This window comes from Muntiacus reevesi, chromosome X (assembly GCF_963930625.1).
Source record: "Muntiacus reevesi chromosome X, mMunRee1.1, whole genome shotgun sequence".
NCBI lineage: Eukaryota > Metazoa > Chordata > Mammalia > Artiodactyla > Cervidae > Muntiacus > Muntiacus reevesi.
Window position 1 is genome coordinate 16,551,294 of NC_089271.1, and position 220,567 is coordinate 16,771,860.

Sequence of the window (220,567 nt, forward strand, 5' to 3'; positions counted from 1 at the left end):
GATTATAAAGAAAAAGGTCTTAGTTTCTTTGAAGCTTAAACTGTGTGCATATTGCATTTTTATATAACTACTATAATGATGTGTATTGATTATATATAGAGGTCATTTTAAGGTGCTTTTAATTTAATTTTAATAAGTGTAATAGGCACTAAAATGAAACTCAACTGGGTACTATCATTGAAACAATTTGATTCTAACCAATAGTTTGCATGCTCTTCGATTCTTTTTATATCTGACTGCTTTCACCAGTTCAGTGCTGTCTGAGTAGCTCTGAATTCTGGCTTTTTCCAGGCAGCTGCTCAGTTATATAGTGACGTGGACCCTTAGCAGTTTTTGCCTGGAAACTAATGACTCTAAAAGGGTGTGTAACTCTTCTTTTTTAAACTCGATCTGTACCTTGTATCCCCCTTGCAAACCAGAAACTCCATTTTTTCCTCTGGAAAGACTTCTCACTGTGCTGTGCGCTTAGAAACTGCGCAGTCACATTGCCATGCTGTGGCATTTGAGGCTCGTTGTCACCTAGGGGCTGGTTTCCCATGTTTTCATCCTTGCTAACACTGGGATCTCAGATGTTTGCAGAACATTTATATTCTGATGGTTCTTCAAAGAAGGGCTAGAATAATTGCCTTCTACCTAGAGCAAAGTAAACCTAACTGATGAAGAGTCAATACATACTTTTCGTACATTCCCAGATTTGAGCCAGAAAATATCTACAATGTTTTCAACTAGTGTTTTTGAGGTAGCTCTTTTATCCTCTTCTCAGCTTTTGTCCATTCTGACTTTCATTAACCTCAGTAAGCTGTAAGTGAACTCCAGTCCACATTTCTAGCATGCATGATTCTCTTCCTGCTTGCAGAGGGGAATTATAAAGTTTTCTCTCAAATCTAATGGGCCCTCTCTTAGCTTTTAACTAATTTTCCTCCGGTTGATGAATTGTTGGCCTCACAAAGATTGCCATCTGTGATGAGATTAAGGACTTACAAGTCTCAAAAGTCTGCATTTTCTTTAGGAAGGGAAGTTTATGGCATCCATGTTCTATTATCTGCCCTAACTTCCTAAAAGATTAAAAGGTCAAATGAAGGCTTACGAATTGCTTTATTTTATGAAAGTGTCACTGATCTTTTGCAAAGAAACTGCTTCGCTGTTTTTCTACCTTTGCTTTACTGCCATCCTTGTTATTCTTCTCAGAAGTTCTGAATGAACTTTTACTGAACCTTGTTTGGTCTCAGTCAGAGGTTTAGCCTCTCCAGAGCCCAAGACAAGTGCTCCATGCTGAGGGGCTCAAGTGAGTTATCTCTACAGCAGCGATTCTCAACCAGGGCCAGTTTTGCCTCCTGGGGACATTTGGCAACGGCCAGAGACATATTTGATTGTCACAACTGGGGGTGGTGGTGTGCTACTGGGATCCAGTAGGTAGAAGCCAGGGATGCTGTAAACATCTTGTGTGCACAGGACCCCCCCACCGACACACACAGACAGAGAATGATTCAACCCCAAATGTCAGTAGCAGTTAGGTTGAGAAACCCTGCTCTCCTGAATTCCAAGCCCACCCACCCACAGAACTTGGCTCAGCCCTGGTTCTCTGCAGGCTACAAGACTACAGGTATGAATTCTTTGGCGTTGCATTCTCTTAAAGAGTCCTCTACCACCATTCTCGAATCCCTGGAATCCTATTGTTCGTTTCCATTATCTTGGGCCTGCTAAAAGGTGCATCTTTTGGGAAGAGACCAGAGTCACTTCATAGGTGTTTGAGAACTTAAATTCTAGGTCAGCATCCTTAGAAAATCTTTCACAGAGCCATGAAGCTTATAGTTAAAGAAGCAAGCAGCAGCCTGGCAGATTGGCATGATTTTTACCAACTGCTCAAAGGCATACGTGGCTTTAGCTGTGTCTCCCACAAGAAAATGTCTTTGTTTTCTATTCAAGTCATCTAATAACTCTTTACAAAGATTGGCATATGACAGACCAATTAGAAACAAAAAACTCTTAGTTGGTGATCATGATGTGGCTGTTATAAGAGTATTTGTGCCGTATGCTTTGGTTAAATCTGTTTTAAAACATACTTTTTAAGATTCACCATATGCAGTTGTACTTTAATTCTAAGCTCAGATTTATGCTGGTTAGTTTCTAGTCACGTCATGTATTATAAAGTACCTTGTGGTGTAGAGTTAGCCAGTTTAGCATGTTCCTAACCTGAAAATTAGTGGGCTTTGCTACGAAATGCTATCCCATTTTCCCTTCCCTGCACCTCTTAGTTAACGTCATAGTACCCTCACTTCTTAAACTAGTTTTTAGAGTAAATAAGGAAAAAAGCCATTTATTTTCTTGTAGCTATGTATGAGAATGACTCATAAGTATGCAACTTTTTTTCAAGGCCAGAAGATTACTTTTCAAGTATGTAGAAGGCTCTGTCCATTTCTGTTCACCTAGGTCCTGGTGGTGATTCAACTTTTAGCAAGGGCAATGGCTCATTGCAACTTATTCCTAGAGCTCAGCTGGGACTCAGAAACCTGCATATTCTCTCCCGGTCAGAACATTTTTTCTGGAGAGCACTGCTTTTATATCTAGAAGTTTGTTACCTCCTGCATTATAGTAGGACATTGAGCTCCATGTGAGCACTAAGATCCACAGACTCGTACTTTTGTGAACTGGGAATGTGGTATGATACACTGAACCAAGTCAGAAAATAATGAAATATTTCCTTGCCTCCTTCAGTTCATCACTAATAAAGTGTGTAGGCAGAGAAAACTAATTTGCAGTTTAAAAAAATGGTTTCTTTTAAAGGGGCTGCAGAAACGACAGTACAAATGTTGTTAAATGTCCTGTCGCTAATCCCCAGGGTCAGAATCTCACAAGAATGTTCTCTTAGAGACTTAAAGGGCCAACTTACAAAATAAAAACTTGTAAGTGGTTCTGATTTCTTCCTTTTGCATCTTGACCAGCTGAGATGCAGAATATCTTGAGGTCTGATTCAGCTGGGTGAAAAATACTGTCTTAGAAACCACGAGTAAATGCAAGAAAGTGAATCCATGACAGGATGAGTCTGACGTCTTTCTGTGTACACACAATGTGATAGTAGTAAAGTGGCTAGAAAACTGTGGGCCTGCTGCCCTATTCTATTCTATTTCTTCTTTTTTAACTGAATGTACTATAAACAGTCATAGAATTTTGTGCCAAGTCAGTTACTACATGAATATTCATTTCCCATAGTGCTTTGTTAATACATCAGCATTTGGCCTGGTCCTGACTCTACCTTTCTCCACTCCAGGCACTGACCCACCTTTCTATGTATTTCCTATAGGCTATTAAATATAATCACGACCTGCCTTGTGCTTTCATTCACTAACTGTTTACTCCCAAGTTTGAGGGAGGTTTGTCTTTTATTTTGCCAGAAAAAATTTGTAATAGTCTACACGTTGGATTTCTAGGGCCAGAGAACTACAGCAGTAAAACTGGTATCTCTTCTAAGGCCCTTCATTACCCACAAGGTTAAGCTCTCTGAACCCCATTTGATCCTTGGGTTGTATTTTGATCTTCCTTTGGAATCTTAAAAATCGGTCTCCATGTTGTATGCAGATTAGAAGTTGCCTTGTTCGCTACTCTTCCAGCGCAGAGTATCAGGGAGAAAGAGGCCTTATCTGTTCCTCCATCCCCTCCATTTTGACAGACTGCTAAGAATTCCTCAGGACTTCCTTTGGTTTGGGATTTTACATTCCCAAAAGCCTGATGTGATTCATTTCAGGCATAGACAAGTTTGTCCCAGTGCTCTGCTTCAGGGCTAATCAGACAAAACCCAGGAATAGAAAAGGTAGATGCCTTGACTTTTGTCCCCATTGGGGGATTAAAGTATTTATTGCCAGAGTTGTCAAAAGCTCCAGTTATAACACATTCAGTTTCAAGGGGAAAAAAAATGATGCTTTTCCTTCTGGAGAACTTAAGTTCTCCACAGCTTAGATTTTCCAAAATGGAAAGTAAAGCTTGTATAAAATCTGTTTTCACTAGAAGTATTAATATATAATTGATTATAGTCAACTCGGTCCATTTCCCTCTCCTTGTTTCCTCCTTGGTCACTGATTGAGTCAGGCTGGAGGGGTAATGCTGTGATTGTAAGAAGTAAATTCTCATGTAAATGTGGATTGATCAACAGAAACAAACCAAACAAAATAGTTGCCCCTAATTCCTATCTCCAAGAATTGCTTTGTGCCATTTTGAATTCAGGTAGTTATTCTGTATATATTTAGAAGACTATTCTGAGCTTCTTCGATCTCTAGGAAGTTTGAAGGGGGTATCTGGGAAGACACAGGGCAGGGAGACTTTAAAAACCCTGCTTGTGCCTGAAAACAAAAATAAGGATAAGCCAGAGTGATGTAACATCTAAATTTGTGGTAGATGATGAATCAGTTGAAATTCTTAATTGCACAGACTTTATAATCCATAATAAAAAGTGTAATTCCATACTTTGTACTGTGGCAAGGGTGTGATGTGGTGTTAACCTTTTTAATTTTTGAATCCAAGCTGAATTTAAAGTATTGAATATTTAAATTCCTCACAAGCTAATTATGAACCATTTGTAAAGTGTTTATATAACTCTTTGTATCATGTGTTGGTACATCTTATCAAGTTTTTTCTGGCATGTATTCCATTCTAAACTTCTGTAAAATTTCTATTGTTGCTGTAAATATTATACAAATATCTATTCCGTGGTAACCTTAATTATCAGCATGAAATGGTTAATTTTTACTGAGCACAATGTATTTTTGAATGGACCTTCCCAAATGTCTTTAATAAAATGCAGATTTTGCACTGACTGATGTGATTGCCAGGCCATCCCCATCTTGAGCACTGTGGTCCCTCTTGTTTGAACAGCAAGCAGCTCCGTGGTCATTCCTTCTTTGTAAAGAACTCGTTTGAATTAAAATGAAGGATAATGGGTCTTTGAAGTTGGAATCAGTTTAAGGGACAGAAATTATTGTAAAGCAGGGCAAATCCTGTTATTTACCGATGTTGATAATTTTTTTTTTTTTTTGTATTTATAAAGCTTTCCCCCCCTTCTGTCATTTGAAAACTGGTTTATTTTACACTTGAGTGTTGCCTCCTTTTTATGTTGCTATACACGCACTTGGTGGTTTAGGGAAGATGGGAAGATGTCAGCTTCCTGCATAGTGCCATGGAGGAAGCAAAGGTAGACAACTTAATAAGGATTTCTTCATGTTTTGGGACAGGGGGTTGGCAAACTTTTTCTGTAAAGGGCCAGATAGTAAATATTTGAGGCTCTCTTGAGTCATTGGATTTCTGACTAGTCAACCCTACTCACCGTGCAACTCTGCCATTGTAGTGCAAAAGCAGTATAGATGATATGTAAATGAATGGGTGTGACTGTGTTCCAGGAAAACTTTATTACAAAAACTGGCAGGGGACCAGATTTGTCAACCGGTTTCAGGCCCTCGCTTTGTCTTTAAGGATAAGAAGACTAAGTAAATGGGGTGAGGGGGAGAGCTTAAATTTTGTGATAACATGTGTAAATATTCTCCAGTTTTCTTTATCTTTCTAAACAAAGGATGGAGCTTAAACACTTTCTTACAGTACTGTGTCACCAAATTCTTCACTCCAAGTTTCTCCAGTGTCATACAGACTTGTGGCCTATGATTTCAACTATACTGTTTATCTAGATTGACTCAAAGTAACTGAGGCTTTTCACTTTTTTATGTTCATAGCACTTACTATGGCTGGGCAAATTGCCAAATATTTTACTTATATTAATACATTTATTTTTCGGAAGGCACCAAAGTGGATAGTATCCCCATTTATAGATGAGGAAACTGAGGTTTATGGCATTTACGTTAACCTATGCAAGGTTACCCTGCTAGGATTTGAAACCAAGTACTTTCACTGTTAAGACTATACTCTTTAACACTACTATACTATGCGATCACTATGTTTCCACGTATAGAAACTGACATGGGTTTGTGCCATGGGGCAGTTCATGTACCACCCTTCCTTCTATCTCCCATCAGGTGGTAATTGATCTGATTTGAGAGTAGAACATTTCATTGAAACAAGTCACTGTGTGTTGTGTGTTTGTATGCGTGCATGCTAAGTTGCTTCAGTCATGTCTAACACTTTGTGACCCTATGGGCTGTAACCCACTAGGCTTCTCTGTCCTGGGATTTCCCAGGTGAGAATGCTGGAGTGGGTTGCCATGCCCTCCTCCAGGGAATCTTCCCGACCCAAGGATTGAACCCGCGTCTTGTATGGCTCCTGCATTTGTAGGCAGGTTCCTTACCACTGAGCCAGGGGAAGCCCATGTACTTTAACTGGAAGTTTCCCCCACAAAAGAAATAGTACCACAAACATAGTTCATGTTTTTAATAGCAAGATTCTGTTGGGCTTCAGATGTCCCTCAATAAAAGTTTTATTTTTTATACATTCTGTCATTAAGTAAATGAAGTAAGAAATTCAGATGCTGTTCTAAACAAATCACAGATAAATGTTTTACAAATCTCATTGTTTATTAAAACTCTGAAGTATTGAGCAGTTTCAAATAAGAAATTTCAGCTGACTTCTTTGCAGAAATTGACAAGTTGATCCTCACAATATTATGGAAATTCAAGGGACTCAGAGTAGCCAAAATGATCTTAAAAAAAGGAGAACAAAGTTGGAAGACTCATGTGTTACAATTTGAAAACTTACTACAAAGCTACCGTAATCAAAACAATGTGGTACTAAAATAACAATAGACATATAGACCAATGGAATAGAACTGAGTGTCCAGGAAATTCCCTGGTGGTCCAGTGTTTAGGACTCTGCTCTTTCATTGCTGTGGGTGCAATGAAACTAAGATCCTACAAGTGACGTGGCAAAAAAGAAACAACATATATATATGTTATATATATTGAGTGTCCAGAAATATAAACCCTCACCCTCTGGTCAGTTGATTCTTGGTAAAGGTTCAAAATCATTCAATAGGGGAAGAATAGTTTTTTAACAAGTGTGCTGGGACGTTTGGATATTCACATGCAAAGAATGAAACCCCTGCCTCACACCATATACAAAAATTAACTCAAAATTGATCAAAGATCTAAATTTAAAAGGTAGAACTATAAACTTCTTGGGGGAAAAAGCAAAATAAATCTTCATGATCTGGATTTGGCAATGGTTTCTCAGATATGACACCTATAGCACAAATAACAAAAGAGAAAAAATAAGTTGGACTTCATCAAAATTTTAAAATATGTGTTTCAAAGGACTCCTTCAAGAGAGTGAAAAGACAACTTATGAAATAGAAGAAAATATTTGCAAATCATTTATCTGGTGAGGTATCTAGAATATATAAGGAACTCTTATAACTCAGTATTTTAAAAAACAACCTAATTTCAAAAATGGACAGAGTCTGAATAGACATTTCTTCAAAGAAGGTGTACAAACACAATAAACACATGAAAAGATATTTAACATCATTAGTCATTAGAGAAATGCAAATCAAAACCACAATGAAAGATACTACTTCATACAAACCAGGATGGCCTCAATCAAAAAGACAGATAATAACAAGTGTGGAGAAATTGGAACCCTCATACATTGCTGGTGGGGGTGTAAAATGGTATAGCCACCTTGAAAAACAGTCTGACAGTTCCTCAAAAGGTTAAATCAAGTTACCATATGACCCAGCAATTCCACTCCTAGGTATATACCCAGGATAAATGAAAACATGTCCACACAAAAATTTGTACACAGTTGTTCATAGCAGCACTATTCATAATAGCCAAGAAATGGAAACAATCCAAATGTCCATCAACAGATGAATGGATAAATACCATGCGGTGTATCCATACATTGGAATGATATTCAGCCATGACAAGGAATGAAGTACTGATACATGCTACAACATGCATGAACCTTGGAAACACTATACTAAGTAAAAGAAGCCAGACAGGAAAAACCACATATCATATGATTTCATTTATATAAAATGTCCAGAATAGGTAAATCTACAGAGACAGGAGATTAATGGTTGCCCAGGACTGGGGTGGGCACGTGGGTTGGAGGGGTGATGGCTAGTGGGTACAGGGCTCCTTTTGGAGGTGATAAAAATTTTCTAAAATTTATTGTAATAATGATAGTTCAACTCTGAATATACTAAAAGGCATTGAATTATACACTGTAAATGGGTGGAATGTGTATGGTATGTGAATTTTATCTCAATAAAGCTATTCCAAAACAGAAGTTTCCAATATAAACAGTTATTTGGAGAATTTTCATCCCTGCCTCACCCTGTTTACTTCTTTTCTTTTTTTCCTCTTAACTGTACTCCCCATCCTGGTTCTGGTGTGCCAGTTGTAGTCCTGAACTCGGATACCACCATTTTCTCTGACAGTCCATATCACAATAAGAGTTCATCCATCTTTCCCAGTAAGGATCTCTGTAGGCATTCTGTTCAAAGTGGATTTGTCTGTGTGTCCTAAGGCCAGAGAAGCATTTTTTCCCCCCTACCCTGAATTGATAAGCTCTATATTTGAGAGAAGATTGAGCAGGGAAAGGTGTTTTTCCAGGTTTAAGTATACAGCATGGGTATTAGAAAGATGCTAGGTTAAATAAGCTGATCTAAGACCCACAACACCAGAGAAGAGATTAAGGGATTTTGGGAGGCTGGCGTTCACAAAGAAGGTGAATATGATGTCCAGGATCGTGTTAGTGTCCATTCACTAGGCTTGTCGTTTGAAAACAAAGTAACTCAGAGAAATGAATTTCTGCTAGCAGAGGCTGCACTGCGTCAAGAGCCAGAACAGTCTTGGATTCCCTAGTCTTGCTGGGGTCCCTCATCTTCAGATTCCACCCCCTCCTGGCTTCTACTTTCAAATCCTCTCCTGCCCACACGCCCTGACTCTTCTGGGGAAGGGCCTGAAAACAGGCAAAGCTGTAAATGACAGAAGAGGCAGACTGTCCTTCCCCCAGCTGCCTGCTTACAGAGCTCCTCTGGGAGGGGACAGCCAGACCAGCCCATACTTTACAAGGCAAGGGGGCTGAGGTTGGAAGGCTGGGCTCAGCAGCGGACTGGCTACATCACGCTTCTCAGATTGTAGGTCTTGATCACTTCCCGCAGTGTCCTTGGCTGATGGGCCTCTGTGTATCCAGTGACAGCTCCTGGCCAACTGTTTGTCCAGTGTTAAGTTTGTTGAAGAATGGTAGCCCTAGATAAAAGGACGTTCTGGTGTGTTCTGATCATTTGGGTTTCCTAAATACAGGGAAATTTTGTTCCTTACATATGTAGCCTGTCCCGTGTTATTCACTTAAATACTGACCACAGACTGGGATCGTGTATCTGAGGGCATGCAGAGTGGAGCTGTCTGTAATGAAAGCTCTGAACCTCCCCCGCCACTGTGTGCAGGGTTGGGCATAGGAGGTGAAATCTCAGAGCAGGGGAGACCTTCCTATCTCTGGGGTGTTCGGTCATGCATGGCTCTCAAGACTGGGACACTGGCTCCCATCTACCAGGCTCATCTGCACCACCCAGTCATCCCCAAACTCCATACCCAATGCTCTAAAGTCCTAAAAGACCATAATTTAATGAAAACTTAGCTAGGAGAAACCACAAGCTTGCTCCCCCTTTGTGTTCAAAGAGAGGTTTTATAAAACAGTATGTTCCTGTTTTGAGCGTGGTAAAGAAAAAGAATTTTCAAATTATCAGGGCTGCTTTGCATTCCCCTGCAACCACCTTTCACTATATCACTGAGAGTAAAAACAAAAACAAACAAAAACAACGCCCCCAGAGCAGCAAATTACTCCTGCTACTTAGGCTTTCTGCATGAAAATTGTTTTTAGAGACATTTTCTTTGTTCTTATTTTCTTTGACCCTGAATGGGGAATAAGTTCATTTTCATTTTCTCTCACTGAAATTGGAACCTATGCAAAAAAGATAGTATACTCTTCCCAGCCCTGCATTGAAAAGAGCCTGTAAAATCCAGCCCTGTTGGTCACAGTGATAAGTCAGCGTTCCCCCACAGGCCACTCTGCGCCCTTCACCCACTGCAGGTATAAGCCGAGGCAGCATCAGGTACACTTGCTGACACACTCCAGCAGCTCCATCCGGATGGCAATGCGGACATGCCAGCCTAGCGGGATGAGCCGGATGAAGCGGGAGATGATGGGGGGCCGCAGCAGGTTCTGGACTGTGGAGGTTCGGTCCGAATTTCCATAGAAAACCTAAAGAGGAAGGAAATCCTATCACCATCACAACAGAGAAGAGAAAAGGAAGATGTTTCCTGTCTGGATTTGGCTCCAACTTTTAACTATGGAAAATCTCAGTGCTTAAAAGGTAGAGAATTTGCTGATATCCTCCAAACTCTGACCTTGAATGTTTGTCAGCACCTACATGCTCCAGGCATCAACAGAAATGAATTAATATTAGGTAACAACACATCCTCAGTCACACTAGCTGCTATTTAAGTGCTCAGTACTGTATGTCATCAGTGGCTGCCATACTGGTTACTGCAGATAACATTTCCTTCATTGCAGAAAGTTCTATTGGATGGTGCTGATAGAAAATGCCTCTTGATTCATATCACCAATTTTGTGATTTAATCCTTTGCATTTTGACAAGAATTTTGAAAAGGACCACATTGTGCTTAAAAGAGGAATGTTCCCATGTTCCAAAGGTATCTACAGTGGGGCTCAAGTGAAAACTTGTGAACTGGCTCTGAGGTTGTGAGCCAAAGCTTAACTGTTTGTGTCTGCATCAATACAAATGGCAAGTACTTTTTAGACTTGGGGAAAAAAAGTTTTTAAAACAGAAAAAGACATAAAAACTAGAGAGAAGATTCTCAAAGTGGGAGAGCAGTGCCCAAAATAGAAAAAGGGGTTGCTTCCTGTTTTGGGGAATATAACATAGCATGATGCAGTAGCTATAACATAGGACACAGTGGCTATTTGCCTATATTTTCAAAGAAACTTCTTTGCACTCTTTCCAGAGTCGTAGTGCTCTGCCCCATGACACTAGAACATTTCATTTCCTTCTGGGATTATCTCCTGAAAAAAATTTGGCTGCCACATTGACCTCATCCATACACAAATCAAGAAGGACTTCAGCTGCCATGATCTTGATTTTATTTCTTCCCAATAGCAACACCCCACACCCTCTTCTCTAAGTTGTTTGCCCCTGAACCTATTTAAGTCAGGTGAAGCCCGGTGAAGAGGGAGGATGGAACAGGCCCACTCTACACAGCTGCTGGAGTGGAGCACTTCTTTGCAAAGAACCAACAAGGCCTTCAGAAGCGCAGAGCTTGAAAAAGAATTTGCATATCTTTTTGAAAAGCCAACTAATAAGAACAAAAGTGAATTACAGTGTCCAAGTATCAAGATGGTTTTTCCTATTGTGTTCAAACTCCTTGAAATCTCAACCCATGAATGTTTTGCTGCACAAATTGTCATCAGAGTACAGAGCCTTCTGATGTTCAGCTACACATGTCTGCTTAACCTGATGAAATGTCTGAATTAGCTGGGGGAAGTCCTCACTCTCAGGCAAAAGGGCAATTAACTTTTCCAAACAGCTGGTGAGTTTTTATTTCATTGCAGATAGCATTATATATATGTATATATATATTTAATATATATAGTATATATTATATATACATATATATTACAAATATACATATATTTACATATATATGTAAAATATTGATTATATATATGTGTGTGTGCATATATATATAATATATAAACTCAAGAGCCTACTGTATTCAGTCTGTGTTGAACAAGACTTTGGTCTCAGCCCTCAGAGATTAGTAGGGTATAAAGTTGCTCAAAGGTTTAAGTGATTCTATTTCTTCTCAGCTAGAGTCCTTTTAACCATTTATATGGTTTAGTGGCTAACTTGTTGAGATTGTCTCAGTCAACAGTTAGGAGAGGCCATATCCATTGATACATAAAGGGACGAGGACCTAGCCACATCTACAGTAGATGAAGGAAACCCATGCAGCAAATTGTTCAAGGTCCAATGAGTTTGGAAGCATCCAAATGGCCAGTCTTGATTATTTAAGCATCTCTGTGCTAATGCGAGAATTCAGACAAAGATTTCTTTTGCACATATGATGGCACTCATTGACAGACAAACTTTGCTAGGCATGAGGGGTACAAGAAAAGACACCTGCGTTGATATCGCCATCAGAGAGCAGATTGTGTGGTGGGGAGGAAGCATGGATGACTCACCATGCTGTGGGGGCAGTTCTGACAGAGGGTGATGACAGGAACACAGGGATGGATGGGAGGGAAGTCCCAGAGGGGCTGTGTGGAAGGCGGTTTGGGGTAAGCCCGACATACCCGGTTGTTTCCAGTCTGGTCTTTATAGTAAATCCAGTTCAGGCTCTCATCAGTCCTGTACTGCACACTGTACTTGGTCATCCATTCATCGATGTCACAGCGCCCCTGGGTGAGGATCCCTGAAATCACCTTGACCTCCTTCAGATCTATCTGTAACCACTGGCTGCTGTCCTGGAACTTGGAGAGCCAGGCGCACCTGCGTGGACACAGCAAGTCACCAGGAGCCTTACCCCGTGAGCCCCTCCGAAGAGCTGGGAGGTGCTGTCTTTTGAGGGGACACCAGCACCTGCAGAGCCCCCACAAAGGTCAGGCAGCCTGGGCTGCAATCTGTTAAGCAACCAGAGGCTTGTCCTCAAGAAATATCTGGCCTCTGATCCTTCTGTAGTTTCCCTCTTCCTGCACCTCCACCGTCCAAGGAAGAATTGCCAGATTCAAATAATTTGTCAAAGAAATGCCTTCAAGTGTAGCTAAAATCATCTTTGGGGTGTGGTTGAGCATGTTTTCCTTCAAAACATGCAACTACGTGGTCATTTCACCTGCTAGCCCCCTTCCTTTTTCATTAGTCTCTGCTGATGTTCTTTCTCCATAAGTTTTCTTTTTTTCTCTTTAATTTCATCTCTTCATACCTTATCTGTGTCTCCTTCAAATGCTGTCACCCACACCATGGTAGGCACTGTGTACAGAACATGAAACCAAGTGGCTCTGGAAGGCCTTCTCACAATTGTAAAGCAAACCAACCAATGAAGGAACTGATTTATTTTTTAGTTATATCCCTCATAATTTGTGGAAACCTATAGTTTCCCTTTGTGGTATGTGTGTGCGTGTATGCACACATTGATTTAGCTTCTCAGGACTCTCAGCCCTTGGCTTCCTTCTCTTCTAATTCTGGACTTGCTCCTTGGGTGGCTCCTGACTTTTTAGGTCCATCCCATACCTTTTCTAAATTCCAAATCCCAAGAATCAATTGCCAGCTATTCAACTTCTTCTGGATGCTATAAAGCATCTCAAAACATGTTTTAAAAGAGCTCTTAATTATCCTTACCCCAGCCTCTCCTTCCAGTGTTCATCTCTCTGAATGCTTCCCCTTCCTCTCTGTCACCTCAACCATCTAATGCATCTCTTGGCTCCATCTCCAAATGTTCCTCAAAGTCATTTCACTGCCACCACGCTAGCCCATGTCACCTTCAGTTCTTGCCTGGACAGCTGGCATAGCTTACTTAACTAGTCTCTCTGGATTCCTTTCCCCACCTCACCCCCAACCCATACTGCACATTAAACCGTTCTTCCCGTAAGAGCCAGACATTTTTACTTAAAACATAAATCCGATTGTAATACTCCCCAACTTTAAATCTTTCTCTGGTAGAGTCTGCCAGTTGTCTCCCCATATCCTTTACCCATCTTCCTTTAGTAATGGAACCCCTGAGTTTTCTGCAAACGAGTGGCCACTCAGCTAAGATCACATTTCCCAGTCTCCTTTGCAGCTGGATGGGACAATCTGAACAAATTCTGATCAATGAGATGTGGGCGGCAGTGGCCAGTAGGATTGTGTATATATCCTTAGAGGAAAAGTGTCTGCACTGTGCTCTTCTTCTTTCCCTACTGACTAGACTGTGGATATAGCAGTGGAAGCTAAAGCAGCCATCTTGGGCCCCAAGATGGAAATTTCATATTAAGGAGGAGAGAACAAGGTAGAAAGAGTTTGGGTCCCTGATACCATCCAGCTGTCATAACAATTCTAGACTGCCTAATCACCTTCATGTTGATTAAGTCTCTGTATTTGGGGGCTGTTTGTTACAGCAGCACAAATCTGTATTCTAACTCATGCACATTCAGGGTTCTCCCAATATCCCTAAAATAAAGACCACGATCCTTAACATGACTTATAAGGCCCATACCATCTGACTTCTGCCTACCTCTCTGGGCTTATCTCACCATCCAAGCACGTGAGGGATCTTCCCAAGTCAGGGCCTTTGCACCTGCTGTGCCCTGTGCCTCCCTCCCACCTTGCCCCCAGCTGGCCAACTGCAATTCTCAGGGCAAAGATTTTTTCCTTAGAAAACCTTTCCTGATGTTTCAAATCAAATAGGTCTTTCTTCATCTCCTCCACAGTGTTCCTCACACTTAGCCAATGGCCAGTTGTGTGACAGTGTGCTTAGAGTCCCCCCTCTAAACTGAGTACTTCTCAAAGGCCAGGAGCTCATCCGCCTTGTTCACTGCTATATCCATGGTCCTTGGCACATGAAAGGCACTCAGTCAATATTTGTTAAATGAATAAATGCATTCTATGTCTTCCATTTGTCACAGAGACATACTTTTTCAAATTACATGGAAAAAATAATCACCCAAGTTGCATGCCCTGCTTACCCAAAGCCTTGACTGTTGAGCCGGGCCTTGTTGGCAGTCCAGGAAGAATACCAGCCCACATACTGCTCCACGTTGGAGCAGGTGATCTGGTCTGGTGTAACCTCTCCTGACTCGAAACCCAGGGGCTTATGGTATGGGCATTCTGGGAAAGGAGAAAACAAGGCACATTGAAACATTTGGATCGCATGGCAAGACTCAACAAACATGACATGATTGAAATGACAAATCAGACCCTCTCGTGAGGTGGAAGATGTTTTCCTTTGTCAGCACCGTTCTCAATGGGTAGGGCTGGGTCTTCATTCTCTTCACTGCTCTTGTGAGAAGAGAGTGAAGATGAAGTAAAAGGATTGCCATAGAGACTCACAACATTCATAAAAGCAGAGGGAAGTAGCTCTATGGCAACCTCTTGGGTAAGGGGGAATTTTGAGAAATACTTCACCTCCTCCACAAACTCAGAGACCTAAAACTAAGAGATTTGTAGCAAAATATCATACTTAAATGCCACACTCTCTATTTTCCTTATTAACACTGGTTAGCCGTCCCACATGATGACATCAGAGTCCCTAATTGTCCTCAGGCAGCATATGATGCCAATTATAGGAACAAAACAATGGTGAGAGGCAAGAAGGGCAATTATATATTAAGACTGACTTCCTACTTGTAAATTGCAGTTTTCTTACTAGTCTAATGAAATTCTAATGAAAAAAGGAGGGAGGGATGAAATGCGCCTAAGTGACTGTTGAATAGGAACGTTTGAAAGGAACTGCTTTTTCCAAATAAGACTAGACGAAGTTGGTGCTTCTATATTAATTTTCTGCTGCTTCTCATGTATTTCCTCTTATATTTAGCATTGAGTTACCTGGTCAGAGACTGCCAATTGCCAACCCAGCATCTATTCTCGCTTTCTTTTTGACTAAAAAATCCTAATTTTGTTGGGTGCAGTAATGTAGCCAACTCTGTGTGTGTGTGTGTGTGTGTGTGTGTGTGTGTGTGTGTGTGTGTGTGTGTGGGGGGAGGTATCTGTTAGTGATTTCTAATCAAATTTTGCTTGCCCCCTCTTTCTTCCTTGCCTAAAAGAAAGATCTGATGGCTGGTACAACAGTACCATCTTGCACCATGATGGTAAGGCCAAGAGAACTAAAGAGACCTCAGTCCTGATATCCTTAAGCTATTCCTTACCCCTAGTTTTTTACCATGTGAGTCAAAGCAAAACTATTTCAAAAATAAGCCACTATTTAGGGGGTCTTTTATTTATAACCAAACCCAGATTCTAGCTGAATTTCTTTAGAAAACAAGTGATAAATTTAGGCAGTTTTCCAGTTGTGAATGATAAACTTCAAGTAAGGCAGATCAAATTACTTTCTCACCATGTGTAAATGTGAGTTCAGATTAAAAAACTGAGTGTATTTACTAAGGCATTGTCACCTTCAAGAGTAAAATGAGTGCTTATGTCTTTGTAGCAGATAATTTTCAAACATCAGTAAAATTGAATGAGGCATATAAAAGCTTGAATGACATCCTGAGGCTCTGGAATGCCTATGGGGATAGTCCTGCCCTGTCCCCAGATGCTGAAGACAAAAGGACAGCTTCAGGCCTCTGGCCAGGGTGGCTTAACTGCCTTGCTACCCAGTGTACCAAAGAAATAGGGCCAACTCCCACCAGCAAATGCAGCTTAGTGGAGCTGAGGGTCGGAGGACAGCATTTGTAGTTTATCAAGTACTCGAAGCTTTGGTGGGCCTATTAATGTCAAGAGAGAGAGAATAGGAGTGCTTTCTGGGCCACTCTATCATGCCTTGTGTGGACAGATCATCAGAGGGGCTTGTTAAGAATGCCGCTTCCAGGATTCCACCCCCAGAGCCGCCACATTTTTAATGAACACACTTTCAAAGCACACTTTGAAAACCTTGGTCTGCCAGGAAGGTGTTTTGTTGGCTGGAGGATTCAGGGGGCCGCTCTCTGTGGCCTTGGGGGTTCATCCACCTCCTCACCTCCCCCTCTGACCTGGAAGACGAGTCCAGCCACCAGAAGGAGGGACAAGGCTCCAGCATCAGAAAGCTGGGTTTCAGTTGGAAACCACTTAAATTCTAACCATGGATGTCCCTAGGGCCCCTCCATCATGAATTTCCCTTTTCTTACTCCGGGGCCACCAGCTCAGAGGGAAGAGGCAGAGGGAAAAGAAAAGCCATGGCCACCTCTCCCAATTGCTTTATTTTTGCCATTTGGCTCTTTCTCTATTTTCCCCCTCACATCTCTTTCGCCATCTCTTCCCAATTAGCCCATCTAACAGTTAGTTACACTGCAGCGACCTGGCCAATGGCAATGTCCTTGGAGGCCTATAAGGGCTTGTCCCGACATGGATCCTGCCCATACTCTCCACGGTAGATGATGAACTCACCATCCCCATGGCTTCAGCTGGTGTCTGAAAGCCAAAGAGTGACTCCCAGTCCCCAAGCTCCATCCCACTGCCCCCTGGATATTTCCCAGGTGAACAGTTCCATCTGGGTGACCTAAAGATGCTTCACACTCATATATCCAAAATGAAGTCCTTCAGCATCCAAGCCCCAAGCCTGCCCTTGTCCAGTGCTCCATGACTCTGGCATTGGCACCTCCAGCCACCAATCTGCTAACCCAGAAACCCCAGTGTTTGGGCCCAAGGTACCAAGTAGAGACTGTGATGGGTCTCAGCCAGATTATCACCTGGAAAGTTAAGAAGTGCTGGTGTTCAGGTCATACCACCAGCAAATCTGATATCCTTGCTCTAGGGCAGGACCTGGGCATGGGGTAAAGCTGCAGGTGATTTTAACGGGCAGCCAAGCTCAAGAATGCCACTTAGAGCCAGTTTGACCTAGGATGGGATCCCACTCTCCCTTCAGTGAGCTTAGACAAGCTACTCAACCTCTCTGGGTCTGTTTCCTCATCTGTGAAATGGGTACAACAGTAGTCCCTGCCTCCATAAAGTTGATTTGGGATTGTTTAAAACAGTGTAGAGTGTAGAACCTCTATTGCCTGGCTAAAAATAATCAGCTAGTGCTGGTGTAAATAGTGTGAATTTGTGAGAGTATATTAATGTCTTGAGTTGTGTATGCTTGTTTTTATGGTGAAAACTCACCAGGGGAAAAAATCTAGCACCTCTCTACCCCCATCATCCTCCCTATATCCGTTTAAGAAGGTCAGCTTCCTATTTCTAAAGGTTTAGACTCTCCTTGCCTCACAAAGGAGTAAGCACCTTACAAGTGCACGCATGTGATTTGAGACAGGAGAAACCTGTTGACAGCCTAGCATCCCTCAGGCTCATGGATTTGGAAGGTCCAGGCCTCAACAGGAATGAGGTGACTCTCCCAGATGAGGTGGCTGGAGGCTTTGGGCTTTGAGCTTTGCTGGGGCCTGGGGGGACTCGTGATAGGGGCCTGAGCACCTCTGAGGGAGTCTTGGGGAAATCCCCAGGATTAAGCTTGGTTCAGAATGAGAAGGGCCACCAACAAGGCTTCTGCCCTCCTGTGAGGGCCAGGCAGGCAGAGAGCTGCCCCCAGTCAGTCCTGGCAGGCCCCCAGGGGGCAGGGGAATGTAGTCCAAGGGGGAGGGACAGGACCTTCAACAATCTTGTCTTTAGACTCCTCACAGCCCATGATAACAGGGGACTCAAACCAGAGTTATCTAAAAGTTGAAAAAATAGAAAATGTAGCATTTCTCCTGCTCTTTGTGCCCTGGAGTGAAGGGCAGTCCACTCACATTCTTACTATTTTCCCTGGCTCCTCCTTTCCCCTTCACCTGGCCACCTCTCCTCATCCTTTGGCTCTCTTCCCACTTCCCCTGCCCACCCTGAGTTGGGAGGGACTCCAGATGCTGCTTCCAGCTCCCCCGGTCTGTCTAGCTCACCATACTATCCTGAGCCGAGCAGAATACCTGTTTGTGTTAGGCACTCAGTAGATATTGATTGGATGGATGAATGGAGGGATAAACAAACTTCATCATCTCATCTTGGGTGCCACTTGGGATAAGCAGAGATAATGGCAGGAATAGGAAGCAGGGAGCTCAGGGAAGCAGTGGGAGTTGACTGGCCCAGAGAATTCCCCATTGGTCTCATCAAAAACTGTCAATTGAGTCTAAACTAGTATTAAGCAACATAAACAGTGCTGCTAGAGGAATTAAAGTGATCCACTTCACACACACAGAATATGTCCGTCCCAAGTTTTCTGCTCAGTGGAGGTTACTATAAGCTATTAAGCCTGTTTGTGCACTCATTTTACTCTTAAGGAAAAACCTGCATCTTCTGTGGCACAAATGTCTCTTGTGATCATTAGATGGGTAAAGCCATCATCATATGTACTGCTAATTCAGGTTATGCACGCTTAACATACTAGCCTTTCTTATTCAGTGGATAATTTCTCCATGTGTAGACATATGAAGGGCAGACATGAAGAATATTAACAATAAAGGAACACAAAGAGAGTTCAGGGCCATTCTCGACAAAAGACATGTGACTATTATCATGCACATGTGTTAGACCTGAATCTGTATGATGATGTAGTGGAATAGAGAATAATATTTATAAAAGAATAAACTTGAATATTATATGGAAATATAAAATCTAGGATATAAGTAAAGCATTGAGTCATTGGATGTCTTATACTTTGATACCTTCCCTACCTTATTCCCCCTTCTCAGAGTGATGAGGTAATCTTGGCTCAACATTGAAAAAGACAGACCTTTTACTATAAGAGCGTTAAGCTGAAGATTACTAGGCCATAATGCACCCAGCTGGTCACCTTCTGCTCTGTGGGTAGGGCTCCCTGGCAGTAACAGCCAGTGTGCACCTGCCAGCACCTCCCGGCAGCTCTGAATGACCCTCCTGTCCTGTGCTTTCTAGGCACTCCTTCCGTCGTAAGGCGGACTCTGGTGGAAGCACTCAATCTCAGGATCCAAAAAGACCAGGCCACGTTCTTGACGTTCCAATGAGGATCTGAGGCACTGACGGGCAAGTGAATTCTGGAAGGTTGTGGCCAGTCCTGCTGCTCCGAATCATCTCTCTTGTGGAAAAGCCAATTTACATAAATGAATCAACCATGTAACACTAAGATTGCATTTTTTTCTTTCCAGGGAATATCTGTATTGCTACAATAAAAACAAAAACCCCAATGGGGCGAGGAAAACACTTAAGCTAAAAGAATTTCTGATTTCAGAACTTCAAGTTCATGGCAGCTGTGTAGGGGAGAGAGCCTGAACCACCCAGGTCATCTTCATGTTCCTCAGACACACAGCCCTCCTCAGCTGCACAGCTGATGGGGTCAATGAAACTGTACAAATAATCTCTTTTCAATTTCTTCTTAGAAAGAGCTTCCTTGGACTGGAATTCCAGGAGAACTCCGGTCTCTAGTGAAGAGAACATTTGTTTCCACTAAAGGGTAAACTCCTTCAGGGTAGAGACAGCGGTTCATTTTTGTCTTCCCATCAGCACATAATAGGCACATGATAACAGAGGGTGGAATTGAATTCTAAACGGATTTATTAAGGAGGTTGCCTCAGTCTTGACTGGGCAGATCATCCCAGCACAGAAGGGCTGCAGGAGCTCAGTGGGATGTCCTTCCCAAGGGAGAAGCCCCTGAACTCATCAGCACTTACTGCTTTCCTTTCTACCACTACCGGGCCCCCACTGTTCCCTTCCAGGAGACTTCCTTCAGAAACCAATTCCTACCCCTTTAGTAAATAGGAAAGCAGGCAGTAAAAGCCTTTGTAGACCCCTTTTCCCCACAACTTGCTATTTTAATGCAAATTTAATGGAATAATGCAGAGAAGCTTGCGTACTGCACACTAAACCTCTCTCCTGGAGCTATTATTAGACGATTATGTAAAGTGAATGACACGGCAGGGCTCCAGCATAACCCTGGAAGGGGGTGGCAAGGACAGTTTCAGCAAAAGAGGCTCTGAGCTGTGGTAAATATCGAGCCTGGCAAACGTTTGCTAGGCCACTTGAAAGTCGAAATGTGAGCTCTTAGGAGGCAGGAAGAAAAGGAACTACAGTTTGCCAGGTCCAGGACAAGACACTTTAATGCCTCATCCATTTTATTCCTCAGAAATACTCCTTACAGCAGGTTCCACACACTGTGGCCCTTGGGCCAAATGTGGCTCTCTGCCTGTTTTTATAAATAAAGTTTTATTGGAGCACAGCCATGCTCACATATTTACATACTGTCTATGACTGCTTTCTATTTGAGGTGTCGAGGCCCTGCAGTGCTCAGAACCACAAATAATTACCGCCGGGTCCTTTACAGACCAAGTTTTCTGGCCCCTGCCTTAGAGGAAGGCATTCATATTAGTCAGCAGAGGCTGCAGAAAAAGTTGTCACAGAAATTTCAGAGGCTTAACACAGCAAACAGTGATTTTTCACTCAGGTGAGGTCAGCAGGAGCTTCTGCTACATTTAACCTCCCTGGCTCCCAGATGAAAGGAGAAACCACTTTCTCCAGCAGGAAAATGGACCCCATTTCAGAAGAGAAACGTCTCCCTTCAGCTGGAACTGCTCCTGTGAGGCCACCTGACTGTGAAGGGGCTGAGAATGTGAGGCACGTGGTTGTTTGGTGAGTAGTAAGTGTCTGGGCATAGTAGCATTACCTTCATTTGACAGAGAAAGGCTAGAGTGGAAGTCCCAGAGTTAAACAGTGATGCAGCCAAGATTCCAACCCTGGTATTTCTGGCTCAGAAGCCTATGCTCTTCTCAAAATTGCTGCCTATCATTAGTTTATGTGAGATAAATTCTGTTAATCCCTTTCGGTGAAATTTAAGTCCCATCTTACCATCTCACAGAGGTCAAGTAGAGATCCAGCAAACTGTTCTGAACAATGATAGCAGTGCCATTTGTTGAGGCAGTGGCCATTGAAATTTGAAGTTTAAAGGCCAACTGGTGAAAACCCAACTGTGGCATTCAGGGGATTTAATTCATCAAAGTTGAAAGAAAGAAGAGAAACAGGGTGTTCCCAAGGACACCCCAAGGATCTGGTGCCCCAAAGAGAGGGGACACTCACCCGGTATGCAGTCCAAGGGGGTGGAACCTGCAGACCACAGGGCATTGGCACCTCCTTGGCAATCGCACTTGCATGCTTTGTGGTACCAGGGATCCTCACCCTCATCCTGCGGGAAGTCAGGGGGCAGGAACTTCAGAAAAGTCATAGTCAAAGGCAGCTGTGGTCAGCACTACTGGAAAAGCTTGCATTCACAAACCTCACTCATTCAGTTCCTATTGTCTAGGGCAGCTTTCACTCTATAGCAGTGCAACTGACTTTTGAACCCAGTTTAACATACACAGTCGCCACTCATCTTTGAGTCTAAACAGACAAATGTTTGTCACTGTGGATGACCAGCTAAAAACTTCACAGACACACCTATGTAGAGAGCCATGTCCACCCCATTGTAGTGATCAGGCACCTCACATCTCCTGGAGGTCCCTTCTGGGGATCCAGTTTTAAAAGGGACTGAATTCAAGATTTCCACCATCTGACTTAAGACCTGGTTCACTTGCATTCTCTCATTTATCTGAATCAGTCTTGGACTTTGTCCAGATAAAACATGCTATTGCCACCACCAGAAAAAAGATATATTTAAAAATACATTTTTTAAAAAGTGGTAATCCTATACATTATTTTTGGCTAGGAAAATCTTTAAAAACAGTATCCGTATGAATTCCAGCCTTCTTACTATAACATACCTCAGTAGATGATAATCCTAGTGTGGCTGAGCAAAAGGAAAATAGAGGGAAAATCAAGTTAAAACAAGAAAGAAAAATTCAACAAATGATTCATTACATGGAAAAGCAAAGTGATAATAGTCACATAAAAAGTTAACAAGGCCCCTTCTGGAAGAAGTCAAAGTGAGTAAATATGTGCCTGGAAAAACATCCATGGAGGCTTAGAAACTAGAGACAGTAAAACAGAAAGACAAGGATGATGGTAATTATCTTGTTCATTATAGAATTTTGGAAAAATACATTAATGTTGCAAAGAGAAAAAAAGGCACCTATACACACACATACACACACACACACACACATATATATACGAGCAAAGGTAACACTATTAACATTTTACTGTAAATTTCTTCTCTTTTCTTTCATATTTTAAGAACATATTTGAGAACCTATCTAAACAATGTTTTAAGTTTATGACATTCTTATTCCATTTAACATTGTCAGTGAGAGTTTTTCCCTTGTTAACTCCTTATCATTCATCATCATGGTTCCCAGTGTCTGCCCAATATGCTATTAAAGAGTTGATTCCTAGTCCTGCCTTGAGACATAGTCAGGTGATTTAGAATTAGGACATCATTTTTTTTTAAAGTTTTTTTGGGTTTGTTATCTACAGGAAATATCAAACCATAGTCAAAGTATAAATATCATATAAATGATGTGGGAAAATTGAAAATCTGCAAAATTTAACATAATACTAACATTTAACCTATCTCTATAGAAGTATGAATAAATAGAGTGAATGCACAATTTAATAGGAAAAGAGTTTGTCTCTGTTAGCATAAGCTGATTGCTTAAAGCCGCACTGTCCATTGCAGTAGTCATTATTCGCATGTGGCTATTTGAATTTAAATTCATTAAATTAATAAAATTAAAATTTCAATTTCTCAGTCATACCAGCCAAATTTCAAGTGTTTGCTGGCCACATGTGACTTAGTAGCTCCTGTACTGGGCAGTACAGATATATAACATTTCCATCATCACCCAAGGTTCCATTAGACAGTGCTAGTTTACTGCACCAAAGCTCCATTTTCCTATTTCAACAAAACAAATTCCTTTATTTCTTTTCTGATTATAAAAGCAACACATACCTATTATAAAAATCTCAAACAAAACCCAAGTATATGTAGTAGATATAAAAGTCCCTCCTTAACCACTTTCCCGTCTAAAAATTGAATCTGATGCCCACCAAAAACTTTCAGATTGTGAGAGTAAAGGAGTGGTCTCGTCGTTTTCATTAGAATTATAAAGCTAGTTTTTTCAAATTGTGCCTTTCTTTAAATAATATGTATCCTTCCACATATCACTTTTTCGTGTCCACTGTGAACCTGGCTCTGCTCCAGGGCCTGTGCTGTCTGAAATGGAAGCCTTGCTCTCTGCCCACAAGGGGCCTGAGGACCCAGGAGAAGACAGATCACTGGACTACACACACGGTGAGTCCCCTGCTGGGTTATGCATAGGCCATAAGGGGAGTCGAGGGGGCATAACTTTTATCCTGAGCAAATTCAGCACTACCTCTCAGCTATGGTCAACAAACTGCTGTCTCTCCTGGGCCTTATCCATTGATGATTCATTCCTAGAGACTCCTTGGTCCACCTGCTATGGGCAGAATTGACCCTCTCAGGTAGCAGTGTAACTAGGAAGTATCATCTTGGTAGGAGGGCAAGCCTGAGCTGGCAAAGGAAGTTACCAAGGGCTTCTTTTTTAATTTTTTTAATTTTTATTGTGGCATAGTTGAGTTACAGTGTCATCTTAGTTTCTGCTGTACAGATCAGTGAATCAGTTATACATATACATCTATCTCCTCTTTTTTAAGATTCTTTTTCCATATAGACCATTGCAGAGTATTGAGTAGAGTTCCCTGTGCTATATAATATATGTTTTTGTTTGTCAGAGAACATATGTATGCATTTCTAGTGGGTAAATACTTGACTGGAATTCCTGGGCCATAGGGCACATATATGTCCAGGCTTTGTACAAATTACTAAAGATTTTTTCAAAGAAGTTAGACCAACTTATACCCCACCAGCTTTATGACCTAGCCAGCACTTGGTTGGGTCCAGTTTTAGGTAGCAAGAGATAGCGACGGGAAGATATCCAATAAGCCAAACAAAACCATGTATTAATACTAGATTATTTGTACCAGCAGTATTTGTAAAACCCCAAACTGGAAACACTCATATATCCATCAAGAGTAGAATGGATACACGTGGTAGATTCATACAGTGGAACACTACTGCAATGAAAATGGATGACCTACAACTCCATGCCACAATATGACCACTGCTCACAAACAATGCTGAGTGGAAAGGCAGATGAAGTGGACATACTATATGAATACATTTAAAATGTACAAAAGTCATCTATGCCACTAGACATTAAGGTCCTGGTTATACTTGGGGTAGGGAGTGGCAAGGAGGAAGCCCAGGGAGGGTGTGTGGGAGGCTGGTCAAGTTCTGTTACTTGATCGGAGTGCTGGCTACTTAGGTGTGTTTAGTGGTAAAAATTCATTGAGCTATACACTTACTTATACTCTTCTGTATGTATATTATACTTTAGGAAAAAAATTTTTTAAACACTGAACTCATTACATCCTTCCTCAGATTGTTCTGCTTTCTCTATTTCTTATCCTACAGCATGGCTCCACTGTTCACCTACCACCCCATCCAGAAATCTGGGACTCCTCCTAGTCACCTCTTTTTCCTAACTCCCCACATCAAGTGTCTATTATGGGCCATCTTTCCTCTCCACCCCCACTGCCACTTCCTGTTTTAGGCCCCCACCCTCTCTCCCCCGGATACTCTCCTTCCTAAAGAGAGACCTTGCCTCATCCATCCTCTATGCTGTCAATGGGATAGAAGGTAAACCTGATTGTGTCACCTGCTCCAAATCCTTTGATGGGTTCCCATTATCATGGCCCCAGTTTCACATCTGACATTAGTTGTAAGACTGCATCCCTCCACTTTTCATCTCTAAAATGGGTATAATAATGTGTCCTTTAAGTTGCCATGATCTATCTCCTGCCTATCTCTGCAGATTTATTTTTTGCACTCTCTAATATTTGTAGTTCATCAAATGTGCCAGGCTGTTTCATGCCTGTATGCCTTTGTACATGATTTCTTGGCCTCAAATGCCTTCCCCTCCCAACTTTTCTGCCTGCTTATCCCCTTCCCTATGAAGAGGACTTTTTCAATCCCTCACGTAGAACTCACCACTTACTCTGGCCTTTGTGTCCTAGGTCTTTCTTGTCCACAGGTTTATTTAAGCACCGGTACAATTATTGAAATTGATAGAAAAGATAGCTCATAATGACTGATCCCAAAGCATTCATTCATTAATTTTCATTAAGCATCTACTATATTCCAGGCCCAGATTTAGGCACTGGGGATATAGCAGTAATCAAAGCAGAAAAAAAAACACCTGCCCTTTTAGAACTTAGAAGTCTAATGTGAGTGGGGGGAAGGTTAGGGCATAGTGAATTAATGAATAAAATATATAGTACATAAAAGAATGGTGACTGTTGTAGAGAAAAATAACGTACAGAGATGTGGGCGGTTGGGGGGAGGGACTGGGAGTGGTACTTTGGGGCTTAGGGAAGGTTTCACTGAGAAGGTGATGTTGGAGCAAAGACCTGAGGGAGGTGAGATACCTGTGGACAGCCAATAGCATGTAAAAACCTCGGGTGGGTGGGTGCTTGGCGTGTTGTCTAGGGGAGAGATGATGGTGCCTTGGCCACAGGGTGGTAGCAGTGGAAGTGATGAGAAGTGGCTGGATTCTGACTCTTTGGAAGGTAGTGCCCACAGGATTTGCTGACAAATGAAGTGAGTGTGAAATAAAGAGAGGAGAGGTTCAAGGCCTGAGTGCCTGGGAGGATAAAGCCACCATTTACTAGGGGAAGAGAAGGCTCTAGGGGGACAGGGATTTGGGCAGATGGGATAGAGATGTTCTGAGAGGCATATGGGACTGTTAACGCAGAAGGCACTCAGCTCCACCCCATCCTCAAGACCTGCTGGGTTAGCAGAATAGGCCCTGGGAGACCAAAGGTGAGGTGAGTTGGTCACTAACTGGCCCTAATAAACAGGTCAGATTGGCCTGGAAGCCGTGTCCTGTCACGGGAAGAGGGTCTACGCGGCTGCAACTGAGCAAACCCAGATTTCAGATGAAGCCCGTAATGGTCATGGAGTTCAGGGCCTTTGCACTAGCCGGGTCCTCAGATGCTCCCCCAGAGGGCTCTGAATTGCATTGCGCAGCAACAGAGCAGAAGGCAAAAAGGAAGGGGCAGGGTGAGGAGGGGCTAAGGCAAAAAGGAAGGGGCAGGGCGAGGGGGGCTCTACCTGTGGAGAGGAAGAGACCCAAGAGGGAGGCCTGGTTGCAGAGCCATCTGTGCTCAGTCAGATTGATGCCTTTGTGTCCCTGCCTGGGCTCCTCTCCCCAGAACGTGTTTGTCTGCAGTCAGCCTTGGGTCCTGAGGCACCAGATCTTATGGAAATGAGCAGAGAGAGAAGGAACAACAAGCCTTTTACAGGAAAAGCTGTCACCAAGGGAGCAGCAACGTGGCTGCTGTCATCCCTGAAATGATTTAATCACTCCAAGCTGGCGAACAAAGGCAAAAAGTGTGTTTGGTGACAACTTATAACACCAGAAAATAACACTGCTGGGATTAGCAAAACAGGTCAGCCTTTAAAGGAAGAAGGACAAGATTTTGATTACGTGGTTGCCTATTTTTCTCCCCACTCAGATCATCTTTGGGGTTCCTCCAGGTTACAGGTTTCCACCGGAGGGTCTGCCACTCACCAGCCTTAGATTTTGGCAATATGAGAGCATTCTGCCCTTTTGCTCAAAGGCCCACTCTGTAGAGAAACACTTGTTACCACAGCCAGAAAATTCAAGCATGCCTATTTCTCAAAATGCAAAGTGTGCATTAGACACACTTAAGAAAGACTATTTCAGTTTGTTTGATTGGCTCTTACTAAATATGGAGTTTTCCTTCCCATGGAAACAGGTGAAGCTGAAGAGAAAGGCATAAAATTATGAATGATAGAAGCTGTCTTTAACTAGCTTCCAATCTACTTGAGAAACAAGAAAAAGATGTAGCAGGCTGCAGTAATGTCCCTCTGGTGAAGAAGAAAGAAGAAAATTGCTTCTGGTATGAAAGTGTTACTATTTTAAGCGACAGACATATTCATGGGTAAATCTGTTATCTGTACATGCTTCAACACAGATGAATCTCAAAAACATATGCTAAGTGAAAGACAAGAGACCATATGTTGCATGATTCCATTTAAATGAAATGTACAGAAAAGGCAAATCTATAAGGAGAAAGTAAATCAGTGGTTGCCAGTGACTTGGGGGAGGGGGGAATGGGGAGTGAGCACTTAATGTCTACTTGGTTTCTTTGGGGGATGATGAAAATGTTCTAAAGTTAGATTGCGTGCTCCGCAAATCTGTAAATACACTAAAAACCATTGAATTGCACACTTTAAATGGGTGAATTTAATGGTATGTAAATTACATCTCAATAAAGCTGCTTTGAAAAAAAAAATGCTATCCCTGATGCTAACACACCAGCAAGGAAGGTGTGAGATGAGGCTTATCTCACCTGTGAGATGAGGCTTAGTGATTTTTTTTTGACTTGTTTTTATATAATAGCCACAACCAAACAGTGGAACAGTATACTTTAGTAAGATGGATGTTTTAAAAATCATCCTCAGCATTGAATCCAAAATGTATAATGGAAGATAGATAGAAGCCTGAGTTGATGGGTCCTTAAAGAGATACAGGTAGTGCCTTTACTATGATGATATGTGTATCCCTAAATGACCCTTCATCCAACGCATAAGTGGAATCAATCCATTTACCTTATTTCACCATAATAAGGAGCCACTGCAGTCGTGGAACAGAAACAGCAGCGTAAATTAGACAAAGATCCTTTCTCTTCAGGCTCCCAGTCCTGTAGGATATAACTTTCCCCTGTGTAGCAGCCTTATTTCTCTCTGGAACTGTACGCTGATTAACTGCAACAGTTGTGTCCTGCTTTTTTTCTCCTGGCATACCCCTGTAGCTCAGGGTAGAGCACACCTAGGTTGCCAAGCCGAGTGTTGGGGTGGCTGCTTTCCTTTGATGCCTTGTGAGTGTGGAGGGCCCAGGTTATGTGTTAGGTGGATAAGAGATTTAAGTGTCTCAAGCCTACATGCTGGACCACATTCTGTTCCACTGGGACAGATGCGATTCTCTGTTCTTTGTGGAAATTTTTGGAGCTCCCCAGCCAGGCACAAACACTGATAAGCTATAGAACAGGAGAGAGTGCCCTCCTCTGTGCCTCCTGACAGTGTCTTTTATTACAGTTATCCCCTGACTGTGTGGATGTAATTGAAAAATGATAGTCTTTTCTAGGGCTTATTCCCATTCAGGGGTCACAGAACAAAGTTTTTAGAGTGGGCACAGTGAAAATAAGGATCTGCCCGGTGTGTCAAGTTCTTTCACAATGTTTGGCCTACCATAGCAGAAACTCAGAAATGGATTCTTGAAATGACATCAATGGATTCTTGAATGAATCAATGGATGAATGAATCTCAATGCCAATCACAAGTAAGAGGAATCTGAGGGTGAGCCCTGTGGGTGTCTGAGAACCAAGGGTATTGGGAGCTAAGTCTTGAAAGGTTCTGTTTAGATTTTCTTGCTAAAAAAAGAGCAAGGAGTAAAAGGATAACAACAAACCCCTCATGCTAAGTTGCTCCAGTTGTGTACAACTCTTATGCAACCCTATGGATTGTAGCCACCTGGGAAGCCCTGATCCATAGGGCTTTGCAATCGCTATGCATATAAGTGAGAAGGAAGGACTCTCATTGCGGCTATTTCCATTTGCTCAAGTGCCAAGCTCATCAGAGTTCAATTATAAGATAGTCATGTTGCTAGAATTGCTCTTCCTCCTGGATGTAGAAAAAGCAAGAGAATTCCAGAAAAATATCTACTTCTGCTTCATTGATTATGCTATGGCCTTTGACTGTGTGGATCACAACAAACTGTGGAAAATTCGTAAAGAGATGGGAATACCAGACCACCTTACCTGCCTCCTGAGAAATCTGTATGCAGGTCAAGAAGCAACAGTTAGAAATGGACATGGAACAATGGACTGGTTCCAAATTGGGAAAGGAGTACATCAAGGTTGTATATTGTCACCTTGCTTATTTAACTAATGTGTAGAGTACATCATGCGAAATGCCAGGCTTGATGAAGTACAAGCTGAAATCAAGATTGCCAGGAGAAATGTCAATAACCTCAGATAGGCAGATGACACCACCCTTATGGCAGAAATAGAAGAGGAATTAAAAGCCTCTTAAAGAAGGTGAAAAAGGAGAGTGAAAAAGCTGGCTTAAAACTCAACATTCAAAAAACTAAGTTCATGGCATTGAGTCCCATCACTTCATGGCAAATATGGGGAGACAATGGAAACAGTGACAGACTTTATTTTCTTGGGCTCCAAAATCACTGCGGATGGTGACTTGCAGCTATGAAATTAAAAGACGCTTGCTCCTTGGAAGAAAAGCAACAACAAACCTAGACAGTGTATTAAAAAGCAGAGACATTACCTTGCCGACAAAGGTTCATCTAGTCAAATCTATGGTTTTTCCAGTAGTCATGTATGGATATGAGAGTTGGACCATGAAGAAGGCTGAGTGCTGAAGAATTGATACTTTTGAATTGTGGTGCTGGAGAAGACTCTTGAGAGTCCCTTGGACTGTAAGGAAATCAAACCAGTCAATTCTAAAGGAAATCAGTCCTGAATATTCATTGGAAGGACTGATGCTGAAGCTGAAGCTCCAATACTTTGGCCACTTGATGGGAAGAAACAACAGATTGGAAAAGACCCTGATACTGGGAAAGACTGAAGGCAAGAGGAGAAGGGGACAACAGAGGACGAGATGGTTGGATGGCATCACTGACTCAAAGGACTTGAGTTTGAGCAAACTCAGGAGATAGTGAAGCCTGGTGTGCTGCAGTCCATGGGGGTGGGGGGCAAAGACTCCGACACAACTGAGCAACAAGTGGATATAGATGCCTCCGCTTGGATGTAGGCTAAAATACTTGCTCTGTGAGAGACCTCAGATTGCAAGATTCCTAGAAATTGCTCCTTGTGTGTAGGCTAAAACATTCACTCTGCCAGAACCCGGGACTATTCAGATCTTCAGTTTAATGCTCTCCCAACTGAGCTATTCCCTCTCAATGTAGCTTAGGAAAGAGTTTCTTGGAGAACAATTCCAATCCCTGGTGACTCAATGCGGGAGATCTGGGTTTGACCCCCGGGTCAGGAAGATCCTTAGGAGAGAAGGGAACGGCAACCCACTCAGGTATTCTTGCCTGGAGAATACCATGGACAGAGGGAGCCTGTGGAGTCACAGAGTCAGACAAAACTGAGCGACTAACAGTTTCTTTCATTGGAAGTAGGACTTCTCCTGGATGTGAGCTAAAACATCTGCTCTTTGAGAGAGCTCAGATTGCGAGGTTGCAAGAATTGCACCTTTCCTTGGAGGTAGATGAAAACAATGGCTCTGCCGGAACCCGGGATCGAACCAGGGACCTTTAGATCTTCAGTCTAACGCTCTCCCAACTGAGCTATTCCGGCCCCCTAGCAAGCTCCGCCCTCAATGTATCTTAAAGAGGCGTCCCTGCTTCTTCATTGTTAACTGAACAATTGCAATGCCTGGTGGCTCAGATAGTAAAGAATATGCCCGCAATGTGGGAGACATGGGTTCGATCCCCAGGTCCGGAAGATCCTCAGGAGAGAGGGAAATGGCAACCCACTCCAGTATTCTTGCCTGGAGAATTCCATGGATAGACCGAGCCTGGTGGACTGTGGTCCATTGGGTCACAGAGTCGGACACGTCTGTGAGATTAACATTTTCCTTCACTGGATATAGGACTCCTCCTGGATGTAAGCTAAAACACTTGCTCTTTAGGAGAGCTCAGATCTCAAGGTTGCAAGAAGTGTGCCTTTCCTTGGGATGTAGAGGAAAACAGTGGCTTCGCCGGAACCTGGGGTCGAACTAGAGACCTTTAAGATTTCCAGTCTAACACTCTTCTAACTGAATTATTCTGGCTCCTGGCGAGTCCCCCCCCCCCCCCCCCCAACGTATCTTAAAGAGTTTCTCAGAGGCGTCCTTGCTTCTTCATTGTAAGGGAACAATTGCGATGCCTGGTGGCTCAGATAGTAAAAAATATGCTCGCAATGCGGGAGACCATGGGTTCGATTCCTGGATCGGGAAAATCCTCAGGAGATAGGGAAATGGTAACCCACTCCAGTATTCTTGCCTGGAGAAATCCAGGGACAGCTAAAACACCTACTCTTTGGGAGAGCTCAGTTCGCGAGGTTGCAAGAATTGCACCTTTTCTTGGATGTAGATGAAAACAATGGCTCTGCCGGAACCCGGGATCGAACCAGGGACCTTTAGATCTTCAGTCTAACGCTCTCCCAACTGAGCTATTCCGGCCCCCTAGCAAGCTCCGCCCTCAATGTATCTTAAAGAGGCGTCCCTGCTTCTTCATTGTTAACTGAACAATTGCAATGCCTGGTGGCTCAGATAGTAAAGAATATGCTCGCAATGTGGGAGACATGGGTTCAATCCCCAGGTCCAGAAGATCCTCAGGAGAGAGGGAAATGGCAACCCACTCCAGTATTCTTGCCTGGAGAATTCCATGGATAGACCGAGCCTGGTGGACTGTGGTCCATTGGGTCACAGAGTCGGACACGTCTGTGAGACTAACATTTTCCTTCACTGGATATAGGACTCCTCCTGGATGTAAGCTAAAACACTTGCTCTTTAGGAGAGCTCAGATAGCAGGTTGCAAGGTGTGCCTTTCTTGGGATGTAGAGGAACACAGTAGCTTCGCTGGAACCCAGGGTCGAACCAGGGACCTTTAGATTTTCAGTCTAATGCTCTCCTAACTGAACTGTTCCAGCTAGCTGATGAACCCCCCCCCCAAAACGTATCTTAAACAGTTTCTCAGAGGAGTCGCCGGTTTTTAATTGTAAGGGAACAAGTGCAATGCCTGGTGGTTGGAATAGTAAAGAATATGCCCGCAATGTGGGAGACCTGGGTTCGATCCCCAGGTCCGGAAGATACTCAGGAGAGCGGGAAATGGCAACACACTCTAGTATTCTTGCCTGGAGAATTCCATGGGCAGAGGGATCCTGGTGAACTATGGTCCATGGAGTCACAAAGTTGGACACGACTGTGTGACTAACTTTTTCTTTCACTGGAATTAGGATTCCGCCTGGATGTAAGCTAAAACAGGTCTTTGAGAGAGTTCATACTGCAAGGTTGCAAGAAGTGTGCCTTTCCTTGAGATGGAGACAAAAACACCTGCTTTGCCAGAAACCGGAATCGAACAGGGGACCTTTAAGATTTCCAGTCTAACACTCTTCTAACTGAATTATTCTGGCTCCTGGCGAGCTCTCCCCCCGGAGCTCTCCCCCCGCCACAACGTATCTTAAAAGAGTTTCTCAGAGCAGTCGCTGCTTCTTCATTGTAAGGGAACAATTGCTATGCCTGGTGGCTCAGGTAGTACAGAATATGCCCGCAATGCGGGAGACATGGGTTTGATTCCTGAGTCGGGAAGATACCCTGGCGAAGGGAATGGCAACTCATTCCAGTATTCTTGCCTGGAGAATTCCACGGACAGTCCGAGCCTGGTGACTGTGGTCCATGGAGTGACAGAGTCAGATAGACAGAGTCAGACTGTGCAACTAACTTTTTCTTTCACTGGTTGTGGGACTCCTCCTGGTTGTAAGTAAGCTAAAACACTTGCTCTTTGAGAGAGCTCAGATCGCGAGGTTGCAAGAACTGCGCCTTTCCTTGGGATGTAGATGAAAACAACAGTTTCGCCAGAACCCGGGACCTTTAGATTTTCAGTGTAAGGCTCTCCTAACTGAGCTACTCTGGCTCCTTGCTGAAACTACCCCCCTCAACGTATCTTAAAGTTTCCCACAGAGGAGTCGCTGGTTCTTAATCATAAGGGAATAATTGGAATGCCTAGTGACACAGATAGTAAAGAGTATGCACGCAATTCGGGAGACCGGAGTTCAATCCCTGGCTTGGGAAGATCTTCAGGAGAGAAGGGAATGGCAACCCACTCCAGTGTTCTTGCCTATCTGTAAGCTAAATCACCTTGCTCTTTCAGAGAGCTCAGATAGCGAGGTTGCAAGAATTGCGCCTTTCCTTGTATGTAGATGAAATCACTGACCCTGCTAGAACCCGGGATCAAGCCAAGGAGCATTTAGATCTTCAGTCTAACATTCTCCTAACTGAGCTGTTCCGGCTACCTAGGTAACCCTCTCTTCAATGTATCTTCGAGTTTCTCAAAGGCGTGTCTACTTCTTAATTGTAAGGGAACAGTTGCAATACCTGGTGGCTCAGATAGTAAAGAATATGCCCTCAACACAGGAGACTTGGGTTCAACTCCTGGGTCGGAAGATCCCCTGGAGAAGGAACATGGCAACCCACTCCAGTATTCTTGCCTGGAGAATCCCATGGACGGAGCAGCCTGGTGGGCTACAGTCCACGGGGTCGCAAAGAGTCGGACACGACTGAGCAACTTCACTTAGTACATCCAAGTGAATGAAAACACTGATTCTATCAGAACCCGGGATCAAACCAGCGACCTTTAGGTTTTCAGGCTAACGCTCTCCCAACTGAACTATTCCAGCTCCTTATGATGCCTATCTCAAGGCATCTTTAAGTGGTCCTTGGGGGAGTTGCTGATTCTTAATTACAAGGGAACAATTGCAATTGTTTATTTGCAACCAGACAATTGATCTAAATGATCCCTACTTAGAAATTTATCTTAGGTGTTTGCAAAATAGCCTTGGAGTTATATTTTTATAGGTCTTCCCAAATATTGAGAAATGTGACTAAATAACAAAAGTTGTAAGATTGGGGAATCATGAAAGTGAGTATTCTACCAATAAAATAATGAGAGAGTAGAGAAGAAAATGATTTAAATCAGGAATTCTGACTCCGTGTGAGTATTGTCATATCTGTCTACCAGGTCATTGGCAGAGTGAAGTCTCCTTCTTCCTGCCCTCCTTATTTGTTTCTTGTAACACACATAAATATACAGTGACCACAAAGAATCAATTTCTAATGTATGGAAAAACCAAAAAGGAATTCTGAGTTGATGGGTTCTTGAAAGTTGAGAGAGCCATGAAAGAGCATGATTTGAAAGATTGACATTGAATTTAAAAGTTGAATTGGATGACATTTTAGAGATTTGCCTTTAATTTCTCCTTAATTAAGCATTTCACTCTGCCAGGGCTATATTTAGAAATTTTTAAATGATTGAGTGTATTGAGCCTTTGGGGATTCCTGACTCTCAGTTGGATTATGCTTTCTATTAGTGTCCATTGGTATTCGGCATGTTATGTTAATCCATATTTAAACTAGGGTGACCTCACATCCCGATTTGCCTGGGACAGTGCTGGTTTACACCTGTTGTCCCAGTAGAATTATTAATAGCATCCTCTGCCACTCTCAGTAGTGTCCTGGTTTGGAAGATTAAATTCTATCATCACCCAAATTTGGCTCCTAAAAACTTTCAAGAATATACCTGACTTCCTTAATTGTTGCAATTTATAGTTATTTAACACAATTTTGAGACCCTTTCTTCTTTCTGTCCCATTTTTAGCATCCTTTGAACTTTAGAAGGCTCCTCACAGAACCTGAAAGCCAATGGTGAGACAAAGAGGACCGCATCACACAAAGAAAACTATTGTTCACTAATAATATATATTAAGTAATTAGCATCCTTTGCTAATTAGTAATATTTTAATTATTCTGGTTGCATTTCTATTAATCAGCTATATTATTAATTCAATTGCATTATTAAGTATTTAATGAGTGCTAATGGTTTGATAGCACATACCTTCATAGCCAAAGAGAAGTAAAAACAAGAAGCCTTCTATCTTGCGTGGCATTCTCCCCTTGTCCTTGGCTGCTGCTCTTCCTTGTCAAAGTGGAGAGCTCTCCTAGGAACAGAAGCTTAACTTGAGCACTGGCCTCATTAAGCATCTTATTCCAATTAGTTCTTAGGGCTTTGGCTGAGCCCCGCTAAATTAACCCACATAGTTACCTGCCTCAACAAGAAGTCTCAGAGAGGAAGCTAATGTCAACTGAGGTCGGTTTAGCAAAGGAAGATACTGGCTTTATCCTATGTTTAAATGTAAGCGAAGCAGAGGAGGAAAATAGAAACTAACATCAGAAGACCCAGGTCTTAATCCTTTCTCTGCCATCATCTTCTAGGGGATGACCTTGAGCAATTTCCTGCCAAGTAAGCACTAACTTCTTGAATTCTATGAAAATGACATAGATTCCCCTCTCAGAAAGCAAGTTGGCATCATGTTTATGCATATTTACTCTGGAAAACAGTAAATTGGGAGGGGGGTCAGTTACAGACAAAGATTTACATTGCTGTGTTGTTATAATAAGACAAAATTGGAAACAAACTACGTGGTCATCAAGGTGGGGATTCAGAACACCAAGCAGGGTTAACAGCACAGATTCCCAAGACAGACTGGACTGGATGCAAATCCCAGCTCAACCAGTGGTAATGTGGCCTTGAGAAAGATAGGTAAGGTCTCTGTGCCTTGGTTTTCTCCTCTGGAAGATGGTGAAAATAATGCCTACTTCATAGAGTTATAGGATTAGGCTACCCCACTCCAGAAGAGATAGGCTACCCCCACTCCAGTATTCTTGGGTTTCCCTTGTGACTCAGCTGGTAAAGAATCTACTTGCAATGTGGGAACCTGGGTTCGATCCCTTGATTGGGAAAATCCCCTGGAGAAGGGAACGGCTACCACTCCAGTATTCTGGCCTGGTCGCAGAGTCGGACAAGACTGAGCGACTTTCACTTCACTTCATAGAGTTAGTCTGAGGCTTACATGGGATTTTATATATATATATATAATGTTTAACATTACTAGTTATTATTATTGTACAGTCATTAAGAATAAAGTTGATGGGGGTAAGGGGAGTTGCTTAATAGATCAGCGTTTCATAAAAAAGTTGTGGAGATCTTTTTCACAACAATGTGATTATATTTAGCATTTCTGAATTATACACTTAAAAACAGTTAAGATGGTTTTTTAAAAAAGTTAATGAAGTGACTGTTAACAACAGGGACAATCGTGTTACACTCCTGAGTTAGAAATGGACACAAATTTACCCACTGTATGAACAAAAACAATGTGGAAAAATGCAGAGAAAAATACTGAGTTTCCCCTTCCCTTTTTAGTTCTTGGCCACCATTATCCCACCTCAATGCCCCAGGGTCCCAGAGACCTTTACTTCACTCCTCTTGTCGAAGATGAAAAAGGTCAATATCAAAAAGATAACAATAAACCTTTCCACCCCCTCAAAAGCAATGAATTAATACAGAGGAACAAAAAGGAACTAGAGTAATGTTTAATCATTCAGTTAGCATTTTGGGGGTGTCCACAAGCCTGACGCTTACTCTATACTATGCATGGGTTCTTCATACTTATTTATTTTATTCTTCATTAAACAGACGACGGTCTGTTTAAAGTCTATTCAATAAACCCTCCTGCAGTACTACAAAGAAAAGGACTACTTTTTCCCTCTGCTCTGTATTTTAGAGTTTAATGAAAAAAAATTTAGTAATAGAAATAATAATAATAAACCTTAATAATAGAACTGTAGTCAAAGCACTTCTGTACTATATTTTAGTTGGAGACTCTGGGGGGCCGGGCTGCCCTGGTTTGTAGGGGAAGGGCGGCGCCGGGTGATGTTGGTTCCCACGAGCGCTGGATTTCCGTAGGTTGCTCCAGAGTGTACCGAAGGAGACGTGGGGGTAGGACCCGGTCGGAGCAGGGGGCCCTCGGGACTACAATACGGCCAGACCCCAACTTTTGCAGTTTCCTAGGTCGGGCGAGGGCGGTGGGAATAGAAGGAGAGGGTATCTGTTACTACGCTTCTGCGATAAAAGCATGCCAAAAAGTAGAGAAAAATGAAAAAAAAAAAAATTAACGGAGAATGATAGGTACCTCGTATTTTCTTCATTAAGAAATCAAAAAACAGCCTTCCCGGCTTGGTTCCACTGGGGCTCGAACCCAGGACCTTCTGCGTGTAAAGCAGACGTGATAACCACTACACTACGGAACCTTCACACAGAATAGTCGCGTCGTTACTTTATTCATAGTGTCATAAGAGAACCAGCGCCTCTGCTGAAGCCCCGCCCCTACGCCGTAACCCCGCCCCCACCGTGGCCCCGCGCCGCCTGCGGGATTTGGTGTTCGCGGCCGGGCTCGGGGCTCCCAGCTCCGTGCTCCGGCTCCGGCTCCGACGTCTGGAGCGCTCGCCCTCCGAGTCCTCTAGGCTTTTCGCCCTTGAGACCCGGGGAGGCCGAGGCGAGAGGTTACCCTCCTGGCGAGAGCGCCGCGCCACTAGTCAACCGTCCCTAAACTTCCCCGCAGCCGGGGCGTTCGCGAGATCAGCCCGGCGGGCGGAAGCGGACAGTGCCCGCGGTGCGGCCCCTTCTAGTAGATTCCCTCAGCCTGTGAGGGACTCGCACTTCCCCACTTTCCTCCCGGGCACACTGAGCCGCTTCCGGCAGTACTGGAAGCCTTGAGTCCGGAGCAGGGGGCACAGGAGCACCACGCGGAGACAAAGATTCAGGCAGCGCGGCGCTGGGGGGTGGGGTGACCCGGGGCGGGGGCTCATTTTTATATTCATCTTTCTTTTGCCAGCTGTGGAAAAGGCAGCTGGTCAGTCGGCCTCTTGCCCTAGGATACAGGCTCCTAATGCTTCCCAGACCTTTTCCACAACATCCTTCCCCTCCTGAAGCCCCAGGGGCTTTTGTTTGAGCTTATTTGTCTGGGGTGGAGGAGGGGAGGGGGCAATACAGACCCTGGGGGGCTGGGGGGAGGCGGGGGTGAGGCAGGACTGGCCACAAGATTTGAGGGGACCAATGCAAAAGGAAAATATCAGGTTCCTTGATCTTAAGTTACTAAGAATTCCAAAATTATGACAGGAGAGCATTAAACCCAGCGCGGCCCGAGGGAGTGCAGCGCATGAGCCTTCTGCTGTGCCTCCAGGACTGTGGTCCCCAAGAAGTGCTGGGATCATCCATTATGAAGGGCGTGTGTGCGCTCTGTTTTCCTGGTTTTCATTGTCGGTGCCGTTTGTCTTCCCCAGTGCTTCTGGATGGATCTTCCTTATCATCCTAGGATTGCTCGCCATCCTCAAGCTTGTAAACCCACTTAAAAGCCATTTGAGGGGCCTCTTTAAGTGGTGAGTTGGACATGGCTGAAGGTGCCCTCTTCCCAGGCGTCTTCCTCTGAGGCTGGCAGAATAATGGAGAAATGATACTGACTGTATGAAAGCATCCCCTTCGGCCAACTCCTGTCTTCCTGGGAAGGCCCCCTGGAAGAAACAGGTGGGTGGAAGGTGCACAAATCTGAGGGTGGTTATCTGGATTCTAGTGCTGCCTTGGCTACTCACTGTCTAGTCTTGAATGTCAGTTCACCTCCCAAGCCTCTGTATCCGCCTTTCTGAAATGTGTGGGTTGAACTAGACACCCTTGCTTTTCCCTCTAGGTCTAAATGTTATCTCTACTTTCCAGGCTGGGAAAATGTAGACACTTATCTGTGTCCTGTTAAGTTTTTCCACGGGAGTAGTTAGGGGCGGGGTTAGGTTCTCTAGTACCAGGTTTCCTGTATCCTAATTAGCTTCCTGTAACGTTTACATGGGCCCCTTCCAGAATGCCTTTTTGTTGATACATTTCCAGAGGCCTCTTGAGCACTTGACACTGAGAGTGTGAGCCATGGGATGACTATGAGTGGACAGCCACTAGCCAGAGGATGAATTCATGAAAAGTCTGTGTTTCTTGCCAGTGAGCCATAATGACTCCCACGATGCCTAGTAATCAATATATTTCACCCGTTTCCAAACCCTTGTCAATTGAAAACAAGGCTGCCAAGAATTAGGCCTAAATTGCACGTGCCAGTTGTGTTTTGGTTTATCTCTACAGAATGCTTTGCCCTTTCTTGAGCTTTCTGTCTGCCTTTGCTATAAGGGTTGATTTGCCACGTGCAGGCTTTGGCCAGGTTTCCACACATAGAAAAGAGGCTGGTGCACCTCTGATGCACGTGACACAGGATTCTGCCTTAAGTGAAAAGGAGGGAGACTTCTGTTACACTCCCCAGCTGCCTTCAAGGTGTATTCACAGTGCTCTATGGTTTACAAAGCATTTTCACATCCATTCCTATGAGGTAGCCATGGTAACTACTACTGTCTCCATTTTTCAGCTGAAGAAGTTGAAGCTGAAGAGTTCCAATGCCTTGCCACGACCATTCTGTTGGTGAGTGGCAGGGCGGGGCTCATACTCAGTTTTCTGATAGCCATGTGATTTGGGGAGGCCCTTATTCCTAAAGGCTACATGTTGTTCGTATTAAGAGTGCCATTGATCTCTTATGATATCTTGTCTTTTATAATTTAATTGGAAGATAATTGCTTTACAATGTTGTGTTGGTTTCTGCTATACAACAGTGTGAATCAGCTATAAGTTTATATATGTTCTGTTCCTTCTGTGCTTTCCTGCCACCCTCTTTTGTAATTTTTTAAAAATTACAAATCCTCAAAAATCTCAAAAGCTGGAAATCAATAGCCTGTAGCCAATCACTCTTGATGACTTTCACCTTGACACTACTAGTGTCATGGGTAGTGCCACAGCTGGCCACAATTTCACCTTGCACTTCAGTCTATTCAGTTAGATTTGTGAGGCCTGTCACCCCCAGGCCTGCCCATAATCACTGAACAACTACCAGAGAAATAGATATACTAGCAAATAAAGACTAGAAGTCTCTTTAAACTTTCCGAGTCCTCTGATTTCTCAGAAATTTGGTGTGGTTTCCCCAGCATTAGGCCTCACTGATGGAGGGTGACTCAACCAAGGAAACCACGGCCCCAAACATTGAGCTGACTCAGGAAGCTCCTTTGACCTGATTTCATTTAAAGGTGATTGTACTCTTTCAGTGTTTTTTCAAGTATTCACTAAGGAAAGGGAGTGGTTACCTTAGTATGGCGGAGTTCACCTTATTTTTCCCTTTTTACAGCTCATCAAGACATTTGAAACTAGTCTGTTGGAATGGGTGTTTGTTTTTAAACGATTTCATTTATTTTGTTTTTGGCAGTGCTGGGTCTTTGTTGCTGCGCGGGCTTTTCTCTAGTTGCGGAGAGCGGGGGCTACTCTTGGATGCCGTGCAAGGGCTTCTCATTGCGGTGGCTTCTCTTGTTGCGGAGTGTGGGCTCTAGGGCACGTGGGCTCAGTAGTTGTGCATGGGCTTAGTTGTTCTCCAGCATGTGGGATCCTCCCAGTGTAGGGATCAAACCTATGTCTCCTGTATTGGCAGGTGGATTCTTTACCACTGAGCCACCAAGGAAGCCCTGGAATGGGTATTTGTTACTTTTTGTCAACCTACCTTTTCACAGTCGCTTACATCCCTCTGTCTTCTTACCCAGTTCAAGTTCTGTGGTCATTCTTATCACTCCTTTGCCTCTTGGTTGCTTGTGCTTGTTGGCAAAACCAGTTTGTTAAATCCAACTCTTTCCCAACTCCACCTCTGAATATGGCCCCAGAAGGAACACACCTTCAGGCCTACTGATTTCATATTTAATTCTTGACAAAGTACCTCAGTATGTTCTTAATGCAGCCCAGAATTATGTCTGCTTTTCCTGTTCATTCATTTTCCACCTCACCTAGAGGACAGGTTCTTGTCTTTTCTCCCTAAACTTCCTGTACCTCCTACCCCAACCTCACTTACAACTGATGACCTTGCTTCCTTATTTCCATGAAAAAAAACTGGAAGCAACCTAAAGAGGGGTAGTACCCCTCACATCTGCTCACTTGCCTGCATTTGTGTCCTTTTAGCTCTAGACCTAGCCCTGCCTCTAGATTAGGGTTTTCTGACCCCGGCCCCGTTGACATTTGGAACTGGGGGACTCTGTTGTGGGGGAGCTGTGCTGTGTAATGTGGGACGTTTCACAGCATCCCTGTCCTCTACTCACTAGATGCCGGTAGCACCATTCCCCAAGTTGTTACAACCCAGAATGTTTCCTGGGGGCTGTTGGGCAATGTCTGGAGATGCTCTGGGCTATCATGACTGGGGTGGTGGAGCTGGTGTGCTGCTTGCATCCAGCGCATAGAGAGGAGAGATGCAGTGAAATGTTCTACAGTGCCCAGGACAGCTCCCACAAGAAATATCTGTGCCCCAAAAGTCACTAGTGCCCTGGTTGAGAACTCCTGCCCCAGATGACTTGTCTGCATTCCTGTCGACACCCAGCCACCTGCTGTTGCCTATTCAAGGAAAGTACCCTAATAACTCCCTTCTTTCTCCTTCATTATTTACTTTATTGGATCATTCCTGTCAGCATACATGCTGTCATTTTTCTCATTCTTAAAAAATCATCTCTTAATCTCATTTCCACCTCAGCTACTCCCATTTCTCTGCTCTCTTTTATAAAAAAAAGAAAAACTCTTAGAAAATATGTCCCTAGGTATTCTCTCCAGTACCTCGTCTCCTTTTGGAAGCGCTTACCCATCCCAGCTGTTTTTGTTATTTTTTGTCCTCCCAGCTTTTAGGATGCCTCTCTCCTGATTTTGTTTCTTACCTCACTGGTCACCCCTTCTCAGTCACCTTTGCTGGATCTCATCTCTTAGACTTCTAAACATGGGTGTTCCACAGGCCTCAGTTTGTGGATGTTTCTATTCATTATCACCACTCTGGTAATCTCATTTAATCAAATGACTTTAAATATGGTTGATAACCTAGAGGACTTTCAAATTTATATCTCTAGTCCAGACTTTTCTTTCAAACTCCCAGTCTTTCTGCACAACATGTCTATTTAGATGTCTAATAGGAATCTCAGTCCTGTTCTGCCTGTGTCCTCTCCTTTCTAGTCTTATCTTCCTTGTTTCAGATAAGGGCAACCCCATCTTTCTACATTTTCCTTTCTACATTTAGGCCTAAAATGTACATTTTACATTTTTCTACAAAATTGTACATCTTTCTACGTTTAGGCCTAAAATGTAGAGAAAAATAGAACAAATCATACTTGATTCTTTTTCCCCTCTCACACTTCAAATTTACTCTCACTTGCAAATCCTTTTGTCTATACCATCAAGATCTATCTAGAATCTAATCACTTTCTACCATCTACCCTGCTACCATACAAATCAAAGTCACCATCATTTTTGTCTGGATCATTGCCAAGAACCTCATATTCTGGCCTTCCAGCTTCTGCCCTTTTCTCCCTACAGACTATTCTTCACACAGTAACCAGAGTGATCTTTTTTATTTTTATTTTTTTAAAGTCCTACTTGTTGGGCATCTTCTCTCAGGCCTTGTCACCTAGGGATTTTTTTAAAAACTTTATTTTTAGCTGTGCTGGGTCTTCATTGCTGCATGGACTTTTCTCTAGTTTCAGCAAGTGGGATCTACTCTCTGGTTCTTGGGCTTTTCTTTGTGGTAGCTTGTTGCAGAGCATGGGCTCTAGGGCACTCAGGCTTCAGTAGTTGTGGTTTTCAGCTTTAGAGCACGGGCTTAGTAGTTGTGGTACAAGGGCTTAGTTGTTCCTTGACATGTGGGATCTTCCCAGACCAGGGATCGAACCCATGTCTCCTGCATTGGCAGGTAGATTTCTTCATCACTGAGCCACCAGAGTGATCCTTTCAAGACCTAAGTTAGATCATGTCACTTTTCTGTTCAAAATCCTTCAATAGCTCCCCACCTTAACTCGAATGGAAGCCAGAGACTTACACTGGCTTGCAAGGTGCTACATGATCTGATCTTCCATTTATTACCCCTCTGGTCATATACCCTGTTACATTGCCTTACAGGACCACACTTGGCTGCTTTGTTGTTTTTCAGTCACTTAGTCATATCCAAATCTTTTCAACCCCATGGACTGCAGCATGCCAGGCTCCTCTGTCCTCCACTATCTCCTGGAGTTTGCTCAAATTCATGTCCATTGAGTCGGTGATGCTGTCTAACCATCTCACTTACCTTCAATCTTTCCCAGCTTCAAGGTCTTTTCCAGTAAGTCAACTCTTCGCTTCAGGTGGCCAAAATATTGGAACTTAGGCATCAGTCCTTCTAATGAATATTCAGGGTTGATTTCCTTTAGGATTGACTGGTTTGGTCTCCTTGCTGTCCAAGGGACTCTCAAGAGTCTTCTCCAGTAGCACAGTTCGAAAGCATCAGTTCTTCATCCCTCAGCCTTCTTTATGGTCTAAATCTCACATCTGTACGTGACTACAGGAAAAACCATAGCTTTGACTATATACACCTTTGTTGGAAAGTGATGTCTGCTTTTTAATATGCTGTTTAGGTTTGTCATAGCTTTCCTTCCAAGGAGCAAGTGTCTTTTTTTTTTTAATTTGTTTTTAATTGGAGGATAATTGTTTTACAATGTTGTGGTGTTTCTGCCATACATCAGCATGAATCAGTCACAGGTATACGTATGTCTCCTCCCTCTTAAACCTCCCTCCCCATCCCACCCTTCTAGGTTGTCACAGAGCACTGGCTTTAGGTTCCTGCATCATACAGCAAATTCCCATTGGCTGGCTGTTTGACATATGGTATTGTATATGTTTCAATGCTGTTCTATCCCTCTCCTTCCCCTGCTGTGTCCAAAAATCTGTCCTTTATGTCTGCGTCTCCTTTGCTCCCCTGTGAATAGGATCATCAGTATCATCTTTCTAGATTCTATATATATATGTTTTTTAAATTACGTTATTTTAATTGGAGAATAATTTCTTTACTGTGATGGTTTCTGCCATACATCAACATGAATCATCCATAGGCAGGCATGTATCCCCTCCCTCCTGAATACCCGTCTCACCTCCTTCCCCACCCCATCGTTCCAGGTTGTCACAGAGTACTGGCTTTGACTTTCCTGCATCATACATCAAGCTCCCACTGGCTATCTATTTTACATATAACAGTGTATATGTTTCAATGTTATTCTCTCAAATCATCCCACCCTCTCCTCCCACTGAGTCCAAAAGTCTGTTCTTTCTGTTTGTGTCTCCTTTGCTGCCCTACATGTAGGATCATCAGTACCATCTTTTAGATTCCATATATATGCATTAATATACAATATTTGTCTTTCTCTTTCTAACTTACTTCACTATGTATAATAGGCTTTAGATTCATCCACCTCATTAGAACTTACTCAAATGCATTCCTTTTTGTAACTGAGTAATATTCCATTGTATATATGTACCAAAACTTCCTTATGCATTCATCTGCTGATGGACATCTAGGTTGCTTCCATGTCTTAGCTATTATAAATAGTACTGCAGTGAACATTAGGGTACTTGTGTCTTTTTCAGTTCTGATTTCTTCAAGCTATATGCTCAATAGTGGGATTGCTGGGTTATATTGTAGTTTTATTCCTAGCTTTTAAAGGAATCTCCATACATAGTGACTGTATCAGTTTGCATTCCCACCAACAAGAGGGTCCACTTTTTCCATATCCTCTCCAGTGTGTATTGTCTGTGGACTTTTTGATGATAGCCATTCCAAAAAGTGTGAGATGATACCTCATTGTAGCTTTCATTTGCATTTCTTTAGTAATGAGTGATGATGAGCATCTTTTCATGCATTTGTTAGCCATCTGTATGTTTTCTTTGAAGAAATATCTGTTTAGGTCTTCTGCCCACTTTTTGATTGGGTCGTTTGTTTTTTTGGTATTGAGCTGCATGAACTTGTATCTTTTGGAGATTAATCCTTTGTCATTTGTTTCATTTGTAATTATTTTCTCCCATTCTGAGGGTTGTCTTTTCACCTTGCTTATAGTTTCCTTCATTGTGCAAAAATTTTTAAGTTTAATTAGGTCCCATTTGTTTATTTTTATTTTTATTTCCATTACTCTAGGAGGTGGGTCATAGAGGATCTTGTGATTTATGTCAAAGAGTGTTCTGCCTATGTTTTCCTCTAAGAATTTTATAGTTTCTGGTCTTACATTTAGGTTTTAAATCCATTTTGAGTTTATTTTTGTGTATTGTGCTAGGAAGTATTCTAATTTCATTCTTTTACACATAGCTGACCAGTTTTCCCAGCACCACTTATTGAACAGATTATCTTTTCTCCATTGTATATTTTTGCCTCCTTTGTCAGAGATAAGGTGCCCATAGGTGTGTGGATTTATCTCCAGGCTTTCAATCTTGTTCCATTGGTATATATTTCTGTGTCAGTACCATACTGTCTTAATGATTGTAGCTTTGTAGTATAGTCTGAAGTCAGGAAGCTTGATTCCTCCATCTCCAATTTTTTTTTTTCCTTCAAGATTGCTTTGGCTATTCAGTGTCTTTTGTGTTTCCATACAAATTGTGAAATTATTTTTTCTGGTTTCTGTGAAAAATACCATTGGTAGTTTGATAGAGATTGCATTGACTCTGTAGATTGTTTTGGGTAGTATAGTCATTTTCACAATATTGACTCTTCCAATCCAAACATGGTATGTCTCTCCATCTGTTTGTGTTGTCTTTGATTTCTTTCATCAGTGTCTTATAAATTTCTGCATACAGGTCTTTTGTCTTTCTAGGTAAATTTATTCCTAATCATTTTATTCTTTTGTTTGCAATGGTGAATGAGATTGTCTCCTTAATTTCTCTTTCTGATTTCTCATTGTTAGTGTATAGGAATGCTAGGGATTTCTGTGTATTAATTTTTTATCCTGCAATTTTACTATATTCATTGATTAGCTCTAACAATTTTCTGTTGGCATCTTTAGGGTTTTCTATGTAGAGAATCATGTCATCTGCATGACGTGTTTTACTCCTTTTCCAACCTGGATTCCTTTTATTTCTTTTTCTTCTCTGATTGCTGTGGCTAGGACTTCCAAAACTGTGTTGAATAATAGTGGTGAGAGTGGGCTTCCTTGTCTTGTTCCTGATCTTAGAGGAAGTGCTTTCAGTTTTTCACCATTGAGAATAATGTTTGCTGTGGGTTCATTGTATGTGGCCTTTAGTATGTTGAGGTATGTTCCTTCTGTGCCTACTTTCTGGAGAGTTTTGTATCATAAATGGCTGTTGAATTTTGTCAGAAGCTTTCTCTGCATCTATTGAGATGATCATATGGTTTTTATCTTTTTGTTTGTTAGTATGGTGTATCAAATTGATTGATAGAAGCATCTTTTAATTTCATGGCTGCAATCCCCATCTGCAGAGATTTTGGAGACCAAGAAAATAAAATCTGTCACTGCTTCCACTTTTTCTCCTTCTATTTGCCATGAGGTGATGGGACCAGATGCCATGATCTTAGTTTTTTGAATGTTTAGTTTCAAGCCAGCTTTCTCGCTCTCCTTTTTGACCCTCCTCAAGAGGTTCTTTTGTTCCTCTTCACTTTGTGGCATTAGAGTGGTATCATCTGCATATCTAAAGTTGTTGATATTTCTCCCAGCAGTCTTGATTCCAGCTTGTGAATCATCCAGCCTGGCGTTTCGCATGGTGTACTCTGCATATAAGTTAAATAAGCAAGGCAGCAGTATCCAGCCTTGTACTTCTTTCTCAGTTTTGAACCAGTCCTTTGTTCCATGTCCTGTTCTGACTATCGCTTCTTGACCTGCATACAGGTTTTTTAGGAGATGAGTAAGGTGGTAGGTTATTCCCATCTCTTTAAGAATTTTCCATAGTTTGTTGTGATCCACACAGTCACAAGCTTTAGTGTAGTCAATTAAGCAGAAGCAGATGTTTTTCTGGAATTCCCTTGCTTTCTCCATGACCCATTGAAGGTTGGCAGTTTGGTGTCTGATACCTTTGCCTTTTCTAAATCCAGTTTGAACATCTGGAAGTTCTCAGTTCACATGTTGCTGAAACCTAGCTTAAAAGATTTCGAGTATAACCTTGCTAGCATGTGAAGTGAGCGCAGTTGTATGGTACTTTTAACATTCTTTGGCATTTCCCTTCTTAGGGATTGGAATGAACACTGACCTTTTTCCAGTCCTGTGGCCACTGTTGTTTTCCAAATTTGCTGGCATATTGAGTCCAGCACTTTCACAGCCTCATCTTTTAGGATTTTAAATAGCTCAGTTGGAATTATGTCACCTCCTCTAGCTTTGTTCTTAGTAATGCTTCCTAAGGCCCACTTGACTTCACACTCTGGAATGTTTGGCTCTAGGTGAGTGAATGCACCAGACCGCACTTATCTTTTGAGTCAATAAGACCTTTTTTGTGTAGTTCTTCTGTGTATTCTTGCCACCTCCTCTTTTTTTTTTTAAAGAAAAAATTTATTTGACTGCTCTAGGTCTTTAGTTGTGGCATGAAAACTCTTAGTTGTGGCACGTGGGATCTAGTTTCCTGACCAGAGATTGAACCGAGGCCCCCTGCATTGGGAGTTCAAAGTCATAGCTACTGGACCACCAGGGAGGTCACTTGCCACCTCTTCTTAAATCTCTTCTGCTTCTGTTAGGTCCTTACTGTTGTCTCTGCTTTATTGTGCCCATCCTTACAAGAAATGTTCCCTTGATATCCCCAATTTTCTTGAAGACATCTTTGTCTTTCTCATACTATTATTTTCCTCTGTTTCTTTGCATTTTTCATTTAAGAAGGCCTTCTTATCTCTCCTTGCTATGCTGTGGAACTCTGCATACAGTTGGGTATGTCTTTCCCTTTCTCCCTTGCTTTTTGCTTATTTCCTCAGCTATTTGCAAAGCCTCCTCAGACAACCACTTTGCCTTCTTGCAGTTTCTATTTCTTTGGAGTGGTTTTGGTCATTGCCTCCTCTGTCCATAGTTCTTCAGGCACTCTGTCTACTAGATCTAATCTCTTGGATCTGTTTGTCACTTCCACTGTATGATCATAAGGGATTTGACTTAGGTCATACCTGAATGGCCTAGTGGTTTTCACAACTTTCTTCGATTTAAGCCTGAATTTTGCAATAAGGAGTTCATGATCTGAGCCACTGTCAGCTCCAGGTCTTGATTTTACTGTGTGTATAGAGCTTCTCTATCTTCAACTGCAAAGAATATGATCAATCTGATTTTAGTATTGATCATCTGGTGGTGTCCATGTGTAGAGTCGTCTCGTGTTGTTGGAAAAGGGTGTTTGCTATAACCAGTGTGTTCTTTTGGCAAAACTCTGTTAGCCTTTGCCCTGCTTCATTTTGTACTCCAAGGCCAAACTTGCCTGTTACTCCATATATCTGTTAACTTCCTACTTTTGCATTCCAGTCCCTGTGATGAAAAGGACATCTTTTTTGGTGTTAGTTCTAGGAGGTGTTGTACGTCTTCATAGAACCAGTCAACTTCAGCTTCTGTGGCATCAGTGGTTGGGGCATAGACTTGGATTACTGTGATATTGAATGGTTTGCCTTGAAAACAAACTGAGATTATTCTGTCGTTTTTGAAATTGCACCCAAGTACTGCATTTAGGACTCTTGTTGACTATGAGGCCTACTCCGTTTCTTCTAAGGGATTCTAGCCCAGTAGTAGATTTAATGGTCATCTGAATTACATTCTCTCATTCCCATCCATCTGAGTTCACTGATTCCTAAGATATATTAATTCTTGCCATCTCCTGCTTGACCACGCCCTATGTACCTTGATTCATGGACCTAACATTCCAGGTTCCTATGCAGTATTGTTCTTTACAGCATCGAACTTTACTTTCACCACCAAACACATCCACAAATGAACATCATTTCTACTTTCGCCCAGCTGTTTGATTCTTGCCGGATCTATTAGTAATTGCTTGCCGGTCTTCCCCAGTAGCATATTGGACACTTTACAACCTGGAGGGCGTGCATCTTGTGGTGTCTTATTCTGCTTTTTCATACTGTCCTTGGGCTTCTCCAGGCAAGAATACTGGAGTGGTTTGCCATTTCCTCTTCCTCTGGACCACATTTTGCGAGAACTCTTCACTATGACCCTTCCTTCTTGGGTGGCCCTGCATGGCATAGCTCATAGCTTCACTGAGCTATAGAAGCTCCTTTGCCATGACAAGGCTGTGATCCATGAAGGGGTCTTGCCTGCTTACTGTTCCTCAAATACAGTAGGCCTTTTCTACCTCAGGGCCTTTGCACATGCTATTCTCGCAGCCTTTACTGCTCTTTCTCTGTGTCATTACATTGCTCTCTCACCTTCCTCAGGTATTTGCCCAAACATTTTCTCAGCAATCCTCCCCTGACTACCCTGTTTAAAATTGCTATTTTCCTTTCCCCTTCACCCTGGAAACTCAATATCCCCCTTTTCTGCTTTATTTTTCTCTACACTGCACTGCCATATAATCTTCTAGATATTTATTTCTAAATATTTTTTGCCCCTTATCATTCTCAACCAGAAAGTTCTGTGAGGGCTTGGATTTGATTTTGTTCACTGTTATATTTTGTGGAACCTAAATAAGACCTGTTACATAGTAACCATTCCATAAAAATACCTTGAGTGGAGCTGTTCAGGATTGGAGATGACTCATGCTAGGTCAGTCAGTCCCAGTCAGAGCTTATTGTGGACCTTTTGTGTGAATTCCTGAGAGGAGACATTTCCTTGTTCGCCCTGGACTCAGTGTCAGATAATCCAGAGGCTGGGGATTCTGTTGCCATCTCACTATTGCATGGTATCACGCGGGCTCTGAGTTGCCTACAGCAGACACTTCTTGCCCCAGATATTTACTGCTCTTCCCCAGCTGGGATTTTTACACCCTTACCCCATGGATAGGCTTGACCACGTGACTTATTTTTAGCAATTGGACGTGGGCACAAGTGATGTGCCTCACTTCCCAGCAGAGATGTGAAGGGCCAGCTTGTGGGGTGCTGCTTTGATACTTCCCCTTTGTTAGGAGTATAGCAATGCCCCAGAGAGAGGTTGGCCCAAGTCTTAGAGGAAAGATCACATGTTACTGAACTGCAGCCAGCCTGCGCAAAACAGGAGTGAAAAATAAACCTTGAGAAGTGTAAACTACTGAGATTTAGGGTATAACATCATCTAAGCTGATTCAACACTTCTCCTAGTTTAAGAACAAAATGTTTATTAAAGGATATTTGGTGGCCTGGAGGCTCTCCAAGAAGGCTGGCTTTGGAGACTCTAAAGCCAGGAATAATGTCTGAATATCATTGCAGGGCTATACCAGCAGAGAGATCTGCCCACGGCTGCCCCTTTTGAATACAGACTTAGCAACTCAAGCCAGTGATGGGGCCCAGAGTCTCTGGTATTGCTGTCTCTGCAAACCGGACCCTTCTGCCACTAACTTTGGCGGATGATGGCTTTCATAACCCCTTGACTCCTTCTGTTGTTTTCTTCTAAACTGAGGTCTCTGGCAGAGCCTAGGTTACACACCTGTGTTCCTGCTATGAAAGAGGCTGGGAGAGCAAATTTCTTGTTTCTCCTCAAGAAGTCAAATGTGGAGAATTACTGAAACATAGGGAGGATGTTGAGAAGTTAATGTGGGTGATCACGAGGTCTGAGAGACACCAGTTTGAAGCCTGAGAATAGAGCCAACAGTGAGGAATTGGAGGTGAGAAACAGAGTGACAGGTACTGTCATTTAAGGCCTTGACCAAGTCAGGCTTTAGGTCTCCTGTGGACTCGTCAGCTGTCAGAAGGGTGCATTTCCAGTTTTGCTGAGGCCAGCAGGAGTTGGCCTTACTGACTCTTGCAACAAAAGGAGTCCTGATGATTCATGTCTAGAATGGATGGGCATCACCACAGTGGGCTGGCAGTGCCTTCTTGGCTCAGACACTGGGAAGTTTTGTTGCCCTTGGATATGAGGAAATGAGGACAGAGGCTGATGGTCATGGGAATGGCTGCTCTGACTAGGTTTTGGTTTTCTGGCCTGGAGAGCCGTCAGTTCTCAGATACAGCAGGCAACTTGTTCCCACTTATTACAGTAACCAGGATGGGTGAGATTACAGAGTGGCCACCACATCTACAGCAGATACTGCTAGGTGCTTGTTCAATATTCATTCTTCTTTTTGTAAGTAATAAGAATAAACATTTGTAGATTGTTTGCTATGTATTAGAGACTATTCAGACTCTTTACCCATATGAACTCATTTAATCCTCCCAAGAAACCTGTGAGAAAGGTACTGTTACTATGCTTAGTTTACAGATGAGAAAACTGAGTCACAGAATAATTACCTAACTAAGTCACAAAGCTAAGTAAATAAAGGAGTAGGGTTTTACACCCAGGCCATCTGGCTCCACAGTCTGTATTTAACCTCTACACCACACTTGCTGATTTTGTTTGACTCAGGAATGTGTCCAAGTAGGACTGCTTTCCTGGGTTCCCTTACAGTTAGAAGAGACTATGTGACGTAATTCTGGCCAATGACTTGTATAGAAGTAGGTGGGCTTCCAAAACCATTTCTTTAAAAGGAGGTTGACTCAGTCGGTATGCCCCATTTTGCCCTTAGTTTCACTTTCTCCTCAGAATGTACATGCAATGCTGGAGGGAGAGCAGCCATTTTGTGATCATGAGTTGACAATTGTGAAGAAGAAAGCTACATTGCTCAGCAGAAAGAAGGAAGATACCTGGGTTCCAGCCCCAAATTTACTACTTCCAGACTCCCAGTTACATTTGAAAAGTAAAATCACTAATTTTTAATGCTGCTATTTAGTGAGAGTTTCAGTTATATGAGGGAGAATACAATCCCCACTGATTCAGTATTTCCACAATTTCTCTCCTATACCATTTTGACAGTGTCTTTAATCTGCCCACCAGTTACTGAGGGACTGCTCCTCAGTGTCCCAGTTCCTTTGTTTATTGTCACATACCTGCAATATGTCTACGAGTTCAGTGTTGGGTAGTGTGGAGTTTTTTGTTTTTGTTTTTTTTAATTGTATGACATGGCCCCATCTCAAGGAGTTTAGAGAACATTAATTAACCCAAAGGAATAATTTGTTTCAAGATGTTAATGGATGATAATGGCTTGATATGTTTTTCCTAACTTTGGATGTTACTGAATTTTTTTATGTTATTGACTTTTAATTAGACTCTGTCTCTTCTCTCTTAAAGAGAAGACAGGAGCGGGGGCAGGGTGATATGCAAAAGCCTATCTATTAGGAAAGATGGCTTTGTATGGTATTCCTCTCAACACCAGCTATATGTCATCTACAAAATCACCTGCAGTCACATTCAGTGAGCTTAGACTTGATAGATAGCCACTCAAGAGAAAAACAGATCAACTGAAAATACTTTGTCTCCCCTTCCCTTATTTATAGGATTCAAGACGCCTCCAGTTTCTAAAGTCACTCCCCTGGGACTGTGTAACTGAGCACAGAGCAGTTTGGCTACTCCCCAAATTGGCTACTCCTACAGAACCCTGCTTAAAAGGAAGTGACTGATAGTGGCATCCAGCCAATGCTAATTGGTGACAGAAATGACATTTCCCTCTGATTCCCTCAAACTTACTGTCTTTAGATTTCTAAGTGGATTCAACTGTGCACACAATGGGACTTGCCTATAAGCTTTCTTTCTAGTTTGATGGGAAGATTTCAAGAGTGGTGGAGGTGTTAAATTAAGATCATCTTACTGTTTTTTTTTAGTGATTTTAAGTGTTTGTGACTTTCTGGGATACAATTAGGGTATAGTCTGAAAGCTGTATATAATGATAAAACCAAAACCAATTAGTAGGTTGTTTAACGCAGTTAGAGGCTGTCTGCAGGCTAGCAGCTTTCCTTTGCTAAATCCTGTTAAGATGCAGTGGGTTCTATTTTGTGCAGAATGAGCAGGCTGCCATGACAACTGTCTGTGAATATTATTTCAATATTAGTCATAGGTTTCCAGTGTTTGCCTCCGGGTCCAACGTTCATTCTAAAACCCAGATGCACATCTATTCTTAAAGGAGTTCTCCTGGACGTGTTTACAAAAAACAAAAACAAAACAGTTTCAGCCGGCTGTTAATTTTTTTTTCTCTTTTTGAAGAGAAATTTGAATGAATTCACACAATTGCATATTGTAGATTTTATTGCTGTTCTTTTCTTTGGAAAAGGTGAGTTGGGTATGAATTTTTATTGTGCTTGACTGTAGATTTGATTAAGTAGATTAAATAGGAGCCTGGAGATTACTCATATTGCCTTTAGTTACATGCCCACCTGAACTCTCCCTGTTGCTGGGAGAAGAGGATGTGTGAGCTGCCTAGGCCTGTGTTGTGTGCCTAGCCCTGGGCAGTCACTGTTGCTTGGCAAGTGGGCTCATGCTGATTGAATTAAGCCAGTTCAATCTCACACTTAGAGTGGAGGGTGGTGTCAATCCCATGCAAACACAGGGCTTAGTATAGGGACAGAGTTGAGCTCAGAAAGGAAAATTGGGGTACTATTGTAAGGGATCAAGGGGCAATACTTGTCGGTCACCTGGTTAGGCAACAGAATGTTGGGCAAATAATATTTATTGAATACTAACTATAAGCCAGGCACTACTCAAAACTGCTTCACAAGTGTATTGGTTAGAGAGTGTGTTTGGCTGCATGTGATGAGGTAAGTGAAATAACAGGGACTTAATGCAGAGGGGTTGGCTTTTACCTCAGGTGACATTAAGTCAGGAAAGAAGCCACTTCACATCATTTGTGTCCCAGGCTCTCCTTCAGTCTTTCTGCATTATCATTCTCAGCAATAGCCTCTTGTCCTAATGCACTCAAAAGGGCTGCTTCTCCTCTAGGCATTATGTCATAGTTCCAGACACAATGGAGGAAGGGTAAAAGCAAAGGGCTCCTGACAGCTAAGTCTTATCCCTTTTTTTTAAATCAGAAAAATGGCTTTTCTGGGAGCCTCAGGTTTCTCCTTACATCTCATTGGCCAGAACAGAGCACATGACCACTCCTAACCGCTGGGGATCCTAGAAAATGAAGTTTTGGTGGCTGGGCCCATTGCCATCGAAAGCAAAATTAGGGCTTTATTGATATGGAAGAAAAGGAGGATAGATACTGGCTAGGCAACTATCCGTGGCTGCCATAATGTATATGAACCCATGTATTCCTTATATCAACTCAGTGTGAGCAGTGCTATTACTATCTCAGTTTATAAGAAGCAGACATAGAGGCTATGTAATTTTCCCAAGCTCACAACTGTTAAGTGGTGGCTGTAGAAAATGACCCCAAGCAATCTGACTGTGAAATTGAAGTCTCTGATGCTCCTAAGCACATCTTCACCCACAGACCAGGCCACATTTCCTCTCCAGGATGTGTATCCACTCAGGAAATGTAGGCCTCTCCTAGAAATGGTAGCTAATATCTGTTTAGCACTTTATAGTTTATGAAGGATTTTTCACTTAGATTTTTCCATTTAAATACTATCCCCATTTTTAAAATGAGAAGGCACTCAGAGAAGTAATAAATATTTCCTAAGGTACCCGGCTTGTATTAGTAAGTGACAGAGCTGATATTTCCTTGAAATTGCGAGAATTTACTCCTGGTCCCCTTTCCTAACCCTCCTATTCTTCCATGCACAGAGACTTTTTTAATTTTTAAAATTGACAGTACTTTTCTCCAGACCCTATATTAACTTTACAGCCTTCTTCGGAAAAATAGTGAGGAGAAATCTTGAATCTGTCACCAGCTAGTTTACCTAGTATCCATTTCACATAACCACACCAGCAGAAGCATGGCACATGAGGCAGACATATCAATTTAGTGGTGAGAAACAGAAGCCTAAGTGGGGAGGTTATTTTTATCTCATGTAATATAAAATCCAGAGCTTCATTCGAAATGTATGTTCATTACAAATAGCTCTTATCTCCCTGTTAAAGTAAGAGAATCATTAAACATGTAGAATTTTCCTGTTCTTAGTTACATCAGGTTAATTTGAATACATATCCTTAAAACTGTTTTGTAAATCAGACTTATGAAGTAAGAATAACAATCCACCTCACTAAGGCAAATTAGTGAGGTTTTAGTACATTACTGATACATCAGTTTGCTTATGATTGTTATTTCTTTCATTCTTTCCAAATATTTGAAATCTTTGGTTTATGGCATTGTTTCATTTATACATCACAACATTCTCATGTTCTGCTGATACTGAGTTGACCGTGAAAATCACAAAAGCATTGTAGAATATATTTGACTTTAAAAGCTGTGGAAGAGTGGGTTGAAAAAGAAATAGAGATTAAAAAAAACATACTGTGTTACAGAGTAGTGCCTCTCAAAGTATTCTTTACTGTCCCTTGGGAATTCATTAGAACTCCAGATTCATGAGCCAACTCCAGACCTGCTGAATCAGAACTTCTAGGGGCTGGGCCCAGGCATCTGTGTTTTAACAGGGTCCCCAGGTTGTCTATAAGCACATCAGAGTTTGAGAAACACTATTTTAGAGAGTTTTATGTAAATGAATAACTTTTGCCCTTTTGGGGATATTAGTGAAAGTACTAACTTCAGCTTTAGTAAACTAAGACTTATTGTGTGTGAGTCGCTCAGTCGTGTCTGACTCTTTGCAACCCCCATGGACTGCAGCCCACCAGGCTCCTCTGTCCATGAGATTTTCCAGGCAAGGATACTGGAGTGGGTTGCCATTTCCTTCTCCAGGGGATCTTCCCAACCCAGGGATCGAACCCAGTTCTCCTGCACTGCAGGCAGATCCTTTACTGACTGAGCTACTTAGGGGTTTCAAGGGAAACCCCTAAGACTTATTAAACCCTAGTTTTTCCTTTGAAAGTCCCTAAATCATAGAGTCCACTTATGTACTCCAGGGTCTAGAACAGTGCCTGGCATACAGTAGGTGCTCAACAAATATTTGTTGGATGAATATATGAATTAAACCAAGACAAGAGTAAGTATTCGTAAACAAAATTCTCTAAAAACCTTTCCAAAGCCTTCACCATAAACTTGTGGTCATCTGAGGCGATACTAACAAATGTTTTGAAAAGAAAGCCATGGGTATTTCCTAGGCCTTGCTTTAGCTAATAGTTTCACCATTCCTCCAATAAGCCAACTGTTCTTTGTTCTCTGTGTTCATGAAAACAAACATGGTTGACAGGAGGTAATGGTTGGCACAAAGTAAGCTTGGAGAATGTGGAAGCCACCTTCCCAGTAAGCAGGAAGTGGTTCTCTCATCCAGGTTGTGTTGGTCACATTCCATTGGCAGGTACAGTCATACCTGCATTCATCATTATGGAGTTGCCAAGGCAACCTATTAAAGAGTCATTCTAGAATCTCCATCTGGAAAATTCCAGATGAGGCTGAGGGCTCCTCTTCAAGTAAGATCTGTAAGCGTGATGATGGATTGTGTCCTGAGTCTGCAGGTCTGGCTAAAAGATTCAGCAACCAACAACGTGAAAATCTAGGAGTTTTACTTTCCTTCAACCTGTGTGGAACTGGTAAAACTTAGAGGGAAGGATAAGAACTCTTAAAGGAGCAGATAAATTGAATGAAATCTGGGTAGACATGGAACCATATGTTTTTCCTCTGTTTAGTTGTTTGGCCAACTCTAGTAGAATTAATGTTTTATGTATTGAGTTTGTCATACTTTAGTGTATGTTGTATTGACGCTGTCTTTATTAGGGTAAAATTGGATCACTTTGATGTAATGGGACGAGTACTGGACACCAAGTCATAAGACGATGATATTGGGAGGCTACTTAACGTCTCTGGGCCTGACTTCCTCTCTCAGAAAATGAAGGGCCTTTCTGAACAAGTCCAGAGGACCAGAGTATCTTACCACGTCACAGCCTGGTGCAGGGCTCTGGGACGTGACCCTTGTGATGATCTTGCAAGGAGACTCCGCTGTCTGGCCTAGATCAGTTTTGCCCAATTCCCAGTGCTTTGACATGAGAGGGGATTGTGTAAATGTATATTCTTTGTTTCACTTTTGTCTTTAAATGATGGATTATAGCTCCTGCCAAAGGGAAAAAAAAAGTAAGGAATTACCATTGCTCTGCCATTGACTCATGCTAGATGTCAAACAAACACAATAACAAGCTAAAAGAGCAGCTTGTGGCAATATTTAAAAATACCCACAACTCTCTAAATAAGAAGCAGTTCTGATAAGACTATTTGGAATTCATGCAAAACACCAAACACCCATAATTCTGAAAATCTGAATTGTACGTGTTTGCCAAGGTTATTTACTTCTGTGCATTAATTATAGATAAAGGTATATTAGATTCAATGATAATATGTATATCCCTTGGTTTATAGATACTCCTCTCTCCTGAGCCTCTTCCTTTCCAGATTGTTCCTTTTTTAATCTCCTTTGTTTTCTCCCTCCTCCTCATTCCCTTTAAATGTCTCTGTTTCTAGGCATCTGATTTTGCCCCTGTTGCCTCTAACATTACAAGTGCTCCCTATTTTATCTTCTCTGATTACTTTAACTATTATCAATAACCTGATAACCTCTTTAATCAGAATCTGCAGACCTGATTTATTTTCTGGGCTTTAAAAAGAGCCTCTACTGAGGGTGTGGAGAAAAGGGAACCCTCTTACACTGTTGGTGGGAATGCAAACTAGTACAGCCACTATGGAAAACAGTGTGGAGATTTCTTAAAAAACTGGAAATAGAACTGCCATATGACCAGCAATACCACTTCTGGGCATACACACTGAGGAATTCAGATCTGCCTATACATTTTAACTTGTTAGGGTGTCACTCACTAGACTGTAAATTACTAGAGGGCAGGCACCATGTGTGTTTTGTCCGCCCTTGTACCCTCAGGGCGCAGTGCAGCGCCCAGCACCTGGTAGATACCCAGTGAGCCTTGTTGAAGATGTGATGGAGTCATCTAGTATTCCAAACTAGAGACTTTGGAATCCTTATCAATGCATCTATCCCCCTTGCTCCCTATACCCAGTCTGGGACCAGTGGGTTTATTTCCTAAAAGGCTTTCACATTTGGCCTCTCCTCTCCATTTGGAGAAGGAAATGGCAACCCACTTCAGTATTCTTGCCTGGAGAACCCCAGGGATGGGGGAGCCTGGTGGGCTGCCGTCTATGGGGTCACACAGAGTCGGACACGACTGAAGCAACTTAGCAGCAGCAGCTCCATTTGCACTGCTACTGCTTTAATTCAGCCCTTGTCATTGATCTCCTGGATCATTGGAGGCGCTTCCTCATTGGTCTTCCTCTGGCTGGCATTTCACTAGGTCATTGCCATGTGACCCGCAGAGTCACCTTCCTGAGGTGTGAATCTAATGAGATTACTCTCAGGCTCCTCTTCACTTAATCAGAGTTTGCAATCTGGCAGCCTCACACTGGAGTCTATACAGTGTTCTGAGAAAGTGAGAATTAGTGCTGCATTTCATTGATTTTGAGAGACACATTTTTTCACATTTTAGCACCTCTGAAGTTGGAATGTGCCTTAAAATCATTGGTGTGTCACAGTTTGATGAGTTGCTTTTTTGTTTCTTATTGGTACATAAAATAATGATACACCTTGTAATCTAAGGCATCTTAAGTTTGTAGAGGTATACTCATACTGGCATTTAAAAATACAGAGATTTTACATAAAAGTATGTTCAGCTTCTCTTGAAAAATTACAGTGGGTAGTGTTGGATTGGGATTTCTGGACAACTGCTGCCTCATTTAGATAGAAACTCTCTACAATGTCCCATCATCTCCACCCAGGCCGCTTTACTCATTTCTGTTATGTACTCCAGCCCATGTCAGCATTTGAAATTGCAGTCTCTGACTGACAGATAGAAGTATGAATTCTTTGCTGTGATTTATGAGAACAGTCACAGTTGGCAACAGTCTACCTCCTCAGGTTCACATCCCCATCTTCTGCTGTATATATTCTACCCACCCCAGTCTCAGGAAACATAACTCAAATGTACCATGCTCCCAATTTCCCTGGAGTGCCGTTCTCTACCTTGTATGCTCTAGGAAATGTCTCCTGACTTGTCCTGGCAGGACTCGTATCCTTCTGGGCTCCGGTAGTACATGGCATATCTTTGTATGCGATCTTGGGTGGCCTCAGCCTGTAGTGGCTTGAAGCAGGATTTTGGTTCCCAGCCAGAGACTGAGGCTGGTTATAGACAGTGAAGACACCGAATCCCAGCCACTAGACCAGTGGTCAGTGACAAGGCCCTGGCTCTTTGGCTCTGCAGAAAAGAATTCACACGAAAATGGAAAGTAGTGAAACAAGTCAAGTGTTTATTAGGTAAAAGGGTATGGTACATGTGGATAGACACATGAGCAGGCTCAGAGAGAGTTGTGCCCTCCTGGTGGTTTGAATCACTTAAAAAAAATTATTTATTTTCCTTTTGGCTGCACTCGGTCTTTGTTGCTACTCGCAGGGTTTGTCCAGTTGTGGCAAGTGGTGGCTCCTGTGTAGTTCTAGTGCACAGGCTTCTCGCTGTGGTGGCTTCTCTTGTTGCAGAGCACGGGCTCTAGACATGCAGGTTTAGTAGTTGTGGTGCAAGGGCTCAGTTGCCGCGAAATATGTGGGATCTTCCCAGACCAGGGATTGAACTGGTGTCCCTTGCATTGCAAGGCAGGTTCTTAACCACTGGATCACCAGGGACGCCCCTTGAATCACTTTTGTGGGGCATTCCTTTCAGGTTTCCTTTGGCCAATCATTTTGATTTGTCTGGTTCTGAGTCTGTATTTGGCATATCTCACAATCCTCTCATGTGTGCATGCTCATCTCTTAGCCAAGATGGACTCTGGTGAAGAGGCTTATGGGAAGTTGACATCACTTACTGTGAGGTGATGTCCCCTCCCTTTTCTTCGACCTCCAAGGAGCCTTTCTGCCCATGTGTAGTCAGGGAGGTCTCCTTGACTTTGAGGATTAGGAATATGTGATCTTTTATCACTTATCTGGGTAGGGCCCAACCTCCTCCTCCATCCCGCTTTTACGTAGTTTCTGTCCATTGCAGAGAAACTATTCAGCCTGGGGCATGTCTGTCTCCTGCCTCATACCTACACCTCCTGTCTTAAAATTATTTGTGGATGGCCCGTGTCCCTCATTACACTATGAACCTGGTAGGGTTCATAAATGTATTCATTTTTGTATCTGCCTCATAGCTGAAACTTGCTCAGTAAGTGTCTGTTAGGTAAAGGATGGATGGGTTGCGTTTTCTCACTGGGGTCTCTGTTTTTTGAGTTTTGCCCATGGACAGCTAAAAGTGAAGTCCAATGCTTCTGGCGTTGCTTTAGGAAGACCCTTGGCAGTCATAGTCAGCCCATGGGGACTTTAATGTCTGCAGACCCAAAGGCACTACAAGGGCAGCTCTGAAGTTTTTTAAAAAATTTATTTTTAAATTAGTGTACAGTAAAACCGACTTGTACAGTTCTGTGAATTTTAACACTTGGGTAGGTTAGTGTCACCTCCACCATAATTAGGATACAGAACATCGCCTCCAAAACTCCTTGCTCTTCCTTTGTAGTCACATTCTCCCTCACCCCATAAACCTTGGCAGCCATTAATCAGCTCTCCATTACTACAGTTTTGTCCTTTTGAGAATGTCATATAAGTGTACTCAACGTTTTAAGCCTGACTTCTTTCAGCATAATGCCTTTGCGATTCATCCAGGTTGTCTTTATCAGTAGTTTGTTCCTTTTTATTGGTAAGTAATATTCCATTGCATTGCTGTCCTGCAGTTTGTATATCTGTTCACCCACTGAAGGACATTCGGGCTGTTTTAAGTATTTGACCATATGAACCTGAGTACAGATTTCTGTATGAATATAAGCTTTCATTCCTTTAGAGTAAATATCCAGGGGGTTGCTATGTCATATGGCAAGTACATGTTCAACTGTATGAAAGACTATCAAACTAGTTTTCATAGTGGCTGCACTATTTTGTATTCCCACCAGCAAAGTATAAGAGTTCTAGTTGCTCCATATTCTAGCCAGTACTAGGTATTATTAGAGTTTTAAAAAAATCTAATAGGTGTGCAGTGTTAGCTCACTGTGCTTTTGATATGAATTTATGCTTCCTTGAATCCAGGCTGAGGAAATTGTAGGGAAAAAAATGGTTAACTCACCATCAGTGTGGCAGTACTTCAAACTCTTATCTTCTCAGTATGCCTTCTGCTGTTTACTTTCCAGAGTCTTTGTGGTACATATTTATTGCTGTATAAAAAATAACAAAAACCTAGAGGCTTAAAATGCACAGTTATGATCTCACAGCTTTTGTGGGTCATGAATCCAGGTGCAGTTTACGTGGGCCCTCTATTTCAGGGTCTCTCACAAGCTGCTGCAGTCAGGGTGTCAGTTGAGCTGCAGTCATCTTAAGGCTTTACTGGGGGAGGATCTGCTTCCAAGCTCACATGGTTGTTGGCAAGATTCAGTTTCTTGAGGTCTGTTTGACTGAGGGCCTCAGTTCCATGCTGGCTTTTGGCCCATGACTTCCCTCAGTCCTGTGCCATGGGGGCCTCTCCAGTATAGCAGATTATTTCATCTAAAACACATGAGTTGTGAAGGCAATAGAGAGAGTCTGCTTACAGGACAGAAAGTCACAATCTTTCATAACTTAGTCACAGAAGTAACAGCCCAACATATTTGCCATATTCTGTTGAGTAGAAGTCAGTCACTAGATCAGGCCTTACACTGAAAGGGGGAGGAGATTACACAAAATCATGAACACCAGGAGGCAGGGATCATTGGGGGCCATCTTGAAATTTACCAGTCTTCAAATAGCTGGTCCACGGATTCTGTCCAGGTTTTATAGCTTAATTCTATGGGAGAGATAGGGTAGAGTGTCCTTACTCTGTCTTACTCTTTCATTTGATTTATGAACATGCAAGGTTAATTTAAGGAGTTTTGTTTCTTGAGTCAAGCCATCTCGGACAAAGCTAGGGTTCGATTGTTGTTGTTCAGTCACCCAGTCATGTCTGACTCTTTGTGACCCTGTGGACTGCAGCACGCCAGGCCTCCCTGCCGGGGTCCAGCCTCGGCAGGATCCAGGGGGTACCCTCAGGATGAACGGCGTCGGCGAGAGAGAGAGAGAGACGTGAGACTAGCCTTGATGGGGCCAAGTCCGTGTTTTATTTTTTGACAACTCGTTTTATACCCTTTTACAGAACGTTTTCAAGGTACAAGATGCTTACTGATGATTACACAGGATTAGCATTACATCATTTTGTTTTTTAGGAAAAGCAGGATTTTTTTGCTTTCTAAATTCTATAGCAATTGTTAGCATATTATCTTTGAGGCTCTTAACATTCTATGCAGATCAGGTGATTGTAAACCTATTTTCCGTTTTTATGGTGACCTTAACTGAAAGGTAACAGGGTCATAGAGAAGTAATACAGAGTAGAATTATATTCTTGTTAATACAAAAATTAATCTTTCTGCAAAAGTTGTCAGTTGCGTTTATCTAAGAAGTTTACCCCATACAGACTCTGCGGCTTCAGTGAGGCAGTTTCTACCTAGTACTCCTGGCTGACAATTAACAACCATCTCAATGTTACTACACTAGGGCTAAGTTTTTATTTCCCTAGATCTTCAACTATATTAACAATGGTTTTTTTTTTTTTCTTTTTTTTTTTTTTTAACAATGGTTTTTATAACACAACCTTAGCACATCAAAGGCAAAAGTACAGCAAGCAAAACACAGCAAGTAAAACATAGCAAGCAAATCACAACCCAATAACCACCTATAGAATAATTTTCTTATGTTTTCCAATAGGACTCCTTTACCCCTTAAAAGGGCTCTATATCTATTAGGGCTTTTATATAATCAGGTTCTTTATGTTATTTTATGATTAGGATATTATAAGCAATCATGTATATTAGTACCAAGCGCATAAATGCATTTGGCTAACAAAACTACCAGCAAAGGAGTTTGAATTAAAACACTCCTTTCACCCTAAATAATTTCATAAAATACCACCACCTGGGAAACTTATTGATTAAAATTCTAAATTGATTCTTATTTGGGAAGAGATCGGGGAAGGCCTTCCTGCCTGTGTCAGAGAAATTAGGGAGTAGTCCATTGAGGCAGGCATCAGAAAGACAGATATCATCTTTAAGGTGAGAGCCGGGGGCAGCTTTCCGAAATCCCTGAAAACCTGATCTGCCTTGCCTATCAGGCTTTCTCCTCATGACCTTGTCATGGGTGGGATCTCGTGAGCTGGCCTTTTCAAAAAACCCCTGATAACCTGATTCGCCCTTGTTAGGGGCAGGGTCTCGTGAGCTGACCTTTTCGAAATCCCTGATAACCTGATTCGCCCTTGTTCGGAAGGTTTTTCTCCCCTATGGCCTTTCCAAGGGTGGGGTCCCGTGTGTTGGCTCCCGGCACCTCCCTGTCCCTCATGATCTCCCGAAGTTTGCCCAAGTTCATGTCCATTGCATTGGTGATGCCATCCAGCCATCTTATCCTGGTGGCTCAGGGTTAGATTACCAGTGGTTAAATTCTAATATCTACTAATATGCTGTTTATTAAGTGACAACCATGGAAAGCTCAATTTTTGTACCCAAGATGGAGCCTTTTCAATGATGAATTTATAAACTTATACACATGACAGCTATTTCAGCCTGTCATTGTGGCTGCTGACCAGGTGACCCCAGTAGACAGATGTGGCCGGCACTGGCCTTTATGAATTTATTTCACCTGATAGTGACTTATAACCCATCTTTGATTTATTTTAATAACTTTCTAATGACTTGGCAAATCTGGCCTCTCTTTTCTCCTACTTAATGTGGCTTTTCAATACCCAGAAATCATCCCTGGAAATAGGCTTGATCCTTTCTCTTTATTAAAATGTAAAACTACTTAGTATTCCTTCCCTCTCTTCAAAAGAAGCAGGCTCTTTAAATCAAGTTTCTTCAAATGTTTTTGATTATGAACTTCTCTCAGTGAAAGCTTTCTGAGAATGGACTTCTGATAATTATATTTATTTATATACAACTAATACTATTGAACTCATATTTTGTGTATATTACCAAAAATGTACATTATGAAAATAGAAAATTCAAAAAGAATTAGGAAATATGAGTTCTGTTACTTTGCTTTCTATTGTGCAACAGACCTTCTGGTTTTTGCTGTGGGGCAGGTACCTCAGTTTGGAGACTATTAGGTGCTAGGAAATCCCATGGACAGACTAAACAACAACAAGAGGTGCTCGGAAGTTGGGATTGGATGTGATTGCTTATCACTGGCCCTGAAATGGAGCAGGATCCTGTGGGGCTCTCTGGGGTATAAATCCTTTCTGCGTCCCCTGTTTCTTGTTTGTAGGAAACAGGCTTCATTCAGCCTCCTTGCTCTTCCCTGAGTTCCAAAGGCGAGGAGCTTCAAACAGTTGCTAATCAAGTGAGGGAATGCAGAAACTGGGGAGGAGCAGTCAAGAAACAATAATGCAGAGGGTCCTGGTTCCTCCTCAGGGGGTATACAGTATACAGATATCTCTGAGCTCTTCTGCAGGAACTTAGGCCCCACCCAGGTAGAAGATGGTAACTTCAGGCTGAGCACAAGCATCCTGGAACACCTCCCTGTTACTTCACCTCCAGCCAATCAGAAGAAAGTCTGAACATAGTGGAAGATAAGGAAGACTCTGACCCCTTCCCCAAATGATTCTCCCTTTAAACACTTTCATGGTTGAGCAGAGTCTTCAGAGTTGGTTTTTGGACACTAGTCCACCTTCTCCCCAGGTTGTTGGCCTCCTGAATAAAACAGCCTTTTTCGTGCTCGCTTCGGCAGCACATATACTAAAATTGGAACGATACAGAGAAGATTAGCATGGCCCCTGCGCAAGGATGACACGCAAATTCGTGAAGCATTCCATATTTTTAATCCTTGGATTCTTTTTCTAGGGATGTAATACGTACAAATAAAATGCCTTAGAGGAAAAAAAAAAAAACAGCCTTTTTCTTCCAACCACCACTCATCTCTTGAGCATTGGCTTTCGTGTGAGCTGCTGAGCCTTAGTTGGGACCAGCCCCAGCACTAGAGGGCTAGCTGAGAGTCGCCAGAGCTGGGAGGTCAGCCCAATCTGAGCTCCCCACCTTGGTGCTATCAGGTATTAAGGTATCAGGCGCCATGAGCGGGCAGACACTTAAGTTTAGTTGAAGTACTACTCACTCAGCACCAAGCAGAACTGCACACATCGTTTCTTCTCAATCTGTTCCCAAGTCCAGTTGTTTTGCCTGGATTCTAGCATATTTTCCTTGGCTGTGTCATGACCAATAATAGGAACTACTCATTAGAATGAGTTTTCCTTTATAGAAGTTGGCACTGTGGCCAGCTCCAGGAAGCTTGTGAAATAGTAGAGGTTTACCTGCAATGCCCAATTTCTCCCTTGTGAGAAAACCAGCCTTCTCTGTTCCTCTATGTCTTGCTATAGCTTGCTACTACCATAGACTAACCGAGTGTCCTGATTTGGGTTCCCTCAGAAGCTGACCCCAAGACAAGTGTTTGAGACCAGGTTTATTTGAAAGGTGAAGGGAAACTCAGTAGGGGAGTGGGGAAGTGAGAAAGAGAGACCACCAAGACAGCCAAGAAAGAGTCAGTGAATCCAGGCTCTAGAGGTAGTGCAGCCACCATTTTTCAGTCATAGCAGATGGACAGTTCTATCTGCTTATAAGTCTAATTGCAGCATTATAATTAGGAGCTCAGTTCTGATTTTTGTTTCACTGCTGCCATTGCACATCCTTGTTAGGTACATATCTACAGGAGTCATGTTTTTCTCCTTCACTCTTTTCTTCTGGTTAACTCCTAACTTCTGGCTGTGTAATCCTCCGGTCTTAGGGTATCACTTCTTCTAGAAAGCCTTGCTTCACCCTCCTCTCAGGAGTAGGGCTGTTTCTCTGTGCCCCCTGCCTGTCCTATTAGAGGTTTTGTCATACTGTATTGCTTTCATTTATTCATGTAATAAATATCTGTTATGTGCCTGATGTGTTTTAGGTTCCTGGTGCTTATATTCCAATAGCGGAGGTACTTTTATTTGTAGTTTTATTTTGATTTCTTATTTACCTGTGTGTTTGCCTCACCTAATCATATCCATTTTGTTCACCATTTATGTCCTTGTCCTTTCAACACAGTGCTGTCAAATAGAGGGAGAGCAATAAAAATGTGTTGAATTGCCTAGAAAAGCACAGTGCATCTTAGTTCAGAATGATTTGACATTTCTATGGCCTTTTCCAAGGAGGAAACTGAGCTCTCACCTTTCCATTGGCTATTTTCATATGACGCTGTGCCCATTGAGAGATAAATTGACCCACCTTGCCTGTTGGGGGTAGAAGTCTGTTATTGGGTGAGTTAACATTATTTTGCCCATTATATTTTCTTTTTTCAGGCTGGGAGAACACATCCCTGCCTAGCTGGAGGAAAGTAGGAGAGCATCTGTAGAGGCTGGCAGCTTCATTTTGCAAACACACAGGTGCTGATTGAAGCAGTATAGTGTAATTGATCTCGGATGGCCTTGGCCTGCCATGACTTGGAGTGGGGCTTGGGTTCCCAGCCAGAGATTGAGGCCAAGTAGCGGCACTGAGAGCACCAAATCCTAGCCAGTAGACCAGTGGTCAGTGACAAGGGCTTGGCCCTTCAGCTTTGGAGAAAAGAATTCCTACAAAGAAAGTAGTGAAACAAGTAAAGTATTTATTAACAGGAAAAAGAGTACAGTATGTGTGGATAAATACACGAGCGGACTCAGAGTCACTGAGTCGCACCCTCATGACAGTTTGAATTATTTTTATGGGACATTTCTTCCAGATTTCCTTTGGCCAGTCATTTTGATTTGCTTGGTTCACAGTCCATATTTGGTAAATCTCAGGATCCTCCCATGTGTGTGCAGGCATCTTTTAGATGGCAAGATGGATTCTACTGAAAAGGCGTCTGGGTAGAGCATTCCTTGGCATCACTCCTCTTTTGACTTTCCAAAAGCCTTTCTGCACATGTGTGGTCGGGGAGGTCTCCTCACTTTGAGAATGAGAAATATGTGGTCTGGGCAGGGCCCAGTCTTCTCCCTTAATTGTCCTGCTGTTCTTCTTATCTTGGAGTTTTAGTCCACAGGGAATGATTCTCAAATCATTTTACCCTGGGGCGGGAGGCCCATCTACCTCCTGCCACATAATGATTAAAAGTAGAGGTTCTAGAGTCAAAGTGCCTGAGTTCAAATCCCAGCTCTGCCACTCATTTGCTGTTGGACTTTGGGCTCCAGTTTCTAATGCATAAGTAAGAATAATAATAGTATATATCTCATAGAATAGTGTGTAGATTAAATAAAATTAACACCTTTAAAATCAACAAGTGCAAAAAACAAACAAACAAAAGAAAATCAACAAGTGCCTAAACATGGTAAGTGATCAATAAATGTTATTATCATCATTGTGATTTGTTCCCATACGTCAGTGCTGGTTCATTTAACAATTTGAGGCTGGCTACAGGACTCTGTGGTGCTCAAAGTAGCATTTCAGTGTTCTTCATACAGTGGAAAAATATGGTAAAGGTCTTCATTGTAAACAAACTCTAAATTTGAGACAAATCATGTAAAGTTCACAGCCAGTCCAATTTATGGTCCAGAGACTGGCTATTAAAACAAATCATATTAAAACACCTAAATCGTAAGTTCTTTCCTTCCTTTTTTTCTATGATTAAATATTCAGTGAGTACTCTAGGGGCAGAAAAATTTTCTCTTGCCCTTCTAGGTTCTTTGGCTAGTATAATAATTATATTAATATAAGACAGGTTCATAGGAGAAAAACAAATTTAATTCTGTATATACAGAAACCCTATAAACATATGAAGACTCAAAAGATAGGGAAGATCCCCTGGAGGAGGAAATAGCAACCCACTCCACTATTCTTGCTTGGGAAATCCCATGGACAGAGGAGCTGGCGGGCTACAGTGTAGGGGGTCACAAAGAGAACACGGCTGAGCGACTTAGCACAGGTGGACATACTCAGTTGGAGCTTCTATAACGTCCTGAGCTAAGGAAAGGGGTGGGAGTCTGGGAATACAGAGAAAAGGAAGGACATTTGCAGGAAGGCAGAGGAGAGATTTGGAAAACAAAGATTGCCCTGTTATGCAAATAAGTTTCTTAGGTAAAAAGGTATCTCTGGTAATAGTTCTCTTCCTGGTAGATGGCCCCTTTCCAGTGTAAATTTAGGCAGTTGAGGGGGAGGTAGAGAGCTTTTCCTGAATCTGCTGGATTTTTGATTGCCTTTAGCTCAAAATTATTCCTATGCCAAAATGGCATATTTTGGGTGGCAAAACCTGCTCCCCGTTCAAATGCTCTTATGCATTTGGAGGCAGAGATGCCAAGAGGAATGAAATGGATCCTTCTCCTTCAGGATTTCACATGTAAAAGGACAAATTACAGCACACTTTGGGAAGTTCTATAATTGGACACACACATGGCTTGGAGAGCCAGAAGACAGAATGACTAACTCCGCTTTGGTGATTTAGGAAAGGCTTCACACAGAGGAGGTGACATTTGAACAACTGTATCTAGACATAGGCATCATTTAATCACATGGCTTGAATAGGCATTTGGCTGGAAACCCAGCCGTATAGTGACATTGTCCATTATTTTGGGGGAGCCTGGGTAATTGTATTATCGTTTACAGTGCTTATGGCAGCCTTATCAGTTTCTAGTCTTGGAGCCTCTGCCATGGATACCTATATGGTTGGATTGCCTCATAATGAGACCTTCTGGTAATATTTAATAAGCTAACAGGAGTCCTGAAGCCCAGAACTGCCTTTTCAGTTATTTTTTAAAGTGACTCTATTAGATTAAATAGTAAGCTAGGTAACCACTTTACTGGATCTCCAGCGGCTCTCAATTGCAGAAAGGAATTGGCTAAAGAGCAACTTGGGTGGGGTTATGAAATACTTATGGCTGGAGACCTTTAAATCCTAGCTCAGGATGCTTAAGGCCAGTAAGCTCAAAAACGCATATGGTGTGTAACCAGCTGGGAAGAGTTTGGGAGGAATATTGCTGTTGGTGCAGCAGCAGGCAGCTTGAGTGAGACTTTAGGAGCAAGATCACTCACCCCTGAATTGCCTCCAAAGACAGCAGAACTGGGGCTGGTGGCATATAGTACTGACACTGGCACTTTAGTTTTTCAGTCATGTCTCCCTCCTCTTCCTTCTCAAACTCAGCAGAACCGCAGGTCAGCTTTCCACTTCCATTTTGGTGATGATGGGAGGTGAATCTCCCTCTCACAGATACATTTTTTTCCTTTTTTTTGACGGAGCAATGGGCTCATGTGACCACTGTGCAGAAAGCCAAACTCTGACAGCGGGTGTTTGTAACAAAATAAAGGTTTGTTGCAGGGCCAGGCAAGGAGAACGGGCAGTTCATGCTTCCAAAGACCCGAACTCCTTGATGACATTCAGGCAGGGGTTTTAAAGACTGTTGGGGCGAGGGTCACAGCATGCGTGATCTGCTTGTAGATCTTTCTTTGACTGGTTGCTGGTGAGGTGGCCGTGGGGTGTTTCAGGGATCTCCACCTTCTGATTCCAACCAGTGTGGGGTCTACATGCTTGTGGTCAGCATGGAGCCACCATCCTCCACTGGGTAAGGGATCTTAGTTCTGCAGAACAACTCTGAGATATGCGTCAGATTATCTGTATCCCTTTGGGAGGAACTAGGAGTCCTGTGACTCTGTTGTTCACATCATTAACTGCTTGCATCTGCTCTTTGAACTCAAGGAGGCTAGGAGACCAGGACCTTTTTCTACAAACAAGAAACAGGACATGGAGGGGCTTTTGTGCCTGGGAGGGCCCTGCACGGTCCTGCTCAGTTTCAGTTCTACCTTTTCTATGATACTCCTCAACTTCAGGGAAACAGATGCAGATTAAGAAAGGGAATAAAGTTTTGGATAGAGCGGTTAATCATAAACTCCACAGAGGAGCTTGGTTTTAGGAGGAGTCAGTTTCACGTTCTCCAACAAGCAGAGGAATAAAAATACGATAGACGTGAATTTGTAGTGCGGCACCCAAAGGCTACTCCCTTAAACCCGCGGATTTTCAAGTCCTAAGGAGGAATGTTTAGTGTTCCCACTTCCTTCTCTTAATTGTGCCCAGCTTACTATAATGTTTCCTGAAAATTATCCTCAGTTGACTTACAAGTCAGTTACTAAGTGCTTTTCTGCCCTTACTTACCAAAATTCATTCTGTATTTTGTACTGACCAGATTATTTATGCAAACAGTGGCTCGGTCTTGCCTATACGAAGCCTGGTCCCCTTGGAAGCAGTCATGTGACCAGAGCCCATTACTTGAGTGCTTCCCTTTATCTCTTTGCTGGGAACAGGGCAGGGTTGGGGCAGACAGCTGCAGCTTACAGGCCAGCGCAGCCTCTCCCAGATCTGCAGCTCTGGGCTCGTCTTCCAGGCTGAAGGGCAAAGCCTGTTTGAGTTATTTCTTTGTGTGTATGTGTATGGATTTGTTTTTTGATTAATCAAGAGCTCTCCCTGCACAGAGCTGTAGAGACTGAGATGTATGGGGAGTGTGTGTAGGGGGATGCTCCAGAGAGAACTGAAATTGTACCTCTTTTCTTTCAGATCACTACATCCCTCAGAGAAGTTTTTTCCTGATTTTGTTTCTCTTGAAGTGCCTGGGGTGAGGATAAACCTCTACATTGGCCAAGCAGAAGAAACAGGTAATATATTTGTTTGTTCTTAGGTATTTTGGGCAAGCAGAAGCCTACATTATAAACATACGTTGTATAGCAATGGAATGGGAACTGTGCACTCCTTGACGTTTATTTTATTGCTTTGCATTTTCTCAGAATGATTTTTCTCGAAGATGGTGATTGCAAATCAGTTGTCATTGTCTTAAAAAGATGTATAGGTGACTTTGCATTCTGAAGCAGTGTAGCCTATTTCAAATGAACTCAATATTTGGGAAAACTCTGTGGTCACTTGGGTGAGAGCTGAAAAATGAGGGAAGGGATACTTTGAGAAACTCTTCCAGACCCTTCATAGGCACTGCCCCCTGCACAACTGAAGATTCAGAAATTTTCCTTGCCCTCTTGTTGTTGCACAGGACCACAGGATTTGCATCTGTCTGTAAAAAAGGGACACGGAATCCCTTGCAATGTTCAAGATTTCTTTTTGGTGATTTCATGCTTCTGTAGATCAAATTGGATCCTGAAACCAAAGCACAGCTAACTTTTTGGTGGACAGACATTTTTTTTTTAAGCATTAAATAGAATGGGTCTTCAGTCCTGCACTGCTCAGCTGTGCCATGGAGTCTCATATTTAATTTCTCAGTCTCAGTTTTTTCATCTTTAATACAGAGTGATGATACTCCTTGAAAGTTGCTGTGACGATTAACTGGAATAATAGAAATATAAAGTATCCACTGTGCTGGGTAAATAGTCCCTTAATAAATAGTAGTGATTTTAACTGTTATTGTTACTGGTAAAGCATTTTTTCTTTACCAGTAATAATAAAAAAGCTCTCTTGGGGGAAAAGAGTCGATTTCTTTGTGAGTCTACAGTTATCCCAGAACCAGTAGACACCCACAGGATTTAGTCTCTGGGAGGTCCCTGGACAGTGCATTCTGAAGAAAGAGAGAAGAGCAAACAGGTTTTGTTTCAACACTTTGACCACAATGGGTGCCACTCATGCATGGCTCTTCTTAACCCCTCAGCTAAGAAGAATTGCTCTGTTCCAGTTGTGTTTGTCCATCATCGATCTTCTCATTAGTCTTTAGTACAAGTCTGTAAGGTAAGTGTTTTTATCCCTATTTTCTTATGAGAAAACTGAGGTGCAGAGGAATTACTGACTAGCTGAGAAGAATTTAAACTCTGGTTTGTCTGACTTCTAAACCCCAGTCTCCATTGGGCCAGCATTAGCAGTTATGAATGATAGGTGTTCTTGAAATACTCTACCTCAAGAGGGTCCCCTGCTTGGCTGTTTGGGAAAGAGTGAACACTAGCTTTTTCTTAGAGATTCATGTTAGAGATACACATTGATATTCAGAAGGTTCTTGGAAGTCCTGCAGTGAAGAAACCTGTTGAATGCTGCTTCTCCTGAACTTATTTGATAGTGGGGCTTTTTTTTTTTTTGGTCTAATTTCGAGAATCATAAACCACACAGGATTCTCCCACAAATGTTCTTTGGAAAACCTGGCACTTGGCCTAGCTGCCTTCTAATTACAGTCCTGTGTGGGAGAACAGCGCACACCCTCGGGTAGCTTCTGGTGGTCAGTATGGTTTCCTCGTTTTTCTTCCCCTTTCACGGACCCAGGCATAATCATCAGCTCAGTCTTACAGATTTCCCCTTATTCATTGAAGACCCCAGACAGGAGCACATGCTTACAGGGTTATACTGGAAGGGTGGTGGTGGAAGAGGCCCTTCTAGAGCAGTCTGCCAGGGACTTCTCTACCCCCTCTACGCCCCTTCGTCATCTTTAGTCCACAGACCTCAGGCTGTAGAACCTGTGTTTCAGCGGATGCCAAAAAGCATGCTGCAGCAGAGTGAGCCTCAAGAGGTGTCTGTGCTCTGTGCTCCTGCCTCATGCTCTGAGAGGGGAGAATTAAACAATTAGACATACTTACCTCCCACACTGGGGACTGGAGTTTGTTGCCAGTTGATGACTGTGGGTTCTGAATTTGGGGTTCTTGGGGCCAGAGCTAGAGTACAGATTTCTCACAGAAGTCAGCATCTCTAGGAAAAGCTGAGTTTCTTGCATGGGAAGCCATGCAGTTCACATCTAGATTGTCAGAGGTGGAGCAGAATCAAGGTCATGGTGGCTGAGGAAGGTGTGGGCATTCAGTAGAGATACACTTAGAAAGAAAATCAAGAATAAGTAAGAACAACTCAGGGAGGCTGGGCTAGTACTTGAAGGGTGCTTGGAGGCCAAGGTTGGATTGGCTCCAAGGGCCATCTTTTGTTCTTTCCTTGTATTTTTACATTGGGAAATGAATAGTGATTAAGATGAAAGGATCTGAACAATGTCAAACAGTCTCCACCCTCCAGTTCTCCCCGCTCCCTCTACTCCTCCCCCACCCCCCACAGTAGAAACCTTTTAGCAGAAACCTAGGAAGACTTTTCCTTTGGCAGATTATGAGTGAATGCCAATGATGAGTCACTTTTATGTTTATGCTTTAGAATCATCCTTGGTGTGTACTGGAAGGGGCAGCAGCACTGAGCAAGTTTCAAGCTGTTTTTTGCCAAGATCCACCTTTTTGGTGGTTTCTTATCACCGACCGTGGCATCCTCAGGTCTTGGTGAAGGCTGCAGAGACCCCCAGCCTCTTGAGCCAGAGAACCCCTTTCAGGCCCTAGGGCATCATTTCTTCAGACTCCTTTAGCACACTAAGTACTTATCTCATGCTGACAGAGGGCAGGGAATGGAAGGAGCTTAGATTGTCCCACATAATGGAAAATTCCCAGATCATTTTTATCAGCTTTATACCACCCAGGGTTGTCTTCAAAGGCACTTACACTGCTTTCAAACATGTATGATTGCAGTCTAGGTCGGGTAGTGTGTGGGAGTAGTGAGTGGCACCTGGCCATAACCAGCTCTTGTTTTGGTGAGAAATAAAATGGGATGACTCTTTTTTGTTTTGTTTTACCTGTTATCTGAGGAAATTAAATTATTACCAATTAATAATATAAAAATTCTAATAGCAAATTATTTTTTCTAAATAACCCCAAATTCTCAAACAATTATCATTTGCTTCTGTCATGATTTAAAATTTTTCTTTAAAAATGAATATATAAGTACTACCCATTTTCTGGTTTAATAAAAGACTTTTGTGTAATTAAATAGCATGTATTTGTGCATGAAATGATGGACTAATAATTACTTTCAGCATTCATTTTTTAAAGGGGCCTGGATTACAAATATTTATTCCCTTATTCATTCATTCATTCACTTGGCATTTTTCAAACACCTGCTATGTGAAAGGCACTGTGTAGGTGCCAGAGATTTCAAGGAGTATTTAAAAAGAAAGGTATCCATGGAGCTTACAGTCTAGCAGAAATATACTCAAGTTTGATGCTTTTTAGTTCTTAGTGAATCTTTTATATGAACTTTTGTTTGTTGTGTAATGAGTTGACTGAGGAGTGGCTGAGAACCAAATACCTTTAGAGAGAGAAATTTTTTTCCTGGGGAAAAAATTGAGTTTGAAGTATATCACTTCCTGTCATTGCATCAGTGTTGCCTACTCAGTGTCTAACTCTGTGTATTCATAAAACGGGGTAGAAAAAAGTAGTATAAAAATGGAAGCAGAGCCCAAGGGAGATATGCAGAGCAGTGTTTCTCAGACTGAGATATGGGGAGTGCTTGTGTCAAAGTCCCATGAAGGGTACATTTTTAATTGCAAATTCCTAGGCCCCCTTGGACTGCTTGAATCCAAGTATTGGCAGTAAAGCCTGGGAGTGTGCCTTTTAAAATAATCTCCCCTGGTAAGTTTTGCAGTACTCATGTAGGAGAGCATGGATCTAGGCACATAGAGAAACTCACTAGGACCAAATGTCCTACTTCAAAGGTTGAGGGAAAACCCAGCAGACATGCTCTCATAGGCACTGCAGATAACCTTTGAGAAATGTCTGAGGATGGAGAGAACAGAGGCAATGGATAAATAGTGCTTCAGTTTCAAAAACAAGAGAAGAGTAGATCCCAGAAGCCACTGCCTTATAAGCCTGACATGACCTCTGGAAAAATTCTGTTCCAAACAGATGGAGTCAGAGCATTTAGAGGAAAATATAATCACTAGGCATCATTGTGGGTTTGCTGGAACATTGTTTCCAGTAGAGAACAAGCTCTGCTGCACATTAGAATTACCTGGGGAGCTTTTAATACTCTTGATGCCCAAACTGCACTCAATACCAGTGAGATCAGAATCTCTGGGGATGGGGCCCAGGCATCACTATTCTTCAAATCCCCAGAGACTCTTAATTTGGTGAGGTGGCCTCTGAGCATTGAGAGTTTTAAAAGTTTCCCAGGTAATGCTAATATGCAACAGAGTTTGACAACCAGTTTGTCTATGTAATGTTAGGTAAGTATCTTGGTTTTCTTGCACTGTGTGTAAATTCTGGGTAATTTTAAAAGTCTCTGCGACCTTTAAAGCGGCTGCCCAGGTGGTGCTAGTGGTAAAGAACTCGTCTGCCAATGCTGAAGACATAGGAGATGCAGGTTCAATCCCTGGGTGGGGAAGATGCCCTGGAGGGTAGCATGGTTACCCGCTCCAGTGTTCTTGCCTGGAGAATCCCATGGACAAAGGGCCTGGAGGACTACAGTCCATGGTGTTGCAAAGAGTCAGACATGACTGAAGTGACTTAGTATGCACACATGCACCACTTTTAAATGTCTATGATTCTGTTACTAAATAAAAATAATGGCAAAGTGTTTTCCTTTCTTTCTTCCTCCCTCCCTCCTTTCTTCTTCCTTCCTCTCCTCCTCTTCTTTATCTTCTGCTGTTGCTGGCTAGCCTGGAATATGTGTGTGTATTTGTGTTTGTGTGTGTTGCTCAGTTATGTCTGACTCTTGCGACCCCATGGACTGTAACCCGCCAGGCTTCACTGTCCATGTATTTCCCAGGCAAGAATACTGGAGTGGGTTGCCATTCCCTTCTCCGGAGGGTCTTCCCGATCCAGGTCAAAGCCAGGTCTGCACTGCAGGCAGATAAGTTCTTTACCATCTGAACCATGAGGGAAACCCAGCCTGGAATGTAAGGTGTCAAATTATATATCTTAATTTCATTAAATTATTTAGCGAGATTTCCCAGTACATCTTATAGATAAATAAGTGGATACTTAGGATGGGTAAATTTGCCACCTAACTAAATGAATATGCTGGGAGAGTGTGACTGTAATGGGTCTTTACTAACCCTGGAGATTGGTCTGGAGTGGAATGCCACAAGGGTTTTCTGCCCTTGAAGCTGACCCTATTAACATTTTTTATTCATGATGTAGATAAGAGAGATGTAAGAAATGCCTATCGAATTTGAAAATAACCCAAAGTTTAAGAGAGTTAATTAATTCCATAACCCATAGTTTAGGAGGGTTAATTAATTCCATAATAGAATCAAGCCTAGCTCTGATCAGAATATCTGTTTATTAAGGTTATAGTTGTTTTAAAAATATTTCCATAATTCAGATATTTTGCTCATTTCTTTCTGCCCCTTTCTTTCATTGATTCACATTTTGAAGCTTTTAGTGTAGTACTAAAAGAAAAATAGGCAGGCTTGGCAGAGTCCCAAGTCAGTTGTTCTCTTTGTTACTATCAAGAAATGCAAATAGATTAGCTCAGCTGGTTTGGAGCATCATGAAATAAAGGAAGCATCATCCCACAAGTCATGAGGTGGGGTTACTACAGAAAGGAATTTAGTTGAAAACTCCCATGGGGTGATTGTGAAAGATCCAATATAGCAGTCTCAGCTAACCCATCAAAAGGCCTGGTGAGTATGAGGGCAGACTTTGGAGGGGTCTCAGAAATGCCTGGAGAGCTTGTTTGAAAAGGGCATTTTTCTAGGGAGGCCTTCAGCCTCTGTTTTTTTTAAGCAAGTATGCCAACTGATTCTGAGAAACAGTGTCAGAGAACTCATTCTCGACTAAAAAAGATGCATGGCATGAGAGTTGTGAGCTAAGTTTTATTTGGGGCAAAATGAGGACTGCAGCCCAGGAGACAGCACCTCAGATAGCTCTGAGAGACTGCTCCGAAGCAGTGGGGCAAGGTCTATATATAAGATTTTGGTGAATGGGGGGTTTAATGCAATCCAACACTTATTTTACAAAAGGTTTTCTGCTAGTCATGAGCTGATGTCATCATAAGGGGATTTAGTGCTTTTCTGGGCTTTTCTAGATATGAAGAGATGCAAGGATTGGGATCCTGAAATCAGTTCCTGAAAATATCTGACTACCTAGAGGCCTGTTCCACTAGTTTCCCTGGAGCACAGAGTGCCTCACTCTCCACCCTGAACTCCCTTCAGGGTGTGTTGAAGGTCTACAGCCGCAGCAGCACAGGATTCAGTCCCCACAGAAGTGGACTGCAAATGCCCTTGACAAGTGCCAATTTGTAGTTGACATCATTTTGATTTGAATTTTGGCATAATTGTATAAATAGGTTGTCTCATAGTCATTTTCCAATTTGTGTATTTAAAAGCCTAGATAGATATATTAATAACTATTTTGAGCTTAAAACCAAAGCTATTAATTTGTGTCAGATCCTTCATATTGCATTACCTATATTTCAACTATAAAATTGTTTGCTCTTAAATTTCCATTTTTCTTTCCATTTTAATGCTTTACTTTATAGAGTATTGATCTGACCTAGACATGGGCAAGATATAATTTATGTGTTGCAGAAAAGCAGCCTATATCTGCTGTGTTGCTGCTGCTGTGTTTTGGAAAATAAATCAGGATTAGATTATGTCTGATCACTTTCCACATCACATGATGAACAGCAGTTGAGGAGAAGCATAAAATGAATCCTGCTGAGTAGCCCTTAGATACCTTGTTGTTAACGGGTGCTTTCCTCCCTCCTTTGTGTGTCCTCATCAGGATCTGTGACCCAGGTGAATCAGTCAGGAGGGGCTCTTCACAGCGCAAAGGGAAGCACTTTTCACACTGTTTTAGAATGAGAAGTTGAATTCATGAACATACAAGATTTAGAAGACATGGGCTGTGGTACTTCATCTGCAACAAAAGACAAGAAATCTGGGAAAGGTGAGTGCCAGGAGTGTGCCTGTCTTCCTGAATGAAAAGGGAAGGGCGAGCTGGGTTCACCCTCTGCCCCTTTCTCAATTACTCACATGGTTCTCAAGCTGCCCAGAGAGATTTTGCACCAGACATTGTCACTTGAACTGAAGGTTAAATATTGGTATAATGTTGGAAACTACCTTTAGGAAGATGTAACTCTGAATTTATAATGTGTCATAAAGTATTATCTGAGAGATATTTTATGTTTGATTGATTTCAGTTGAAAATGTACCAATATAAAATCTCAATTTAAAACTCAGTGGCAGGGAGCAAGAAAGCCTCTCTGTAAATTTGTATCTGTTTATTCAGTACACTTATAAATAGCTCTGTCCATACCTACGTGACATTTGGTAGCATCATAGAATTTTTATTAGATTTTATAACTCAATGATCAGATTATTATTTATAGCTGTTCAGTACAGAATTTCATGGGAAAAAAAAAGAACTTCATGAGATTTGCTTCATGTTTTTAGAATGTTCTAGGTAGAATTTGAGAAATGCTAGATCATCTGCTTCCCAATAAGTGTGTTGTTTCTAAATAGATGATGTGCCCCCCCCCACTACCCCCCATGTAATTAGAGGCTTCTGTATTTCCTTTGTTTACTTTGTACTGAGGTTCTTTCTCATAGATACTAGAGTCTAGTTGAGACTCACTTGAATGTTTCTTTAATAGACATAGTCTCCACATGCAAATTAAACGCAAAACAAACAGGCTAGGATGATTGTGTGAATAACTTGCTCTTAAACTCCTTTCCTGTGTTATGTTGGTTATATTAATAGATAATTTTCCCAGTTTCTATTCCACATCTTTGTTTTAGCAGTTCACTCAGGCTTAACATGCAGAGTTTAGGATACAGAGTATTCTATCCTAATTAGTGTGGGATGTTTTCCTTTGGAAATCAAATGCTGGTCTCCCTCCCAGCTGACTTAACGCCAGTGAGTTAGCAAATTAATCCTTGACAGCAGAGCAACAGAGATGCACTTAAGTCTTTGAAATCTGTAAGCATGTCATGAAATAAATTTTTCAAGAGCTCCAACTGAACTAATTCCATGGTAGTAATTTATTATGAGAGTAGAGATTACCCAGAATTTTAAAAATGTAGCCAGATTTCTTAGGTTAAAAAAAAAAAACCAAGCCCAACATGTAAATGTAGATTCTTTTTCTGAAATGCATTTCAACTTTTAAAATGTTGCATGTAGATGAAAAAGTTAATTTTGAATTTTCGATGACTGTTTCTTGTAAATAATTTATTTAGATGAAATTCATGTAAGACAAAATTAACCATCTGAGCAATTCAGTGGCATGTACACAAAGTTGTGTAACCACCACTTTCATCTAGTTCTCAAACTTTTCCATCACTGCAAAGTAAAATCTCTTATTTATTAATCAGTTTCTCCATATTTTCCTCTTCTTCCAGACCTTGGCAATTGCCAGTCTGTATTCTTTTTCTATGAATTTACCTGTTCTGGACATGTCATGTAAATAGAATCATGGATGATATGACCTTTTTCTCTGGCTTCCTTTACTTGGCATAATGTTTTTGAGGTTCATCCATGTTGTAGCATTCATCAATATTTCATTCCTTTTTTTTTTCATTCCTTTTTAAGGCTGGATAATATTTAATCATGTTGTATGTATTACATTTTTTTTTGTATCACATTTTTTAGTCCATTCATTTGAGGGACATTGGGTTTTTTCCACCTTTTTAGCTATTGTGAATAGTGCTACTATGCACATGAGTGTATGTATACTTATTTGAGTCTGTGTTTTCAGTTCTTTTGGCTATATACCTAGTAGTGAAGTTTCAGGGTCATTTGGCAATTTTGTGGTTAACTTTTTGAGGAAATGACAAACTGTTTTCCTGGATCACTTTTTAATAATAGCAGCTTTATTGGGATATAATTCACATACTACACAATTCAGCAGTTTAAAGTGTAAAATTCAGTGACTTTTTTGGTATATTGATAGAACTGTACAAACCATCACCGCAATCAATTTTGGAACATTTTCATCCCCCTGCTCCCCAAACCAGTAGCAGTTACTCTCCTACGTTATACCTCCCTAGCCCTAGGCAGTCACAAATCTACTTCTGTCTATAGATTTGGGCTGTTCTGGACATTTCATATAAATGTAATCAGACAATATGGGGTCTTTCATGTCTGACTTCTTTTATTCAGCATAGTGTTTCAAAGTTTATCCATGTCATGTCATGAATCAGAACTTCATTCCTTTGTATTGCTGAATAATATTCCATTGTATGAATATGTAACCTTGTATTCATCCATTCATCAATTAATGGGTATTTGGATTGTTTCTACTTTTTTACTATAGTGAGCAATGCTACTATGAACATTCATTACAAGTTATTACGTAAATACATGTTTTCAGTTCTCTTGGTTATAGACCTTTGAGTAGAATTGGTGGGTCATATGGTAGCTCAATGTTTAACATTCTGAGAAACTTCTAAACTTGTTTTCCCAAGTGGCTACACCATTTTGTATCCCCATCAGTAATGTATGAGTGTTCTTATTTCTCTATATCCTCAGCCACACTTGTTATTGTCTTTCCTTTTGATTATAACCATCCTAGTGGGTATGGAGTGGTATCTCATTAGGGTTTTTATTTGCACACCCCTAATGACTAAAGATGCTGAGCATCTTTTCATGTGTTTATTAGCCATTTTATAGATCTTCTTTGGAGAAATGTCCAGATCATTTGCTGATTTTTAAATTATTTTTTGTAAGACTTTAAAAATATATTCTAGCTACAAGTTCCTTATCAAATGTGTGATTTGCAAATATTTTTACCCATTCAGTGGGTTGTCTTCTCATTTTCTTGATAATGTTCTTTGAAGCACAAAAGTTTTAATTTTGATGAAGTCCAGTTTATTTTTTCTTTGGTTACTTGTGCTTTTGAGTCAAATCCAAGATTATTTGTACTTTTGTTTTCATCTAAAAATTTAAAAAAATTATTTATTTATTGGCTCTACTGGGTCTTCTTTACTGTGTGCTGGCTTTCTCTAGTTGCATTGAGCAGGGGCTACTCTCTAGTTGTGGTTTGTGGGCTTCTCGTTGCAGTGACTTCTCTTGTTGCAGAGCACAGGCTCTGCGTGCATGGGCTTCAGTAATTGTGGCTCCAGGGTTCTAGAGCCCAGGCTTGGTAGTTGTGGTGCACGGGTTGAGTTGCCTTGTGGTGCACGGGATCCTCCTGGACCAGGGATCGAACCTATGTCCCCTGCGTTGGCAGGTGGATTCTTAACTATTGGATTGCCAAGGATGCCCAAGAATTTTGTATTTTTAGCTCTTCCATTTAGTTATTGATCAATTTTCATATATGGTATGAGTTAGGGATACAAATTTATCCTTTGGACGTGAAGAGTTGTCCCAACACCATTTGTTGAAAAGACTCTTCTTTCACCATTGAATGATCTTGGCACTCTTGCCAAAAGTCAGTTGACCATAAATGTCAGGGTTTTATTTCTGGACTCTCAATTCTATTCCATTGATTTATATGTCCAATCTTATGTCCTGGCTGGACCATCCAATATGTCCAGCCAATACCACACCATCTTGATTACTGTAGAGTTTGTAGAAAGTTTTGAAATTGGAGGTGTGAATCCTTCAACTTTGTTTCTCTTTTTCAAGATTGTTTTGGTTTTCTGGGCCCCTTGCATTTCCATTTGAATTTTAGAATCAGTTTCTTGAAAGAAACCAGCTGGAATGTTGGTGTGGATTATGTTGAATCTGTAGATCAATTTGGGAAGTATTCTTAAACAGTTAAATCATCTGATTCATGAACACGGAGTATCTTTCCACTTATTTAGGTCTTTAACTTCTTTCAACGATGTTTTGTAGTATTCAGAGTTTAAGTTTCACTTAACCCAGGTATTTATTCTGTTTGATGCCATTGTAAATGAAATTACTTTCTTAATTTCATTTTTGGGTTGTTCATTGCAAGTGTATGGTCTTTGAATGTTGATTGATCTTATATCCTGAGACTTTGCCAAGCTCATTTATTAGCTCTAGTAGATTTTTACTGGATTTCTTAGGATTTTCTATTTATAAATCATGTCATCTGCAAATAAAGGTAGTTTTGCTTCTTCCTTTCTATTCTTTGCCTTTGATTTCACTTTCTTGCTTGACTGTCCTGGGTACAATCTCTGTTACTGTTAAATAGAAATGTAAGAATAGGGTTCCTTGTCTTGTTCTCGATCTTAGGGGGAAAGCATTCAGTCTTTCACCTTTAAGTGTGATATTAGCTGTGACCTTTCTTTTTTTATGGATGCTCTTTATCAGGTTGAGGAAGTTCATTCCTAATCCTAGTTTATTGATTTTTTTAAATTAAAAAATGGCATTTAATTTTGTCTAATGCCTTATCTGCATGTATTGAGATGATCATGTTTTGTTTTTTATTCTGTGTTATTGAGTACATTAATTGAATTTCAGATATTGAACTAACTTTGTATTCCTGACATAAATCCCACTTGATCATGGTATATAATCTTTTTTATATGTTACTGGATTCAGTTTGCTAGTATTTTGTTTAGGATATCTGCTTTTATATTCAAAAGATATATTGGTTTCTATTTTCCTTTTTCTTTGATGTCTTTGTCTGAATTTGATATCAGAGTAGTACTAGTCTTATAGAATAAGTTGGAAAGTATTCCATCTCTTCTATAGTTTAAAAGAGTTTATGAAGAATTAAAATTAATTCTTAAAATGTTTGGTAGAATTTGTCAGTGAAGCCATCTGGTCATGGGCCTTTCTTTGTGGGTAGTTTTTTGATTACTTTTTCTACTCTTTACTTGTTATAGTAAAGTATATTGTCATATTTTCTATTTCTTCTTGAGTCATTTTCAGTAGTTTGTGTCCTTTGAAGAACTGGTTCATTTCATCTGAATGATTTCTTAGCACATACTTGTTCAGAGTATTCCCTTATTCTTTGTAGTCTTCCATTATCTTTTGTTGAATATATCAATCAATGTTTATTATAAATTCCATAGTAATCTGTGGAAACTGATAGTGTGTTTATTTATATTTATCATAAAAAGTTTTTCTCATTCAAAAATATTATAAGATCGAGAAAGCAACTGAAAATAATAATCATTCATCATTCTGCCACCCAGTTTTTTTTTATATAGGGTATATTTTTTATCATCCTAAATATTAATTTTTTTACAGCCTCGCTTTTGGCACTGAGACATTATTTTGTAAACATTTCCCAAATTGTTATGCTTTGTAAACATCATTTTAGCCATTGCTAAATGTTTCATTAGTGAATAGGTAATAATATAATTAATTATTCCTCAATATTTGACATTTAGGATTGAAGAATTTACATTGAAGAATTTCTTTATGTGAATATTTTTCCTTATTTTGTTTTATTTCCATATCTAGGTGATTTGACATGAAATTTCTGTGTCAAGGGATATGAATGTTTTGAAAGGTTTCTTGATAGAAAAGTTGTTTTTCCTTATTACTAACTGTATTACAAAGAGTATTGACAATATTCTACATATATTTTATTTAGTCCTTGCAATAAACCTGAGTAAACTGTTATCATTACTTTTTGCACTGAGGAAGAATCTTGTGCTCAGTGATTAGGTAAATACTTGTCAACGTTATCCCTGAGCTGGGATTTGAACCCAAGGAGTTCTGAATACAGTGTTTTTTGCCATTAAGCATTACACCCTTTCGTGATGCCTTCCAAAATTGCTATTCTTGGAAACTAGCTAAATGTATGCATGTAAAGTACCTTTTATTTACATAGTGCTTTTATAGTTGGACAACATCTTTCACATATATTTGATCTTTACAAGCTGTGAAGGATTGTTCTCAATTTGCCGAAAAGGAAACAGGCTTTGAGAGGCAAAGTGATTTGCTTAAGAAGACATAACTAGCAAGTGGCAGAGCCAGCCTGGAGCTTGCTTCTGACTAGTGTGAAGGATTTTTTCCCACCTTGGTTATTGAGCCCCACCACAGCATTCTGCCTCCAGAGTGTCATGGCGTTTTTGAGAAACAATAGCCTACATATAAAATTGAAGCTATCCCTTTCTTGTGGGCTATCTGCCTTCCATGTAGAGAAGTAGCATTGTTGTTGTGTTGTTGTTGTTGTTAGTTTGATTCTTTTGTGATATGCAGTATGGGAGAGAATAGTTGTTGCCAAAACTCTTGGAGGAAGCTTTGATTAATTTCTTTTTCTTCATGAGGAAATGGAGACTTAGATTAAAGAGCTGCCCAAAGTCATGTACTAGTTGATGTCTGAGTCTGAATTGGAACCAGCTCTGACAGATACCAAAGTTCATGCTCCTTTTGATATGCTGCCCTGACAGGTAAAACTAGAATTTATCCAAAAAACCAGAAATTAAACATTGCAGTTTCCTTCTCTTGAACTTCACTTTACACTTAAAATTTTATATTGATGGGTTTTGAAAGAATAATCTATTACCTTTTATTTTTTCCTGTAGAGCACTTTGAAAACACTTTATTTTCTTTTATTTCTTCCCTTGAGATCACTTAGAAATGCATTTACTCATTTATTTTAAGTGCTAGGGTTCCTACAAAGGCTATCTAGTGTTTTTGGCTTTGAAGTTTGATGCTTTTAGCTATGACAAATGGAAATTTTCTCTAATGGATATTGTTCTTTTAAAAAATATTTGTCCTCTATTTTTGCCTAAAAATGTAAAAATACTAAATAGCAATCTGTTAGAAAAATAAAATTCAACATAGCAAATTTGAAGATCTAATTGGTTTTATTGAATGATTCATGAATCAGGCAGCATTCCATCTAGAAAACAGAAAAGAACTTCAAAAGGCTGCAGAAAAGGAGAGGTTTTTAAAGACAGAAAGGGAGTGGGACAAGGAAATCATAAATGAAAAGAATTATTTCAGGCAAGGTCAACTTCCTTTGGGGAAAAACAGGGGTCTATCAGGTTGATTACCTCACTAGTGCTGGCCAGGAAATTCTAGACAGGTTAAGATTACATTCCTAGGAGAGGCTGAAAATACAATTAGGCTAGGTTCTAAGTTTCTGTTTGCTGACATGGAACTTGGCACAAGTGACTCTTTGGGGCCTGTTGCCTCTTTTTTTTTTTTTTTTTTTTTTTTTACCAATTCCCCTGTTTTCATCAGACTCTCAGCCTGAGAGATATGAAACAAAACAAAACATTAGCACCACTCCCAGCTAATCTCTGAGTTCTTACAATTTTTGTTGATCTTTTGTGTGCTATTCACAGGTCAATGTTATTTGCTTAATCTCTGTGATATACACAGGCCATGACTTCACAGTTTTTAAGTCTGTCATTTTCTTTGTTCCTTTTCTGATGTTCCAGTGTTAGAGAGCTCATTTGCTTAGTAATGAGTGGCTGCAGTCATTCTTTTAAAGCTTTTGAGAGGATATAATGTTCCAGGGAGACTACCGTGATTATGATAAACAGGATAATTCCCAGTGTTTGCGGTGTACTTCAAAACCATGGCGCCCAAGACTCAAACCAATCAAAATCAAATAAGTCAAGGAAAGACCCTACTGAAGGATTTACCTTTTTAAGTGACTTGTTCCGTGATCTTATGTAGCTGAGTTTCAACTTCGCCAGAAATGTTAGTCTATGTGCAACAGGTAGTGTTGGCCACAGCAGACACTTCCCTTACGAAGCTGAAAGGTAATCAAGGACTAGCCACCAAGGGGAATTTGCCATATGAGTCAGGGAACTCAAACCGGGCCTCTGTAACAACCTAGAGGGGTGGGATGGGGAGGAATGTGGGAGGGAGGTTCAAGAGGGAGGGGACATATGTATACCTATGGCTGATTCATATTGATGTTTGGCAGAAACCAACACAATTCTGTAAAGCAATTATCCTTCAATTAAAAAAATAAAATTTTAAATTAAAAAAAATAAGGGCTATCCAATTATCAAGAATAACTTTGGCCATAGAGTCTCAGGATTTTCACTGGGCAGCTTTTGCTTTAGCAATGAATTCTGCAGTAGGATAAAGAGTTAAGGAGAGACTCCTGATCATAGCCTATTTACATTTATTTCTGAACAGGGAAGTAGGGACCAGCCAAAGAAAGCAAATCCTGAATCATGAAAGCCTTCTGGTAGGTTCTTTATAACTTGACAATGCAAATTCAGGGGAGTTGACCAATGAGGTGTCTCTGTAGACAGGGGATCAGTTAGGTCACCTAAGAGACATTGCTGAGTTATGCACCAGTCATCTAGGTGTTCATAGACCCAAGGAGAATGTTAATCACCACGGACAAAGATAAATCCTGTCAGGGCACAAACTACTTCCAATAAGGTAGTACTGTAAAGAGACAGCTCAGGCTTTTTTGATGATGACAGATTTAGCAGTGAAAGGTTACCCCTCCCTTTGGCAATGGGCTGGGAGATAGTGGGGATGGTGTTACCTTTCCAGGCCAATACCAGAGTGAAGGAAAGAAAGAGAAGAAAGGATTTCATGTTTAAAGTATGAAGTCTGCTTTTTAAAAACTCTTTTGGCTGCCCTTTGAGAAATGTGGGATCTTAGTTTCCCTGACCAGGGATTGAACCTGTGCCCCTTGCAGTGGAAGCACAGAGTCTTAACCCCTGGATCACCAGGGAAGTCCCAAAGTATGAAGTCATGATCCAACATCTTGGGAGGAAGCAGTCCATATTAATATTAGCTATTTGTCTTTTTGTCAGTCTGATTTGGAGGTCTCTAGCATTTGCGTAGGACAGATACCAGGTGGAGCCTTCTTGGGCTGTGAAATGTGTTCAAGTTCCTAATGTTTGACTGTCATCTGGGTAGTGAAGCATATCTGATATAGTCCCTTCCAAGGAGATTCAAGGGCAGTCTTTGTTCTTAGTGATTCCAAGTCAAAAGGGTAAGAGAAAATTGGAAACATTAGTTTGGTGAGTTATAGCCAGATAATTGAGGAAACTATAAGAATATAGGATCCTGTCTAATACATAGGTATTTAAACCTTAAAGACAGTGAACTGGATTAGAATCTAATATCTACAAAGGTGCAAACATCTTTCTTTCTAGAATTACCTCCATTTTTAAAAATCAAAGATAATGACAATAAAACTGATTTATTTGCATTATACTTGGCCTGATTATTTAGATAGGCGCAGCAAGAATAGTAATTGACCATATGGGTTCTTTTTAAGACTGCTTTGCTGGAACCTTGTAAGTAAGGTACCAGGTCAACTTTTCTAAGGGACTTTATTGGCTCCATAAAGTCAACCTTAGTTCTTTAAAGCTGTCTGCTCCTATCTTAGTCTATGTACATCTCTCTCAAATATAGCATTCCAGTTAAAGCTTTTGTAACCAGTGTTTCTGATTGTGTCCTATTACAAGGATAACAGATTCTCATTTAGCTTATATAAATAACTATTTTGCCATAAAAAGAATGCTCAGGAGTCTCCAAAATTTGGAGGAATCAGGTAGGGAGAAAAAGTTAATGTTTGATATTTGTTTACAAAAGTGTATTTTACCAAATTGTTTTAAGTCATAGATAGCTTAAGAGAAAAAGTTTCCTCAAATCTGGAAAAGCAAAACATTAAAGAACCAGCAGTGCTTCAAGCAAGAAGGAATAAAAATTATAATCACTCTTTTCAGTTCATTCATTTCTATGTTATTAATTCTTGTTCTGCTTTAATCCATTTCCCCCCATTAGTTCTAGAAATTCTTACCTAATTCAGTATTTTTTAAAATTTTATCTATTTATTTTAAATTTATTTTAGTTGGAAGATAATTACAATATTGTGATGGTTTCTGCCATACATCAACATGAATCAGCCATAGGTATACATGTGTCCCCCCTGTCCTGGACCCCCCTCCCACTTCCCTCCTCACTCTATCCCTCTAGGTTGTCCCAGAGCACTGACTTTGGGTGCCCTGCTTCATACATCGAACTGACACTGGTTGTCTGTTTTACATGTGGTAATGTGTATGTTTCAGTGCTGTTCTCTCAAATCATCCCACCCTCTCCTTCCATGAAGTCCAAAAGTTTGTTCTTTACATCTGTGTCTCCTTTGCTGCCTTGCATGTAGGATCATCAGTACCATCTTTCTACATTTCATATGTATGCATTAATATACAGTATTTGTCTTTTTCTGACTTCACTCTGTATAACAGGCTCTAGGTTCATCCACCTCATTAGAACTGACTCAAATGCTCCTTTTGATAGCTGAGTAGTACTCCATTGTGTATATGTACCACAACTTCCTTATCCATTCATCTGCCAATGGATATCTAGTTTGCTTTCATGTCCTAGCTATTGTAAATAGTGCTGCAGTTAACAGTGAGGTACATGTGTCTCTTTCAGTTCTGGTTTTCTTGGGATATATGCCCAGCAGTGGGATTGCTGGATCCTATGGCAGATTTATACCAAGTTTTTTAAGGAATCTGCCCGCTGTTCTTCATAGTGGCTGTACCAGTTTGCATTCCCACCAACAGTGTAAGAGTTTCCTTTTCTCCACACCCTCTCTAGCATTTATTGTTTGTAGACATTTTGATGATGGCCATTCTGACCAGTGTGAGATGACCGACTCAATATTATGATCTTAAAGTTATCAGAAACTTGTGTTTGCCAAATCCTTTCCATGAATCTCCTTGAAGATGGGTCACTTCTGCAGCAACAATTTTGCAGAAGCATCTGAGTAAAATAATAACTGTAAATGACAGAAGACTTTAAAAAATGCCCGTTGTTAGAGATCTAATGAGAATTTATTATAATGGAATTGACAAGGAAATGTGGTTATTTCTGTGACACTCAACATTGTAAAATGATAACTGGAATTATGATAAAACTATTCCTGGACATTTCATTCAGACTTTAGGAATTGCATATGGTTTCTGGACCATTTATAACTTATACAACATAAAGGCTTAGTATTACTTCTTATTTGATGATTCTTGCTATGTCACTTAACATATCAAACAAGTCTGATTAGTTTAGCATCTTCATTTTTTTGAGGAGAGGAAACAAATCTCTTGAGATATTCTAGAGGCCCTCTGGAAAATACCAAAGCTAGTTCGAGGTTAAAAAAATTTCATTCAGAATTTTATTTTGGGGAGGCTTGTCAGAATTTAAACAGTTTTAAAACACTTGTAAAATAGGATCATAGGTCACTGAGAAATGATACTTAGTTATCCATTTAATCATAGTGACAAAGACTTTGCAGGAAAGCACAGTTATTTTTTAAACACCTTCACTTCAGTTCAGTTCAGTTGCTCAATCGTGTCCGACTCTTTGCGACCCCATGAATCGCAGCACCCCAGGCCTCCCTGTCCATCACCAGCTCCTGGAGTTTACTCAAACTCATGCCCATCGAGTCGGCGATGCCATACAGCCATCTCATTCTCTGTTGTCCCCTTCTCCTCCTGCCCTCAATCTTTCCCAGCATCAGGGTCTTTTCCAATGAGTCAATTCTTCTCATGAGGTGGCCAAAGTACTGGAGTTTCAGCTTCAGCATCAGTCCTTCCAGTGAACACCCAGGACTGATCTCCTTTAGGATGGACTGGTTGGATCTCCTTGCAGTCCAAGGGACTCTCAAGAGTCTTCTCCAACACCACAGTTCAAAAGCATCAATTTTTCGGCACTCAGCTATCTTCACAGTCCAACTCTCACATCCATACATGACCACTGGAAAAAACCATAGCCTTGACCAGATGTGGACCTTTGTTGGCAAAGTAATGTCTCTGCTTTTTAATATGCTATCTAGGTTGGTCATAACTTTCCTTCCAAGGAGTAAGAGTCTTTTAATTTCATGGCTGTAGTGACCATCTGCAATGATTTTGGAGCCCCAAAAAATAAAGTCTGACACTGTTTCCACTGTCTCCCCATCTGTTTCCCATGAGGTGATGGAACCAGATGCCATGATCTTAGTTTTCTGAATGTTAAGCTTTAAGCCAACTTTTTCACTCTCCTCTTTCACTTTCATCAAGAGGCTTTTTAGTTCCTCTTCACTCTCTGCCATAAGGGTGGTGTCATCTGCATATCTGAGGTTATTGATATTTCTCCCGGCAATCTTGATTCCACCTTGTGCTTCTTCCAGCCCAGCATTTCTCATGATGTACTCTGCATATAAGTTAAATAAGCAGGGTGACAATATACAGCCTTGATGTACCCCTTTTCCTATTTGGAACCAGTCTGTTGGTCCATGTCCAGTTCTAACTGTTGCTTCCTGGCCTGCATACAGGTTTCTCAAGAGGCAAGTCAGGTGGTCTGGTATTCCCATCTCTTTAAACACCTTAGATCTTTAAAAAAATTTTTTTATTTTGTATGGGGATATAGCCAATTAACAATGTTGTGATATATTCAGGTGAACAGCAAAGGGACTCAACCACACATATACATGTATCCATTCTCCCCCAAACTTTCCTCCCATCCAGGCTGCCACATAACACTGAGCAGAGTTCCATGTGTTATACAGTAGGCCCTTGTTGGGTAACCATTTTAAATACAGCAGTAAACACCTTAGATCTTTTAATAGAGAAGATTCAGCTTTCTTTAGTAATCAAAGACCTAATAAAGACAACATGGCAAATTATTTTGACAAAACACAGAATTTTTGTTTTCTAGGCAGATTACTTTAAAAGGTAAAAGAAAAGCTTTTTTCAATGTCTTACTAAGAGAAGACAGGGATTCCCTGGTGACTCAGAGGGTAAAGAGTCTGCCTGCAATGTGGGAGACCTGAGTTCGATCCCTGGGTCAGGCAGATCCCCTGGAAAAGAAAATGGCAACCCACTCTAGTATTCTTGCCTGGAAAATGCCATGGACGGAGGAGAAGCCTGGCGGGCTACAGTCCATAGGGTCATAAAGAGTCAGACACGACTGAGCAGCTTCCCTTTCAAGAGAAGACAAAGAATCCAATAAAACCTGTGCTTTTAACAAAGAGAAAAACAAATTAAAAACTCATCTTTTTTTTTTAAATTAAATAAATTGATTTTAATCTTAGTCATCTTGACCACACATAAAATTGTTTTGTGAGATTTGGGGGCACAAGTTTTTACAAAAACTTTCTTTTTTATCATTCAAATCTTGTCCTATTTTTTTTTCCTCTTTCTCCTGAAATAACCTCACTTTAGGATAAAATTGCTTTTCTTTCCCTCAACAACATGCGTTTCCTTTCCTAATACCTTCTTTTGCTAAAAGCATACATCTTACTTTCTTTGTATACAGAGATAATTTACCTGATTTTTAGTAGCTTTCATTACGTATATTAGAATTCTTAATCCTTCAAAACCCTAATTTTATTGAAAATAAAGAAGTAACCAATTATGAACTCTCTTTTAGCATTCTATGGTTTGGTAAATTTCTAAATACTTTTTATAATTTTTTATACTTTTTATATTTAAATTTTCACTCAGTATTTTTCAGTGTGGCAGAAGGTATGTTTACTAGGAGACCTAAATATCTTTAGTTTCCCTGTAAAAGGAAGCCAAAAGCAGTAAACCTATGTTCAGTAATCAATATTTCATTATTTTACCTTACTTGGAAATGATCTGGATATTCAGTGACTATGTATCATTTAGGCTTCCCTGGTGGCTCAGATGGTAAAGCATTTGCCTGCAATTCGGGAGACCTGGGTTTGATCCCTGGGTTGGGAAGATCCCCTGGAGAAGGAAATGGCAACCCAATCCAGTACTCTTGCCTGGAAAATCCCATGGACAGAGGAGCCTGGTAGGCTACACTCCATGGGGTCGCAAAGAGTTGGACACGACTGAGTCACTTCACTTCACTTCATCCATCATTTAATTTAATTTAGCTTGGCAAAACTTTAAGGTTTCAAGTTACCAAAAGATTTGGAGAAACCATTAAGGAAAGTTCACCCAAAAACTTTTATCCTATTTGCATCCATTCAATTTACTTATTTCACTTAATTTGTATAAGTGCTTCATTTCTTTGAGCCAGTTAAATAGAGCTCTCTTACATATTAATTTTGGCAGTACCCTCTGAAGGTAGAAAATACTGTACATCTATAATACACACATAGACACACATAAATAGACAGTTGCTAGAAGGGACCTTATAGCTTCTGTTTTAAAATTACTGCCATGAATTGGGTACAGTAATGCACTAGTTGTAAAATAAATTGAATCTAAATTGTTTTTCTGGTAGGTAGAGCAAGCTAAGGTTATCTGCTCAGGTGAGTAAAGCATTTTTACTAATATTTTTGGGGGAAGACACTTAGAAGATTTTTTATTTGCCTATTTTTTATTTGACTGTTTTCCCTTTCCTTTACCGTAAGGAAACGGTCACATGAAAAAGTTCATAGAACATTTATATCTCAAAGGTACAGAAAAAGAATGCAAGTTCCGCTAAGGGGTACTTTGGTTTCCTAAGGCCAGATTTTTTTTTTTTTTTTTTTTTTACAAAACTTACAAGCTTTTTGAGATAAATAGGGGAGGTTTAGTCAGTTCAGTTGTTCAGTCGTGTCCGACTCTTTGCGATCCCATGAACTGCAGCACGCCAGGCCTCCCTGTCCATCACCAACCCCCGGAGTTCATCCAAACCCATGTCCATTGAGTCGGTGATGCCATCCAACCATCTCATCCTCTGTCGTTCCCTTCTCCTCCTGCCCCCAATCTTTCCCACCATCAGGGTCTTTTCCAGTGAGTCAGCTCTTCGCCTCAGGTGGCCAAAGTATTGGAGTTTCAGCTTCAGCATCAGTCTTTCCAATGAACACCCAGGACTGATCTCCTTTAGGATGGACTTGTTGGATCTCCTTGCAGTCCAGGGGACTCTCAAGAGTCTTCTCCATGGAGAAGGAAATGGCAACCCACTCCAGTATTCTTGCCTGGAAAAGTTCATGGACAGAGGAGTCTGGCAGGCTGAAGTCCATGGGATTATATGACTGAGCATGTGTGCACGAGGGTGGAGGGAAATGGGTTGGTAGCAATAAAGTGGTAGAACAAAAAAAAAAAAGAGTCTTCTCCAACACCACAGTTCAAAAGCATCGTTCTTCGGTGCTCAGCTTTCTTTATGGGGACTGGTAAAAGGAATAGGTAGACTGTGAACTACCTCTGGGGTTGTATTCCCAGTTTTACAAAGGTTTGTAAATAAGGATAGTTGCTTTCACTTCCTCAGGGAATTGGGTTGCAACTTAAAATGACATCATAGGCTGATCCTCTCATCAGCTACATTGTTCTTAATTTGTTTTCTTCTGTGTGTGTACACACACACACACCCCACACACCCCTCTATATATCAGGGACAAGATTTCTAACCTAGATGGAAATTAAAAGATTTCTGTGTTCTGGACTTAGAGCTGTTTGCCTTTGAAAGGTTTTGGTAAATCCTTTCACAAAGGCTTTAGAAGGTTTTTCTTTCTCTCTGGGTACATAGTTTCATTTTGGTTTAGTGGAGGAGACCTAAAAAAATATTCCTATCAGGCTCTGAATATCAGCTTTCACTTTCGGACCAACTTCTGACCATAGAGCTACTTTATTTTTTTTTTCCATTTATTTTTATTCATAGAGCTACTTTAAAAGAAATCCTTTAAAATATCTTGTCAGTTTTCACTTGGGACAAACAGTAAGCATTTACCAATTTTCAGTTGGGATAGGCAGTAAATGTTGACAACCCCTTGGACTTAAGAGGCATCCCCATAGAAGGTACAAAAATTTTTTAAAAATTTTTTCTCTTTTTAGGTACTATAAGCAGTGATGTGGGAGAGCTGATTCTGGGAAGAATTCTCACCCTTAGCTGGCTTCTGCCAGTTTTCCCAGGATCCCATCTGCAGACTCCGAAGGGGATTTAAAGTAGAGGGTATAGCTCCAATATCTACCAGATGCCAAGATTTTTCACTAATTTAATTTTAGTTTCCCTTGGCTGTTTAAGGGAATAACATAGCAGTTTCCCCATAAAGTCCCTTAGAGTCTCATCAAGTCTGGGAGGGATCCACATGAGGGCACTCCTTCAAGGGTAGTTATGGGGGTGTAAGTCCAGTAACTTGGCCGACTTTCAAGGTCTTGTAGTCTCTTTAGAGTGGGAAGATGGTTTAGACTGAGGATTACTAGAAGGAGTACTCAACTAGAGGAGGAAAGGTGGGGGGTAGTATGAGTTGAATCTGTCTTGCAGTCTTTTGTTTTAGGTATCTCTTGTGTCTAATTTTTTGTTGGCCTTTTTCGGTGAATTTTTCAATGAAGCTATTCTGGAGTTATGAAGCTTTTTGGAATTCTACATACCAATTAAAATAGATGTCCCATTTTTTTTGTTTAGGAACCCTGCTTTCAAGTGCACTTCTTAAATGATCTTATCTAATTGGGATGTTCCTCTTAATGGCCCTTGTAATTTCCCTGAGGGCTGGTAGCAGTTTAGTAGGATCTTCAGCTGCAAATGAAGTTCAACCCACATTGCTGTCCAGTCATATCTCGCTGCACATGGGGTACAACCCACATTTCTTTCAGCCATATTTTGGGGCCCCTAACCTGATGGCTCTCAAACTAAGTTCCCAGGATCCAAAACAACAATCTTGTCTAATTCCAGGTTGTTTTTGATAAGATTTTGTCATTTTTTGTAGATATTTAAAACTTCGCGAACCAGTTTTTAGACATAAAATAAACATATGTGTCAGAAAGTGGCACACTCAACTCCTTGAATTTAAGGACCCTAGTTGTTGTTGTTGTTTATTTATTTTTAGTTAAACCTTTGGATCTCTCAGAGCTAAGAAAGACGAACATGCTGCTGTATTGAAGATTGCACGATGTTTTACAGTGTAACTCATTACACAAATTTTCTTGAGGTTGGCAGGCAACCTAATGTCGATCTAACCCATTCAGTGACCACCTTGTCCTAACATGAGGGTATTTTAGAGTTAGGTGGCAAGTACTTTGATATTTTTCAAAGTACTCGACTTATGCCCACCAATTTTCATAGCTTTTTTCTTCTTTTTTTTTTTTTGGCTTCCAAGATTTCTATTAGCAGTAGCCTTTATCCATACAAAATAAGACAAACAGTCGTGTGCACTTCATCACAACAGCCATAACCGAGATATTAACAGTGAACTGACCAAGAGAAGGCACTGTGTGCACCGCCAGCAATTCCCAAATTGGCAACTGGGAACTGGGGAAAAGTCACAGCCAGCAGACCCCCAATATGAGGACTGTGGATTGGCCTGGGTTTCCAAAAAGGGGTAGTATATACTGGAAAACCAGTTAGATCAGGAACTTCATGCAACGAGAACAGAACTCAGAACAGAGAGGAAATTACCCACAGCCCTCAGAAGTGGTGAGAAAGACAGAACTCAGAAGTGTTTGTGAGTACGACGCCTTTGTTTCTCATAGTCTCTAAAGTCGTGGAAAGTCTCCTTCAGTCCTGCTGGTGCCACCACCAAATCTGTTAAAAAAAAAAATTCAACTGAGTAAATTTGAAGATCTAATTGACTTTTTTCAGTGATTCATGAATGGGGCAGCATCCTATCTAGAAAATAAAAAACTTCAAAAAGCTGTAGAAGAGCAGAGGTTTTTAAAGGCAGAAAGGGGTAAGATAAAGAAGTCATAAGCAAAAAGAAAGGAATATTTCAGACAAGGTGACCTTCCTTTGGGAGAAGATAGGCATCTGTCAGATTGATTACCTTACTAGTGCTGGCCAGGAAATTCTAGGCTGGTTAAGATTACATTCCCTGGAGAGGCTGAAAATACAATTAGGTTAGGTATTATGTCTTGGTTTATTGACATGGATCTTAGCACAGATCTCTCCATTTTGGGCCTGTTGTTTCTTTTTTAACAGAAGCAAATATTTCTTTAATTCTTGTAATAACATCTAGTTAACTTAGCTGTTTTAAAAAATCTAACAAATCAAACTATTCATAGCTTCATGAGGCATCCCTTCCCTTTATCCCTGGCCCTGTATCCCCCCAACTCCACTATTTCCTAGTGTTAACTTCTTTCTAATGCTATATATTTGAATATGGGACTTTCATGGAAAAACAATGAAAACCACTGTTTCCTTTATCTTTGTTGTTCTTTAGAGAATTTTCTGAAAGAAAATTTAGAGGCGTCCTTGTCATCCTTCTTCTTACTATTACTGGAAGATGCTTGGTTATAATTGCCATCAAGCATTCTTTACTGGCACTGTGTAGTCTAGCAAAAATCCCTGTGAGCTGGGACCTCTTTCATTTTCCTCTTTAGTGAAATGGGACATTGGATAAGAAATTCTTTAAAGTTCTTTCCACTCAAAGGACAGTCACTGTACTCTATAGCTACAGGTGACATGTAGACATAAGAGACGTTGATTTTCCCCTTTGGCCTCGCTTGCTCATTCCCTTTAGCTTGTTAATCCGTTAACATTTTCACAGGTTCTAGTGCCTTTCCTTTTTTTTTTTTGAAGAGGGACTTTGACCATTCTGCTTTGTTTTTCTGCCACCATCTTATTTTTAAAAATTGCAAACCTTCAGAGAAGATGAAAGAATAATACAGTGGATATCCATATACTTTACGTAGATTCACAAGTTGTTAATTTACCATTCTCTCTCTCCCTCTTTTTTTTCTCTCTCTCCCTCCTTTCTCTCTGGCTCCATTGCCCTCTCTATTTGAAAGTAAGTTGTAGACATCATGGTATTAACCTCTGTATACTTTACCATTAATGTCCTAAATGGACAGGAGTGATGCTGAAGCAGAAACTCTAATACTTTGGCCACCTGATGCGAAGAGCTGGCTCATTTGAAAAGACCCTGATGCTGGGAAAGATTGAGGGCAGGAAGAGAAGGGGATGGCAGAGGATGAGATGGTTGGATGGCATCACTGACTCAATGGACATGGGTTTGGGTACACTCCAGCAGTTGATGATGAACAGGGAGGCCTGGCATGCTGCAGTCCATGGGGTCGCAAAGAGTCAGACACGACTGAGCAACTGAACTGAGTGTCCTAAAAGAGGCATATTCTCTTACATAACTATAATACTATATTACACTGAAAAAATTAATAGAGTAATATTTTCTGGCATATAATTCATATTCAGAATTTCCCAGTTGTGCAGAAGTGCCCTTTGTAGCTGTGTTTTCTTTCCCTTTGGAAGAAGAGCCTTGCCTAGCCTTCTTGTTCCCTCCGTCCACTCTGCTTTCTCTCCTTTTCCATGCTTGCCCCTGAAGGGTGCATTCACACCGCTGTGGAATATTTATCCCACCCTGTGGAATATGATTTAGACAAGTTCTTGAATGACCTCGAAATCCCATGGAGCATTTTCAGTACTTATTTTGCTTGACTTCCTGGCAATACCTGGCCCTCCTGTATACTCCCATCTTAAAATACTGGCCCTTAGCTTCAGTGACAGCCTCTTCTCCTGGTTTTCCTATTATGTCTCTGTTTGAACTGTTTATGAGAGCTCCATTTTCTCCCAACTTTTAAATATTGGGGCTCCTCTGGGTTTATCTCGGCTCTTTTACTTGGTCACTCTAATGCTCTTCTTGGGTGACTTTACTCCTGTGGCTTTAATTATCATCAGTATGTCAAAGCTGCTGTATCTTTATTTTCAGCTCATATCACATACTATAAACTCTGGTTTGTTGGCCTCAATTGGGAATCATTTTAGACAACTACATTTCTTTGTAAAAGGAGACTACTGTCTCCATCTGACATTACAATTCTCTCAATAACAATTTTTAGTTACTCACTTTTTAATATGATAACATGTTGGCCTTATTGTTTATGTAGGATTGACACTACAAACAGTTATTGCTTACATGAAACAGGCAAATAAAAAGCCAATCAACTTTTTTATTCTTTATACCACTTAAATTCATCTTCATCTTTTCCTTTTTTACTGTGTGATTAATCCATCTTTGCTTTAGAGATGTCAAGTATGATGAGACTCTGACATTGACTCTTTAGATAGCCACTCTAGTACTTTAGAAGGTAGAAGGTAGTGCTGAAAGGATATGAAGTCCCACTTCTTTACTTTTTTGGGCCAAATTTCAGCCTTGACTAAATTCACCAAGAAGCCAGCCTTATAATTGGATCCTGTTAATTACTGGAAAATCCTGTTACAGATACGTATCAATTCAATATAAGAAAGGGCAGTACCTCAGCCTTATTGCCAATTTTAGGAATACCTTGTTTTATCGCACTTTGCTTTATCGTGCTTTGCAGATATTGTATTTTTTACAAATTGAGGTTTGTAGCAATCCTATTGGCACCATTTCTCCAGCAGCATTTGTTCACTTCATGTCTCTCTGTGTCACATTTTGATAATTCTGACAGTATTTTCAACCTTTCCGTTTTCTTATGGTTGTTAACAGTGATCTGTGATCAGTGATCCTTGATGTTACTATTGTAATTGTTTTGACATTTTTTATCAATAAAGTATTTTTTAAATTAAGGTATGTACATTTTTAAAGACTTACTGCTATTGTACGCTTAGTAGGATACAATATAGTATAAACATAACTTTTATATGTACTGGGGAAAAATTTATGTGACTATCTTTATTGCATTATTTATTGTATTGTGGTTGTCTGGAACCTAAATCTCTCCAAGGTATGCCTGTGTTTCCTATAATCAGAACACTTTTCTATATGATTATGGCTTTATACTGCATTATCTTTCTAGCAGCTGCAAGATTTGAAGATTTAATGCTAATTATATTTGATCTTGGGTGAATGAATGTGGCAGTATAACTCCAATTAGTAATTAATAACAAAGAAGACGTAAAATGAAATTGTAGTTAAGGTATTTAATTTTTTTTCTTGAGTGAGGATTAAAGGTCGTTATTGAATTGTTGAGTACAGCATACTTCTTACAAGAAAGTATTTTAGTGATTTAAAATAATAGTAAATCTTTTACATAGCTAAATTTAGTATACAATAATTATTTTACAAATTTGTATTTTTATGATAATGATTGTTTTAGAACAATCATTCTGCTGCTCCTTTTCAGCTGCTCCCTCCCATTTCCTGGCTACCATGGCCATCTGGAACATCTCGACCTCTCTGGGATCTTTATGATCAAATGATCATTATCCTGTTCTCATAATCTCTCAATTTTCATTGAATCTTCTGGACTTCCCATTGTCTCTGTATCTCCACCCCTTCTTATCTTCACTTTTATCCCTATCCATTTCTCCCCATCTTCTGTTGGCTATTCCTTGAACCAGTTAACAAATGTACACAGTAATCATGTTTTAGGTCGTTTAAAGGAAGAGTAATAGGTGAATTGCTTGTTCCTTGATCAGTTGCTAGCAAACTTTGGCTATATTTTCTTTTTTTAATTATTAAATTTATTAATTTATTTTAAAATGAAACAAAGATGAATATTTTTAATGGTAAAAGGTAAAACTCACAAAGAAAATAGACATCTATTTCTTTTGATTTTTGCTTTTGTCTAATGGTTTATGATGGCTATAGTTTCTTGATGGGAAAGCCAAGGATTTTAGTAATTGACTTGGATTTTTCTACAAGGATAATTCAGATTTTTTTTTTGAGTAGCCTTTAGAATTTGTCTTTTGTGCCCAGAAGGTTCTGATTTGAGTGTTCACAATTTCACATCCTATTTTATCCTTTAATGGTTATTTTCAGCTTTGCTATAGGCTTGGTAGGCTGCAGCTGGGGCATTACAAAAAAAAAAAAAATACAAGGAATGAATTAGAGTATTTTATAATTGGAAAGAATCTTAGAGATTATATAATTCCAAATTCTCATTGTTCATATGAGAAATTGAGGACCAGAGAGGTTAAGTGATTTGCCTGAGGTTACACAGTTGGCACCTGGTTGAGTTAGGACCTAAATGGAAATCTCCAGATCACAAATTCAGAACTTATTTTTATTATCCCATATGAATGGGTTGGTGGTTGGACAAGCGTGTGAGTAATTAAAAAGTCAGATAAATGACTTCTGTTTCTTACCCTTCTCTGACTGGAAGGCCAGATGTTTCCAAGAATAATAAAACTATGATCTCTTTTGTCATTTGGAAAAGTGATAGTTTTGTTTAAAGTATCTGTCATTGTTTAAAGACTGGACCTCAGGTTTTCCTCTTCTTTCTTTCTTTTTTTTTTTATTTATTTTTTAAAAATTTCTTTCTTGTTTAAGAAAAATGCTTTCCAGGGACAAGGATGCAGTATTGGGCGCTTGCTGGCAGGGATGCAAGGGTTTGTGGAGGAGCGAGCCTCGCAGGGTCCCTGCCTTGCTTGCTGCTCAGGAAGCAGGCTTTGTGACCATCTCCTGTCTGCTGGGCGTGTATGTGCTTTGACCTGTTTTTCTGATGAAGTTGGAAGTCTCACTGGGACAGCCATACACTCTAGCAGATGGCAGATACCTGTAAACAAAAGTGAGAGTGAAAACTGTGGTCCCAGAATTGAGCCATACCCGAGTCTCTCTGTGCTTTGAACAGCTGAGGCAAGAGACACTTTCCCTCCTTGTTTAAAGTCTTTTGCTTCTAGATGGTTCATTCTTTTTCCAGTTCATTTGAATTCATTTTAATCAGCTGTATCACACTCGTGTCTCTCTCCTGACTTAAAGTTACATTAAATATTCACTCATCCTGTTGCCTCCTCAGGAGGCCTCTGCCAGCAGAATTTCAAAAGCAGAGTCTTTAAATGCCTTATCATTCTGAATATAAAACTTCTTATTTAAAGGACTGTCGAATAAACTCCTATTTAAAAAATCAAACGAAGCATAAGATTCACCAATTAGCATGAAGAGAAACACAAGACAGTAAGTTTTAACTGAACAGTAATTTAATTCATTCATTCAATCATTTAATAAATATTTATTGCACATTTACTATGTTCTAGGGATGGTTCCAGACCCAGGGGACATAGCAGCTAACTCTGTGGACCAAAATCCCCGCTTTATTGGAGATTACATTCTAGTGAAAGGAGACAGTAACAAATGGGTGAAACATATGCTCTATCAGATGGTGACACGTGCTGTGGAGAGAAAATAAAGGAGATAGGCAGTGGGGGGTTGGGTGCCATTTTACAAGGGGTAGTCAGGAAAGGCCTCACTGAGAAGGTGATGTTTGAGCCAAGACTTTGAGGGAGTCTTGTGCATCCTGGTTTGCACGATTGTTTTGGCTCTTGGTTTTTGAGATGGTAACCTGTTTGTTCACAGTAGTTTGTGAATTTGTAAATGAAATACTATGTATAATTAGAAAGTCTTTGAGGGTACTAGAAGTTGCTAGCCTCTCTGAAGCTGAAGTTTCCTTATGTGTAACATGGAGATGATAATACCTGTGGGACTAAATGTCTTATAGTAGACTATTGGACTTATGGTGCTACTTTGCTCTACTGTTAGTTATAGAAATAACAATAAATTTGATTTTTGTTTTGTTAATACTAAATAGAAGAGACTTTAGTGGTCATTTATTCTACTACATCACTATGCAGATGAAAAGGCACTGAAAAGATCAATGGCTCTATGGAAGTTAAGATCTTGGGCTATGGGGTCATTGAGACCTGGGTTCAATTCATTGCTGTCCATTTCCACTTACTGCTTACTGGCTATGTGCCCTTAAGTAAGTCTCCCCTAGCTTCACAGAGTGGCAAGGACTGACTACAGAGATGAGTTCCTTGCCTGGCCCTCAGTACGTGCCCAGTAAATAGCCCTGGAAGAGTTCTGTTATGCTTGGTGAACAGAGAGCCCCTGAGATGGGAGTTGGTTGATCATGATGATGACTGCCCCACAGAAGAGACCTTGCGTGTGTGCCTGGGCTGCACATAATGATATGGTGAGAACACTTGAGTTTTCCGACATTGTACTGCCAATTACTTGCTTTGTGATATTGAACATCACTTGATTTCTTCTCCCTGTGGTTTTCCCCTGTAAAGGTAATGATACTTGACCTTATGCCTATTTCCTGGGGTTTTCTGGAAGCTGAATAATGAAATGACAGTCTCTGGAACCTGACAGCCTTGGAGAAGTTCATAAACAGACACCCTCAGATGACTAGTGTATACTCGTTGTACCACAGCAGTACTAAACTGAGAGGCTGGATCACTGCTTTCCGAACTCAAATTGTTCTTGTTAGAGTCAACTCTTAATTCTTATGTGCTAACTGGGAAAAATTATAGTCTGAATAAAAGGAGCCAGCTGGTGTTGATTACTCGTCACTCTAAAAGTTGAGCAAGACATAAGAGACTATAGTTTAAATCTCATTATCTCTCACCTGATTTCTTTCTTCAAAGCTGTGGAGCTGCAGGATGGTTCAGAGGCTCCCAGCCCCAGAAGAGAGCCAGTGTGCCTGAATAATCTACAAGCAAGACAATACTTGTCACTATAGTTGCCATTTATCTATCAAGTGTTTTACACTGGGTATTGGACTAAACTGTTCACCTATGGTATCTCATTTCATCCTCATAGTAACTCTGTGAAGGAAGAGGGGGGAGTGTTCTTTTATCGGTTGAATCACAGGTGAAGAAGGTGGAGTGAATCATACTTTTCAGTATGTTGTACATTGTCATACTGGTCTGCACAAGACTGTTTCTTAGGGTAGTTCACTAGCTTATTCCCCTTTAACCGTGTACTCTTATGCTCATTCATTTACCCACCCCTCACAAATAACCGATCTCTTTATTTTTCATATCTTTTCCTTTCTTATGAAACATATCTTGTGGTTTCATGTGTGTTTAAAATTTATATAAAATGGTATGTTATATTTCATTCTGTCTCTAATTTTCTAATAACTGTTCTGACCGAAGTACTATATTTTTAAGACCCATCCACATTGTAATATATTGCTTCCAGTTGTGGCATAATACTCCATGGTGTGCATCCACCACAATCACATCTTCTCTTTCCTAGCAGTGGACAGCCAGGCTGCATTGGTGTCAAACTCCCTATTGCCACCAACAAAGAATTACTGTATCCCTATATGTCTCCTTTATGACCTGTGTGAGAATTGCTTTGGGGTATATAGTGAAGGATGGAATTGCTACTTCAAAGGGCATGCATAGACTTCATATGCCTAAGTAGTGCCGGAGAAGGAAACTAAAGCCGTGAAAGCTCTAATAACTTTCCCGAAATCGCATAGACAGTAATCAGCAGAGATAGGATTAAAAAATTCTACTCTAATGACTGTGTCATCATTAGTCCTATTTGAGACTTGAGGACATCGTGCAAAAGCATAAAGTTACATCTCATTGTCTGTAGTTTTTATGTTCTTAAAACCTAGGAATCCAGGTGGACTGATTTTTTTTCTGAAGCACCTATCGGTGCCCCCATAGCTCCATAGTAACTGTTTTTCTTTGTCTTTCATATCCTGTGGGTCTGCAGCACTAAAAGCCGCATTGGTCATACAGAACTGGTACCGAACTTACAGAGACCGATTGAAGACCAGACAACGCTATGCCCTCACCATCTTCCAGTCCATCGAATACGCTGATGAGCAAGGCCAGTTACAGGTCTGTTTTGCAAGCTTGTCTCTTCTTTTGATAAAATGCTTCTCTTTACTCCTATTGTTGAAAGCATGAAAGGTTGAGTCCATTTTAATAGCGGAGGAACCTTGGTGAAAGACTTTTATAGAGGATATAGTGACATTGTTTTGAAACTAGCTATTGAGAGAATATGATTTGGGAACAGGATGGTGTTTTTCAGTTCTGAAGTTCATATTTTTAAGACAACTGCTAGATGTCCAGCTTACTAATAAATGGTCGTCGTCTTTTTTTCAATATGTGCCCTATTAGTAAAGTTGCTACTTCATGAAGTAAAAAATACTTTAAGGAGTTAAATAAATGAAAGAATTTCCTGGGGTCAAACATAGGAAATTTCTAGAAGAAAATATAGATAGGTGGGGAAAGACTTTTTCAAGCTTTCAAAAGCAATATATAAATCCAACTTTAACAATAAAAAGATCTCAGAAAGATCTACAATATGTTTGTTAATGAAAAATCAACTTGTGGAACAACATGAAGAATTTTATCCCATATATGTGAAAGAAAATGCAACATACAGTAAAAGTTTGGAAAATGATATACAGTAAATATTTACTGTGTCTATTTCTGGGAAGAAGTGTGGTATTGGTAGGTGGGAGGGGACTTCTCATTTTTATTCTGTATCATTTGTATTTTTCAACAATCATATATTTATAAATGTATCACACAATATAATTTAAGTAAAATGTTATATGAAAATGATAAATATAATTAAAAGTAATTAAAATTTCAAAAAGAATTAAAGAAATTTCTGAATTTATTCTTGGTAGCTATAAAAATTATATACTATGATTTAGTCAGATATTCCCTTAACAGTTTACAGCGCTGACTGTCCTTTTAAGCACTGTAGAATATAGTGACAGAGATTAAGGGAGAGTGAGCTCTTAAATTGATATGCTTTATACACAAATGTTCCAGTATTAGTACATTCTTTAAATATTGAGTCTTTTTTAATAACAAATTTATCGGGGTATAATTCACCCATTTAAAGTAGACAATTCAGTGGCCTTTAGTTTATTCACAAAGTTGTGTAATCATCACCACAATATAGTTTAGAACACTTTCATCACTACCCACTTCAACAACAACAAAAAAAACCTCTACACTCATTAGCACTCACTCCCCATTCCTGCCCTCTGCCTTCCCTGACAACTGCTAATCCGTTTTTTGCCTTTCTAGATTTGCCTTTTGTGGCCATTTCAAATAAATAGAGTACACAGTATGCGATCTTTCGTGACTGGCTTCTTTCACTGAGCATAATGCCTTCAAGGTTCATCCATGTTATAGCATGTGTCAGTACTTCATTCCTCTTTATTGCTGAACGTTATTCTGTTGTATAGATCTAGGACATTTTGTTTATCCTTTCCTCAGTGGATACATCATTTGGGTTGCTTCAACTTTTTTTGTCTATTATGAATAATGCTGCTATGAATATTTGTGTGCAAGTTTTTTTGTAAACATATTTTTTTCAGTTCTCTTAGATGTATACCTAGGGGTGGAATTTCTGGGTCATTGAGTGAGTCTGTGTTTAACTTTTTGAGTAATTACTAAACTGTTTTCCAAAGCAGCTGCACCATTTTACATTCCCACCAGCAGTGTATGAGGGCTTTAATTTTGCCACATCTGTGTCAACATTTATTATTATTTATGTTTTTGATGATAGTCATCCTAGTATATGTGAAGTGGTATCTCATATGTGATTTCTATTGACTCTTAATTGACAAATCCATCAACAGCTTTAAAATCATACATTTTGGTATTTGTATGGAAGGTTTTCCTTCCCAGATCTACTCCCAGATTGATAAGGTTCCTTAGTGTTCACTCTTCATAGGAGATGAGGCTTAGAAGTTACTTGTGCTGTATACACGCAGGTCTTTGCAGATAATTTGTAGTCACAGAGGCAGTATCTTGGTGATGGTTGGAATGCTGGTAGATTTCCGTCTTTCCTTCCTCCCTCCTTCCCTTCCTTCCTTTCCCAAATATGTTTGACATTTAAGAACATCTCTTAAAAAAAATATCTCTTACTCTCACCATCAAAAGAAGAACATAATGAAAAAAAATCTAGTAGCTATCTTAGATTGGTTTCTTAGCATCAGAGTCTGAGATAGGGCTTCTTGTACAAGTGACTTCCTGAGAGGGCATTCACAGGAAAAACCTGTAAGGGAGAGTGAAAAGCAAGACAGGATGGAGGGAAAAGCTAGGCAAAAATATGGTTTCTGGAAAAGTCTGACCTCAGCCTGATCCTGTTGGGAGATCTGAAGTGTGAAATGTGTCAGATTGTCCCACCAATGGCAACGGAGGCGGTGGTCTGGGCTGTGATACCCTTGCTTCAGTTAGTCATTTCCTATGGGCAGTCCCCCAGGAGGGGGATATCTGATATCCTAAGCAACTCTGCAGGGGTAGTACTGCCCATTGGCTGAGGAAAGTCCTGGGGAGGAGGAGGGCCAGCAAAGACGGGACCCAGTAGCATCTATGGCAGCTTGGAGATGAGAACCTTAGAGAAGTAAAGGGGACTCACATGGAACACCACCAACGTTTGCCACAGTACCTGTTTGGGGTTCATTAATTGATTGGTGTATTTTTATTTCGTACAGCTCTCCAACTTCTTCTCCTTCATGTTGGAAAACTATACACGTGTGCAGGAGAAAGAGCCAGGTAAGTAGAAACTCTAGTCTTTTGAAAAGCAGTCATTAAATATTGAATTGTCTCATCAAGGAATGTGAACTCTGAAAATGGGAGAACACTAAGAAATTAAAAAGATATTGTCTATGTGACACCAAACAACTGGTGAAATCAGTTCAACTGGCTTTTTCCATCCGATTGGTGTCAACTAAATGACCATTTAGTTTTTTTATTAAAAAAAAAGATTTCATTCTACTTTAGTGTGTTGAGTATCTTCTCTGAACTACAACCTACTGATGTACAGTAGTAACTTAGTAAAGAAGATCTTATTTCTTATCCACAGAACTTTTGTGCTGAGAGATCAAAATATCTTGACTATTTCATGAAACAGATCTGAGGGGGTATGGAAGATTAAACATAGTGGGCACCATCATGTTTCTGTTTTCTCCATAGCTAGCTAGCTGTCAGTCTGTCTATTTGTCTGTCATTTATTTAGTCATTCTGGAATGATAACTAAATAAATCATTTCAGATATAGACAATATAAGTATGATTCAAAATGATTTTAAAACTATAGTTATTTGCAAGCCATGTATTCCTCTTGCAAATTAATCTGCCTGTTGTTATTGTCAAGGTAGACACTTAACTTAGAAACTTATTCTTCTTTAATTTGGACCAACTGTTTTTTGCTCTAGTTAAAAATGTGTATGACATCTAAGAGCATCTTTTAATCTATTGGGCGCCTTTCAAAGTGGCAAAAGAAAGGTGTTTTAATGGTATGCTCTGAGCTAAGTACATATGTGTGAAACTAATTGAAGCATTTAATGATCTGTAAAAGGTTTCTGAATGGTAGAATAGCCAAACTGGAGGAGTGGGGAGTGGGTGGAAGTGGGCATTTTGCCATTTTTTTTCTTTTAGATAATTACAATTTGAAGACAGTTTTTTGTGCTTTGTGTTCTTTGGCAAAAACATTTCTGAGAGGAAATATAATAATGATGGAATGAAATAGCCCTCTTTCTGCTAATGACCTAATATTTTAATCTGGACTATGCATCAGAATCACTGAACGGAGATTCGTAACTACAGATGGCTGGGTTCCAGCCCAAAGATATTTACTCAGGCTCTGTGTTTTTAAAAATCTGCTTTTAAAAAAATTCTGTAAGTGATTTAAAAGTATTTTTAAAATTTTATCAGAGAAGGGGACAGTGGTTTATAATCTTATGTAAACTTCTGTGGAAGAAAAGTATACACATTACAGAAAAGTACACAAATGATAAATATATAGCTTAATCAATTTTCTCCCAGTAAACTCAGCCTTGTAACATGCTCCCAGAACAAGAAGCAGAGCATCATCGAAACCATGGAAACCCCCTCCCGTCTTCCATGGTTTCGATGATGCTCTGCTTCATCTCTGCCACACAGTCCCTGCACCCCGCCACTACTTTTCTGCCTCCTAGGTTAGATTTGCTTGTTTTTGAACTTCTCTGTATAAATGAAAGCATATCGTCTGCTTCTTTTACTTGACTTCATGTTTGTGAGAGTCATCCATCTGGTCATTCTTATTGCTGAATAATAATTAGTTTTATGAATATACCAAAATTTATCCATTCTACTGTTTATAGACATTTGAGTTGTTTTCAGTTTTGATAATTTAAATGGTGCTACTATGCACATTCTTGTACCTGTCCTTTTTAGTGAACACATGTATTATTTTCTTTTGCTGTATATTCATTTTCAGTTATCTATTGCTGTTAACAACCGCCCCCCCCCCCCAATTTAGTGCTTAAAAATAACAGCCATTTTTTTTGGCTTGTGATTCTGTGGGTTAGGCATTTGAACAAGGCTCAGTGGGGATGGCTTGTGTGTTGTCTGTGATCAGTTGGGCTCACTCAACATGGCTGGGTTGGGGAAGGAGGTCCAAATGGTTTTATTCACATGTGTAGGAGTTTGATGTTAGCTATGAACTTGGTTATCTCACTTTTCCTCATGCGGCCTCTGTCCAACAGTATTTCCTGGACTTATTTACATGGCCTCTGGATCCCAGGAGGGCAAAGGGAGAAGCAGCAAGGCCTCTTTGGTCCTCTGCTCAGCAACTCACACAAAATCAGTTCTGCCATATCTTCTTAGTTAAAACAAGCCACAGGACTAGGTGCAGATTCAAAGGGGTTAGGAAAGATCCATCTCTTGAAGGAGCAGTAGCAGCAGCGTTCTATTGTGAAGGGATATGAATATAAGGAGGAATGATTTGTTGGGGACTCTTATTTATAAAAATGTACCACAACCCAGGAAAGGAGATTTGCAGTTACAGGGCATACATACATATGTTCAGCCTTATTCGGTACTGATAAACAGTTTTACAAAATAGTTGTTACAAGTTATACTGCCAACAGTGTATGAGAGTTCTAGTTGTTCAGTGTCTTCATCAACACTTGAAGTTATCAGTCCTTTTCATGTTAGCCATTCTGGTGGGTATGTAGTGATACCACATTTCTGCTTTAATTGGCATTTCCCTGGTAAGCAGAGAAGTTGCTCACCTGTTTGAATGTTTAGCAGTCATGTGGACATCTGGTTTGTCAAAATGCCTGTTCAGGTCTTTTACCCATTTTTCTTTTGGATTAGATAATCCTTTTTCTTACCAATTTGTAGGAGTTCGGTAAGTATTCTGAATATGAGACTGTGAATCTTTGTTAGATAAATTTATTGCAAATATTGATCCTCATCTTTGGCTTTTATCCATCCCCTTAGTCTTTAATCTTTAAGTGGTGTCTTCTGATGAGTAGACATTCTTGATTTTAATGTAGAACAGTTTTTTTCTTTTATGGTTAATGCTTTCTGTATCCTGCTTAAGAAACCTTTGCCTGATATGAGTGTGTGTGTATATGCTCATTTGTGCAAAAATACAGAAGAAACCTACAGGATAAATCAGAAATGAAAGGCAATATTTACCTACAGGGAATGAGGGAATGGAGGGGTGAGTGGGAGCAGGGCAGAAAGAATAGGTAGAATAGGGATTAGGTAGGAGGGATGAGCAGAGAAGGCAATGGCAACCCACTCCAGTACTCTTGCCTGGAAAATCCCATGGGCAGAGGAGCCTGGTGGGCTGCAGTCCATGGGGTCGCGAAGAGTTGGACACGACTGAGCAACTTCACTTTCACTTTTCACTTTCATGCATTGGAGAAGGAAATGGCAACCCATGCCAGTGTTCTTGCCTGGAGAATCCCAGGGACGGTGGAGCCTGGTGGGCTGCCATCTAAGGGGTTACACAGAGTTGGACACAACTGAAGCGACTTAGCAGCAGCAGCAGCAGCAGGAGGGATGAGAGAAGAGTGACACTTCTCTGAGAATACCTTTTTTGTAGTTCTTATTCTTAGAACCATAGTAATATTTCACATCCCTAAAAAAATAATTAAAAATAGGAAGAAAGAGAGAATGTGATTCCCAAATAGAATACACACTGTGACAAGTGAACTTAGTTGTATTACAAATAAATAATCTCACCTGAAGGAGTTGGGGAAGAAACAAAATAACCAAAGTGATATCATTGAAAAATAGTTTTAACCATAAAATGCCTTGATGAGGTTTCATTTTTATTTATCCTGAGTGGGATTTATTGAGCTTCTGTTATATCGAGGTTGATATTTTTGTTAGGTTTAGGAAATTTTCATCCATTAATTATTTAAAATATCTTTCTTTTCAAGTCTGAGTATCTTTCTTTGTGACTCCTGGTTTTAACTTAGAAGGCCCTAAAATATTTAAAATGTGAATGACTATGCCTTTTTTCCTAGTTTTTTATGATTTGAATTTTAAAATGTTAACATTTAAAAAAATAAATAAAATAAAATGTTAACATTTCATAAATTTTGAATTTTTGGCAATTAAACTAAAAAGGAAATTTTGATGCCTAGTAGTTGAGAATAATTAAAAAACACAACTGCAAAGAAAATGTCCAAGTAGTTTGCCTAATTTTTCCCACATTTATTTCATAATGTATCTTTTCATTGTGATTTGAAGTGCCTCTTTTATTTTTTATTTATTTATTTATTTTTTTGAAGTGCCTCTTTTATAATGTTCAATATATTCATTTAAAAATGTGTAATAGGATATATTTCTGGATTGTCTGTTATCTTATACATCTCTCTGTTATATAGTCCTAGAATTATACTGATTTAGTTATTATATGTATCAGAAAAGGAAATTTACAGGTTATTGCTACATATTAATTTCACTTAAAATTTGTTTCCAGCTTTATTAAAATATAATTAGCACATAATCTTACATACGTTTAAGGTGTAAAGTATGGTGATTTAATATATGCATATATTGCAAAATGATTACCACAGTGTTAGTTATTTAATGATACATGCATCAAAGACAGTTACAATTTTGTGTGTGTGTGGTGAGAACTTTTAAAATACACTCTCTTAGCACTTTTTAATATGCAGTAGAATATTGCTGACTAGAGTCACCATACCGTACATTGCTATAGGTTGCTTTCTTTTGGCCCTTTTTTGTGGGACTGTCCCTAAACGTACCTAGGCCTGTTTGGCGGAAGTGCTGCAACCCCTAAGCAGGATATATTTAGGGACCACAAGGTCACTTTGACATTTCCAGATACGAGGGCAAGATTAATGGCCAGATTTAACTTTGAGCCACCGAGTACCCTGAGATATTCTAAGTGTTCCAGAGGTGAGAGGTGATCTGCATGTCCTACTGCTTGCTCAAAACTAATCCATAGGACTTGATGGGGAGACTCTACACATCCATTCCCCAGGCTGCTTTTTCACATCAGTCTCCTCCCACAGGCAGAAAGCCTATACATGTTAATAGCAGCGGTTTAAACGGAGGCTGGTGGAAGTGGGGAGTGGGATGGAGTGAGTGGAAGTGTTATTTTGACTTCTCTCTCTGCTTCCCAGATCAATCAAAATGTCCTATCAAGCCAGGTATTTTATATTTTTTGTTGCTGTCATGAATAAGATATTTTCCCCACTATCTCACCCTAATGATTATCAGTAGTATTTAATAAAGATTTTGGTTTCTGTTTATTTTGTTCTGTTACTATTTACAGTAACATTCAATAATTTTTATTATTACTGATATTTAATAAATATCATGTGCCATGTCTTCAAGTGCTTCAGATATATAATTTCATTTAATTTTCATGACAAACCAGTGGAATTAATATTATTATCATCTGTCTTTATAATACTAAGTCTTAGAAAGGTAGTCTCACAAAGTTACTCATCTTATAAGTAGTGGAGCTGTGGTTCAAACCAGTGAGATTAACCTCTGTATTATTTTAATTCTCCTATCAATTCTGGAAGTTTTTCAGTTGATTTCTTTGAGTTTAGATGTTTAGATATTGAATCACACGGTCACAAGTAGCTTTATTTTTGTATCTTGCTTTCCAATAGTCACTGCTCTTATTTTTGCTTCATGGTTTATTGTATTTGCTGGAGATAGCAGAACAGTGTTAAAATGAAACAGTGAAAGTAGGCATTTAAAATATATTAAGGAGGTAGCCTTTCATTCCTAGTTGTCTGAGTTTTTTAAAAAATCAAGAACAGGTATTGAATTTTTAAAAATGTCATTTTAACATCTATTTAACTTATTGTATGGACACTCAAGGTTTTAATCCAGATTCATAATTCAGAAATGAAGTAACTATAAACATGGTTCAGTTGGTGATTTTCTTTTTCCAGCAATGTCTGGAGCTTGTTTTCAAAGTGACATGTGGGTGGTAGAGGCAGAAATTGTGTGGGTTTTTTTTTTTTTTTTTTTTAAATTATGGGCTTTAGATTTTTTTCCTGTCCAGATTTTGAGTCTGTACTGGGTAAAAGAAAAGATTGTGTGTAGGGGGTATTTGTGAGGTATTTTCTTTAGAACAACTTATAAAGGCATCATTCTGTTGTAATTCAGGATTTTATTGTATTTAATTACTGTAGATTCACATTGATAGAATTGTAAACAAAATAGGTAAGGATTAATTCTAATTATATGTTTCACAAGTATTCTTATGCTGCTAGCATTCATTAGATTATTATTACTGGTTACAATAGTTATAGCCCAGAAGGATAGTACTTAAATTAGAAATGTTAAAGCTTTTGATTGTTTTCATGTATTGACCCACATTAGCTACCCATATTGGGAAGAGAATCTATGTTATTCTTTTTTATGTGGATAAAAAACAGCAGAAGGATTATGACTTGATGTTTACTGATATTTTAATTTGAGCAGTTAGGATTAAGAATTGGTTTAGGGAAATGGTGCTTTTTCATATATTTATCACCGAACTTAAAAGAAATGAGGATCATCAGATGCATGAAAGGAAGGGCCAAATTGAATTTCTTTTAAAGAAGAAAAACAATATTTTTATTATGGCCTTAAATAATATGTCTGAGTTTTAATAACCAGAACTGATGGCATTGACATGATGTGTCACTTAGCTGATTTATATGTTTATATGAGAAAGGGAAATTTGACAGAACACTGGTGAAGGCAGTGATTGGGAAAAGAAAGTCACTTCTTGTTTATACCTCACCAGTTGGGATTACTCAGCTAGTTAGTTTTAAAATGATAGATATAGTGAAACTATGGGGTTGTTTTTGGTTTTGTTTGTTTATTGTGTTTTCCCAAGAAGAGCTTAGTTTTTCAGTATGTAGAATTAAGAAGAGGAAAGGGTTTATTTTTTTGTTTTTTGAGTAAAATGCAATTCTAAGAAAGACTACCAAGTAGAAATGATCATTAAGATAGCTAGAATATTTTGACTTTTCTGCTTACAAAATGAACCTGAGATAAAATTTATGAAGATGCTCTGCATTTCTAGTTTTCAAACATAAAATGAAACCATTTAATTTTTTCAAATTTTTTCAAATTTAAAACTGTGTCCAAATGAGAAAAATAGCCTCTGCTGTATCTCACTGAAGATAGATATTGTTACTCCTAAATTTAATTTCTTATAAAGCATCATTAACTGCCACCAAAAAATATTGGGGTACACAATAATTTAGAAAGCATTTTAAAATTACCAAATATAATGACCGTAGAAGGAAATTTCATTTAGTTTTTTATTGCAATCTCTCATTCTAACTGAATCACGAAAAGTGGTGTTTTCTATCTATATCTGCTGATATCATACCTTCCAAGCCTATAGAGAGCTTCTGATTAATTAGCTTAGTAGAAATTCATTGTTAATGAATTGAAGAGTATTGTTATCATCTTCTGTGTCACTTATCTGTTACTTCAATAATACTCTGTATTAAACAACCACGATAACTCAGTAGCCTGTAATAAACATTTCTTTTTGCTCACAAGTCTACAGATTAGTTGAGCACTTCTACAGATCTTGGCAGACTTGATTTGAGAGTTTTTCAGGTCTTGACTGGAGTTCACTCATGTGTTTACAGGTCTGCTGGCTGGTGACTGATCTAGGTGTTCTTGGCTAGGATGATTCAACTCTGTGCTGCATGATCTTGGAGCGTTCAGTAGACTAGCCTGGATGTATGGGAGTGGCATGCTTTCATGGAAGCACACTAGACGCCCTGAGACTTTGGCTTAGACCTGATACATAACATTTCCACCACATTCTTAAGTGCAGCTCAAGTCCCAAGCCCGACCCAGCTTCAAGGGCTGGAGAAAGAGGCTCTGAGTGCGGGTGGCTGTGGAGTTATATTAAAAAGAGCATGACTAGAGGTTGGGGTGGAGAATGGGGGATACTTTTGCAATCAGTCTACCGTATCCCTTTTCATCTTTCTCCAACTGAATTGGCCAGATTTCTCTTCTTGTTTCATAGGCAGTCTAGCAAGAAAGAGATCCTGGGTTTCAGCACCTACTGAAATGAGAAGTGCAGGTAATCTGTTACACAGAAATTTCTCTGCCAGAGAGAGGCCCTTTGGGAATTTCTGCCTGTGGTTGGTCATCTAACCTTATCTCCTTTGTTACCAAGAAGAAAGAAAAATCATGTCAGAAAATTGGTTTTTATGTGATGAGAGAAACATATCGGTTACAGCTAAGTAAAATTTGAAGCATTCAACAGGAAAACGTTGAATGTTAACATTTAATTTTCTGTGGATCTGTTATAGCCACACTTTCTGGGAAACAAACTCACTCAGAAGGACAATGCAGATAGTGGAGTGCAGTTTATTACACCGGCAGGCCCAAGGCAGAGTCTCCTCTTAGCCAAGGACCCCAACCAGTATTTGTGAAAATCTTTTATACCCCATGTGTATGATGTGTATGTGTCCAAACCCACTACCCCAATTCCCTTGAGACTTACATAAACAAAGGAAGGGTAAATACAACTACAATAACCCCATCATTCACGTGTTATGTGTTCAAGCAGTCAATAATCAATAAGCCCACAGTTACATTCCAAATAGTTAATAACCGATAAGCCTGTGCTTACATTCTGATAGATAGTGTCCAGAGGCAGGGGTGATTAGTGTCTGTTTTCTCTTAGGTGATGAGTAACCTGGATATGATCTTCAAGGTTCCCCTGTCTGGAGGGGTTCTTATCCTTCCATTGTCGTTCCCACAGGCACTAAGCAGAGAGTTCAGAGTCCACTGGAGAGGTGGCCGAGCACGATCAGCACAGACAGGCCTGAGATGGAGTCCAGGCCCTATGGATTCCTTCTTCAGATCCTGAAGAGTTACAAATGTTTGAATAAAATACAGTGCGTCTTCAGCCTTATTTGTAAAACTCTAAGATATTAGCATGCACATGCACACAAAAAAGGTAGAACTAGAGCTGTGCTGTGCTCACTCACTCACTCGTGTCCAACTCTTTGCGATCCATTGTCTTCAGCCCGGCAGACTCCTCTGTCCATGAGATTTCGTAGGCAGGAATACTGGAGTGGGTTTCTTGCCATTTCCTTCTCCAGGGGATGTACCTGAGTCTTCTGCATTGGAAGACAGATTCTTTACCACTGAGCCACTTGGAAAGCCCTTCAGAGCATCAAAATACCTTGATTGATCAGTTTTCTCTGTGTGCCACCCTCTCCTCCCCACTAATGAACTCACTGCTTTGGTAAAATGTCCACCCAGGAAGGAATAATGATGATTCATGTGAATATACCTACCGATCTCAGAACAAGTCATTCCTCATGGTTATATGTGGGATATCTTGGTATTTGTAACATTTAACACAGTGCTTTACATGGGCTAGATATTCAAGAAGGTATCAATCGTATTTTAAGTATGGGAATGTTGATTTTTTTCCCCCCTTTCCTGTCTTTCCATTTCCAGGATTAGTAACTCGCCTTTTTGGTAGCAGCATCCAGGACAAGGATAGACAAGACTATTTGGGGTTGATAGAAGTCCCAGACTCCTACTGTGGTCCTCGGCTGCAATTTCCTCTCACTTTTACTGACATTGATTTACTTATTGAGGGCTTCAAGCAACAACAGGCAAGTGGAAGCACACATACTGTCCTGATTCTTGTACATAACATGTGTTCAATAGCTATCTTTTTTAATGGATGAAAACACTACAGCAGAAATGCATTCCCTTGGGGAAAAAACTTCACATTAAGTGAGCACTACCCTCTGCTTTGTTTAACCCATTAAATAGAAGTTTCTTAAGGTGCACCAAAACCTCCTTTCTGGCTATAGGCTCTCAGTGTTTCCTTGTTCTTTTTCTGAGTTGTAATTCACATCCTATAAAATTCACCATTTTAAAGTGTAGGATTCAATGCTTTTTAGTACACTGACAAGATTGTGCAACAATCACTAATATCCAATTCCAGAATGTTTTCTTCGCCTCCCAAAGAAGTGCCATACCCATTACCATTCCCTCCTCCTCTACTCCAGGCAATCATTGTTCTACTTTCTGTCTCTATGGGTTTTTCTATTCTGAATGTTTCGTACAGATGTAATTATATATTGTTTCCTTTTGTATGTGGCTGCTTTCCCTTAGCATAATGTTTTTAAGGTTCATTCATGGCATGGTATGTTTCAGTACTCCTTTATTTTAATGGCTGGCTAATATTCTGTATGTTTGTTTGTTTGTTTGTTTTAATAAATGCTGCTTATCAAGTTGAGGAAGTTTCCTTCTATTCCTAGTCTTCTGAGTGGCTTTATCATGAAAAGGTGTTGGAATTTGTCAAATGCTTTTTCTGCATCAGTGGAAATGATTGTGTGTTTTCCCCCCCTTCATTCTAGTAATGCTGTGTATTACAGTGTGTATTACACTGATTAGTTTTCTTATGTTGAACCACCCTTATATTCCTGGAATAAACCCCACTTGGCCATCGTATGTAATTCTTTAGAAATTCTGTTGGTTTTCGTTTGCTAGTGTTTTGTTGAGGATTTTTACATTTTATTCGTAAGGGATATTAGTTTGTATTTTCTTTTCCTGTGATGTCTTTATCTGGCTTTGATATCAAGATAATACCTCATGGAGTGAGTCAGGAATTGCTTCCTACTCTTCTGTATTTTAGAAGAGTTGGAGAAGGATTGGTGTTACTTCTTTAAATGTTTTGTAGAGTTGACCAGTGAAGCTCTTGGGTCTTGCACTTTGTGATTACTTATTCAATCTCTGCTTGTTCTAGATGTATTCAGGTGTTATATTTCTTCTTGAGTAAGTCTTGATAATTTGTGTGTTTCCAGGAATTTGTCCCTTTCATCTTTTTAAGTTATCTAATTTGTTAGTATGCAATTATTCATAATATTCTCTTCTAATTCTTTTTATTTCTTTTAGGTCAGTGGTAACGTCCCCATTTTCATTTCTGATTATAGTTATTTGCTTTTTCTCTGTTTTTTCTTGGCCAGTCTAGGTAAAATTTTCTCAACTTTGTAGCTCTTTTCAAAGAACCAACTTTTGATTTTGTTGATTGTCTCTTTTATTTTTTGGTTCTCTATTTAATTATCTGCACTCTAATTCTTCTTCTGCTGGCTTTCAGTTTAATTTGCTCTTCTTTTTCTAGCTCCTTAAGCATTAAGTTAGGCTTTCATTTGAGATTTTTCTTTGTTTTTGTAGGCATTTACAGCCATACATTTCTTTCTAAGCATTGTTTCCACTGTATCCCATAAGTTTTGGTATGTTATGTTTTCATTTTTGTTGATCTCAAAGTATTTTCTCATTTCCCTTGTGATTTCTTCTTTGACCCATCAGTTGTTTAAAAGTACGTTGTTTAATTTCCACATATTTGTGAATGTTCCAGTTTTCCTTCTGTAACTGATTTCTAGTTTCATTCCATTGTGATCAGAGAAGATACTTTGTGTGATTTCAGTTTTTTAGAATGTATTGAGGCTTATTTTGTGGCCTAACATCTGGTCTTTCCTGGAGAATGTTCCATGTGCCCTTGTAAAGATGTGTAGTCTGCTGTTGTTAGGTGGAGTATTCTGTAGATGTCTCTTAGGTATAGTTGTGTGAGAGGTATCTGAAGTTTCTTTTCTTTTTTAGTTTTATTTATTATTACTTTTATTAAAATTTTTATTTTTTTGGCCATACTATGCAGCATTGTAGGATCTTAGTTCCCTGTCCAGTGATTGAACCTGTGCCCCTGAAGTGGAAGTGTGTAGTCTTAACCACTGGACCACCAGGGAAATCCCCTGAAATTTCTTTTCTTTTAGCCTGTGTTCACTTAGTGTTTTGATAAGGATTTCCTTGAACACCAAGAGCCATTAAGAAAGAAAGAAAGAGATAAAGGCCAGAGGAAGGAAGGAAGGAGGAAAGGGGAAAAGAAAGAAGGGAAAGAAGAAAAATCTAATCTCTGCAGACTGGCTCTGTGTTGGTACACTCCTTTACCACTTAGCCTGACTGTTTACAAATCTATCAAAGCCTTTACTTTCTGCTTAGTGTGTTAGTTTCTCAGTTGTGTCTCTTTGCAACCCGATGGACTGTACCTCTGTCCATGGAATTCTCCAGGCGAGAATACTGGAGTGGGTAGGCAGCCATTCTCTTCTTCAGAGAATCTTCCTGACCCAGAAGTTGAACCTGGGACTCCTGCATTGCAGGCAGATTGTTTACCGTCTGAGCCACCAGGAGATCCACTGAGCCATATTTAAGTTGCCTCTTTCTTGACTCAGCATTTCCTTGGTTGCTGTGAGCTTTGACTATTTTCCAGAGCTCTGATGAAGTTGGATCTGACTGGTTTGTTTGTTCGATCTATTTTTTCGGCTTGATTTTTCAGTGTTTCTGCAGGGGGATGGGATCTTGGAACTACCTGCTCCATTATTTTCTGACATCACCCCGAAACCGTCACTTTGACCTTAAGGGCATACCCTAGGAGTAAGAGTGAGTAAAAGTACTGGCTCTGTAGGATCCGAAGCAAAATTTTCAGTCACCTAATTCCTAAAATTGAGATCATCCTGGACAGCTAATGCTCCTAGCCACCTGCCAAAAGAAAATATAAATCCTCTCTGTAAGAAAATAGGCTTCAAGTTATTTCTTCAAGTTTTCATATACAATATCCAGAACTTAATACAAGTGTTAACCAGTCATAGGAAGATGCAAGATTCACAAAAGAAAACTTCGGCAAACCACAAACAGTGCAAAACAAACCTATAGAGTTTTTAGATAATGGCATTATCAGATCAGACTTTAAGTGTGCTTAATATGCTCAAGGATATAAAAGATAAGACAAAAATCCAAGGAGCTCTGAAAAGATAGACAGTTTTCATTTTATAAAAATGAAAGGATTGTGTTGTTAAGGGAAGATGAAAAGATTCAACATAGTGTACAGTGTGTTCCCATTTGTTAAACAAAATTAATAAGCATTATATATATATATAATCTTAATTTTTAAAATTAAGATAAAAGTCACATAACATAAAATCGATTTTTTAAACCAATTTAAATGAAGTGTATGATTTATTGGTTTTTAGTATATTCCCAGTGTTGTACAACAATCACCATTGTCTAATTCCAGAACATTTTTATCATCCTCAAAACAAAGCCTAGTACCCATTAAGCAGTCACTTCCCATTCTCCCTTCTCCCTAGCCCCTGTCAACTACCAGTTTACTTTCTGTCTTTACAGATTTTCCCAATCTGGACATTTATATAAAAGGAATCATATTATATGTAGCCTTTTGTGCCTGGTGGCTTCTTGGCATAATGTTTTCAAGGTTCATTCATACTGTAGCGTGTATCAGTACCTCATTCCTATTTTTGGTTGAATAGTAATCCTTTGTGTGAATATACCACATGTTATTTAAAGAATTATGTACTTATACATATGTTTGCATATTCATATGTAGTTATATTGATTTTTATAGGCTTGCAAGTACATAGAATATTTTTTGGAAAGATACTCAAAACAGTGGCTGTTTCTTGGGATAGGGAAAGGGGACTGATGTCTGGCAAAGGAGGAGAATTACTTTCCATTGTTATGCTTCTTTTTGCTGTTTAAATTTGTATTTCAACTTTACAAAGAATTTTTCTTTTTCTGTTTAAAAACTAGTTGTTTTTTTTTTGGCCATGCTGCACAGCTTGTGAGATCTTAGTTCCCTAACGAGAGCTTGAACCCACACCCTCAGCAGTGAAAGCATGGAGTCCTAAGCACTGGGCAACCAGGGAATTCCCTAGTTACTTTTTAAAAAAGAAAATTCTTCAAAAGTACTATTTTCCTCTCTCAATGCCTTTAAAAGAATGTGAATATTTTATTTGAGTCGTCATTTAATCTGAATATAAGCATATAAACCAACATGAGTTAACTCTTTTGAGTAGTATTTAATATTGCAATTGTAAACACAATTATAATGCTATTGGAAGAGAAGTACACTGGCTCTGTGGGGACTAACATAACCAATGTGATTTTAGACAATTGAAAAGGATCCAGAAAAACTATTTTCATAATAGGAATTTTCTGTTGTTGCAATATATCCTCAATGAATATTTGTTAATTTAACTTAAAAACAACTGCCTTTTCAGGCAGCACTTACTCTGATTAATGCTACAAATGGTCCAAAAAGTCTACAGTGGCAAGCTAAGGTAACACTGAAGCCAGTTTTGGGAATCAGTAAATTAAATAAATGCCAATTCATATATTAATAAACCATTTTATCAAAGTGTTTTGCCTGTTTCTTTAAAATGTGGCTAATGAAAAGGTTACATTCAAGATTTGACTCACCCTGTCAAGTTGAATAGATTTAAAATGCATTGAATAGGTTTAAAATGATTTTGTGGGGGAAATCCTTATCAATCCATTAGGTTTGGGGAGACAGGAAATAGGGCTTACTCCCTACTAATCAACATTCAGGGGCCCTTTTCTTTCTTTCTAATTCTCACGTTGCTTCAAATCCTGCGTCCTGTTGTTGTTGTTGTTGTTTTAAATTATTTAATCATGAAAATTCTCCAAACTTAATATTTTTTATTAGAAAATAATTTCATTATTTTAATTGGAAATGGAAACTTCAGGACACCATGAGATAGGATTGTTCCAAAGGGTTCTATCTGCCCTAAATCCAATACCGAAAGCATTGTTGTTGTTATTTAGTCCCTAAGTTGTGTCCAGCTCTTTGTGACCCTGTAGACTGTAGCCTGCCAGACTCCTCTGTCCATGGGATTCTCCAGGCAAGAATACTGGAGTGGGTTGCCATGCCCTCCTCCAGGGGATCTTTCCAACCCAGGAATCACACCCCGCATCTCCTGCTTAGCAGGCGGATTCTTTACCACTGAGCCATCTAGGAAGCTCACCTAAAGCATCACCTGAACAGTATGTAGATAACAACCTCTCTTAGCCTCCAGTAATCTAAACCAGTCAGTGCTGTCCAATAGAAATATAATGTGATCCACATACATATTTAAAATCTTCCAGTAGTCAGTATTAGGCTTCCCTCATAGCTCAGTAGGTAAAGAATCTGACTGCAATGCAGGAGACCCATGTTCGATTCCTGAGTCGGGAAGATCCCCTGGAGAAGGAAATGGCAACCCACTCCAGTATTCTTGCCTGGAGAATCCCATGAACAGAGGAGCCTGGCAGGCTACAGTCCATGGGGTTGCAAGTCAGACACAACTTAGCAACTAAACCACCAGTAGTCAATATTATAAAAGCGAAAAGAAAAAAGTGAAATTCATTTTAATAATGTGTTTTATTTATTCAAACATGTAAAATTATCATTTTAATATGTAATCATATTAAAAGTTTTTAATGAGACATTTTACTTTTTTTTCATACTAAATCTTTAAAATCCAGTGTGTATTTTGTGCTTATATTATGTCTCAGTTTTGACTAGCCCCATTTCAAGTGGTCAGTAGCCCCATGTGACCAGTTTCTACTGCATTGGACAATACAGGTATAAACATTTCTGACTGTAAAGTGGTGTTAGCATCTGTTAAGTTTGTACCAGTTACATCATATTTTGGATTATGTATTTGGAATATTTTATAATTAAAAAAGAGAGGGATAAAAAACCAAAAAGCCTGGTGGAGAAAACCCAGTAAATCTGTCTAAAACAATGCTGTCATCAACACTGTAACTGGAGGAGACCAAGGAATGAATAGCCGTTACAGGAGATAATTGGAATTGTTTACTTGACGTTGCAGTATGTTTTATACTCAGACTTGCATATAAATGTGCTTGCTGGCCTGTACCCTCACATCTGTGTACCAAATACTTGAGTCACAGCAGGGACACCTGGCTCAGGAGTCCCTTGAGGCTTGTCTGGTTGCCTTGTGAGATCTCCTAACGCAGCACCCCCACCTAGCTCCCAGCCCTGGGGCAGGAGGTCGCACAGAAATGCAAAGAAGCTCCTCTAGAACAATCTTTCTCTCCCTCTCTTTCTTTCTCCTTCTCTCTTTTCCCTCCTTTTCTTTTCTTTTCTATTTATGTTTTTGCCTGCACATTTCTTAGGCCAGGGGAGTCTCCTTTTTTCCCTGTTACTTCTCTTGGGTTCTAAGGACCAAGATTCATCAGAAATGTTTTGTGAATGGGTGATGTCTGTTAAGAACATGAGACTATAGACATGCTAGGAACCATTTGTTCATTCAACTTACAAATCTCTAGTGAGGACTTATTATGTGCCAGATACTGTGCCAGGATAATACATTGCTCTCTATGCACTCATGCCTTTCTTCCTAGTTCATTATAGCTATTTTCTCTTCACCCTCACAGATACTTCATGCTTATTATGTCTTAGAGGTGCTGTTTGAAACCAAGAAAGTCCTGCAGCAAATGCCGAATTTCACTCATACAAGCACATCTCCATCCAAAGAGATAACAATCTGTGGTAAGTTTCAGAGCCGAGTTGCCAAATTAATATTTAGGAGCCTCTTGGTTCTACATCATTGGCCTAACTTGAAAACTGTGTAAATTGGACTGTATTAAGGGAAAAGTGTTAATATAGAGTTATCTATCATGATAATACTGTTCCCCATCTTGTCTTTGTTTTGCATACCAGCTGGCAGGAATTAATTATGTGAGAAATTAAAGAACTCTTAGCTTTTTATAAAGGCAGGTAGCGTTTTAATACAGAAAACTACCCATGGGTGGAATAAGCATTCTTTGCTCTCTATCTAGCTCTTATTATCTTTGTTCCATGTTGCTTTTTCTAGATGGGCCTCTGCATGCCACTTCTGCTGGGAAGGGAAAAGCCCATGGCAGGGTGGAGTTTAACCTCTTCTCTTCCCTCGGCTGCTGTTTGAGATTTTTCAGCTGGTCTCTGCAGCTTTTAGAAGAGTGGGAATGTCCCAGAAATCTGTTCCTTGTTCTTCTAAATAACAAGAGCTGAGATTTTGTTATCATATAGGCCAGCCTGGCAGGATATTGCTTCAGGAAGCAGTACACATTGAAATTCAACACAGTTGGTGCTCAGCATGCTTGCAACTGCCTGAGAATGGAGTGTGTGGAAGGAACAGCAATTCTCTTAACTTCTAATTAAGCCTTTAGGTTACAACACAGTGATTGTTATTTTCCAAATCAATTTTTAGCCCATGTTTCTTTTACTCTGGCAGGTAGAATGGATTTGACAATCTAATTAAACCATTTCCATTTCTAGCATCTGATAGTGGTGACAGAGACTTGATGTAGCAGTATACGCTCCATGTCATGCCCGGACTCAGGCTCTTGAAGAGTCCTTAATGGTTCAGTTTCAACCTAATCATCTTTGCCTACCAGATGATGGATCTCAGCAGTGGGGACCTTTTATTCAAGACCTCATTGGCTCTTACTTTCCATGGAGATAAAGAATTTGGAGTTATGAGGCTCAGGAAGCCAGGCCAACCAATGAAGCCTGTGGAGCCAGGGCAAGATTTGCTCTCAGAGTATAATATAATAAGCCAAACAGAGACTGTGATCTGCTCCTGTATGTTTCTAGTACACCTCCAGTTGCCATTAGAGACTTGTCTTTGCATGAAAGGATTTGGAAGAAGATATAAATTAATTAGAGGGCATGTAAGTTCTGGAATCACACAGTGTATGGACTGAATCGTTCTTACAGAGATCAGCTGGTCTATCCCTTGTTCTTATGGATAAAATTGAGGCCCAGAAATGGTATTTTCTTCCATGCATGTCTATGTAATAACTTGTCCCCTTCTCTCTACCCTAGCTCACTCAGCTGGTTAGTGGCAAAGTCAGAATTAAAAATCAGATCTTTTGCATCCCAGGTTAGAGGCAGTCCCACATCTGCTATCCCAGTTCCATTATGCACCGCTCTGACTGGTGTTTCATTTTCCATCACAAGACAGAGATTAGGGAATGGATTGATGTGACAGTTTCATTTTTTAAAAGATACATCTTGGGCATTTATTAATATTTCCAGATTTTTTCCACATAGCACCATTGGTAGAAGGAAAAGCCAGGCCCATACATTCCCATAGCATAGGAATTTTCATTAAACTCTCTATAATAGCCCCATTGAACCTAGAAAAATTTGGCCATCATTTAAAATTGGGGCCATATTTTCAAAACCATCCTCTGTTTAAGACAGTATTAGGAAAGGGCGAGAAATTATGATGAACCTTTACCATTATTTTAATTTCCAGATGCAGTTTTTTATATGCACATCTAAGCATGTTGCATGATTCTTAATGTGCATGAAATATAGGTGTTTTAGTCTACATTTATATTATAAAAGTTAACCATGTATGTACTTATATTTTATATGCAGTAAAAATATCTTTTTGTGGCTTTTCATGATACATTGAGTGTTATCTTTTGCTGTCCAACTAGAAGTTGGTTATATCTTTATAACCTCAACTCTTAATATGCTGAAACCAATTCATTTATTAGCTTGCTAGCTACAACACTCTGACTACCCAAATCTTTGAAAGACAAGTCATCCTGAAGAGAATTAGGAAAACAAAATAATTTAAAAAATATATATTTAACTAATAAGTAAAGTCCTTCCATTTTTATTTCCTTAGATTTGGAGTGAGATTTAAGTATGCAGTAGTATTAATATGCTCTTAATATTCTTGTTGTTGTTCAGTCGCTAAGTCGTGTCCGACCCTTTGTGACCTCATGGACTGCAGCACGTCAGGCTTCCCTGTCCCTCACTATCTCCCAGAGTCCTGGGATACTGGGGATCCTTGGGATCTGCCTTGAACTAAGAACCACTCATCTCTGCAATCCCATTTTAAGACTGCTCTTCTATTCGAAGCTCCTAATATGAAATTGGAAACAATTTAAAAGTCACATTTTTTCAAAACTACATTTTTCTATTTGACACAATTTTGAAAGATCTTAAAGTTACAATGAAGCCAGTGAATCTCTTGATTTCCATATTGCTGAAAGTTCCAGAAATGGCTTTTGCTGACTGGTAAATCTCCCAGTGACCAGTGCTGTCCTTGCCCTGCTGACCATGGAAAAGTTCCAGGGTCTCTGTAGGATCCAGTGGCAAGAGCACATAGTACTGAACATTAAGAACAGCAGCAGCAACCCCTCTGGACGTTCCTGTAGCTCTTCATGGTCTGTGGAGCACCTTAGTATCCATCATCTCCCCATGTCCCCCTGAGGTGGGTGGAGAAGTTTGCATTACCCTCACTTTGCTGATGAGAAGACTGAAGCTCAAAGTGGTGGGTCCTTTTCTAGGTTACCCAGAAAGAAACAGTATCAAGGTGTGAAAATCAGCTCTCCAGAACTTTCTTCTACAGTAGCCCATATGAAGTGCTTACTTTTGGCCATATGAGTACGTTTTAGCCAAGATCTTTAACGCGGGTGACTTTAACCATGAGGGGTGTTCTAGATGAGGGCTTGACAAGCTTTTCTTTAAGGAACAGGATGATAAACATTCTGGCTTTATAAACCATATGGTCTCTGTGCCCAACTACTTGGCTCTGCCCTAGTAGCTCAAAAGCAGCCCTGGACAATATGTAAATGAGTTCAGTTCAGTTGCTCAGTCATGTCCAGCTCTGCGACCCCATGGACTGCAGCACGCCAGGCCTCCCTGTCCATCACCAACTCCTGGAGGTTACTCAAACTCATGTCCATTAAGTCAGTGATGCCATCCAACATCTCACCCTCTGTTGTCCCCTACTCCTCCCACTCTCAACCTTTCCCAGCATCAGAGTTTTTTCCAGTGAGTCAGCTCTTTGCATCAGGTGGCCAAAGTATTGGAGCTTCAGCTTTAGTATCAGTCCTTCCAATGAATATTCAGGATTGATTTCCTTTAAGATTGACTGATTTGATCTCCTTACTTAGTATTAATATTGTAGTCATTTTATAAATAAATGCTGGTGATGTTGTATTTTAATTTTGTTACTCCCATAATAATTGGACTCATCTCTTGTATATGTTTGGTTAATTTTGTTTGTAGCATTTTAAAACAAACTGGGGCAAAGTATTCCTAAGTTAAATTACATTTGGTAATAAAGTTGGATATAAGGAATAAACATTTATGACAGAGCTTATGAAAGACAAATATTTACCTAGAAATAGTTATCCAAATAGGGCTTTTGAATATTCACATATTTGCTCTTGTTTTTGAATTAATGGCTTCACATATTTACATGATTTCTTGAGTTTTATAAAGCAATGCTTTCATTTTTATTTTTGCTAATAGTCTCATTAAGAGAATGTCAAATATCTACTCACAATTTTTAAGTTTCAGATTCTACTGCATGTTCTTGAAAACATGGCTTTAAAAAACTGTGCATTTCCCAATTGAACTTAATTATTGAATGCCTACTATGCAGCAGGTACTATAGGAGGCATTTAGGGGTTTAATGATAAATAAGTAATATTGCTGTTCTCTTAGAGATTCTCCTAGTGTAGGCAGTAGAGTACAGTATAGTTTTGAAGTGAGATAAAGTTGAGTTTGAATTCCAGCTCTGCTACTTGGTAGTTTGTCAGCTTTGTAAGTTGCTTAACTACTCTGAACCTCATATGTGAAATGAATATGGTGAAAACAATACCCATCTCATAGAGTGGTGTTCAGTTCAGTCGCTCAGTCGTGTCCGACTCTTTACCACCTTATGGACTGCAGCACGCCAGGCTTTCCTGTCCTTCACCATCTCCCAGAACTTACTCAAACTCATGTCCATCAAGTCGGTGATGCCATCCAACCATCTCATCCTCTGTCATTCCCTTCTCCTCCCGCTTTCAATCTTTTCCAGCATCAGGGTCTTTTCCAATGAGTTGGTTCTTCGCATCAGGTGGCCAAAGTATTGGAGTTTCAGCTTCAGCATCAGTCCTTCCAATGAATATTCAGGGCTGATTTCTTTTAGGATTGACTGGTTGGATCTCCACTGGTTGGATCTCCTTGCAGTTCACGGGACTCTCAAGAGTCTTTTCCAACACCACAGTTCAAAAGCATCAATTTTTTGGCACTCAGCTTTCTTTGTAGTCCAGTTCTCACATCCATACTTGGCTAGTGGTTTTAGGATTGAGCAAGATAGTTCATGTAAACCCTTAGTCTGGCACTTGGCATAGAGTGAGCTAAGTGAAGTGAAGTTGCTCAGTCATGTTCGACTCTTTGTGACCCTATGGAGTGTAGCCTATCAGGCTCCTCCATCCATGGGATTTTCCAGGCAAGAGTACTGGAGTGGGTTGCCATTTCCTTCTCCAGAGGATCTTCCTGACCCAGGGATTGAACCTAGGTCTCCCACATTGCAGGCAGACGCTTTACTGTCTGAGCCACCAGGGAAGTCCTGAAAGCACAGCATAAATGGCAGGAATGAATAGGAAATTGCGACATTGGATGCTGCCCCTTATAAGAAAAGGGATGAAGTTTCCAAATGGTGCTATGGAAACAAACCGTCTGTTGAATTAATATCATCATAGGGTAAGAACCCAATGTCCTAATGCTTGGCATGTATCAGCATTATTTCAGGTTTTAAATTCTTTAGTACAAAGGGCATTTTCTTGTTTCCTCCTGAATACTGAATTTTTCATTTCATTTCCAGGTGATTTGCATGGGAAGCTAGATGACCTTTTTTTGATCTTCTATAAGGTAAATTATTGTTTTGCTAAATATTTATTTACATTTTTGTTGGGTGAAGGCAGGACTACAGCAGATAACAGTATTAGTTTTATTAGGCATATGTACAAATACAGATGTAATAGGACAGTTTTTATTCAAGAAGTTGAAAGTTTTGTTGTTTTCTTCCTCACAAAAAGAATTAAAGATTTGAGTCTCTGTTTAATATTATTATTATCTGTAGATCCCTTAGGATTTGGGCCTGATGGTATTTATGTTCTTTATTACTTTGTAAATGTGTAGACGACACAGGATGGAGAGGGGAGCAGTTTTTTATTTTATTGTTACTTTGTTCAGAAGTGAGCAGGCCACAGCAGTCTTCTGCTCCAGTGCGCGCTAATTGTGCCTGAAAGGGGTCCCCCATAGAAAGTTCCAGACTGCTCTCTTCTCCACCCTGATTCACCATTGCTGGGCTCAGCTGCTCCTGCAGTGCTGCAACTCCTTTCCGTTTGAGTGATTGAGGAAGCCTGCACAGAGGGCGCAAAGCAGCTTGGCTGGCGTGGAGTTTCTGCGCGTCTCTGACCAGATTTGTTTCTCTCTCTGAGCCAGCGGTTGCAACCTAAATATTTGCTTATGGGATGATTAGATACAGAAAATTGATCCTGAGGTAACGTCTACCTTTAGAGTGGTATCCCCTTCGTCTTTCTTTTTGGTCAGAATGTCTTCCCCACAAGATAGCATGTCGAATAATTGGCCACAGCATAGGTATTTCAGATGGCCTGAAAGAAAATATATTCTGATTATTATGATGGGGAATCAGTTTTCCTCTTTGGGGACTGTGAGAGCTTGAATAAAGCCACATAACCTCCATGACCCTTAATTCCTTTTTTGGCTGCAATATTCTTTTTTTGTTTTTTAGTATTATTGAAATACAGTTGGTTTACAATATTGTTTTCATTTCAGGTATACAGGAAAGTGACTCATATATATGTGTTTACGTATATACATGTGTGTGTATATGTGTGTGTGTGTTCAGTCGCTCAGTCGTGTCTGACTCTTTGCGACCCCATGAACTGTAGCTAGCCAGGCTCCTCTGTCCAAGGAATTTTCCAGGCAAGAATACTGGAGTGGGTTGCCATTTCCTACTCCAGGGGATCTTCCTGACCCAGGGATTGAACCTGAGTCTCTTGCTTCTCCTGCATTGGCAAGCAGATTCTTTGCCACTGTGCCACCTGGGAAGCCCATGTGTATGTGTATATATTTGTCAGGGAGCAGGCTTACTGGGGTGAAGACCCAGGAAGTAGGATGGTTGAGAAGTTGCAAGGGATGTAGTCCTAGGAGATAAGTGGGTCCAAGGTGGAATCCAGAATGTTAGTGGTTGAAGTGAATGAAAGAGAATATTAGAGATGAGGAGATCAAGCACGTGAAGAGCAGATGTGGTGAGTGAGTTGGCCACAGGCCTGAGAGATAAAGATCAGGGGAGGAAGTTTAGTCAGAGCTCATGGGCCTAGAAGGACTAGAGGCTTTTATCCAAGGCTGGCAAAGTGTTGGTCTGTTGGTGGCCCTATGGAGCATGTGAACCCTCTCCAACTCCTGACCCCGAGGTCTCCATCCTGGAGAGGAATGGTTCCTTTCCTTCCAGAGGCCTGTAGGAGTCAGGAGTCCAGCACCATTCCTAAGGGAGGCCCAGATTTCCAGAGGGATGTCTTGCTGAATGAGTTGAAGGCAGAAGGGAGTTCATTTACACAGTTTGAGGAATGGGATTTGTTTAAATCTGTGCATAGCACCATATAAATGTCAGAAGTGCAGTCTTGTTATTTTTGACAATTACAATCTGAGGACGGAGGAGGGCTGGAGGCATGTGGGTAATAACCACAGCATAAAATCTGATAATTATATTTCCCTGGAGGTTTGGGGAAATACAGAAAAGGGAAAACAGTTGAGTAAATTAAATGGGAAAAGTGACTTCCTAGGCAATTAGAAAAGAAAATTTCTCAAGAGTTAGTTGAAGATACTAAGGTGTGATCAGGGAAGGGACTCTGGAGTAGACAGACACGAGAAGAGAATGTTTCTTTAATTCCATTGGCAAAACTAAATGGAATATATAAAACTGGAAAGTGCTAATGTAAAGACTGAACAGGAGGAGGTGGGTGGTAAAAAGTACTATAAAAAGGACTTAAGGTGAAATTATAGCATTCACATGAAAACAAGAAATATTTTGAGAGTTTACCAATGATGGTGTTCAGGAAGTAGAGATTGAGAGCCCAGTGATGAAAGAGTAAAGCTCTGTTATTTGGGATAGATTTGAGTAGGGGGAGGTGAGAGGGATGTTTGGAAAGAAGATATTTGGAAAGTAGAACCATGAGTTAGAATTTTAACAGATTTGAATGAGGAGCAGATGAAATGTATCTTGGACATGGAATAAACTGCATGCACCAGAAGCTTGAAATTGCCTGGTTTAAAAAAGACAACTAAGGGAAGAGCCATTGATGACAGCAGGCTTCCATCTTAAGAAACTGAAAAGATGATGCAATTAATGGTGTCTGAGAAGGGAGAGTGACCTGGTGGCCTTGCAAAGATGGTGAGACACTTAGCTTGTGGGTAAGGAGTGTGCTAAGTTAGAGGCCAAGGAAGGAATGGACAGGACACAGACACATCTCAGGAAACTATGCTGTATGATGATCTGTAACTTGTGACAGTCAGCAATTTGCCTTTTCTGTCTTACTTTTTATCCAAAGTTTAAATGAGGAATGGTGGTAGATCACACAAGTAGAGTGGGGCCTAAAACCATGAACAGAAACTGTTCTGGGTACGACATTTCTACCTAAATATAAAGGACAGTGATATTCACCCATCCAAAGAACAAACTCCCGTCTTATTATCACTCCTACGGTCCCAAGTCCAGAATTAAGTAAAAAGGGTCTCTGAACTCTTGAAATCACTGTCAGAAATCCAATGAACTTTATTCACAGGATGAGCCCTAGGCCCTTACTCAATGCCCAATGACCATATATCTGTAAAACCTTATCTGACACATTATTCCTGTAAGTTTGCTGTCTGGTTACCTATGCTGCCACAGATTAGGGAGTGAGAGGGGGAAGAAAAAGTGAGATAGAACGATGAAAAGTAAAATTCTTCCTGACAGTACAAAGAGATCTAAAACTATCAAAATGAGGTAGAAATGAAGCAGTAACATTAAGTGTTATGGGGCTGTGTGTGTTGGGGAGAGCTCCATCCTGAACTCTCCTGAGGGGATGTGCCTGAGGGGATGCTTAGATTGATGAACCTGCATGGTCAAGAAAGTTTGAATTTCTATGGTGTACACTCTGTTAAGAAGTAAAGAGACCAAATGGCCCATTTCCAGAACTCTTAGCCAGAATGGTTAAGTAATTTAAAAATGTATTTTAGCTTTTAAAGGAATAAACTTCATTGATCTGGAAAATTCGTTTCAGCAGTGCTGCAGTATGAGGAGTGTTGTTGGCTCTTAGGTACAAGAAGATGAGAGAGCATGAAAAAAAGAAAGATTAGGTGAGGGAAGAGTAATGGGCCAGGAAAGCAGATGAGGAGGAAAGGAAGAACACCTTAAAATTGAGGAGAGAGGTGGAGAGTGATGGGTTTCTCTCGTGGCATCAGATACAGAGCTTGCCTGCACGGGGGTTACAGCAAGCAGTCACTTGATTGCTTCAGGAAAAGGTAGAGTTTCTGTGATGGTGACTGGTTCTTGTTACTCAGTGCATCAGCAATGTGTTAAATCCCAGTGATAGGTAATGCCTGCATGTGATACTCTCCTCTGGTTCATTCATGGGAGCACACAGGATTAAGCCACCTCAGTGTAAGCCATGGGCTCACTCTCTTCTTTCTAGAAGCAGCTAGTGACCAGGCTTTAACTCATCCTTATTTAACTTATTATTTAATTTATTAAAAGTACTTTATTATTATTAATTAAAATTGGTTTATTTTATTCAAGTTCTGGTTGAACTTGAATTTTAGGGAATAGCAAACTACATCCCGTGGGAGATTTTTTAAGCTGTAAGTGGCCAAAGCTTATACTGTGCTCTAACTTTTTCCTTTCCATCAACCTAAAAGAGAAACCAGGAAAAACTCAGGCTTTGAATTAAGGCATAATTGTAATTCATCTTTCAGTTGATGTTTTGCTAGACAGTTTCTCCCTCATCATTTCTTTTTTGTAGTATGGAGTGAGGAGGCTGCAGGGCTGGGGCTGGCCCACGGCCAACCCAGGGCAAAGCCTGAGAGGGAGAGTTACAATGTAGGGTCCCTAAGATGCCTTGCCATATTACTCTTTTCATCCAAATTACTGGTTCAGTTTAAGACTTCTATTTGTTACAACTGATCATATGCAGAAGTGCATCTGTCCACTCATTTATTCATTCAATAAACTTTTATCTAGTCCCTGCAGTGTTCAAAGCCCTGTGTAAAAACTGTGGGGAGATACAAAGATGAGTATAAATGTCATTCATTTCACATATATTTATTAGATACCTATGTAGGTCAACCAATAAAAAGACAAGATAGTTCAGGGTAGGACATGTTATAAATGGGGTATGCGAGATTCCAAGGGAGCACATTGGAGGGGCACCTAAGTCTTGGGAGACTTCCTGGATGAGGTGACATTAAGACAATCCCTTCAAAGAGTTTTAGTAATTTAGTAATTTTGCCTAATCATGAATGAAAGTTTTGAAGAATCAGAAAAGATTAGTTCCACACTCTTTTTGTGGTGTGCTCCAATAAATGATGGAATTTGTACAAGTGATCATTTTTGTTGTTTTGACATTTTTAGTTTCTTTAGTATTTAATTATCCTTACAAATTGTGTCATTTAGCACCTTAAGACTAAGCTAGACAGTTTCAGCTCACAATCCCATCTAGGTTTGTAAGGAATTCCTCTGAGTGCCATATGATTAACCATGACACACCTTTACTTAAAAGAGCATCTCAACTTTATATGGCTTTGGATATCATCAAGCGAACAGATTTACATGGCATTAGTTGTTGTTCAGTCGCTAAGTCGTGTCTGACTCTTTGCAACCCCGTGGACTGCAGCACACCAGGCTTCCTTGTCCTTCACTAACTCCCGGAGTTTGCTCCAAGTCATCTCTATCGAGTCAGTGATGCCATCCAACCATCTCATCCTCTGTCACCCCCTTCTCCTCCTGCCCTCAGTCTTTGCTAGCTTCAGGGTCTTTAGCAGTGAGTCAGCTCTTCCCATCAGGTGGCCATAGTATTGGAGCTTTAGTATATATCCTTCTAATGAATATTCAGGGTTGATTTCCTTTAGGATTGACTGGTTTGATCTTCTTGGAGTTCAAGGAACTCTCAAGAGTCTTCTCCAGCAACACAATTCGAAAGCATTAATTCTTTGGCATTCAGCCTTCTTTATGGTCCAGCTCTCACATCTGTACATGACTACTGGAAAAATCATAGCTTTGACTATACCAACCTTTGTCAGCAAAGTGATGTCTCTGCTTTTTAATATGCTGTCTAGATTTGTCATAGCTTTTCTTCCAAGGGGTAAGTGTCTTTTAATTTCATGGCTACAGTCACCATCCATAGTGATTTTGGAGCCCAAGAAAATAAAATCTGTCAGTTTCCACTGGCATTAGTTAGGTCCTATTTTTAGACTTTATTTCCTGAAAAGGTTAATTTTAATCAGCCACTCTTGCTTAATTGAAGTCACCAATTTGGAATTCTTCATTCAGAACTGTAGCCTTGGTAAAATTACAAGACATTTTTCCTCATTGAATAGAAAGCTGGAAATTTTAGACTAAGTATTGGCAAGTTAGTTTGTTAAATTGATGCTGTAGGTGGAGACCTCCTGCAGTTGAAAGAGAGGTGCACATGGACAGAGAGAAGCTAATTACTTCTCAACCCTGTTGGTGTCATACTGATGCTGTCCGTGGGAGCCACACAGCCTTGTTTTCCTTTTCTTTCTCTCTTCCCCACCATCCTCTATCCCACCCCTTATGACCCAAATTTGCCAACTGTGAAGGTCATTAAATATTTTCTTTTTTCTCTGTTGCTGATATTCTTCCTACTGCCACAGCAGTCAATTCTTTTCCCTTTAAAATTAAGGCAGTATGTTACAATCGGAACAGACCTCTAAATAGAGTTTGCAAACAAAATAAAAATTAAAATAATGTGGAGTTGAGGTCCAGAGATTATTTGATGTGCTTTGGGAAAATGTTCAAAAAAATTGCAGTTACTTCTAGATGTCTTATGTAAAATGTATCAGTGGGAAATAGGACTTTTTATCTCTACTCAAGTTAGTTAATTGTGGTCTGCTACTTTTCCCCCTGAAGGTCATCTGATGCTGTGTGCAGAGTTGTAGTTTACCCTGGGTTTTCTATATTTGTCAACTATATCACCATAACATAGATGGTTTGCTGTGTATCAGCTGTGGAATAAGCCAGAGAGTTTGGTTTACTGGAACTGAGTGAAGGATGGGTTCACTCAGCAGCAGTGAGTCATTTTTTGAAAGAAATCCAGAGAAACCTCAGTAACCAGAAGTCTAAATATCCTAGAGACCCATGTCCCAGAAGACTTAGGTCATCTTTTTATCTATTTTCCAATTCTCTTATTATTCTAAGACTAAAATGTATTTGAACTCAGACTATGTAAAGTAATACAACTAGTCCTGGACCAACAGTGCAGATCTTATACACCCAAATAAGTCTTGCCTTTGCCTTCAGAGGCTCAACACTTACAGAAGTTGAGTATATATTTAGGACTCCTTTTAGAATCACTTTCAGAGACAGTGACATTTTCTACTGAATGAGCTTCATTATCACAAATCTTATTCTTTTGAAGACATGTGATTTTTTTGAAAAGGTTAAAGCTTATTGGGTGTCAAGTGTGCTATGTAAGGTGTATGGCTTAGCTGATCATTACTATTTGGGGCTTAAAATTAGGTTTGACTAAAGAAATTCACTATTCATGGTTCATAGAAGAGGTGAAATACCTATAATAAACAAAGTTGATTTAACGAGATGAATTCTACTACCAGAAAATTGGTCATCCCAGTGAAAAATAGTTTATATCTTTGTTCAAATTTTGGCTGCTGTTTTTCTCAATTTTTGATACTAAGGTTATACTGATCTTATGAGATAAATTGGAGAGATTTACATCTTTTTCTATGGTTTAGAACTTAAATCCCTTGTGCTCAAACTTGGCTATACATTGTAATCACCCAAGGAAATAGAAAACAAAAACAAAAACAAAAACAAACTACTGAGTTCCACTTCCAGAGCTTCTGATGGACACCTAGGAATCATCATGTGATTCTATTATGCAGCCAAGGATGGGAATCATTGGTTGAAGGAACTTCAAAACTATTTGCTTAAAAAAAAACACAACTATTTGCTTTTGAAAATGGAAAGAGAGCTCTACTATAAAGCCACATGCAAGTCTGTTTTCTATGGCTGCATCTTCATTGCTCTCCTGCAAGTAGGTTCATCAGTAGCATCTTTCTAGATACCATATATATGCGTTAATATACGATATTTGTTTTTCTCTTTCTGACTTACTTCATTCTGTATAATAGACTCTAGGTTCATCCACCTCATTAGAACTGACTCAGATGTGTTTCTTTTTACAGCTGGAGAAGGAAAGGATGGGACAAATTGAGAGAGTAGCATGGAAACATATACATTGCCATATGTAAAATAGATAGCCAGTGGGAATTTGCTGTATGACACAGGAAGCTGAAAGGTGGTGCTCTGTGACCACTTGAAAGGGTGGGATGGGGTGGGAGGTAGAGGGAGGTTCAAGAAGGAGGGGACATAATATACCTATGGCTGATTCATGTTGATGTATGGCAGAAGCCAACACAATATTGTAAAGCAATTATCTTCTAGTAAAAAAAAAAATAAATGAAAAAGTAGACCAAAAAATTCTTTTAAAAATGAAAAAAAAAAGCTGTATGCAGACAATGCACTTTTTTAGTGTTCTACTTCTTTTGAATCAGTTTTCGGTCAGTTCAGTTCAGTTGCTCAGTCGCATCCAACTCCTTGTGACCCCGTGGACTGCAGGACGCCAGGCTTCCCTGTCCATCACCAATTCACGGAGCCTACTCAAACTCATGTCCATTGCGTCGGTGATGCCATCCAACCATCTCATCCTCTGTCGTCCCCTTCTCCTCCTGCCCTCAATCTTTCCCAGAATCAGGGTCTTTTCCAATGAGCTGGTTCATCGCATCAGGTGGCCAAAGTATTGGAGTTTCAGCTTCAGCATCAGTCCTTCCGATGAATATTCAGGACTGATTTCCTTTAGGATGGACTGGTTGGATCTCCTTGTAGTCCAGTGGACTCTCAAGAGTCTTCTCCAACACCACAGTTCAAAAGCATCAGTTCTTCGTACTCAGCCTTCTTTATAGTCCAACTCTCACATCCATACATGACTACTGGAAAAACCATAGCTTTGACTAGACTGATCTTTGTTGGCAATGTAATGTCTCTGCTTTTTAATATGCTGTCTAGGTTGATCATAGCTTTTCTTCCAAGTAGCAAGTGTCTTTTAATTTCATGGCTGCAGTCACCATCTGCAGTGATTTTTGGAACCCCCCCAAAATAAAGTCTCTCACTGTTTCCATTGTTTCCCCATTTATTTGCCATGAAGTGATGGGACTGGATACCATGATCTTAGTTTTCTGAATGTTGAGTTTTAAGCCAACTTTTTCCACTCTCCTCTTTCATGTTCATCAAGAGGCTCTGTAGTTCTTCCTCGCTTTCTGCCATAAGGATCGCGTCATCTGCGTATCTGAGGTTATCGATATTTCTCCTGTCAATCTTGATTCCAGCTTGTGCTTCATCCAGTCCGGCATTTTGCATGATGTACTCTGCATATAAGTTAAATAAGCAGGGTGACAATATACAGCCTTGACGTACTCCTTTCCCGATTTGGAACTAGTGTGTTGTTCCATGTCCAGTTCTAACGGTTGCTTCTTGACCTGCATACAGATTTATCAGGAAGCAGGTCAGGTGGTCTGGTATTCCCGTCTCTTTAAGAATTTTCTGCAGTCTGTTGTGATCCACACAGTCAGAGGCTTTGGTGTAGTCAATAAAGCAAAAGTAGATGTTTTTCTGTAACTCTCTTGCTTTTTTGATGGTCCAGCGGATATTGGCAGTTTGATCTCTGGTTCCTCTGCCTTTTCTGAATCCAGCTTGGACATCTGGAAGTTCACGGTTCATGTATCGTTGAAGCCTGGCTTGGAGAATTTTGAGCATTACTTTGCTAGCGTGTGAGATGAGTGCAATTGTGCAGTAGTTTGAACATTCTTTGGCATTGCCTTTCTTTATGATTGGAATGAAAACTGACCTTTTCCAGTCCTTTGGCCACTGCTGATATTTCCAGATTTTCTGGTATATTGAGTGCCACTTTCACAGCATCATCTTTTAGGATTTGAAGTAACTCAACTGGAATTCCATCACCTCCACTAGCTTTGTTTGTAGTGATGCTTCCTAAGGCCCACTTGACTTTGCAGTCCAGGGTGTCTGGCTCTAGGTGAGTGATCACACCATCGTGGTTATCTGGGTCATGAAGATCTTTTTTGTATAGTTCTTCTGCGTATTCTTGCCACCTCTTATTAATATCTTCTGCTTCTGTTAGGTCCATACTATTTCTGTCCTTTATTGTGCCCATCTTTGCATGAAATTTTCCCTTGGTATCTCTAATTTTCTGAAGAGATCTCTTTCCCATTCTATTGTTTTCATTTATTTCTTCGCATTGATCATAGAGGAAGGCTTTCTTATCTCTCCTTGATATTCTTTGGAACTCTGCATTCAAATGGGTATATCTTTCCTTTTCTCCTTTGCCTTTAGCTTCTCTTCTTTTCTGAGCTATTTTTAAGGCCTCTTTAGACAACCATTTTGCCTTTTTGCATTTCTTTTTCTTGGGGATGGTCTTGATCACTGCCTCCTATACAGTGTCACTAACCTCCGTCCATAGTTCTTCAGGCACTGTCTATCAGATCTAATCCCCTTGAATCTATTTGTCACCTCCACTGTATAATCATAAGGGATTTGATTTAGGTCATACCCGAATGGTCTAGTGGATTTCCCTTTTCTCTTCAATTTAAGTCTGAATTTGGCAATAAGGAGTTCATGATCTGAGCCACAGTCAGTTCCTGGTCTTGTTTTTGCTGACTGTGTAGAGCTTCTCCATCTTTGGCTGCAAAGAATATAATCAGTCTGATTTCCGTATTGACCGTCTGGTGATGACCATGTTTAGAGTCTTCTCTTGTGTTGTTGGAAGAGGGTGTTTGCTATGACCAGTGCATTCTCTTGGAAAACCTCTGTTAGCCTTTGCCCTGCTTCGTTTTGTACTCCAAGGCCAAATTTGCCTGTTACTCCAGGTATCTCTTGACTTCCTCCTTTTGCCTTCCAGTCCCCTATAATGAAGAAGACATCGTTTTTGGGTGTTAGTTCTAGAAAGTCTTGTGGGTCTTCAGAGAACTGTTCAACTTCAGCTTCTTCAGCATTACTGGTCGGAGCATAGACTTGGATTACTGGGATTACTGTGATATTGAATGGTTTGCCTTGGAAATGAACAGAGATCATTCTGTCGTTTTTGAGATTGCATCCAAGTACTGCATTTCGGACCCTTTTGTTGACTAAGGGCTACACCATTTCTTAGGGATTCTTAACCACAGTAGTAGATGTAATGGTCATATGAGTTAAATTCACCCATTCCAGTTTTAGGATCAGTTTTAGTATCTTTAGTATCTTTACTAGAATCAGTTTTAATAGCTTCTAATTTTCAAGAAAATCCTCCAATTCTCTTGATTGTCAAAGTATATTGCCACAGGTTCCAACATTATATTCTCTTTTATTTATTTATTTATTTTTTCAGTGGGTTTTGTCATACATTGATATGAATCAGCCATAGAGTTACACGTATTCCCCATCCCGATCCCCCCTCCCACCTCCCTCTCCACCCGATTCCTCTGGGTCCTCCCAGTGCACCAGGCCCGAGCACTTGACTCATGCATCCCACCTGGGCTGGTGATCTGTTTCACCATAGATAATATACATGCTGTTCTTTCGAAACATCCCACCCTCACCTTCTCCCACAGAGTTCAAAAGTCTGTTCTGTACTTCTGTGTCTCTTTTTCTGTTTTGCATATAGGGTTATCATTACCATCTTTCTAAATTGCATATATATGTGTTAGTATACTGTAATGTTCTTTATCTTTCTGGCTTACTTCACTCTGTATAATGGGCTCCAGTTTCATCCTTTTATGTATATAATGTTAAAACTAACTTCTCTATATCTTTGCCTTTTTTCTAATCTTTAATCTTACATGTTTTTCATTATCTTTTTTTACTTATCCTTAATCAGGCTTATGATAAGTTTTACCATCAATTTTATTAGTTCTTTCAAAGAATCACTCTTTGGATTATATAGCTTTCATTTTTTCGTTTTCCATTTCATTAATTTCAGCTTTTATCTTTAATTGATTTTATTTTTCTAATGTGTTAAGGTGAATATAGTCTTTCATGTGCATCTTCTTTAATAATGAAGGCATTTAAGACTACACATTTTTTCTTACTTTAGTTGTTATGGAGCCTTCTATCAAATTTATAATATTGCTGTTAATTTCCTCTTTGATCCAATGGTTATGAAGACTATAATTTTTAATTTCCAAGGACCTTAATTCAAAAAGCTAGAATTTTTTGTATTATTTGCTTCAGGTTTTATTGGATTGTGATATGAGAATGTGTCCTATGAAATGTTATTATTTTGAATTTGTTTAGGATTTCTTTAAAATCAAGTATATGATAGATTCTCATGAAACCACCGTGGACAAATGAAAAGTTAATTGTATCTGCTATTCATAGGATGTAGAGTTCTTCGTATTTCTCTTTATTAAGTTCATTAGTTATACAGTTGATCCTTGAACAATACAAGAGTTAGTCCATGTATAAGTGATTGTTGGCCCTCCTCATCTGCAGTTCCTCTGTATCCAAAGAGTCAACCAACAATGGACCATGTAGTAATGTAGTATTTACTACACTAAAAATTTGTGTTTAAGTGGACCCTTGCAGCTCAAACCCTCAGTGTTCGAGGGTAAACTATACATTCAATTTTTTCCATTTGTATCTTTTTAAATATGTGTATTATATATTTCTGTATAACAAATTACCCCAGTACTTACTGACTTAAAACTGCAAATGTTTAGTATCACAGTTTCTGTGGTTCAGAAATCTGAGTACAGCTTAGCTGGGTGGTTCTGCCTGAAGGTCTCTCATGAGCTAGCAATCAAGCAGTTGGCTAGGGCTGCAGTCATTTGTAAGGTTAACTGGACCTGGTGGACTCATTTCCAAGATTGCTGATTCACATGGCTGCAGACACAGCTTTTCAGTTCCTTGCTGGCTGTTGACAGAACAGCCACATGGTCCTCTACACAGGGTACCTGAGTGTTCTCATGACAGAGCAGTAGCTTTTCCCAGAGTGAGTGATGCAAGAGAGCAGATAGGAGGCTGCAGTCTCTTTTATGACTTAGTCTCCACAATTGTACACCAGCACTCCTGCTTTTGTTTCTTATTCCTTCCTTAGAAGCAAATCACTAAGTCCAGCCCACATTCAGGGAGTGGTGTTAGGCTTCACCTTTTAAAAGGAGTATCAAATAATTTGTGGACATTATTTTAAACCAATAAATACATTTGAATAATTTACTATGTGTTTTTAAAAATTTTCTTCTTGCATATATAGTAAATATATGAAGCAAAAACTTGTTCTTTCGTTTATTGAATACAAGTTTATAAATTGAACCTTCTTCATAAAGTGGCCATTATTATGATATAATGTTGCTTTGTGATAATTTTTAGCACTTTGAATATTAAATTCCACTTTGTCAAATATTAATATTTTCATTTTTACCTTTTCTTTGTTGCATTTACCTTGCTTTCAGTCTATTTTTTTATGTGTATTTCTCACAAACTATAGATACTTGGAGTTTTGTGCTTTAAAGTAGTCTTTCTTTTTGCTGTTTTGGTGAAGATTTTTAAATTATTGTTTTCTTTGGTGTTTTTACCATGCTTTCCTATTCATTAGTTGTTATCTTCCTATTCCTGACATTTCTAATAAATGATGTATGTTTGTATACTTCTCAAATAGCTATAACTTTATTCCTTCTTCATTATCCTCTCTTTCCTCCAGTAAGGTAAATATATTTGTTTTCACACTTTCCATGTACATTCCCCATTCAGATGAGATTTGTAGAGGATTTTACTTTTCTCCCTTCGCATCCCCTACAAATCCTTAGTTTTGGTTCATGCCAGATTTTTAGTTCTTGACCATTATCAGATTTCCTTCATAGTACATATCTTTTATTTCTTGAATCCTTGTTTTGTATTGGGTTGGCCAAAAAGTTCATTTAGGTTTTTCTGTTATCTGTTTCAGAGAACACAATTTATACATTATTGCTACTGATTTATATTTAATTATGTATTGCAGGGTTCATTGTTCACAACTCTAATCTTTTCTCTTAGTCCTTCCCAGGCTTAAGGACTTTTTATTGTTACTGCTGTTATTTGGTTAAAATATGTTCTTGAGTGTTTTCCTCTGTGGGGCATGTGGATGCTAGGTTCTTTAAATGCAAATTCTTTGAATACAGGGACTTTTATGTTTCTAACACCTAAAACTATGTCTGGTACATAGCAAGCAATCAGTACATGTTCATTGAAAACAGGAGTCATGAGCTCTTTCAAACTTCAGGGTGAAGTCTCGTTTTAAACTGTAGAAAATTCCCTCTCTTATTTATGTAATTATTGCCTCTTCTCCATCTGTTCCTTTTTCCTGATTCTTGAATGCTTATTGGTGGCATATTAGTTCTCTTGGCTCTGAACTCTAATCTCTTATTCATTCCTCATGATTTCCATCATTTTGCCTTTTGCTCTTTGTGAGAGATTTTTCATATGCTTGCTCTTTCAGGTCAGCAATGTATTTTTCAACCATTCTATCTTTTAGTTATCACTAGTCTATTGATATTTTAAATTTCAATAGCATATTTTTAATGCCAGGAATTACTGACTTTCTGTTCTTTATTTCATGGTACTCTCATTTTTAAAAAAGGTTGGCTTCTGTCTCCTCCAGCACTGTTACCTCTTAGGGGATGGTACTTTAGTAGGTCGGATTGGTCTGCCTCTGTGGTTACTGGATCCTCTTAAATATGATGTTATTTCCATTTTAAATTTTCTGCTTAACCTAGGCCAAGCTTCTCCATAGTTGGAGGCACAACAACACTTTCTGCTTCTGCATCAAGAGTGTGAGAGGAAGTCTCTGTGTTCCTAGGTATCTCTAAATGCATGTGTTAGTATTCTTTTAGTTTCAGAGATGTGAAAGTTCTTCTGCCTTTCCTGTAAGATCCAGATCCCTCCCCCCTCAACCAAGACCACACACATGCTCTGAGACAAAGTGTCCCCTTAATCACAGAGTCTACATGTCCCCTCAGGCCTAGTTCTTCCACTGCTCTCTGCTGCTCCTTAAGCCCCCTTCAGTCCTGGACATCCCGATAAAATCTATAGCCTCCAGCACTGCTCAGAGTTCACCAGGTTACTCATGGCAGCCAGCTGAAGTCTGGGGGAAGGAAGAGTGTTAGAGATGCAGAATCACTCCTTTTTCCTTTATATTTTGATGAACAATAGCCTATATTTTTATAATTGGCTCACCCTATCTAAGCCCAGTGTGAATAGGTTATGTGAATTCATGTATAAGAAAATATAAAGTGGTGGGGTTGTAAAGTTAGAAATAACATGGAGGTCATAATAAAATGAATCTCTTAGTTTGTGTGGTGCTTTATAGTTTTTACACACTATAGTAAAAGCACACTGTCTCATGTGAGTTCCAAAGTAGCCCTGTATGATAAGCATGGAAATTATCATTTAACAGATGAGGAAACTAGAGTTCATAATGATCAAATAACTTGCCCAGGGACACATGGGTAATAGCGGAGCTGAATTAGAGAATAAGTCTTCTGGCCCAGAACACTACACCACTGCTTGCTCTTTTCCAGTTGCCTTCAGAACATGTTTTGTTGCATACTGACTTCTGGAATTACTAAGTTATATGCTACAACTTGTATTTTATTTTTTCAACTGTTTTTGTCATATTGATATGAACAATTTAAAATGTATATAAATACTAGGTGGTGAGTATAAAGTAATAATATTTTCTTACATAATTTGAAACCTAACAAAAGAGAAAATCGAAAATCATTTGAAAAAGATTAATATAACTAGAATATGTGAATTACTTCTCGAAGGTAACTTTTTTGAAAGAGGACATATATTAGTACTTAAAATTTTGAGTATATATGAGTACATATATGAGTACTTAAAATTTTCTTTTTGTAATGTATTTTTTAGACATTTGAGTTATCTTACTATGCAATAAAAATGCACTCAACCATTTCTCTACCAGGCATGGCGTGTTTTATCTTAGAGTTTACTAGTACAGAAGTAAAGGAAAGAATAGCTGCTATAAAGACCAGACCTTTGTCCTAATCCCAGTCCTTTTTTATGCTAACACTATATTTTAAAGTGTTATGCTCAGGAGTGGTAATCAACATATTAAACAACAAATACGGCTCTGGTTGGTGAGCAGTCAAGAACACATGCCTCTAACACCTGGTGTAATTGTATCAGAGTGAACTGATGGTATATTAGCTCTGCTCACAGTTGGACAGTACCTTACACTTTCCTGAGTACTTTCATATCCTGTCTCTCATTTTTGATCTGGGATGGGGCTCTTTTTACAAATTGAGAAAATCACAGCCTAGAGAAATTAAACAGAGGGTCCCTTAGAATGAACGACTTCTGGCTCTTAGTTCAATGTTTTTCCCTCTTCTACCCAAGGAAGAGATGAAAGAATCCATTTTTTTTCCATTTATTTTTATTAGATGGAGGCTAATTACTTCACAACATTGCAGTGGGCTTTGTCATACATTGACATGAATCAGCCATAGAGTTACATGTATTCCCCATCCCAATCCCCAATCCCCCCTCCCACCTCCCTCTCCACCCGACTCCTCTGGGTCCTCCCAGTGCACCAGGCCCGAGCACTTGTCTCATGCATCCCACCTGGGCTGGTGATCTGTTTCACCATAGATAATATACATGCTGTTCTTTCAAAACATCCCACCCTCGCCTTTTCCCACAGAGTCCAAAAGTCTGTTCTGTACATCTGTGTCTCTTTTTCTGTTTTGCATATAGGGTTATCATTACCATCTTTCTAAATTCCATATATATGTGTTAGTATGCCGTAATGTTCTTTATCTTTCTGGCTTACTTCACTCTGTATAATGGGCTCCAGTTTCATCTATCTCATTAGAAATGATTCAAATGAATTCTTTTCAACGGCTGAGTAATATTCCATGGTGTATATGTACCACAGCTTTTTTAATAGGATAATTATCAGGTCCTTTCAGAGAAAACTCATAGTTTTCATGCACGGAAGTGAGTAGGATGAGCCATCCCCCTGGTGTACCTGTCCCAAGCTAATTCTTTACTTCTAAAAGGTCTCTTGCAGGAGAAGAGTGAAAGCTTTCACCCTTGCCCTGGAAAAGTAAAATTGGCTTGAGTGGGTGAGCAGATTTTTCCCAGTGGAAGAACTGACTCAGCCTCTTTTCTCCATATCCATGTGAACGTTAAGTACAAAACCTTACTTTTAAAAGTACATTCTGTTAACTGCTCCTTTCCCCCCCTCTTCCTTCCACAGAATGGTCTCCCCTCAGTGAACAACCCATATGTTTTTAATGGTGATTTTGTAGATCGAGGAAAAAATTCCATGGAGATCCTAATGATCCTGTTTGTGAGTTTTCTTGTGTACCCAAATGACCTGCACTTGAACAGAGGCAACCATGAGGATTTTATGATGAATATGAGGTAACCTAGCCCTGTAGATTTCCTATTTTGTTTCCTGTTCTGGAAAATGCTACCATGTTTAGTTCATAGCAGAGAGTTAGAAGTGAGTGTAGAGAAGTAGGGATGAGAATCTCAAGGAAGATCTCAGTTCTTACCCCAGTTTACCTCCCTCAATCCTCTACTGTGTGAGTATAAATTGCTCTAAAATTCCCTTCCTATCTTTTCTTCCAATCCTTCCTTTTCCCTACTATTTTGTTCTTCCTCCCATGCCCACCCTTCCCAAGCCAAATGGTGTGCTTTCTAGACGTGTTAGGCCAGGTTTGGAGGTGTGGTTGAGCAGGTTTAGATGGACTCATTCTCTCGATACTCTTTTGACTTGCCTCAGAAGTTGTCTCGGAAACTAGTACTGTGTTTTTCACTAATGTGTATATTTTTTTTATGACATGGTGATTGCTTCTGGCATAGTTGTTCATAAACATATTTGAGAACAGCTGTAACATAGCATTTCAGCTATCTGACTCACTGGAAGTTTGGGGAATAAAGATTGGTTAAGTGGTTTACCAGTTTTTGCTGTGAAAGGCACAGTAAGTGACAAATGTTCTTCTTTCCTTTCTTTCCTCCTCCTCCTCTCTTCTTTCCCTTCCTCCCCTTCTTCCTCTCCTCCTTTTGTTTCTTGTTTTATGAAAAAACAATCCAGTTTGCACTAGGGAAGTAGAAGGCATGGCATGTTAGATGCTTCAGTCCTGGGCTTTTGAGTGCCTGAATCAAAGCTCAGCAACTGATGAGTTTTCTCTTTGGGACAGTTTTGGCACTTGGCCTGAAAACAAGAGTTTCAATTCTAACCCTCAGGTTTGGAAGAAGATGCTAAATATGAAGGAAAAAAAATCCCAAGGCTATTTTCAGAGGCTATATATATATACACAATATAGCTCAATACATATATGTAATATGTAATATAGCTCAAAACATTTATTTGGGCATGCCATTTATTCTTCCATTTATTTAGCTATTCAGTTCTATTTGTTGTTGCTGTTCAGTCGCTAAGTTGTCCGACTCTTTGTGACTCCATGAACTGTAGCATACCAGGCTTCCCTGTCCTTCACCATTTCCCAGAGTTTGTTCAGACTCATGTCCATTGAGTTGGTGATGCCACCCATCCATCTTATCCTCCGTCACCCCCTTCTCCTCCTGCCATCAATCTTTGCCAGCATCAGGGACTTTTCTAGTGAGTTACCTCTATGCATCAGGTGGCCAGAGTGTTGGAGCTTCAGCTTCAGCATCTAGTGCTGAATGGTTACTGAAAGAGACATGGCTCCTGCCCTCCTAGAATTTACATCTAGCAGGGAAGACACAAGTTGAGCAGGTTTTTCAAGTGTGATGAATTTGTAAAGAGGGAGATCCAGCCTGTCTGAGGGGTGGTTGGAAGGTTCTCCCATAGAAATATGGCATTAGCCTGAGACCTGAAGGATGAATTAGGAAACCAAGAGACGACCATGGCAGGAGTGGATGGGAAACAGTGTTCCGCAGTGAAGAGACAATTTAGGCAGAGCTTGAGAAAGGACTTTTTAGACTTGAAAGAAGTTCAGGATAGGAGAAGCATAAACTGAAGAACAGGATGGTACCTGATAGGGCTCGAGACGTAAGAAATTATTGCAGAGGAATTTGAGCTTTCTTCTGAGGACAAGAGAAAATCATTGAAGAGTATTATAAAATTTGTGTTGTAAGATGCAACAATAAGAGTAGTTTGGTGAGGGACAAGAATGGATATGGGGATGCCAGTAGGAAATATAAGAGTTGAAGAGATAGATGATGGGTTCTCACTTAGACTGGGAGATGGAGACACAAAGAAGTAGATAGATTCAAGAGGAGTTTAGGCATTTTTTAAGGCTTGGTAACATGATATGGAGGACTTGAAAGAAGAGAGAAGATGACCTCCAGGTTCCTAGGTTGAATTTGCAATATCACTGATATTGGGGACATGATAAGAGGAGAAAGGTGGGCTGAGGGAGAATGATGAGTTCAGTTGGGGGGTAAGCTGATTTGAGGTGCTGTTGAATATGCAGGACTGAGTTCATTTTAGGAAACATCATGCTACGCTGTAGAAGCTTCACATGACATGATTTGTGTGGAAACCTGGAGTGAGTATGCTGCATTCTGACTTCACTTTGTTGGGTATATATTATTCAAGATATATTATTATACTTCAAGATATATATTATTATCTTAAGGCAAAGAAAGTATTGGGAAAAAATCTCATCATTAAATCCCTTTTAGTGACTGTTATTCAGGCATTAAACTTCCTGATACTTTTTATTAAAACCCTCAATACCATTACATGAGCTATGTCAGAGAGAGTATTAAGAACCAACTTATTGCCTTCTAGGCTTTTCTTTGTTTGGTCTCTTTTCCCTCCTAATCATTCATTTACCATAAGGTACAGGATGTCTGAGAAATTCTATCTAAATGAAAAGCATTCTCCCACACACCTTCCCTCAGTGGCCACAGCACACTGTGGATACTTGCAGTACTTAGACACCGGTGCCTACCACATATTTCTTAAGTTGTCTTGTATTGGTTTCATGAAAATTTATCTTCTTTTCCCAGCTATACTCTAAACTCCTTGAGGGTAGGGATGACGTCATCAGCTGCCTTTGTTCTTTCCCACAGTGCCTAGCAAAGACTTGAGTAAGTAATAGTTCCAACTGAAGTCTAGTTGCTTGAGTTCTTGATACTTGTGATAGTAAGATGTTAAGGACTCGCTTTTTTGTATGACTTGACTCACGTAAGTGGGAGTTACGGGAAACTCTTTCACCATTCAGTGACAGAGTTGAAATCCCATTGTTTTTTTTCAGGTATGGCTTCACGAAAGAAATTTTACATAAATATAAGGTAAGACTCATTTACTTTTTTTTTTTTTTTTACTTCCTCTTTGCTGTTTATACATAGAAGTTTAAAAAAGAAAAAACTTCAAGAAGGATGATGGGAGAATTAATCAGAATCCAGGCCAATAAAAGCACAAAAGGAAGCCCTGGCCATGGTGAAGACCTGTTTTTCTTTCTGAACTAAACCAAGCTTTTTCATTGTAACTTCTGTGTGAGTTTTAACACAGATACAAACTCTGTTGTTTCAAAGATACCTGGGATTTGTTTTACTCAGGTTTGGTAAAACATGGAAATGACTGTCATGAAGGGAAAGGTTTTTACTCACAATTCCTTAGAAACTGAAGTCAGTGGTACACCACATCATATGGGGCTGCACCTCAGAGTCAGTCAGAGGCAGTGGCAAGAGCCTTTATTGTGGTTTTCTCAGGAAGAAATGGGTGAGGCAGTGTAAGCAGATTTAGGATTCGCTCGTTTGAGTAATTTCAGCAGGCTCTGGGACTTACAAGCTGTCCACGGTTGCCTGGTATCTGGCTGGCCCTGGGGTGATTGGAGCAGGAAATAGTGGCCCTGGGTGTGCTGTGCTCAGTTGTGTCTGACTCTTAGTGACCCCATGGACTGTGCCCACCAGTCTCCTCTGTCCGTGGGATTCTCCAGGCAAGAATACTGGAGTGGGTTGCCATGCCCTCCTCCAGGGGAATCTTTCTGACCCAGGGATGGAACCCACATTTCTCATGTCTCCTGCATTGGCAGGCTGGTTAAATCCGTAAAGGACTAGTTGGGAGGATGGGCTCTGGGTAGGTTGATTTGCATATAAAAGGCACTTTTTTTTATATACAAAAGACAACTCCTTACAATCTCTAGGAATTAACTAGTCTTGGGAGGGGCAGTCTCTTCTCCTGGGTCAGCAAGTCAAAGTATCAAAAAAAGAGAATTAAAAGACATGATTAATGCATGCTTGTTGGTTAGTGTGTCCGTCCTGACCTAGTTTGGGTGGCATGAAAACTTGGTTTTTGTCCATATGTTAGGACTATTCAGTAAAATTGAACCTATCAGAAAAACAAACTTACTCAAGCTCTTACTTACAGCTGCACGGAAAAAAAATCTTACAAATCTTGGAAGAGGTTTATACCTGGCTCCCAATTGGTACAATCATTGACAATGAAGTCCTGATCATACATGGAGGGATATCAGAGTCCACAGACTTGAATTTACTCCACCATTTAGAAAGAAACAAAGTAAGAAACAATGTTTGCATGAATGTCCTCTCAGAGATTTACAAAGGGATACATACCTCCTTTCATGTATTGTTTTCTATAGATTCGTGTTTTAGTGATTGCTGTAACTCTGAAAAAATGAGTAAAAATTTTAAGAAAATCAATGATTGCATGATAAAGAACTAAATTGATAACGTTTATATATGGAAAATATATTTTTAAAAATTCATGGTGAAAGTGGGAAAATATTGGCATTTCATAATAGTTTCTAAAAGTGAAAAATCCTGATTTTTGAAAAGTTAAAATTTCTAATTAATGTTTTAAAATATACCAACATAAAGTTTACCCCTTTAACGATTTTTAAGTGTGCAGTTCAGTGGCCTTAAGTACTTTCACATTATTGTGCAACCGTCACTACTGTCACCACCATCTATTTCTAAAACTTTCCATTTTCCCAAACTGAAACTACCCATTAAACACTAATTCCCAGTTCCACCTTCCCCAGCCCTTGGCAGCCACCATTCTGTGTTATAGCTCTAAGAATTTGACTCCTCTAGGAGCCTTATAGAAGTAGAATCATACAGCAGTTTGTAAATTGGTGTGATTTCCCATATATATTTCAAATGGCTCAGGATATTTTTTTGGGGGGAGTAATTTAATATTTTAATCCTAAGGAACGATTTTCAATACAGCAGAAGCAGAGCAGGAATATGTTATCGACCCTCTGAGGGAAGTGGCTGTGTGGGGCCTGAAGCTCTGAGGCTTAGTGAAAGGCTTCTTTGGTGGGGCTTTGCAGAGTGACTGGAATTGCCTTCCACATGTCAAGAGCCCAGCCAATGCCCCCAGACTAGGGGGACAGGGCAACCACCTGGGCATGACAACCAGTGGCAGCTCTGAGTCCGGTGATCATGTGCAGTCCTAGTGAGAAACCTGAACCCTGCTCCTCAGGACTGTTAATCTAATTCCTACCAATCTATGCAAGGGGAATCTAGAACTAGAATTTAATTTGATGTGGACATGTGATTCCTGTTCACCTTGAGTTTTTAAGAGTCCTTATACCTTTAAATACATATGAATGATTATATTGTGGCCAACTCCTTCTCATTCTTCTAATTTCAGCTTAAACATACCCCTCCCCTGGAAAACCCTCCATGACCTCCAGACTAGATTAGGTCCCCCCGTTTGTATGCTCTCAAGCCCCTTGTACCTATCCTTCATAACAGTTACCAAAATTAAATAAGCGATTGTGGTACTATTTGTTTACCACCTTCCCCTGCTTCTCTAGTTCACTGATATAACTCCAGCACCTAAGATGTAGTCAGTATTAATGTTTGTTGAATATTTCCTAAGAGATTTAAGGCTGAAATAGGGCAAACCTAAGGTAAAACTGGATAAAAACTTTTTTTACAACTCGCTTTCCTGATTCTGTACTGATTTTACATACCCCCTCCCCAGCCTCACCCAGTGATGACCACACTTCCTGGTTTACACCTGTTGTCTTGGTGTAGGTGTTAATACCACCTCCCTTTACTCTCAGAAGTATCCCAGTTGCAATAAATTTTAAGGCCACCCTAATTTAAGGTACCTTTCTTAGGATCTCCGCAAATAGTCAAGCCAATGAGATGTTTGAATCAACATGAGATAGTAATTGTTAACATAATGAGTGGATATGATTCTAGCCAAGAGCAAGGGAACACGATGTTTTTGTCAGTCAAATATTGGCAAGCACATGGCGGGAAGGCGGCATTCCACCACCACTGGCCCTGTGACAACAGCACTAATCAGCCGTGGCAGCCACTACTAATTGATCAGATTGAAAACTTTTCCTTTCCTGAGGTTAGCCTGAGAAGCCAGTCCTCTCTCGGGCTTTTTGAGATATTAAGAGCGTTTCTCTGAAATGTCCATTACTGTTTCTGTGGAGACCCTAAATTGAGAGCCACCTTAACCTAGTAAACACTGTGAAGCTCTGACATCAGACAGATGTAGCTAACATTACATCTATTACATCCTGCTTCTACCCCTTCCTGGCTGGGTGACTGGGTAAGGTACCAATGATTTCTAAGCCTCATTTCCCACATCTATGCACTAAAGCTAAAAAATACCTACCATATTGGATTGCTGGGAAGATTAAATATAACTACCTAGATGAAAAACATGGCAGAGAGTAAGCTGTGAACATAAAGCTCTCTTCTCCAACTCTGTCCTCTTTTTCATGATACTTAAAACTGAGGTTTAAATTTCAGTCACCAAGAGAGACCCTGGGGAGAAATTTTGAGGCCAGAAATTTTCCCAGGATACCTCACATTTCACCCACTTCGGGGATCATTGTTCCACATACTGTTAAGACTGGCTTTAAAGGTAGAAATTTGACTTGTATGTTTTTTGTCTACCCTGCTAAAATGAAGTTGAACTGGTAGCACATGTTCTTTGTGTGAAATATAATTGAACTGTAATGAAAGTAGTAGGTTTAAGCCTTTGGAACTCTACCAAATGAGATACAAAACAGATTTTCAGGTTAGTTTTATAACCCCCACTTGCCCGTCTGTTTGGACCTCCAAATGTAGGGGTGAACATGCTTCCTGGTTTACACCTGCTGTATGATTTAGTTGTTCATGGGGGAGAGGTAGAGTTGGGGGAACTCGATGACAACCTCCACTGCAGGTTCATTAAAGGTATTTTGTAAGGTGGGCAGGTTGGGAAGAGGGGATGGTGAATTCAGAGGGACAGAGAAGGAAGACTATAATACTTAAGCCTCTGGTTTAGTATTCTTCAAACTCCTTGGCAGAGGTTATGGGGAGAGATGGCTAGTGGGACCCCCAGGAGGAAATGATGATGTGGCACCCAGCAGGGACTGGGCAAAGTGTCCTGATCCCACATGGCCTTGAAAACAGAAGAGCCACAGTCCTTAAGAGACCATGTGGCTTTGTCCTACCCAATGACCTTATCAGAAGTGAGTTGTGTAGACCTAAGTCCAGAGTGTCCTCCCAAAATACTCTGCTCTGCCTAAGACCTGGAGACATTTGCTGGGGTGGGGGTGGGGGAGACAGAGAGGTAGGCTGTGAAGTGAAGTGAAGTCGCTTAGTCGTGTCTGACTCTCTGCAACCCCATGGACTGTAGCCCACCAGGCTTCTCCATCCATGGGATTCTCCAGGCGAGAATACTGGAGTGGGTTGCCAGTTCCTTCTCTAGGGGATCTTCCCGACCCAGGGATCGAACCCAGGTCTCTGGCATTGCGGGCAGACGCTTTAACCTCTGAGCCACCAGGGAAACCCAGCTCACTAATAATAGCTGAAATTGAATTCCAACCGTCTCAATGAGATAGGCCTCAGAATACCGTTTGCTTTTATTTTTGAAAAATAAAGGTAAGATTTTATATACACCCTAGTTTATAGAAGAAACTTAAGTGCCTATCTCAGAGAATTACCCATCACTGAACTAAGGCTTCCAATGTAATAGAACCATTGTTTCAAATTGTTTTGTATAAAGGTGTGGTGCTACAAAGAAACAAGTATAAAATTGCAGTCTCAAATTATGTAAGGGAACATAGAAGGGATTATAGTAATTGATGTACTATCAGAAGGACATTTTGTTTCCAAAGAAATACATCACCTTTGTTACTAGGATTAGATGTAATGTTCAGTTGCTGGCAGGTCAGACTGAGAACCCAGTGCACTTAAGTCAGAAGGCTTCCGAAGTTTTCAATTTATGTCCCCTTTGTGAACTTTCTTGGACACAGATGTACTTTCTCTCATTTCTCCTGGAAAACAGAACAAAAAGATCAGTCATCCTCTTAATAGGTGTTTTTGAACTCCAAGCCTATTAGTTCTCTCTTAGCTCCATGTATAGATAAAGGGTCAGAGGGAGACTAGTTTTCCCTTAGCATCTTCCATTTCCCATCACAACGCCAAAGAACATGTCTCCACTGACATCTATGCCTCTGGGGTCTTTCAGAAACTCTAATGGGAAACTTTCCCTGTAAGACAGTGTCTCTAGTTGAAAAATGTACAGACAGAGCTTAACAGGCCCAGTTTATAGAGATCAGTGCATCAGTAAGATGAAGGAGGTAGGTGAGATGGAACAGGTGGTCATGTATTTTCCACTGAGTTGAGGCACAATAATATAGACAAAATAGCAACTAGTGCTGAAGTTTCTACATGTAGCACACTAAGCATAGGGTTTGGCTAAAGCATGAATTTATTTTGTAGATGAGATCTGTGCTGATGCCACCAATTCCAATGGATGGAGACCCTGCTGAGAAGAAAAATAAACTGGGTACAACCATTGTGGCTCAGGGAATCAGAACAACTGGATCCTTTTCTGAACTATTAACAAAGCAGGAATGGGAGCAGGTAAGTAATCAGACTGTTCACTAAAGTGGCAGTGAAGATGCAGTGTAGATGATTTTGTCCCTAATAATATATAAGTGACTTACCTTTCTAAGCAGATCATATCCTTTTCTCTAAATCCTTTACTATATTTCAACAGCTTAATTGAAATATCATTCAAATACCATATAATTCACTCAAAGTATATAATTCATTGAATTTGGTATATTCAAAATGTACATCTATCCCCACAATCTAAATTTAGAATATTTTCATCACCTGAAAAAGGAACTTCACATACCTATTACCAGTCACTTCCCATTCTCTTCCCATCCCCGCAGATTAGACCTTTTGGTCTTAGTAGATTTGTCTATTCTGGACATTTATAGAAAAGGACTCATACAGTGTGTGATCTTTTGTCTCTGCCTCCTTTTACTCAGTCAGAATAAAAGATTAGTGCTTTTGCTTTGAGTTTCGGTGTTGTATCTAAGAAGCCATTGCCTAACCCCAAATTGTTAAGATTTATTCCTGTGTTTTCCTCTGAAAATTTTATAGCTTCAGCTCTTACATTTAGGTGTCTGATCCATTTTGAGTTAATTTTTGTGGATAGTGTGAGATAGGTGTCCAAATTCATTTTATTGCATGTGGATATCCAATTGTCCCAGCACCATTTGTTAAAAAGACTTACTCTCATTGAGTTTTCTTGGCACTCTTATGAAAAATCAATTGACCATAAATATGAAGGTTTATTTTTAAACTCTTGATTCTATCCGATGATCTATATGTCTATCCTTATATCAGGATGACACAGTTTTGATCAATATAGCTTTGTAGAAAGCTTTGAAACTGGAAAGTGTGAGTTCTCCAGCTTTCTTCATTTTCAAGATTGTTTTGACTATTCTGGGTCCCTTGAATTTCCATATGAATTTTAGAATCAGCTTGTCAATCTCTACTTTAAAAAAAAGAGCTGGAATTTTGGTAGGGATTGCCTTGAGTTTGTGGATCAATTTAGTTACTATTGCAATCTTAACAATATTGTATCTTTAATTCCATGAATGTGTGATGTCTTTCCATTTGTTTAGATCTTTCATTTCAACAGTGCTTTGTAATCACATACATGGAAATACTTGTTAAAGTTATTCCTAATTTATTCCCAAATACTTTTGACACTATATTAAATAGAATTGTTTTCTCAATTGTATTTTGGATTGTTCATTGCTGGTATATATTGACTTTTATATACTGATCTCATGTTGTGAACCTTGATAAACTTGTTTATTCTAATGGTTTCTAGTGGATTCCCTGGGACTTTGTATTAAATATAAACAAGAACATGCTTCTTTCTTTCCTGTCTGGCTGCCTTTTATTTCTTTTTCTTGCTTCATTGTCCTGTCTAGAACCTCTAGTACAGTGTTGAAAAACAGAAGTGGTCAGAGTAGACATCTTTGTCTAATTCCTAATATTAGGGGGAAGCATTCAGTCTTTTCCCATTAAGTATATTAGTTGTTTGTTTATGTGTTAACTATCCCTCATCAAATTGAGGAATTTCTCTTCTATTCCTACTTTCTTGGGTGTTTTTTTTTTTTTTTTTTTTTTTTTACCATGAAAGAGTGTTGGACTTCTGTCAGATGCTTTTCTATATCTGTTAGGATGATCATGTTATTGTTTGTTCTTTATTCTACTGATATGGTGTATTACATTGATTGATTTCAGATGTTAAACCAATCTTACATTTCTGGGATAAATCCCACTTGGTCATGGCATAGAATCCATTTTATCCATTGTTGGCTTCATTTTGCTACTTTTTGAAGATTTTTATATTTATATTCATAAAGGATATTAGTCTGTAGTTTTCTTTCTTGTGATGTCTTTGGTATTGTAAAATCGACCTCATAGGATGAGATAGGAAGTATTATCTATCTCCTCTTCTATTTTTTGGAGGAGTTTGTGTGAAGGATTGATATTAATTCTTCAAATGTGTAGTAGAATTCATCAGTGAAATCATTTGAGCCTGGGCTTTTTTCTTTGTAGGCAGTTTTAAAATGACTAATTCAGTCTTCTTTCTTGCTATAGTTCTATTCAGATTTTTTACTTCTTGAGTAGTTGTATCTTGGTATCCTTGACAGTTTGTGTCTTTCTTGAAACTTGTCCATTCATCTAGTTTATCTAATTTGTAAGCCTAAAGTTGATTGTAACATATACATATATATGAAATATATTTATTAAAAATATATATTTTGATATTTCTTTGTTAGCGATGCCTCCTTTCATTTCTGATTTTAGTAATTTGAGTCTCTTTTTGCTTGGTCAGTCTTACTAAGATTTTCAGTTTTATTGGTCTCTTCAAAGAATACTTTTCTCTATTGTTTTCTGTTCTTTTCATTTATTTCTGCTTTAGTCTTTATTTTTTCCTTGCCTTCTGATTTAGATTTATTTTGGTCTTCTTTTTCTAGTTTCCTAAGGTGAAAGTTAGTGTTATTCATTTGAACTCTTTATCTTTTGCTAATGAAGCTATGGATTTCCCTGTGAGTACTGCTTTAGCTCCATCTTGTGAATTGTGCTATGTTGTGCTTTTGTTTTCAGTCATCTCAGAGAATTTTCCAATTATACTTTTTTAACATATATGTCATTTAGGAATATGTTGTTTAATTTCTGCTTATTTGTGAATTTCTCATATTTCCTTCTCTTAATTATTTCTACTTGAATTTGTGGTTGAAGGACATACTTAGCATGATTGAAATCCTTTTAAAACTTATTGAGGCTGTTTTTTTTTTTAATGCTCTAGCATATGGTCTGTCTTGAAAAATGCTCTGTGTGCTCTTGAGAAGAAAATGTATTCTGTTCTGATTCAGTGAAGTGTTTTATATATATGTATAATAATTGATTTGAAATACTTGTCTGCTAGTTCGGTTCAGTTCAGTCACTCAGTCGTGTTCAACTCTTTGCAACCCCATGGACTACAGCACGCCAGGCCTCCCTGTCCATCACCTTCTCCCGGTGATGGACTCAAATTCATTTCCATTGAGTCGGTCATGCCATCCAGCCATCTCATCCTCTGTCATCCCCTTCTCCTCCTGCCTTCAATCATTCCCAGCATCAGGGTCTTTTCAAATGAGTCAGTTCTTCCCATCTGGTGGCCAAAGTATTGGAGTTTCAGCTTCAGCATCAGTCCTTCCAATGAATATTCAGGACTGATTTCCTTTAGGATGGACTGGTTGGATCTCCTTGCAGTCCAAGGGACTGTCAAGAATCTTCTCCAACACCACAGTTCAAAACCATCAATTCTTCAGCGCTCAGCTTTCTCTATAGTCCAACTCTCACATCCATACATGACCACTGGAAAAACCATAGATTTGACTAGACTGACCTTTGTTGGCAAAGTAATGTCTCTGCTTTTTATTATGCTGCCTAGGTTGGTCATAACTTTTCTTCCAAGGAGTAAGCATCTTTTAATTTCATGGCTGCAGTCACCATCTGCAGTGATTTTGTAGTCCAAAAAAATAGTCTCACTGTTTCCACTGTTTCCCCATCTATTTGCCATGAAGTGGTGGGACCAGATGCCATGATCTTAGTTTTCTGAATGTTGAGTTTTGAGCCAACTTTTTCACTCTCCTCTTTTACTTTCATCAAGTGGCTCTTTAGTTCTTCTTTGCTTTCTGCCATAAGGGTGGTGTCATCTGCATGTCTGAGGTTATTGATATTTCTCCCATCAGTCTTGATTCCAGCTTGTGCTTCATCCAGCCCAGCGTTTCTCATAATGTACTGTGCATGTAAGTTAAATAAGCAGGGTGACAATATACAGCATTGAGGTACTTCTTTCCCTATTTGGAACCAGTCTGTTGTTCCATGTCCAGTTCTAACTGTTGCTTCCTGACCTGCATACAGATTTCTCAAGAGGCAGGTCAAGTGGTCTGGTATTCCCATCTCTTTAAGAATTTTCCACAGTTTGTTGTCTACTCCTAATCCTCAAAGGCAATTTCTATTGTCTGCTTAGTTTTCCCTGTGTATTCTTTTTTTTTGCATGTCTTGTAATTTTTTGTTGAAAACTGGATATTTTGGGCAATATAGTAACTTTAATTATTCCCATGTTCCTCTGGGGCTTGTTATTACTTGGTTTTTTTTTTTTTTTTTGGCTCATTTATTTGTTTACCAGCTTGTCTGGACTAATTTGATGAAGTCTGTTCCTTTTCGGTATGTAGCTTCTGATATCATGCATCACGAGGTCCTGCCTTGGGCATGCATAGTTTCCCTGACTACCACAGATGGTTGTAGCTTTAACTAGGCTGTCTTCAACTATCTTTTCCCCTGATTTCTCCTTTAAGCTTTGGTCCATCTGCCTCTTTTTGTATCAGACCCAGTGTTAGCCTTCACTAATTGCTAGCTGATTGTGCTATTGTTTTTAATAATGCCCTGGGGCTCACAAAATAGCTCCACAGTCTGATTACATTAAAATTGAACTTTGCAGGAAAGAGAGTGTTGACAATCTTCAAGGCTTGTTCTGGCCCTCAGAAGTTTCTTTCTTATCTGTTTGTTTCCCTGACTCTATCAATTAAACATCAAACTGGTCTCTTCTTGCTACTAGTATTATGAAACTGCTAGCCGATTTCTAATTGCTTACCTCCATGAAGTCTTTCTTGATTCTGTACCCTTATACTTTGATTGCTGAAAATGTTGAACTAAAATATGATTTCTGAAAATGTGATTTTTAGAAAATGTAAAACACAGTCTAATCAATAAGGAGAAGGAGAAGAGGGAGGATAGAGAGGGAGAGGGAAGAGATGGTAAGGGAGAAATAGAATTCATCACTGACTTGTGCATCCAAAATATTTAAAAGTCAGACCAAGTATAAGAGGCATCCTACAGCAAGTAGGAAAGGATGCCTTCTTAAATTTTGATATCCATAATCCAAAGAACAAAGTTTATGTTGAATAAAAAGGATGATGCCAAAAAGATTGGAGTTGCACAAGAAGAAAATCATGGCATCTGGAAGCCTGGATGAGTTAGAATTATAGAGGGATGGAGCCTTAAGGAGTGGAAGGGGGGAAACTGATGGCCATTATTCTATAATAGAACCTCCACTCATTCCAACAATGTACATGAGGCATCTTACAGACTCAGTGTACATGACTGGAACTGACACAGGGTAAAATTGACCAGAATTTCATTCCCAATATTTTAATAATTTCAATTGTACCTTTAATTTTTTCCCCTCATTTGTTAGTATGTCATGGTCATGCACACTTTAGTTAGAGTTGAAATTTTCGGATTAAAAACACAGTTGTTTCATTTCTTAATATCTATGAGCTGTATTGCAATAAAGATCATAGGCTGTTTGTTCCATAATCATGGAAGTGCATGATTCCTGGCAGAGGACTATAATGTAAGTTTCATCTTATATTCCCTGAGATGTGGGGGGAATATTTGTACTCAAAGCTGAGTCATTGTATAGAAACAAGCGTAACCTCTTTCTTTAGGACAGATGTGTAAGAAGGAGGAGGCCAGAAAGGTTTAAAAAACAATTTTAATTATTTATATCCTGACTGACTCCCTTCTCTTAATTTGCTTAACAAGTATTTGTTGAGTACCTACTATGTGTCAGGGACTGTTCTAAGCTTTTGATAAAGTAATTAAACTCAGATCTATTCCCTCATGGAGTTCACGTTCTAGGCGTAGGAGCTAAATAACATAAATATATATGTATATATGAAGTCATGTTATTTATATTACATTTATAATTATATAATAGTAAGAAAATATGTTAAGTGAGACGTTCTATGGAAAAAATTAAAACTAGAACAAGGTTAGGAGAAACCATGAACTTGAGGTGTAGGGGACAGAGTTGTAATTTTAAATAGTTGCAATTTAAATTTTGTAGTCACTTGGCTAGTCACTGAATGATAGAGCAGGATTTGATCCCAGGCCTGACTTTAATGCCCAAGCTCTTTTTCTGAAGGGAAAGATGACAAGAGTGGTAGGAGGTCTCAGGAAAGAAATGAACTAGTCTAGTCTCCCCTTGTTCAACAAGGTGATAGGTAGACAGGAGTAGGCCTCTGAAGACATCTAGGTACCTGCTGGAAGGTTTGCGCTGAGCACAGCTTTTATTTATTTATTTATTTTTCTTTTTTTTTTTCCCCATTTATTTTTATCAGTTGGAGGCTAATTACTTTACAATATTGTAGTGGTTTTTGACATACATTGATATGAATCAGCCATGGATTTACATGTGTTCCCCATACCAATCCCCCCTCCTGCCTCCCTCTCCATCCCATCCCTCTGGGTCTTCCCAATTGAGCACAGCTTTTAAAATGACATGTTCAAAAGCTGAAAGGGAGACACATAACTAACGGAACATACAGAAGTGAATCTACAGTGTAAGTGACTTAGAGGAGAAGCATTTCAATATATCTTTCAGAGTTAGTATCTCTCCCCAAAGCATACTTTTGGAAACAGGATTACTTAAAACTGTAGACAGGCATGCTACACTTCTTGCAGGATTTATTTTGGATTTAGGAGATTTAAAGGCTGAGACACAAATAGAGTTTTGTTGACCAGGTCATATAAAAGTTGTCATTCAGTAAAACCTTTCCAGTTTTTGGCTTGAAAATTTTCAGGAAGAAATGTTGTAAATACTCTTTCATGGCCTCACCACCCCGAAGGCCCTTGCATTTCAGAAGAGAGGGTGTTGTTGAGAAGACAGAGGAATTTGTTTCACCAGCAAAGGGCCCTTTATAGCATTCTTTGTAAGCCTCAGAATTAGATCTGTATTGTGGTCATGGACTGGGTAAACCTAGTCAAGTGGATGAATTCTGGACAAAGAAAAGAATTGCAGAACTCATTGAATGGATGATTCTGAAGAAGCTCACTTTTATAAAATTAATACCCCTTTTGACCCTTTATGACTTTGAACCAAAGAAAAGTGAATGTTACCTATATTTTCCTCATTTCGTTGAGGAGTCAGCTAAGGCCCGAGTAGGTTCCCAGGTGACACATACCTGAAGAGCTTTTCATGGCCAGTGCTTATTCTATCTCAACAGAGTTCCAGCATATGTACATTTAATTTATGTAGGTTTCAACTATATGCATCTGGCAAAAAGGAGAAAAAAGTGTAAAATTTTAGTTTCATATAATTCATATATTGTACATTATCACATATATAAAATGTTCACACATCCCTATGCTTGTATAAGGTTTCGTATACAAAATCATGTATAATGTGCTTTAAGAGTAATTTAGAATGTTTTCCTGGGGTAATTTTGGCTGTAAATGGCTTGCATCTCATGTAGGAATTTAGAAGTTAATTCTCTCCTTATAAAATGCACCTCCTTGTGTTCCATGTTTTCACTTTCATTTTATTAAAGGTCAAATCATATCTCCAAAACATGAATTCATGGTGTAAAATTCAGATATGAATCAGTATCAAATGCAAATGTTATTTTTGTTATGAACAGCAGCAAAATAAATGAATTTCATTGTATTTATTTGTAGGGTAGGGTTCTGCCCATGTTAGAATTTGATGGGGGAGAAAGGGGAATCCTGATACTACTTTTCTTTGTGTGGTTTTAATTTTCAGTGAAATCAGTCATCAAAAAATCAGTCATCTTCAGGTGTTTGGGATATGCCCAGTGCAAGGTTTCTCCAGTTCTGACGAAATACTTAGCATTCTAGAGCAGTTTTTCTTTTCTCCCCACCTCACTGTCTTTCCCCTCACTTATTCTAGCTCCCCTTCAATACCAAACCTGTAAATGGGTCAGGTTTAGTGGGACAGCCATTTCTGGTCTTTTTTTTTTCTTTTTTAAGATTACTTAATTTATTTTAGTTGGAGGATAATTATCTTATATATTGTCATGGTTTTTGCCGTACATCGACATGAATCAGCCATGGGTATACATGTGTCCCCCATATTGAACCTCCATCCCGCCTCCCTCCCCACCCCATCCCTCTGGGTTGTCCCAGAGCACTGGCTTTGAGTGCCCTGCTTCTTGCATCAAACTTGCACTGGTCATCTATTTTGCATATGGTAGTATACACGTTTCAATGCTATTCTCTCAAATCATCCTACCCTGGCCTTCTCCCACATAGTCCAAAAGTCTGTTCTTTACTTCTGTGTCTTTTTTGCTGCCTTGCATAGAGGATCGTCATTACTGTCTTTCTAAATTCCATATATGTGTGTTAATATATAGTATTTGTGTTTCTCTTTATGACTTACTTCACTCTGTATAATAGGCTCCTGTTTCATCCACCTCATTAGAACTGACTCAAATGTATTCCATTGTGTGTATGTACCACAACTTCCTTATCCATTTGTCTGCCAATGGACATCTAGATTGCTTCCACATCCTAGCTATTGTAAACAATGCTGCAGTGAACATTGGGGTACTTTTGTCTCTTTCAATTCTGATTTCCTCTGTGTGCATGCCCTGCAGTGGGATTGCTGGGTCGTATGGCAGTTCTATTTACAGTTTTTTAAGGAATCTCCACACTTTTCTCCATAGTGGCTGTACCAGTTTGCATTCCCACTAATTGTGTATGAGGGTTCCCTTTTCTCCACACCTTCTTTAGCATTTACTGTTTGTAGACTTTTTGATGGCTGCCATTCTGACTGGTGTGAGATGGTCTTCTTTTTAAGATCTGACTTGGATTCACTGGAATAACCACCCAACTTAAAATACATGCTTCTTCATGCCCTCCAAGGAAACATGTGGAAAATACAGTCTATTTGACTATGAAAAATTAGAAAATAAAGTCTGTTAGAACTTTGCAATACTTTACAAGTCATCTGGCCCAAACCTCTGATTTTAAAGAAAATGAGGCCCAGAGATTTTTTTCAAGGTTGCATCAGTCAATTCAGTCACTCAGTTGTGTCTGACTCTTTGCGACCCCATGGACTACAGCACGCCAAGCTTCCCTGTCCATCACCAACTCCTGGAGCTTGCTCAAACTCATGTCCATCGAGTCGGTGATGCCATTCAACCATCTCATCCTCTGTCATCCCCTTCTCCTCCCACCTTCAATCTCTCCCAGCATCAGGGTCTTTTCAGATGAGTCAGTTCTTTGCATCAGGTGGCCAAAGTATTGGAGTTTCAGCTTCAGCATCAGTCCTTTCAGAGACTATTCAGGACTGATTTCCTTTAGGGTTGACTGGTTTGATCTCCAAGGTTGCATAGCTTTAACTGTAAAGCTAGTTTTTCACACTACTGCTGAAGCTCCCGTAGGAGATGTTTAAATAAAGAAATGTTTTATGTAAATCAGAGGTACAAACAGGGAGCCCCCAAATTTTATGAAAAATTCTTAGAAACTTGGGTCTTCAGTTCTGAGCATCATGCAGCCTGCATTTGCTGTTTCAACTCAAAAAGGAAATATTATACTAATAACATACTTGTGGATTCAAGAGAATGCATTGTGGAAACCAGTCAGTGGCTAAATATAGTGCTGAAGCTGAGAATGAACTCATCAAGGAGGGGCAGGGCAAAAAGTGAAGCTATTCTTGGATGAACAGTTGACTATATCTGTGATGGGGAAAGGCCTTCTCATGCTGTTTGTTCAAAAGGACAAAAACCAGGGCCAAAACCATAGCTGGGAGACCTAGCATATCTGTTTGAACATATTGAAAACACCAAATAAATGTGTGTTCATTGTGGGGAATGACTTTCTCCTTTGAACATGGCATTGAAGTTCTTTTTAAGAGAAAAGAGCTTGTAGATTTAGCAATTGTGAAATAATGGAGATAGAATTTTTAAAATGTAGATTTTAAAAAAGCCCAAAGGCTGATTCTTCATGATCATTAAATATTGCTGTGTTGGTTACTGGGGATGAGTAGAATGGGATTGTGGTGGCTATGGGCATTGAAATTATTTTGGAAAAGATTCATGGAGGAGATGAATATGAAACAGTTTTGAAAGAGGATTAGAGTTAGGAAATGGTGAGAAATAGTGAGATTTTGTGATAACTTGGATTAATGTTTCTGGAAAAGAAGTTGAACTGTAGAAAGATAAACTCTCACTTGTCAGTGGCGGCCTAATCTGGTTTGTTGTTCCAAGGTTGTCGATATCCTTTGGAGTGATCCCAGAGGCAAAAGAGGCTGCTACCCAAACACGAACCGAGGAGGGGGCTGCTACTTTGGACCAGACATTACCGCCAAGATTCTTAATAAATACCAGTTGAAGATGCTTGTTAGATCTCATGAATGTAAGCCTGAAGGGTATGAAATCTGCCACGATGGGAAGGTAAGCTAACAGTGTGGGTGACCTCCTTACTGACATCCCTCCCCCGAGGCCTAGTCTTTCTTTACAGGATGTGTCTGACCTCAAGGCCATGGGAAGATGTCTTCCCTAGTCCCAGAACAGAACTCCATGCTTTGGTAGGCAAGAACAGGAGACTGTCGGGTCCACAGAGGTTGTTTGAAGGAGGCTTATTGTCCCTTACCCCAAGAGATACTTGGTTTATTTCCCAGATCTTCCTAATCCCAGCGATAGAAACTGACACAGGACCCTAAGTACACACACAAAGGCTTTGTTTCATGCTGATCGCAAGACAAGTCTCCAGTAGTGGGGTGAAGAGTGTCTGTATCCTCCCAGAACACAGAAAGGTGGCAGTGAATCTCCTTTGCTCTGTTTTACTTTTGTGCTTGCCTGTGCGGGACAGAGCCACAAAACACACCGCCCTTCTGTTCCCTGACTGGGGAGCTCTACCGAGTCCCTCACTGGGCACGGTTTGGCAGCAGCCACTGAAATGGAGTGTGTTCTCCTTCTTCAGTGGTGTCTGATAGGCTAGAGAGGTGAGGCCTGAGGAGCTGGTTTCTGGTCCCACGTTGTCCTGTGGTGCCCCCCTTTCTCTTAGTGAACAGCATTAATTAAAAAGGAATACCAAATTTCATGGCCTTTCCTTCTATTTCATCACTTGCACTTTTCTTAACTCTTAATTCATTGGAGTCTCATCCTTTGCGAGATGGTAAGGCAAGTATTCTTTAGGGTTTATTTGTAATATAACACGTCCTTTTGTCTAAAAGGTAGTTCAAAATCTGTGCTGTGACTACAGTTGACTGAAGTTCAATTACTGTAATAAATGTATTCCAAATTTCAAAAAAAAAAATAAATAAATAAAATATAAAAAAAAAAAAAAACAGAGAAAAAAGCAGTGGCTTGTCTGAAGTGACTTGCGCATTCCGGCAGGACTAGGTCTAAAGCAGCTTTCCTGTCACTAACAAGTATTATGCTCCCAAGACTCCTCATCTTCCATCACACCCCCAAGACTGGTTCCTTCCCAACAGAGTGATCATGGTCCCTTATCTAGCCACTATTTCTCTGACCTTGAAGCACTGGTTTGATGGGGGCCCTGAGCCCTGTAAATCAGCCAGCTACAGACAAAAGGACTGTGATATTACACAAGTTTTATTTTGGATGCTCAAATATCACAAGGAAAGAAAAATAAAAGCTTTACCCGGCTGGAAAATTGGAATTTACGAAACTGAGCAGTAAGGAACTGAAATTGAACACAGGATTGCAAGGCCATGCACTGTGGGGATGAGTGGCTAGAAGTTAGTACTCATGGGGACAATGATTTAAAAACCTTACATCTATTCCTGTCGAATCACAGGAAATCCCATTAGACTTTGATAATTTGTATGAATTTTGAACTTTGTATGATTTTTGGTTTTTAAGAATTAAGCTGTTTCTGACTTTATTGAAGGACCTTTTGAGAACTAACTGTATGTAAACCTGACATTCTTTTTCTTTAACCAGGTTATTACTGTATTTTCTGCGTCTAATTATTACGAAGAAGGTAGCAATCGAGGAGCTTACATCAGAATGAGTTCTGGTACGACCCCCCAATTTTTCCAGTACCAAATAACTAGGGCAACGTGCTTCAGGCCTCTTTACCAAAGGTGTGTATACTCTAAGGAGCTTTCTGAGCTCTGGTACTGGTGACCACATAGAACCAGTCCAGAGTGCCTAAGAGCAGGCTCGGGATTGAAGAAAACAACTTACCTGTTGCTCACTGGTATAAACAAAATGAAATAATTCCAGAAACCAAGTGGTGAATGTGCTCTTACTTGAAACCAAGAGCAGTAGTTCTAAAGCAGTCAGCATCCATGAACAGTCCCTAATTGAATGTAAGGAAAAGAAGGTGTCTGTACCTACCCAGTCCCGTAAGCTCTCACCTTTTCTGCCCCCAATCACAACCCAGTCGGTTCTGGCCTCCTTGTCCCTTCTCTACCCAGAAGTGTGTATGATGGAGTTGAGTGTGTCTCCCTGTGTGATGGCACTCATACCTTACCTTTATTTTCCCCCTTTGACATTATCTTTTTAATATTTTTGTATTGTAAAACAAATAAATTTGTTGTTAGGTGAGCTAAAACAAAGTTGTATAAAGAAAATATTAATGATCTCTCCCAGTACTTCTCAGTAATTTTTTTCCGCAGAGGCAGCTGAAATTAATAGCCTGGAGGGGACCCTTCCACCCTCTTCTCCTTGCTCCTACAAAAATAGACGAACAATTTCTGATTCATTGAACTTAAATGTTGAGCACCTACTATATGTCAGACACTGTTTTAGGCACAGGTGATATTGAAATAAACAAAATAGGCAAAAATTTTTTTCATCATCAAAGCATATCCCAGTGGAAGGAGAAAGGCACTAACAACATACATACTTTTTTTTTTAACAAAGAGAATCACACTGCACAGTCTATTCTGCAACTGACTGTTTCCCTAAAGATTATATTGTGAATATCACTCCAAGTCATACATGTAGACATAACTCATTCCTTGTAGTAGATGCATAGTATTCTATATTATATGTATGCCATAACAATTATGGATAGCTAAATCGTATTCAATTGATGGCCATCCAAATTGGTTTCAGGGTGTTGTACTTAAAAGCAGTACTGTAACAAACATTCCTCTGTGTGTATTTGTGTACATACATATATACACATATTCATAAGTTTTTAGTGCTTGTTCTAAACATAAAATTTTAAAATGTGGGATTTATATGTTTGAAATTTTGCTAGGTACTCCAAAAAAGTTGTAACAGTTAACAATCTGGAAAACAGCATATTAATTTCTCTACATCCTCATTAATCTCCAATTTTATTACCCTTCTCCATTTTGACAAATGGATGGATAAAAATGGTAAATCTCATTATTTTAATTAGCATTTTTTTAGACAGCTGAGTTTATCCATCTTGTTTTTGGACATTGCGTTTTCTTTTCTTTGAATTTCCTGTTTATCATATTCCCCCATTTTATATTGGACTGTTTGTCATTTTCTAATAAATTTTTAGGAATTTTTTGCATTTGAGGGATGGAGGACTTTTACAGGCATGTTTGCATATATTTTGTTGATGTCTTGGTATTGCTGTAGTTCTATGAAATCACATTTTTATAATTTCATTATAACTTTTGGATTTTCACCTGTGGTAAAAAATTGTCTCCATATTAATTGTGTGTGTGTGTGTGTGTATATATCTATACACATATATAATTTATTTTAACAGTTTTGTTGACAGTTTACTAGGTTAAAGTATACAATCCAGTGATATTTAGTATATTTACCCAGTTGTGTAACACCACTATAATCTAATTGTTGAATGTTTGTTCCATCCTGTAAAGACAACTTGCATCCATTAGCAGTCATTCATCATTATCACCTCCCTCATCACAACTCTAGTCAACTACCAGTCTATTTACTCTCTGTATAGATTTGCCTATTCTGGATACGTCATGTAAATGAAATTAAATAATATGTGGTCTTTGTGACTAGCTTCTTTTACTTAGCACACTGCTTTTGGGGTTCATTCACATTGTGTGCATGTGCTCATCACTTCAGTCATGTCTGACTCTTTGCGACCCCATGGACTATATAGCCTGCCAGGGTCTGCTGTTCATGGGATTCTCCAGGCAAGAATGCTGGAGTGGGTTGTCATGCACTCCTCCAGGGCATTCCCTTTGTAACATGTATCAATCTTTTTTTTTATGGCTGAATAACATTCCATTGTATCAGTAGACCTCATTTTCTTTGTCCATTTATCAGCTAATAAAAATGTGGATTAGGACTTCTGGTGGTCCAGTGGTTGGGACTCTGAGCTCCCAATGCAGGGGGCATGGGTTTTATCCCTGGTTGGGGAACTAAGATTCCACATGCCACGTGGCCAATAAATAAATAAATGAACTATTTCTTTTAAAAAGAAGAAATGTAGATTGTTTCTACTTTTTGGCTACTATGAGTAATGTTTTGAACTTTGGTGGACAAAGTTTTGTTATACATTTGTTTTCATTTCTTTTGGGTATATACCTGAAAGTAGAATTACTAGATTATATAATAACTCTTATGTTTAATATTTTGAGGAACTTAAAAGCTCTTTTCCAGGGGGATGCATGATTTTACATTCCCATCAGCAGTGTATGTGGATTCCAATTTCTCCACATAACCCTTGTTATGATCTTTTTGATTATAGCCATCTTAGTGGATGTGAGGTCTTGATTTTGATTTGTATTTCCTTACCTACCAGTGACTTTGAGGATCTTTTTGGTTCTTATTGGACATTTGTATATTGTCTTTGGAGAAATGTCTGTTTCAGATCCTTTCCCATTTTTTTTTTTTGACTGTTCCATGTGACTTATGGGATTTCAGATCCCTGACCAGGGATTGAACCCAAGCCCCATCAATGAAAGAACCAGAGTCCTAACCACTGCACTGCCAGGGAATTCCCACCTTTTTTCATTCTTAATTGAGTTATTACACTTTTTACTATTGCATTGTTAGAGTTGTTTATATATCATATATTTGTGTCACTTATTAGATATTGTGGTTGTTCAGTTTCTAAGTCATATCCAACTCTTTGCAACCCTAAGGGGTGCAGCATGCTAGGCTGCTCTGTCCTCCACGATCACCTGGACTTTGCTCAAACTCATGTCCTCTGAGTCGGTGATTCCATCCAACCATCTCATCCTATGTCGCCCCCCTTCTCCTGTCCTCAATCTTTCCCAGCATCAGGGTCTTTTCCAATGAGTCAGCTCTTTGCATCAGGTGGACAAAGTATTGGCGCTTCAGTTTCAGCATTAGTCCTTCCAGTTCAGGGTTGATTTCCTTTAGGATGTACTGGCTGGATCTCCTTGCAGTCCAAGGGACTCTCAGTAGTCTTCTCCAACATCACAGTTGGAAGGCATCAATTCTTCAGTGCTCAGCCATCTTTATGGTCCAGCTCACATCCGTACATGACTACTGGAAAACCATAGCTTTGACTAGATGGACCTTTGTCGGCAAAGTGATGTCTCTGCTTTTTAATACGCTGTCGAAGTTTGTATGGCTTTCTTCCAAGGAGCGTCTATTAATTTCATGGCTCCAGTCACCATCTGCAGTGATTTTGGAGCCCAAGAAAATAAAATGTGTCACTGCTTCCACTTTTCCCCCATCTATTTGCCATGAAGTGGTGGGACTGGATGCCATGATCTTAGTTTTTTGAATGTTGAGTTTTAAGCCAGCTTTTTTTACTCTCCTCTTTCTCCCTCATCAAGAGGCTCTTTAGTTCCTCTCCACTGTCTGCCATTAAGAGTGGTATCATCTGCATATCTGAGGCTATTGATACTTCTTCTGGCAATCTTGATTCCAGCTTGTGCTTCATCCAGCCCGACATTTCGCAGGGTATACTCTACATATAAGTTAATTAAGCGGAGTGACAATATACAACCTTGTCATACTCCTTTCCCAATTTTGAACCAGTCCGTTGTTTCATGTCCGGTTTTAATTGTTGTTTCTTGACCTGCATACAGGTTTTTCAGGAGACAAATAAGGTTGTCTGGTGTTCCCATCTCTTTAAGAGTTTTCCAGTTTGTGGTGATCCACGTAGTCAAAGGCTTTAACATGGCCAGTGAAGCAGAAGTAGATGTTTTTCTGGAATTCCCTTGCCTTCTCTGTGAACCAACGAATGTTGGCAATTTGATCTCTGGTTCCTCTGCCTCTTCAAAACCCAACTTTGTGCATCTAGAAGTTCTTAGTTCACATACTACTGAAGTCTAGCTTGAAGGATACTGAGCATAACCTTTCTAGCATGTGAAATGAGCGCCATTGTCCAGTAGTTTGAACATTCCTTGACATTGCCCTTCTTTGGGATTGTAATGAAAACCGACCTTTCCCAGCCTTTGGCCGCTACTGAGTTTTCCAAATTTACTGACATATTGAGTGTAGCACTTTCACAGCATCATCTTTTAGGATTTGAAATAGCTCACCTGGAATTCTGTCACCTCTACTAGCTTTGTTTGTAGTAGTAATGCTTCCTAAGGCCCACTTGACTTCATACTCCAAGATGTCTGGCTCTAGTTGAGTGACCGTACCATCATGGTTATCCGGGTCATTAAGACCTGTTTTGTGTAGTTCTTCTGTGTATTTTTGCCACCTGTTTTTAATCTCTTCTCCTTCTGATATGTACTTATTGTTTCTATTCTTTATTGTGTCTGTCTTTAGATGAAATGTTCCCTTGGTATCTTTAGTTTTCTTGAAGAGATCTCTAGTCTTCCCCATTCTGTTGTTTCCCTCTAGTTCTTTGCATTGTTCACTAAGAAGACCTTATCTCTCCTTGCTATTCTCTGGAACTCTGCTTTCAGAGTTTCTTTCCCTTTCTCCCTTGCCTTTCTCTTTTCTTCTATTCTCAGCTATTTGTAAAGCCTCCTCAGACAACCACTTTGTTCTCTCACATTTCTTTTTCTTGGGTATGGTTTTGGTCACCACCTCCTATACAGTGTTAGAAACCTCCATCCATAGTTTTTCAGGCACTCTTGTCTACCAGAGCTAATCATTTGAATCTATTTGTCACCTCCATTGTATAATCATAAGAGATTTGATTTAGGTCATATCTGAATGGCCTAGTGGCTTTCCCTACTTTAAGTCTGAATTTTGTAATAAGGAGCTCATGATCTGAGCCATAGTCAGCTCCCAGTCTTGTTTTTGCTGACTATATAGAGCTTCTTCATCTTTGGCTGCAAAGAACATAATCAATCTGATTTCAATATTGGTCATTTGATGATATCCTTGTGTAGAGTCCTCCTAGGTGGTGTTGGAAGAGGGTGTTTCTTGTGAACAGTGTGTTGTTTTGACAAAACTCTGTTAGCCTTTGCCCTGCTTCATTTTGTACTCCAAGGCCAAACTTGCCTGTTACTCTGGGAAATCTCTTGACTTCCTGCCTTTGCATTACAATCCCATAGGATGAAAAGGACATCTTTTTTGGGTGTTAGTTCTAGAAGGTCTTGTAGGTCTTCGTAGAACAGGTCAACTTTAGCATTTTGATATTAGTGGTTGGGGCATAGATTTGGGTTACTGTGATACTGAGTGGTTTGCCTTGGAAATGAACTGAGATCATTCTGTTGTTTTTGAGGTTGCACCCAAATACTGCTTTTCAGACTCTTGTTGACTACGAGGACTACTCCATTTCTTCTAAGGGATTCTTGCCCACAATAGTAGATATAATTGTCACCTAAATTAAATTTGCCCATTCTCGTCCATTTTAGTTTACTGATTCCTAAGATGTTGATGTTCATTCTTTCCATCTCCTGCTTGACCACGTTCAGTTTACCTTGATTCATGGACCTAACATTCCAGGTTCCTATGTAATATTGTTCTTTACAGCATCGGACTTTACTTGCACCACCAGGTACGTCCACAACTGAGCATCATTTCTGCTTTGGCCCAACTGCTTCATTCTTTCTGGAGCTATTAGTAATTGCCCTCTGCTTTTCCCCAGTAGCATATGGGACACCTTCTGATGTGGGGGGGCTCATCTTCTGGTGTCATGTCTTTTTTCCTTTTCATATTGTTCATGGAATTCTCATGGCAATGGTTTGCCATGGCAGTGGTTTGCCATTCCTTCCTCCAGTGGACCACGTTTTGTCAGAACTCTGCACTATGACCTGTCTGCCTTAAGTGACCCTGCACAGCATGGCTCATAGCTTCATTGAGTTATACAAGTCCCTTCACCACGACAAGGCTGTGATCCATGAAGGGATTTTAGATATAAGATTTGTAAATTGTCTCTCCTATTCTATAGGATGTATTTTTACCTTCTTGATGTTATTATTTGCAGTGCCAAAGTTTTAAATTGTGATGAAATCAAATATATCTATTTTCTCTTCTTTGCTTGTGATGATGTATGTAAGAAGATATTGCCTAACTCAGTTGTGAAAATTTATTCTATGTTTTCTTCCAATAATTTTATAAATTATCTTTATAGATTAAGCTCTTACGTTTGATTTATATTTGACTCATTTTGAGTTTATTCTTGTGTATGGTATGAGGTAGGGGTTCAACTTTATTCTTTAAAGTTGAACCAGCAACTTTTTAATTGTCCCAGCAACATCAGTTAGAAAGACTATCCCTCCCCTATTTGACTGTCTTGACACACTTGTCCAAAATCAATTGACCATAAAGGTATGGCTTTATTTCTGGACTTTATGTTGTACTCCATTGACCTATATATCTGTTCTAATGTGAGTGACACACTGTCTTGATTAGTAAAGATTTTTTGTAAGTTTGAAATTGGGAAATGTGAGTCGAATTTGGCTCTTCTTTTTTAATTGTTTTCCATGTGAATTTTAGAATCAGCTTGTCAACTGCAAAAATGCCCACTGGGATTTTGATAGGGATTATTTTGAATCTGTAGATCAATTTGGAGCTATTGCCATTTTCTTGACTGATTGGTTCTTTTATCATTATAAAATATCCCTCTTTATCTCTAGTAATAGCTTTTGTCTTAAAATCTATTTTGTTTACTATTAATTTGGCCACTCTAACTCTCTTATGGTCGGTGTGTACATGGTATACTTTTTCCTTTCAAACTCTTTGTATCTTTGAAGCTAAAGTATGTCTCCTATAGACAACATGTAGTTGTATCTTGTTTTTTTAATCCAGTCTCACAATCTGTTTTTTAAATTTATTTATCCATTCACCTATGATGTCAATTTTGATATGGTTGGATTTGCATATGCTGTTTTGCTTTTTTGAGGGATATGTGACTGATAACTAGTTTGTTCCTCTGTTCTTCCTTTATTGTAAATTTATTTTTGTAAATGGTCTGAGGTAGAAATTTAGCATCCAGACATTGAGTTAATTATGCTAGCCCCCATTTTAAAAAACTGTCCTTTTCTACTGAATTTTAATTCCTGCTTCATCATATATATTGTTCCCATATATAGTTAGTTGTATTTACGAAAATTCCATTATATTCTATTCAGGTATGTATCTTTCTTCTCAATGCCTGCTCTTTAAGTAAGTTAAGATAAATTCCAGCATCTTCTATAGCAAGTCCCTCTGTTTTCCTTCTTGTCTTGGACATTCTCATGCACTAATTGTTCATGTGATTCTTTGAAACCAAAAAGAAAACACCAGTGATAATCCTTTTAAAATTTCATAAAACATGTGCACACGTACATATAAACACATTCACCACCTAATAATATGTTATGTGTGAGGTTAAGCAACTTATTTAATGTAGAATCTGGTAAGTGGCAACACAGTATATTAAAATGAAACAGAACAGAATGACTTATGTAACTTTCACCTAACAATTATTTTCTTAACATAGGGTGAATGCTATTGAAAGTAGTGCCATCAGGATGTTAAAAGAGAGAATGATTTCACGAAAAACTGACCTCACTCGAGCTTTCCAACTTCAAGACCGCAATAAATCAGGTAAAAAAAAAAAAAAAATGTGATGCTTACCATTTCTTAACATACCAGGTTCTATACACATTCATTTTCTTTGCTGTCTTAAAAGTTCAGTTTTCTACTTTTACCAGTGAAGGATGATAGAGATAAAATATAATCCATTATATGCTTGGAAAAAAGCATATTCTTCCTTTTCTATAAGCGTCTTTCAACTTAACAACAACCACCATGAATTAGACTTCAATTCTGGTAATATGTTAGACTAGATACTCTGGAAAGTTCTCCTGTTAAGAGACAGGTAGATTCTAGAGGATGCAGGATTTTAATGCATTTACCAGCCTCACAGTAATTAAAATAAATCTCTAGGCTATATTTCCTCTCCCTGCTAGTGGATTTTTGAAGCTGCATGTTGGAGCATGGAGCAGCAAGCAAGCATTATAGGCTCGATTGCCTTGGGGGCAAATGCTAATATTGTTGTAGCAGTCAATCTTGGGATTAACTGTAGGATAGTAGAAAAGATGAATAAGCTGAATTTGAGACTTCCAACATTGAGGCTAGATCCTCAAAGTGACCAGAGTAATCCTAGGTCTGTAGTGCCCTGACTCCTAGCAAGCAAATGCAAATCCATGTTCATGGGAAGTGTCCCTAATTTATGCCACTAATATATCCAGAGAGTGAGATCAGTTAATATGGGGTCGCAACCAAAGATCCCCAAACAAACAAGGAGAGCATGAGTGAGAGTCAGCAGAAACAATAAGCAACAGATTTAGTTTCCCGAGGATATCATATATTGGGATTATCAAATGCAAAGTAAAAATTACTAGGAAAGAAAATGTTTAAAGAAATGAAAGATGGAGTCACAAGTATGCATTTTAAAATGATTTAAAGAATCATTTTGATTTTATATAGATATAAAAATAACTTTTTAAAAAACAAAACAAATGGGTTAAATACAAGATTAGATATTGCTTAAAAAGAATTAGAAAGATTAAGAATAAAATGTTTAACATACATCTAATCAGGGTCCCAGGAAGAGAGACTGTAAGAGAGAATATATTTTGCATGATAATGGCTGAGACTTTTCCAGGATTGTTGAAATAACTCATACTCACAGGTAAAGAGGAACAGTGATTCTCAAATAGGATAAGTAAAATCAAATTCACACCTACACACACTTGTGGTGAAACTGCAGCACACCAACAGCAAAAAGAAAATCTTAGAAGCAAGCAGAGGAAACACACATTGCTCAAGAGACAACAGTTAGAGTGACATCAGCCTTCTCAAAAGTTACAACAGAAGCCAGTAAACAGTGGAATCATATGTATAGGTAGTCCCCAATTTATGGTGGTTTGACTTATGAGTTTTTGACTTTAAAACTGTATGAAAGCCATATGCATTGAGGAGAAACATATTTTGAATTTTGACCTTTTCCCAGACGAGCAATATATAGTATGATGCTCTCTCATGCTGGGTGGTAGCATTGAGCCACAGTTCCCAGCCATCCAGGTGATCACAAAGGTAAACAACTGATAGATTTACAACTATCCCGTACTCATACAGCCATTCTATTTGTCACTTTCAGTACATTACTCAATAAATTACATGAGATAGTCAACACTTTACTATAAAATAGGCTTTGTATTAGATGATTTTGCCCAACTCTAGGTTAATGTAAGTGTTTTGAGCACATTTAAGGTAGGCTAGGCTAAGCTATGTTGTTCAGTAGGTTAAATGTGTTAAATGCATTTTTTACTTATGATATCTTTGACTAATTATAGGTTTATTGGGCTATAACCTCATTTTAAGTCTAGAAAGATCTATATAAAACATTGGAAACAAACAAAGTAGGAACAACTCTACTAATATCAGACAAAGTAGACTTCAAGGAGATACACATTACTAGAACTATAAAGAGGTATTTTATAATAATACTCAGTTTTCTAATTGAATCCATTTTAAATGTGCATGTACCTATTTATATAGTCTCCTTAAAAACTATGTAAAACAGAAATGGACTGAACAAGTAGAAGTTGAAAAATCTACTGTCACAGTGGGAGATTTTAACACTCTTCTCTCAGGAACTGAAAGTATAAACAGACAAAAGTTTAACAAACTTTCCCTAAAAGACATATGTCGAATTCTATCCAGCATTGCAGAATATACATTCTTGTCAAGCATAAATGGAACATTTACATTTGACCATTAAGTGGAACATAAAGCAAATCTCTACAAATTTTGTATTGGAAACATATAGAATAAATTCTCTGACATAGTGAAATTAGCTACAACTTATATTACATAAGGTAGCTAGAAAATCCCGTTGGGCTTGGAAATGAGGAATACACTTCTAAATAACCTTTGTCCTTAGCAGGTAAGTGTGTGGTCAATGGTCTTGGTGGGGGTATCAAATGACTACTCTTTCTTGAAAGCAGTTTGGCAAAATATATCAGAAGCCTTAAAGTGTACATACCTTTAGATCTAGCAATTCTACTTCTAGGAATGATCCTAAGAAAATAATGGAATGATTTCACAGCCATTAAAAGAATGATGGAGGTTTATGTTTATTAACATAGATGCATATCCATGATTGTAAGTAAAGAATCAGGTTAGAATATCTGTTTATTGTGTATGTGTGTGTTGCCATATGTAATACACATATATGAAACATATGGTATAATGTGTATTTGGCTTTAAGAAATATAAAATATTGTACCTTTATATATATCCATGTTTATACACATAGAAAAACAGTACAAATAGTAATGTTTTCTGTTTATTCAGAATCCTTTCAAATGAACATATCTTTAATAATCAGAAAGCAAAAGTATATTTTGAAAAACTACATGTAATATTAGAGGATGAAAGGATATTACCTAAGAAAATGAGACATGAGCAATATGCTCAAATGTTAAAAGTAATCTTATCTTTTATATCCTTTTGTGTTTTCAAATCTTCTATTATAATTATACCTTACTTTGTTAGTAAGAAAAAGGGAAAAAGATCTAGCATACCCAAATTCTGATTGCTTACCCGTAACAGTAAGGAAAAGATCCATGGAATCCCTAAGGCTTTCTTTAGTTAATCTTCCCTCAGAACTGTGGGGTCTGGTAGACAGATGATAAAGGGTAGCAGAGGCACCCAGGCCTCAAAACCCAGACTGTATGCTTGCTCCATTGGTGAGGTTGCATTTTTTTAAAAATCAACTTATCAACTAATTATATGGGCTTTGTTGTTGTTGTTGTCGTTAGGAAAACTTTCTATGGGCCAGTGGGCTTTTTCAATGGAGAATGTTTTGGGGCTAAACTTACCATGGAGATCACTGAGTTCTCATCTTGTAACCAAAGACAAAGATGGAAATATTGACTACATGTCTGGCTTCCAGGATGTCCACATTCAGAAACCTGTGAAAGAGGTAAGTGAAACAGCACCAGTTAAAACCTTGCTGGCACCGAATATCCTCTGGACAACTTATGAGTTCCTTAGTTCTTTGAAAAGTTGGGAGTGGAATTGGCTAGTGGATGGGCATGGCAATCTTAGAAAAAGAGCTAAGGGTGGTGTTCCAGGTACATTGTGATCTGTTCAGGAAATTTGTCTGTTGTAAGGATAGCCAAAATGAGAAGAGATGAAAAAGTTTCTGCAAGCAAATCTCTGTCAAATATGTGATTCTTGTCTTAAGTGCTGTTCAGCAGAAGAACAGATATGAAATCTGTCTTTCATGCAATACACTTTTTAAAACACTCAACACACTCCTATTAACTGCCAGTAAGTATAGATACCAAGAAACACAATTAGAGATACCAAGGGAACATTTCAGGCATAGATAGGCACAATAAAGGACAGAAACAGTATGAACCTAACAGAAGCAGAAGATATTAAGAAAGGTGGCAAGAATACAAAGAAGAACTATACAAAAAAGATCTTAATGACCTGGATAACCACAGTGGCATGATCACTCACGTAGAACCAGACATCCTGGAGTGTGAAGTCAAGTGGGCCTTAGGAAGCATCACTATGAACAAAGCTAATGGAGGTGATGGAATTCCAGCTGAGCTATTTCAAATCCTAAAAGATATGCTGTTAAAATGCTGCACTCAATATGCTAGCAAATTTGGGAATCTCAGCAGTGGCCACAGGACTGGAAAAAGTCAGTTTTCATTCCAATCCCTAAGAAGGGCAATGCCAAAGAATGTTCAAACTACCGCATAATTGCACTCATTTCACATGTTAGCAAAGTAATGCTCAAAATCCTTCAAGCTAGGCTTCAGTGGTATGTGAACCAAGAACTTCCATATGTACAAGGTGGATTTAGAAAAGGCAGAAGAACCAGAGATCAAATTGCCAACATCCTTTGGATCATAGAAAAAGCTAGAAAATTCCAGAAAAACATCTACTTCTGCTTCATTGAGTATGCTAAAGCCTTTGTGTGGATCACAGCAAACTGGAAAATTCTTCAAGAGATGGGAATACCAGACCACCTTACCTGCCTCCTGAGAAACCTGTATGCAGGTCAAGAAGCAACAGTTAGAACTGGACATGGAACAATGGACTGATTCAAAATTGGGAAAGGACTGTGTCTAGGCTGTATATTGTCACCTTGCTTGTTTAACTTATATGCAGAGTACATCATGAGAAACGCTGGGCTGGATAAAGCACAAGCTAGAATCAAGATGTCAGGAGAAATAGCAATAACCTCAGATATGCAGATGATACCACCCTTATGGCAGAAAGCAAAGAGGAATTAAAGAGCCTCTTGATGAAGGTGAAAGAGAGTGAAAAAGCTGGCTTAAAACTCAACATTCAGAAAACTAAGGTCATGGCATCCGGCCCCATCACTGCATGATAAATAGATGGGGAAACAATGGAAACAGTGAGAGACTTTATTTTCTTGGGCTCCAAAATCACTGTGACTGCAGCCATGAAATTAAAAGATGCTTGCTCCTTGGACGAAAAGCAATGACAAACATAGACAGCATAGTAAAAAGCAGAGACATCACTTTGCCGACAAAGGTCCATCTAGTCAAAGCTATGGCTTTTTCAGTAGTCATGTACGGATGTGACAGTTGGACCATAAGGAAGGCTGAGTGTCAAAAAAATTTATGCCTTCAAACTGGTGTTGGAGAAAACTCTTGAGAATCCCTTGAACATCAAGGAGATCAAACCAGTCAATCCTAAAGGAAATCAACCCTGAATATTCACTGAAAGGACTGATGCTGAAGCTCCAGTACTTTGGCCACCTGATGTGAAAAGCCAACTCATTGGAAAAGACCTTGATGCTGGGAAAAATTGAAGGCAGGAGGAGAAGGGGACGACAGAGGATGAGATGGTTGAATGGCATCACTGATTCAATGGACATGAGTTTGAGCAAACTCCAGGAGATGGTGAAGGACAGGGAGGCCTGGTGTGCTGCAGTCCATGGGGTTGCAAAGAGTTGAACACAACTGAGCGACTGAACAACAACAACAAAGTATAGACTTACTGATATGATATCTTATACATTAAGAATTTTAAAATTTAGAATTTCTTATTAAAATGGGAATATCCCAGGGAGAATTGTCAGACCTTCGGTGCTTATCAGCAACTAGTTACAATATTGGGCTGAAAGTGAGCTGATGGGATCTAGGACTGGGGTGATTGTTTGCAGGGGAGATGAAAAGTTGATCAGAGAAAAGGAAGTAAACGTGCATATGGGAAGCTAAAATATCCATAGGAAGGAGACTTTTGGCTTCACTTGAGAGACAGTTTACCATGGTGACTAAGCTCATAGGCCTTGGCTTGAAGCCAAGATATAAATCCCACTTACTAATTATGTGAACCTTCAGAAACTAACTTTACCTGTTTGTCTTCCAGTCTGTAAAATGGGCACAATAATAGTTGTGTTCCTTGGGCCTGTTGTTGAGGACTGAATGAAATAATCCATAGACACTCTGAGTGCAGAGCCTGGCACACAGGTGCTATCAGTAAATATTGGCTATTGTTATTTACTCCTTCCAGATTCACTTTGGACCATCCCCTGAGGAACACAGGCTGCAGACACTACAGAACCCAAGAGCATGGTCTTTTATCTGATTTAAGAGGGTTGGGTCTCCAAGGAAAGCTTGCCTTCTCAAATTTCGATCTAAATCACATACTATGAATTGGTGACCATGTTGTGTGTTTGTTACTTTTACTAAAATTGATCTGTTATTAATTCTATATGTTTTAACACTTAGACAATCTTTATTTTAGGTTCAGTCTACTCTAATTGAAACAGTGTACAGATACCGATCTGACCTGCAAATCATCTTTAATATCATTGACTCTGATCACTCAGGTAAATTTGCTTTGATTGGTTCAGTAGCAGTAGAAAGCAAAGGCTAGTCTGTTTATTTGAAACCAGAACTCTGTTTTCATCTAATGCATTCTTCATCCAAACTTGATTTAACTCAGGGAAGAGGGAGAGCATGGGGATAAACTCATGTTTAATATTACTGTTTTTTTTTAGTTTGGCCACAAACTCTCTATTCAAATCCATATGGTACAGGCTTATGTATCCATTAGTCAGACAAGACCAGCTCCTTTTGTAAATCACCAGCACAGATGAAAAAAGAATTAACTGTCCATTTAAAAATCATAATTATTCCTAGCGATAAAAATCATTCCTAGAATTCTGATTCTGTTTTTTGGACTGAGGACTATGAAAACTCATTTTCTGCTTAGGTGTGATGCACAATTATTTATTTTCAAGCTTTAAAAAATATCATCAGATAATCCTCAATTGCAGAGAGCATTAAATACCAAAAAATCATTAATCAAAACACAAAAGTAAGTTACTGCCTGTAGAAAATGGTGGAGCCATTGTTTACAATCCTCTTATTGAGTCTCAAGGCTAATTTTCCCTTTCCTTTGATGTAGCTCTCCTCTCTACCCTCCTTCCATGTCGCTTGCCCTTAGGTTTTAGATCTTGTAATTTCTACATTACATGTATTAGTACCACAGTCTGCAGTCCCCTCCCCCACCTTTGGTTCACTGTTTACTCATTCCAGCTTTATAATAATCTCAGGATCACTTGGTAATTTAAACTGGCATATTGTTTCTTACATTTACAATCTTACTTTTCCATTTCCTTCAGTTTCTCAACAGCCAGGCATTTTTGTTGTTGCTTAGTGAATAAGTCATGATTGACTCTTTTGCCGCCCCATGGACTGTTGCCTGCCAGGCTCCTCTGTCCATGGGATTTCCCAGGCAAGAATACTGGAGTGTGTTGTCATCTCCCTCTCCAGGGGATCTTCCTGACTCAGGGATTGAACTCATGTGTCCTGCATTGCAGGCGAATTCATTACCACTGGGCCCCCTGGGAAACCCCACCCCTCCCTAGGATGGGTCTTAAAAATGAATATTCACAGCCTTCTCCTATATTCTTTCAGGCCTGATCTCCATGGAAGAATTTCGTAGCATGTGGAAACTTTTCAAAAGTCACTACAGTGTCCATATTGATGATTCCCAGTTTGATGAGCTCGCTGAAAGGATGGACTTAAACAAAGATGGAAGCATTGACTTTAATGAGTTTTTAAAGGCTTTCTATGTAGTGCATAAATTTGACAAGTTGAACAAATCAGACAACAAGCTTGCATAACAAGAATTAGGGCTTTCCCTCCTTGAAATAGTTGGCCCAAATCTCTGACACAGTCCTTACCATGACCCTTGAAATCCATACTCATCAGTAGAGAGAAGTAGACCCTAATTTATGCCATAAGCAGATGTATAATGTGGGTATTATAAGTCCCTAATAAGTTGTTATTGGTAAGACTAGGTTAAATGTCAGCTTATAGAATTTGACTGCAGTAGTGGGAGTCCCACATTGTCAGGTAGAAACTGAATTTGAGCCTAATGTTGGACTCTTGGATGCCACCTAACCAGGAGACCTGAGCAGTTTGGAAACATTGAAAAGAACCCACAGAACACCAGAGAAAGTACAGCATCTGTGAATGGCTGAGGGATGGGAGGAGGAATACCAAACTATTAATGGAATAAAGTGTTTCCATCTTTAAACTGTAATCTTCTTTGGAGATACCGTAAACCAGTGATTTTCTGTTGTGGGAGAACCACACTTCAGGGATGAGGGCCATATCAGAGTCTTGGGGGAGGCTGTTGGAGTGTATTGTTTGAAAAAGCATAATTTTTCTTGTCTATTGGAGATAAAAAGTGAATACATCCAGATGGAATCCTATAATTAATATAGTTTGACACCTTCATTGGTAAGATAGGGCTTGGTTGTACATACATTGTGAGGTTTATTCTGCCATTCTGGTATCAAACATAAGAGATTTCTACTAAAGGTGAGTACATGTTTCATTTTTCTCTAAGTTTGGGAATTCGGGATCTATCAATATGCCAGATTAGATATCAATATGCCTGCCTGCTACACACACCAGAAATAATGGATCACGTGTAACAAGTATCTTTTAGAAATGCATTGCTGAGCTGGCAGGTAAGTAAAAAAAAAACCCAAAGGCAAGGGGGAAAACAGCATAATTAAATTGCTATTATATGATATTATTACTATGGTTTAAGCGATATTAGCTTTATTTAACAATATTACATTTGGTCAGGATAGACTTTAGAAAAGAATATCATTTGGATAAAAAGGTCATTGTTGTTGCTTAGTTGCTCAATCATGTCCAAGTCTTTGCGATCCCATGGTCTGTAACCTGCCAGGCTCCTCTCTCCATGGTATTTCCCAGGCAAGAATACTGAAGTGGGTTGCCATTTCCTCTCCCCAAAGGTCATTACTGAATGCTAAAAGGAATGATTCACCAGGAAGATATAATAGTTATAAAATTATGCATCTAAAAACATAGAGTTTTAAAGGTGATAGTGCAAAAATTGACATAACTGGTGGGAGAAATTGATGGAGATTTTTAATATACCTCTGTCAGTAATTGATCACTTGCATAAAAAACTTGTGTATAGACGATTGGACAACTGAATTAATTTACCTGATTATGTGTATATGTATTCTGCAATCAGTTTTAGAGAATACACATTATTTTCAAGCTCATATGGAACATTTATAAAAACTGGTCATGTATTAGACCACAAAACATATCTCAAACACTAAGCAATCAATAACAAAGATACTACATTTTCTGATCATGATGCATGATTTTCCTAGGGAAAAAAAGAATTTGCTACAGCTAATTCAAGAGCAATAGTAGAGTCTGAAGAAACACATAACCATTAAAGAATGTGTCAATTTGACTAGGCTGAACTACAGTTCTCAGAATTCCCTTTCTTGCATGTTTCTGTTTAAGGTGGACCACGGTGGAGATTCTTAAGAGATTTGGAAGGCAAAGAGAAGCTGCAGCCATGGTGTAGCTCCTATCCACTATTGCTGAACTGCTGATTCACCTTGCTGGTGTGAAGCAGCAGCTAGGCCTGCAATTGCTCTGTGTTCCCCTGGATCCCATCAGCTGCTCTTGTTCCTGGGACCACTGTGTGGGTTTAGCTGCAAGATGGGTACCTGGGCTAGGTGTGTGTGATTAGTGCCATGATGCAACTTCTGGGCCCGGTGTGTGTTTAGCTCCGTGATGAAGTTCCTCAGGCCCAGTGTGTGTTTAGCGCCATGATGGAGGGCCCTGGCTTCTTCAGGATGCCAGGTTCTTGTGCGGTGCCAGCTTGGGCCTCTGGGTTTGAGCCTGCTCCAGATCTACCCTGTCTGCCTACCCTGTGGACGTTGAGCTCCAGAATCAGGTATGTTGTCGACAGCCCTACAGAGCCTGCTTAACCAGCTCCCACATTTGTATAAGCCACGTCTACACACACACACACACACACACACACACACACACACACACACACACACACACACACACACACACACACACACACACACACACACACACACACACACACACACACACACACACACACACACACACACACACAACACCCCACCTCCCTCACTGGTTTGGCCTCTGTTTGAACTCTGATTGATACAGAATTTGGTACTGAGAGTGGTTCCGGAAAAATAATTCAAAAAAAAAAAAACAAGTACTCTGAATGTGTATAAGCTGACGTGTGCTGAGCTTCTGCTGCATTATCTCACATGAAAATCCACTTCTCATCCTGGAATAGTTGTTTTAAGAAATATCCAATCTCTGGCAGTACCAGTTGAGTCTTTTTTTGTTGCTTCCTGAATGTCATTTGCTTATTTATTCACAGGTTTCTTTCTACAACTTTCATTTTCTCCCTTGGGCTTCTAATCTCTGGGATTAATTGTATGCCTTTATTGGAAATTTTACCTTAAAAATGTCCTCTGATTTTACTAAACATTATCGTTTAATGTTGCAAATTTATGTTGACAAGAGTTGTGCTTAACTACAATTCAATTTTACAAAGTATGTGTATATATATGTTATACAATTAAAATAGAGTTGTGAAATATCTCATTTTAAATTTATATTTCTTAATTACAAATGAAATTGAGCATCTTTTCATTAGTTGGTTAGTCTGTTTTCTTTTAAGAAAATGCTTATTCTTATCCTTTGCTTGTGTTTCTAATATCTATTTATCTTTTTCTTATTGATTTCTAAAACCCTTCATGGTACTAATCCTCTGTGGGGTTTTTTTTGGTTTGTTTTTTCACATGCTTCATAATCTTTATTTTTGAATTTCTTCAGTGTATACTGTTATATTCACAATATATTAGAATTCATAAAATTATATTTTAATAGAAATTGGAAAAATGTGATTTGGGTGTCTTAGATACCAGCCTCTTGCTATCAGAGGAAGAGTTTGGTTAATTTAAATGTGTGATTTTAAATGGCATCTTGTTACCAAAAGGTGGGGTCCAACTGCTCACCTCTCAAAAGCTGATAAACAGGCGGGATTGCTGGAAAGGAAAGTTTGCTTTATTTCAAGTGCCTGCAACTAGGGTGGGGGGCAGGACAGGAGGGTGAACACCTATCCAAAGACCAGCTCACCACCCCCACCCCTGCCCCCAACAAGCAGCGGGTAAGAGCTTTGATAAGACAGACAGAAGGAGGGTTCATGAAGAAACAGTACAGTCAGCTCTGACAGTCATCTTCAAATTGGTCAGTTCAGTTCAGTCGCTCAGTCGTGTCTAACTCTGTGACCCCATGAACTGCAGCATGCCAGGCTTCCCTGTCCATCACCAACTCCCAGAACCTACTCAAACTCATGCCCATCACGTTGGTGATGCCATCCAACCATCTCATCGTCAGTCGTCCCCTTCTGTTCCTGCCTACAATCTTTCCCAGCATCAGGGTCTTTTCAAATGAGTCAGTTCTTCGCATCAGGTGGCCAAAGTATTGGAGTTTCAGCTTCAGCATCAGTCCTTCCGATGAATATTCAGGACTGATTTCCTTTAGGGTTGACTGGTTAGATCTCCTTGCAGTCCAAGGGACTCTCAAGAGTCTTCTCCAACACCACAGTTCAAAAGTATCAGTTCTTTGGCACTTAGCTTTCTTTATGGTCCAACTCTCACATCCATACATGACTACTGGAAAAACCATAGCTTTGACTAGATGGACCTTTGTTGGCAAACTAATGTCTCTACTTTTAAATATGCTGTCTAGGTTGGTCATAGCTTTTCTTCCAAGGAGCAAGCGTCTTTTAATTTCATGGCTGCAGTCACCATCTGCAGTGATTTCAAAGCCCCAAGAAAGAACCGTTTCCCTTGTTTCCCCATGAAGTCATGGGACCAGATGCCATGACCTTAGTTTTCTGAATGTTGAGTTTTAAGTCAACTTTTTCACTCTCCTCTTTCACTTTGATCAAGAGGCTCTTTAGTTCTTCTTTGCTTTCTGCCATAAGGGTGGTGTCATCTGCATATCTGAGGTTATTGATATTTCTCCCAGCAATCTTGATTCCAGCTTGTGCTTCATCCAGCTCGACATTTCACATGATGTACTCTGCATATAAGTTAAATAAGAAGGGTGACAATATAAGGCTTATAAATAAGCCTTGACATACTCCTTTCCCGATTTGGAATCAATCTGTTGTTCCATGTCCAGTTCTAACTGTTATTTCTTGACCTGCATACGGATTTCTCAGGAGGCAGGTCAGGTAGTCTGGTATTCGCATCTTTTTAAGAATTTTCTGCAGTTTGTTGTGATCCACACAGTCAGAGGCTTTGGTGTAGTCAATAAAGCAAAACTAGATGGCAAAAGTAGATATTTTTCTGGAACCCTCTTGCTTTTTTGATGATCCAGAGGTTGTTGGCAATTTGATCTCTGGTTCCTTTTCTAAATCCAGCTTGAACATCTGGAAGTTCACGGTTCATGTACTGTTGTGAAGAATTTTGAGCATTACTTTGCTCGTGTGTGAGATGAGTGCAATTGTGCAGTAGTTTGAGCATTTTTTGGTATTGCCTTTCTTTGGGATTGGAATGAAAACTGACCTTTTCCAGTCCTGTGGCCACTACTGATTTTTCCAGATTTGCTGGCATATTGAGTGCAGCACTTTCACAGCATCATCTTTTAGAATTTGAAATATCTCAACTGGAATTCCATCACCTCAAATTAGGCATCAGTGGTTTAACCAGCGTCATCTTCATTGTTTTAAGTACAGTTGACCTTCAGTTCCAGGCTCAGTTTGTTTCCATTTCTTTAAGGCCAATTCTCAGAATTGTGGCCCCTTATGTCAGGAGTACAGTCTGGTCATCATGTAGTTAACGTCTCTACCTGGGGTTTCAGTATCTGTAAGACACCTGACAGGATATGGCTCTGAATATTATCTATAGACCTTGAGAAAGAACTAAAGGTCCTTGACTATGCTTAATGACTACATTATTATTATTTGATCTCCTTTGACTGTTTTCAGAAGAGAACAGAACATTTCTCTGATTAAACTTAGTCCTTGGCTAAAGTTTTTCCATAAATAAAAAGCAGGCAGAGGACACGGGGGCACAGACCAGAAGGTCCCATTCTGTTTCAATCTGATTGCAAAAATCAACCTTCAAAAGTGTTCTGTGGAGTGAATAACTGTCCCTTAGATGTGCCTGTGATCTCCATGGGTCACATATTTGCGTTGATATAATTTTGTTATTATCTTGGCTTCTCTAGTCCTTTAAGTTTGTAATTACCTGTCTAGAGGGGTGGGTGATCTGTACTTCCTTCAGGGAATTCTCCAGAAATACTCTTTATCTGATTAAAGCTTTTGATAAACATTTGGTGTAGTGACATCAAAATAATATGCTCTGAGAAGTGTCTTGATACACATTATACATTGCTGATTGAGTAGTACTAATCTTATGTTCTTGATTTGGGAAGCAGATAACTGACTTGATTTTTCACTTTCTGATATATTGATGTTTTCAAGCAAAAGTTTTCCTTTATTTTGTAGAATGTTCCATCAGTTTTCATTTTTAAATAGAATTGTCACACTGTAACCATGAAATAAACACAATAAACTATACAAAGGCAAAAGTAGTATAAGTAGAATAACAAAAAATATTTTACTAAAAAGTAAGATTTACCAGAGTTTTCAGAAAAGCCATACAAAGTGGTTACAAGCTTTTTCTTTCTTTTTTTAAAAAAATTTATTTATTTATTTATTTTTTTCAGTGGGTTTTGTCATACATTGATATGACTCTTTTTCTTAAAGAGGATTCTACACTTGACAGCAGTCACAGTGTTATTAGTGAGGTCGGTCTGTGATGTTTGTTTAATGCTCCCATTTTGGTTCAAACAATCGTTTGTCCATCTATAGCGTCTGAATAAAGTTAGATTTGGATAGAGAGCATATATCTAAAGAACTGGTTAGCTGCTTTAACCAGTGCAATTAGATCACCATAAAAAGGGCAGGCTGTGGTCTATGGGGTCACAGAGAGTCAGGCAGGACTGAAGTGAGCATGCATGCAAAAAGGGGGAAAGGAGTCCATAAAATTAAAACTATCTCCCCACACCAAAAAAAATAATAAAAACACCCACACCCCTGTAGCTAACCCTGACAACTTCCTTCATTTTCAGTGCTTTATACTTAAACCATGATGGGGGAAATAAATAAAACCAGAGCGGGGCCCTGCTTTTAAAAGTGTGTCAATAGCTTCCTTATCCATTCGTCTGCTGATGGGCATCTAGGTTGCTTCCATGTCCTGGCTATTATAAACAGTGCTGCGATGAACATTGGGGTGCACGTGTCTCTTTCAGATCTGGTTTCCTCGGTGAAGCTGTGGTACATATACACCATGGAATATTACTCAGCCGTTAAAAAGAATTCATTTGAATCAGTTCTAATGAGATGGATGAAACTGGAGCCCATTATACAGAGTGAAGTAACCCAGAAAGATAAAGAACATTACAGCATACTAACACAAATATATGGAATTTAGAAAGATGGTAACGATGGCCCTATATGCAAAACAGAAAAAGAGACACAGAAGTACAGAACAGACTTTCGAACTCTGTGGGAGAAGGTGAGGGTGGGATGTTTAGAAAGAACAGCATATATATTATCTATAGTGAAACAGATCACCAGCCCAGGTGGGATGCATGAGACGAGTGCTCGGGCCTGGTGCACTGGGAGGACCCAGAGGAATCGGGTGGAGAGGGAGGTGGGAGGGGGGATCGGGATGGGGAATACATGTAACTCCATGGCTGATTCATGTCAATGTATGACAAAACCCACTGCAATGTTGTGAAGTAATTAGCCTCCAACTAATAATAAATAAATAAATAAATAAAAGAATAAAAGTGTGTCAACAGTTTTGATGATACGTCTAGCCTCTGCTCATGTTTCACAACAGTGAATCAGGACAAGACATAGATTTACTAATGTGCATTTAATCACCAAAGGACTGAAGCTTTCTGGGCTTTTATTCTACAATGTTTGTAAGACTGTATTCATTAAATGCAAACAAAAAAGGAAGTCTTGGCAGAACAGAAGTGATAACACACTTGGTGATTGAGTCAATGTAAATGCTATTCATGGCATATATAGTCCATGCTCTCTAGCTGTATCTGTGGCTTGGGCTTCATTGGTCTTCTACTGATGTACTATGTCATTTGCTAATGAATCATCTGGATTGGGGGCATTTAACAAAGTCCGGATAGATGGCAGAACTGTTCGGATCTTCAGTACTAGGGGCCACTTTTTCAAAATAGCTAAACTTACTCTTCCCAACTTGTCTACATTAGGATGATAAATTTTGGTCATGAAATGTACCTTAGGAGCTACCATTGGGTATTCTTCTGGAAGGAATAGTTCAAGTTTAAAAGTCCCTCTCTCAAAAGTGGAATCCTGAGGGCCAGCAATAAGCACATGAAAATAATGGGTGTTACTCTCATCTAGTTCTGCTTTAATGCCGGGAACTGGTTCTGCCAGCAGACTCTGGGTTTCCTTGATAACCCTGTGGGGCAGCCTAGCCACCTTGTCAGATCCCGAGTTTGGCCTCTGGTCTTGAAGCAGATGTTTTAAATTTCAATTTATTTTAATTTATCCAGTTTGTCAGTCTTTTCCTTTATAATTTGTGCTTTTTGCATCTTGTCAAAAACCAAAAATATCCTTTCCAACTCTGGAAATATAAAGATACAGCAGATCCACAGCAGATCCTTATTATTTGCAGATTCTGTATTTGCGAATTCACCTACTCTCTCAAAATCTGTGTGTGACCCAAAAGTAATGTTTATGGTGGTCACATGCAAAAGGAGCAATTATTTGGGGTTTTTCGTGTTCCCAGCTGTGGTGGGACTAGGTGATGGTCTGCCTTCTTGTGTCGCTCTCATGCTATAAACAAGTCACCTCTTTGAGGTATATTTAGTGCTGTGTTTTTTTAATTTGTGTGCTTTTTGTTGGTTATCTTGCTATTTAAAATAGCCCCAAATATAGTGCTGAAGTGCTATCTAGTTTTCCCGAGTGCAATAAGGTTGTGAGGTGCCTTAAGAAGAAAATACATGTATTAGATAAGGTTTGCTCAGGCCTGAGTTACAATGCTGCCGTGAGTTCAGTGTTAAGGAATCAACTAAATATATCACAGGAGGTGTCCTTAAACAGAAGCACACTCAAAACAAGGTGACATTATTGATTGACAGAAATGTGTGGGGACTTCCCTGGTGGTTCAGTGGCTAAGACTCTGTGCTTCCAATGCAGGGGGCCCGGGTTCAAACCCTGGTCAGGGAACAAGATCCCATGTGCTGTAACTAAGACCTCATGCAGTCAAATAAATAAATAAATATTAAAAAAAAAAAAAAGAAATGTGTGACCATAGACTCGCCAGGAACAAACTCTGTATTTCCTGGAGGAGTAAACTTCAGTATTCACTAATTCATTATATAGCGATTATGTAACTAGGCAAATAAGATCAACTGTATTCTCTAGAAGTTTCTTATATTCTCAAAAAGTTCCCTAATTTCATAGAGTTTAGTTCTATTCTTAGGATTTGATTGTTTCCTTTTTGGTTTTCAATCATTTTATGTGTATTTCCTTTATAACCACTTTCTGTTTCTCTCCCGCTGTATTTGGAGTTCATGGGGTAGAATTGTTTGTTTCTTGTACGTGCAGACTAGGACAGGTTGGATTGTTCACTCAGGGGCTTTGGCATTTTTTTTATTGTGAACTCATTATTAGCAGGGCTTAATATATATTCCCGCCCCTCCCCCCCAGGAAAATCTCATGGTATTTGGGATGTAGAAGTATCTCTTCAGAGAAGTTTTTTTTTTTTTTTTTTTTTGGCTTCTGCTTTGTGTCCCAGGAGTATCACTGCTTGAAGAATAATTCTACTGTGGCTTTTTCGTCTGGAGTTTCTGAACTATGTGGGTAGAGTAAAAGCAATGTGAATTGTAGTCCTGTGGTTTTGAATTTTCAGAGAGCTTTTCTTTTCTTTTCCCCCCACCCAAACCCTGTGTCCTGTGGTCTCTGTCGTTTTTAAATCCTTACATAAATAGAATAGTCTTTTGAGGGTCTTGGCTTTACAGAAAGTTCTCATTTCCAATTCTAACCTCCCAAAGCTTCATTTGCTACCCCTCTGTAGGAATTAACACCATGCTAGAGACAAATACCCCCTATTTAAGCACTCACCCCTGTGCTTTTTCACTTCCATCTTTGTTTTTGGCACCTGGGGATTTGTTTTTATTTTTTGTGATTTTCTAGGCAAGAGTACTGGAGTGGGTTGCCATTTCCTTCTCTGGGGGATCTTCTCAACCCGGGGATCGAACCCAGGTCTCCCACATTGTGGGCAGACGCTTTACCGTCTGAGCCACCAGGGAATCCCTTTCACTCAGTACTTCTAGGTAAATATAAGAATCTTTAGATTGTCCACCATAATGCTGGAAGCTAGTAATTAGACATTTTGTATCCACTGCTATTTGTTAATAATCTTGAAAGAAAGTGAAAGTGAAGTCGCTCAGTCGTGTCCGACTCTTTGCGACCCCGTGGACTGTAGCCCACCAGGCTTTTCTATCCATGGGATTTTCCAGGCAAGAATACTGGAGTGGGTTGCCATTTCCTTCTCCAGGAGCTTTTCCCAACCCAGGGATTGAACCCGGATCTTCTGCATTGTAGGCAGATACTTTACCGTCTGAGCCACCAGGGAAGTCCTAATAATCTTGAAACTTCATATTTTTACCTGGACAGTGTTCATAATAAGCGATGGTGCTTGAATTATGCAATATGTATCATTTACTGGGTCTCAGTTTTTAAACTCTGGTAGAACTATTTCTAAATAAATAATTTTCTTCTTTACTGTTTTTTTTAAAAACATAAATGGGATCATATTATACACTTTTTAAAAAACAGGGGCACACTTTTTTATCCTTCCACCTTTCCTCCTCCAACGTAAGCAAGGGCCTAACCTCCCTTCTCTGTCGCTCAGGGAAGCCATGTTACCTACTATATGGCCTTCCATATTTTTATTTATCCCATATAGACCAATATAGGGGGCCTGGCAGGTGGTGGTGGTGAAGAATCCTCCTGCTAATGCAGGAGACATGGGTTGGATCCCTGGGTCAGGAAGATCCTCTGGAGAAGAAAATAGAAACCTAATCTAGTATTCTTGCTGGGAAATCCCATGCACAGAGAAGCCTGGCAGGCTACAGTCCATGGGGTCGCAAAGAGTTGAATATGACTGGGAATACACACACACAGACCTATATAGAGCTATATATGTCATCAGATATACATATATTTATATATACAGTAACATATAATCATATATGCTGTATAAAAATGGTATTTTAGTCTTCATTATTTTCTGCATTCTGCATTTCTCAACCAATAACATCTAGTTGAGATCCCTGTAAACTGTAATGGCTCTAATTCTTTTTCTTTTTGAATGTACAAATCATGAGTGTACTGCTTAGTTAATTTCCACAGTGAATACACCCATGTAACCAGCACCCAAATCAAGAAACAGAACACTACCAGTGTCCCAGAATCCCCCTCACACCTCCTTCCATATACCCCACTCTACCCCCACCTGGCACTAACCATTATCCTGACTTGGAACAGCACAGATTTTCTTTTAAGACTGTTTTATGCTTTATATAAATGGAAGCTTTCAGTACATACTCCTTTTCAATGACATATTTATGACATTCGGAATGTATGGAGTTACAATTTGTTCTTACTGATTACTGTATGATTTCCTGTTGTGTGAATATATTGGAATTTATCCATTCTACTGCTGATAGGCTTTACAGTTATTATGGACAGTGCTGCCATGAATGTTTTTGATCATTAATTTGTTTTTCTTCTTATTCTTACTAATTTATTATAGTTCAGTGCTATGAAAGTGGCTTCCCAGGTGGCACTAATGATAAAGAACCTGTCTGCCAATGCAGGAGACGTAAGAGATGTGGGTTCAATCCCTGGGTTGGGAAGATATCCTGGAGAAGGGCATGGCAACCCACTCCAGTATTCTTGCCTGGAGAATCCTTATGGACAGAGGAGCCTGGTAGGCTACAGTCCATAGTGTCACAAAGAGTCAGACACGACTGAAGCAACTTAGCACACATGCACACTATGAAGGATCACCCTTTATTTAGCCATCCTGCTTTTTAATAGGTGTTTACTTTGTTTCCAGCTCTTGACCACTCAGATAAAGCTGCAATAAATATTGAATGTATGTTCCTATGTAGGAGTACTAATCCACCCCTCCTAAAGGGATGCTGCCAGAAGTCAAATTGCCGGTTAATATAGTAATTGCTTTTTGTTAAAATTAAAGGCTGTTGCTGTATTATTGTTGTCTAGTCATTAAATTGTGTCCAACTCTTTTGCAACATTGGCTTCCAGAAAGTCTTTGACAATGCCATTTCCTTCAGCAGTGTATGAAAATTCTCTTTTCCTCATCTCTACTAGCATAAGATGTTACAGTTCTATGTTTTATGAATCTGAGTATAAAATGACATCACATAAGTACTTTAATTTATATTCCCCAACTACTAAAGAGTTTGAGCATCTTTTCATGTGTTCTGGCTTGCTATTCTGTGAATTGTATATTCATGTTTTGGGGGGTTTGCTTTTCTTTGGGGCTCTTCATTCTTTTCTTGTTTTACTTTTTTAAATTTTTTCTTTTTTTCTCTTCATCCTTTTCTTATCAATTTGTAAGATATTTTTGTATAGTATAGAAATTAAACTTTTGTCATTTGTGTTACAAATCCTTATCCATATCTATTGTCTTTTGACTTTGTTCATATACCTTTGCCATAAAAAAGGTTTTTATATTTTAATTAGTAAATCTATCTATCTTTGGTCTTATAACCTCTAAACTTGCAGAAGTTCTTTTCAATCTCTCTAGATGGTACATTTGCTCTATTTGATTTTCTTGCCAAGGCTTTAATTTTTAGCATTTAAGTCTTTACATCCAGGAATTTATGTTTACATATATATGTGGTCTATTTGTATATTCTGCTGTATGGATACCTTGTTATTCCATCCTCATTTATTGAATAACCCTTGTTTTTCCTGCTGAATTGAATGGCCACACCTGTATACTAATCTCTTGAATATACTGGTATTTAACTCCAGATTGTTTAGATGTTACTGTTAGTTAATCTATTTTTATACTAATATTATGTTGACCTAAGTTTTGTGACATTATAGAATCCCCTGATATCTGATAAGGCAAGTCACACTTCACTGTTCTTTTCATAGTTGTTTAGCTATTATCAGACAATTATTTCTCTATGTGGACTTTAAGTTAGTTTTATACAATTCTAAGAAAAGCCCTATTATGATTCTAATTGAAGTGAAATTTATATATCACATTTGGGAAATTAAAAATTTTTAATGATACTAAATACTCCTGTCTCAGAACAATTGTAACTTTCTATTTGTTCATAAATAGTTTTGTTTTTTTTAATAGGATATTTTAAGTTTGTTTTTATGAGTCTAATGTTTCTTACATTAAATATATTCCTAAATATTTTATCATTTTTGGCCACTATTATAAATGAAAAACTTATCCCCGTTTGCATTTCTAGGTACTTATTGTTAGAGTAACAAAAATTCAATGTATTATTGTAATATATCTGATATCCAACTTTCTTACCAAATATTATTATTAATTTAAAAAGTTTTTTAATAGTATCTCTTAGGTTTTGGGAGTAGACAGTTACAGTATCAACAAACAGATCTGATTTATATATTTTCATTCAAGGCTACCAGAGATAGGAAGCAAAAATACAGAATGCCAAGTTAAATATAATTTCAGATAAGCAGTGAGTAATCTTTTAGAATAATTATGTCTGGAAATATATATTGCATGGGACATAGTTATCCTCAAAGTGTATTCATTGTTAATTAGAAATTCAAATTTAATTGGATGCTCAGTATTTTTTGGCAAGCCTACTTTTTTCCCAAAGATTATACCTGTTTTATTTTCTTTACATACTGCATTTGATGACGCTTTTAAGACAGTGATTCCGATCCCAGGTTGCATTAACATCAATCAGGAAGTTTTTTAAAAAGTTCTAGTGCCAGACTTCTATGGTCAGAGATTGAATTGGTATATATTTCGGGAAAGCTTTCCAGATGATTCTTTATGGGCATCCAGGGTTGAGAACCACTACAGCCCTAAAACAGTGTTAAATAATAATGGTATTAGTGTGCATCTCTGTCTCCTCCTTGATTTTAATGAAATATTTTCAGTGTTTTGACATTTGAGATAATTTTTGTTGTTGGTTTTTAAATAAATATCCTTAATTTTCATGTATTCCTAGTTCCCTTCAAGTTTTTATTAGGAATGGCTGGTTTTATTTTTATTGTATTTATTTGACTGCAGCGGGTCTTGGTTGCCACACATAGGGTCTTTGTTGCATCATGCAGTATCTTTTCGGTGCAGCACACAGACTGTAGTTGTGGCACATGGGCTTAGCTGCATTATGGCATGTGGGATCTTCCTGAACCAGAGATGGAGCCCACATCCTCTGCATTGGCAGGCAGATTTCTAAGCTCTGGACCACCAGGGAAGTCCCTGGGATATGGCTGCTTTTAGCATCTATCAATATGCTTATATTTTCTTTCTCAGTTTATCGATACAAAGACTTGTATTGATAGGTTTCTTCATATTGAAACACTTTGTGATTTTTAAAATTACATATCTAAATCTATTTGCTAATCTGTTTTTAGAATTTGTATCTATATTTATAAATGAATTTGAGGTTGAGAATTTGTTGTTCTTTAAATTACCTTTGTCTGGTTTTGGTATTTAAGGTATGCTGGCTTTGTAAAATGAATTGGTAAACCTTATCTTAAAAATTTTTTTTTTCATTTCTTTATACTTTAAATTATGAAAGTATGACTTGGAAAACAGAACAAAGTTACATATGGTTCCACTATATATTGCAGTTATTTTTAAGCAGAGAAATAAAGACTTTTAGTTGGAGTTTCAATATCAAACTCTCAAAAATTAATAGAATAGACAGAAAAGTTGAAGGATATAATAGATCTGAAAAGCACTGTGAACCAGTTCAACATAAGTAAGATTTATATAGTTTTCACATAACAGCAGGGTACAAATTCTGTTCAAGTTCCCATACACTATAAATCAGGAGAAACTGAAACATCCAGGGACATAAAACAAGGTGCAAAAATTTCATTATCTAAAGATACAGAAATCATGCAGAATCTGTTCTCTTAATCACTGTGAAATTATGTTAGAAATCAATATCAAAAGATACTTGAATATAACCCACGTAATTTTCAAGTGCTGTGTGACATTTACCATGAGAAATCTTTGACTTAGCCATTGAAAGCCTTGGTAAAGTTAAAAAACTGGAAAAAAAAAAAAAAACCCACAGAGGATGATTGCAGAGAAGAAAGCATTTATTTATTTTGTAGGATTCAAATTCTATTCAAGTTCCCATAGACTGTAAACTAGGAGACAATGGAACATATCTAGGGACATAAAATAAAGTACAAAATTTTCATGGTGTACAGGTATTGAAATCATACAGAGTTTGTTCTCTTATCACTGTGTAATTCTGTTAGAAATCAGTATCAAAAGATATTGAAAATAACCCATGTATTTTCAAGTGCAATGTGATATTTACCAAGAGTGATCTTCAACTTAACCATCAAAAGCCTCAATAAAGTTAAACTGAAAAAAACAGGATGATTGCAGAGAAGAAAGCATTTAAATGAGAAATAAGTATCAAAATGAGAAATTAATATTAAAGAAACTTTAAACAAAATCCCATGTATTTGAAAATTAAATGTCCACTTATAAATGATTGGTGTATCTAAAAAGCCATAACAAAATTAGAAAATAATTGTAACAGAATAAAAATGAAAAGAGAATTTATCAGCATTAATTGCATGCATCTGAAGCTGCTCAATGCAACTAAATACAATACGGAAATAATGGATGCTAGTATAAAATATTGTGAAATTAGGACAACATTTTTATTTTAGTTAATAATATATCACATGTTAATTTATGTGTTTTTTTTTTTTTTGCAACATAGTGTTTCTTTATATTCTCAGAATGGATTAGAAGTTTTAAGTCTCATTAAAATTTTTTTTTTAAAAATCGCTAAGATAATAAGCTTTCTAGACTTTTAGCGGTAACACTAGATATCAGAATAAATGGAACTATATCAAAGTTTTGAGTCAATATAAATTAGAAATCTAGTGTTCTGTTCACCCTTAATCAAACAAGTGGAACCAGAATGTCCTCTAAGTTTTTTGGTAGGCAAAAATTCATAAGTTTTCTTATATATATATATATTATACATACTATATATATATATGTATACAAAAGCTTTTCTACTATACTTGATAAAGACTTGAGAAAGAAGAATAGAAAAATGAGAAGGATAAATGGAAAAACAAACTAAATGAGAGCACTGAATATGAAATAGAAAAAGTGAAACAAAGTAGATAGAAGTAAAATATCATGTAGTCTAGTTGTTTTTAAACATGGCTGCTCATTAGACTCACATCTGGATGGAGCTTTGGAGGAAGAAAAACAATACCTGGGCGTTTGTGTACTTTTCAAAAAATTCCAAGATAATTCTAATGTGCATGTGAATTTTAAAAAGTGATTACAGGTTTTTCTATTAAATGGTAGTTTTAGTGATATAGAATTCTAGTGTTAATATTTTCTGTTGCCCCATCATGATACAGTGGTATTAAAATGAATAAGAGTTGCATAATCACAGTAGTTGGAGAAGGGCATGGCAACCCACTCGAGTATTCTTGCCTGGAGAATCCCATGGACAGAGAGGCCTGGCGGGCTACTTGCATGGGTTTTGCAGAGTCGGACATGGCTGAGTGACTAAACAACAACAACAAACCACAATAGTAAAAGATGGTTTATCAGTTTTCACAGTCGATAGCCAGACAAAAATAAAAGATAATTGCAAGCCATAATGAAAACATGATTAACCTAACAATATAAAATAATGATATACAATTTGGGAGATTAAGTAGAGTTACGTGTTAAGTAGAAGTGAATACATGCAGATGTTTTCATCCACCCAGCCAGTCTGTGTGATTTGGTGGCGCATTTAATCCATTTACATTTAAGGTGATTATCAATATATATGATCCTATTACCATTTTATTAATTTTGGGGGTTTGTTTTTTGTAAATCTTTTCCTTCTCTTGTGTTTCCTACCTAGAGAAGTCCCTTTAGCATTTGTTATAATAAAGCTGGTTTGATGGTGCTGAATTCTCTTAACTTTTGCTTGTCTATAAAGCTTTTGATTTTCTGTCAAATCTGAATGAGAGTCTTGCTGGGTAGAGTATTCTTGGTTGTAATTTCTTCCCTTTCATCACTTTAAGTATATTGTGCTATTCCCTTCTGGCATGTAGAGTTTTATGTTGAGAAATCAGCTGATAACCTTATGGGAGTTCCCTTGTATGTTATTTGTCATTTTTCCCTTGTTGCTTTTAATATTTCATCTTCGTCTTTCATTTTTGTCAGTTTGATTGCTGTGTGTCTTGATGTGTTCCTCTTTGGGTTTATCCTGCCTGGAACTCTCAGTGCTTCCTGGACTTGGTTGATTATTTCCTTTTCCATGTTAGGGAAGTTTTCAGCTATTACCTCTTCAAATATTTTCTCAGGTCCTTTCTCTCTTCTCCTTCTGGAACCCTTATAATGCAAATGTTGGTGCTTTTAATGTTATCTCAGAGATCTCTTATGTTGTCTTCATTTTTTTCATTTTTTACTCCATATTCTGTTTTGTGTCAGTGATTTCCACCATTCTGTCTTCCAGGTCACTTATCCATTCTTCTGCCTCAGTTATTCTGCTATCGATTCCTTCCAGTGTATTGTTCATCTCTGTTTGTTTGTTCTTTAGTTCTTCCAGATCTTTGGTAAACATTTCTTGCATCTTCTCCATTCTTTTTCTGAGACCCTAGATTATCTTCACTGTTATTATTCTGAATTCTTTTTTGAATGGTTGCCTATCTCCACTTCATTTAGTTTTTCTGGGATTTTATCTTGTCCCTTCATCTGGGACATAACTCTGCCTTTTCATTTTGATTAATTTTTTGTGATGTGCTTTTCACTCTGGCGGCTGCAGGATTGTGATTCTTCCTGCTTCTTCTGTCTGCCCTCTGGTGGATGAGGCTGAGGCTTCTGTAAGCTTCCTGATGGGAGAGACTGGCTGTGGGAAAAACTGGGCCTTGCTCTGCTGGGCAAGGCCATGCTCAGTAAAACTTTAATCTGATTGTCTGCTGATGGTTGGGGCTGTGCTTCTTCCTTCTTAGTTGTTTGGTCTGAGGCGACCCAGCCCTGGGGTCTACAGGGTGTATGATCGGGTTAATGGCAACCTCCAAGAGGACTCACCCCAAGGACACCTCCCAGGACTGGTGCGCTCCCATCCTCATGGTGAGCCACTGTCCACCCAGACCTCTGCAGGAGAACCTCCAGCACTAGTATGTAGGTCTGGTTCCGTTTCCTATGGGGTCACTGCTCCTTTCCTCTGGGTCTTGGTGCAGGCAGGGTCTGGTTTGTACCCCCTTGAAACTGGAGTCTCTGACCCCCATCACCCTCCCTGTCCTGTGAAAGTGCTGTAATCAAATCCTGCTGGCCTCAGGGTCAGACTGCCTGGGGATTCTCAGTCCCTTTGTCCAGTCCCCAGGCTGGGAAGCCATATGTGGGGCTCAGAACCTCAACAACAGTGAGAGAACTTATTTGGTATTGTTGTTCTCCAGCTTGTGGGTCACCCACCTGGCCAGTATGGGATTTGATTTTATCATGATTGTGCCACTCTTACCATCTAATTGAGGTTTCTCCTTTGTCTTTGGACTTGGAAAAACTTTGTCTGATTGGTTCTAGCGTCCTCCTATTTGATGGTGGTTTCGACAACTAGTTGTGATTTTGGTACTCTTGCAGGAGGAAATGAGTGCATGTTCTTCTCTGCCATCCTGAACCAATCTCCCTTTCCTTTTTTTCCTACTGCCTAAAATAGTTAAATCTTTGCTACTCAAAGTGGAGTCCATGGACCAATAGCATCTGTCTCATCTGGGAACTGGTTAGAAATGCAGAGTCTTGGGTCCAGTGGACCTACTGGATTCAAATCTGCATTTTGATAGGAGCCACATATCATTTGTGTATGCATTCAGTTAGAGAGAAGCAGGTACAAAGAGCAGCAGATCCATTTTTCCCCAAAACTCATCTGTGGGTCTGTGTGGTCTTGCTGCATTTTTCATGGTGGACAGATACTCTCCTTTCCAACCTCATCCATGGTAATTGATCTTAATAGGTTGATCTGTTTTGCTGGCTCCTTCAGGATGGACTGGTTGGATCTCCTTGCAGTCCAAGGCACTCTCAAGAGTCTTCTCCAACACCACAGTTCAAAAGCATCAATTTTTCAGCACTCAGCTTTCTTCACAGTCCAACTCTCACATCCATACATGACCACTGGAAAAACCACAGCCTTGACCAGATGGACCTTTGTTGGCAAAGTAATGTCTCTGCTTTTTAATATGCTATCTAGGTTGGTCATAACTTTCCTTCCAAGGAGTAAGAGTCTTTTAATTTCATGGCTGCAGTCACCATCTACAGTGATTTTGGAGCTCAAAAAAATAAAGTCTGACTCTATTTCCACTGTCTCCCCATCTATTTCCCATGAGGTGATGGGACCAGATGTCATGATATTAGTTTTCTGAATGTTAAGCTTTAAGCCAACTTTTTCACTCTCCTCTTTCACTTTCATCAAGAGACTTTTTAGTTGCTCTTCACTTTCTGCCATAAGGGTGGTGTCATCTACATATCTGAAGTTATTGATATTTCTCCCGGCAATCTTGATTCCAGCTTGTGCTTCTTCCAGCCCAGCGTTTCTCATGATGTACTCTGCATATAAGTTAAATAAGCAGGGTGACAATATACAGCCTTGACATACTCCTTTTCCTAGTTGGAACCAGTCTGTTGGTCCATGTCCAGTTCTAACTGTTGCTTCCTGGCCTGCATACAAGGTTTCTCAAGAGGCAGGTCAGGTGGTCTGGTATTCCCATCTCCTTCAGAATTTTCCAAAGTTTATTGTGATCCACACAGTCTCAAAGGATTTGGCATAGTCACTAAAGCAGAAATAGATGTTTTTCTGGAACTCTCTTGCTTTTTTGATGATCCAGTGGATATTGACAATTTGATCTCTGGTTCCTTTGCCTTTTCTAAAACCAATTTGAACATCTGGAAGCTCTTGGTTCTCGTATTACTGAAGCTTGACTAGGAGAATTTTGAGCATTACTTTACTAGCGTGTAAGATGAGTGCAATTGTGCAGTAGTTTGAACATTCTTTGGGATTGCCTTTCTTAGGGATTGGAATGAAAATGGACCTTTTCCAGTCCTGTGGCCACTGCTGAGTTTTCCAAATTTGCTGGCATATTGAGTGCAGCACTTCCACAGCATCATCTTTCAGGATTTGAAATAGCTCAACTGGAATTCCATCACATCCACTAGCTTTGTTCATAGTGATGCTTTCTAAGGCCCAATTGACTTCACATTCCAGGATGTCTGGCTCTAGGTGAGTGATCACACCATAGTGATTATCTGGGTCGTGAAGATCTTTTTTGTACAGTTCTTCTGTGTATTCTTTTTTTTTTTCCAATTTATTTTTATTAGTTGGAGGCTAATTACTTTACAGTGTTGTACTACAACACTGTTTTTGTCATACATTGACATGAATCAGCCATGGATTTACATGTATTCCCCATCCCGATCCCCCCTCCCTCCTCCCTCCCCACCCCATCCCTCTGGGTCTTCCCAGTGCACCATCTTCTGTGTATTCTTGCCACTTCTTCTTAATATCTTCTGCTTCTGTTAGGTCCATACCATTTTTTGAGCCCATTTTTGCATGAAATATTCCCTTGGTGTATCTAATTTTCTTGAAGAGATCTCTAGTCTTTCCCATTCTGTTGTTTAGCTCTATCTCTTTGCATTGATCGCTGAGGAAGGCTTTCTTATCTCTCCTGGCTATTCTTTGACAGAATGTGGTCCACTGGAGAAGGGAATGGCAAACCCCTTCAGTATTCTTGCCTTGAGAACCCCATGAACAGTATGAGAAGGCAAAATGATAGGATAATGAAAGAGGAACTCCCCAGGTCGGTAGGTGCCCAGTATGCTACTGGAGATCAGTGGAGAAATAACTCCAGAAAGAATGAAGGGATGGAGCCAAAGCAAAAACAATACCCAGTTGTGGATGGGACTGGTGATAGAAGCAAGGTCCAATGCTGTAAAGATCAGTGTTGCATGGGAACCTGGAATGTTAGGTCCATGAATCAAGGCAAATTGGAAGTGGTCAAAAAGGAGATGGCAAGAGTGAACATCAACATTTTAGGCATCAGCGAACTAAAATGGACTGGAATGGGTGAATTTAACTCAGATGATCGTTATATCTATTGCTGTGGGCAGGAATCCCTTAGAAGAAATGGAGTAGCCATCATGGTCAACAAAAGAGTCCAAAATGCAGTACTTGGATGCAATCTCAAAAATGACAGAATGATCTCTGTTTGTTTCCAAGGCAAACCATTCAATATCACGGTAATCCAAGCCTGTGCCCCAACCAGTAACGCTGAAGAAGCTGAAGTTGAACGGTTTATGAAGACCTACAAGACCTTTTAGAACTAACACACAAAAAAGATGTCCTTTTCATTATAGAGGACTGGAATGCAAAAGTAAGAAATCAAGAAACACCTGGAGTAACAGGCAAATTTGGCCTTGGAGTATGGAATGAAGCAGGGCAAAGGCTAATAGAGTTTTGCCAAGAGAATGCACTGGTCATAGCAAACACCCTCTTCCAACAACACAAGAGAAGACTCTACACATGGACATCACCAGATGGCCAACACCGAAATCAGATTGATTATATTCTTTGCAGCCAAAGATGGAGAAACTCTATAAAGTCAGCAAAAACAAGACCAGGAGCTGACTGTGGCTCAGATCATGAGCTCCTTATTGCCAAATTCAGACTTAAACTGAAGAAAGTAGGGATAACCACTAGACCATTCAGGTATGACCTAAATCAAATCCCTTATGACTATATAGTGTAAGTGAGAAATAGATTTAAGGGACTAGATCTGATAGACAGAGAGCCTGATGAACTATGGACGGAGGCTTGGGACATTGTACAGGAGACAGGGATCAAGACCATCCCCATGGAAAAGAAATGCAAAAAGGCAAATGGTTGTCTGAGGAGGCCTTACAAATAGCTGTGAAACTAAGAGAAGCGAAAAGCAAAGGAAAAAAGGAAAGATATTCCCATTTGAATGCTTTGGGTAGTTTACTCATTTTCACTATATTGATTCTTCCAATACATGAACATGGTATATTTCCCCATCTATTTGTGTCATCTTTGGTTTCTTTCATCAGTGTTTTATAGTTTTCTTTAGGTATAGTTTTCTTTTGTTTCTTTAGGAAAATTTATTCCTGAGTATTTTATTCTTTTCATTACAGTGGTGAATGGGATTGTTTCCTTAGTTTCTCTTTCTGTTTTCTTATTATTGTATAGAATACAGGGATTTCTGTGTATTAATTTTATATCCTGCAACTTTACTGTATTCATTGATTAGCTCTAGTAATTTTCTGGTGATATCTTTAGAGTTTTCTATGTAGAGGATCATGTCATCTGCAAACAGGGAGCATCTTACTTCTTCTTTTCCAAACTGGATTCCTTTTATTTCATTTTCTTCTCTGATTGCTGTGGCTAGGACTTCCAAAACTATGTTGAATAGTAGTGGTAAAAGTGGTCACCCTTGTCTCATTCCTGATTTTAGAGGAAATGCTTTCAGTTTTTCACCATTGAGGATAATGTTTGCTGTGGGTTTGTCATATATGACTTAATTTTCTCCTTACCTCTGCTATTCCTGCTTTCTTCTTTTTTGTGTTTTTGTGATATGTTTTTAGCATTTTATTTTCAATGCTTGTCATTTTATTTTATGTTTTTCCTCTAAGTGGCATATACCTGCATTTTTATTTTTAACTCTGTCTTTTATTGGGTGAATTCAGTGTAATTAACTTTGGTGAACTGTTAGACTAGATGTTACTTTACTCATCTTACTTTGTGTTTATTTATTAAATTGTTTTATTCTTTTTTCTCATTTAAGTTGCCACTCATTACATTTTCCCCCTTATTGATATCTACTATGGATAAATAGACTGTTATAAATTTCTTTATTTCTTTTTGTTTGTGCTGGGTCTTTGTTGATTTGTGTGGGCTTTTTTCTAGTTGGAGTGAGGCTTCTCCTGTTGTGGAGCACGGGCTGTAGGATGCTCAGGCTTCAGTAGTTGCAGCTCTTGGGCTTCTGAATGCAGTCTCATTAGTTGTGGCTCACTGACTCAGTTGCCCCACAGCATGTGGAGTCTTCCTGGACAGGGATTGAACCAGTGTCCCTTGCATTGCAAGGTAGATTCTTTACCCCTGAACCACTAGGGAAGCCTGATAAATAGACTTTTAATGGAACTTACAAGTGTATAAGTTTTGTCTTATTTTTAAGTCTTTTACAGAGTTTGAAGTGACAAAGTAGCAGAGATAAATTCCATATGATGTCCTTTTGACTCTAATCCAAGTGATCTTTCCACAATACCAGAGATTTAGAGCAAAGCCAAGAATTTGTAACTGAGTAAACATGGCTTATGCTTAGGTCAGCTTAGAGTCAGGGTTTGTTCCTCTCTCTTAGGGTACATTTGTGAGGTATGTGCTTGTCTAATGAGTGAGAACTGACCATCCTGCATGGGAAGGGTGGCTCCACAGGCTTGGTATGGTGAGAACTGCAGGCCTGTTGGCTGTGTTCTCCAGGAGGATCCTTAGGAAGACTCTGGATTTCCTTCCTTGTAGCAGTACTCCCTGAGACCCTGAGCATCTTAGGGCAGGGCAGAGCTTTGGCTTGTTTGTCTAAAGGTCTCAGAAGGTGATATTCTGGGCCCTATATTGCTTTGGGTTGTCACCAAGGGGCGAGGGTCCCAAGTTATCAGAGTGGGTAGTCTGCCTTGGGCATAGGCCGGAGGCCCTGACCCCAGCAGCAGCTATTAGGTCCCTTCCTCTTCTTCAGCACTGTCACCTCCTTGGGTCCTTACCCAACCATTATCCCCAGGGGGCGGGGGGGAGGGGCAGGGCAGGGGGCGGGCCTAGACTGCCATGGTGGAATTGGAGCCTGTGGCTCCCCTCCTGGGGTCTCTGGACCTCTTGGGAGGGCAGTCATCATAACAGGAGTCCATGAGATGTTGTCATTTTATAAAACCTTCCCGAGTCTGTTCTTGGAGCTCTGATAAGTCATCTTGGGCCAGTAAAAATGTCACATTTCTTTGCTTTTGGCAGGAATCCCAGCTCCTCAGCTTAGGAACACTATTTATTTCTTGCTGCATAGAAACTCCATTTGGCCATTATGTTGGTCTCCAATTAATAAATTAGAGGAGAACAAATTAATTTATCACTTGCAGCATGGTAGATAATATCTTTCAAAGCATAGGGAACATGAGGTACATGTTGGGTCTCAGTGGGTGAAACAGCTCTTCATTCAAAAGCGCCCAGGGAATCCACAGAGCGGGGCACCCTCCCTCCCTGGCCCTGAGGCCCCTGTGTTTGGTATGAGGATCCGAATGAGGTGACAGTGCTGGAACTTGCAGCCTGAATGTGAGCTGAGTGATGAGGGTTGTTGCTTCGTGGTGAGGGGACTCTGCCCCCAGCCTGGTGTGGCTCAAAGTGGCAGATAATCCCTCTTTGCCTGGTGCAATGCAAATCTCCCAGCAGGCACAACCTGCTTCCCTCTCCAACAGAGTCAGTGTAGAAGGGCCCTCAGGGAGTGCGGGGAAGAGCACCTGTTGGGGAGTCAGAAGGGGGCTCTGCCGCATTTGGTTGCTCACATTTGTGAGATGCATTGCCTCACCTGCAGCCATCTTGGCCGGATAGGATGCAGGGCAGGCCTGCGGGCTCCCCAGTCTGTGCATCCTGCCTCTGCCAGGTTTCTGACCTGTGGCCGTCTGTACAACCTGGGTGGCCCTGCTCCCGGGTCCTGGCAGTGCCTCCAGGTCCACTGCTCGTGGTGGTGTTGAAAGGTCACACATTAGCATTTCCGCCAAGCACTTCATGCATATTACCTCATGAATCTCTACAGCCACCCTAGAGGGAAATATTATTCCCATCACTACTATTTCATAGACACAGAGATGAAGCCAGTCACCTCGGGTCACGTGGTGAGTCAGTGGTGGGTGGAAAGGGCCGCGAGGCACCTGCCGGGCCTGGGCTGTGGGGGCGGCGGGTCTGTGTGTGCTCACCGGGCTGCACTGAGTGCTACCTGTTCTGGAGGCGCAGTGAACCAAAACCTGCTCGAGGACCTGGCAAGCTCGTTTTAACCTGGAGTTTCAGTCTCTTGAGAAACTTCACTTTAAGCAATTGAAATGTTAACACTTGTCGAAATGGCCAGATTTCCCCTCCCTTTCTTTCCTGGTGGCCCGGGACATCCACCCCTGGGGTGGGTCTGCTGTCCTTACTGGCTGCCCAGTTGGACCCTTAGCAGGCTTGAGGCTTTCCCTGAACAAGGGGGAATCAATGCGAGGGATCTGTCAGGGAATCCTGAGCCAAAGTATAAAGACCCCAAATAACCCTAATATAAATGGGGATTCTGAAGCTGTGTGATGCACTTCCACATCATGACTCATGCTCAGTCAAGGTTTCCGCGAACAATATGTTCACAGTCTGATTTAATTATAACCTCCCCTCCCTGCTGCCTCGCTAAGTCTCCAGTGCTCACCCCAGCTCCCCACCCCGCCGCCCCCCCCCACCCCGCCCAACCTGCTGGCCCAAGAGCTGAAATGGTTTTCCACAGGGGCCTTGTGTCACCTCCCGCACGGCGGGCAGCTCTTGAGGGGACATGGGCAAGGAGGATGCCTCCTCCAACAAACCCGCAAAGCTTTGTGCAGGGTTTGCATCTCCGGCTTCCCTTTCATGCAGAGCCTGGAGTTGAGATTCGCAAGTGTTAGAGCGGAGGTGTCTGGGGTGATAGATGGAGGGAGAGAAACAGGATTTAGACAAAACTCCCTCGCGCTGGGTTAGTGGGAAACCCAAGGCTGCCTGCCACGTGCGGAGCCTTCCAGCTGCTGCACCCTCCTCCCCCAACTTGGCTCTGGAGCTTCTGCCTTGGAAGGGGATCAGCTCACACAAGGGGATGAGCCCCTCCCCCCAGTTACATCTTCGATAGCAGACAAAACCAGTAGTTCCCCTACCCCTGCAAAGTGGGAAAGCAATAGACTGTATTTCGGTGAAAAATGGAACATCTGCCTCCACTGCTGAGCATTCGACATAATTCACATGAACTGGCGAACTGCCGTCTGTTTCTTAAGTAACTAATGGTGGCAGAGGGACCTGATACCGGGGCTTCAGTGTTGCCTGATAAAACACAGAGCACCTGATTAAGTTTGAATCCCAGACAACAAATAATTTTTTAATATAAGCATGTCCCAGATATTAGCCTGGGGCATGTGTGTACTGAAAATTGATCCATTGTTTACTCGAAGTTCAAATTTAACTGCCATTCTGTGCTTTTATTTGCTAACTTAACAACCCTACTCAGCCTTTGCAGTCACACAATTTCTGCCCCTCTGTCCCTCTGCCACTAAGGAGCTCTGAAACTGGGAAAAATGACTTGAGCATTTGGAGCTTCTATTTCTCTTCGTGAAAAATGAAAGTAAGAGCAGCGAGGATTGTGCAGGTGAAAGAAAAGCTGAGCGCCTGGCATGCACAGGTTGGGGAAGCACAGGAGCACAGTGCCATTCACATCCCCGTCACACCTGTGTGCCACCCCCTCACCCCTCCCCACTCCGTCACTAAATACAGCTGCTTGCCTGTCCTGTCCCCTGAAGTGCCCCAGGCTGATGGAGGTCCCCACCTCCCACCTGCAGCAGCCAGGCACTTGACTTTAGGAGATGCCTGAATGATGTTTCCAAGGTCTCTATGGCCTGTCCCCTGGTCCTTTTAGCTTCAGGCTAACAGTACCCTCTCAGGAATTCTCCCTTCATTAGTTTTTATCAGGGAAGGTCCAGACAGAATCCTCAGGGGCTCCTGGTTCCTGTCAGAATCAGGAGCTGATCTCAGCTGCTCTGTTTGCCCAGCAGTGGCTCACTTTCCCTGTCTCCTCACCTGCTTAGCAGTGTCAGCTGTGTCTGTTCCCTAGATTGTGTGGAAGAATAGTGATGTTGGTTGCCAACTCTGTACCTGTTCTGCCACCTTCTTTTCTCCAGTCGACCTGCTCGCATCATTGGTCGGGTATGACCTGCTCCTATTTATTTAATTATTTAGCTAGTTATTTTTAACCATAAGCACATGCAAACCCACTACCCCAAACAAAAGTCAGGACCACGACACTAACTAAAACCTCGTCACATGGTCCTCAACCCCATCCCATGCCCATCTCACCAGCTGACAGAATCTTAAGGAGCCCAAATGCTTTGTTCCTCTCTCTTTTGCTTTTCTAAGGTTTCATATGCATCTGTTCCTAAAATGTTTGTGTGTGTTGAATTTTTTAAGAAGGGTGTCGTGCTGTTTGTAATCTTTTGGACATCCTGCTATTTTGTGAAGATTCATTTGTGTCGCTGCATCACACATTCATTCACTTTGAATCCTTTCATCCATTCTGAATCCCTCTGAAAATCCCACCACAAGAAGCTATTCTTATGAAAGGCAGGTGAAGCCCTTGCAGGCATCTACCTTCATGATGAGTGTGCCACAGGCATTTGCCAACACTTCTTTCCTTACTATGAAAATTACTGCCATATTGTTGAATTTGCTAGTATCCTTTATTATCTTTTTATTCACATTTAGTTTTTCTGTACTCATGTCCCCCTGTTCATAATACTTTTATGTTTCTTCTCTTGTGCAAACTAGATGAACTTTAACTATTTCTTTGTCATTCAGTTTCTCAGCATGTCCGACTCTTTGCAACCCCATGGACTGCAGCATGCCAGGCTTCCCTGTCCATCACCAATTCCTGGAGCATGCTCAAGTAAACTCATGTCCATCAAGTTGGTGATGCCATCCAACCATCTCATCCTCTGTCGTCCCCTTCTCCTCTTGCCCTCAATCTTTCCCATCATCAGGGTCTTTTCCAATGAGTCATCTGTTTGTATCAGGTGGCCAAAATATTGGAGCTTCAGATTTAGCATCAGTCCTTCCAATGAATATTCAGGGTTGATTTCATTTAGGATTGACTGGTTTGATCTCCTTGCAGTCCAAGGGACTCTCAAGAGTTTTCTCCAACTCCACAGTTCGAAAGCATCAATTTTTCGGTGCTCAGTCTTCTTTATGGTCCAGCTCTCACATCCGTACATGACTACTGGAAAAACCATGGCTCTGACTATACAGACCTTTGTTGACAAAGTGATGTCTCTGCTTTTTAATATGCTGTCTAGCTTTGTCATAGCTTTCCTTCCAAGGAGCAAGTGTTTTTTAATTTCATGGCTGCAGCCACCATCCGCAGTGATATTGGAGGCCAAGAAAATGGAATCTGTCACTGTTTGCATTGTTTCCCTATCTATTTACCGTGAAGTAATGGAACCAGATGCCATGATCTTAGTTTTTTGAATGTTGAGTTTTAAGCCAGCATTTTCACTCTCCTCTTGCACCTTCATCAAGAAGCTCTTTAGTTCCTCTTCACTTTCTGCCATTAGAGTGGTATCATCTGAAGTTGTTGATATTTCTCCCAGCAATCTTGATACCAGCTTGTGATTCATCCAACCCTGCATTTCACATGATGTACTCTGTCGGCATAGATGTTAAAAAGCAGGGTGACAATATACAGCTATGATATACTCCTTTCGCAATTTTGAAACAGTCTGTTGTTCCATGTCCAGTTCTAATTGTTGCTTCTTGTCCTGCATACAGGTTTCTCAGAAGACAGGTAAGGTGGTCTGGAACTCCCATCTCTTCAGAAAATTTTTTACAGCTTATTGTGATCCACACAGTCAAAGGCCTTAGTATAGTCAGTGAAGCAGAAGTAGACTTTATTTTTTGGAATTCCCTTGCTTTTTCTATGATCCAACGAATGTTCGCAATTTGATCTCTGGTTCCTCTGCCTTTTCTAAATCTGGCTTGTACATCTGGAAGTTCTTGGATTTGATTTAGGTCGTACCTGAATGGTCTAGTGATTTTCCCTACTTTTTTCAATTTAAGCCTGAATTTTACAATAAGGAGTTTGTGATCTGAGCCAATCAGCTCCAGGTCTTGTTATTGCTGACTGTATAGATCTTCTCCATCTTTGGCTGCAAAGAATATAATCAGTCTGATTTTGGTATTGACCATCTGGTGTTGACCATGTGTAAAGTCTTCTCTTGTGTTGTTGGAAAAGGGGTTTTGCTATGACCAGTGCTTTCTCTTGGCAAAACTCTGTTAGCCTTTGCCTTACTTCCTTTTGTACTCCAATGCCAAACTTGCCTTGGAGTCTGGTTAACTCTGGGTAGCCCCTGACTTCCTACTTTTGCATTCCAATCCCCTATGGTGAAAAGAACATCTTTTTGGGAGGTGTTCGTTCTAGAAGGTCTTGTAGGTCTTCACAGAACCATTCAAATTCAGTTTCTTCAGCATTAGTGGTTGGGGCATAGACTTAGATTACTCTGATTTTGAATGCTTTGCCCTGGAAATGAACTGAGGTCATTCTGAAGTTTTTGAGATTGCACCCAAGCTGAGCCTCCCTTGTAGCTCAGTCGGTAGAGAATCTGCCTGCAGTGCAGGAGACCTGGGTTCGATCCCTGGGTTGGGAAGATGCCCTGGAGAAGGAAATGGCAACCCACTCCAGTATCCTTGCCTGGAAAATCTCATGGACAGAGGAGCCTGGTGGGCTGCAGTCCATGGGGTTGCAGAGTCAGGCATGACTGAGCAACTGACACTACTGCATTTCGGACTCTCTTGTTGACTGTGAAGGCTAATCCATTTCTTCTAAGGGATTCTTGCTCACAATAGTAGATATAATGATTATCTGAATTAAATTTGCCCATTCCTGTCCATTTTAGTTCACTGATTCCTAAAATGTTGATGTTCACTCTTGCCGTCTCCTGCTTGACCACGTCCAATTTAGCTTGATTCATGTACCTAACATTCCAGGTTACTGTGCAGTATTGTTCTTTACCAAAGCAGAAACAATGCTCAGTTGAGGATGTGTCTGGTGGTGAATGTAAAGTCCAATGCTGTAAAGAACAATATTGCATAATAACCTGTTTTGTTACTTTTCCTAAAAAGATTGCTTTTGGCTTTGTTGATCTTTTGCGTATTGATATTGTTGTCTTCTGTTTCAGTAATCTGTACTTATCTTATTATCTTTGGTTTTTCATTCTCTAATTTCTTAAAATGGAAACCTAGCTCATCAATCTTGATGTTCTTTTCTTTTTTTTTTTTTTTTCTTTTTTTGTTTGGCTGTGCCAGACCTTAGTTGCAGCGTGAGAACTCTTAGTTGTGGTATGTGGGATCTAGTTCCCTGACCAGGGATTGAACCCAGGCCCCCTGCATTGGGAGCAAGGAGTCTTAGCCACTGGACCACCAGGGAAGTCCTTCATTTTTTTTCTTTTTAATTGGAGTATAATTGCTTTACAATGTTAGTTTCTGCTGTACAACAAAGTGATTCAACCATAGGTATACATATATCCCATCCCTCTTGAACCTTCCTTCCTTCCCTCCGTCCATCCCACCCATCTTGGTCATCGTGGAGCACCAAGCTGAGCTCCCTGTGCTATACAGCAGCTTCCCACCATCTGTTTTACACCTGGCAGTGTATGTATGTCAGTGCTACTCTCTCAGTTCATCCCACACTCTCCTTCCCCCCTCCACTCTCCTTCCCCCATGTGTCCACAGTCTGTTCTCTATATTTGCATCTCTATTCCTGCCCTGTAAGTAGGTTCCTCAGTACCATTTTTCTAGATTCCTTATATATACATTAATATGATATTTGTTTTTCTCTTTCTGACTTCACTCTGTATGACAGACTCTAGGTTCATCCATATCACTACAAATGACCCAGTTTCATTCCTTTTTATAGCTAATATTCCATTGTATATATGTACTATATCTTCTTTATCCATTCATCTGTCAGTGGATATTTTGGTAGCTTCCATGTTCTGGCTATCGTAAATAGTGCTGCAATGAACATTGGGGTACATGTGTCTTCTTGAGTTGTGGTTTTCTCAGGGTGTACACCCTGGTTTTGCTGGGTCATATGATAGTTCTATGTTTAGATTTTGAAGAAACCTCCATACTGTTCTCCATAGTGGCTATATCAGTTTACATCCCATCAACGGTGCAAGAGTTCCCTTTTTTCCACATCCTCTCAAGCATTTGTTGGTTGTAGATGTTTTAATGATGGTCATCTGACCAGTGAGAGGTGATGCCTCACTGTGGTTTTGATTTGCATTTCTCTAATAATTTGTGATATTGAGCATTTTTTCATGTGTTTGTTAGCCATCTGTATGTCTTCTTTGGAGAAACTTCTGTTTAGGTCTTCTGACCACTTTTTGATTGGGTTGTTGTATTTTTGGTACTGAGCTGCATGAGCTGCTTATAGATTTTGCAGATTAACCCTTTGTCAGTTGTTTTGTTGGCAAATATTTTGTACTTTTCTGAGGGTTGTCTTTTCGTCTTGTTTGTGGTTTCCTTTGCTGTGCAAAGCTTTTAAGTTTTATTAGGTTCCATTTATTTTTGTTTTACTTTCATTACTCTAGGAGGTGGTTCAGAAAGGATCATACTGTGATTTATGTTAGAGTGTTCTGTCTGTGTTTTCTTGAGGTTTTCATTTTTTCTAATACAAGTATTTAGGTTATACATTTCGCTCAAAGCATTGTTTTTTCTGTATGCCACAAGATTTGATATGCACCATTTTCATTTACTTCTGGATATTTTGAAGCTATCATTTGAATTCCTCTTTTGCCTGTGAGTTACTTAGCCACTTTTAAAAGATTTGTAAATGTCTTGGGATTATTTACATTTTTAAATGTCAAGGATTGTGGTCTTTATAATTATTATAAAATATTGGCTATATTTCCTGTACTGTACAGTATATCCTTCTTGCTTATTTCTTTCTTTGACTGTGGCGGGTCTTCATTTCTGCATGTGGGCTTTGTTGACTCTTTGCTGTGCATGGCTTCTCACTGTAGTGGTCTCTCGCGCCACGGAGCATGGGCTCTAGGGCACTCGGTCTTCAGTAGTTGCAGCACGTGGGCTCACTAGTTGTGGCTTACAAGCCTAGAGTGCTGGTTCAGTAGGTGGTGGTGCATGAACTTAGTTGCCCTGCAGCACAGCACGTGGGATCCTCCTGGACCAGGGATCAAACCGGAGTCCCCTGCATTGCAAGACAGACTCCCAACCACTGAATCATCAGTGAAGCCCTATTTATTTTTATACATAGTACTTGATGCCTCTTCAAGCAATCTTGGCCCTCCCCTTTCCCTCTCCCTACTAGTAACCGCTAATTACTTCTCTATATTTGTGAGTCTCTGTTTTTTTATATAGATTTATTTTATTTTTTAGATTCCACATATAAATGATTACAGAGTATTTGTCTCTTTCAGTCGAACTTATTTCACTAAGCATAATGCTGTCTAGGTTCATCCATACTATTGCAAATGGCAGAAGTCCATTCTTTTTACAGCTGAGTAGTATTCCATTGTGTGTGTGTGTGTGTATATATTTACCACATCTTTACCCATTCATCTGTTGATGGAAACTTGGGTTGCTTCCATATCTTGACTATTGTAAATAATGCTCCTTAGAACATTGGGGTGCATGTATTTTTTTGAATTAATGTTTCATTTTCTTTGAATGTATACCCAGGAGTGGGATGGGGCATGGGACTTTGAAGAACTTCCATACTGTTTTCCACAATGTCTGTACCAACTGATGTTCCTATCAACAGTGTACAAGGGTTCCCTTTTCTCTACATCCTTGTCAACATTGTTGTTTGTGGTTTTTTAATCTTTATTTTTTATTGGAGTATAGTTGGTTTACAACATTGTGTTAGTTTCAGGAGTACAGCAAAGTGAATCAGCTATACATATACATATATCCTTATTCAGATTGTTTTCCCATATAGGTTATTACAGAGTACTGAGTAGAGTTCCCTGTATCTGTGTTCTTTTTGATGATAGCCATTCTCACAGGTGTGAAGTGATATCTGGTTGTGATTTGGGTTTGCATTTCTCTGATAGCAATGTTGAATCTTTTCATGTGCCTATTGGTCATCTGTATGTCTTTTTTGGAAAAATGTCTATTCAGGTCTTCTGCCCATTTTTGAATTTTTTTTAATATTGAGTTATATGAGCTGTTTATGTATTTTGGATATTAACCTCTTACTGGTCATATCATTTGCAAATATTTTCTCTCATTTAGTAGATTTTCTTCTTATTTGGTTGATGGTTTCTTTTGCTGTGCCAAAGGTTTTAGGTTTAATTTGGTCTCACTTGTTCATTTTTGTTTTTGCTTCCTTTGCCTTACAAAACAGATCCCAAAATATATTGTTACAATTTATGTCAAAGTGTTCTGCCTCTGTTTTCTTCTGGAAGTTTTATGTTTTCTGGTCTTATATTTAGGTTTTTAAGCCATTTTAAATTTATTTATATATATGGTGTAAGAAAATGTTCTATTTTCCTTCTTTTACATGTTGCTGTCCAATTATCCCAATACCATGTTTTTTAATTTTTTAAATAATTTATTTTAATTGGAAGATAATTGCTTTACAATAGTGTGTTGATTTCTGCCAAACATCAGCATGAATCAGCTATAGGTATGTATATGTGTCCTCCCTCTGGAACCTCCCTCCCACCTGCCACCCCATCCCACCCCTCTGGGTGGTCACAGAGCACCAGGTTGGTCTCCCTGTGTCATACAGCAAATTCCCACTGGCTCTCTGTTTTATCTATGGTAATGTATATGTTTCAATACCACTCTCCATTTGTCCCACCCTCTTCTTCCCCTGCTGTGTCTACAAGTCTGTTCTCTATGTCTGCATCTCTATTACCTCCCTGCAAATAGGTTCATCAGTGCCATCTTTCTAGATTCATATGTATGCATTAATACTGTTGTTATTCTTCAGTTGCTCAGTTGTGTCCGACTCTTTGCAACCCCATGAACTGCAGCACGCCAGGCTTCCCTGCCCTTCACCAACTCCTGGAGCTTGCTCAAACTCATGTCCATCAAGTCGGTGATGCCATCCAGCCATCTCATCCTGTCGTCCCCTTCTCCTTCTGCCTTCTATCTTTCCCAGCATCCAGGTCTTTTCCAATGGGTTAGCTCTTAGATCAGGTGACCAAAGTATTAGAGCTTCAGCATCAGTCCTTCCAATGAATATTCAGGATTGATTTCCTTTGAGATTGACTAGTTTGATCTGCCTTGCAGTCAAAGGCACTCTTAAGAGTCTTCTCCAACACCACAGTTCAAAAGCATCAATTTTTAGGCATTCAGCCTTCTTTATGGTCCAACTCTCACATCCATACCTGACTACTGGAAAACCATAACTTTGACTATATGGGCCTTTGTTGGAAAAGTAATGTCTCTGCTTTTTAATATGCTGTCTAGGTTTAGCATAGCTTTCCTTCCAAGGAGCATCTTTTAATTTTATGATTGTAGTCACCATCTGCAGTGATTTTGGAGTCCAAGAAAATAAAGTCTGTCACTGTTTCCATTGTTTCCCCATCTGTTTGCCTTGAAGTGATGGGACTGGATGCCATGATCTTCGTTTTTTGAATGTTGAGTTTTAAGCCAGCTTTTTCACTCTTCTCTTTCACCTTCATCAAGAGGCTCTTTAGACCCTCTTTGCTGTCTGCCATAAGGGTGGTGTCATCTGCATATCTGAGGTTATTGCTATTTCTACTGGAAATCTTGATTCCAGCATGTGCTTCATCCATCCTGGCATTTCGCATGATGTAATCAGCATATAAGATAAATAAGCAGGGTGACAATATACAGCCTTTACATACTCCTTTCCCAATTTGGAACCAGTCCGTTGTTCCATGTCTAGTTCTAACTGTTGCTTCTTGACGCATACAGGTTTCTCAGGAGGCAGGTAAGGTGGTCTGATATTACCATCTCTTTAAGAATTTTCCAGTTTGTTGTGATCCACACAGTCAAGGCTTTAGCATAATCAATGAAGCAGAAATAGATGTTTTTCTGGATTTCTCTTGCTTTTTCTATGATCCAACAGATGTTGGTATTTTGATCTCTGGTTCCTTCGTCTTTTCTAAATCCAACTTGAACACCTGCAAGTTCTCAGTTCACGTGCTGTTGAAGTGTGACTTGGAGAATTTTGAGCATTACTTTGCTAGCATGTAAAATGAGTGCAATTCCACAGTAGTTTGAACATTCTTTGGCATTGCCTTTCTTTGGGACTGGAAAGAAAACTAACATTTTCCAGTCCTGTGGCCATTGCTGAATTTTCCGAATTTGCAGGCATATTGAGTGCAGTGCTTTAACAGCATCATCTTTTAGGATTTGAAATAGTTCAGCTGGAATTCCATCACGTCCACTAACTTTGTATATGTACATGTTTATATATATTTTTATATATGTATATAGCTTTGTATATAAAATGTATATAATGCATTAATACATGATTTTTGTTTTTATCTTTTTTACTTACTTCACTCTGTATAACAGGCTCTAGGTTCATCCATCTCACTAGAACTGACTCAAATTCATTCCTTTTTATGGCTTAGTAATATTCCATTGTACGTATGTACCACAGCTTTTTTATCCATTCATCTGTTGATGGACATCTAGGTTGCTTCCAAGTTGTGGCTACTATAAACAGTGCTGCGATGAACATTGGGGTACATGCGTCTTTCAGTTTTGGTTTCTCCAGGGTATATGCTTAGAAGTGGTATTGCTGAGTCATATGGTGGTTTTTATTCCTAGTTTTTTAAGGAATCTCCATACTATTCTCCATAGTGGTTTTATCAGTTTATATTCACACAACCAGCACAAGAGGGTTCCCTTTTCTCCACATCCTCTTCAGCATTTATTGTTTATGGATTTTTGTGTGTCTGTGTGTTGCAATAGAATTTCATAGAAAAGCCTAGACCATGGTCATTTTATCTTCTGAATTCTGAAAAAAAGAAATAACCTAATAGTTATTAGGTTATTAGAATTAGAATGTGACCATTCTGCTAGGGACCACCTATCCTTTCTCCTGTTCCCAACAGGCACCATTTTCAATCCTGCTTATTGGAGACCATGGAAGAAATTGTTGTTTAGTTGCTAAGTTGTGTCCAACTGTTTTGCAGCCCTGTGAACTGTAGCCCACTAGGCTCCTCTGTCCATGAAATTTTGCAGGCCAAGACTACTGGGGTAGGTTGCCATTTCCTTCTTCAGATAGATTTTCTGGTGATAGCCACTCTGACTGGTGTGACATGATACCTCATTGTAATTTGGATTTGCATTTATCTAATCATAAGCAATGTTAAGCCTTTTTCCATGTGTTTATTAGCCATCTGTATGTCTTCTTTGGAAAAATGTCTGTTTAGGTCTTCTGAAAATTTTTTAATTGGGTTGTTTGTTTTTCTGATATTGAGCTGCATGCATGGACATGCTAAGTTTCTTTAGTTGTGTCTGACTTTTTGCAACACCAAGAACTATAGCCCACCAGGCTCCTCTGTCCCTGGGATTCTCCAGATAAGAATACTGTACTGAGTTGCCATATCCTCCTCCAGGGGATCTTCCCGACCCAGGGATCAAACCTGAGTCTCTCACATCTACTGCATTGGCAGGCAGGTTCTTTATCACTAGCGCTACCTGGGAAGCCTGCTGTATGAGTTGCTTTTATTAATAGATTTTGGAGATTAATCCTTTGTCAGTTGTTTTGTTGGCAAATGCTTTCTACCATTCTGAGTGTTCTCTTTTCATCTTATTTATGGTTTCCTTTGTTGCGCAAAAGTTCTTAAGTTTAATTAGGTCCCACTTATTTTTGTTTTTATTTCCATTAGTCTAAGAGGTGGGTCATAGAGGATCTTGCTGTGATTTATGGTCATACAGTGTTTTGCCTATGTTTTCCTCTAAGAGTTTTATAGTTTCTGGTCTTACATTTAGGTCTCTAATCCATTTAGAGTTTATCTCTGTGTATGGTGTTAGAAAGTGTTCTAATTTCATTCTTTTACAGGTTATCTGTCCAGTTTTCCCAGCACCACTTACTGAAGAGACTACCTTTTTGTCAAATATAAGGTGCCCTTAGGTTTGTGGGTTTATCTTTGGGCATTCTGTCTTGTTCCGTTGGTATTTATGTTTTTGTGCCAGTACCATCCTGTCTTGATGACTTTAGCTTTTTAGTATGGTCTGAAGTCAGGAAGGTTGATTCCTCCAACTCCTTTCTTCTTTCTCAAGATTGCTGTGGCTATATGAGTGTTTTTGTGTTCCCATATGAATTGTGAAATTTTTTGTTTTAGTTCTGTGAAAAATGCCATTGGTGATTTGATAGGGATTGCATTGAATCTGTAGTTTGCTTTAGGTAGTGTAGTCATTTTCATAATATTGATTCTTCCAATCCAAGAACATGGTATATCTCTCCATCTGTTGTGTTGTCTTTGATTTTTCTCATGAGTGTCTTATAATCTTCTGCATACAAGTCTTCTGTCTCCTTAGGTAGATTTATTCCTAAGTATTTTGTTCTTTTGGTTGCAATAGTGAATGGGACTGATTCCTTAATATTTCTTTCTGATTTTTCGTCTTAGTGTATAGGAATGCAAGAGATTTCTGTGTATTGATTTTGTATCCTACAACTTTACAGAATTCACTGATTAGCTCTAGAAATTTTCTGATCCTATCTTTAGGGTTTTCTATCTATAGTATCATGTTGTCTGCAATCAGTGAAAGTTTTTTCTTTTCCAATCTGGATTCCTTTTACTTCTATATCTTCTGTGATTGCCACGGCTAGGAGTTCCAAAACTATGTTGAATAATAGTGGCAAGAGTGGGCACCCTCATCTTGTTCTTGATCTTGAAATGCTTTCAGTTTTTCACCATTGAGAATGTTTGCTATGGGTTTGTCATATATAGCCTTTATTATGTTGAGGTAATTTCCTTCTCTGCCCATTTTCTGAAAAGTTTTTGTGATAAATGGGTGCTGAATTTTGTCAAAAGCTTTATCTGCATCTATTGAGATTATCATGGTTTTATCTTTTAACTTGTTAATATGGTGTATCACGTTAATTTGCATATATTGAAGAATGTTTGCATCCCTGGGATAAAGTCCACTTGATCATGATGTATTATCTTTTTAATGTGTTGTTGAATTCTGTTTGCTAAAAGTTTGTTGAGAAATTTTACATCTATGTTCATCAGTGATATTGGCCTGTCATTTTCTTTTTTTGTGATGTCTTTGGTTTTGTTATCAGGGTGATGGTGGCCTCATAGAACAAGTTTGGAAGCATTCCTTCCTCTGCAATTTTTTGGAAGAGTTCGAAAAGGATAGGCACTAACCCTTCTCTAAACATTTGCTAGAGTTCACCTATGAAGCCATTATGACCCTGGGCTTTTGTTTTTTGGGAGATTTTTGAGCACAGTTTTGATTTCAGTGTTTGTAATTGCCTTGTTCATAATTTATATTTCTTTGTGGTTCAGTCTTGAAAGGTTGAACTTTTCTAAGAATCTGTTCATTTCTTCCAGGTTGTCTATTTTATTGGCATATAGTTGCTCGTATTAGTCTCTTACGATCTCTTATATTTCTGTGTTGTCTGTTGTAACTTCTTCTTTCTCATTTCTTATATTGTTGATTTGAATCTTCTCCCTTTTTTTCTTGATGAGTCTGGCTAATGGTCTGTCAATTTTGTTTATCTTTTCAAAGAACCAATTTTTAGTTTTATTGATCTTTGCTATTGTTTCCTTCATTTATTTTTCATTTATTTCTGCTTTGATCTTTATGATTTCTTTCCTTCCCCTAACTTTAGGGGTTTTTTCTTCTTTTTCCAGTTGCTTTAGACCAACATCACTTTTTGAAGGAACTGTCTTTTCTCCTTTATATATTCTTGCCTCATTTATCCTAGATTTATCCTAGATTAATTGGTTGTAAGTGTACAGGCTTATTTATTGACTCTCTATTCTGTTCCATTGACCTATGTATCTGTTTTTGTGCCTATATCATACTCTTTTGATGACTGTAGTTTTGTAGTGTAGTCTGAAGTCAGGGACCCTGATTCCTCCAGCTTTTTTTTTTTTTTATTAGTGTTTTTCTTAATGGCTTAGTATATAATCAAAATTTTAATGCTCCACATGTTCATGGAGACCCCAGTGTGTATTCTCACTGTTCTATCAACTTGTCTATCTGTCCCTCTTATTAAGGTTAATTGTATCATTCAGTCTTCTGTCCTTGATATTTACGCTCAGCTTATCAGTAGTCAGATATATGTTGAAATCTTATACTAGGAAGATTGATTTATTGATTCCTCCTTGTAGTTCTATCAATGGTTCCTTCGTATATTTTGGAGTTCCTAATATTTTGTTGGGTATATACATGTTTAACATGGAAATATCTTCTTGATGAATTTGCTCTTTTATCATCACATAGTCACCTTTTTCATCCTTAATACTTTCATTTTTTGTACTGAAATCTATTTTACCTGACAAAAGCACAGTGATACCAGCTCTCTTTCTGTTAATATTTGCCTAACGCGTCCTTTTTCATCCTTTTCCTTTAAACCTTTCGTGTCCATATGCTTAATAAAGAGCACGTATCTCACTGTAGTAACCCGATTTGTCAACATTTGCCTTTTAACTGGTGAGTCTGGAACATTTGATCATGATTCTCTTGTAGATCTTTTTCTAACACCTTCGCTTGTATTGTGGTTTGTCTCATCTTGTCTATGTTTCTCTGCTTTAACCTACCATGTGGGGAAGTAGGAAGATAAGGGAGATGGTTTCAGTTTCAGGCCAGGCTCCAGGTTGCCCATCCAGCAGCCATCCTCCTCCTTCCTTGTTAACAGGACCCAAGTTTGTGTTGGGCATTTGACAGGTGATGTTTCAGAAAATGACTCCTTCCCTCAGGGCCACAAATGCTCGTTTATTCTACAGTACAGTAGCTCTAAAGCTATCCTGTTAATCCTTATCGTCTTTGCCAGTGATCAGTCTAAAACAGGCATATGACTCAGTTCTGGCCAATTAAAATTATGGGAAAGTCTGTGAGGAGGCTTGTGGGAAAGATTTCCCTGCCTGGAATGGGTTGAGGGAGAGAGAAAGAGGGTGGGAAAGAGAGAGACTGACTCAAGAGGAAAGCCCTGCCCCTCGTTTCTTGGTTGGGATGTTGTCTTTTAAGTGTGTGGTGCTTGGTGCTGTGCCAGCTGTCTTTTAACCATGAGAAGAAGCAACACATTCTGAGGATGATAGAAAAGGAAGATAGGAAGGGCATGGATCATTCATGACATTGTTGAGCCACTGAACCAACCCTGCAACCTCCTGGCTCCAGACTTCTTGTTAATGAGGTGATGATTATTATTTAAGCTACTGATAGCTGGGTAGTCTATGATGTATAGCTGAAAGTACCCTGAGAGATTACAGAGGAATCTGTCCACTCGTACCATCCTGATTTTTATTTTGCTTGTTCTATTTTTTAAAAATATTTATGTATTTATTTGGCTGTACTGGGTCTTAGTTTTGACATGCAGGATCTTCAGTCTTCCTTGTGGCATGCGAAGTTAGTTGTGGCATGTGGGATCTAGTTCCCTGACCAGGGATCGAACCTTGCCCCCTTGCATTGAGAGTGTGGAGTCTTAGCCAGTGGACCACCAGGGAAGTCCTTGTCCTGCCTTTTAGAGTTCTTGGAACAGACAGGTCTTCAGAGGACACCGCCTGCGCACCCTAGCGCCAGTGCATACTTAAGCAGAAAATATGACAGGTAGGGGCTGAAGGCCTTTTACTCTCCTATCTCTTTTTGCCTTTAGCTCCGCATCACACTGTCAAGCTCAGAGGCTGAAAATTCCACAAGTTATTGTTTTCACTGAGGCTAAAATGTGATTTGTGAAAGGTAAATACCCCTGAAAGGGCTGGGAATGACCAATGACCATCAAGGCTTATTTCCTCTAACACTCACTTCTGCAACATGGACCCTCTCAGAGGAAACACGAGATTGGCTGGAGTGAGGACATTGGGGAGAGAAGGGATTTGGGGGCTGATTTTACACAGGAATTTATTGAACATCTGCTAGTTTCCAGGAGCTGTATCCTCACTATCTGATTTTTTAGAAAAAAATCAAACTTTTACTTAGTACTTACTGTGGTACCAAGTGATATCCAAGCACTGTAAGAAGTAATGCATTTAATCCTTGTAACAATCATAGAAGATGGGGGTGCTCTCATAAGGCTCACTTCTCAGAGGCGTTGGACCAGGCACGCGGGTGCCACCAGCTCAGAGGTGGGGCTCTGAACCGTCCCCGAGCCAGGCATCTCTCATATTCTTGGCAAAGCAACACCATGTCCTGCCAGCTCCCTGGCTTAGCCCCAAAGTGCCAACCCCCCTCCCTGCCTCTATTTGCCCTGCTCACTTCTTGGTCCACAGCAGAGAGCCCTGCTCAGGGCGGAGCAGAGGGCA

General features: G+C 39.7%; 2 protein-coding genes, 6 non-coding genes and 1 pseudogene across 12 annotated transcripts; 3 read left to right on the forward strand and 6 right to left on the reverse strand.

Annotated features, from left to right (window-relative positions):
- Positions 1 to 8,797: 8,797 nt before the first annotated feature.
- On the reverse strand, positions 8,798 to 23,235 carry RS1 (retinoschisin 1). The gene is made up of 7 exons (XM_065916655.1): positions 23,217 to 23,235; positions 22,375 to 22,400; positions 21,695 to 21,800; positions 14,677 to 14,818; positions 12,313 to 12,508; positions 10,056 to 10,200; positions 8,798 to 8,898 (listed from the first exon to the last, which is right to left on the reverse strand). The coding sequence occupies exons 1-7, from the start codon at positions 23,233 to 23,235 to the stop codon at positions 8,798 to 8,800; spliced, it is 735 nt and encodes a 244-aa protein (XP_065772727.1).
- Positions 23,236 to 30,960: 7,725 nt separating this feature from the next.
- Positions 30,961 to 31,033, reverse strand: TRNAF-GAA (transfer RNA phenylalanine (anticodon GAA)). The gene has a single exon. It is a non-coding gene; the product is annotated as a tRNA-Phe (tRNA).
- Positions 31,034 to 31,825: 792 nt separating this feature from the next.
- Positions 31,826 to 31,898, reverse strand: TRNAF-GAA (transfer RNA phenylalanine (anticodon GAA)). The gene has a single exon. It is a non-coding gene; the product is annotated as a tRNA-Phe (tRNA).
- A 397-nt stretch (positions 31,899 to 32,295) lies between these two features.
- On the reverse strand, positions 32,296 to 32,368 carry TRNAF-GAA (transfer RNA phenylalanine (anticodon GAA)). Its single transcript has one exon. It is a non-coding gene; the product is annotated as a tRNA-Phe (tRNA).
- Positions 32,369 to 37,510: 5,142 nt separating this feature from the next.
- Positions 37,511 to 37,583, reverse strand: TRNAV-UAC (transfer RNA valine (anticodon UAC)). The gene has a single exon. It is a non-coding gene; the product is annotated as a tRNA-Val (tRNA).
- Positions 37,584 to 37,723: 140 nt separating this feature from the next.
- PPEF1 (protein phosphatase with EF-hand domain 1) lies at positions 37,724 to 180,180 on the forward strand. Of its 5 annotated transcripts, none has more exons than XM_065915225.1 (20): positions 37,724 to 37,945; positions 38,616 to 38,856; positions 70,790 to 70,887; positions 71,883 to 71,959; positions 77,743 to 77,907; positions 103,133 to 103,260; positions 105,885 to 105,945; positions 115,152 to 115,312; positions 121,962 to 122,076; positions 127,190 to 127,236; positions 143,934 to 144,100; positions 146,932 to 146,968; positions 148,047 to 148,196; positions 152,381 to 152,524; positions 162,538 to 162,723; positions 164,239 to 164,381; positions 172,070 to 172,176; positions 175,401 to 175,564; positions 178,378 to 178,462; positions 179,556 to 180,180. In XM_065915225.1, the coding sequence occupies exons 5-20, from the start codon at positions 77,835 to 77,837 to the stop codon at positions 179,762 to 179,764; spliced, it is 1,977 nt and encodes a 658-aa protein (XP_065771297.1). In that variant the 5' UTR covers positions 37,724 to 37,945; positions 38,616 to 38,856; positions 70,790 to 70,887; positions 71,883 to 71,959; positions 77,743 to 77,834; the 3' UTR covers positions 179,765 to 180,180. The 5 variants fall into 5 exon arrangements, with proteins under 5 accessions (XP_065771297.1, XP_065771301.1, XP_065771302.1 ...); XM_065915229.1 differs by having other exon boundaries at positions 175,497 to 175,564; XM_065915230.1 differs by lacking the exon at positions 148,047 to 148,196.
- Positions 64,969 to 65,075, forward strand: LOC136154824 (U6 spliceosomal RNA). The gene has a single exon (XR_010660534.1). It is a non-coding gene; the product is annotated as a U6 spliceosomal RNA (small nuclear RNA).
- Positions 180,181 to 186,967: 6,787 nt separating the features above from the next.
- LOC136154342 (ubiquitin-conjugating enzyme E2 N-like) lies at positions 186,968 to 204,103 on the reverse strand (annotated as a pseudogene).
- Positions 188,199 to 188,271, forward strand: TRNAG-UCC (transfer RNA glycine (anticodon UCC)). Its single transcript has one exon. It is a non-coding gene; the product is annotated as a tRNA-Gly (tRNA).
- Positions 204,104 to 220,567: the final 16,464 nt, after the last annotated feature.

Excerpts from the sequence above, each read along its gene's own strand:
- PPEF1 (XM_065915225.1), top strand. The coding sequence starts at position 77,835 with ATGAACATACAAGATTTAGAAGACATGGGCTGTGGTACTTCATCTGCA. Across the intron at positions 105,946-115,151 it reads TGTGCAGGAGAAAGAGCCAG|GATTAGTAACTCGCCTTTTT; the intron begins GTAAGTAGAAAC and ends TTCCATTTCCAG. Across the intron at positions 164,382-172,069 it reads TTCAGGCCTCTTTACCAAAG|GGTGAATGCTATTGAAAGTA; the intron begins GTGTGTATACTC and ends TTCTTAACATAG.
- RS1 (XM_065916655.1), bottom strand. Across the intron at positions 21,801-22,374 it reads TAGGATTATCATCTACTGAG|GATGAGGGTGAGGATCCCTG; the intron begins GTATGTTATAGT and ends GACTTCCCGCAG. Across the intron at positions 8,899-10,055 it reads GCTGGAGTGTGTCAGCAAGT|GCCCTTCCCCAGAAGAGTCA; the intron begins GTACCTGATGCT and ends GCCTGTTTTCAG.